The sequence below is a fragment of the Trifolium pratense genome, linkage group LG2 (genome assembly GCF_020283565.1).
Source record: "Trifolium pratense cultivar HEN17-A07 linkage group LG2, ARS_RC_1.1, whole genome shotgun sequence".
Lineage (NCBI taxonomy): Eukaryota > Viridiplantae > Streptophyta > Magnoliopsida > Fabales > Fabaceae > Trifolium > Trifolium pratense.
In genome coordinates, this window is record NC_060060.1 from 17194950 (window position 1) to 17469072 (window position 274123).

Consider the following 274123-nt stretch of genomic DNA (forward strand, 5'->3'; position numbering starts at 1 on the left):
ATTAGCAACTTCGAACAAGCGGATGGTGAAACGTTGTATGATGCTTGGGAGAGGTTCAAAGTTTGTCTTAAAAGGTGTCCGAATCACGGTTTCGATGGCCACAATCAGATGCAAATGTTTACCCAAGGTTTGAGGGCTCAAACGCGAATGATACTTGACGCATCAGCCGGTGGTTCGTTGAAGAACCGTGACGAAACTGAAGCAAGAGAATTGGTGGAAAGCATGGCTCAAAACGAGTATAGAGCTACTAATGATAGAGGAGCCAAGAAGAAAGGCGGAGTGTTGGAATTGGATACTCAAACAGCGCTATTGGCACAGCAAAAGCTCATGACTAGCCAAATGGAAGCAATGATGAAGCTGCTGTCCAATCCGCAAGTTCAATCTTCTCCAATAGGTAAAATTGACAATGTGCGCTGTGATTTTTGTTTGCAGGATCACCCAAATGGCGGATGCTTCCCGGAAGGTTCAGAGGAGGCTCGCTACTTAGCCAATTTCCGGAAGCCGTACAACAACAATAACAACGGTTCCGGGTGGGGGAACGGTATGCAAGGTCAAGGTGCACCGCAACAGCAGCAAAGGCCTCCATCAAGGATGGAAGAGACTCTAAATCAGTTCATGCTCATGACCCAAAGCAACTTTGAAGCGATGAAATCGAGTCAAGCAACCTCTAACAAGAATCATGAAGCTTCTATAAAGAATCTTGAGGTGCAAATGGGTCAGCTGTCAAGACAGTTTTCTATGTTGCAAAACCAAGGAGGTTTCGGTGGAAACACTCATGATAATCCGAAAAATGAAACTTGCAATGGAATCACTTTGAGGAGTAGAGAGATACCGGAAAGGCCAGCTGTGGAGAAGCCCTTGAAAAAGAAGGTCAATGAGGGAGAAGTTGAGAATAAGCAAGAGGTCGTAGTTGAAAATGAGAGATATGAGGGAGAAGTAGAAAATGAAAATCTGTCTAAGGAAGTGGAGATTAGTGAGGATGAAGTAGAAGAAGTTGAAAAACAGAGGGAGATAAAAGAAAAAGAGAGTAAGAAGGTTGAGAAAGGTAGAGGAGTTGATGAATCGCCGTATGCTAGGATGCCTTTTCCTAGGAGAAAGAAAGTTAAGAATCTTGAGCGGGAGAAGGAGTTCAAGAAGTTCATGAAGGTGTTGAACAAGCTTGAGATGGCTATACCATTGGTTGAGGCATTGGAGCAAATGCCGAGTTATGCGAAGTTTTTGAAGGAGCTGCTCACAAAGAAAAGAAAACCATTAGATGATGAAATGGTAAGTATGACGGAAGAGTGCAGCGCTCTCATCCAAAGGAAGCTACCTCAGAAAAAGAAAGATCCGGGGAGCTTTACAATTCCATGTTCTATTGGGAATCTCACTGTTGAAAAGGCTTTGTGTGATTTGGGTGCGAGCATTAATCTGATGCCGTTATCAATGATGAAGAAGATACCAGGAGCGGTAGCGAAGCCGACAAAGATGAGTCTCTCTTTGGCGGATAGATCGATTGTGCATCCGGAAGGTATTCTCCATGATGTGCTAGTTAGAGTTGCTGGATTTGTGTTTCCCGCAGACTTTGTGGTTCTGGACATGGAAGAAGATAAGAATTGGGAGCCTCTACTCCTTGGTAGACCCTTCCTAGCAACTAGCCGTGCCCTAATCGATGTAGAGATGGGCGAGCTCATGCTAAGGACCGATGATCAGCAGGTCACATTCAATGTCTTTGACAAGATGGAGTGTGATGATGGAGACCCACAATGTTTTAAAATTCAGGTTTATGATCATATTGTTAAACATGCTCTTAAGTTACCTTGGAATGCACACTACTTGCCACATGGTGGCACTTCTTTTCCTTAACCCTTAGGGGTATGGAACGTCAAGCATCGGGACGTTAAACAAGCGCTGGTTGGGAGGCAACCCAACGGTTTCTAATGTTTTAGTGTGTTTGTTTTTGAAGTATGTAGGTAGGTGTGTAGCAGAAGCAAGAACAGGAAGCAGAACAGGGCAGAACAGAGTTCTACTACGCCGGGGGCGCAGTACAATCACGCGCGGCGTGATCCTTCAACACAGAGGAAGGGGTTTTTCAGAATCTATCACGCGCGGCGTGGGGATGCATCACGCGCTGCGTGAAAACTGGAGAAATATGGAGTCTCTGACTAAGTGATTACGCGCTGCGTGATGGTGATCACGCGCGGCGTGGCCTGTTTGAAAGAAGTTCTTGACCGTTACAGTTCGTACTACGCGCGGCGTAGCAGGGGTCACGCGCGGCGTGGCTGCACAGGAAAGCGTGTAAAATTTGAATTTCTTCATCTTTTCAACTACTCCATCCGTCCCATCATCAATTCACACGGTCTCCCACACGAAAAACTCCATTGTTAACCCATTTTCACTCTTCAAACCTCTCCAATTTCACTTCTAATCACCTTCAATCATCCATTTCCTTCACATTCACATACCACCCATATCACCCACTCCTAATTCCACTCCAAATCCCTCATTTCATCACATTTCACCACTTTCCCAAATTAACCCATTTAAATCTATCTACTATCAAGATGTTGACACGGCTGACCGGAAAGGGAAAGAAGAAGAGTGATGCTAATCCAACACAAGAGCCACCAAAGAAACCAAGAACAAAGATGAGTGCAAGCAAGGGCCAATCTTCTCGGTCCGCTCAAGCATCTCCTCCTCGCCGGAGCAATGTTACTCGGCCACAGGTTCACCCCCACTTCATCAGTGCAGTTCATGAAAAAAGGTACACAAAAATCCAAACCTTTACTATTAATCAAGAAAAAGGTTTTGGAGAGGACTTGTTGAAGGGTGTTGCTGAGTTAGGAAATGAGGTCAAGTCTAGAAAATGGGGGAAGTTTAATAAGTTGATGATTAAAGATGAAGCTAATCCGGGAAATCAGATGTGGGTAAGGGAGTTCCTCGCGAACGCTTATTTGCCTGACCAGTCGTCGGTTCCGGAGTTCTATTCGACAGTTAGGGGAATAAGAGTGTACTATTCCGCAGCTCACATTAATACTTTATTGGGTTGTCGTGTGAGAGGTGCTTGTGAGTTGGTATCCGAGAAGGAACGAATTTCTAATGATGGCCTTGCGGTGAGAGAAGAGTTAAAGGCGATTGTTTGTAGGCCTGGAGCCAGATGGCTGTCACACTCCGCCTCATCCCTTCCTACTAGGTTGAGTTTGACGAGTTTTAACCCTATTCACCGTGCTTGGGGGGAATTTTGGCTTAAGAATGTTAGAGTGGTTGGTAATAACTCTGAAATCCAGATTGATAATGTTGCTGCTGTTCGATTATTAGCTGATGGTCATTATATCGATCTTGGTCTTTGGTTACAAAGGGATTTACATGAAATGGCAAATAATAATAATCCGACTTTTACTTTGGGGCATTGCAACTTAATTGCTGCTTTGTGTAGAGCAAGCAATGTCCCTATGTGTGTGCAAGAAGGTGACTTACATCCCGTCCGTCCACTATCTTTATCATACTTTGAGAAGAGGTTTGAGAGAGGTCCGATTGTGCCCCGAGGTGAGGGGAATGCTGCAAGAGAGGAAGCTTTGAGGGAGGAGGAAGAAATTAATCGGTTTGAAGAAGGTAATCATCCGGATCAACAGGGGGATCCGGCATATGAGTCTCAAGAAATACCGGCACATGCTCCTCCTCCTTACTCTCATGATGTTAACCAGCTGGCTTCGATGTTGCATCAAATGGAAATTTCTCAGTATTCGGGGCTGCCGAATCTCTACTTTGATACCGCCTCTTCCATGTACACCGAGGCGATGACTTATCGGTCTACTTTCCCTCCTCCTACTTTCGGGACTTTGTATCCCGTTGATACTGATTGGGAGGCGCATCAGGCGAGGGAGCTGACATCTTTTCAGGCCAGACAAGCGTACAATTCGGGTCTGAGAACTTCTGAGTTGGCCGAGATCGAGAGGCGACGCCGGGTTGAGCAGGATGAGGCCGCTGCTATGGAGAGGGAAATGCTGGATGTGGATGGGCTGAATCTGAACTTGAATAGCCCGTTCACAAACCACTTCACTGGCCAGCCGGATGACGCGGTTTGACGTTGTTGGTGATGATGTTCTACTGCTGCTGCTGCTACTATTCTACTACTCTATCTCTATCTTTACTTAATTGTCTTTTACTTTCGTTGGTTTGTAATAATATTTGATGTTGCTTGGATATTGGCTGGATATTTTATTTGTGTACTCTAAATTTGAATCTTCTCTTGTTTTATGGTGGAATGGTTTTTACTTTTAGAGTTTGTTTCAATACTTTGGCATGTTCCTTCTAGTTACTTGAGTATCAATTACTTGATTTTCTCCGTGTGTGATATGTGAAACTTGCAGTGCAATAGCTTGTTGCACTCATGTGATCAAGAGGCAAAGGACGGGAACGCACACTTTTTGACCGGTTCTTTGATTCGACCCAACCGAGAGGTATTGAGCCAAACACTCCTTTTTCTTCTATGTGTGATATCCACTCATGTATTGTCTCTCGATTTTGCTTGTCGTCTTTTTATTTGATTGGTAATTTTGTCGCACACACGAGGCATGTTGTTTTGGTACCTTTGAGCCTTTCTATCCACCCTTACATATATATCATTTGCTTAACCAATTTGAGTTGAAAGAAAATATGTTATTTTTGCAAACCCTTAAGAAATTTTTGAAAAAAAAGGAATGACTTTCTTGGAGGTTAGGCACCTAATTAGTGGTTGATGCACAATGCTCACCACTAAGTTTGGGGTTGCTCTTTGGAATTAGCAAACAATGAAGTTTGGGGTGAGGGTACTAGAGAACTTACAAAAAGTTTTTGGTTGAAAAAAATTGAAATTTTTTCAAAGATTCAAGGCTTTAGAGAAAGATATGTTGAAAAGAAATGCAAAAATGAAAAAAAGAGATGAATGTGAAAAAATAGAAAAGAAGTACTAAAAGAAGTGATAGCCTTGAATTCTAAAGAATTGCAAAACTTTGTTTGATGATTTGAAAAAAGTTCTCTAGTCCACTATAGTTCAAAAGAAAAGGGTTTTTGGTTTATGAATTTTTGACCATAGGGGGATCTAACTCCAAGTTTTTCTACTACTTATCCAAAATGTCACCATCCACCCTAGCCAAGCCACGTTATAACCCTAAAAGACCTCTAATGTGTGTGCACAAAGTGAACCGAATGAATTCTTAGACTACTTGCAAAATTATTGTTGACTTGCATTGATGTGTTGATTTGAGTGAATTGCCAAAAACTGAAGAGTGCACGTGAGTAGTGTGATGAAATCATAAGAGCCTTGGTCGGAAAGTGTGAACTACTTGAAAATGTCTTGCGAGAACGGTTGTGCAATTGAGCATTGTTTGCAGGTGGATCATTGATCATCAGGTGAGTCTCACGTATGTATGATTCGAGTGAATTTAAGGAAAATGCCAAGGTCTTGACACAAAAGCTTGAGGTAAAAGTTGTTTCCTTGAGGACAAGGAAAGGTTTAAGTTTGGGGTTGTGATGACGAATCGTCACACTCTCTAATCCATGCCTATTTTAGCAACATTAGATGCATTTTAGTAGGTTTTTAGCAATAAATATAAGAGAAATCTAACCATAAGCTTGATTACTTGATTTGCAAGAAAACAGGAAAAATTGCAGGAAATGGAGGATTTTCACTACGCTGGGGGCGTAGCCCATCACGCGCCGCGTGATGGAGCTCACAGGGAGCCAAGATTTTTACTCTGATCACGCGCGGCGTGATGCTCTACCACGCGCGGCGTGAAGCTTTGTTGAAGATGAAGATTGCTCTCTGACTTGATCACGCGCCGCGTGATTCTGTTACCACGCGCGGCGTAGTTGATGGATTTGCAACCACGCGCGGCGTGATAGATCTGGCGCGCGGCGTGGTTGCCTTCTGTATATATAGTTTCTGCATAATTCTGTTTGAAAGGTTGGAAAATTCTGCAAATTTGATCTACATTCTCGGTTTTGAACTTCAAGATTGGGATTCAAGACTCCGAAGGAAGCTCCAAGCACATCGATAGCATGGATTCACAAGCCATGACATTGAAGCTCGGACGCGGACAAAGGGAGATGAGGAGCTAAGTTCTTCGGAGGTAGGATCTAGGATAGCCTAGGATGTAAATAGACTTCATGTAATCTGCTATATGTGTAAGAAACTACTCTGTTATAGTGTTGATTTAATGCAATTCGATGTTTAATGCTTTATAATCCTTCATTAGTGTTGTAATGATTTCGAGTTAAGTCACGTGCGAGAGTATTGATTTAATTTCTGAACTGAATTGCATTAAGCGCTCGAGTGTCTCCGGTCGAGAGATTGAGGCATAGAGTGTAGCGAACGATTGACGCGCGTTAATATCATTCGTTGTAGGTAGCTTCCGCCCGAGAGATCGGGGGAGTATCGACAACGAATAGAGTGGATTTTGACAAGAGATTGCGATTCACTAATTTGTCGATCTAGTTGTTAACGCTTGAGTAGATTCCTATGATATAGTAGATTGCATGTTGTTTAGCTATAGACTAGGCGATTCCGATGATTCTACCTCGTTTTTCCATTTTATCAAAGCACGTTTTCTAGCAATTCATAACTCAACATACCCCCAATTTATGTGTATTTCTTGCATAATGTCTATGAGCACTATTCGACTAGTTTGATCACACAATCCCTGTGGATCGATATTTTTATTACTACGTGGTAATTCGTTCACTTGCGAAATAATCCATCACATACCAACAGAACCAGCTCCATCTAAAAGGTTTTCTATTTTTATTTCTTTTATTTTAATGATTAAAAAAATATGAACATCTTCAATAAAGATAATCTCTTTTTATTTGGATAATTATTTCTAATTAGCATAAAAGTTATTTTGCACATGCGTCCAATAATATACCGACACGTCATGTATGGTAATTAAAATCACATGATGTGTCACATTCATTAAATGTCATTGGATGTATGTGTAAAAAAAAATTACACCGACGGTGCACAATAATTAAACTGATAGTAAATATTATTGTCGTCTATATATCTTCATTATATTTTGGACTTACATTTCTCAGAGTTAAAATTTTCATTGGCTTATGATTTGTCCAACTATGATCCTAATCACAAACTTCTTTTAAAGACGATGGAAAGCAAGCTTCTACTTACTCCAAATTTTTACAAAAGAAATTAGCTTTATTATTCTCCTTCCCCGAACAATTCTGTGCAATTTCTACAAATGAATGCAACATAAATGAGGAATTGTGCAAATAAGTGATTCAATTGTTTAACAAGTTTCATCAAAGAATAAATCTATTGAGACGTTTCAAAAAATAAATAAATTTCTTGAGAGAACCCGACTTCAATTTTTAGGTGTAACAATTTGACCGTATCTTTTAACAAAACATCAAATTATTAGGACTCCTTCCTTTTAAAAATAGAAATGCTATCACAAAACAAAAAATAAAAAGGAATGATTCATCATTGTTTATAGACATGTCTTGCTTGATGAGCTTGATCCATATTCACACTTTTAGCAAAGTCATTTGGCGCAATGGTTAAGGCCTATAGTTTTAGTTAAATGATGTGGATTTGGATTTGAATGCGATGGAGAGAGATTGATGTATAGAAATCAATGGAGAGGGCGATGAAGAGAGATGGAGAAAAAACGATAGAGATTGATGGAGAGAGCTATGAATATTGATGGAGAAAGAGCGATGGAGAGAAAGCGATGAAGACAAACTGATGGAGAGAAAGCGATGAAAGAGAGATTGATGGAGAGAAAGCGATGAAGAGAAATCGATGGAGAGAGATCGATGGAGAGAGAGAGTGATGGAGATAAATTGATAGAGAGAGAGAGCGAATGATGGAGAGCGTGATAGAGAGAAAGCTGTTGAGAGAGAGTAATGGGGGAGAGCGATGGAGAGAGATTGATGTAGAGTTTAATACAATTTTTCGTACAAATGGTTCAATTATTTTATGATGGGGGTGTTAGGCCATGAGAGGGAACCTCACTACATTAGGTTAAGAACAACCATACAAGTGATTTTTGACACTACGTCTTTCCTCAAAACTTTAAGCATTGAGTTTATGAGTCCTCCCACTTATATATGTTGTTCAACATCACCTCTCAACCATTATGATAGCTCACACTTGATATATAAGTGTGAGTCTCTCATTATCTATGATCCTTCACTTATTGCTTCCCTATCAAGTCGAACATGACTATGACACCACCGTCAGGCCGTGGAGGGAAGCCTCATTTAGTTGGATCAACAACATATTGAACCGAGAGCAACTACACAAGTGACTTTTGATACCACATCTTCATTCAAAATCCTAAAATATTATTTATGTGTTTTCTCACTTATATATTGCTCAACTTTACGAACCAATGTGAGACTTAACGGGAGGGAAATACTAATTTGAAGTAGGATGATTAATATTATACTTAGACAATTTACCCAACACTCATTCAATACTTTATTTTCTCTCTATTTCTCTCCATATGTCATATCACAGAAATATATCACACCACTCTATTTCTTTCTCTCTCAAGGTGTCTAATGGGTGTCAATGAAACATTTTTCCTTGAAGCAATACCATGTTTGTTTCAAATGTGTATGTATAGCTTATGACTTAAGTATCTTACCTCCCCAAGTTGATAACTTAACCTTAATGTTGTATAATATTATGAGTCTATCCAAGCAAATATATTTACTACAACATCTAGAAGGAACTTTCATGCATGGTTGTTCCTTGACTTCCATGACAAAGCTAACAAATTTGTAGTTTGATTGAAAGCCTAAAAAAACTTTGTAGGGCACAATCATGTACACCTTTTCTTAAAGAGAATAAATATGTGAATGATGGAAAGTTAAGCAAGAAAAAATGTAAGATTGAGACAGGGAACAAAGCCAAAATTTATGTTAATGGTTTCTTGTCAAAATCTAGCATATTATCTTTTAATCTGTAGTCTAACTAGATATGTGGGGAACCTTATCATCCATTGCTCCCTAGAAAACATGTATTCAAAATATTCCATCTTTTACTTTGTTTATTTTTTTCTTCTTCTTGTGGAGTATCAAGAAAGAATTGGGATATATCCTATACAACTAAATGGGGTTGTAGCTAAGACTCAAATGGAAAAAAGATCCCTTTAATACTTTTCAAGTCTTTAATTTGTGGGGTTCAACATAAAGAAAATTCTAATTGATGGGTTATGGTATTATTTCAAAGGCATATATCAATTTTTCAATAATTAAGAAAAAAGCCACACCGAAATTATATCAATACACTTCACAAGAATATTATTGAAATAAACCATTAGATAAATATATATCATTGATTTTTATAAAAGAAAAGGATATATATATGATTTAGATTTTATCCTAAGTGTCTGAAAAGGTTGTCCAATTAATATTCTCATTCTTCATATATGCTATTTAAAAGAAATTATCTATTTTCTCCGTTGATGAAACACTAGTTGAGCAATATGTGAATGATTGATAGAAATATATGCTCATAACAATATATACTACCTGCATGTAAAACCTATTCTTTTCATAGTCACCATTCACTAGACAAAATGCATCTCCACTAATTAATTAGTTGATTTATATATAAGTAGTAGCAAATTACTAGTAATTTCTATAATGAGTGGTAGTCTTTGTTTGCTACAAGCAATAATTCATGCACTTGGAATCAACCCTTTTCTGAAAGGCAAAGTAAAATTAAAATATATTGATTTGTGCCATGAAAAAAGATAGGTACTCTATCAAGGCCCCAAGCCTACGCAACAAACTTGTCAGCCAACAAACTTTTTTTTTCCTAAATAAATAAATGATAGCATTCATTAGTAGAGTACATCGATATAATACAAATTTAATATCGTTAAAAATAAAAAAAATAAATTTACGAACAAACTCACAACATTTATGTTAACAGTATAAAATGACAAATTGGATAAATTTACACATTTGATTATATTGAAGTGTCTGAAATATCCATACCCCTAAATTTGTAGTGTTGATGACACTAAAATCATTGATTGAATATGCACAAGAATATCAAAGTTAATCATAAGGAAAGCATGCTTAAACAAAAATGAAGGGTGAAATGGGTTCAAGAAGGAGACTCAAACTCTCATTTCTTTCATGCTAGTATTAAAGGTAGAAAGAAGAAACCATTTGGCAGCTTTGAAGAAGGGTAAGGATTGGATACAAGGGGGTGGATAGAATTAAAAAAATAAGGGAAAGATAATTTTTCTAATTTCTTTTCATAAGAGTGGAACAATAGGCCTTACATGATATTAATTTCAATTCTTTATATGAAGAGCACAATGCTACTTTGACGGAATCATTTATGGAAGAAGAAGTTAAGGAGATCATTTGGTTGCGACGGTAATAAGTGTCTAGGACCAGATAAATTCAATTTTAATTTCTTAAAGACGTACTGGTCAACACTGAAATCGGGGAACAACTTTGATCTAATGATCATTACACTATTTATTTCTTAAGTTATATTCACGTTTTTAATATAGTCCCTTAAATTAAAAAAAAAAACACTTTGGTCCCTTAAATTATTTTGTTTTATTTTAATTCTTTAAATTTATAAATATTAAACAATTTAACCTTTTAAGTTACAAATATTTGACACTTTACTCTCTCAAATTAAAAAAATTAGACACTACAGAAATAATCAAATATAACGTTCGTAATTTAAGAGATCAAAATATTTATTTATTATTATAATAGAACAAAATAACTTACTAAACTAAACTGTCTAAAACTTCTAACTTATGAGACTAAAATCAAACCTAAAATAAAAATAATTTAGCATAACAATACTACCCATGCATATAAAGTTAAGATATGGATGGGCCAAAAATCCTGTTTTACTAATTGCCTAAAGGATGGGCCGGACCCATGAAATATTTTCTATTTTCATTTCAAAATATTTTTTATTTTTGTTTTAAAAAATGTGTTTATTTTATCTTACTAATAAGAAGTTATAAGTCTCTTAAAATAGAACACTGAGTTAAAGAGAAGATGAAATACTAGCTAGAGATTTATGAATGTTAAAAAAATTCTTTTAACATTTTCATTATTTTCAAAAAGTACAAATATTTTTAGTCAAAAAATATTTGTTCATTTCGTGAGTTTGTTATTTTCTTTTTAATAAATAATATTATCACAAATTTTGGAAAAAAAATAATAGAAATAAAACAAATCATTAGTGTGTCAAAAAAAAAAAAAAATCATTAGTTTCTTAGACAAATATACGCTTGAGTGCTTATTCATAATTCAAAAAAGTTGTTTATCATTCTTCAATAATATATGTTATGCTTATGCAAAAATCAAACCAAAGTTCGGTCCTACAAACTAGACATGCATGTAGAGCCAATTGAACCAACTTATTCAATTATTGATAAATGAGTGAGTCAAATTATGTACAAATGAAAATCCTAAGTCTTAAAGATTCTTATAATGAGAATCACAAGTGTTAAAATTGTGTCGAGTAAAGATCAAGACATAAACCGTGTAGGGTCATACTACAACAAATCATTATATTCCCTTTGATTTCCATAATTTCACCCTTTAAGGCTTTAAAAGAACAAAAAGAAATTTTCATGATGCTCATTAGGTGGTAGACAGGGAAATTTTGTAAACCAAAGAAAATAAAAACTGCTTTTAAGAAAAGGATGTTGTGTCTTAAAAGCACTTTACCAAAATTTACATCTATCCAAAGTATTTCACTTAATTTGCAGCATATCTATGCTTTGGTTTTCAGGGAAATCACGTGTGTTACATATTCTTCTGCCTTCAAAAAAGCCTAAGTTTGTTTGGTTTAGCTGGTTTTGGAAAGACATTAAGAAGAAAGAAAAATGTCTTGTTCAAAAAAAAAAAAAAAAAGAAAGAAAAATGTTAGATAATAAGTTTTTGGAAATGTCCATAAATCCTGACTCAATTGATAAAAATGTCAAAATTGTTAGATCAGATAACATAACTGAAGTCGAACTCTGATCCCACCACTTTGTGTGTATGAATTTTCAATAACTTACCATTTCGTCTATTTAAGTTTTTAGAAATAGTTAAGAAAATGAAACTATTTAATTATTTAACTTTTAAATTTGGAAAGCAATATGATTTGAGGTTGAACTTGATCAACAATCGGAGTTGACGAAGTGCGGGTGTGACATTTATTTTTCGACGGAGTGGTATATCTACAACCACTATGACAATAAAATTATGTGATTTGACTGGGTGATAAATTTTTAATTAGAAGTGAATGTATCTTTCTCATAAAAATCTATTGAATTAGTTGAGTGAAATTTTGCTTGGTTTCCAAATCAACGTGTGATTTCAATTACATAGTGATGAAAATTTATATATTAATGTAAAATATCAATATCTAAAACAATGTAAACAACTTAAAAAACACTAAATTGTCTTTGATAACAACAATATGTTTCAAGTTTTAGAATCTAAAACATGTTTTGAATTATATAATTTCAGCATGTAAAATCCTAAAATTTTATCTGTATATTGGAATGTTCGGATTTAAAATTTAAAATGTAAAATACACATGTTCGAGTTCTAAAATTTAAAGAGAAAAAGAAAAGCCTATAAAACAACATAATTAATTAATTAATTAATTAATTGAGGTGCGTATGTTAAAGCTTTGTCTTACCAAAAACCTTGCGAGCCCTAAAATATGTTAGCCCATGTCCTCCTATTTGGGCTTGCATACTGGGTCATAGTTTTGACTTCAAATTTGTTATTAAAAACGAGGCTATATGTTGACCCAACAAAAGAAGAAGATGCATAAATAATACGCAGTTATGCACCGATTTCGGTTCTTATTATCATATTATAGGTATAAAATTTTCACCGATATTTAGGGAATTAGGGTTGACTAGCTAATATCTACACGCATAAAAAAAAAATAAAGAAGCTAATATCTTAGGGGAAAATTTATTTGTCATACAAGACGAGTTTTTCCTTACAATCAAATTTTCTCAATAGAAAAAAAATAAAAAATCGAACCCTAACCACTCAAAATCTTTTACCACCTGAATTAATTTATTATTAGTATAATATTCTTAAATTTATCACCGTGATACTTGCACAGAAAACATAAGAAAAAAAAGTTTTACATAACTATTTCTTTAATAATCTTTAATAAAAAAAATCCAATTTATGTCTTTATTTCATGCATCTTGATGTCTTACATTTTAAACACCAACTTATATTAAAAAAAAGTGTAAATACAAACATTTGTTAGCTCAAATGGTAGAAGTGCTAAAATTATTTATGGTTGATTGTAATTTTAGTCTCCTATTTTATCAAATTTACGAAAATAATCTCTCTATATTAAAATTAAATTTTTTAGTTCATTTATTTTTATATTTGTTGCAATTTTGGTTCATCTATATATGCCATAAAAATAAACTCGACTATTATTAAATAAAAATCTAAAAAAATGCATAAAGAGGCAGTGAGGGCTATGAGGCTTTATTGAGAAAAGAAGGCTATTTATAGATATTATTAGTTGGGTAATGACTAAAAGAATTAGGGACATGAAAAGCAAACTTACGTAGCAAAGGTTTAACGCATACCAATGCTCACTCATCTTCGTAGGCAGAGCTTAAAAGCATTATTAAAGCTTTGCATGCATCATCTTTCTATTTGCCCAACATACTCCTAGTGATTCTACTTTTTCTCATGAAAAGGGGAAATTAAGAAAAGAAGAAAATTGAACTTTGTTATACCTTACAACCTATGCATGTGTGCACCATTTCATCACTTTGTTTAAGAATTAATAGCTCATATAATTCTTATATTATAAATTATGAAAATAAATACCCTCCTTGTGTTAAAAAAAAAACTTATAACTAACAATCTCGGATGCTACATATAAATTTTTGACTAATTAAATTACAAAAACTAAGAAATTGAGTTGCTTGCAAAATTAATTTTGTTGACGATTAATAATACTATTTTATCATTCATATGAAAGAATTAATTTAATCTTTCTCATGATATTCATTACTAGTTGTAGAAAAAAAATTGATAAAGAAGCGATGTGATTGTTGATCCTCCTAGTGTAACTCCTGTGTATTTTGTGGTACTCCGATGGAGTGCCCGGTTATTTGTTCGAAATCTATGACCTAATTAATTCTTCTAATGTGGTATATAAATCATCTTTTGCTGGTCAATTAGTGTGAGTGATAGTGTCGCCTCCAGATTTATTTGGTCTTTTCAATATTTTTTAGTTAGGGGCTAGAGATTGAAAAGAACTAGTCTAGATTTGACTTTAGTTCGACATGTTGTTGTATGGTCCTTCTAATGGCCAATATTATGGGTGTTGCATTCGACTTTGTTCATGGTGGTGGTGTAATTGTTCTTGGTCTGTGCTTGATTCGGTGGTCTCCCTATCGTTTAACCCAAGCCTTAACCTTTGGAGGGTGTCCATGTCTTCTTGCTCGAATCTAGTGCTTCTGGACCTCTACCTTTTTCATGTGCATTGTTTATTTATTTTATGGTAAGAAGCTCAAATGGTAAAAAACTACATAGACATCTGATATGTTGAGGCGCGAGTTTGAACCGGCGATTATTCATTTTTCTACACTTAATATGTATTTGAGCTTCATGATTTAGCCTTTTTGAAACAAGGAAAAATGTCAAGAGGATTTTATATTTCATGACCGTTGAGCGTTGACTGATCACTCATTTTGATCGAAAATATAAAAAACGACATAAAGAATATTAGACCAAATTATCAATTTTTTTGGTTAAGAACAAATATATCAATTTTAATTGATCCTATTTTTTCTTTTTAATATTTAGAACGGAATTGAGGGAAAATATTATATAGGAAAATGGTAAACAGTGCTCTCAATTTTATATGTCCAAGTCTTTGTAATGGTTAATTATGCGGTGGTTGAGATTACCAAATACTCTATTGGTTTACTATAAATATGCTGTCTTTGAATTTGATAAAGATATAATCCATTTACATATAATCAAATGCTTTTGTCATATGTACATGACCAAATCTCAGAACGATAGGTTAACTAAACTTGAACATGAATGGTACTAGTAATAATTACCTCTTATTCTGTAACTAACTAAATTTAGATGCTAATCACTCAAAGAAAATGATTTGGAAGACATATAAACCAATTAATCTTATAATAAGTGTTATTTGTATTAAATTTAGGCTCAAAAAGTGAGTTCAACTTTCACTTATTTTAGAAAGCATGTTGGTCATTCAAGCAATTTAGAAAAGAATATAGGTATATCGGACCTGAACATCATTATTTACCAATTATTTATCAAACAAAAAGTAGTCAAACCTACATATATAGGACCTACTATAGGTTCGCCCCTCGATCAAAATCAAATGATCAAACAATCAAAGTTAATTATGTTGATTACTACTTTATTATTTGTTGAGTATGGTTCATATATGCATCGGGAAGAGGCTGGGTTCGACATTCTCTTGTTATTATATATACCGCTTGTAACACTGAAACCCTAATTCATTCTTTCATCTAATAGAAACGAGCTGTAGCGAATTCTGCAGCCGGAGACGTACCTAAGGGGAACTCCGTTATCAAACTTCTTGTGTTCTTATTGTTTGCAATTTCGTTATTATTACCTTCTGTTACTATTTGTGCACAACATTATTCAAACAAATTTTCTTCATTATTGACAAACGATTGTCTTTTTTTTATAAGCAAAATAATATTAAAGGAGTACAAGGGGTATTCTAACCTATGTACGTTAAGATTTTGGGTTAAGGTGTGATGTTCAACTCACTTGTGAAGTTGTTATTAAGCTCAATATGGATGATCCACCTGGTTGTCCGCTCGTGATGACCCAACAATGGTATCAGAGCCGATGGTTCGACGAAGGGTAATTCAACTGGCTTCTTATATCGAAAGTCTTCCTGACAAAGGTGGTCAGGCGGCGGGTCCCATTGAGCAGTGTGGCTAACAACGGTACAAGTATAGGATGAAAAGAAAGCTTCAGCTTGATGGGGAGTATAAAAAATTGAATGACTTACACTTGAGAGGGAGATTGTTGTGTCAAGTGTGAGTTAAGTCTCACATTGCTTAGAAAATTGGAGGTTGAACACTTTATAAGTGAGATGACCCATAAACCTAATGTCTTAAGGTTTTTGGTTAAAGTGTAGTGTCCAACTCACTTGTAGAGTTGTTGTCAAAAAAATTCAATTATAGAGTTGTTGTCGAACCCAATGTATGATTCTCCGGCTGCCTCCTCGTGACCCAACATTTTGTCCCTATAAAAAGAAATCAGATGTTTTCATTGTACAATTTTTTTTTGTTTTGTATAAATTAGTCAAAGACTAAAAACAAAACAGAAATTTTTTTAGGGATGAAAGTAATTTTTTTCATAAGAATGAAAATTAAAATTCGAAAAACATATTTAGCCAATTTTTTTTACAGAATTTCAACTTTGCTTTTAAAATTCTGAAATAAGTGTAGCGGTTTTTAATTTTTTTATACTCCAAAATTTTGGGTCAAATACACTCTTGATATATAACATACAAATTTGATGATATCATGGATTTTGGGTTCAACATCGCATGCTTAAGCTTACAACATATACTAGTTATTCTATAGCTACGCAAGACTAACTTATCCATATGTGGTGAAGCTCTATTACTTTCCTCAACGACATAAAAACGTAATGATTGACATAAATATAAAATGATTATACTAAACTTAGTTGCAATTAAGAGACAATGGTCACTTTGTAACTAGTTGAATTTGCTATTTATGTACATGTAATTCATTCATTAATTGTTATTGTACACTAGTAGTAGTTTAATAGGACCAAGATACACGCATACATCGATATTGTGTGTAAGCTAACTCCAGCTTGACGTCATACACTCTGTTTGGTAAACAGAGATTATCATACGTATAGGTGTAGATGTATAATTGTGTCTAATATGAATACTAATACTCCCTCCGGTCACTATTATCATACGACGAGTGAGAAGTGCACCCCTTACTTGTTGGGTCCGATAGGGTGTGATGAGACTGTTTATCAGACTCTTTGAAGCTCTGGCTGAGCGGTCTTTCTCGGGGTGTTTTATTTTCGAGTCAGCTTCTCTTTTTTCTTCGGGACACGTATTTGGTGAGTCTTGATGGTCTTAGACTTCTTTGTGATGAGATATCTAGGGATCTTGCTCTTCTTTGTTTTTTGCGTTTGGTGCGTACTTCTGGGATTCCTTTGTTGTACTACTACTCCCTCCGTACCACAATATATGTCACTTTGGGAAAAAAATTGTACCACAATATATGTCGTTTTATATTACCAATGAAGCATTTAATGTTATTTTTCCTATTATATCCTTAACTATTTATTACTATCTCTTCTTTCAATTCTTCAATTTATTTTTTCCATACCATAAATGAAAGACAATTTTGTAAATCAACTCATAATATCTATTTTCTATACAACATTAATTATTTTTCTTAATATGTGTAAAAGTGTCCAAGCGACATATATTGTAGTACAGAGAGAGTATAACTTATGTCCTTCTTTGTTAGGACTATTATAAACAAAAATTTATTTTTTAGGTTCATTGAAAAGTATTTAATTTATAATACAGTCAGATACATCAATTTTTCAATGAACCTAAAAAGTGATTTTTTTGCTTATAATAGTGATCGAAGGAAGTACGATCATAACTTATACGACCATAGCTTCTAAATTCTACTCTGAAAATAAGTATGCTTGTTGAGATATTGACTCACAAAAAGTCAACAAGTTCCTATAAGTATATAATTTATCCCATTAATTACAATTGATTTTAGGTTAATAAATTCGTATTCCCCATCTAATGAACTAAGATGAGTTCTGAAAGAATATTAGAAAATATATTTGATATATGATTTTCATCGATTATAAATTATTTTGAGCAAATAAATGTATACTTGTTTATAGCCAAGTATGGCGATTATTATCAATTGAAGAATTAGTTTTTCCATTATTAGCTCGAAGAGAATCGACATGTACAGTTGAAAATGTGAACAAAAAATTCAAATGAATGATCTAAAATAAATTATTATTATTATTTTATCTTGATCCTCGAATAAATCAATATGAATCAAAAGTTCAAAAGATAACTTATTTAAAAATTACACAACTCATTGTAAAAAAAATATTAAAATTACCACATGCGGTTGATATTTCAATTATTATTATTTCATCTTGATCCTCAAATAAATCAATATGAATCAAAAGTTCAAAAGATATCTCATTTGAAAATTACACAACTCATTGTAAAAAAAAAATAAAAAATTACCACATGCGGTTGATGTTTCAATTAAAATAAATAACCCTCATGAACAATCTAATATTGCAAATAAGTCTCGACCATACTCGAATTATGGTAGTTAAATATTCAAGTATAAATATTCTCAAAAAAGAAAAAGATCTAAAAAGAAAGATGACTCCAGTGAGGATATTAAAATTCTAAAAGAGTGTTTGACATAATTGATTTTTTAATTCTAGAAGAACTTATATATGAGTTTTCGCATGAAAACAGGGCCGACCAAATACTAAAGAGAATAATAAAAAATATTGATAAGTTAAGTAATTTTTTTTTGGTACAAATAAGTTAAGTAATTTTTACCCTTACTTTATAAATAAAGAGAAAAATTCATTTAATAGATACTTTTATTTTTGTAAGGGTATAAATGGTAAAACATCATTAATTGCACTTTAATTTTTCAAAAAAAACTAAAATTTTAGAACAAAAGTAAATGGCTAAAAGGACCAAAATTTTGGGACGACAGAGTAGTATTAATTAGTTTCACACTCCCTATGGTCTTTTATATAAGAAAATTTTTACTTTTTAGATTTATGAAATGATTGATGTATCTGGTTAATTTTTTAGATTAAATACATCAATCATTCTATGAATCTACAAAATAAACTTTTTCTTATATATCGGATCGAAAGAGAATGATGTGAAATATTTTTTATACATAGTCATAGTTGTTAAAATTTTTACTTTTTGTAGAGGTCAATCTTTGTGCAATTTGCTTCCGTATGAAAAATTAAAGTTAACAATATTTCGCGGCCCAAAATTTCCCAAGGACCACAATGATTTATGAGTTTGTCACAATGATTTATTATTCCATGAATTTGATTAATCACTGCCGCGCTTTTGTTTCCTAGGGTGCGTGTATTGTCATTTTTTTAAAATAATTTTTATAGAGGAGAGATCCGTTGACTCCAGGAGTAAGTCTTCATTGACTTACTTCGCTTAATAACTCAATATCGGCATTATATTTCTTCAATCCAACCGTTGAATTCAAAGATCTCATTGAGTAGATCAACTCCACAAATTTTTATAAAAATTCAAAACTGTTTGATACTTTTTAACTTCAATTGAACGTACGACAAACTTTTAAAAAAACCGTTGAATTTCAATAGTCTGAATACATAACTAAATTTTTTGAATTTTTATAAAAATTTGTAGAGTTGATCTACTCAATGAGATATTTGAATTCAACGGTTGGATTGAAGAAATATAATGCCAATATCGAGTTATTAAGCGGAGTAAGTCAATGGAGACTTACTCCTGAGTCAACGGATCCCTCCTCATTTTTATAATATATCATTTTGTGTTAAAAGTTTTTTAACAAAGACTTTTTTTTTTTAATAAAAGTTTTCGGTAAAAAATCGGTTTAAATAACTTCTGTCGTTTTAAGTATTTCATCATTTTTTTAAAAAAAAATTGAATCATAAAATTTCAAAAATATCTCTAAAAAAGAAGCTATTTCAAATAGGTTTTCATAAAAATCATTTTTTTCAGAGACAACTTATTGAAAAAATTGTGATTTTTATTAAGTTAAAATTTTTAACATGAGTATTTAAGTTATTGAATGTCAAAAAACTTTAGGAGGACGAACCCGGACCCAAAAAGCTTTGATGATTTGAAATTTATGTATAGGAATTGAATCCATAGTACTAGTGCAATTGTCGTCAATAAATACAATTTAACGCCGCTTGAAACCTGACTCTACGATCATTAAAATCGAGCCTGATTCCTTAAATGAGTATGCTAGTGTCACACCCACTAACACACTCTTTTTAACACACTACTTTTTATTGATCCACATCATCAATTTTTTTAAAGCACTTACTTGCTACCTGTTGATGGTGGAAAATGTGAGATTGTTTTATTTTTTTTTTATTATTTGGTTACATTCATTCATCCTATCACACCTTTGCATTCTCTCACCGTAACTGTTCATCTTCTTTTACATTCTCCACTGAATTTTTTTTCTTCCATCTTCTTCCACACACTCTGCAAAATTCCAATGTTAAAATATAGAAAGCTACTTTTCAATCCTATAGAAATTCTTGATGCTTTAATCCTTTGGTACATGGTTTCACAGGATAGATGCTTTGACATTGAAATTAAGCACTTCCTTTATCAAACAGAATTCGCAGAAACACTTGGACAAAATTAAACACATAAAGAAACAAACTCTACTACAGAACAAAATCTAATCCTACAACTTAAAACTCAACTCCAAAAATCTGAAGCCACAAAGACAAGAAATTGAATCTACCATCTTTCAGATGAACAATGTTATCAAAGAGCATCAATAGCAAATTGGTAACAAGAATTCTTAAATCAATTCAGCATCTGGATAATAATATCCATTGTAATACCCATCTCATCTCAATTTGTCTAAAGAGAAAGAACCTAAAAATCAATTAAGTTCGCATGAAATTTCAAAGACGGCGACGAGGTTGCAACCGTAACGATTGTGTAAAACATCTTCGCATAGAATAGAGCTTGGTGCAGACGGAGAGAAGAACACGACGGAGGAGTAGTGGAGGAGCGAATTACAGAGAACGAAATTGATTTTTCTTTCTCTTTCTTTGTCTCTACAACAGGCTGAACCGGTTACCAGGTGAGTGTTTTAAAAAATGTGATGATGTGGACGAATAGAAAGTAGTGTGTTCAATAATTATGCAGCGTCAAATTTAATCTTTGATTTGCTGCAGCAACTCTCTAATGAGGATGCTTCACTCATGGCATGTGTTATTTGGAGTATTTGGAAGCAAAGGAACAACCGTATTTGGAACAATGTGATTGACGCACAAAACTTTGTCTTTTCACGAGCTGCTGCCTTGATTAATGAATGGTGCGCTGTGCAGCAGGCTAGACCTGATGTGATGGGGCAGCGTACGACTACTGAGATTAAATGGACCAAGCCGGCCAATGGGCGAGTGAAATGTAATATTGATGCCTCGTTTTCATCGCATAATAATAGAGTTGGGATATGTGTTTGTATTCGAGATGAGAAAGGCGCTTATATGTTAGCGAAGCTTGATCAATTCTCACCAATTTGTGATGTTCGTGTCGGCGAAGCTCTTGGCTTCTTGTCAGCGCTATCTTGGGTTCATGAATTAAACTTAGGACCGGTGGATTTTGAACTTGACTCGAAGTTGGTGATAGATGGTTTCCATTCTAATAATCATGATGTTACCGAGTTTGGAGAAATCATCTCACATTGTAGAAGACTGTTTAACGCTTTTTATGTTAACTCTAGTGTTGAGTTTATTAGGAGGCAAGCAAATGAGGTTGCTCATAGTTTAGCTAAAGCGGCCACATGTGTAGCTAGTCCCCAATTATTGGTTGACAAACCAAATTGTATTGAACACTTATTGATTAATGAAATGCTATGAACTAGTTGTTTTCAAAAAAAAGAAAGTAGTGTGTTAAAAAGAGTGTGTTAGTGGGTGTGACACTAGCATTATTCTTCCTTCAATACCAAATAGCGTCAATAATATTAATAATGCCTGCAAGCACAACTAGCACAACTACCCGCCATTGTTTAGACCAACCACGAGAGCACAACTTTAAGGTATTTTCCATATTATAAGAAATTTGAATCCACAATAGTCGAGTCTGACTTAATAATATACAATCCAATAATAAACGGGTCGGAATGATATGACTCGTTAAAATTTTTGGACCCATCGGGTCCAAGTAGGTCGGTCCATTTAACAACTCTACATAACACATATAATATATAGGGGTAAAAGTGACTTTTCAATTTGTCCTCAATACGGAAAACCACAAATATTTGTGACAACCCACATATATACCTTTGAGTTATGTTGGTTAATTATAAGAAGAAAATGACAAGAATATGATGGATGTGTCCAAACTTAGGCTAAAAAGAATGCATGATGGTGATTTGCGGAGAATTAGGGCTTCATCATAACTGCAATGAGTGGTTTATAATTAGCCTGTTAACAAAACAAAACAAATCCCTAAGATGTTGAAATTTGTGTTCATTCAATCATGTGACCGTAAAAAAAAAATCAAAATTTTCATTTTAAAATTATTTATTTTTTGCAAAAAACAAAGCCCTAGTTTATTAGGTCTCATTGTGACAAGGAAGTTCTGTGTACGCGTGTGTGTGTTAGAAAAGTTAGATTTTTTTGTGTATAGGGACAATGTCACAATGCACACGTTAAAGTTAATTTATAGGAAATATTCTACTTTACTTTTTTAATTCCAAAGAAAACAGATGAGAAAAAAGAGTATATTATTTTTTAAAAAAAGAATAATTTTTTTTTAAACTTATTTACCTTTTTCTTTTCTTTTTCTTTTTTTCCCCTTACTTATCTTAATTTATTTTTCATTACCTTTTTTCATTCTTTTTTTACCTTTCTCTTTCTAATAGTACCCTACCCCCCACATCATCTCTCTCTCTCTCTCTCTCTCTCTCTCTCTCTCTCTCTCTCTCTCTCTCTCTCTCTCTCTCTCTCTCTCTCTCTCTCTCTCTCTTTCTCTCTCTCTCTCTCTCTCTCTCTCTCTCTCTCTCTCTCATATAGTCACTCAAGTGTCATTTTCTCACATATACTTCACACAAAAGAAACAGCCATTCACTTCACATACCTTGTCATTTCTTCTCTTTCTTTCTCTCTCTCTCTGAAATTTTCTCTCAATCTTAAATCTCATCACCTCTGCAACTACTCCATCAACTTGATTGAATGCTAGAAACTCCATCACACACACAAAAATACACACCTTCAGAATATCCAATCAATTATTAATTACACCCCCCATCTTGCAGTCTCTAACCTAGCTAACCTTCCAACTGTCTCTATATATAATTTTTTCCAACCCATCCAAATTTTTCATATCATTATTATTATATTCCATTCCACACAAGTCAAGAAAAAGAATTGTTGATACAATTCCAAATCAAAAGCACAAAAAAAATTGTTGTTTTTTTGTGGAGGTGTAGATAGCAAAAAAAAGAAGAAAAGAAATGGAGCTATTTCCAGCACAACCAGATTTATCTTTGCAAATTAGTCCTCCAAACACAAAACCAACAACAACAACAAATTGGAAAAGAACAACAACAGAAGAAGAAATGGATTTGGGGTTTTGGAAAAGAGCTTTAGATTCTAGAAACTCTTTATCATCATCAAGAAATGATAACTCTTTTGACCTTTCTCTTTCAAATCCAACAAGGTCTTTAGATTCACACAACAACAACAACACTTCTTCAAATAATCTCATTCATCATAATCACTTTCAAAATAGTGTTAGTAATAATCATAATGCAAACAACCCTTTTCAATCTTTTCAACAAAATCATTACTTTCAACACCCCCAACCACTCTTTCAACACCACCAGCTACAAAATCAACAACATCAAAGCTTAAGTCAAGAACTTGGTTTTCTTAGACCTATTAGAGGAATTCCTGTTTATCAAAACCCTCCTCCTTTGTCATTTCCTCAACTTCATAATCATAATCATAATCATAATCTTAATCATCATCTTAATCATGTTTTAGATGGTTCTACTACTACTAATACTACTACACCTTCTTCTATTTCTAACACAAACACAAGTTCAAGCCCTTTTCAATCTCAAGCTTTGATGAGGTCAAGATTCTTGTCAAGATTTCCAGCAAAAAGAAGCATGAGAGCTCCAAGGATGCGTTGGACAACGACACTTCATGCTCGATTTGTTCATGCTGTTGAGCTCTTAGGTGGCCATGAAAGTATGCTTCATCTTCAATTTCCATATTTCTAAACAAAAAATCAATTTTTATTTTTATATTATTTTTTTGGTTAATTTTCCATAATCCCCTTTTAATTCTAGCTTACACCCTTTTTTTTAAACTTTCTTTAACATGAAAATTCAACAAGACAAAGAAGAAAAAGGGTGAAACATGAAAGTGAATTTTTGCCTTTTTTTTAGTTAATCATAAAAAAATAATATAATAAATTAGATTTTTCTCAAACTAATTGATCTTTTTTTTCTATGATACTTTCAATATTATAGGGGCTACTCCAAAATCAGTTCTTGAGCTAATGGATGTTAAGGATCTTACATTAGCACATGTTAAGTCTCATTTACAGGTAACCTTAATCTTTCAGTCTTAATTGCATTTTGTTTATAATTAAATAATGTTCTTTTTGAATAAATAATTATTTAATCAAATAATTAAATAATGTTTGAGCTTTGAGCTAATAGTCCTTTCTCCGTGACAAAATATAAGTAAAATTCATCTTTTCAATTTTATTGTATAATTTATGTATCTGGTCTATAATATAAATCAGATAAATTAATTATGCAATAAACCTAAACAGATAAATTTTGCTTATATTTTATCACAGGGATGGTAGTAATTGTTAATTTTTCATTGTTAAATTCTTGAGTCAGAATGAAGATGGTACGATTCTGATTGGGATTTTAATGATGTTTAAGCATATAGGCTACATTATACATTAGAGGAAGCAATTAAGTGATGTATATTAATTTCAAATTCCAATGGTTTCCTTAGAAAGGGTTATCTCAATCAAATACTTTGTGCTTCTTTTTTCTATTAGATCTGCTGCCTCTCTCTGCTTCTTCTGCAACCTAATAAACAGCTTTTTGCTTTGAAGATTGAACCATTCAAGTTAAAAGAATAAAAAATCTAGAAAGAGAAAGTGTAAATAAAAAAGTACTTATCGATTTCTGAAAACAAGTAGGACAAAGCCCCATGAATCTCTCACCCCAAGCCGAGACAAACAACCTCATAGTTCTGTCCATGACATTAATGAAATTAAATAATTATAGTATATTTTTTACAATAAAAATAATACATTATATGCATATTTTCTTATAAACAAATGTTACTATTAGTAGTGTTTAGAATGGTTATGTTAATACTAAGTGATTGATGTACAGTTTGTATAAGTTTCGTAAATTATTGGGTAAAGAGTTCAATTTTTACTTATAAAAGATGTAGACAAAGTTTGAATCCTTGACTTTTTTGTCAAACTCTTTTGGACGACTCATCACTTCAACCCTTCTCAAGAAAATAAGGAACGTACTTCATTCGTAATAAAATATAAACAAAATTCATTTTTGTAAGTTATTGTATAATTATTGTATCTATCTGATTTATATCTGATTTATAATATAAACCATATATATTAATTGTACAATGAAATTAAAAAATAAATTTTGTTTGGAAGGGAGTAAACATATAAGGAAAATAACTTGAGGTAAAAAGAAAAGAATATTTTTTGATAAGTTAATAGTAGTAGTATTATACTATGCATGTACTTACCAAACACCATCATTTCTCAATGATCTCTTCCTGGGATATGGGCTTCTTTATTTTTCTCTTTCTTTACCTTGGCAGCTTTAACCATGGTTAGTCACAGGCTTCCATGCATATGCATATATTATATACTAACCATAACCATAAATGCTTTTGTATTAGATCTTGTACTCTATTGCATATATCAATTTAATACTACTTACAAGTAACAACTTTCCTTGGAAGACATTAATTTCTTATTCTAGCTCTAAACAAGCTTCAGTTCATTTTCTACTTTCATGTATTACTAATAGTATCATTTTTTTTTTCAATTTTTCTAATATATTTTATCCTATGGATTTTAAATCCAGATGTATCGAACGGTGAAAACTACAGATAGAGTTGGAGCTACATCAGGTTAGTGTAAATTTTCATCAAGTATCTTGGAAGATTAAGCCAGGAATTTTTTACATATTAAGAGCTAATTAACTTCCTTTTCTCTTAATCCATGTTTAGGGCAATCAGATGTATATGATAATGGATCATCTGGAGATAATTCTGATGACATAATGTTTGACATCAACTCTTCAAGAAGATCATCTGATTTATCCATTAAACAGCAAGGAAGATCAAGTGTTAATCAAGATAAGGAATGTTATGGTCTATGGAGCAACTCTTCTAGGTAATGCTTGTACCTCTAGTTATTATATATATCTATAATCTATTTTATTTTTGTTTTACTAGTAAAGATCGCGTGCGCTCACGCACGAATCTAAGAAAAAATGACGTCAAACAAATGTGTGAAATACTGTCATGTGTTTGAATTCTCTATAGCTGTAATATGGTGTTGCAGTTGTAAGAACCATTCGATTAAGAAAGAGAAAGTATAACTTAAGTTTCTCTCTTTAAATCTAACGATTTTTATTGTTGTAGCATCACATTATGGTTGTAGCGAATCATGCTATGTCTCCAAAACATATTTAAATCATGGAACATGTTTTAAATTATATACATTGGCAACACATTAATTCACCTAACAAGTGGGATTTTTTTGTTGTCATTTTGATTAAGTATTGTACATATAATGACTTTCTTAATTGTTTCATTTTAAAATTATTTATATTTTGTACTATGTTTTGCAAGTCATATGATAGAAAATACTAATATAAATAAAGGAATTCATGCATGTCTTATTCATTAACACATTTCTTTGTTCTTTTCTTTCCTCTCTCTTGTTCTCTCACACAACCTCACATGCAAACATGGTTAGGCTCAAAAAATCACAAAAAGAATAAATCATTTCAGATTACTTTGTTTTGTCTGTCCACAAACCATGAGCATCCAAAAACCATGATGGTGTAATAATAATAAATACTATCTTTTAGTGGTTGAAAAAAAAGTAAAAAAGTAACACACACAATTCTACTCTTCAAAGAAGTATTAGTATTTTGATATTTTCCAAATATCCTCCTTAAAAAAATTGGAGATATCTCTTTCCTTAGGATTTTGTGGGGTTCAAACATTAGGCTATTATATGGGGCCCAAAAATTGAGAAACTTAGTGTCAAAGTTAAGCCCTTGTTGACCCTTAATTAGAAATCTTGAAACCAAAGCAAATATTCCCTATGAAACTTTCTTCAATACTCTTACTTTTTTATACACCCATGTACATAGTCATAGTAAAAATGGAATAAACATGATAACAATTGGAATATGGCATCAACTTTAGTTCAATATATCTTGAGAATAAGTAAAAGGGCATATAAGTTAGATGGTAAAATTAAAGATGAATTTATTAATTCCCTAAGTTTAGCTTTTCTCTTACATTGCTTCTTTTTAATGAGAAATATTCTCTCTTTTGTGTTTGGTTGTAATAGGGAAGCTTGGTTACATGGTAAACCAAAGATTGATTCTATTGGAAACATGCAATCTCTTGAGGTAATATATATTCCTCTTTATATTCCAAAGGTTAAACCTTTTGTTTCAAAAAAGTTTATACACAAATTTCAAAGTATATGTTTAGAATGCATGAAAGGAATTTTTTAGAAGAAAAGGAAATACGTTTCATTTTTTTCATTTTGCCATGCACATTATTATATAGTGTAGTGATGAAAGAAAAAAAAGAGGCTTTGCATAAAGCTGCTTTGTCCTTCACAAATTCATATGGTTAGACTAGTCCTTTTCATATTTACCAAATTACAAAAGGTTAAAAACGATTTGTGATGTAAAAAAGGTTCCTCTAGAGTTTAGAGTTATTAATTGACCATATTGAAAATGACTATATAATAGAACCCTATTAAACCTGCCTCATTTGACTCAATAATCTATAGTATTTAGACTCTGATTTTTAATATACTAGTTTTTTTTTTGTCTAGTAGCATAGTGGTTAGAAATTTCACCTTAAATATGAATAAGTTGAGTGTCTGATGTCCCTATACCAACTCATGGGGACATATTTAATATATATAGTTGAGTCAAAAAAATAAATAGTACTAGTATATAAACTATTAATAAATACATACGTACACACACGGCTGCATGAATTCAATGGTATAAATAATGTCACACACAAAAATAATTGGAAGATATAGCACATGAGCATGCAAGTTCTATAGCACTTGGCAGGCTTTTAGGTGTGACCCATCTCAAGTTTCTTTTTCCTCATTCATTCATATAAATATTCTGTAATTATTTCTGAGTCAAATGTCCTTTGATTCCCATAAAATATACACAATACTATACTCCCCATTATACTCAGTAATTTATTTTCCTCTTTTATCTCTTCAAATATATTCTCATCATAACACAATAATTTTTCTTAGGACTCATTGCCTTTACTATGAGTTATGAGATTTGGATCCTCTCTTTTCTTCCGCTGCATAATGTAGTAAACTATAGTTCTGTTTGCACGGTGAAGTGGTTGTAGAAAATTAAGATGCTAGAATTGTGTCTTGCTCCTTTGTAATATATTATATTGTACGTTTTTTTTTTATAAATAAAATAATTGTCCGTGAGATGTCAGCTCAGTAATATGGATAAAAACTTTATATATATTGTAATCTCAACAAACAGTTAAAAAAGTTTAGGGAACAGTTGTAAAATAGTCATTAATATATCATTTGTTTTAAACAAAAATATTTATTCTGATTTTTGGTACTTAATTATTTTTATTTGTTTTTTATTCAGAAGGAAATGGATCCAAAGTGTCTAAGCTATGAGAGAATATCAGATGGAAGTTCATCCACAAACTTATCTGGATCAAGCCCCAAGAAACCTAATTTGGATTTGGAATTCACATTAGGACAACCTTCTCTTTGAAATCTCTCCAAGCTTCTACAAATATATTATTCATTATTTACTATTACATATGTCTCTAAAACTGAAAGAGTTAGAGAGCAATGGAACCTGCTGAGAAAATCAGAGAAAGAGAAAGCTAAAAGAAGAAAAGAAAGAAAAGTAAAAGGAGAGCTTAAAAAAAAGAAACACAAAGTGACAAGAAAGACAGAAAGCAACAAAAGGAGAAGGGGGGTAGGGAAAAAAAAAGCATGGCCTTCCTATCAGAGTTCTTTGTGTTAGATCCAAATCAACATATTATATTTTCTTTGGTAAATATTTGAAATCTAATTGATTTGTAATGTTTTGCAATCAAAGAGAGAGAGAGAGAGTGAGAGAAAGAGACATGAGAGAAAGGGTGAGCTTTAGGTATGTTAAAGTATGAAGTGATCCTTGGTAATTGTAATGGAGCACTTTATGTTTATGAAATATATTTAGATGTTTTCCACCAAATCCTATATATTTAACCCCAAGCATATATGCATACTTTACACTTTAGGAACAAAAGAGAGAATTTGAGAATAAATATGGACTTTGGGAAAAGATTGAAAATTTTGAGTAAAGTGTAGAAAAAGAATACTAACCTAGTCAAGGTATAAAATAAAGGGAAATATTGTTCAAAAAAAATAAAATAAAGGGCAATGATATTAACTGTGTGATATTTTTAATGGCGAATATATTACTCCCTCCATCATTAATTATAAGCAAAAATCAACTTTTCAGATTCATTTAATAACTGATAAATCTGGTCAGATACATTAATTATTCAATAAATCTGGAAAACAAATTTTTGCTTATAATTAAGGATAGAGTAGTATATTAAATATAAAAATGAGGTATCAGAAGTATAAAGAGAAAATTCAGTAAAACAATGAGGTATACCAGACATTTTATCAGAATTCAACAATCTCTAGGGAAAATGATATTAATTGTGTGATATTTTTAAAATGAAAAGTTAGAAACAAAATTGTTTTACTCAATGGGTAAACAAGTAAATTACAACTTTATTTTATTTTTATTTTGTGTAGGTAGCAAAAGATATATATAATTATAACTTAATTTGTATTTAAAAATAAGGTATTACTTGTTTATGAACAGTCCTTCGACCTCCATTCAGTGACGAGTAGCAAGGAGTGAGGTAGATAGAAATGAGTCGTAGAGACAACAAAGTTTTGAGAGTAACAACAAGAATAAAATCTTTGGGAGTAAGGGTAATTCAGGAAGGAAAAAAAGAGTATTATACATTATGTTAGAATGTTAGAATCGAATCAAGATCTTCTCCATTTATTTATCTTTTTATGTTTGTCATTACTAAAATTTTGCGAATATGTTCCATAAGCTTAATTCAGTTGGTAGGAACATTGCATTTAACATACAGGGAGCCGAAGTTTGAACCTTGGTCATCCCAGATTCCCACTTATCTACCTTAAGTATGAATTTCTAGACACTAAGCTACTTGACAAAACAAAAGTTTTGTGAATATAAATGCAATGCTTTGATATTTAATTGGTCCAAATATTTAATATAAATTCTAAAACCTATCAAATCAAAATTATATAGTAATGAAAAGAAGAAACGGAAAAATTGAAATGATCCTAACTTTTTAGAATCCCTTCGCTCTTCTTTTCGTAAACTAAATGAGATAAGTGACTTTGTTTCCTCTCTTTATTCTCTCTTCATAACTCACTCCAATCAAACACACCGTCGAGATCCGTTTGATCTGCAATAGATAATTATTGGACAACACATGACAAATTTTATAGGATTGAACAATTTTATATTTTGTAACATGTTTGGTGGACCAAAATAATATCGAATTTCAATTCTTTAATCTTTTAATGATGGAATTTATAAATTTCCAAACAATATCTAATTCAATTAATCTAATTGCATTTTTAAGTATGTTATCATAAGTTTATAGTTATTCAATTTCTAAATATCAATAAAGGATCGAGAGGTGAAGTTGAAATTGACAAATAGAGTTTGGATAAGTATAAAACTATATTTGGCAAAGAAATATGATTGAGTGTTTGAGACAGGTTCGTCTCTCGAATACCAAGGATGAGTAGTGTGGGAGACATGATCTGAGTAGCGTGTTTTCAGGGACTTGGATATAGTCAGTGCATCACAGTCGTCTGATTGAAATCAAACGATTTAGATTTAAATGCAGTTTAAATATAATAATTCTGATCTTTAAATACAAGCCGTCCGATCTGAATCCAACAGTTTTAAATTCACTGACTTTACATGCAGTCAAGGGTGCTGATTGTTCCCAATTCAGGTCAGTGTTTTCAGTTAAATTAGCTTACTTGGTTCTTGACAAGAGGGCTAGACCTCAAACGACGCTTAAGGGAGACAACATGGAATATCTTGGAAGGATTTGGGTTTCTTGGGCCACAATGAAAGTTGCCGTCTTTTCTTGGCAACTCCTCCGGGATAGGATTCCAACTCGGAGGAGAGTGTTGGTAGGAACTAGTGAGACTTCGTGTGTGTTTTTCGGGGTGGTTGAAGAGTCATTTGATGACCTGTTTCCTAGAAGAGGATATCTTCGGTTTGGTATCATATTTTTAAGGATCGAGTTTGTGTCCCCTAATAGTGTAGTGCAAGTCATTGAGAGCTTCTTTGGGATGGGGTCAGCCGTCGGGGGCGGTTAGGTACGATGGTAGTGTGACATGTTGTTGTGTGGTTTATCTGAACTTTCCGTAATGATATTATTTTCTCAGCTAGGTCTTCAACGACCGAAATTCTTGTGGATAGGGTGAAACTCTCCTCCTGAAATTGGTTTCTAAGTAAAAATCCTGGTAGCCCATTTCTTTCTACGAGTGAGAGGAGCAACCTCTCTTGTGCTAGTCCGATAAGGTTATGTGAGGATGTGATGTGGTGTCTGAGTTTTCCAGGTTCTAATTAAGTGGTATTTTTTGGGGTGTTCTCTAGTAGTTTAGTTTTTCCTCTTCTGTTCATTTTGGTGGTTACTCTAGGTGCCTGTGGTGGTTACTATTTACTAGTACTCTTGGTTAATTTGTATTTTGACTTTTTTTTTACCCCTAATATATATTATATCTATTTGTCATTAAAAGAAAAACTAATTAAGACGTCGATCGAATGATTAGGAGATGAAACATGAGAATCGTCAAGGGGGCTTGAGGTGATATTGGGTCAAAGACTCTAACAATATGGTAAGCTGTGAGAATAGAAGATAGATCATATTGTTCATAAAGGACTCTAACAATAAATAGTAAACCATGAGAATAGGAAAAAGAGAATGTTAACATGTGTCCTTACGAAAACAAAAATAAAAATTATTAATTGTTAATTTGTGCATTTTATTTTTTGAAACATTAAATTTCTTATATCATTAAATGTTGAGTTTCTATGTTGGGATAGCTTAACATGTGCTCTTAGGATACATGTTAATTAACAAGACCCATAGGAGATAAATCACCATTAAATTTGTTTTTAAAATAGATTTTTCATAACAAAAGACATATTCTTTTGATGAATCCATAATTCTAGAATATTTATTTATATTAAATCTTTTCTCAAATTATAATCTTATCAAACCTCCAAAAATTTCAATTATTTCTAGCTACATACCATAGAAAAGTATATTTAGTACTCCCTCGGTCCAAATTATAAGGGAAAAAATATTTTCAAGAATTGTTTTTTCAAGAAAACTCACAAAAACATATTTTAAATTATCATGTTTTACTTTTTTTTAATAAATGTAATTTTTGTTTTTCCTTTATAATTTGGGATGGAGAAAGTAGTCAACAAGTTCTTACGAATCAATATATTTTTTAATTTGAACTCAAAAAAGCTAGTGGTGGTCATCACCACCGTAATTTCTTTTATTAAAACAAATCTCATTGCCGTTAAATAGCCGCCAAATAAGAGCCCATATTTTATATATATCAATACTGAAAAAATTTTACTCTTTAGCCACGGTCATATGATATACCCGTGGCTAATAATGTTTATCACGTAAATGTTGAATGTGACTTATTTGGGTTTTGTGAAATTTAGCCACGGTTAAATAAGATTTTTGCAACGCCTATTTATAGTGGGGTAACATTTTGATAGCCACATTAATGTCTCCTCTAGCCATAGTTAAACCGTGGCTATAACATTATTGTGGACCTTTTCAAAAAACTTATTTTGATTATGGTTTAAGCGGTGGCAGCAGCGGAACTAGGGGTGGCTGAGGTGGACCACGACCCACCCCCACTCTCAAAAAATAATATTTTTATAAGTATAGAGTATTTGTTTAAGTGTATTATTAATTATTTTAATTTATTTTGTATATATATTAGTACAAATATTAATGAAAATATTAGTTTAGAGTTTATTATTGATGATTATAAGTCATTCGGTACGCATATTATAGTTCAAGTGCAAGTGAAAATATTAGTTTGTAAACTATATTTAAACTAGTAAGCTATAAGCTCATGAAAAAATGTTACCAATTTTTTTTTCAATACAAACTTATAAATTATAAGCCATAAATTTTTTAGCGGCCCACCCAGTAAATTTTTCACGGTTCCGCCACCGAACGGTGGCTAACCTTAATTAAGACTTTGCAATTTCACTAACCGTGGCAAACTTTATTTTAAATATTTTTAAAAACAAAATTCTGCATTTTTTACTGTTTTTTTTTTAATATGCTATATTTATCAACAAGCACGACCTAAAAGCATACACCTAGCCACACAAAACACATGTGCTAACATTAAACATCCACCCTTTATCAACAAGCGCCACCTTAAAGCATACACCTAGCCATGAGTCATGTAGTGTAATTTTTTATAATCTAAGTATGTATTTATTCCAAGTTAAATTTTTGGTATACAATATAATTTGCAAATTTAAGTTATAAATTTTATTTTACAGCCCACTTGATTATTTCTTTCTAGTTCCATCACCGTTTAAAAGAGTATATATGAAAAGAAACGAAAGAACACGATGTTAAAATTTAGGAGAAAAAGAAAAGGAGGTGTAGCTTTAGCTTTTAATTTTTTTTTCTACTTTATATGCTTTCCTTTTGCTTATGCACGAATGCATGGAGTTATCAATATTTAGATAGCACAGTGGGATATAATAATTTTCCCAGCAATAAAAAACAAAAAGAGATATCATTGTACCAATATTATTAAATTAAAATTGGTCTACGTATATACTGCTACCAAACAAATACCTCAGTCATTACAATTATAGTTTGTAAATGATATAGTAGTTGATAGCAAGCTAACAAAAAACTTTTTTTTTTTTTTTGAGTGGCTGGAGTTGTGTGGTATGCCTTCTTTGTGGGTTCTCCCGCGAGAATTGTCAAATCATTGTCCGTTGATTCTCAACTATATAAACTCGATCTAGTGATTGGAGTTCTAAACCGTTTAAAAAACCAAACAAAACCAAATCAAACTGAATCGGATGAAATCGAACGAAATGAAACCATAACAAATTGATAAATCGATGCAAAATAACTAACACAAACAATCAAACCAAACCAAGCTGAGAGAACCAAAACCAAAATAACTAGAAAACACATGTTAGCTTCGTTGCCAACCAAAAAAACATGTACATAGGCAACAAAATAGAGACTGTTGAGTATGGTTCATTCCTTCATCTAATAGAAACGAGCTGTAGCGAATTCTGCAGCCGGAGACGTACCTAAGGGGAACTCCGTTATCAAACTTCTTGTGTTCTTATTGTTTGCAATTTCGTTATTATTACCTTCTGTTACTATTTGTGCACAACAGAGACACCACACACAATTCACAAAAGGAATTCAAGAAAGCCAACATACCAATACCGATGTTGTGTTTTTTTCTTTAGCCAATTAAATAATAGTTGGTTCGGTTTTGCGATTTATCGCGATATAAAAAATATGATAATATTACCAACTTGTTACAAAATAAACATATGAAATTTTAATTTATTTAATTGTTTACATGATATAATATACATATACAAAAATTGCATATACATAAAAACTTATTTTTAATACCAACAGTAAAGTTCTGGATCGTATGAAATGATATGCTTTGACAACCTACTATTTTGTGGACTCAATTTGGGTTGTGCTTGCTAAGTTGGACTATGTAATATGTTGATTGCTACTAGTTGATAGAGTTAAGTTTAGTATTGTGGTTTGGTTCAGTTTTCTGAAATGAAAACCGCAAACCAATTCAAACCATGCGATTTAGAAGAAAAATGATCCGTGCAATTCAAACTAAATGTGATTTTTTTACGATTTTCGATTTGCGATTTTACTTTTAGATTAGTTCGGATATAAACACCCCTACTTAGAATAGTATGATGCAAACTAGAGGCAATGAAGTAAGGAACAACACACCTTCGACTTCATTGAAACAAGTATCTCGATCAACCGATTTCTTTCCAACAAAAGAACCATAAAAAAATTTCAAAAGAACAAATTTGTAATTAAACCAAATCAATTACACAATATTCCCATTTTTTTTAACTTGGCAGCGGAAATGACTGGTGATTCCAGGAGAATCGAACCATACTATGATACCATGCATGTTAATGATATAAATACCAAAATGAAAAATAGAAAGCTATTAGGGTTTTTTTTCACCATCAGTTTAATCTGGTTCGGGGATCAGTTCTGGCATCAAGTGGTTCCAGCCCCCTCCCGATTGCAGTTGCGGTGATCGAACTGCGGCCCTCCCTACCAAGTTCAGCGCCAATCACCACTGAACCAACTAACGATTGGTAGAAAGCTATCAGGGTTTTGGTAGAATATCATTAACATTGCATAACTTAACAGAATAAGGATTACAAAGAAAATATATAGTAGACCTAGAATAACTAAACTACTAACTTGGAAACATAAGCTCAATAACTTAACCCCACTAATATTATATCTAACAAAATTAATAAAAATAAACATATATAAAGGTGAGGTAACCTAATGTACTTGTATCTACTTTAAAATTGTATCAATCAATAAAAGGAAAATAAGTGTAATTTAAACAAGGCTTAAATGTAGTTTTAACCCTCTAAGTTTTATAATTATTTTAGCCTCCAAGTTAGAATAGCTTCATTATTTCAGCCCCATAAATTTCACAATGGCTCGATATTGACTCCCCAAGTTTCAATTGCACGATTTTGGCCTCCCAAGTTTATCTCATTCTGCATTTGCTAGCCTCTCGTTAACTTTTTTGACTAAAAATTGCATGAGGCATTTTTAAAATAATTTTTTTTCTATATAAAAACATAGCCCTCTAAAAAGGGGAGTCTTCCAAAAACTAGCGTATGCCTTAACTGCATATGAGACATTTTAAAAATTTAAAAAAATGAAATAAAAATGTTCATAAAATAAAAGTATTTGTTTTAAAAAAATGTAATTTTTTTTAAAAGTATAATAATTTTTTTTAAAAATAGTTTGTAAAATTTAAAAAATAATATTAGAAAAATAGTTCATAAGAAATTTGTAAACTATCTTTTTATAACGAAATTATTTTATAAACTATGTATAACCAAAAAAAATGTCATTTATTTTTAAAACAATTTTTAAATTTTTAAATATTTTTAAAATTTTAAATATTTTTAATTTCCATTAAAAGAAAAAAATGATTTATTGAAGGCCAAAAACCGTCAATAAATAGTCAAAACCGCCAATAAATACTAAAAAAATACCAATTTACTGGCACCCTCAATCCATCAATAAAATGAACGTTGGAAAATTTTGCAGCATCTCAAACCACCGAAAAAGAAAATGAAAGAATTTACTGGTGGTTTGAGCCTCCACAAAATAGCAACTATCATTTCATATTTACCTGCTGCCCAAGCTGCCACTAAGTAATATAGTATTTTAAATAAATTACTTATTAATTAATTTAATAAAACATTGGTTTTTGTTCTTCTTCTCGGATCTATTGTGTGCTTCTTCTCAGATGTAGCTTTTTGTTATCATCAATTTAGTTTCATTCCATTATAATGGCATTCTTGTTTGGATGTTTGTAATTTTACGGGTAAGAGGGGAGGGATGAGAGTAGTTTGTTTGTTGCTTTCATTCCATTGCCACAATATCACCTTGTTTTCGGTTGGGGATTGTAATGGTTAATTCTTTTCACTTGATATTCCAGAAACATACATCAATTCCATTATGAAGATATAATATCCCACTTATTGAAGCAAAACTGCTTTTTGATAATCTTTCACATCCACTTTTAGCTTGACCAAGATCTTGGGTCGGACCCTTAACTTGGATATGCAACATCGTTAAAAGTCTTAGGGAGAGTTTTCCGTCCATTTGTGTCCCATATAAGACTTGAGAGATTAGTGTATACAGTTGCGCGCAAAGGATACCTGGTATCGTTTGGCCTGACTTTTTTTCCTATTATTTAGAGTTTATGCAAACAACTTATGCAATTTTTATATATTATTATAAGTTTGTCAAGGTACTTTATGATAAAATAGCTTATAAAATTACAATTTTCACCAGTGTGAACTTATAAAATATCATAAAACTTAATTTATATTGCATAAGCTTAAAAAAAACTGGGCCAAACGGACCCTAAGTATTCTTAAGTTTCCCTACTCTTTTTTTTTTTTTTTTTGTATTAACCATCTGTTTCCCATGAAAAAGGGACTCAGTAATCTAGAATTCGGCTACAAAGTAAGTCAAATCTGTTGTAAAATTATTCCCACCAACTATCTAACTCGGGTTCTCCTACTTTTTAGTTTAGAACAGTAGTATTTAAGTTTCAAGCAGTACCAAAGAAGTTGTAACATATTAAAGCATCTAGTTTTGGTAAGTTAATTATTCCAAACTTTAATTAATCTCTTTATGCAAGTCCCACAACTCGTGATTTAAGGAATCTATTTTTAGATATGCATGCAAATTTCAAAAAAAAAAATTGTAAAATTTGTTTACTTAAAAGGAAAGTTGTTGACACTCCTCTAAGTTTCCATAGACAGAGATGGACACACTCAAAACTTTGAACACACATATAAATAGATTTCTTGTTTCCTTACTTCTTTACAACAAAGTCATCACATCATTTTTTTTGGGTACATATATTATATTATTAAAAATATGTAAATATAATGATTGATTATGTTGAACATTCTATATTCGGTCTTCATCCATTTGGAAAATGAAAGTTGGCCTTAGTAATAATGAGCTAAAAATCAACAAAGCCAATCATCAAGTTGTACATATATATATTCATCATCATACTATTAATATTATGATTGATAATATATAAAAATAAACTAAATATATAATGTAAATCATTGTTTTTATATTATTTCATCCTAAGGAAAAGAGGGGGAGGAAAAAAGAAAAAGTAATTGCGCGGAAAAAAAAGTTGGGAACATTTTGTTTCATATCTTTTTTGACGTAGTCTCATTTTCATAGTCTACTTTTTCACTTTTGAAAACTTGCCATGCAAGTGTTTCAATTTGGCAGTGTTTTGTACTACTAGGACCCCTCCCTTTCACTTCAACTTTTATTAATTTGATTAACTATTTTTTTTTTGTTTCCATATAATTAATTTATTTAAAAAAGCTAACACCCACTTCCTCACCAAAATAAATATTTAGCCCTTTTTTAAATATTTGCTTTTTAGGAAATATTTATTTTTATTTATCAATCATATTTACATTTCAAAGCTTAGATTAACTATATTCTTTTGTTAATTATACTTGCATCTAACAAACAAAAAAAATTAATTAGTCCAATTGTTTGATTAATACACTTTTAAGTGTAGAGAAGTGAATAATTTCGAATTTAAACTCAAATCTCTACAAATTAATGTCTCTAATAAAACAATCTTAAAATTATTGAATATTACTCAAGTGGTTGATATATAAGATGTGTGTGAATGTCGTAAATCAAAGAGTATTGAACTTGAAAAATAAAAATAAAAAATCTTAAAAGGGTAAATAGGGTTTTACCCCCTGCAAAATAGGTCAGGTTTACGTTACCCCCTGCAAATTTTTTTTTTTTTGATTACCCCCTGTAAAATGAAGATTCCATCATTTACCCCCCTCAGTCGATAACATGGATGCTGACTGGACAAAATAGATGACGTGGCACGTACAAGTGGAATTAATTTATTTTATATTTATTTTTTTATTGTCAATTCATTAATGAATGTATAATTATTATTTTTTTAATTAAAAAAAAACTGAAAAAAAAAGAGAAAAAAACGATAGTAATTGGGGTTGAAGGTTCATCTTCTTCAATATTGCTATAATTTCATCCTTCTCTCCAAAAAAATCAACAACAACAAAAGTTATCCCCTCTCTAGGAAAAGAAAATCAATCAACGACACACCAATATACTCAACACCTAAATCTTCATCACTTATTTATTCATCATCTTCAAACCCAAATCTTCATCACTCAAACCCAAATCATCTAAACCTGTCATCTTGAACGAAACCAACATAAGCCTTCATCGTCACCTTCGCCGAAACCCACAGAAACCTTCATCGTCACCTTTGATTTTTGTTTTCAGATCTGGAAAATATTCATTAAACTTAAAGTTCTGGAAAATATTCCTTGTTAACACAAAAAAGTTCATCAAACTGTAGATCTGGAAAATATTCATTAAACTTAAATTAATAACTCAAACCTTTATCCAAGAATTGAAGAGTTTTGGAAAGTTTAAATTTTTTGTTACTTTGGCTTAGTTTTGTATCGTATAGTTGTGATTATAGAAGATAAATAATTTAGGGTTGTTAATAAGATGTGAAATTTGAGAGAAATTTGGGTAAGAAGATTTTGTTGATTGTGTGGGATTTGATTTGTGATTACACCGAGAAAAAGAAGAACAAGAATGTTTATAAATAAATTCTATTAACAATTTTTTTTAATTTCTTTTTCTTTTTGAAAAATTAATAATTATATTAAGTTATTTATCTACTTGGCACATAAACTTTAATAAAAAATGAATGAAAAGCCACACATGCATCCCACGTCATCAATTTTGTCCAGTCAACATCCATGTTGTCGACTGAGGGGGATAAATGATGGAATCTTCATTTTATAGAGGGGTAATCACAAAAAAAAAAATTGCAGGGGGTAACGCAAAACTGACCTATTTTGCAGGGGGTAAAACCCTATTTACCCATCTTAAAAATATACTAGTACACAAAACAGAGGAAAGTACTATTATTATTTACCAAAGAAAAAAGGGGTTTGAAATCATATATAGGTTCAGAACAATTGAATAGCATAGGTATACTAGGAATACGTAATTTTTGGGGGATCACACATATGAGTCAAAATAGTAGTAGTAACTGAAGGAGGTAGAGAACAAACCCTTTAAAGGAAACAAGTGTCTCACATGAAATGCTAGCTTAATTGATATTAAAAATTAAATGTAAAAAATAAAATTAAGAAAAAAATTAAAGAAGATGCTAATTAAGAACTAAGAAAATAAATCTTTATAAAGTAATTACAACTCAAATAATAAAAGTTCCAATTACAAAGACATTTGATATTTCAGTGCAACTTCAAATTCGTAAGAGATGTAATTCTCTGAATTCGTGTGAGATATAATTCTCTATATTTGTGAGTTTTTTTTGTTAAACTCTTTTGTGTATCTGTGTATAAAAAACAAAAATTATATATTTTAAATTAAAATTTGGATGTCAAATACACAGTCATTTAATTTTTGTATACATATTTATTTTGACAAAAATTTTATATATTTTTTTAATACTTATAAATTGCACACCTTCCATTCTAGATCCGTAGACTCAACACATAGACTTGACTTATGAACTCATATGTGTTTATGAAAAATAAAAAATTACTTCAAAAATTCGTGTACATGATACATATACATAACAAAATACTAATTAACATAATTAACAATTTCAATTTCAAACTCCATAATAAAATCTTATAGTGAAAAACAACCAGAATGAAACAAAAACAGAGCACAAATAAAAACAATGCATAAAGCAACAACAAAATGAAACAAAAATAGAGCATGCTTGAAAGAACAACACAAAAATAAAAATAAAAACAAAGAATAGAGATAAAGCATGTGGTGCGAACATGAGTAAAAAAGAAATATTTAACATACTTTTCGGTTTTGTTTTCATAAATAACATTGAACTCGTAAAATCACCTTACACTCAAAGGTTTATCCTATTCTATCTGAGTACATGCAAATTTACCCGAGTCAGAGCGAGTCTACCATGAAAATAAGTCTTGGTGCGAATCAACTCGTTTTTACGACTACCTAGACTGATAAACTTATACAAGGCTACGAATTAAGTCACAAGTCTCACAAGCATGCATGTATCACTCTCGACTGTATATCTTCTATTTTGCATTTATTATAAAAGTTAATGCATCGCTACATGATAAATGTACTAAACATTCTTCTATATCTCTTTAATTTATACCCTTTTTTGTTTCTAATTTGCTTGAATTGATTCAAATTAGAAGAAGAAAAGAGTTAAAGATAAAAATAAGCACATACAATATCACAAAGAGTATACTAATAAAGTGAACGCATCAATGGACTTAGTTTCGATGAATTAAAAAATTGGAATAGTCATGCGGTCCTAAATTTTAAATTGTACGATCTTAATTGAATGATCTAGATATTATATCAAAATTTTATATAAATAAAAAATTAAAAAATCATCTTAAAATTAAAATCATCTTATCTTAAGAAAAGGTTGTGATGAGTACATATATACATGAGTCACTTGATCCAAATTTAAACATCAATACTAGTACATGTACTCCGTAGTCATATAGAATGAGACGATGGAGTAAAGTAAAGTTAACATTGAACCTTACTACCTCACCTCATTTATCACTTTTGAAGGAGTAGAGTATAGCTATAGGTAGGAGCCTAGAACTGTAAGAGTAGGTAGGTATAGGTAGGTAGGTAGACACAGCTAGACACGCATAATGCATACTAAATCTGAAAAACACAAAACAAAGACTACTTCAAATAATTTATTCATCATTACGTTATGATTCAATTCAATACTCGTTACAAGAGTATTAGTACACGTGTCACGTCAATGTCGTGGACGACACAATTGAATGAATGAATAGTATTCACTGTCATCCGTCAGATCTGAATCAGTATAAAAACCTGCCATGCATGACAACCCTTTGTATTTGTATTGAGAAGATGAATGAATGAAGGAAGGTAGAAAACGACCACTGAGGTGACTCCTATTTTGACGCCCTTGTTTTCATCTTCCATGCGTAGTTAGTTGTACGTCGTCGTTTTGTAGTTTCTGTTTGAGTAGCTCGAGAGAGAGACTTTGCATCAAAATGTTGCTGTGTAAGGGTCCATGTTAGCTCTGTACCTCACACTGTGTAGCATCGAATTTTCATGCAATCAATTTAATGTTCAGTATATTGTTGTCAGACCACATTAAATGCATGGACTACAGTACAAGTACCTAGCTAGCTAGGAAGGAGTATATTTTATCATCAAACTAATTTTATTACTTAACTCATCAAATACTTGCCACAACATACTCGACTAATCTCATTCGTAAATTAGATCAGATTATCCGAATTAAACTAAAGTTGTGAGGACTGTTAAATAATAGTTATATTATATTATTGTAGGGGTAGTTTAGTCTTTTATAATCCCTAATTTATATACTCTATTGTAACTCTTGTTCCTCATGTTTTTTGGTTTATTGTAATGGAAAACCCTAGCCTCCTTTTCTCTTTGAATAATCTCAATAGTTAACATGGTATCAAAGAGCTTGGTTAATCCATTAGCAATTTGTTGAAGATAAATAAAAGTGTGTATTTGTTGTTGGCTATTTTTATTGATTTCTTGAATTGATATTCTCTGCTCTTGCTATTGGATTGGATCGCACACTTTGGTCAAAATGATGCTTTGAAGTCGATGCCAATTTCAAAGGAGATTAACATCTTTAGGTTGTGATTTTTCATGATTATTTCAATTTGTGATTTAATTAGTTATTGTTTAGAAGGAAGGTTACGTAAGTGTTGGCTTATTTGAATGCTTAAGCAATTCTTTTGCAATATTTCTATTGAGGAGCAAGCCTAATTGGTTGGTTTGCATATTGCTTATTGAATTTGTTATTAGTTGGCTCCGTTGAGTTTTGGCATTGGGGGTGATTGGTTGGACTTCTACATTTGAAGCAATTGTTTGTTGGTTTATTTGATTGTTTGATAATATGGCTATATCTCGTTTGACTGACCCTTCTTCCGTTGGCATTGGTATTGATCATGTATATCCATATGAGACTACTTCAAGAGTGTTTGATCTTGCTGAACAGTTCCAAAAATTTCTCGCCACCCAGCCACATGCAACATCTGTCTCCTCTATTAAAGGTTTGACTCCTTCTAATTGTTCAAGTATTTCTTCTATATGGATCCTTGACTCTGGAGCATCACATCATATGTCATATGATCGTAAGTCTTTTTTGTCTTTAAATCATACTTCATCCATGTCAGTTATGACTGCTGATGGCACTCCTATGCCATTAGCAGGAATTGGGTCAGTGTCCACATCTAATTTGTCTCTTCCCAATGTTTATTATATTCCTAATCTCACTTTGAGTCTTGCTTCTGTTAGTCAGTTGTGTGATTCTGGATACTCTGTTATGTTTTCTTCTACTCATTGTCATGTGCAGGATCCACATTCAGGGAGGTTGATTGGGAAAGGTCGTAGACATGGGGGACTTTATGTTCTGGATGAGCTAAGAGTTCCAGATACTGCAGCCTCAACTTCTACTTCCACTGATTTATCATCTTTTCGATTAAGTTTATCATCCTCTAACTTTTATTTGTGGCATTCTCGTCTTGGTCATGTTTCTGCATCTAGATTAAAATACTTGGCCTCTACTGGAGCTTTAGGAAAATTGCAAATTAGTGATATTTCTGATTGTTGCGGTTGCAAACTTGCTAAATTTTCTGCTTTGCCATTTAATAAAAGTGCTTCTGTGTCCAAAGCACCTTTTGACTTAGTTCATTCTGATGTATGGGGTCCATCACCGGTTCTTACCAAAGGTGGATCTCGATATTATGTCTCATTTATCGATGATTATACTCGTTATTGTTGGGTTTATCTAATGAAAAATCGTTCTGAGTTTTTTGACATTTATCATATGTTTCGTGCTATGGTTAAAACTCAACATAATGCTGTTATAAAGTGTTTTCGTTGTGATCAAGGTGGTGAATATACTTCTAATAAATTCTCTGAGTTGCTTGCTTATGATGGTACAATTCACCAGACTTCTTGTACTGATACTCCTCAACAAAATGGCGTTGCTGAAAGAAAACATCGTCATATTGTTGAAACTGCTCGTTCTCTTTTGTTGTCTGCTTCTGTTCCGACTGAATTTTGGGGTGAAGCAATTCGCACTTCTGTCCATGCTATTAATAGAATTCCGTCGTCAGTCACCTCAGGTTTGTCTCCCTTTGAAAAATTGTATGGTTATAGTCCTGATTATTCTTCTTTGAAGGTATTTGGTTCTACTTGTTTTGTTCTTCTCCCACAAGTAGAACGAAATAAATTGTCTCCTCGTTCTATCATATGTGTTTTTCTTGGTTATGGGGATGGTCAAAAGGGTTATCGTTGTTATGATCCTTTAAGTAAAAAATTGTATGTTTCTCGTCATGTTGTGTTTCTTGAGCACATACCATTTTTCTCTCTTTCGTCTGATACACATACTCCTAGCAAGTCTGAACTAACTAATATTGATCCTTTCGGTGTCGATAATGATATGTCTAGTGACTGTAATTTTGAGAACTGCAGGGATGGTACTAGTGCTACTCCAGATACATATGTCCCTTTTGTCCCATCAGCTACTCAACAACCTCCTACGACTGTTGTTCCTGCTGCACCTCCTCTACCACCTCCACCACCAACACCACCACCTCCACGTTATCCTTCTCGTGATCGTAAGTCTACTCAATTGCCTGATTTTGTTTATTCAATTTATTCTGATTCTTTTGCTTCTTTTCTTACATCTGTTCATAGTTTGTCTGAGCCCTCGTCCTATAAAGAAGCTATTCTTGATCCTCTTTGGCAGAAGGCTATGGCTGAGGAACTTGCAGCTTTGCATAAGACAAATACTTGGGACATAGTACCTCTTCCGCCAGGAAAACGTGCTATTGGGTCTCGTTGGGTATACAAGGTCAAAACCAAGTCTGATGGGTCAGTTGAGCGTTACAAAGCCCGTCTTGTGGCTAAGGGATTTTCTCAACAATATGGTATGGATTATGAAGAAACATTTGCTCCTGTGGCCAAAATGACCACTATTCGCACTCTTATTGCCGTTGCATCTGTTCGTCAGTGGGATATTTCTCAAATGGATGTTAAAAATGCCTTTTTAAATGGTGATCTTCAGGAGGAAGTTTATATGGTACCTCCATTTGGTGTTTCTCATAATCAGGGTGAAGTATGTAAGTTGAAGAAAGCTTTATATGGTTTGAAACAAGCTCCAAGAGCTTGGTATGAGAAGTTCTCTACTGTGATTAGATCTCTTGGATTCCGCTCTAGTGATCATGACTCTGCTTTATTTGTTAGGACAACTTCTCATGGTCGTATTATACTCTCTTTATATGTTGATGATATGATTATTACAGGTGATGATGTTGATGGGATTTGTGAGTTGAAATTACAGTTAGCTAAAAGATTTGAAATGAAGGATTTAGGTCCTCTTCGCTATTTCTTAGGGATTGAAGTTGCCTATTCTCATAAGGGTTATCTTTTATCTCAATCCAAGTACATTGCAAACATTCTTGAGCAAGCTGGTCTCTCTGATACTCGAGCAGTCGACAGCCCTTTAGAGATGAATGTGAAATATGTTCCCTCTGATGGGGTTCCTCTATCAGATCCTACTTTGTATCGTACTTTGGTTGGAAGCTTGGTCTATCTTACAATTACTAGACCCGATATTGCTTATGCAGTGCATGTTGTTAGTCAGTTTGTTGTTTCTCCCACTACAGTACATTGGGCAGCCGTGCTTCGTATTCTCCGTTATCTTCGGGGAACTCAATTTCAGAGCCTTTTGCTTCCGTCATCCTCTTCATTAGAGTTACGTGCTTACTCTGATGCTGATTGGGCTGGTAATCCTACTGACCGTAAGTCTACCACAGGTTTTTGTATTTTTCTTGGAGATTCTCTTATCTCTTGGAAGAGTAAGAAACAAGATATTGTTTCCCGCTCTTCTACAGAAGCTGAGTATCGTGCTATGGCATCTACCACTACTGAAATAGTTTGGTTGCGTTGGTTACTTTATGATATGGGTGTGATTGTTTCTGAACCAACTCCTATGTATTGTGATAACAAGAGTGCCATTCAAATTGCCCACAACTCTGTATTTCATGAACGTACCAAACACATTGAGATCGACTGTCACTTCACACGTCACCATCTTCAACATGGTACCATTACTTTGCCGTTTATTACTTCCTCCTTGCAGATTGCTGATTTGTTCACGAAGACGCATTCTATTAAACGTTTTCGTTTCTTGATTGACAAACTCTCGATGCTCTATGTTAACACATCGTGAGTTTGAGGGGAGATGTTAAATAATAGTTATATTATATTATTGTAGGGGTAGTTTAGTCTTTTATAATCCCTAATTTATATACTCTATTGTAACTCTTGTTCCTCATGTTTTTTGGTTTATTGTAATGGAAAACCCTAGCCTCCTTTTCTCTTTGAATAATCTCAATAGTTAACAAGGACTATATCATGGGCAAGCCTTAGTAGTGTACTAAATTACATTTATTTGGGACATTCGTAAACCGTCATATCCCACTATACAGTTGTCCATATCTCTAACATTCAGTATTTCTTAACTTGATTGTCGGAATGTGCGTAAACATCACCCTTTTAATAGGGTTCTTAGTTTAAAGATATGGTATAAACGACCTAATCCAGTCTTACCTTTCGGATCTTAGTTCCAGAAAAAATAAATTGTAATATTGTGATGTGAACATAATAGTTATTGGATCCCACTTAATCACTATTTATGTTAGGTAGTGGTTGTTTAGAGGTGCTTAATTAGTTTTGGTTGTTGGTGTGTATTTTGATTTGTCTTTGTATGTTTGTTTAGTGTGTGTTGAACGTTGGTGGTGCCTACCTATGGTATCCCTATAAATTAATATGGTCAACTTGTTCTAATTTTGCACTATTTTTTCTTCCGTACTACAATATATGTCGTTTTGACATTTTGACGCATATTAGGAAATGTAATGAATGTTGTATGAAAAAGAGAAATTATGAGTTAGTTTACAAATTTACCCTTTATTAATTGTATGGGAAAGATAAATTAAAGAATTGAAAGAAGAGAGATAAATAAATAATTAAGGGTATAATAGGAAAAATAGCATTTAATGCTTTATTGGGAATGTAAAACGACATATATTATAGTACACATTTTTCATCCAAAATGACATATATTATGGTACGGAGTGAGTGGTATATGAGGAATATGAATTATTTAGTAAACTCATTTCTATATTAAATACTATGTGATTAATAATCAATCACTTACATTTAAATTGCAATAAAAAGGTACACCTTAATCCCAAACTCGTGTGAGTACTAGTCAATGGGCCAAAAATGTGTATCATAAAAGGTAAAGACTTAGCAAATTAATGGAAAGAGGCAAACTAAAATGGGATTTTGAGGTTTAGATATATTTGAGAAAGTTTGTATATATGTTGATTCTCAAGATGGGTTAATTGGTGGTGCTTATCATATTCTGGTATATATGATGACACGAGTCTTTTTAGTTGATGGTCCCAAATAACTGACATGGATAAATGAAAGAGGCATGGAGCTGCATGCACCGTAGAATTCATTTGCCTCACGATAAGTAACATCTCAGTTTCATGGACATTAGACATCACTGAATAATACAACATTTATATATATACTTTAACGTGGTCTAGAGTCTTTATGACTTAGTGGTCTAGAGTTCGATCCCCGCTCCCCTCACTTTCAAATTAAAAAGTGGAATTTAAGCATATGATAAGGTGGACCTATGCATTATTCACGCTTCAAGCCCAAGTGGGTTCTTGCATGAGGAGATGCGTTAGAAATAACATAAAAATCATTGATGTGACTTTATCCTAACAACTTAAGCTTTTGGGATAATCGGTTATTTGACTTGTTGTTCGTTTATATTTTATTTGTGTATAATATTTTAAATATAAAAATAATACATTTTTTAAAAAAAAATAGTAAATTAATTTTAGAAGTTGAATAAAATATAGTTTTAAAGCAAAAAAAAAATTACATGTCATTTCTTAAAATAGCCTCAAACAACTAACATAGTGTGACACAAATGGTAGATACTTGAATCAGTTATTAAACATTTGGTCCTATATTCAATCTTTGACTGATGCATATAAAAAATATTTGTTGGGAGAATTCGATCACTCAATGAATCTCAGTTACTTTGAGTAGATTAAGCTCCAAAGTTGCGCATGAATGATACATTTGATTTACCAATAAAAAATAGTCTCTGACATTAGTTAAGAAAACATAAAAGAGAAATTTTACATTGAAAATAATATACTTTTTTAGGTTTTAAAATATTAACTACACAACTTCAAGATAATTGTGCTATATTAATTTGGTTTTCTCAACCGGTGTTCAGAACTTTGATTAAATTGGAAGAGACTCGCATCATCTCATGTAAACGAATTTGAATAACAATTCTATTTATTTAAGTGTAATGCTTTCGTAAAAGACACAAAGAATAATTAACTCTTCTGCTTTTTCCTTTACTAACCTACATAAATACCTATCAAATCATTACCAACTCCAACCATTGATAGGAGTATTATGGTAAATATTTTAATCTAATTATTAAAAAAGTACGTTAACTTGTGATTTTTTTAATGCAATTATAATATTCGAGGTGATTTTTTATTATGAAAAAATCATAAGCTATTTACAATATAGATCCGGTCTAAATATGTGGATCTTACTATTTTATAAGTAAATTTTTATAAAATATTACTTTTATTTATTCTTTTTTACTATTTTAAATTTAAACTAAAAATCATGTTTATGATGTTAGTGTCCAAAATTGTACCCTTGACTGTAAATGAAAAAAAAAAAGTTAATTACCAAATTTTTTATTTATAAATGATATAATAATATAAGTAACCATGTACTTAAGGTCAACCCTAAAGATAAAGATAAATAAACTATATATTTCTGAATATTTGAAAATATAATAGAAAATGTAAAATATTCTATTGTAATTTAAATTTTAATAATTAGATGAAATGAGCTAAAAGACATGTAGACAAAGAAGAATTTTTTTGAAAAGTAGTAAGCTAATTTCACTAGAGAATAAAGAACAAAGCAGCGAAAAATACGTTGAAAAATAGAAAAGACAAAGGTAAGAAATTAACAAAAATTGACGCTAGCTAGCAACGTGTAATGTTAGTATTATATTACAAGACGACGCATAATAAGGCGAGATTCTCGCGGGAGCCAAAGGTATCATTCTTTTTTCTTTTTAAGAGAGAGAGAGATAAGAATTTGGAAACATAACATATTAGAAACATTGTCATAGGTAGAGAACAAAGGGGATATAATATTAGAGAAGAGAGAAGAATGCGAGGGATGTTTTTTCAAATTGTATTCTTTAGCACGTGACAATGGAATTGACATGTCAATGAAATTTAATAAAGAGTAAAAAGTACTAGTGTGATGTAAATAGAATAAAGTTAAATATATGTAGATAATGAGGTCAAACACATGTAGAACACAAGATAATGAATGAGGGTAGATGAATATATAGTGAATAGTGGGTGTAGTAATAAAACAATCTTTTCAACCAATAGTAAATTTCATCTAGTAAAAAATGTTAAACTCTAAACCATTTGATCCGAGAGATTTAGATCATATGTATCAGGTCTTAAGTTCGATTTTATTTGGCAACTTTTGTAAACAAAAAAAAAATAGACTCTCCTCAATCGTTAGTTGGTTTAGTGGTGATTGACGCTGAACTTGGTAGGGAGAACCACGGTTCGATCCACCGCAATTGCGATCGGGAGGGGTCTTGAACCACTTGATGCCAGAAGTGTCCCCCGAACTAGATTAAACGGGTAGCAAAAGCAAAAAAAAAAAAACAATAGACTCACAATGCGACAAATTAAATTTTAAATTCTAATTAAGAGAGATTTTCATTTTATTGTTTGTCGCACTTTGAGTTCTTGAGCTAGTGACAGAACCCTCAAATAGAATAGTTTCACCTCAACATTACTGTAATAAGTTAGAGTGAAGTCAGACATTACTTAAAAAAATGAAAATTGAACACTTTATAAATAAAAAAACTGATAAACCTAACGCATTAACATAATGTGCTTGAACAGTTATATATTGTCAACTCAAATTTCATGGCATTTACCGTAGGTCAAAGATTGAAACTAACTTGGTAAGAGTTGTAAATGTAAAACAGTAACTTCCCTGATTGTTGAATTGAGGACACAAAGAACGAGGCAAATAAAATGATTTAGCAATCCATTGCTTTATGATTGACGCTACTCAACTCTGACCACATGGCAATGAAACCGCACTGTCGTTTTACTAGTAGCAATGCATCAAGAATGCTGCAGGTTTGTCCTTTCACATCTTTTTTATATTAAGGGCAGTTCGGGCAAGAGAGAGAGAATGAATTAGATAGTGACCATACTTCTCTTCTCTTCTTCTTATTCAAGCCCTAGTCTAGTCTTTGTCTGCCCACCATTCAAGCCGGGCTACTTTATTACTACTATTATCACTACCACCTCTGCAACTAAATTTAAATACTAATCCACCTCTTGTTGCTGCTACTTACTACTATTACACCTTCTGGTCAATGCATAATTAATAAATTCACTTTAATTTATAATGAAAAATAAGAATCAATTTTATTTTATTTTTATTAAATTTGATATAAAGATACACAAAATTTAGTCATGACAAACATATAGTATTACTAGATTATAGTGATCTTATTTAATCAGAATTAATGTACGTAGTCGTCTTCGGTATGGTAATGGTGAAGGTGAAGGTGATTGTACCTACAGATACTCTGCCGCTCAAATTAGAATTTACGTGAAGTAAATGTTTTAGATTAAGAAATATCCGGCTCCTCTACATGAGATGAGTACATATATTTCCTAGCAAGAAGCCAAGAACATTATAATGCATATCCACAACATCAACGGTTGTCGGAATAACACTTAAAAAAAAAATTGACATTAAATGTCACTCATTCCAATGTCGACCTTTACAGAACAACTAATTTATATGACCTTGCGCAGGAGAGCGTGACACTGGGTCAATGTTGTATTAGGCCGAGTTCGACGTCCAAGTGAGCCGAACTCGACATTGATTTGAGCTTAGACTCTTATCAAATTGAGTGAAAAATGAATTTTAATAACAATAAAAAAAGATAAAATACACTTTTTTCCCACCCCTATTTCACTTTCGAGTCATTTTTATATATTAATGTGATTTGTTCACATACTCCTAATATATCCAAATGGCTAATTGTTGAAGTCATGAGTGTAGTTTGAAATTATCACATGATCAAAGTTTATTGAGTTATGGAAAGGGCAATAGAGTTAATTCAAATTACTGTTGTGACTAATAATTCTCATATATCTGAGTTATACTAAGGAATAGGTGCAACCATGTCATCAATGAATATACCATGTCAACAAAAATATCACAAACAAGATATATTGGTGTATAATTCACAATAAAGTGAAATTAGAGACTCGAAAATTGATTTTTAAAATATGTTACAAAAATTTCTGAGTTTTTAAAATTAGAGGAGTCAAAATTAATGGAGAACATATATGTTTGTTTTCACGTCAAAAACGGCGTCTACTAGAACCTATGATTTAAGACTTCATATATAAATTTATGGCATAAATGGACTCAGGTGCGCGTCTATCATTTGCACCAAATAAATTAAAAATATTTAATTAAATTTTATTAAAATTCACCTTTAAGCCAAATCTATATTGCGCTTTTCTCTTATTTTAATAATGCATATTAAGCGTTCCTATTATATTAACCATTTTTTTTTTGAAATAAATTTAATTGACCTTGACAAAATTTGAAACCGGGTCATCCCTATGAAAAGTGGGCTAGACTATACTATCATTGAAAGTTGAAACTTAATTATCTAATTATTCTCATTCTTTTGTCAAAATTATTCTCATGCTCAAAATTAAAAACAAAACTTAAACAATATGAATATAAGGCCATATGTGGCCCATCATTTGAAGTCCAGTCCGTATGAATGTAAAGTAGATTAATAACACAAAGTACAATTATTGTAATAATCTATTATTAAATCAAATAATGAGGGTGGGGTTTTTTTAAAATTAAAATGAAATGGTGATGACCAAAGTAGGAATGTTTGAAAGTTTAGGGGTGGGTGGGTGGTGACGAAAGTTGTCAGTAGGTAGTGTCAGTGTTACTTTATCTTTATCCTAAAGTCTCTGAATTGTGAATCATTCATTCATAATTACTTCCTTTTAATGCTTTTGGCCCTAGCAAAGATGTGACGTTTCTGAAACATTTTACTATCTCTGCTGTGCGACCAAAAACAAAAACAGTGACAACAATGCTTTGCCATTGTAAATGACTAAATTCTACTCCCACTAGTCACATTTATAAATAAAAAATACTTTAAATTTTGGTTATTATTATAAGTAAAAGTTAATTATTATTTTTTAATTTAATAATACTACTATTCCTAATATACCGTAATTCAATTCTATTTTTTTAAACATTTACGTATTTCACTTTTACACTTTTCAAAAGGGATAATATAGTAATCTCTTCTACCAAAAAAAAAATTTAGTAATCTCAACTCATATTTTGCATTAAATTAAGAAAATTAACTACATTTAACTAAATTTTTTAAACACCGTGTAAATAGTTTTTTTTGCTAATATTTGTGACCGGAGGGAGTACTACTCCATTCTTAAAATAAATAACAAAGTTGACCAATTCATATTTGTGAAACTACAACTTTAATATTGTAATGCTACTCCGATATTAATTATAAACAACTTTTCACTTTTAAAATTTATTGAATAATTAATGTATGTAACCTTAATTATATACTAGATATATTGATTTTCTAATGAATCTAAAAAACAGAAAATTACTTATAATTAAGGTAGAATGAAGTATATCTTTAACTAGTGTTTCCCAACACTAGTTAAGAAACCAAAAAGTGGTAAATTTTGTCTTAAAAACAACATTGTTCATATTTTAAATACATTAACTTCACTAAATTCAAAATTATTATACTATATTTGGTATGCTTAACTAGTGTCCGGAGACACTAGTTAGCATTTTCCTATCTTTGATTATCTAACAATAAAAATTATAAAAGTTGTATATTTTGACAATATTCATCACAACAAGTCAAACAATATTTTATAGGTTAATATTTGCATTTATATATTAGTAAAAAAAAATATGGTCAAAGTGGATTATATGAATAATGCACTTAATAAAGTGTGTATCTAATACAAACCTCTAAAAAAAAGTTAAATCGTCACAAAAAAAATGTTAATTTTTTTTTTTAATTTTATAAAAAAAAAACTGAATTTTATATCAATAAATTGTCCTCCCTGGTTTTTATATATAAGTCAAAGTTTAATTTTTAGAATTACTTAATAACTAAATAGATGAAAGAGAGTTTTTTTTTTTTCAAAAATAAATATAGATTTTATGAAATTTATGGAGGTAGAAGTACAATTATAGAGGTGTGAGGTAAAAATGGAAAAGTTATTAGCTATCAAAAAGTAATGAAAGTGATTGAGTGGGCTGGACTGTACGTTGCTTACTTTTGGGCCGTTGCTGGCCCAAATGCTTTACACTTGTTTTGTTTATTTCCTATGGTAACTTCTATTACTCTTACTTCTTTTTAATAATTTTGTTTTTCTATCGATGCATCTATTTTAGGTTGATCAAGTCTATTTTAGCTATCAAAAAGTAATGAATGTGATTGATATGATTCAGTATGGTAGCTTCCCATGCCAAAAAAATTAATAAAATTTGGTCAGCATTGCAGTGCCACCATAGATGTATAGAGTTAATTAATAGGTACAATATGTCAATAATGTAATGTGGCATTAATTAGAAATGGACGTACTCGATCGGGTACGTGATGACCTTTAAAACATACACTGACTTTACCTTCATGCACGGTGGGAATTGGGAAATATCTCCACATTAAGATATATAATGTTGGTTTGTCTGTTATTTTATTGTATGTACTTTTTTAATAATGCTATCCTTTAAACCATTGTATTATTTTATGTATGTATGTAAGTAATTGCATAGACTTATATTTTCTAGCAAATGTTTTTATATGCACGGATTAGAAATTAAATTTGGAAACAAATAATTAAGAAATTTAAATATTTATGCTAGTAAGATTTAAGGTGTACTGATACCGAAATATGAGTTATGTGATCTTAGTTTAGGTGTTAGGGACATTGCATTATATATGTAGGGGTTCGAAATTCGAACCTCGGTCATTCGACTTATCTACTTTAAAGGTAAAATTTCTGACCACCAGACTACTTAAAAAAAAGTGTACTAAAATATGAATGTGAATGATATATTTTTAGAAAAGAATTTAGCTCAAGTAACATGTTGAATTTGGCATTTTTCAAGAATTTTATAAATATGAAACTAATTTAGGGTGCATTTTTTAAAGATAACAAATCCATTATGTATTCTCCAATATTTATTTTATTTATCAATAAAAAAGGAAAACATGAAATATTTGAAGCAAACATAACTTCAATAACATACTTTTTATCACACTTTCTATATTTTATTGGGTTAGATATGTTTTTAGTTCTTACATTTTTCTCTATTGTCAAGAATAGTTTCTACTTTTTGTTTTTATGGTGAAAAAAATATCCTGCATTTTTTTTCGTTATTAAAATTAGTTTCTGCCGTTAAATTTTTTAACGGAATGCTGACGTGGCAAATGTTGACCCATTATTTGATTGGGTTGCCCAATAACACGGTGACATGTGTCAACCATTTAATTTAATAATAACTAGCTGGATACCCGTGCGGACGCACGGGAGGAGCGGTGTTGCCGCTCCATAATATGTACTATAGAATATAGATTTATTGGTTAATAATGAAATATATAAAGGGTGAAAAAAATAAAGAAAAAATATGTTGGCAATTTAAAAAAACTGAATAATGTATATAAGAAGGAAAAAAAAATAAATGTTTTTGATAATTTTTTAATGTTATAAACAAAAAGTAAATATGAAGTTAAAAATAGGGGTGAAATAATGAAAAATATTTAATGACGTGAGCCTTGAAATGTGGCTCTGTGAATAGTGTGAGTAGTTAATTTTTGTAAATATAAATAAAATTAAGATTCCTTATTAATAACACGGTGACACTTGTCAAAATGCGGATTGTTTGGTTGTTTTTAGGATCACGGTTTGAGATGATCTAAAGAAGATTTTTTTTAAAATTGGGAAATATTGAATACGGTTAGGGATTTTGAGGGGTTTGATTTTGTTGTTGTTATTGTTCTTATCTTTGATTTGATATCCTCTTACTTGTTGATTGTTGAAAAATTTGGGATTAGTTGGTGATTCAGAGAAGAAATTTATTTAATTTTATTTTCTTCTACCTTGGGTGGTGGTCAAGCCATGGGTGTTGATAGTTGAAGAAGAAACTATTGAGGTAGAGAGTTGAAGATGATGGAAGAAGAAGAAATGTTTCACGTTGAACCCTAAATTTTCTTTAAAGAGAGTTTTTTTATTAATAATTGTTTAATATTTAAGAAGATAATATATATTAAAGAAAAACCATGGATTTTTATTAATTCAAATAAATATTTCTGATTTTTGTTTTTTAAGTTTTAATTTTTTTTCTTTTTTTTTAACCAAAAGTGGGGTCCACAATTGTCACGTCAGCATTTCGTTAAAAAATTTAACGAGGGGACTAATTTTGATAACGGAAAAAAAATCTAGGCAAAATGTATAGACTAAAAACATATTTAACCCTATTTTATTATGAAAAGATATACGATCCCACACAAAAAATATGTATGTTATTTTAGTTTATTCTTAATTTTTTTTAAAAAAAATTAAACCATACATTTATAGGCCAGTACAAATATTGGTTTTGTACCACAAATGCTCCATTTTATTTTATATTTTTTGACAAAGATGCCCCATTTTACTATTAACTGGATCTTATATATATGACACCAATAATTCAACAAATACTATATAAATAAAGTTATTTTAATAAATTTGAATAATAACAAAGAGCATAATTTTTAATATCATTTAAAATCATAATTGGAAAAAATAAATTATTGGATCATGAGGAAATCTTCACTAGATTGAATCATTTCATCGAGTTAGAAGCAAACAAAAGGTAAACTTTAAAGACCGAAGATTGAATCTTGGCATATCTTTATATTCACCTTAAAAGGTGAACTTTTAATCACTATGTTACTTGACTAAAAAATATATCATAGAATCAACAAAGAATTTGTTCAAGTGGTAAGAGTTTTAGACCTCTTAAACAGATTGTCAATTTTTTTTTTTTGAAGCAATAAAGAGAAAGTTATTAAATAATAAATAGAAGAAAGTACAAGAGATACTCTACCCACCTCCTTAGGATAAGTACATAAAATACTCAATCCAAAAGATACAACAAAACAGAGCCAAAACAAAGAGCTAACTCCAACTAGCCAAGACCCCCAACCAAAACATAACCTAACTATACAATATAATGGATTGACACGCCACTCATAGAGCAAGTAAGACGGGTTTAATTTATTAGCCAACTACTATTTTCAAGAGATGATCAGAAGTTTAATTCCCAATTCTTACGTATGAAAATAATTTGATTGGGAGTGGAGAATCTACTTTTTGGGTGCCCCACAAATTCTCTGACAAAAAGATGACTAATATCGGTAAATATTTCGTACTTATTTTATGGTTGCAAAAAACATCATAAATAACAGAAATAAAATTGATTGACCAATAAAAAAGGAGAAATAAAAAAAAATAGAATTGTAATTTTAAGAAACTATGATTTTTAGGTGTTTGTGTATTCATCAATATATCATAAATATAAAGAAAAATAGTAATAAATTAAGAGTAATGTATGTAATATTAATTAGACGATACAATTAAAAAATAGCTATTAAATTAAAAAATAAAACTAACATTCATTTAAAATTATTTTTTTTGCAATGTGTCTATCATTGTGGAATGGAGGAACAAAATACTTACTAATGAAGTATACTGGAATGAAATTAAATTTATTTTTTAGGTAAAAGTATACTAGTATTAATTTAATGCTATTTATTTTTTATTATAAAAAGTGAATAGCTCAACCTCCGACACATAATAGTGGACCAGATAGGCAAAACCCAATTGGGCTCAACATACAGGCCCATATTTAGGTAGATATGTGTATACCGGGCCCGTGTGAAATGAATGAAGGCACCGACAGACATGTGGCACAATGAAGAGAATTTAGTTTGGCATCCTATGTGTTTCTCGCACATTCTATGTTTTTTCTTTTTTATTCTACTGCTATTTAAGTATCGGACATTGCAAGAATAAGAAATTTTTTGAGAAATTTTGTCATTGTCGCCCGTTACTTAAGTAGCGACTAGTTGGCTATTCGAGTCTCCTTCATCAGTCAAAGGTCAGTCACGTGGCCAATTTTGGGACAGTTTTGAAGTAGTTTTTAGTGATTTTCAAAATGAGAGAAAGATGAAGGAAGGTGGTGGATTTCCTTATATACATTACGTTTACGATGATAATTGGTTAATTGTGAAGTGTACTGATTTGAAATTTTTTTAAAATGCCACTGTGTTCAATGAACTGCTATAATTTATTAATTGTGATTTCTTCTATCTTATGCTATGCATTTTCTATATAGTCAATATTATGTGTATACTTTTTCTCCAAAGTTTCATCATTGTATTAAATATAACTATAACATTATATGATATTGATGCTTGTTGCTTGCCAAGAAACTATTTTATATATGTAACTAGTTTAAAGACATGTGTATTTGCATGAGTCTACTGATTTTTATTCGATATTTGAGTTTATCACTATATTAATGTAGAAAATTTATTTCAAATTAAATATTTAATTTTTTTATATATTGTTAAAATATGAGCGGAATTATTGTGTTAATTATTTCTTGTAAACTTATTTATTCAATTTTTAATGTTTTAGTGAAAAATAATGGTCCCGTGTATATTTTTAATCAAAAATAATATATTATAGAAATATTTAGGGTAATTTAGTAAGTTTGATACTAATTAACTTTATGATATTATTATTAATTATTGTTTTTCTTCCTTCCTATTTTTATGTATAGATTGTTATGTTTTGTTCATATCTATAACCTATTTTGTTCCTATTTTAAGCCTATCATTTTTCTATATTTTTTTTATATTTATTTTAGTGAACCTTTCTATATTTTTTTAATATTTATTTTAGTAAAATTACGATGAAGGATATAAAACTTGCAACGTGGTTAAAAGTAATAAAGATAAATTAGGAACTTTGGTGGTAATCAATTTTAATATATTAGTAATAGATATGTCCTATTTCAATATATTTCAATTGTAATTTACTTAGGAACACAATTTTTTTTCTCTCTATAGAATTTAGTGACAAATTCTCACACACACAAGTGCTAGAAAATAGAGAATTGTGAATTTAAACAGTGTCAATATATAAAATATCTTTATGGTATTTTATTATTTCAGTCACGAGATAAAGAATAAAAAATATTTAACATGATATAAGTAATAAAAATGCAAAAAAATAAAGAATAAATATTTTTAACCCAGTGTAAGTAATAAAAAAATGCTAGTAATTACAAGACACGATTTCAAGTATTTCTAGTAAGAAAAATATTTTTAACCCAGTGTAACTATTTTATTTATTCATTTTCCGAAAAAGTAACCATTGGTTTGGTTCTTATTACCGTGATTCGCCGTGATTTATCAAAAGTTACACTCAGTTTCTGCAAAATGATTTTGAATCACCATGATTCTCATATACTCACCGTGATACTATTATATTCCATTCTGTCGGTTCCACTTCATTCTATTATATTTCATTCCGCTCCACTCCGTACTATTTCATCAATCCAAACAAAGCCTAAGCGTAAGCGTAGACTATTGATATTGTTGAATTTAAAAATAAAATAAAACAAATTGGGCAGTGCTAGATAGTGGGCCGGGTATTGTTTCGAAAATGGGCCCATTAGCAACTCATATATATTGGTTCCGTTTCGAATTTCAAACAAAATATCGAGTGATACACATTCTCGTTCTTTTCTTCGATTTCAGTTTCTTCTTCTTCTCCTTCAACCCTAAACCTAAACAAGCTTAGAATCAATCAATCGTATCATGGAGCATCGGTTGCTCAGAGACCGCCAAGCTGACGGTTGGGAACGTTCTGACTTCCCCATCATCTGTGAATCATGCCTCGGTGAAAACCCCTATGTTCGAATATGGTTCCTATTTCTTTAATTTCTTTTTTCAATTTATTTTAAACGGTTATTGTCTGTTGAGGAATAGAAAGTTGAAACAATAGTATATATCAGTTATTCAATAAACCTAAAAAGTGAATTGTTTTTCGGAATAAAAACTATAGTGTCAAGGGTGTCCAGTATATATGTATAGTTATTACTTAGCCTATGTTTGGTATTATGGTGGGTATGCTAGAATCACCGTGACTCACTGTGATTTTACTGAAGCTACAAAGTGTAGCTTTTAAAAAATCACATTGGATCACCGTGATTCTGGCATATCCACCTTCATACCAAGCATAGGCAATAATTTTCAGGTATCAGCATAGCATGTGGGATTCCGATTGCTTGTGTAATTGGGTTTATGTTATGTTTATATGTGGATGCAGACGCGGGCTGAGTATGGCAAAGAGTGCGAGATTTGTACAAGGCCATTTACTGTTTTTAGATGGAGACCTAGTGGTGATGCAAGACATAAGAAAAGTGAGATTTGCCAGACATGTAGTAAATTGAAAAATTGCTGTCAAGTATGCCTTCATGATCTTCAATATGGACTTCAAGTCCGAGTCCGCGACACAGCTCTCAGTATCAGTTCTAATGATGCCATTCCAAAGAAGAGTGATGTTAATAGGGAGTATTTTTCTGAAGAGTATGATCGCAAGGTATGTGTTTTTATCATGAATTGTACTTGTAGTCGTTAATCGTTTAACATAATTAAAGATGAGAAATATAATGGCATTTTAAATTTTTAATTCTTTCATGTCCCAAAGTTTGTGGTCATTGGTTCATTTTGTATATAAGAAACCTGACTAAACAAATATCTCATATGTTATTTTTAATATGGAAACTTAGGATATGCATGCATCTGTGATGTTCAGTATGTTTGTACATGTCTGATCTAATTTCGCAAATGTGATGAGTCACTGTAGACTGTAGTTGCTGAAATTGTATTGCTTGAACCGCACACAGATTTTGGTACACTGTACTTCAATTGTTTCATTAGAGAGAAGCATAGAAAATAAGTGAAGGGTAACAGGGGGGAAGAAAAGGATAAGGCATTCTCTAAAACATAACCTTAAGAAGGCAAAGAAACAAGGCCCTAATGTGGCTGATAGGACTCGATCTCGATTAGGACTGACCATTAGTAAAATATAGAGCAGAATAGCAACAACTGTTATATACTTATTGATAATCCAATAGAATCAAGGTGATTCTATCGCAGAATTACAGTTTATGATTGAATGATAAAATGCAGAAAATGTAAAGGTAAGCTAGGCAATTCGAGAAGCCTAGGATCTCCTAATTTGAGTCACCAAATTCTTGCTTAACTCTTCCACAAGTACCTTACTCCTTTTATACTCTCAAATTCCCTCAAATCTCTCTCTTTCACACCAAACAACACCTCTGCCACCTCATCATTCTTTCAACAAATTAGTTATAACACTAGTGATAATGATTCCCTGTTGCACCTCCCAGCCCCTCCTAACATACACCTCACCAATTCTATCAGTGGCCATTTGCTGGGACTGAACACTACCACAAAGCACTGCAAACATTTAAGTGGGTTTTGTAATATTTGAGGTGCAATGCTTTCTTAATATTTGCTGGGTAGTACTTCATTGATTAATCTCTTTTAAGATATTTATGGCTTCTTCACTATTTTAACTCAGTTTTCTTAGGTCATTACTTTCTGACGATCTTTATAGTTTTTACTAATGATGTATGTTGCAGGCTAGAGCTGGTATAGATTATGAGTCCTCGTTTGGTAAAGCACGCCCAAATGACACTATCTTGAAGCTTCAAAGGACAACACCTTATTACAAAAGAAATCGAGCACATATTTGCAGTTTCTACATAACATAAGGGGTAAGTGTACTAGAGGAACTGTGCGCTTACAGACACGAGATGCCAGTAACAGGAGAACTGTTCCATTTCTACATAATGACCTGATGTGTATCCAATATTGCTTGTTTTTATTTACTAGAATTTATTTATCATGCCTTTCAACTGCAGGGTGAATGATCCGGTGGCTATGAAGCTACTTGGCAAGGCAAGGCAGGAGAAATGTGGGGCAGGCCTCAGACAGCAAAATCTGAGTGCGACGGCTCTGATCATGCAAGGCAACGGACCTCCGTAGCTCATAGTGGGTTGATGCCTCATGCAGTTATATCACAGCAGCAGAACCAGTACCAAACCCAAGGAGGAATGTTTTACTATAACAATCCACCTCCTCCTCAGCAGGAAGAGAGCTATTACCCTTCAATGGATCCCCAAAGAATGGGTGCTCTTTTAGGAGCTATATAGAATTGAAATTTAGAATCTTATTCAAATTCATTAAATAAAGTTACAAATACCACTCAAAACGTACACATATAATTGTAACGTGAGTTTGGAAAATTTGTGTGGAGACAGTGGCGGAGCCACAGTAGGGGCAAGGGGTGGCCACAGTCCCCCCCAATATTTCCAACTTTTTTTACACTATATTGATATACTATTAAATTAGGCTTATGTACATTTTTTATTTGCCTGTATACATATTTTCTTTTTGCTGATAAAAAGCCATATCCTTGATCACATAAAAGAATATTAAAATAGACATATATGAAATATTACTACTCCCATTTTATCATAGATTTAATTTGTATTTATGAATAGATAAAATAATTCTTACACCAACATTAATCATAAATGTTGAATTATTAAAATATGATTTTTTTTACCGTGATATTTAGTTAGGTATCAATATCTCATAGACAAAATGCATTTAAAATGATATTTTAATATAATTAATATAAAATATGACATGACATTCAATTTTATCTATGAGAGTATTCAACTAAATTCCGAAGTACCAAAGTATTCACCTTATTAAAAAAATACTCATCGTTAATAATATCTTTCTAAAAGAGATACGTTTACTGGAAAAATATTGTATCAAAATGAATTTTTTTTACTATAATTTTTATAATCTCTTTTTAAGTGTTTTTTTTGTCTTTTCACATGATATATTTCTTCGCACTGCTATATTCTAAATGTATTTGAAAAAATTAAGTTTAAAGATGGTTAGGTAAAAAATAATTCACTTATTTCATTTACTTATAAATTCTAAAATTATTTGTATATATTGAACACTTAAAATTTATTTTTCTTCTTCGAAATTAAACTTGTTGGACTTGGTCCCCCCAAGTTTTAATTCCTGGCTCCGCCCCTGTGTGGAGATGTTTAGTTTAATAATAGTATTAACATTGTGAACTGATCGATGTCTTAAGAACCATTATGAGAAACTTACCAACTCGTAGAATTACTTTTGTTGTAACTTTATTTTAACATTTTAAATTTTCTGTATATACTCAAGTGTTTCTGCTTATTCTTAAAATACATAAAAATTGGTGCAATGCATTGACAAAAATTATAAAATTATGAATTTAGCCAAAAAAAAAAAAACTCAATTGCACGAGTGCATCATGCCTTTCATGGTGCACAAGTTCATGATATCATTATAATGAATACGAATTTTACAAAATTTACTGTTGGATTGATAGTTTATATATTAAAAACTGTTAACCTTGATGGGTCTTAATGACATACAGTATCATATGATTTTTAATTTCTTTAAAATTTGACATGGATAATTTATATGATATAAACTATCAATTCAACAATAGATTTTATAAAATTCATATTTGTTATAACAATATTGTTAACTTGTGCATCATGAATGACATGATGCACTTGTTCATATTAGCCAAAGCTATATATATATATATGGGGTTTTCCAACTTAGACCCACCTAAAAACATGAAGGTCTAAGTTAGCAAGGTGCACATTTTCACTTTGGGCAAAAAAACCTTGACATTTAATTATTTTACACTAGAAAATTGAAGGTTAGTTAGGTAAATTTTATTAAATGTTGCCGCACTCATTTGCTAATCTCTATATATATATATAGGGACGGAGGGAGTACTTCTTTAATCTCTAAATTGTATTTTGTTCGCAGATTCATCCTTTTCGTTTTTAGCGATGTTGAATTTGTATTTGCATCTGATTTACTCTATCAATTGTTGGAATAGATGAATATCATCTATTTTTTAGTAAAAAAAATAAAAATAGCTGCATAATCTTATTGTGGTAGAATTAGCATCAGCATAATCAAGACATTTTGGAATTAAGTAATTAATATTATTTTTTTAAAATTAATAGTTTGAAAGAATTCGAGTTCAACGCTATGTAAAAAAAAATTATTAGATTATTTGTCTCCGTTTTACTAGGGGAAAAAAATTAGTATACTATAGCATATGGAGTATGTCATACATAGGATATTGTGATTTTATGTTTGTGTTATCTCTATTGCTGAAATGGTAGCTACTACTCCTGCTGCTCTCCACTTTCTTCCCCCAAACACCACAACCACAAAAACAATCCACTTCTTCTCAATCTTAAAACCAAATGTCATCTCACTTCGTTCATTCTCTCATTCTTCTTCTTCTTCTTCATTATTTTCTCTATCTCACAGATACCCTTTTTCTCTACCTCCCTGCAAATGTTCCTTCACTGCTCCTGTTTCCACTACAACCTACGAGGTACTTACTTCTCTTTCCTTTTTATACTAACTAATAAGTTACTTATAATTTCTATACTTGATGTGTTATCTCAGTGGTAAGAGTTTGGCCTCGAGGTACCGAGTCCACATACCCTCCACAACAGTTATAAAATTGTTATTAGTGTCACTGATTATTAATAAAGTTCCACTTCCTCAATTTAAAAAACAAAATATTATAATTCTTGATGTAATTAATAGATGAGAGAAAAGTATAGAAAATTATATTGAATAATGAGAGAATTGTTGATTACATCAAGGATACAACAAGGCTTATATAGCTAATGAGGAACTAACTAGTGTAACTAATTATTGTAACAAACTATTACATCTAATAATAATAGTTTGCAATATGCAAATTGCACAATCTAGATTCTTTTTTCAAATAAGCAATTGTTGGTGAGTGTGTGTGTGTGTGTGTGTTTGGTTCTACGGCAGCCAGATTTTTGTTGAATTTTTTTGGGTTAACCCTCTGGTTCCCAGGGAAAGGGGGCCCAATAATCTAGAGTTCGACCGGGAGGTAAGTAAAGTCTGGCTAAGAATTGTTCCCACCACGAATCGTCTTGGGGGGGGGGGTGTCTTGAATCCAATGTCTTGATTGATTTTTGTTGCATATGTTTTATGCTTGCATATGTTTATGTGGGAATGAGTTGAACATTATATTTAAGGTTAAAAATAACATTTGGTGGCAAAAGTTATAGATCCTAGCTTCAAGTTAGAAGCAAAGTTAATTTAGAATCACTTTTTGTCTCTCTTAAAAGTGAATCCAAACATAAACCAAGTTACTAGTTATGTTAGTTTTCAGGATTTGAACTCGGTACCGAACTCTTTGTTTGGAACACATACAAACCTTTTTTCCTTTTTATAATTTGAAGTCGTTCTCTTTTAGCATTTGAGTTTGATTTATAACTGATGGTAACTAACAAGGTAACAAAATGCAGTTTTCTGATAATGCTTCAGAGATGGAGTTAAAGTTAAATATAGGAAGCATGGATATAAGAAGCACAAAAGACATATTGGTTGATGCAAACGATACATCTTTAACTATCAAAGTGTTGCGGTCCGGATCTCCCATTACATTGATAGAAACTAATCCTCTTTTTGACAGGATTAAACCCTCTGAAACAATATGGTTTGTGCAAATTAAATTAAAGTAAAAATGAAATTTTGAACCGTATTTTGGTCTTTTTGCCTTCTTGGTTGATTTGTTCTGATTTGGACAGGTATATAGACGATGATCAACTTATCGTGAATTTCAAGAAACATGACCCTGAGTTGAAATGGCCTGATATCATGCAATCATGGGAATCACTTGCTGCTGGATCATCGCAGCTTTTGCAAGGAACTTCAATTTATCTTGTTGGTGATTCAACTGAAATCAACCAGAAAGTGGCTGAAGAGCTTGCTACTGGTCTCGGGTACATTTAAGTGATCTGTTTGTGATTCTAATTATCGATATTCAAAATGCTGTAACTAGGAGAAGTAAATAACTATGCTGATGAGTGCATTTTTTTTAGATGCCTGTGATTGATGTGTAACTTTCATTAATGGCTTAATATTCTTCTCTTCTCAGGTACACGCCACTTGGTACTAAAGAGTTGCTCGAAACTTATTCCAACCAAACTGTGGATTCATGTAAGTGTCATTGTTATGCCTTGATTTTTCTTCCAGATGTCTTAGGCCATTCCTTCCACCACAGGCCTACAAGATTCTGCAAACACATGATAGATCGAGATATCAAATTTCTGTATGCTGTGTATTGTCATCACCATTAGGATATTCAATATTATTATAGAACTCTAAGATGAATTGTGTGAGTGCCTTCAGTAATGTCTTATAAGATTGTATGTGTTTAGTTCTAGTTTTAGGTACTGCCTTAACTCTAGGTAAAACTAAAAAATGCGCCAATTCTGGTTTTTTTATGCATAATGCATATGCTACTTTCCACCTTGAGAAAACTTGGTCTGGGGTTCATCTAATAGTTCTATTTGTTGTGATGATTCCTGATTAAAGAGTAAAAACCACAAAAAAGCCCCCTCCTCGAAACATATTACTATATGACGATGCTTCTTGTATTTTTAATATAAGAGAATATGGTTGTTACAACTGCATGTATTTCAATACCTGAGTCACTTAATTCCCATATCTTGCAGTATAACAAATGTAATTGACTTCCAGGGCTACTTGCTGAAGGTTCTGATTCGGTAGCCGAAGGCGAAGGTGCTATACTTGAAAGCATAAGTAGGTAAGTCATTTACTTCATTTCATTTTCTGGATACTTTTGTTGCTGGGTACCAAGTAGTAACGCTTTTTTTTTTTTTTTGAGTGGTCTGCTAGTCATGTAAGGACAGTAGTTGCAACATTAGGAGGTAAACATGGTGCTGCTGGAAGATCTGACAAATGGCGACATCTTTATGCAGGATTTACTGTCTGGTTGTCGCAGACTGAAGCATCAGGTAATTTTGTTGATATATTCTTCGTTGTTTTTGCAAGATATGTCTTCAGTTACAGTTCAATAATCAATACTACAATCTTGTTTTGAACCTTCAAAACAATAAATAAGTCATTTGATCCTTGGCTTAAGTCTTGAAGAAATTTTTACCATTACAAATGCTATGAGTTGGATGGGAGATTTAGGAGAGGAAATGACGGAAAGAGTGTGGAGGAAGCCATGATTAAATCAAACTTTGTTTCATTTGTTTGGATGTTTTTCAAAATGGAGGGAGTGAAATGAAAAGTGAAAGCTTATATGTATGGTAGCTACCAATAACCTTTATAAATATCTTGTTCCAAACAAGGGGAAGGAAACTTATTAAGGGCATGTTTGTTTGGATTGACTTATTTGAGCTTGTCAACTGACATAAACACTTGTGAAACTGTTTGAGAGAGCTTATGGAAGGAAACAACTTATGACATGTTCATAAATGGTTTTCAGATTATTTCCATAAGCTCTCCTGGATGTTTATGAAAATAACTTATACGAAAACAAGCTGACTTTATTTTATCTGTTATTAAAAAAACTCATACATAAGTGCTTAATCATGTTGTTTATCCAAACAGAGTTTAGTTTCCCTTTAATACTCTTTCCTCGCGCCCCTTTCATTTTCTTTTGATTCCTTCCCCACCCTTCCTCTCCCAACTACCATATTTTATATTTACATAAGCATATACTCACTAGCATTATTGCTACAGTCTGTTGTTTCTGGTAAAAATTAATTTTGATTGCATGAAATACAGATGAAGATTCTGCAAGAGAGGAGACACACAGAAACGTCAAAGATGGCGTATCTGCATACACGAATGCAGATGTGGTTGTCAAGCTACAGGGATGGGATCCTGCTTATGCCAAAAGTGTGGCACAGGGATGTTTGAGTGCCCTAAAACAGTTGATCCTATCTGACAAGAAACTTCCAGGTATTTGTGCAGTTTTATTTGTAAATCAAATTGTCTCAGATAGACACCAATCCATTTGGACAATTGTTTTTCATTTAGTTAGGGTATGTTTGGATAAACAGTTTAATTAAGTGCCTATTGAAAAAGTTTTTATTGTATAAGCTCTTATGTATATAATCAAATAGAGAATGTAGTTATATCGTTTTCACATAAGTTGTAAGTTAATTTTTAAAACTATCTAAGAAGTTAATGTGCGTGTCATAAGCTACACTCTCTAAAATGCTTACTCAAGATTTTGTCATATAAGATAAGTTCAAATAAGCTGTAAATGAGTTCTTCCAAATGTACCTTCTTCCAACTGATTAACTTAATCATGACTCTGGTATCATGCAGGTAAAAAAGGTCTATACATAAGACTGGGATGTCGCGGTGATTGGCCAAACATCCAACCCCCTGGTTGGGATCCGTCAAGGGAAGGTGGTGAAATTCCTGGCACACAATAATGATGCTTGTAATAATAATGAAGGAACGAACGAATGAATAACATCAAATTTGTCAATACAACTTTGTTAGTAAATGTAATGTATGAGAAATGTGGCAGGTTGTTTCAGAGACAGGTTTATCTTCCAATTTTTTTCAGCACCAATAGGAATTCTTGGTTGCAGTCCAATTTGTGCTTTCAATAGGAGTTTATTCTTTGGGATTACTACAAGATAAGATTTGGCACACGAAAAAATGACTAAATTTTTAATCAAAAAACTCCTTCAGTCCAAAATGCGATCTATAGTGTTAACATTGCACTTGTTTGATGTTGCGTTGCTGAGAATTCAGGTTTTTACTCTATTACATAGGCCACATGTACCATTTTATTCTCATACTGCATGTTTTTGTCACAGCAGATGTGAACTTAAGTCCTCTTAGCAATCGCCAAATCTGCTACCTTCCCTCAAAATATGAACCTTTACTTGTTCACATGTTCAAATTTTTAGCACTTCCTACGCGACCATAATAACAGCTATTTATACTTTTAGTTTTGATCAAACACTACTTGAAATCTCACCATCAGTAGTCGCATGAAGCATGCAACATGCCTGGACGAGTCCGAGCTCCATCTTACAATCACATTCCATAGCCACATTCAAACGGTACCTCCATACACACCTAAACCAGTAGTTGCAGGAACATGGATCAATTTCGCATATCACTGCAACATGCTGTCATTGACACATGCTGTCATTGACAGCACACACCCATATTTCATAAAAGTGTCACCCTTCCAGTGAATTACGTTCAGTGAGTTTTCCTTCCAGAGTAGGCAACATCATTCATGAATGTCATCATCAATACACCCAAAAAATCCGGCCATGTTTATCACTAGCACCAACAAACAAGTTGCAAGTTCAACCCCTCATTCACCAGGGCAAATTGAGCAATCACATTAGAGTGACAAAATTATAATGAATATCCAATTAATTGAATTTATTATTCAACCAGAAAATATGAAAGTTAACATTACATCTGATCATCGGACATTTCAAAATAAGCCCTTATGAAGTTCCAGTAGCAAACATGTGCTACAGTTCCAGATAAAAACTGGAAATTAAGGATGATAAAATGAAATTAAAATGTCTCCAGGAGCAAAACAATATCACAACTTCATGTTGACAATGGTTAACTCCAAGTGAAAGATCTATGTCTCCTCATTCAAAAGCCTCACTCACTCTTGCTTAATGTTTGCGCCGTTCAATTCACCATCTGGTCCCTGTAATAAGCCAGTTAAACATTAGGAGGTATAATCAAATTGCAAGAGATAGTTCATACGAGTTCATAATGCAAAGGTTAAGCATAACAAATGTAACTGCAACTTTAAGTGATTTCAGTGGGAGGTATGAATACAGCACAAGACTATACATCATACTTCAAGGCCAAATTAAACTTTTAGAATAAATAATTTGGTACCTTTACTTGAAGGTTAGTTATTGCAGATCTCAGTAGATCATCTCCAACAATTAACCTCAGCTTCATCACAAAATCAGCACGGGAAATCTTCTTTGACTGCACAAGTGCAGCATGATACATTAGAGATATTTCATCATTTAAGACATAGGCATCAATTGAGGCTACTTTACATACCGTCAACTGTGCGTAATGGGCTCTGATAAGAAACATAGCATCGGGAGGAACCCTGTTTCTGATGGCAGCAAAAAGCATGCGAAAAGGTAGCCAAGGGGATTTCGGAGTTCTTCGGGTGTTAGCAGGCACACTGGCAGCTTTTCCCTGAGGCATCCCACAAACCAAAATTGTTTGGATAAAGATAATAAAGCAAAACGTAATAGGATAAAAATCCAGAAGACAAATCTCAAAAGATGAAATCCCCGAACCAAAATGTTGCACACGAATGTGTTAAAACCGAAAGAAGAAGAAAAAAATCAAATATTAGGGTAGAAAGTTGAATACTGGAGAAAACATTCTATTCTTTTTTTTGAATCACGGAGAAAGCATTCTTATAAAAAACAGTTACAAATTTGGTATTAACACTGCCTTTTACATAGAAAAATAGGAAATCATAAGATGCAAAATCATGAAATAACTTACAGTGTCCACTGTAGAATCCCCAGAACCATTTTTCTTACTCTCAGTTGAACAACCATTTCCTGTAAAAAAAACATCATGTGTTGTGATCAATAAGATTTTTATTTTATTTTAAAAGAAATAGCAATCATACAGCATAGCAGCATAAACAACATGCTGTTTCATCAAACCAGAGTGAAGTGATTAATATGTTGAAAATAATTACATATTAATTGGTTTGTTGATAATCAACTCCTTCAAGATTCAGTACTAGTAATGTCAAAATGTACAACATATATTTTTTTTTATAATAAAGCATGTATCTAACACACAAGGGAAAAAAATTGCTAAGGAACAGTACAACACCTTCAGCATCCAAAGGGGCCTTGAAGCTGACAACGAATTCTGGATAGATATGAGTGTTGATATTCATATTCCAAACTACATAGTATTTTGGGCACTGAATGTCATCCACTCCATTATCATATTCGCAACCACTTGGACGAAGCTGACCACTGCCAGGACGAAGAAGCTCCATGTTCCCCATTATGACACGGCAAAGAACCAAATGCTTAATCCCATTTTCATCAACATCAAAATAAGGTGCACTATAAACATGGAAAAATTGAATGCTCTTAAGTCTTAACATTCTAACATAATAGTCTATAATAACATATCAGATGATAATGTATAAAGTTGGTAATAAAAAGAAATGCGCATAACTCCCCCCCCCCCCCCCCCCCCCCCCCCACCCCTCAAAGTAAAAGGTAAGTGCCAAAGACTATTTTGAATAGTGACAGGCCGCTGGAAGGACTTAAACCTAACATACACTATAACCAGTATTGGACAAGGAAACCATAGAAGTGTCAAATACAGAACAGTCGTAATAATTTACCGTTACATGATTGACTTCATAAAAATGCAAGTAGAGATCCTCTCCATTTCTTAAAAGAAATGGACAATACAATTACCAAAGTTTAGATGTATAATGATTTAAATAATATCAACAATTCTCAAAAGACGTGCATTTATATCCTTGATTTACTTCAAAACTATAATAATGGACATTCCCGTTTCTTTTGGGAAATGGAAAGGATCCCTACTCTAAAAATGCAATCACATCTGCATTTACAAATGTCTGCACAATCAATTTTTCTATTAAAATATTAAATATAAATACTTCTGCAAATCATGTAGACTTCAAATAAAGAATGGTATATAACACAACATAGACAGAGTGTGGAGTAAAAGTGAGGGAAAATGCTAACAGAGAAGTCTGTAACAAATAATTGAATAAGAGAATACTAGGGACACCCGTTATAATTTAGTGTGTACAGATTTTAGTGAGTGACTTCATTTCAACATTAAGGGTCAATTTGCTCACTAGCCTAGTATAGAAATAAAAATAAGAAAGCCCAAAAACTTCTAGTCACTTTGCTTTTACCCAGACAAACTTATACCATTACCATTAGGAGCGTTTAAAAGGCTATAAAGTTTAAAGTTGCTCGCATGAAAACTAACCAGGCATAAGGGTGGCTAACAGCAGCAAGATGAACACCAAAGCCATATATGCATTTGGATGCAGATAGTCCTTTGTGACCAAGCCCATACTCCATCATTGTAGACAGTTCCTCTTTAGAACAAGCAAGCCATGCATATCGAACATTAGCATCCCCATGAACTCCTTTTGTGATTTCAGCTTGCTTCTGAAATAAGTCCAGTCGCGCTTGCATTGAAAGGCCTGAGCTGCGGTAAATCTCAACTATGTCAGCGTTAGTAACGCCCAAAGTAGTCATTCCTGTAAGAAACATCTTCTGTACAGAATCCACATCCAGTTTTCCATATGCAGATTCAGTATAAGCATCTAAGTCTACGTCTTGATCTTGCCTTATAGCTGCAACAACATTTTTACTGCCCATTTTGTTCATGCTATCATGACTGTCAGCTTCTACATCCTTGGCAACAACGTTAGACTCCCCACTATACTCCCCCAACTTGGATTCATCCGCCCCATTTATTTCAATTGACAAATGCAATTTTATTTCATGTGGCTCATTGGCATCGTGATTTTCTCCACCCTCCTGCTCGCCTAAATTATTGGGTTCTTCATCAAAACCAGCAAACACTTCAGGGAAAAAGCAGCCCCCCACCTCATCAATCCAAGCAATGGGTTGTTGCAAACCCGTTTTCAAGTCCACACTATACATATGCAAAAAATCTAGCACAACATCCTGGCCATCTAACTCTACTTCCACAGCTGCCTTCTTTATTTCGAAATCTTTCTTAACCAAGTCAACAACATCCTTAGGATAGTCAAACCATTCACCGTTCTTATAGAACATCAAACGTTTGGGCATTCCGCTTTTCTTATAGTTCAAATAATATCTTACCAAGGACCTTGAAATACCAGAACCAAAGTCGGCCGGTTTGCCTTCACTACCAACCAATCTCATTTGTTTGATAACCAAGTTTGTTGGTGCCGAAGATCCAGTCAGATGTGCAACACATCGGGTGTCCCGCTTTCGCTTCAGATTGAGTGCAGCTCCATCCAATGCTATTGTGGAATTTGGTTCCATTACTATCTATGTACTAGAAGAGTATCTATATACATGCGCTCAAATATAAAAGCTCAGGTGCAGCAGCCAAATAGAACTCTGGACCTTGAGCAACAAGAACTTTTAGCAGTCCTGGATGTTTAAAACATTTGAGAATATTGAACTAGTATAAAGGATCATGTGCTCATCATAATAATAATATAATGTTGACATAATAAAGAATAAAGAGTTAGTCAATAAGAGCATTCCCTGCACAGGGCAAAACAAGTAATCTGAAACAATTGCACAGGTGAAATATTGCAACGGTACAATCTCAAAAATTATTTTAATAAAATTATATCGAGTATCTAACTTATAAAAATACCACAAGAATAATCAATGGAATTCAAGCTATATGCTAAATTGTAAATTCAACATAAAAAGCTTTACACAAATAATTTCAATGAACATGATATTGCAAATACATTCAAAGCAAAATTTATTCAATTCTACATCAAATATTGTCAACTATTAATTTTCATTTGATCATTATGATACTAAAGACTGAAACGCCCAAGATAAAAAGCTCAAATGATATATGAAAATTGATAATTCAGCAATAAAAAAAGGTTGCTCAACAGACTGTTCTTTTAGTAGAAAAAGAGAGATATAGAGAGACGGAAATATAGGGAAAGAAAATGAATGTAAAAAAGGAGAAACCCTTCCATCTGTTTGAGCAGAGAAAAGTGAGTGAACAGCAAAAAAGAAATACCTATATTTAAAGCTATGTGAAAGCTTAGGTTTATAATATATAAATAGGACTAGCCCAATCTTTCAAAGTCAAAATAATTTTGAGGTCTAAGCCACGTTAAGTTCAAATGCTAATCACGTGGCCACATAATTTAGAAATTTACCAATATGCCGAATGTGGACATTTATGCTCTACAAATTCTACAGTCAACGTAATCTCGTAATCTTAAAGTAGATTGAAGTGGCCGTTAATGGCACCAGCTTTCTAACAAAACAAATAACTCTCTAGTCTCCACAATTCTTCCTATAGTCCCCCAAAAAGCCTTCAAAATAAACACCTACTGACTGAGCTGATTTTCTTAAAATTGACAAAACTTAACTCATTTCGCATTTAGTCCTAACAAAAGTTGTGCAGAAAAAGTTTCAAACTTGCCAGTATAACCTAAATTCCTAAAGCAACCTTTGAAGAAAACTAGTTTGGATTCTCGTGACATCCGTTCAATATTCACCATCCATGAGATGAGAGGACTAGGCATGTCATAGAAACCAAACTAAAATTTAATATTGCTCGAAACTCAAGAATAAGGCATAAAAAACATAATTAAAACATGAACAAAACCAAAAAAAAGATTAACACAATTTAGAAATGACATTAAACTGACATTAGGAACACATAAATAAATGTACGCCTACCCAGCATTGCAGAAACTGTACATGCTCTTCCCAGAGACAACTCTGCTCCTGGTAAAGCAATTCAATAAGCCAATAAAAATTATAACTTTTTTTCAAAAAACTTACTTAGCTTAATCAAAACCGCCAAGGCCTAGCAGAACTTTTTGTCAAAATTCACCACTCACCAAACCACAACATTTCCCCCCAAAAAAAAAAATTGAATAAAAAATTACTTCCAACGGCAAAATCCGCCCCAAAAATTGATGAAAAACAAAAAACCAATTCAAAACAATTCAAACAAAAAAAAAAATCCTAACTTGATCCACTAACTCCAACCCTTCGATTACAAATTCAATCTAACACAAAAATAAGAAGAAAAAAAACTAACTAAATTACAATAATTCAAACTCAAAATCAAAAAACTAAACAACAAAGACAAGGTTTTGAAATTACCTGAGTGGAGAAACACAAACAACAAGAAAACTACCAAATAATTTCACCTGTATGTATTTGTAACTTTGAAACTGTGCATCTAATTAGGGTCCTAATTATTAATTAGTATTTTTTGTAACTAAAAAACTAAACCCTAAACTATAAGATTCGGCGAATTGGGTATATCACAGATACGCCTAAAAGTGAAAAAGGTTAACAATAACAATGGAGTTTTTTTCTCTCTCTATCTATCTATGGAAGAAACTGTTCACTTCCCCTTTTGCAAGTAAAAAATCATGCAAAGATTCATTCTTCCGATTTTGATAATCTTACTAGGGGTTTCGTTTTGTTTGTCACAGTCACTTCTTATTGGACAACGGTTTTTGCTGACTCATTCATTATTCTTTTTTTTTTTTTGTTGATAAATACTCATTCATTATTCTGTACAGCACATTTCTTCTTCCCCAATTCACATTATTTTTATCCTTCTAGAATATAATTATTTGTCAAAAATATGTTTTTTTATCATAAAATATGTTTTTAGTCTCTACTTTTATATTCGGTTTTGGTTTTCGTTCCTATACTTTAAAATCACTTTTTTTAGTCCTCAATTAAGTTTAGGCTTAAATGCAGTTTTTCTCCCTGTTTTGATTAAATCGGAATTTTACCCCCCCTATTTTAAAACGCGGACTTTTACCCCCTGTTTTATAATGTTTTGGATTTTGCCCCCCTAAAATTCTGTTTTCGAGTCACAACTTCAAAGTTTTGCACACAACTCAATTTGGATCAATAGTTCACCAAACGGATATCGAAATGACCGTAATCGAGTAATCTTTCCACATAATCAAACCCCACTAAATTTGGAGTTACAAAGAGAGATTAATTATCGTTTTAGTGAAGGTATGTCCCCCAAAATTCTACACAAGATCTGTTTTCGAGTCACAACTTCAAAGCTTCGCACACAACTCAATTTGGATCAATAATTCACCAAACGGATACCGAAATGACCATAATCGAGTTAGCTTTCCACATAATCAAACCCCACTAAATTTGGAGTTACAAAGGGAGATTAATTACAGTTTTAGTGAAGGTCTATCCAATTACTAATTTTGCAGAAATCTACTTATGACCTTCAAATTCAACATCGTCTACCAAACACATCGTAACTCCAAATTTGACGAAATTTAAATGAAAACAAGGGTAATTTCGTTAGCTTTCCGGACATATAAATACTATTGAAAACTGAGATACAGGGTGAGAGACATGACAAAAATACCAGTAGTAGTTTCATACAATAATTGATTTGGACAGACCTTCGCTAAAATGATAATTTATCTCTCTCTGTAACTCCAAATTTAGTGGAGTTTGATTTTGTGGAAAACTAACTCGATTGCAGTCATTTCGGTTTCGGTACCAGTTTGGTGAATTATGGATCAAATGGAATTCTGTGCGAAGTTTTGAAGTTGTGACTCGAAAGCATATTTCGTGCAGAATATCTGGGGGTCATACCTTCACTAAAACGGTAATTAATTTCTCTTTGTAACTTCAAATTTAGTGTGTTTTGATTCTATGGAAAGATAACTTGATTACGGTCATTTCGATATTCATTTGGTGAATTATTGATCCAAATTGAGTTTTGTGCGAAGCTTTGAAGTTGTGACTCGAAAGCAGAATTTTTGGGGGGGCAAAATCCAAAAAATTATAAAACAGGGGGGTAAAAGTCCGCGTTTTAAAACAGGGGGGATAAAAATTTGATTTAATCAAAATAGGGGGGCAAAACTGCTTTTAAGCCTTAATTTTAAATTTTGGTTTAGTCCCAAATGTTAGGTCAAATAATTGTTGACTAACAGAAGTCTACGTGGCGCTAACACGTTGGATTTCGTTGACACATGACATCTTACGTGGACTGCCACGTCATAATTTTTATTTTAGAAAAAAAAAATAAAAAAAATATAATTTTTTTTTGCTCAATAATAAAAAATGTTTCTTTTATTTAAAATAAAAAAAAGAATGATTTAATCAACCGTTTCTTTTTAAATAAAAAATAGAATGATTTAATAAAAAATGTTTCTTTTTAAATTTTCAGATAATCTGTCCAAAAAAAATGAATTTTTTATGTTAAATAAAAAAGCGTTTTATTTCTGTAAAAAAAACATTTTATTTATAAAAAAATCGTTTCTTATTTTAATGAAATGAAAGTAAAAAAAAATAAATATGATGTTAAATAAAAAAAGCATCATTCTAGTTCGGGTAAGAGTTTCACTGATATCCAACGAAGGAAGTTAGGATTGTCATGCTCCTTATAATTTGATGCATCATATGTAAAATAACCACAAAAGGAGAGGAAACAAACATGTTGAATCTTGTACAACCGTTGCACAAATTAGCGAAATTGTAAAGTTGTTAGATTTTATGTTTTTTGACAAATAAAGTTGTTAGATTTTAATGCATATTAAAAAAAGTTGTTATATATTATCTTAATTAAAAAAAGTATTGAAAACCATCTAGGCATATAGGATAGCAGAAAAAAAAATTATTAGTTTATATATTTTCTTAACAAAATATCTCGGGGAAATTAGTTAGTATTTTTACAAAAAAAAAAAAGAATTTTTTTTTTAATAAAAGTTTAATTGAAGTGTGTTAGAAGAGTGTGTCATTAACACTCCTCATAATTTTATTGATAAACTCTCTACCTAATACAAGGAGTATTTAGGGAGGCAGGGTAACAAACCACAAGAAAAGTGAAAATAGAAACGGCAAGTGCAAAACCTCACTATTTTGTCAAAAAAAAAAAAAATACACAAAACAGCACACGAAGTTGTGTGGAATGACAACAACCAACCCAAACCCTTTTATCTTTATCAAACTGTTCTATCTTTTTTTTCAAGCCTATCTATACTATTTTTAATTTTATTTACTTTATTATATAGTTTATCTTGAAGTCTATTCTATCTATAAAGTTGTTGGAATAACAACTATAATTATCTACATTCTTTCTATACCGGAAAAAAAAAAGCCCACAACCTCTAATCTCTAATATATATATATATATATATATATATATATATATATATATATATATATATATATATATATAACGATAGTAAATACCAAAAAACTTACAATCTTATCGATGTTTGGCGTGAAGCAATCTCATTCTTCGTCTTTGAACAACGGCATGATTGAACCATCAAAATTTCAAATTCTTCCAAGTTTCTCTAGCTACGGTAGACCACAACAATCATCAAGATATGACAATCATGGTGTGAGTAGTTACAATCCCCCCACAAATGAGTGTTACAGGTAAAAATACCTTAATTTTTGTTTTCGCTAGCTTTTGTCTTCTTAGCTGCAAATGTTTGTTATGAAGCACTGACAATTTAGATCAAAGATGTGTTCGGTTTTTAACTCAAACACTTTTATTTTTTCAAATCATTAATAGTGTTCATGTGTTAGTGTCAGTGTTATATCTGATATTTATGTCTCTATCGGGGATTCATAGTTTGTTTGTTGTGTTACTAAATTTTCTATATGTATTTTTCAGATATGCCAAATGAGGTAGCACTTTCGAGCTTAGTAACAAAAGGTTCGATTCTGAGAATGCTGCTTGCTCTGGTCATGCAAAGTTCCCACCATTTGTTGCTCCTGAAGTTCCACCACCTCTTATGCATTTGTTTCAAAATGTTAAAGTAAGTTGAAACAAAATTATTTTGGAATTACCAATGTTCTTTGTCTTTGTACTTAGATTAGCTTAGCTAGTTTAATACCATTATAAACCTTAAATTTAAAGACGAAGAAAATTTTAAGAATTTGGACTATATCTTCATATTTTGAAAAGCAGGATCTAAAATTGTAAATAAATTAACAAAAACCTAGAAACTAAAAGTACATTTAAATTTAATAATTCTTTAGTTTCATTTTATGAGCTGAACTGTTTTTTTTCTTTCACAAAGCTGTTGAATTATATTAATGTTGTAAAGCAAAGTAGTAAAATATGATCAGGTTTTTTTTCTTCTTGTTTTCCTATTTATTTAATGGGTCTACCATTTTCTTTATCATAAATTATATTTTAAATGTCCTTGCCATTAACTATAAACTTTGAAAATAGTAATACTTAGTAGATTGATGTATTTTCATTTCATTTGGTAAGTTTATTACTATAACTGTATTAATTTTAGTTGTCTCTATGCTAATTAATATTTGTTTTATTTTATGCTTAATTCATAGAAATTGATGGTTGTTTGGCGTCGTCTTCATCCCGAACAAGAGAAGGACGTGGTGGTCTTAAATGTTGATGGTAGCTCAAATAAAAATCTCAATAGAGCAGGTTATGGGGGTGTTATTCGAGATTATCAAGGAAACTGGATAAAAGGATTTAGCGGACACATTGAATATACCGACAGCCTTCAGACAGAACTTTTAGCCATTTTAAATGGATTAACAGTGGCTTGGGATATATTGTCAACAAAAAAAATAGTGGCTTGGGATATATCGTCAAAAGAAGAAATAGTGGCTTGGCATATTGATGATGATGTTCAAATAAAAAGAATAAAAAAAGTGAATTGCAGATCAGATTGTTTACAAGCAGTAAAATTTATGCAAGACTCAGAACTTCAACCATTTGATTATGTTGCTTCCGTAGTTGATTGCATCAAAGAGCTTCGCACGAGGGATTGGGTGTATATAGAGAAGGTAACCAGTGCGCAGACTATATGGCAAAGTACGGTGCAAATACCATGAAATGTATGGAAATGAAAGAATTTGACAAGCCTCCAGATTCTCTACTTTCTCTAGTCAAGTCTGATGCGGATGGAACTGAATACCCAAGGGCGTAGTTTTTAGTGTTTTGTAGTACATGTTATTTGAGTAGTATGTGTTCTATGGATTTTCTTTGTGGGTTTAGTTTATATCCCCACACTTTTGTATTTTTTCTCTTTTGAATTAATATATTTTGGACATACTACAAATGATAGAAAAGTGTTGATGGTGCCAACATAGTTGGGATGATTAAATTCTTTTATGATGCATTTGCATGTCCAGTTTAGCTAAAAAACGTGATATGTATATATTGTATACATTTGGTTACCGGGTTTAATATACATTTGCTCATTTGTAATCTTTTTATTGATTTAATACAATCTTGTATTTTTTATTTTCATTTACTGTTCTTGAAAAAAAAAAAAAAAGAATGCCATATTACTGTTCCAAATTATTTATAAAAAAATAATCATGTCTATTTACCCCAATCAATTTGCTTGTTAAAAATTGGTCGGATCAATTTGGACGTTAGGCTTCAAGTCGGTCCAGTACCAACATTTCTAGGTGGGTTTTTGGAAAAATAGTTAAAATTATTTATGTATGTAAATTTAATTAATATTCAATATTAGTGTAAAAAAAATACATGTATCCAATCATATTTCATATAAATAATTTTGATAGGTTCATAAATAGTGTTTATTAATTTTCTATATTAAACATTATTTTTTAACCTATCAAAATTATTCACCACAACGGTAGACCAGTATATATTCAAATAAAATGTGTATCAGAATGTTCTCCAATTAATTCTTGTTTTTATTTTCGTGCTGCAGTTGGTTTGTAGGCCTTTTCGAGACCTATAAACCAAGTTGCTTTAAATGTTGATGGAAGCACATATTGAAATTTCAGTAGAGTAGTTTATGGGGTCTTACTAAAGGATGAAAAATATAGAAGATGAAAGAAATAAAAGAGGAAAATATACTAGAATAGACAAAGAAAAATAAGTTATCAAAGAAATAATTTATATTCAAAGTGGTACCCGAGCAAGAATTATAATTTTTCTGGAAAAAAAAATTACAAAATTTTATGCGACTATTTAAGAAAAGAATAAGTTATTTGATAGATAATAAATATATAATACGTATATTATTTAACAAGGTTAAAATTTATAATGTTTTGTATTTCTATCTAAATTTATAATGTGTGACTTTAAGATTCATATTTAATACTGCGAGAATTATGAAGAATGAATTCAAAATCAATGTATGTAGTTGGTTAGTGTTCCTTGTTATTGATATGCATGTAGTTAGTTGATGGTATTTTTAGTGATTGATATACATGATTTCAAGCGTCGTCATATTTAATACATTCGAATGAAAGAAAAAGTAAATCTCGTAAAAAACAACAAAAAGTCATAGTAGTATCTTTTTACCCAAACGATATGCCTAAGTAAAAAATTGGGCTGCAAGTCGTTCAAGTACCAAAATTTCTAAGTGGGTTTTTGAAAAGATGGCATTCCTAAAAGTTTTGGGAATTATTATCTAATTTAAGTAATTAATCAAAAATATTTAATTGTAAACTTAATTGATATTCAATATTAGTATAAATAAAGTTGTCAAAAAAATATTACTATAAATAAATAATGTAATGTAAAATAAATAAATAAATAAATAAAGTAATATGAAATGGACCACATTGACTCATTGCTCTACATAGTCCATAACAGTGTTTTAAAAATCGAACCGGACCGACCGGTTGAATAGGTTGAACCGGGAACCGGAGGGGTCACCGATCTGGTCTGAATGTTGGACCGTGTATGTTATTGAACCGGTCAAAACCAGTGAACCGACGATTTTGGAAAACCGGCAGTTTTGGAAAACCGGCGGTTTGAATGTTTTTTTTTTCCTTTACCTAAGTCACAAAACGACGCCGTTTTATAATTAAAAAAAAAACAAAGAAGAAGAAGAAGAAGGAAAAAATAGAAAGAAACAGAGCAGAGTATACCAAAAAAACAAAATAAAGAAACAGAGCAGAGGCATGGTGTGGATCGTTGAGAAGCTACAAAAGATAAAATATATTTCTGATTATCTTTCAAATAAATATTTATTAACAATTTGATGCATAACAAAGAAATAATAAAGAAAGGGAGAACATATATGGCAGGCAAAAATGAGAGGATAATATTCTGCCTATCTTTTATATTATAAGCTTGTATATACAAGCAAACTCTAAACCCTAATTTGTTTTCCCTTCATTTTATCTTGCAATTTTTATTAAGGCAATATTTCCAACCATTATGGCAAGTATACCAATTGTGATTAAAATTATGTGCAATAATTGATAAGCACCATCAATTTTAAAAGTATATCATATCAAAATTATTGTTGACTATATTATTCATCACGAAATATTTTTATGTCTTTCCTGATCAATGATTTTTTTTCTACCGGATCATAAATTTAGAGAATAATTATCATGTGAGATTTGGAAAGTTATTATCACGTGTAATTTGGAAAGTTATTATCAAACTCAATTCTACTAAATTAATTTTTTTTTGCAATACAACCAAACACAACCATAGTCATGTCACTAATCACATTCATTATTTTGTTTTTAATATTGCAGATTTAATATTAACCGATGATCAATTGATATACAGTAGAAACTCTTTAAATTAATAATGTCAGGACCAGAGAAATTTATTAATTTAGAGAGTTATTAATTTATCGATAAATTAATAATTATTAATTTAAAGAATTTTTAAGTAATTATACTGTACATACCAAACAAAAAGGCAAATTAGTCTATGCCTCTTAGAATTACGTTGCAGCGAACCTTGAGACTCAACGTAAATTAATAACTACTGTGTTCATATGCATTGGAAAACAGACAACTATTGAATCATATTTCAATAGAGTGTAATATATTTTTTCAATTTCTATGAATTATTAATTTATAATTTTCTTGGGACCGAAAATTATAAAGGGATCTCCCAAAAAATTATTATCTTATTATTTTATCGAGTTTTTCAATTTTTTACATTGGCCCAAGTCGGGACCAGACAAATTTATTATTTTAGAGAGTTTATTAATTTATCGAGTATTAATTTAAAGAGTTTCTACTGTAATATGCACTAGCAGACCAATTGTGATTTAAATTATGTCCACAAAGTGTTAAGCTCCATCAACTTTCATAGGAAAAGCTAATCCTAAACCAAATTTTTTCCCCCTCATTTTCTCTTTCTTTTTATTGTAGCTTTATATTAAAAATATATAGATTTGTCATCGAACCTGCATCTCTTACTTACAATAAAACCTTTCAACCGCTAAAACATGTGCTTCAATTATGAAAGAATTTAGGAATCCTAATATGTTAACCCTGTTTTCAATAAATTTGAACGGCGGAATTAATCACAATTTTTATTTATTTATGGATGTCTACTTAAGTTTATGTTCTTGATTACGTCTTTAATTTTTTTTTTAACCTTTAATTATCATCAATTTTTTAACCTTTAGTTATCAGCAATTTTTTCTTAATAAGTAAACAAAACGATGGGGTTCAAAAATTATATATAAAATACAAAATAAACACATAAACAAATATAGAATAATTAGTCCATGAAATTCCCTATACTACTCTTATTGAAAATGCTCTTAGAATTTTTGTATTTTATTTTTTATTGTTACATATTACACCTAATTAGACCCATGCACCGCATGGGTCAAAGTTCTAGTTAACAGAATAAGAGGAGGCAGCAGGAAGAAAGAGAAAACATGTTGTTTCCATCAAAATTTTAGGGTTTTTTAACATAATCTAATCTAAGGTGTATATTGGGCCTTCATAATAGCAACCCGTTTTCTTTCTATCTTGGGCCAATAACTTTGATAAATTAAATTCATAAATTAATAGTACCTATTATACAATTATATTAGAATTGAATGAGTCGATGAGCCTTACAAGATTATCAAAAAATGATAAAGACTAATAAATTATAATAATTAGTTTCTATATTGAATAGATAAATACCTATTATAATCAATATAAAAAAATACCTATTATACCTATTATAATAAATATTAATTTTTTTTCCTATGTTTTTTGTGTGTTTAATAACTCTACTAATACGTTTTTTAGACAAGAAAATTGCAATTTTGTTATCATAATTTATTACTATGTCAATTGCTAAACTCTATAAATTTATGTTATTATTTAAAACTTATTTGGATTTTTATTTTTATTTTTTTTAAGCAAAGGAAGCTTGCCAAGGAAGCAAACCCCATGAACTTATTTGGATTTCTATTTTGTACTATTTTAATGTGTGATAACAATTTTTAGGATTTAAATTTAAGAACTTGTGACATTATGAGTTTATGAAATTTTCAAATTTTCAAATTTTTTATGATTTTTTTTAACTATAGTCTACATATAGATCGGTTCAATAACTATATAGAGACCGGTTTATTCCATCGATTTAATCCGGTTTATCATGCGGTTCGACCAGTGACTTGGTGGTTCAACCAATGAACCAGTGACCCAGTGTCCTCGCCGGTTCGACGACCGGTCCGGTTTTTAAAACATTGGTCCATAGTGTTACCGGGCGAAATAATTGTACAATCCAATAACAAGTCGGACTTTCCTAAAAATTGCTCTTCTGGCTTCTCTCAAACAGATGAAATTATCACTTAAGGTTTGTTTGGTTCGAAGTGGATAGAGGGGAGATGAGTGTGTAATTTTGACAAAAAAAAGATTTATTTTTATTAAATCATTTTTTTTTTAAAAAAAAGTTTTTTATTCTTGTAAAAAAAAACAATTTTGTTAAAAATGTTCCATCACAATTTAAAATATTTCCTTTACCAATTAAAACATTTTTTTAACCAATCAAATCTCTAATAATTGAGACTTTTTGTTTTTTAATTTTTTTTTATGTTTTAAAAAAAAACTAATAAAAAAAATACTTTTTTTGGTCAAGATTATCCCCTCACCTTCCCTCCCATCCATCTACTTCGAACCAAACAACATACCTTAGAGTATTTCGGATTCCGAACCTATTTTAATTCGAATCCTGTCTTTCGAAAAATTGCTTTGTTAAAATGAATCCGAAAATGAAGGTGTCATTGATACACACTATGAGGCCATAGCAGCTGCACCGATGAAAGAGATTGGACTTCAATCTCATCAATTTTTCTCTAATTTCACCCTCAAGTTTTCACTTCATCTAGATTTTCTCTGTTTTTTATTTAAAAGAGAAAAAAGAAGAAAAAGGGAATGAAGAACACGTTTCAGCATCATTCTAGTTCTGCTAAGAGTTTCACTGATATTCAACGAAGGAAGTTAGGATTGCCATGCTCCTTATAATTTGATGCATCATATGTAAAACAACCACAAAAGGAGAGAAAACAAACATGTTGAATCTTGTACAACCGTTGCACAAAAAAAATGAATTTTTTATGTTAAATAAAAAAAACGTTTTATTTCTGTAAAAAAAAAAACATTTTATTTATAAAAAAATCGTTTCTTATTTTAATGAAATGAAAGTAAAAAAAAAATTATGATGTTAAATAAAAAAACAAGTGTCAGGTGCTAATTTGTGCAACGGTTGTACAAGATTCAACATGTTTGTTTTCTCTCCTTTTGTGGTTGTTTTACATATGATGCATCAAATTATAAGGAGCATGGCAATCCTAACTTCCTTCGTTGAATATCAGTGAAACTCTTACCAGGTGTCAAAGTTTTATTTTATTTGATCTAATGGTTGAAATTTGTTTGATATTTTTTTTTTTACAAAAATTTAAAAACAAATCTTCTAATATTAAAAGCAATGATTTTCTCCTAAATTATCTCTCTTGCTAACACCAAGCTACACAATCCCTCATAAGCAATATCGATTAACAACAAGACCCGACCTGGTTATCTTTTTTTATCATTTTTTTTTGTTGTCAAATTATGAGATCAAATTTTTATCTAATTTCTGCAAAAGCATATTCGATTATAATGTTGCAACCATAAATTAATCCATGGCTTAATTAATCTATGGTGCAGTATATATAATTTAGAATGAAAATAGCAAACACAAAAAATATTGATGGCCTTTAGTTTTCTCTCGAGAATTTTGCATGTTGTGTTGTATATTTCCAAAAAAAAAAATGGTTTTGAAAATATGGAAAAAGAAAATTGGTTCCTTGAATAAAACAGATCACTGGTTCTTGTTCTTAAATATTAGAATATTTGTTTTAAAATTTTTGTAAAAAAAAAATATCAAACAAATTTCAACCATTAGATCAAATAAAATAAATGGATAGGATTTGGTGTCAAAGTAAACTTTGACACCTGGTGTCAACGGATCCTGACTCAAAAACCAATTATTGATTAAATCGTTCAATTTTTTATTTTAAACCCAAAAAAAATTTAAAAATTTAAAATAATTATGACATGTCCATGTAGGATGTCACGAGTCAATGGAATCCAACGTGTCAGCGCCACATGGACTTCTGTTAGTCAATAGTTAGTTGACCTAACATTTGGAACTAAAACCAAAACTGAAGATTAAAAAAAGTGATTTTAAAATATATGGACGAAAACCAAAACTCTATAAAAGTAGGGACTGAAAACATATTTTACCCTTTTTTTATAAGCAAAAAATATTTTATTAATCAGAGTACAAGGGATACTCCAACTCAAGTACAAAGAGATAGATCTGAGCCCAACACCATAGCAAAATAAACCACCCACCTTCTATGAAGGGTCGCAGAGTTCCACCAAAATAAAAAGTAATACTTCATTCGTTTCAAATTACTTGACGTTTTTTTAAAAAAAAACAAGAAATTAAGAAAATGTATTTTTGCACCTTATTTTTTTTATTATACTCTTATTTTAATTCACTAATTTTTTTTTCACACACTTTCTCTTTCCAATAAATTTAATATGTTGTGTACCAATTTTTTTTTTTAAAAAAAACAATAAAAAAATTATACGAAGAAGTTTAGTAAGAAAAAAAAGATACAATAAAAAGATTTAAAATAAGAAGGAGGGTATAATAGACAAAATATAACCTTAAATTATCAAAACGACAAGTAATTTAAAAAAAATAAAATTTTCTAACACGTCAAGTAATTTGAAACGGATGGAGTAGGTCATTAAACTCCAAATGTTTGGTCTTGAATTCAAGAGGTCCCGGTTCGAGCTCCGCTAGTGCCTTTGGAGGGTCATAAATGTAAATACTCTTGTAAGCGCTCTTTGAGACCTAAAGTCTTTTATGCCCTTAGACTAGGGCATCATCCCATCACCCTAAATTTTATCTTATAAAAAATGTCATTAAAAACTCACACACATAAAATGGAAGTCGTGGCGTCTGATCCGCAATTTCAACATTTCTGACAATTGAATTAAAATGTGAACTTTAATTATTTATTTATTTATTTTTTGACGAATTATTTTAATTTTTGACGAATTTAATTATTTGTTATCATAAATAATTTCCTTTTAATGAAAATGATTCAAATTCTAACTGCAATGGAAAACGGATGCTGATATAGTTTTTTTGTAAGAAGACATAAGCATCGGAGACAAAACTTCACCCTATTCTATCTACCTCGTTGTCATATACATATTTCTCTTTAGACATTGGAGAACTTTTTTAAGGTGTCTCTAAAATCTAACTTTAATAAATGAAGAAAAATACACAAATTACATATCAAAATCATTTTATTGCAAGTAATATTTTTTTTATTGTTTCGAATGTTACAAATTAAACAGCATATCATTCTAGTTTAATGATTGGTACATCATCCAAAGGAGGACATGGTTTATCCGGTTTACATATACATTTACCATTTACACAGCAGCTGGGAAATCCCTGGCATACTTGTGTACAATTGATCATTCTAGGGCATTGAAAGGGTCCTCTTGCTTCAATTGATGTTGGTGTCCCTATATCATCCATTAAATAATAAATAAATTTAATCATAAAATTAAGAACAAATTATAAATTTCATAAATAAAAGAACAAAACATGCATAGTATGTGCATAGAAAGTAAGAGGCCTAACCAGTTATACAAATCAAAAGGACCAACAAAAATATTAAGGAAGAGCTCTTTGTCATTGTGTTGTTTTTAAGCTTACTATGTCGTTATAGGGGTGATATACATGTATGCAAACATGTTGTTTCTTATATATACACAAACCAAAAGGGATATCAATGTAATTTTTTATGTTAGAAAGAAAATATTTTCTTTTATTTTTATTCCATGTAATTTTTTGTATTATATGAAATTTTAATAAATGTAATTGACTAAAATATAAATGTAATTGACCAAGAAATAATATGAAATAAGGTTTTATTTTATTTTGAAAACTATATTACATAATATAGTAGGTAGGTCAAATCAAAATTATTATGAATAAGTTAAATTTATATTAAAATAAAATTATTTATTAGTTTAAAATTCAATTTCATCTAATATCTTTATTCTATAATTTTTTTTGGTATATTTGGAAAAACATAACATCATTTGAATATTCCTACATGAATAAGTACATAAACCAAAATGCATGCTAAATACATTTATCAAATATAATTTTAATGTGAGAATTTTTTTTCTTTGTATTCCATGCAACAAGTTTTTTAGTTCAATAGTAGCTAAGTTAGACACATCTCTTATCTTTGTTATTAACGATATTTGGTTTGCTAGAAATTAAGTTAGATTTCAAAATAAAAAGATGTTGTATCAACAAATTTACATTTGCGCTTTCATTATGGTTTTTGTACAAATGTTTGACAAGTTATTCAAAGGTACTATGACGAAGTCGATTTTGAATTTCCAAGCTTTAAAGACTTTCCGCATTGTTGGTAATCCTTGTTGTGCTCCAACAATCATTGAAGTTTTGTAGTCTTCTCCTTCCTTTCGGTGGATCAAGATAAATACATATGAAGTTTCTCGTGGGTCTCTAGGTCATGCCTCTATTGGAGCGATTGATGCTTGGTAGTTGGTAGGGATCATTTTGGTGTCATGAAATGTGGTTTTAGTTTTACATTGGTACCCTAACTTCCTTGTTTGGTGACCTTGTTTTAGCGATAAAGGAAATTGAGTTAACTAAGGAGAATAATTGGAGTTTTATTTTGTTATAGCATGACTCTAAAGTTGTTGTTGATGCTTTTACAGATATTCTTATTGTTCTTTGGTCCTAGGAGGCTTCACGATCGTTGGACTAATTGTCTAAACAAGTGTTCTCACATGCATTTTCATTTTTTTTAAGGAACATGCATTTTCATGTTTCTCACTTTTTTAGAGAAAGATAATCATTATGCAGATAAATTAACTAATTGTGGACTGTCTTGTTTGTCAAAAAAAAAAAAAACTAATTGTGAACTGTCTCGTATCGATGATCATCGATGAAATCATGTTATTAGTTTTATCTCTAAAAAATAGTTTAAAAATAAGATATTTTTACATCATATAGACCTGCACATTTCCTTGAATTCTGATCTAATCTCCCAAACTATACCATATTTTTCTCTGTTTCTTTAATAAAATAACAAAAGTTTTTCTGTTAACATTTCGTTGGTTTTTATTTTTTATGGAACATTTTGTTGGTTGTTGAGTTATAAAATCATGACCAAATAAGTAGTTTAATGATATTTGTGATAGCTAATTAGCTATCACTCCTATTTTATTTTAGTATTTTAGTAAATTAGGATATTCCTTTATTTATTTTGGGTGATTCACACTTTCCACGAGTTCTTTGATATTTTCTTTTTTCCGGTGACACATAAACAAAACAAAAAAAAGCTTCAAAATTTTCAGTTTCAGTTTCAGTTTCCGTTTCAACCGTTTCGCGATGTCTCTTCTCTCTTCCACTCTTCGCGTTCCTCTCATCTTCTCCCAAAACCCTAAACCTTCTTCTCTCTCATCTCTTCAATCTCGAATCTCTCTCTCTCCTCGCTCTCCACGTTTCCCTTCTCTTCGCTTCATCGCCGCCGGCGACATCGGCGACGCCGATATACCATCTCCCAAAATCACCGACGAGTGGGGCGAGAAATCTGAACCTGTACCCGAAGCTAAACCGTCTTTATCCTCCAAGGTTTCAAGTTCGGTTCCTTCCAAGAACGAGGATGAATGGGGGAAAGAAGCGGGAGCGGGAGCGGGAGCGGGAACTGATGCTGGAAGCTATAGCGATGCCGGAAATGGAACTTTTACTGCGGAAACTCCGGTGGAGGAGGGAGTTGGTGATGAGAATGAGGGGCTGAAGCGTGCTCTTGTTGATACTGTCTTTGGGACTGAGCTTGGGTTCCGAGCTGGGTCGGAGGTTCGAGCTGAGGTATCTGAGTTGGTGGCTCAATTGGAAGCTGCTAATCCTACTCCCGCTCCGGTAGAGGAACTTGAGCTTCTAAGTGGAAATTGGGTGTTGCTGTAAGTTTGATTCATTTTGCATGTTTTGAATTTGTGTTTAATATTAATGTTTTTTATTTAGTGTTTAATATTAATTTTTGTATTATAATTATGATAAGAGTTTAAGGCTTGTTTGGCAAATATTAGTAGATAGCTGATAACTTGATAAGCTAGCTTTTAGTGGATGTGCTTATAGGGGTGAAGCTAGCTGATTGAATTTGTGGTGTTTCGTAGTGTTTGGTAAAATTAACTGTTGAACTAACTTATAAATATGAAATGACATAAAAAATGTATGTTTAATTAATATTTAATGTTTTTCAAGTAAGATGACAAGGGTAAAATTGTGAGAAAAAATGATAATTTAAAAGTGATAAGTTAATTGAATTAGCTTATCAGTATAGGCTATAAGCTAGTAAAATAAGCTATAAGCTCGTGAGTAAAAAGTGTTACCAAAGGAGTCTTTTTTTTTTGTCATCTGAGCTTATAGGCTATAAGCTCAAAATGTGACATTGCGAAACACAGCCTAAAGTTGATATAGTTGTAATTAAATAGGGTAGTGAAAGTTTGATTGACATCATAGTTTGAAATCTTTGTATAAATAGACTATGAAACACAAATACGGATACCAGACACGACATTGATCAACACAGGCAATAAGTTGTGAAAATGAAATATTTGTAGTATATGTAAGTGTAACCATATGTCGGACACTAGACACCCTTCAATGTGGAGTATTTGATAGAGAAAGCATGAATTATTAATGATCTTTTTATGTTAGCAGTATTTAGGACTTGGTACTTTGCATTGCAAACATATGAGGATTTTGTATCTTAGAAATGAAGGTGCTATAGGTACTGATGTAATTAACTCAATGTGTTCTAATGTTGTATTAGTGAGTGTTTATTGTATATCTGTATGATATGATTGTTAAACTGATTTCAGGTACACAGCATCTTCTGAACTGTTGCCCCTTCTAGCAGCAGGATCATTACCTTTGTTGAAGGTGGATAAAATCTTGCAAACAATTGATACTGATAGTTTCACTATTATAAACTCTGTGACATTGTCTAGCCCTGTTGCCTCATTGTCATTCAGTGCATCTGCCTCATTTGAAGTCCGAAGCCCTACAAGAGTACAGGTATTCTCATGAAAACCTTCATAAATTACTAAATTTAATAAAGGCAAAAGGTTCTAGAGGTTCATGTGAAAGAGGTATAAAAAGATGCATGCCTAGGTGAAAGGAAAAAAGGTAACATGAATATCTGCAACAATAATCAAAGCCTTTTCTCATTAGATAAGATCAAGGTTTTTAATTGCGGTTTCTATCTTTGATATTACGGAGAATTGCAGTAAAATACGGCTGATGAGGTTCCAGTTGCTGCTGCGTTGTGTTTGCAGAGACAAAGAGCCACGAGGCACGAGGTCGTGGCTAAACTCGGGGTTGTGGACCATTAAAAAAAACCTAGATGAGATTGGTATATGGAACAATATTGTATAAATTTTCCACTTAAGTTAACTACTCAGGCAGTGAGTCAGGCAGTCAAGCATAACATGCTTCCTAAAAAAATTAAAAATTAAGATGTTCAACTTATAAAAGCCGTAGTTGGGCTCCTAGAGTCCTTAAGACTCTCAATTAGGATATTTAAGTTCTGAAAATTGTTTCTTTCATATGCTCGTCTGCTCGTTGTGTGAAAATTGACGAATGGTTTTCTTAGTATGAAGCAATATATTTGAAGTACTATATGTAATGTATTTGTTAATACTTTCTGAGTTCATAGTATTGTATCTGTACTTGAGTAGTTGAATAAGTAGCTGTTGATATTTCAAGTCACATTGTATTTGTTCTTTAGTTAATAGAGATTTGCTGCTGGACTGCATAATGTCAGTGATATTGCTATAAATATGCTACCCTTTTTTATACGTTAGTCATTAGTTTCTTAAGCATGCTTGTAAATTTTTAGATTTCATATGACTAGGAACTCTTGCTAACATTTCTAAATGAAAACAGGTTACTTTCAAAGAAGGATCATTTCAACCTCCAGAGATAAAGTCTAAAATTGATCTACCAGAAAACATAAGTATTTTTGGCCAAAATATTAGCCTATCACCTCTGCAACAATCTCTCGGTCCTCTGGAGGGTGTGGTGGGAAACATATCTCGTGTCATTTCAGGTCAGTCACCTCTTAAGATTCCCATACCCGGTGAGAGGAGGGCAAGTTCCTGGCTTCTTACCACATATCTCGATAAGGACTTGCGGATATCAAGGGGAGATGGCGGTCTGTTTGTCCTTGCAAGAGAAGGGAGTCCCCTTCTTGATCAGTAGGAAAGTAATAATCTTTTCTTTTTGATATTTCACCACCCCATTTCCCTCTGCCCACCCAAAATGTTAAAGGTATATTCAACATGTATCATTTTTTACCTTCTCAAGCTGTTGTATATCTAAAGGATACAGAACTTATGACGTAAACCTGTCATTCTACTATATACTAGAAATCATTGTGTTCACCACCTTATTAACTTAGGTGAAATATAGATTTGATGGAAGGAATGTGAAAAAAAAAATTATAAAACTACTTGAGACGTTAAAACTGCTTATCTCAGCATGTTCGTCAGCAATTAGGATTGATCTAGTCGTGAGGGATTTGTGTAGTACGGATGAGGTTCAATTTCATTGTCTCTGTATGCAGTAAAAATCTCAGCATGTTGGTTTCTAGATTTAAATCCTAAGCAAAAGGGGCTTCCTTTTTTATTTTTTAATTTTTTTTTTCTCTACATGCCTTTATTGTTGAAATTGGATTTTCTACATCTGTATTGCACCTGCAACAGCTATAATAAGAGATTAATAGAGAGAAAAGAATGTCACAGAGGAAAAAAATGATACAATGAATCTATGAAACATATAGAGAGGTAGACAGACAACATGCTGCGCTGCTAAATATTTTTATATAGCAAACTTCAACCTACGAAAAACTACATCCATAAACTGGTTTGTAAACCAAATGACTCGATTTGAAGTTGGAGAGATATATTGAATGTGGAGGATCTAAGTCTATTTATTTCCACATGTTTGAAGTAGGTTGGGATTGTGAAGCATGCATACACCAGAGTTATGACCAGTAATGAACCAAACTAATGTATTAGTTTGAAACTCGAATCAAACAAGTTGAACTTGGTTTGTAAACCAGATGACTTGATTTGAGCTTTGTAATAAATGAGTTGATCTTGAAAGTAAAAACAAAAAAAATGCATAAAGATAATGTTGAGTAAAATACTAAAATGTAAAGATTAGGTTATATCTTGAGATGTTGATGTCTATTTTAAAATAAAATAAAGTAAAACAAGCAAAGTAGCAAACAAACAAACACCACTTGAAGGTTAACATTTATGGCGTTTTATGAAGATATGAAGACCTTCAAGCCTCCAGTCACTAGCTATCTCATCCCATGAGTCAATTGGATTGTTTAAAGTCAAGCTTAAGATGGACATGCTCAATTCTCTTGAAGAGTTGTCACTGGAATGTGTACGGTTGTCATTTTGTGAAGGTGTTTCTCTACCTCCCAAATTACAATCAATCTTTCCGACTACACGGCAAAGAACAATGCCACCTCCCTTCCTCGTTGAAATCACTTGAATTTTTGGATTGTGAAAAGCTTGAGTCATTACCAGAAGGCAACCTCCCTGACTCTCTTGAGATACCGGGCATTTGGTATTGCCCATTGTTAGAAGAAAGGTATAAAAGGAAGGAACAATATTGGTCCAAAATTGCTCACTCACTGGCCAAGTCATAATGTGGTGACAAGTTGTGTTCCCATTTCAGGTACATTTTTTGTACATACGCGTTCATTCACGTTCACAATTTAAAGATTTTCATATCATCATTTCATGGGTCTAGATTCTATGTTACTAATTTGTTTGGATCATGCTAACATTAGGGCACATGTTAAAGATACTTGAAATAGTAATTAAGTCTTGAATAAAACAATCTTTTATTTTTAAAGTGATAAAGTGCACAATTTTCGCCTTAAGAGACATGTTAGCTTTTCCCATTTTTTTAATAGGGAAATTGTTTGTTGGTTTGAGACTTTGAGACTTATCTATAACTCATTAAGTTTTCCTATGTAAAAACAATTATAATTACTTGTTTTTGCAAATTAGAATCTAAATAGAATATAATTACTTGTCTGAAGAACATTTTCTACAACAAAAATTTGGCAATTATGTCTTTGGAGCTAATGAAAGAAAAATGCTTATTTGATATGTTCAGATGAGAGGAACCAAACTCGTTCAGATGATCAAAGACTAAGTGGATGTGCCATTAAAAAAAAAAAAAAGACTAAGTGGATGAAAATCAGCTCACATGATGAATTGAAGACAAAACTGAGGCATGTTGTTATTACTTATTGTCATCATTCTTCTTGTAAAGTTGCTATTGATTGCCACAACATTGGATATACTTTGCTGATATTCAGTTTGTATTTTGTTATGATTTGAATGCATCTTTGTATGTTTCCTAATAACCTGCATGATCCGGTCACTCGGTCAGACAGAGTACAATGCAGTAGGGTTTGTAATATTCATATTTGTTATTGGTTCTAAATGGAACAAGTAGAAGATTTCATGTTGTTATTGGTTCTGCATATTCATATTTGTTGAATATATAAACAACGATGGAAGTAAATGCAACTTCCTCTCTGCAACATAAAAAAAAAAAAAGCTTCATAAGGATTGAGTTTAAAATGAGGCAGAGGAAAACATAGTTTCCTTCATGTATAGTACTTTATTAAATATTTGTTGAAAAAAAGATTAATTTGTTCTATTATTGGTGAAGGTTGTATGTTGCAAACCATTGTTCATTATTCTTTCAAACTGCAACAATTAGGGGAATGCATATTTCAACTTCAAATGAAATAAACCTTTCACTGCTAAAATATCTGCATTACTCTTCTCTTCATTCTCAAAAGCTTTACAATCTACACTTTGTCTTTTGAGATGGATTAAAAATAAGGTCTTCAATGCGTAATCATTTGCCTTGATAGTGAGCCACAATCGATGCAACTAAACCGCGATAATCACAAGCTAATCTTTCTTTTGATTCTCTTGTAGTAATCAACACTTCATCTATACTTGTATTACCAAGAGCAAACCTCCTTGAAATAGCAGAATTCCCTTCTTTGCATAGCAGCTTCAATTCATAATCCTGTTAGTAATGGAATGTGAATTTAAACCATTGCAAGCAGGAAAAATTGCATTATATAAAACGGATAATATACAAACAGATATAAGTTAAGTGTCACTAATGATCATTTTACAACGGTCCTGACTCCTGAGGGAACTTGAAGCCTGTACATTGGGGTTATAACTTACAAGACTAAACTCTTACCACTGAGCTAACACCTCAACCGTCCCTGCTTCTTTCGCTACAACAGTGACTGATCCATCACTATAAACCAAATGGATCACATGATTTAGTTTTAATACTGGTTCCTTATTGTCTCTCTTTTTAACTTTTATTGCACTATTTAGATTTAAATGTGAGGGACATTGAGAATCTGAGCTCCCAGAAAAGGGAGCATCAAGAACTCATTGCTTCCTTGGAGGAAAGTATGAAAAGCTTTCAAGACGAGGAAAAATGCTTACGGAATCAGGCTGCTAATCTTCGTAAACAGAAGGTAGCCTACAGATTATTTTATATTTTTATTCAATATACTGATATAAATCTGTCTTGTGATTTTTTCCTAATGAAGGGTACATGTATTCTTTATGGAAGTTTTAATTTTAAAGGAATCTGTGTTCGAAGAAATATGCCTAACTAAAGTTTGAATTTTTTTTTTCCTGATTTCTTTTAGGAGGACATTAGTAATACACTGCAGAAAGAGGAAAAACAAAATGACAAGCAATAATTCAGTATACTGGTAAGTATAAGAGATATACTATATTGAAAGATATTTAAGAATCAGATTAACATTTTTCTTTCAACTATAAACCAAATGTGTGTTTTTGACCTATAGAACAAAAGAAAGGGATACTGAAGTCGATGGAGGAGCAGGATGATTTAGATACCGAGTTAGTGAAGCTTGTTGATCAGGCAACAGAATGTAACATTCAGCGATTTCATAATGTGATTAAAATTAAGGTGATTTATATTCTTTTTACTGCTTAATATCATGTTAATTGACACTCTAATGGGTTGGCTTAGTTGAGCATGACAAAACTTGCATCTAGCTTGTTGTGGTTTCGAGCTCCATTGGGTTGAGTTGAGGTAAATGTAATTCCCTTCACAAGTGATTACTGAGCCTGGATTTTGTCTTTCCTTAGACTGAGTGCCATCCCTTCACCCAAAGTTTTCATTAATAAAAAAATCATGTTAATAAAGGAATATGGTTTTTTACTGTTGATATTTGGCCAATTGACAGGATATTCTTGTTGAATCTGTGGGTTACAGTCAAAGTTTTGTTGAACAACGAATGGCTTTCTTTGAATTTGATGCAAAGGTGATTACATAATACATGTAGCCAACTATTTTTCATCACCTATATGCAGCTAGTTTCATCAACTATTTTTCAATTTCTAAGTTCTAAGTTTTATAGGCTTCCACTATTACCTCCGAGAATTTCAAGTAAAGCAATGAAATGTCATCCTGCATTAGGGCTTGTTGGCTATTGTTTAATAGTTCTAAAGATCTAATAGGCTAAGCATGTATACAAATTAATATCAAATTTTGGTGTAACTGTCTAGTTGTTATCTGACAATGGAAGTCAATTGTCATGGGCCTCATGGCTGACTGTGATCATAGACAGTCCAGCTTTTCCATTTCTTTGGAAATGGCAGCTATGTAATTTTGGCTGTGATTCTAATTATTTGTTTCCTACATTAAAATAGTTGTTAGCACCCCGTATTTCACTCATAACTTCCAAACAATGATCAGAGTCGGAGACTTGCATCATCATAACATAATAAGATTGTAATTGCACCTAGGTGGTTTTATCTTACAGTGGTATACAGATAAGAAAAAGATTTACTAGTTCAGGTTTCAACTAAAATACATAGCAAGATGGTAATCACCGCTAGCTGCTTTTCTCTTCATGTTGTATGCAGATAAGTAGAAGATCTATCATTTCAGGTTTATGATAATATAAACTGTCCTTGTCCTCTTGTTTTCTGCCTCCTCTGATTTGTAGATGAACATGAGTTTTCTCGGCTCTTCTATATGTATAGATTTTGTGTCTAGCGTAACAGAGACCTGAAAATAAACAATCTATGTTATCAAATTAAAACCATGTAATATGAACATCAGCAAACCCACAAAAAAATATCTAGTATATAGCCATTCCCTTTATTTCAACAAAAAAAGTTGTTGCCATGATCATTAAGGTTGGTAATTCTTAGAATTTTGGTTGGGTTTATCTCAACCCTAAAGCTAGCTTTTTTGGTGAGGGTTTCCTCCACTTATGGTCATTATTCATACCATACCACTCTTCAGGTGTTGACATCTCTGCTATTGGGCAACTTGCATTTGTTCACGCTTCCGAGTCTTTGTTGTGCGGTGGTGTGGTGAGATCCTGCATCGACTAGAGATACGGTCAAAGTAGTCCTTATAAAGACTTGTGCAATCCTCATGTCAAGCTAGGTTTTGGGTTCATTTAGGTCTAGTCCAAATTCTAAGATGGCATCATAGCCTATTCTACATCTAATATTGGGCAACTTGCATTTATCCCAGCTCCAAATGTCTAGTCGTGGGCTAGGCAGGGTGTGATGGGGACCTTAGCTATTTTTTCACCCGCTTTATTCCACACTTTTTATGTACTAGGCCTGAGGGGTGTTTTGGTATCCCATGATATTGTAAAGGCATGGGAAATCAGTATCAACTAATTAACCTTTAATTTTGATTTTCCAGGAGAGATCAGTATCAACTATAGTTTATCTTGTTTCCCTTCAAGATCTTATAAACTGCCCATTTATAGTTGTTGATGAGATCAATCAAGGTTGGTTAGTCTTTGAAGTAAATTCTTTCGGGATTAACCGCAGACAGCACTTAAGAGACCTTCATTGACTCTATTTTTATCAGGTATGGACCCAATAAATGAAAGGAAAATGTTTCAGCAATTAGTGAGAGCAGCAAGCAAGCCAAATACACCACAGTGAGTACTGACTACTATTACTCGATCTTTTCAATTCCGTCGTTTAAAATTTGATATTAAAACCTGATGTTACATTCGTAATTCTGCAACCAGTTAATGCATTCATACTATGAAAGTGACCATTAATCTTATGCAGGTGTTTCTTACTTACCCCAAAGTTGTTGCCAGATCTGCAATATAGTGAGGCATGCAGTATATTGAATGTAATGAATGGCCCTTGGATTGAGCAACCCTCAAAGAGTAATTTCTCATACCAAAAACTACATTTATCCTCTTTTTAACTGCTAATATTGCTTACCAAACATTTTCTCTTTGTGAATTAGTCTGGAGTACCACTAGTGATCAATGGAGTATTATCACTGGACATGTTGAATGTTAAAGTTAAAAAAGAATATGTTGGAGTTGCAGCATGGAGATCAATAGCGCTTATTTAGCATTTTGTATAGTTTTATTTTTTGTATGTAGACGAAGTGGTAAATACCACTGAAACTTGTGGAGAAAATAACGAAGTTTGCAATTGAGTGAACTTGCTTTTATTTCATTGATTGGATTCGATATATACCTATGAATGCAAAAATATTTTTCCCATTTGTTTTTGCTGTTGTAACTTATGAGGATGAACGACGTTACTCAATCATAGTAAAAGATCAAACAGTCCCCCATAAGTACAATTTAGACAGGATGCAATGTAAGATGAGTTACTGCAACAATGATTGAAGGGAACGATGTGCCTTTAGAGTTGGAAAAGTTGGAAGTGACCATAAAATAAAATAATAATTGCCTATTTCATATACCTTTCCCCCTAAATATGTATTAGACAGGATACAATGTAAGATGAGTCACTAACATATATTGATGTATAAAATATGTATAACCAGATTTTCATTTTTTTTTCTCCTTATGTGAACATCTGCGCCATTCATCAATTAATTGTAACTTGTGCTAATAGATTGCTCTAAAATTTTTCAATTTACAAATATCTTTAAAATATCTTCCTCAATTAACTATTCGCAACATTATTTGACTGCTAGATTATATCAGGTCTTTGTAGTTCTTTTTTCCAGTGGCAGTGGACAATTATGAGTTTTAATCATCAACAAAGAATTTAAAAACTATGGCAAAGAAATTATATTCTCTAAGGGAGTCTCTCTTTTGTTTACAACATTAATTTTAGAACCAAAAACAGCATTTTCTCTGCGCTACGTGCAGGCCTTCTCGCGCTACGCGCAGCAGGCAGAAACTGCATTTTCTTCATTTTCCTCCTGTTTCTTCCAGCACAAGTAAACTCTTCAAAACCATGTATTTCTCTTATTTTAAGGCTCCCAAGCATCAAAATGTCCTTTAAAATCCCTTGAATTAAGTAACCTTTAGTGTGAAATAACGGAGTTATCAGTTTACAACATTAACTTTAACACACATGATAACAAAAATATGCTATATTTATCAGCAAGGGCTTTGTCTAGAAATTGCATATTTTAATTATTTTTTTCATAAAGTAAAAATGTATATAAAGTATCAGCTAATTTAAAGATGCCTTTTGCTTTAGGTGAATGTGCAACTTTTCCTTTGCTTTGTATACATCTATTATTTTGTTGGATGTGGGTCATTAACCATCAAAAAAATCTTCATGAATCTTAATTTCCTTCAAAATTCAGATATTAAGTTCCGTAATAGCTGATTTACTTTAACAATAGAAGATATGGCTGCAACTATGATAGGAGGTGCTTTTCTCTCTGCAACTGTTCATACCTTAGTTGAGAAACTTGCTTCAACCGAGTTTCTTGATTACATCAAAAACACCAAGCTCAATGTCTCACTCTTGAGGCAGTTAAAAACAACACTGCTCACTCTTCAGGCTGTGCTGGATGATGCTGAGGAGAAGCAGATCAACAATCCTGCTGTCAAACAATGGCTTGATGACTTGAAAGATGCTGTCTTTGATGCTGAGGATTTGCTCAATCAGATCAGTTATGACTCCCTTCGATGCAAGGTGGAGAGTACACAAGTTGGAAGCAAAACTAATCAGGTGTGGAACTTCTTTTCATCTCCTTTTAAAAACTTGTATGGAGAGATAAATTCTCAGATGAAGATCATGTGTGAAAGCCTGCAACTTTTTGCACAACATAAAGATATACTTGGTCTGCAAACTAAAAGTGCTAGAGTTTCTCGTCGAACACCTTCAAGTTCAGTGGTAAATGAATCTGTCGTGGTGGGCAGGAAGGATGAAAAAGAGACAATAATGAACATGTTGCTATCACAAAGGGACACAACCAGTAATAATATAGGTGTTGTTGCAATTTTGGGCATGGGAGGTTTAGGAAAAACTACCCTTGCCCAACTTCTTTACAACGATAAAGAAATTCAACAATATTTTGATATGAAGTCATGGGTTTGTGTTTCTGAGGATTTTGATACTGTGAGAGTAACTAAGTCTCTCCTTGAATCTGTCACTTCCAGAACATGGGAATGTGATAATCTTGATATCCTCCGGGTTGAATTAAAGAAAAACTCGAGGGAGAAAAGATTTTTGTTTGTGTTGGATGATCTGTGGAATGATAATTACAATGATTGGGATGAGCTAGTAAGTCCCTTCATTGATGGAAAACCTGGAAGCAGGGTGATTGTAACAACGCGTCTAGAAAAAGTTGCAGAGGTGGCACACACATTTCCTATTCAAAAATTAGAACCACTATCAAATGAGGAATGCTGGTCTTTACTCTCAAAGCATGCATTGGGAAATGATGAGTTTCACAATAGTAAAAACACAAACCTTGAAGAAATTGGCAAGAAGATTGCAAGAAAGTGTGGCGGACTGCCAATAGCTGCTAAAACACTAGGAGGACTTCTACGTTCAAAGGTAGACACAAATGTGTGGACTTCAATTTTGAACAGCAATGTATGGAACTTACCAAATAATAATATTCTTCCAGCCTTGCATTTGAGTTATCAATATCTTCCCTCTCATTTGAAAAGATGTTTTGCATATTGTTCAATTTTTCCAAAGGATTACCCACTTGATAGGAAGAAATTGGTTTTGTTATGGATGGCAGAAGGCTTCCTTGATTATTATCAAGGGGGAAAAGCGATGGAGGAATTAGGTGATGATTGCTTTGTTGAATTGTTATCCAGATCCTTAATTCAACAATCAAATGATGATGCTCGTGGAAAAATCTTTCTCATGCATGACCTTGTCAATGATTTAGCTACAGTCGTATCGGGAAAAAGTTGTTGCAGGTTTGAATGTGGTGACATCTTTGAAAATGTTCGTCATATCTCATATCACCAAGAACCATATGACATTTTCAAAAAGTTTGAGAATATATACAATTTCAAATTGTTGCGAAGCTTCCTATCTATTATCAACATGCATCCTTACAATCACATATCCATCAAGGTGGTTGACGATTTCCTACCAACACTCCAAAGGTTGCGTGTGTTATCGCTGTCAAAGTATATAAACATCACAAAGCTTCCGGATACAATTGGCAATTTATTGCAATTGCGGTATCTAGATCTTTCCAACACTGGAATCAAAAGCTTGCCTGATACAACATGTAACCTTTACAATTTGCAGACATTGATTTTATCAAGTTGTACAGATCTAACTGATTTGCCAGTACATATGGGAAATCTAATCAATTTACGTCACCTTGACATAACAGATACGAACATAAAGGAGTTGCCTGTGGAAATTGCAAGACTAGAAAACCTCCAAACTTTGACTGTTTTTGTAGTGGGTGAGCAACATGTAGGGTTAAGTATCAAAGAACTAAGGAAATTGACAAACCTACAGGGAAAACTTACCATCAAGGACTTGCATAATGTCATTGATCCCAGGGAGGCAGAAGATGCCAACCTAAAAAGCAAAGAGAAAATTGAGGAGTTAGAGCTGTTATGGGGCAAACAAAGTGAAGACTCGCAAAAGGTGAAAGCTGTGTTTGCTATGCTGCAACCAACAATAAACCTGAAAAGCTTGAACATTGGCTTGTATGGCGGGACAAGTTTTCCGAGTTGGGTGGGAAATTCGTCGTTTTCTAATTTGGTGTCCCTTCGCATCAATAATTGTGAATATTGCATGGAACTTCCACCGCTAGGGCAGCTACCTTCTCTCAAAGACCTAGAAATACATGGTATGAAGATATTGGAGAAAATTGGCCTAGAGTTCTATCATGTCCAGACAGGAGAAGGTTCCAATTCTACCTTCCAACCATTTCCGTCCCTTGAGCGTATAAAATTTGACAGCATGCCAAATTGGAAGGAATGGATTCACTTTGAAGGAACAAATTATGCTTTTCCTCAACTCAAAACTATAGAGTTACATAATTGTTCAGAACTAAGAGGCCAATTGCCTGGCCACCTTTCTTGCATAGAAGAAATTGTAATAAAAGATTGTCCTCGTCTATTGGAAACACCTTCCACTTTGCATTGGTTGTCTTCAATAAAGAAAATTAATATCAATGGGCTTGCTGAAAGGACTTTATTGTCATTGCTTGAGAGTGATTCTCCATGTATGATACAAGATGTAGTGATTGAAGAGTGTGTTACTCTCTTATATGTGCCAAAATTGATTATGAGAAGCACTTGTCTCCAACACTTGAAACTCTATCGTCTTTCTTCTCTCACTGCATTTCCCTCAAGTGGTCTACCCACTTCATTGCAATCACTTGATATTGAATATTGTGAGAATTTATCCTTCCTTCCTCCTGAAACGTGGAGCAATTACACATCGCTTGTGAGTCTTGAGTTTCAAAGTAGCTGTCATGCACTTACATCCTTTCCACTTGATGGTTTTCCTGCCCTCCAAATACTTGATATACATTATTGTAAGAGTCTGGATTCCATTTATATTTTAGAAAGTCCTTCTCATCGGCCATCAAACCTAAAATCACTTAAAATCACATGCCTTTGTTCGTTTAAAGTCAAGCTTAAGATGGACACACTCACTGCTCTTGAACAGTTGTGGTTGCGTTGTAAAGGAGAGTTGTCATTTTGTGAAGGTGTTTGTCTACCTCCCAATTTACAAGACATATCAGTGAATTCATCGCAAAGAACGACACCACCTGTAACAGAATGGGGCCTTCAAGGCCTAGCTGCTCTTTCAGCATTGTATATTAGTAATAATTATGATGTAGTTAACACCTTGTTGATGGAGTCGTTGCTACCCATCTCCCTTGTGTCTTTGACTATCAGTGATCTTGGTAAAATAAATGCCTTTGATGTAAGTGGGCTTCGACACCTCTCCTCTCTCCAAAGTCTTAACTTTGAGTGGTGTGAAGAGCTTGAGTCATTGCCAGAAAACTGCCTCCCTTCCTCGCTGAAATCACTTAAATTTTTGGGTTGTGGAAGACTCGAGTCATTACCAGAAAACTTCCTCCCTTCTTCGCTGAAATCACTTATATTTTTGGGTTGTGGAAAGCTTGAGTCATTACCAGAAAACTGCCTCCCTTCTTCGCTGGAATCACTTCGAATTTGGAATTGTGAAAAGCTTGAGTCATTGCCAGAAGACAACCTCCCTGACTCTCTTGAGCGACTGGACATTAATATATGCCCATTATTAGAAGAAAGGTATAAAAGGAAGGAACATTGGTCCAAAATTGCTCACATACCTGTCATATCAATAAATAACAAAGTCACAATATGAGAACAAGCTGTGTTCCGTTTCAGGTACGTTTCTCTTTTGTACACGTTCATTTTTGTTCACAATCCAAAGACATCTCTTAAGATTTTCATGGCTAGTAGATTCTATTAATGAAAGTAAAATGCTTATTTGATATTTTCAGATGATCAAAGACTAACTGGATGGAAATCAGCTCACATGATGAATTGAAGTCAAAACTGAGGCATGTTATTGTCATGATTCTTTAGATGAGCCAAATGCATGGTTGTCATTGATTGCCACAAGATTGATATACTTTGCTAATATTGAGTCTGTATTTTATTATGATTTGAATGCATTTTTGTATGTTTCCTAATAACCTGCAAGATCCGGTCACTCGGTCAGACTGAGTACAATGCAGTAGGGTTTGTAATATTCATATTTGTTATTGGTTCTAAATGGAACAAGTTGAAGATTTCATGTTGTTATTGGTTCTGAATATTCATATTTGTTGAATATATATAGTTTTTACATACAGTATCTTCTTTGATGAAACCTGTGTGCATAAACAGCAATGGAAGTAAATACAACTTTCCTTTATGCAACATAAAAAACAATTATAGGACTGTTATAGGACTAGATCTTAACTTTCCTTATTTGAGGATTGCCTTAGAATAATCAAGTTTTGCATCAAGTATGTCACTCACTCGATTCAGGATTTCGAGAAAACAGAAAGTCGAAGCAAAATGTTGCTGATGGATGTCATGTTAAGAGGAATAGAGTTTGGAAGCAAGAGCAGAGAATAGAAATTGGTCTACCATGCATGTTCATTTTCGCACAACTGAACTTAATACGGACCAACATTTTTAGCTATAAAGTAAGGACCAACATTTCTTTTTACCTAACGGTGCTGATATATTGAGTTAGAAAAGCGAAAGGCAATGAGTCTAAGATGGTTCAAGAAAATGTTCGTTACATTCATTCATACACAAAAGCTATACCAGCTCAATAATTTCCATGCTACATTAATATTTCTAGTGAGATGGATTGAAAATATAAGTACATATATGAACCGTTGGCCCACCTTAAGATACATACAACTATAAATTGATCAACAAAACCATGTCTAGGCAGAAATTAGATAGAGACTCAACTTTTGAGTACTGTGAGAACACTGAAAAATTTATGTTTGAGTGTGTTATAAACCATAAATAGAATGACAACTTTCTCTCCCTGCAGCAAGAATGAAAAAATAAGGTTTTGCAGTATAGGACTTAATAATAGGTTTTATTTTGTTGATCCTGTTTGAAATTGGACTATATTGTGATAGGGATGTTGCAAACCATTGTTTATTTTCATTCTTCTTCTGTTAATAGGGATGTTGATGGTAAAGCCTGCCTATCGAGAAAACAGATTTAGAATGAAAATATAATTAAGCATGTTTTGGTGGCAGGTGCATTTCTCTCTGCTACTATTCAAACCATAGCAGAAAAGCTAAGCTCAACGGAGTTTCGTGGTTTCATCAGCAACACCAAGTTCAATTACTCACTACTGTCAGAGTTGAAAACAACACTGTTTTCTCTACAAGCTGTGCTGGTGGATGCAGAACAGAAACAGTTCAACAATCTTCCTGTCAAACAATGGCTTGATGACTTGAAAGACGCAATTTTTTATTCTGAAGATTTGCTCAACTTAATCAGCTACGATGCCCTGCGGTGCAAGGTGGAGAACACTCCAGATGCAGTACAGAGAGCAACAACATACTAATCGTCAGGACCACACCTTGACACCACATCTCCACCCAAAATATTATGACATTAAGTGCATGTTTGAATTCACAACGAATATGGTAGAATCGCAGTTATATATCCATCATTTAGTCTATCCGTTGCGATTCTACACATAATGAATTCGCAACAAAATGATTTTTCTATACAACATAAGACTTTAGACTATCTACAAGAGTAGTTTGTTGCAATTTCGACAATGCAATGCCATGAATCTGTCTGATTCTCTCCCTTGATAGTTTCAACACCTTTCCTATCTCCTCAAAAGACAGAGGGGTATCTCCATCTAGGCCAAAGTATAATCTCACAATCTCTTCTTCTCTCTTGTTAAGTTTGTTAAAAAGCTTCGCAACCCCTTGCTTTATTAGCTGTCTCTCAAGTCTCAACCATCTTCTCTGGAGTAATTTCAACTGGCCCTGGTATAATCTCCTGCATTATATATCATAGTAAAAATTACGACTGATAGCTCCGAATTTGTAGTTTTTCATATAAATTGAGAATAAGAATGTGTAGTTATAAAATAAGAATGAAAGAATGTGTAGCTATAAAATAAAAATGAAGCTATTGAACCTTAAATGTTAAGTTGCCATGATCAGTTACAACTTTGTCCAATGAAATTGGTTGTCTGCTCCTTTCAGAAACAAGTGTTACAGTTGAAACATTCACATTGAGAACCTCGGCCAATTCATCGTATGTTGGCTTCCGCCTCAGTCTTTTTCTCAAGACATTGTTAGCCTCTGAAATTTTTGCAACCATTCCATACTTTCCTCCCTATAAATGACAAACTAACCAAGCATTCATAATTAACAACCTACTTGTAAAATCTTCTAGTAGACTATTGCATAGTAATATACCCTATTGATCAAAACACTTTCAATGATAGTAAAATAATGTTTTAAAATTTTTCAAAATTTTTTGGAATGACTTCTCTAATGTTTATTTTATAAGTCAAAATGGTAACATGAAACACATGAAGTAAACTCTTTGGAAAATTGTTTACATATGTTTACGACTATTTCAAAACTAGAATCACTAATAACTCAAGTGATCGAGTTCAAATTCCATCAAAGAAAAGTGACTCACCGGTAATCTGATTAATCAGGACTTCTTGGCCAAAGCTTCTAATTCAAACTTTTGATGGCAAACAAAGACCCTGAGTCATGTTGAGCCATTTTTCAAAGAATATGTCATATCTTAGCTACACTTCTTCAAATGAGATGTTTTTTAATATCGTTTGAACGGTTAAGAAACATGTACAACTATGATTTTTAATGGAAAATCAAACTCAACCTCATCCACAGTAACCAATTTGCTTAAGGCTTGAGGCATGATTTTGCATTTGTGCTCAAAACAATTGTTGGTGGTGATAATATATTGATTTATAAATATCCATGAAATTCGGGTCATTTGAAAGTTGAAAACAATATTTCCAATTCTTTATTTTTTAGAGATATTTATAAATATCATGAAGACAGATAAAAATTGTTTGAAATGTCATATTATTGCTTAAAGTGACTATGTTTCAACCTACTCATCTCTTATATAAGGAGTACACCACCAAACAATAGAGGCACTCAACATTAATTTATTTTGTAACTCAAGAAATGAATCAACTGGTCTAGTGCAAATCAAGCTAACTAATCAAACTCGGTTCAACTCGTCTTCTGATTTAATCAGAATTGGTTCACGTTAAAATCCACTTACTCTTTATCCACACATGACAAAGGCCACTGCAATGGCGGGAAACATCTGAATGCAGATTATACGCGTTAACTACATGACACAGTTTTTAATTTCGACCTACCAATCTTAAGTTAATGGTTGAGATCGGTTTATAGTTTATATTGATTTTACTGTTGTGTAATCCAAACCATCTGTTGTGTAATATATCGGCCGATATCTTTTATTGCATATAAAATATAAATGCATGATTCCCTTACTATAGGGAATTTGGAAACGACTACTAGGAGGAAGAGAGAGTTCTTGCCTAATGTTTGCTGATTTCTTCTCTCAAATGTTTCTTGAACACATTTCTTTTGTAGAAAAAATAAGATCTGAAATGAGGAAAGTTGAAAATTGGAGGGTTGAAGATAGTTGTTTGGTGAAAAAATCTAGCGAATATCCAAACCAATTTGATGAAGAATTTACCTTGCCATAAAGTTGTGCTTTTCCTTCACCATCCATTTTATGATTGATTTTCCCAAACCAAAAGTTGTTATGAGGTTGTCATGAACATAAAATACATAGGGAGATTTCACTCAAAAGACTAGTTCATTGATTATAAAAGATCCTAGACTTATATACACCATCATTCAAGAGTCAAAGTCCTCGACAACTAAACTCGAAGACACTTCACTCAAAAAAATTATTGGTCAGAATCTTCCGTTGACCGGAATCCTCTGTGGGTAGCCCTTCTCAAGAAGTCAACGTCAACGACAACACTAAGGTTATGAGCACAAACCAGAAAGGATGAGCTTGTATTAAAAGACTAATTCATTAGGTAAAAAGAGTTCCTAGACTTATTATAAATCTGAATTTTTAGGTGAGAGACTCTTCAATGTAAGACCTCATACATAAGTGAACCAGGAAAGTTTCATAACAGAACTGCACAATCTTCCCGACTTCTACGTTAATCAACGTGAAAGAAGAATGTGTGATATGAGGTTATTATCGACTAGTTCTTTTAACCAAAACTGAAAAGAAATTCATAATCTCGTTATAAAAAAGGAACGTTGAAATGGATAAAAATGGTAATGTCCAATTGCAAACACCACCAAACATGGATATCATACAAACATGTTCAGACTGTAAGTTGCATAAACACAGACAGGTGTGAACTATAAAATAATTGAAAGAGAAACAAAACAAAAATGCACAATCTTCACTATTATTAATCTAGATGCAGGTAGATTAACTGCTATATGAGGTTATTTAACAACTAGTTTCTTTAACCAAAAAATGAAAACAAAGAGAGCATAACCACCCATATTATCCAAACTGAAGTTTGACAGGTATTCAATGTGCAAAGAAACGATAGCAAAACTTCTATCACCATGAATTTCCAACATCAACCACAACCATTACTCAACCATCACCACTATATCCTGACAAGATCAAAAACTTTATAAACAAACGAAGCCACCAATAAAGTGATAAACATTGAACAGTTAGTTTTGCAGCATCCATTGCATGATGTCCTTCCTGAGAACACTCTCTTGCCAATTCACTCTGTAGTTTTGTCTAAAGACCTCAGGGGCATAGGTACTGAGGTTCCTGCCATGGATGGTAGTCCCAGCAGGATTTGGTGGTCTCATCATCCTTGAAATGCTAGGAAAAGGCTTTGGCTTCAATGAGGTAAACAAGTTCCTATCAGAGTCCCTCTTGAATAACCCAGAATCATTGGGATGTTTGTGGTTGGAAGTGCCGGTTGTATGCTTTGTCATGCTCTCTTTTGAGCTACCACCACTGATGGGCGGATTAGAATGACCCCGAATTTGAGCTGAGGGCTTCATTCGATCTAGGCATCGCAAAATGAAATTCCCAACATTCCTACCCACTTCTATATCTCTTTCTTGAATGTTCCGATGGACCTTGATTGCTATATCAAACACAACACGGGTTCGTCTGTGAAGCACCAAAACAGGAAGACCAATAAAGATATTGAATAGCACACAATTCAGTGACAAATGGATACTAATACTAATAATAGGAAACAACAATAAAAGAAGAACAAAAAGCAGGGCATGTAAAAGCAGTTTTCAAATGCCCAATGGTGGTTTTGAATGAACATTTGCCAATTGTGATTTTGAATGTGACCGACTCATTTCATAAAATTAAATGGGTATACTTGTGTTTTGAGTAAAGTGATTTATCTCAATAAGTTGAATGTAAGAGTTAAGAATCTTAAGATAACCTTTTCAACTCAGCAGAAAAGGTATCTTTTATCACTTCTAGACTTAGTCTAACTCAGATTTTGAGAAAAAATCTATTTTGCACAACATTAACCAAACAACTATCATGTTTATCAGGTGACTTAATCAATTCCTATAAACACAGGGAAACCAATTACACACTTCTGTATGCATTTGGTTTCACGATAACTATGAGAATTTGATTTTGTCAATGTCATGTTTGGGTGTTGTCAGATAAATTGGTTTGTGACTCCAAACCTCAATTCCACTAGAAATCTTGTAAAGTAGCTTTTATGTTGAGCTGAAAAATTTGTGCAATAAAAAAAGTTTGGTCGACAAATTTACACTTATTTTTAAACCAAAGTGCATGTTTGGATAGACAGTGAATTTGACAAAATCAAGGTGGCACCGTGATTTTGTTAAAGCTAAAAAGTGTAACTATTGCAAAATTGTGATGACTCGCCGTGATTCTGCCAAATTTCACTGTTAATCCAAACATGCACAAACTCAATTATAACTAATAAATTTTACGTAATCAAATTCATTCTAAACCACTTTCAGCACACTCTTAATGTTTGCTTGGAAAAGGTGTGTCCCAAACTAATTTGTCGTAGAGGCTACAGCTTCAATCTTTAGGGTTTGTTTTGGATTTTGGAGGGAAGGAGAGGGTTTTAGGAAGAACGAAGAAAATGAAAAACAATTGAAGGGTTTTTGGGACGAAATTATTTTTGTATTGGACGAAGAATTTTTAGGGTTTGGATAAAGTCTCCAAACCCAATCAGGAGAATTTAACTATGCCCTGAAAAATCCTCCTCCAATACAAACAATTCTTTAGCTCCCCATTTTGAAAAGATTTTGTAATAATAAAGAAAAACAAACTCCCCTATTCAAGTTAAGGGACTACCATTTCTTCCATTTCCCTATTTCCTTCCTCTTACCCAACACCCCCCACCCTCCAAACTCAAAACTCGAAAACATAGCCTTAAAGTTCAAACTCCACAACATCCATCTACAGACTACAACCCACCAAAGTTCCAATCAGGTACTTAGTTAAACAAATTAAAGTACTATTCATAGCAAATCACCGCAAAATTGCGAAATAAACCTAGCCATTACCAAATGTACATTACATAAATGATCAATTATCACTGATCAAACTAGCATAATATTTCAACATATCCACAAAATCATACACAAATAATCTTTAACCTAATGAAATTTTATTCACCAAACATCACAACTAAACAATCATTTTTGTAAAATCAAACAATATCACATCTTCAATAAACAAAATGTTGGAAACAAAATGAAGAAACAAACCTGTGAAGAAATTGACGGATCTTAGGGTACTTAGGACTAATAACTTTTCGCTGAATCCTTAAAGCAAGCTTATAGGTTCGTTTCAAACCTAAAAAATACGCAGTTCCAAGTGTTATCTCCCACAGCACCATTGAAATATATCTGCAACTTTTTTTTCTCTTCTAATTTTCAATTTTTGATATATTATTATTCTGATTCTTCTTTCTCAATTTGAAATTCGCACGCTTCTTCTTTTTCCTCTTGCGCAAGTTTTCATTCTTTTCAACATTTCGATGATCTCATTCGCGGTGTATAGAATTTTCGTTCACGGTGACGCTGCTGCGTTTTTTCGTGACCAATGTTGTGGCCGTTGGATTTTGCTTTCTCTCGGTTGAGTTTCTTTGTATGGGCTTTAAGCCCTATATGGCCCATACCCGATCTTTACTCTCTACAAAATTTCGACTTGGTTTGTACCGCATATTCTTAGAAAATTTCTCTTTTCCAACCCCCACATTTCTTTCATACCCACCTAAAATCCCATTTTGAACACAAAATTTCGGTTTTTACGAACTGGACAATTCAAACTTCGGTTTTTAAAAACCGCTCGCTATTTTTGTTTTGCCTTTTTGCTTTGGTTTGCCTTGGCTTACTAATGCTTATAAATTGTTGTACAAATTACATGTTAGTATTATATGTGTCTCATTAGTATTCTATTAGGATTTTAAGTATTATTTGTGGCTAATTTAATCTTTTGCGTTTGCTATTTTTGTAGTTATGGAAGACGAAATTAAACTGTGGGGAGCTGTTGTGCTAGGCCCGGCACTAGGCCTTGTTGAAGCTCATTTTATCAATTGTAAGCCTCCGACAATAGAAATTGACACCTCATCTCATTTTGCGACTGACAGAAGAGAGAATGATCAAGATTAGTTGATTAAATGGGCTCGCAGCGTAGCCGAAAAGTTAAAGTTTGCGATTATAGTTAGGAGATCTGACACCAACGACGATAAGAGAAAGCCGTTTTTGTGTTGACCTGTGAACGGGGTGGGACGTACGTGTCAACCAAAAAGAAGTTGAAATTTGTTCAAACCGGAATGAGGAAATGTGGATGTCCATTCCGACTTCGTGGTTATTATCATGCAACAAAGGAATGACGTTAACTATTGTAACCGACATACACAACCATGAGTTGGACAAATAGCTTGAAGGGCATCTCGTGGTGGGTCATTTCAAACCGAATGAGAAGGATTTTTTGGACGAAATGACAAGGAAATCTACAACGTCCGTCATAGGTACAAAGTTAAAATGAGGGCGTCAAGGACTGAAATGCAACACTTGTTCAAACATCTTGATGATAACAAATATTTTTTCAAACATCGATCGGTTGTTGAAGATGGAGCTGAACATTTTCAGAATATTTTCTTTGCACATCCAAAATCCGTAAATTTGTTCAGCTTTTTTCCTACTGTCTTGGAGGTTAATTTTGACATCAAGTAATTTAGCTCTCTTGTGATCATAATTGCGGATGATCGAATCATGATCAAATCTACCAAATCCAACACCGATCACTTTTGAACCAACTAACATACCCTTTATTTTTTTTTACCCCAACCGAAGATACAAATCCAAATACAACTTTAATTAAAAAAAGGAGAAAAAAAGTTAAGAAAAGGAAAAAGAAAAAGAGTGAAGATGAGTAAATGGAAAGGAACCACTAAAAAGGACAAACAACTAAGCATAGAATAGACACAATGGGGTCACGAGCCCAAATAAAAATAACAATTAAAAACACAAAAAAACAAATATATATATGCTTAAAAAAAAAAAGAATAAGAATAACAAAATTCACTCTACACTCTTTGTGTATATCTCTCTTCATCATCTCTCTCTCTCTACACTCTGGCAGTATCTGAGTTTCGCTTTCAACCTCTCTGTCTCTGAAGAGAGTTTAACACGATGCACAGACAATCACTAGGCTCACCTTCTTCCAAGCTCCACCTCCATGGAATCACCGACGCCGGAACCACTCTCATCACCGACGAACCACCGAAACCTCACCGTCTCTCTTTATCACCTCCATCATCAACACCTCACAAATTCATTCACCTCATTCCAATTCTCACTCTCTTCTGCTTTTTCATCCTTTACTTTTTCTCTCACACTCCTTCTCCTTCAGATTTAGATCATTTCACCGGATTCAAACGTCATCATCTAGGTACAATACAATTACAAATTCAACAATGCAAACTCAAATTAATTTCATTATTCTTTTATTAATTTACAATTTATTGTTCTGATTTTTTTTTTTGTTTCGATCTGTTTTAGCGGCAGAGATGAACGGTGAAATTGGAGTACATTATGTGGATGCGAAAAGAAGTGATGTGTTAGCGATTCGAAGTTTGCAACAAATACCGAAAACTCATCTACATAGAAAACTCGCAGATTTTTAAGCCAAAATCTTCACACGTGTGTGTTCTTCTTTCTTTTCTTTCATCTTACTCTTCCATTCTATATATTCTTGTTCCACCTGTATTTTGTATATCTGAAATTATTGTTTTAGATTATGTGTTCGTTCGTTCAGGAAGAAAAAAAAAAGTGAATAAAATCGATTTCATATGGATAATTTTGGAATATTAATATTGCATTAGTGGTTAATTAAAAGTACATATTTGTGGTGTAATTGAGAATCTGTTAGGCGTAGGATAGTGGTTTGTGCGCTGGGTGTGGAATACAGCTGGATTCTATGACCGTTACTGAGCCTCGAGTTGCGGTTAAGACTGCCAGCTGGAAATTGCGGTGTTTTAATATTTTGCTGTCTGTGTGAGAAACAGAACGGGGCTTATTATTATGACGCAGCGGTCCGGTTCGGAGTTTGACTGTGTGGGGAAGGAGTGATGTAAATAAAAGTGTCGGTGTTGGAAGTTTAATGAAACGGTGTCGTAGTACACTGTTGGTGAATGACAGAATGAGTAAATAACCAAAACATAGTAAGGCTTTATTTGGGAAGAAAAATAAGTTAGTTTATAGCTTAAACTAAAAGTTATACTTGATAACTGTTTTTAAAAAGAGCTTATAGTTTATTTTAATATCTTATAATTTTTTTTTTCAAATGTTATTTTAAGTAGCTTATGTGCTTATAATGTTTTCTTCTAATTTTACCCCTATTCTTATTTGTAAAAATTAAATATTAATTAAACATATATTTTTTTATGTCATTTTATGCTTATAAGTCAACCACTAATTTATCAAATACTACAAATTCAATCAGGTAGTTTATTCGCTATAAGCTAAAAACTAGCTTATAAGCTACTTCCTTCGTCCCACAATGAATGAGCTAGTTGACTGTTCACTTATGTCAATGCATAATTTTGACAATTAATATCACTAATCGTATAATAGTAAAAAAATTATAAAAAATTGATATTTTTAAAAATACTCATCGAGACGAATCTAACAACATGGTCAAAGCAATATGTATAAATAGTATACAATAGTTAACAGACTCATTTATTGTGAGACGAAGGAAGTATCCGCTATAAGTTTATCCGTTATAAGTTAACTTATCAGCTGAATCAGATGATAATGTGGTTATAATGGTAGTAGTGGACCCATTTTATTTTATTTTTGATTGGTTGGTATATAATCATGTTCAATGATGATGAAGCAATATAAAAACGGTAGGGAACATCATTCATCAATTCAACTCTATCCAAAAGAAAGTTATGCATACATGAAGTATTTTATCATCTTGATCGTTTATATTTCTATGTCGACACATATGATGAGACACGTAATGACAATATTGAAATAATGCAAGAGTTGTACACTCATTGCTAAGAAAGCTGAGGTAGTGAGGTGGGTGTACACATATTAAAACCATAGCTTTCACACATATAATTGAGAAATTGGAAACAAAATTGACATTGTTTATAAGAATACTTTGACGAACAAATTGACAAAAATTTCATTTATTCATAATAAATTATTACGGTATAGCATTAATTTCTTGGTGTATAACATGTCTTTTTGACACGTAACCAATGTTATTTTTTGAAAATAGTTTACGTGTCATTTTGACACATAAATAATGTTTTAAAATTTGGAGTATGTGTATATTCATTCATATAAAATGGACTAATAAGAACAATACCAAGAATAGAGAAGATACTCTTGCTAAAAAAAATCTAGAGAAGACAATAATTTTGTATTATTCAAGACAATAGTTTTGTATTATTTGTAATCTTCACAAATGCAATATAAATACAGTATTATTTATACGGCACAAAGCTTGTAAGTATTACTAATAAGCAAGTGGATAATGATAATCTCTAACATTAGAAGTAATCGCCACTCCCAATTAGTAAAACCATATTCACTCATGGGAGGGAGTTATAGACTAATACATTAAGGATTGAAGGGAGTATTTAGTTTTACTTGGATGTAATTTTCAATTAGAAATTCATGACATGATTAGTTTATTTTACCCACGTGAATTTGAAAGTCAAACTCAAGATCATAAGCATATACGAGTAATTAAAAACTTTGAATTCCTTTTACTCAAAACAATATATAACTGTTACTTAACGGACAAGTTTACTATTGGAACACAATTAACCACTAAAAAATGATGGTGTGATTCATTTCATCATTCACAAAAATTATATCTCTTTGTTCTTTTTCTCTTTAAGAAAAATATCATTTGTTATCCACTATACCAACCACAACTTTTTGGTTTTGCATTTATTAGAAAAATTAAAATAAATTTGATGATGATGATGATGACGGGTAAAGCTAAAAGTTGAATCACCAAATTATAATTGAATAAAAATAAAAGAAAGTGGGTCACACCTTCACGAGTTGCATTTTGCCAAACAAGCTCGTGAATATGAATATTACAATGGAAGAGCGTGATTCGTGTCACGAATGTATGATGCTGCTCTCACTGCTATGCTCTGAGAGGTTGACGGAGAGTTTGTTACGATGGAAGAGCGTGATTCGTGTCACGCATGTGTGATGCTGCTCTCACTATTTTTATACTCTTTGTTGAAGCTCAATTACCAATTAATTTGAGGGGATAAATTTAATCGTTTGCTTGGAAAAGTTCTATTTAAAGTCGGAATTTTTTATTTTTTCGTGTGAACATGTTTATCAAAATTAGCGTTAGATGGAATCAGTCATGAGCTCTTAAGAGGATCATATTTTGAGGTTTTAAGTCAACACCACTATTTTTATACTCTTAAATCAAATATAAATAAATTATTAAGAAAGTTCGTATAAAAAAATATATAAGAAAGAAACAATGAAATTAAGAGATATAAAGAGTTAAGAATGACTTAAAGAAATAATAAAAATGATTCGTTGATCAGTTTTCGGGAGTATAACTCAGTTGATAAGAATATTGTTTGTTATAGGGATCAAAAGTTTAAACTTTGAACTCTTCACTTGTTACCTTAAGTGTGGCTTTAGTGTAAAATTCTAATTACTTGATAAAAAAATGAAAACAATCCAATTTATTTTAAATTTGCCTAGAAAAATTTGCTAAAAACTGTTAGTTTTTATGACTTATTTAATATTAAATCACTTTTTTTTATCAATGATATTAAATCACTATTTTAAAGAATAAAAAGCGTGGGTTCAAATAGTTTATTATCTAAAGGAATATGTTCAAATGGTAAATAAACTTCATTTAAGTCAAACAAATAAAAATATTACCACTATTATTTGAGATAATTTTTTATAAGACTTTACATGCTTCTTTGATAGAAATACACATGACTTTCACTTGCTACACGACTCATGAGTAAATATTTTAAATTTTAAAGATATAAATTAAATTATTTAGTTGAATTGCTTATATATATTTTTTTTGGTTATTTTTCAATTGTCTTTAAGGAATTTGAATTTTGTATCTCAAGGTTATAAGATTAATTAAACTCTTATTGTTACGTAGGAATCGAACTAGCACGAATAACTGATAAGCTAACTTATGACGGATATGTAAGAATTGAATCCCTTGCCTTATTCATTGATCTGATTTCCAATATATACAATGTCTATATTCGGAAGCTAATAATATACAATTATGATTATAGTAAATACAAGGATATTCTAATATTCTAATACTCCCCCGCAGTCGAAGCGGGAGGTGGACGAATGCTGAGACTGTCCCGAAAATCTTGAAATAGAATGAGTGGAAGACCTTTCGTAAAGATGTCCGCAATCTGATGTTTGGAAGGAACATGGAGGACTCGAACTTGACCACGAGCAACCTTTTCGCGAACGAAATGAATGTCCATCTCAATGTGTTTTGTTCGTTGATGCTGAACTGGATTACCTGAAAGATATATAGCACTTACGTTGTCACAATAGACCATGGTGGCCTTGTGAATGGGGCAGTGTAACTCGAGCAAAAGGTTGCGTAACCAGCAGGATTCGGAGACTACATTTGCGACGCCGCGGTATTCGGCTTCGGCGCTAGATCGTGAGAGTGTGGGTTGCCTTTTGGACGACCAGGAGAGAAGATTGTCACCAAGGAACACACAATAGCCGGAAGTTGAACGGCGAGTGTCCGGACATCCTCCCCAATCTGCATCAGTATATGAAATTAAAGAACTGGTGGATGATGGATATAGATGTAAACCGTAGTGTGTCGTGCCCCTAATGTAGCGCAGTATCCGGCGAAGAGCGTGCATATGAGTGTCCATGGGATTGTGCATGAAGAGACAGATTTGTTGCACTGCATATGAGATGTCAGGTCGTGTAAATGTGAGATACTGAAGAGCACGTGCAAGGCTGCGGTAGAGAGAGGGATCGGCATAGGGGACACTATGTGTAGCACTGAGCTTGGGTTTGGTATCCACTGGAGTAGGACAAGTTTTGCATGAGGGCATACTGGCGCGGGAGAGGATTTCTTCAGCATATTTCTTTTGAGACAAAAACAGGCCGTGTGCATGGCGTTGCACCGCGATTCCTAAGAAATAGTTGAGATGTCCCAAGTCTTTCATAGCAAATTCAGAACTGAGAAGAGATATGATGGACTGTCGCAATGTATCAGAGGAGGTGGTGAGAATGATGTCATCTACATAAAGGAGAAGGTAGGCAACATGAGAGTCTTTCTTGTAGATGAAAAGTGAATTATCACACTTGCTTTGACAGAAACCGATGGAGGAGGCGTAATCTGCAAAGCGTTTGTACCACGCTCTAGGAGCTTGTTTTAATTTCCCGTTGAAATTGTGTTTTGATGTATGCTCTTAGTTTTTGAAAAATAGGATAAACTTGAGACTTATTTGACATAGGAAAAGTCCATAAAAAATTTGAATAGTCATCCAGAAACAAAACATAATATTTGTGACCTGTAGAACTTAAAACAGGAGATGTCCATACATCACTATGTAAAATATCAAAAGGCATCAAACTAGTATTATTAGAACTGAAAAATGGTAATTGGAAATGTTTACCAAGAGGACACGAATGACAAAACTGAGAATTTAACTTATTCGGTTGATTACAATCAATCAACTTATTTTTGCAAAGAAAAGATAAAACATGTCCGCCAGGGTGTCCCAGACGATTGTGCCAGACAGACGATGACAAAGCTGCAAAGGTGGATGGATGCTCGGTCTTATTTGTGGATGTGTGATTGGTGATGGGATATAGGTTGCCTTGGCTTTCACATCTCATGATAGGTATCCCCGTCCGAAAATCCTTCACAGAAAAACAAAACGGGTCAAATTCAATGGAGACTTGATTATCAGTAGTAAATTGACGAACTGATACTAAGTTTTTGATTAAATGTGGAGCATGAAGGACATTGTTTAGGACAAGTGGTGGGTGAGGTTTTGCTAAATGTGTACTACCAAGACCGTAAATTGGAACGGAATGACCATTTCCGACAATGATTTTATTATTATTGCTTAATTTAAAATAAGACGAGAGATTACCTTGCGAGGATGTCATATGAGATGTAGCTCCGGTGTCCATGTACCAAGAAGGGTCTGGCTGAGCAAGGTTGAGTGTGTTGAAGGCACTTGCAATGTCTGTTGGGCTGGTGGTATTAGCATTAAACGCAGCCTGTTGTGGTCCAGGTCCAAGAACTCCATTTTGTTGAGGCTGAGTATTGTTGTTAGGCCGAGCCGATGGGTAAGGGCAGGGAGGTAACATCCAAGGAGCGATAGTCGACCAAGCCTGCCAATTTTGCGGATTCCAATGTGGCCAATTCAATTGACCACGATAACCGCGACCACCATGATGCGGAGCACCGCTGTTCCTGCTATTTCGTCTAGAGGTGCGACCGCCGGACTGCTGTTTCCTGCCCCTGCCACGACCGCGATGGTTCGACGGAGGATTGGTCCTTCCTTCTCCCTCGTCGGCAGTAACACGTTTGGTGTTATCCGAGTTCACTGTGTTGGTGTGCAGCGCGGTCGGCACAGAAGATGAGCGTGATTCACGCGTCGCACGTTGGAGCATAGTGGATTCTTCGAGTTCAAGCCGAGAACGAGCAGTAGGAAACAGAGGGAGGGGGTCGTGCTGCTGGATATAGGTCACGAAGCCAGAATATGCTTCGGTGAGTCCGGAGATCATTTTGAGAACAAGCCTTGTGTTGGATACAGAAGCATCAACGTTGGCCAGTTGATCGGAGAGAGTTTTGAGACGATCGCAATACGCCTTGGTGGAAGGAAAGTCTTCAAGGTTGGTATTGGCGAATTGATTTTCAAGTTGTACCGCGCGGGCATGTTTGTTGTCATTAAACATGGCAGCGATACGCTTCCAGCATGCTTCGGCAGAGTCATCGGCGACGAGAATGGATTGAAGTATATCGGTGGAGACTGTTGCGTACATCCATTGCAACACAACAGCATCAAGTCGATTCCAAAGGTTAGGATCAGAGGCTTTGAGGTCGGCAGATGCTTGAATGGACGGTGCGTCGGTTGGCGTGATGATGTGGTCGAGCACGTTATGAACACGTGCTTGGACTTTGAACAAAGCAGACCAGGAGATGTAGAGATTAGAGTCGTTTTCCAACGTCACGGGAATGATAGTTTTGACGTTGTTAATAGCGAAAGCAGAGTGAAATTTGTTTTGCGCCACTGGTGTAGGAGAGGATTGGGCTGATGAAGTGTCATCAGAGGTTTTAGGAGGGATGGCTGCCATGGTAGAGCAGTGGGTGGGCGGCGGCGGCAAGTAGTATTCTAGGGTTTGGATCGAGAAGGTGATACCATGTAAGAATTGAATCCCTTGCCTTATTCATTGATCTGATTTCCAATATATACAATGTCTATATTCGGAAGCTAATAATATACAATTATGATTATAGTAAATACAAGGATATTCTAATATTCTAATAGGATAAACATATATTGAATAAATTATAAGCTAACTTATTGCTTATAGCGGATAAATAAGTTAATTGGTTGGATTTGTATTGTTTAGTAAAATTAGCTATTGAACTAATTTATATATTTAATTTTCTTCATTTAAAATGACAAAGATAAAATTGAGAAAAAATAATAACATATATATATTTTTTTTTTGACTAAAACCTTTAAAAGTTTTTAACCCAATATAGTACTGCTAAAAAGAGCCATATATTTTAGTGTAAATATTACTCCCGTTCTTTAAATAACAACTAATAAAGAAAAACACTGTCAAAAAAATAATAATAATAATAAAGAAAAACAATACTATTGGGTGCGTTTGATTTGTTAAAAAACAAGGACTGGACAGGACAACTTTCTGTTTGATTTGAAATTGGTTATGAAACTGGACAAATTAGGTAGCAAGAACACGACAAAAACAAGATTTTTTGTCCCTCACTTAATCACGGGACAACTTTTTGTTCACAGTACAACTATAAAAAATACGAAAATACCCATTTTATTTTTGAATATAAAAATATTATCTTCCTATATCTTTCTGGTACAGGTTTGTCATGTCTTGTATTATCTTGTTCTGTCATGTACTGTTCTGTTCGGTCCTTGCTGTTTTACTCATCAAACACACCCTTTATTGATAGTAGAAGGTCTTTTCATGCAACTACAGTTGTTTTAATTTTTATAACTGTTCTGGGCCGAGCTTAGAAGCTCGGCACACAAGCCAACGAGCTTGTGTAGTCGAGCTGACCCTTACCCACCGGGCACACCATAAATGCTCGGGATACCAACGGCTACTTCTCCATGGCTTCTGTAACGTCTAGACACCGGAATGATGAGCATTAACTGCACATCATGGCTCCTTAGCCGTTTTCCGGCAGCCACTTGATGGCCATTAATGCCATCAAGGGCCTTAGCCCAGCGCTGGGGGCTATATATATGCATCTCCACTTCATTTGCAAGGTACGCATTATTTTTAGCCAAGAAAACCTTACACACAAACTGACTTGAGCGTCGGAGTGCCTGCAGGTACACAACCCCCCTCCGCTTCAACAGGGGTCTCAAACGCTCTCAACCACCGCAAACGCCGGTGAAGTCGCATCATTCTGGTCTACACGATCAGTGGCGCCGTCTGTGAGGAGCATAGTTTCCCTGTTTAACCAAACCAAAAACTAAAACTTCCTTCAAAACACCTTCTTCACGACCAATGGCTGGCGTTAACAACCACCAAATCCCGGAGCACGTGGCGAAGAACCATGGAACACCGATGGACTACGCACCGTACCACCCGTTGGACGGTCAGTTCGCCTCCGTAACGGAAGATGGCCAAGAGGGGCAAAACGTGCATGACGAGCCCTACAACCTAGAAGAACCGCATATCCCTGTGGCAACCCCGCCACAGGCGACTCCTGCAGCGGCTATCCCTCCGGGCGTTCCCATGCAGGATATGATGGCTGCGCTGGTCAATGCAATCAACCGCTAGTCGGACTTATTACTGCAGCAGAACCAGCGATTCGAGCAGCAAAATCAAAGGCTCGAGCAACAAAGCCGTCGCATCGACGCAATTGCTGAATCAAGGGTAACGGCGCAAGCTCGCCCAGCTCGCCGTTCACCCACACCTGTGAGGAGCAGAACCTACTCCAGGTCACGCTCACCACCTCGCCGTAGGAGCGAGAGGAGGTCGAGCCCGAGGAGAAACGAGGCAACATCTCGAAACTCCACCCCACCGAGGAGACATTCCCCTAGAAGGGACAACCCTCCTCGCCGCCAAAGGAATCGATCCCCAGAAGAAAGGGACAGCCACCAAGGCCCCCTCTCCCGAAGGATCCGAGAACTCCCTCTACCGGTCGGTCTCGAGAAACCACCGGCGATGGATACCTACGATGGCTCGACAGATCCAGACGAGCACATAGAGAATCTGGAAGCTCTCCTCGAGTACAGAAATGTACGAGGCTCTATCAAGTGTAAGCTCTTTCCCACAACTCTGAGGAAAGGCGCTATGGCTTGGTACAAGAGCTTGGCGCCAGGATCCGTAGACTCCTGGTCGGACCTATGCGCCCGCTTCCGGGCTCACTTCACTTCTTCGAGGCGTCATCCAAAAACTGAAGCAACCCTCGAAGCCATCATTCAAGGTGAAACCGAGCCCCTAAGGTCCTACCTCGAACGGTTCAACAAAGCAGCCGTAGAGGTAAAGGTCGTGGAGAGCATGAAGCTGTATCTCCTCGACAGGGGACTACGTCGGGACAGCAACTTTGCTAAAGCTGTCGGTATCGAAGAGCCGAAGACGTTAGATGCATTCTTCGAAAAGGCAAAGAAATACATCGCCTACGAGGAGAAACAGAAGGCCATAGATCTAAGGAGGCCTAAAAGTCAAGAAAAACCGAGGACTCAAGAGAAGATTGGATGAAGCAAAAGGAAAATGGACAGAGGAACTACACAAGCGTACTCTGGTCCTACCGAACCACTCCACATTCTACAACGGGAGAAACGCCTTTCCGACTAACGTACGGAACAGAGGCCGTAATTCCAGTAGAAACCGGAGCATCCTCATTCCGAACGGAAGTACCCCTCGAAGGGGAAGACAACCACGAAATGCTCAGAGAGGAGCTCGATCTCTTGGAGAAACTCCGAGACGGCGCAGCCCTCCGAGAAGCCACTTTGAAACAAAAAAATAGCAAAACAGCATGATAAAAAGGTCATCAAGCGAGAATTCGACGTTGGGACACTAGTACTCCGACGTAACCAAAAAGATTCCCGCGAGGGTAAACTCGCGGCAAATTGGGAGGGACCTTATCGTGTCCGAGCCAAAACCGAAAACAGTGCTTATTATTTGGAAGATCTTTACGGAAAAGAAATTCCTCGACCTTGGAATGCCGAAAAGCTCAAACAATACTACAGTTGAGGGAAGCTCAAAGCCGTCCCTCGATGAAGGCTGTGTCTTCGCCCATGAGAAGCACGCCTATACAACGGAGGAGTGCTTAGGTACGGGCATGAATCTTAAAATATAAAACAAAGTCGAGACATTAGGAGCTCGATGATGTTGGCGAGGAAAGTTCTAGACCACGGAACACCATCGTCGTAGTACACGCCCGGTAGAACCCCAGCTCGCGATGGGATGTTCACACCCCGAGGAGAAAAGCTTAACAACAGCCCCTCTCCTCGTTGTTAGTTTGGATAAACATCTCCAAACACTTATAATGGTTCCCCACACCTTCTAAGCCCGGTATCAAATGGTACCAGCTACCACAACGATGACTACCGTCCAAGCACACACTAGCGCGAAGAAACGAGTAGTTCGGCGTATAGAATGTTTGGAAAATTACTAAGTTAAAAACCTCAAAACTGGTCGAGCGCAAACAAAAAGACATCAAGTATCCAGGTCGTCACAATGAAAAGACAATCAGAGCATAAGCTTGAAAGCGCCGAGCATGCAAAATAATCGATTCGACATCCAGAGGAAATTAAAAACATCGCCATACAAAACCTAAATCTAGATATGAGATAAAGGTGAAAGGTCAGAAGAATCGGAAGAAAGTACGATCGCTTCAAATTTGACCTCCGTAGAACGCTTCAAACGGGCAGACCTGCGAGGAGGTTGAGACCTTGAAGGCGCAGTTCCCTTGCCTCTGCGAGAGCTCTTCCCCTTAACAGCTTCCTGAGTATTCTGCCGTTCCATCGTTGCTTGCCTAAAAACACGAATGAGGGTTAGAAAAAGCAGGAAGTACTTATAAAAAGGTTGCCTCTTTTCAAGAAAGCCCAATACCTCCGTTAAAAGGCCCACAATAAATGAATGGGCGGCTGCAATTCCCAAAGATTGACCCGTCTGACGTACACGAGCTTCGGAGTTGACTGCCTTGGAAAATAGCGTGGATTCCCCTGAAAGCCTTGACTATCAACCAAGCGGATCATAGGAGTTATCACTCCAATTTCCTCAAAGAATCGAGCAAACGCTCCTGAAGTGCTGTTTCCCTCGTATAGCATCAGATGGTGTGACTCCAAAGTTATTATCCTCAGTTAAGAGCATAACAACTTGGGGGGCTCCTGTTCTGGGCCGAGCTTAGAAGCTCGGCACACAAGCCAACGAGCTTGTGTAGTCGAGCTGACCCTTACCCACCGGGCACACCATAAATGCTCGGGATACCAACGGCTACTTCTCCATGGCTTCTGTAACGTCTAGACACCGGAATGATGAGCATTAACTGCACATCATGGCTCCTTAGCCGTTTTCCGGCAGCCACTTGATGGCCATTAATGCCATCAAGGGCCTTAGCCCAGCGCTGGGGGCTATATATATACATCTCCACTTCATTTGCAAGGTACGCATTATTTTTAGCCAAGAAAACCTTACACACAAACTGACTTGAGCGTCGGAGTGCCTGCAGGTACACAACCCCCCTCCGCTTCAACAGGGGTCTCAAACGCTCTCAACCACCGCAAACGCCGGCGAAGTCGCATCATTCTGGTCTACACGATCAGTAACCAAGTCAATATCTCTTTTTCCATTTTTTGCTTTCTTTTCTTACATTGTCAAAGACTTACATCTTTCGTACTACGTCCAGAAGCTAAATAAATGATAATGTCCTTGGGTGGCCCTTTAATGGGATTTTGGAAGGGATAAGAGGATGGAAGAAAATAGTATTGAAAATTTGAGATTGATATTTAGGAAGAGTGCTTGAAAGAAAAAGAAAATCTTCATAGAACGGTTCGTAACGATTTTTTATCAATAAAAGAAAACTGTTGTTTTCTACCAAAAAACAAAAAAAAAGAAAACTGTTGTTTTTATCCTTTAATGTAAGCGATTTTTTGTTGTTGGAACTTGGAACACAAACGAACTATTGAAAACTCACAAACAAAATAGAGGATCGAGATTCAAACCCCGATCATGGTATTTCTTATCAAAAAAAAAAACCCCGATCATGGTATGTGACCTAACAATTTCGACAAATCTGTCGATTAAGCTAATATGATTTGTGGACAATATGAGTGAATTATCTTGGTAGTGATCTCACATTTAAAAATTCATTTAGTCAAATTCATTAACAAACATTGAAGGTAGTCTATGCAGAAAATCAACAATTCAGAAAAATAAAAATAAAAAAATACTTTGTAAAAAAAAAAAAATCATAAACATTCCCAACACCGTGAAAGTAAATTAGCAACAGTACATCAAGTCCATTAATAAACACATTATTTTTAACATAATCTGGCAAAGTACATATGTGTGAGCAGTGTGGAATTTCATCATTATAAAGCATTTTATCTAAGCGTTCCAATTCATAAAACAAATTAATAGCATTATCCCATTTACCTTCATCTGAATAAACATTCATCAAACTAATATAAGTATGCTCATCCGAAAGGCCTTGATAAAGCTGTGTTTTCTCTGTTCAGTGTGCGTGATGCAGCTTCTCCCATACCTCAGTTCACCCGTCCAACCACATTCAAGGTCATCGTCGCCGTCGTTCTCGCTCATCACTTGAATCGTGCGTGATTGCGTTGCTTATGCTTTCCTGCGTTTTTGTTCGGATCCAGCGAACCGAACCTCTCCGTTTTTCGGATCCTAAGAACCGAACCTTTCTATTTTCGGATCCTACGAACCGAACCTTTCCGTTTTCGGATCCTGCGAACCGAACATGGCCATTAGGCTGCAGAAACAGAGGTGCGGTAGAAAATGATGAAGTGTTTTCGGTGAAGAAACTGAGTGTATAGTAACAGAGTGTTGTTGTTGTTGTTCTCCTCATAGGGTCCTTCATAGACACCATAACATAATCTCGAGAAAGCATAATTGAACCAATTTCAAGAAGCGTTGGAACTTGAAAGCTTGGTGGAATTTCAGGAAGCAAATGAAAACCAATTTCAGGAAGCTGGAAAGGAAATTCAGGAAGCATAATTGCATATGTACAAATCTCATACTCTGCTGACTGTATGTGTGCTTGTTTTATTGAATCATTTAGTTGTTGTTGAACTTGTTTATTGAATGGCTTGGATTTTTGGTATAGATTTGTTTTCTGATCCTGATAGTTCAAGGTTTTTGTGATACATCTTGTTCTAAAGAAGACATTTTGTTTGTAATGGTGAAAAAGGAAGTAAAATTTCACTTTCTTTCCATTAAAGTCTCTCCCTCTTACAACACATAAAATTCCTCCCATCTAATCCGCCCGGTTAAAACAAACAAATCCTTTACTCAAGCTTCGAAATCTACAGCAATGATAAAATATCACTTTCTATGGCATATCCTTACCATGCTTGCTGCCACTTGATCCTTATAATCCATGATTTTGGTTCCTATGATACGAAAAAAGTTGAATTCGGGTTGTAAAACCCAAACTGAACTAGACCTAAATTTAGGGGCATTTTGGGATTTTTGGGGGGTTTCGGAGTAACTAAAAGGGCCTAAAAAGCAATACTTGAAAAAAAATGAAATCCTATTGGTCTGTCCTGTAACGGTTTTTCTATCCCCTCATGTTGAAATTCAACATGAGTTAATTATGTTGATAATCTTATGATTATATTGAGTCAAATTTAGTAAATATGAATGGACACAAAAAAAAAAAAGACACTTGCAGTGAAACTAACAAAATTTTAAATATAAGACACTTGCAGTGAAAATTTAGTTTTAAAAATTTAAACCGGATAATAATAGGCCCCATGTAAATTACCAAAATAGGCCTGTATTATTTACCATAAGCTCCCATATAAATTAAAAAAAGAAACAAATGAACCCATATTAATATTAAATATAAATTACAAATAAAGTAGGCCTTCGTATAAATTTTAAAAAATTCCTAATATAAATTATACAAAATAAAAGTCTTCATATTATTTTTTTAAAAAAAGGCCCAAACCAACAAAAGATAATTAATCTCAAAATATCTATAGTAAAATAAATATGAAACAAAAGTAACCTAAAAAAATTATTGAAATATAGCTTATTTATTTAATTGTACAGATCAATACTCTCTAAATAAAATAAATATAGACTCTATAAATTATAAATAAAAATAGCCCTTGTATTAAAATAGGGCCATATAACATTTTTAAAAAAATCATATAAGTTACAAGATAAGAATAGGCCCAGCCCAACATTAATATATGAATATTATAACGAAGTCTTTGGCTAACATGCACAAGTGCATCATATGGTGCATGGTGCACAAGTCCCGATTTTATTATAACGAATATGAATTTTACAAAATTAATAGTTGGATTGCAAGTTTATATTATATAGATCATTCATAAAAAATTTTAAAATCATTTGATATATTATTGAATATCATAAAGATTAATGGTATTTAATAAAAATTCATAAACCGTTAATTTTAACGGGTCTCAATAACATATCAAGTGATTTTCAATTTTTTCAAAAAAGATTATAGATGATCTATATGATATAAACTATAAATTCAACGGTTAATTTTGTAAAATTCGTATTCGTTATAACTTATAATGAATTGTGCACCATGCACCATATGGTGCCCTTGTGCATGGTAGAACTTGCCTATAACGAATTATGTTAGCAACAAACTCTTTTTAATTGGTTGGATTTTAAATGGATCCCACTAAATTTATGTGGGGCCTACATAATTTTGTTGATGATTAATTACAATGAATATTTATTGATGATATTTGTTGATGTAGATGCAAGTCTAGCGTTTCCTTATCGTTTTTCTCCCTTTGCAACCCTAATCCTTTGTGTTCTTCGCAGAAAATTGAAACTGATATGAAGAGTTGCGTTCTGGTATAAGTCGCAGTAATTCGGAAAACATTTTCCGAACTGTTAAAAGTTCGGTACGTAGTTTCCGAAGTCAACATAGCAGGGGCAAATTAGGAAGTTTGGGGGGTGTGCGAGATAATGAGTGGGTGGGATGAGAAAATTTGCCAAAGTCAACTTCCCTTCAAATCTTGATGTTGAACACCAAATGTTGTATTGTATTAGAATAATTTTGATGCAATGAACCAAAAAAGAGAATAATCTTGATGCAAGTTTGTCTTGGTGTAATGAATATGATGAATTTCTTCCTATTTTTGTTCCTTTCCATATTTCTTCTTTGCCACCCCATTTCTGCATCAAATCTTCACAAAACCAAGCAACTAACACTAAATCTTGTTTCTGAACCAACATCCTCACATGACACACCAACCAGATACTTTGAAGTAACCAAACCCATTGAACTCCCAAAAACAAAACCATGCTCATACCACATTCTCCACCACCACTTTGGTAACACTTATCACAAACCTCCAGTTCTTGCTCATTACACCCCTCCCTCTATTTGTCAATCTCAAAACTTCTCCAAAATTGTCCTTGAATGGAAGGCAACATCTAAAGGAAAACAATTCGATCGCATTTTCGGTGTGTGGCTTGGCGGTGTTGAGTTACTTAGAAGCTGCACAGCAGAACCAAGATCTACTGGGATTGTTTGGACTGTTGAAAAAGACATCACAAGGTACCATTCCTTGTTATTGAATCAACAAAATCAAACACTTGTTGTTTATTTAGGCAATATTGTTGACAAAACTTATACTGGTATTTACCATGTTGATATCACTTTCCACTTTTACCCTCATAATCATCATGAGAGAAAAAAGTTCAAATCTTTAGCATTTGGGAGTGGTTTTCATGCAGATTTGATCTTGCCCATATCAAGAAATCTCCCACTGAATGATGGATTATGGTTCCAAATTCAGAATTCCACTGATGTGAGTTTGAAGGAATTCATAATTCCACAAAATGCATATAGAGCTGTATTAGAGGTTTATATTTCATTTCATGAAAATGATGAGACTTGGTATAGTAATCCTCCAAATGAATATCTTGTTGCAAATAACCTTACTGATACCCCTGGTAATGGACCCTTTAGGGAAGTTGTGATTACTCTTGATGAAATGGTTGTTGGTTCAGTTTGGCCTTTTACTGTGATCTACACTGGAGGGGTTAATCCTCTCTTGTGGAGACCTATTAGTGGGATTGGTTCATTTGATCTTCCATCTTATGATATTGAAATTACACCTTTTTTAGGGACAATATTGGATGGAAAGATTCATTTGTTTCGGTTCAGTGTGACGAATTCTTTGAATGTTTGGTTTATAGATGCAAACTTACATCTTTGGTTGGATGGAAAGAGCAGTAGAACAAAGGAAAACTCCTGAATTACATTGACAAACCTTTGGTTGAATCTCTAGTATTTGAATTTAATGGTTTAAATGGAACATTCTTAACTAGTGTAAAGAAATCATTTTTGTCAACCGGATGGGTTAACTCCTCCTTTGGTAACATCACAACCAGTTTTGTTCAAGATTTTAATTACTACAACTCGGTGGTTATGACAAAGAATGGGGGTAAACAAACGGTGAATCAAATAATAGATTTCAACGACAGTGTTCTGGCTAAAGTTCCATCGCCCTTTCGAGATTTGGTTGATGACACAAAAAGAAAATTTTTCCTTTACTTGGATTCAGAAGAAGTTCTTGAGCAGGATAATGATGATACTTATTTATCAGTTTCAAATTTTACATTAGGTATTGATGAGAAAAAGTCTAAGAGCCAAGATTATGGATTTTCAAATAGCATTCTAAATAATTTGCAGGGTGGCCAAGGTAGAATGGTTGTTAAAAAGGATATGGTTGTGAGTGCAGTGGGTGAAACACAACAAGATTACAAATATACGAGTGATGAATATTGTTACTTCAGGAAAATTGGCAGCTCAAATTATACAATTCTATACGATGAAGTCAAAGATTCATGCAACAAAAAATGTCACTCATTTTGATCTTAATTTTATCATAAAGTTTCCTGTTATGCTCTAGAGTCCCTTTCTACCTCTCCAAAAAATGTGCAGGCAAGGCCTTTGTTAGAATATCAATGTTGTAACATTTGTCCTCCTATTTTGTCATGTTATCCTCCATTGATTCCCAAAATGGAATTTGAGGCGAGGGCAACAAAATTATATTTACCACCAACAAATGATGCGAAGTTCACCTGTCTACATTCTTGAATCACTAGATGTAAAATTCTTCCCAATGCTCAATAGTGGGCCAATTAACACAATTTAAGACCACACATGAAAATTGCCGGGGAATTCTAATATGGACCGCTTCATCAAGTGATCCATAGTGGACCAGTCACGAATAACATTATAACGAATACGAATTTTACAAAATCCACCGTTGGATTGAAAGTTTATATCATATAGATCATCGATAGAAAAATTTAGAAAAATTAAAAATCGTTTGATATGTTATTGAGACACATAAAGATTAACGGTTTATTAAAAACGTAAATCTTGATGGGTCTCAATAACATATCAAATGATTTTCAAAAAAATTTTAAAAATTTATGGATGATCTATACGATATAAACTTTCAATCCAATAGTGAATTTTGTAAAATTCATATTCGGTAGATCACTTGTCCACGGTGGACCACTTGTGAAGGTGGTCCACCGTAGCATTAGCCCACTAAAATATGGAAACCATCGCCTGCTACAGAAATATTTTGATGCATGTGTATTGTAAGCTGTCTGATGTGAAATCAATGGATGAGAACAATTATTGTGTTACTGTGTTCTTTTTAAAAAACAGCAAATCCTAGTCCCTAAAATATAATGACACAAGCTTATTATGTGCAAGAATAAATCGTATCACAAGAATAACTAATGAACACTTAATTTGTGAAGAGGTCAAAAGTTTAATCCCACAAGGCCTTCAATTAGATTAAATACTACTATAATACTCTTAAGATTCTCTGTTGTTATCAATAGGGGATCTTGAATTTCAGCCACTTGAAAAATATCACCTTGAGATATAACTATATTCTTGAGAATCTTTCCACACATTTGATGTGGGACTGTTGTGTAGGGACTCATCTAAAAAGTAGAAAAATGTTGAAAGAGGCCCTAATTTGTATTCTGGAATAAAATACAAAGTGGCAACTCCCAAAGACATAGGCACAATTTGCCGAACGTCATTAACAAATATGCCCTTAGTCTTTAATCTAAAGATTTATTGAGATAATTGTCTTCATAATAGATTTTGACATTTAACACTAGATCAATGACATCACCATAATGTTGCTCTGGACCAAGGTTTGTCCATGAAGTAACCAGAGTTTTGGTTAGCTGTTTAGAGGTTGGAGATGAAGAATGTTCAAGAAGAAACTGGATGGCAACCAAAGCTATACTAGTATATTAGAACTTAGATACCACAAATTTTGAAATGGGTTTTAAAGTGGGCAAAGAAGTGAGGAAATTCTCATTAATGAGTAGTGCAAGAGTTGATTGAACACTCGTAGAAACATCGAGCATGCATGCATAAGCTATACATGCAGTAACTTCCATACCAACCCCTATGACAACTGAGCCAAGTAATGAACTGACTATAGTTAAACTATTATCTGGTAATAAGTAATGAACTGACTATTAGCTAAACTATTATCTGGTAATAATTGCCACCAAAGAGAATATGAGAAATATATAATTTAACACCTAGGAAATGCAGTTTATCTTACAAAGAAAATTAAATAGCAAATTGGATAAGTAATCGGTAAAACCTATCAACATTCACATCCAATCAGTCATGGTCTGGAAACAGTTTGCAAGAGTTTCAAAGAAGATAAATATATATGCGCAAGAAGCAAATCAAAGGATCAAACCCTGAGCAGGAGCAGGACCACGCCTGGGAGACTGCTGGTCACTTGCTGCTGCTGCTGCTTTTGGGGACTCAGAATGGACCTTTGCATGCTGATCTTCAACCTCTCGCTTCTCTTGCTGTTCTGCATTCTCCACTTTCTCTTTTGTTTTCTGACCTACTTCCACAGCTGCCTTAGAAACCCTACTAAAAGCACCCGTTACCCAAGTAGCCCCAGTAAGTATATAGCGATTCTTCATTATCGCAGAACCAGCACTGCTGACTGTCTGTTCTGCAGCTGCAAATGCTGTTTTTGTCTTTTCTGAAACAAGAAACTTTTGATCCACTTCTCGAACTTTATCACTCACAACTGAAGCACCGGCACCTATTTTTTCACTAAGCCCAAGTTTTTGGTCAAAAGATGCAACAGTTGCTGATGCTGTCGATGATATCTGGAGCTTCTCATCAAAAGTCTTCGCTTTGTTGACAGCATCTTTCCCTAAGATAAAGCCTTTGGCTACCATGCTGGAGACTACATCCTCTGCCTTCCGCAGAGCAGATTCAGCACCACCAGGAGTTTGAGTTTCATTTCCCTATAAAATTTGACATAGATGTAAGGCTGAAAGAGCCTGCTTATATACAATAAAAAATATAGAGGTCTAAGCCAGGCGCTCACAGATGAAACCACGACACCAGGTGGAAGTTTGTAATCTGGATCCAGAGTTATTGTAACCGACAGGTCAACTATTGTTGCTCCCTGAAATATGTGAAAATGTGTTATATTTGGTTATATACATTGCAACTGAGACAAACTTATTCACGAAACAGAACACATTGTAAACTCATAACTACATCCAATCATACAATTACATTACAAGCCTACAATCAGATACATGTCCTACATCACATACTATAGGTGACAATCTATTCTTTCCAATTACCACAAAAAATAACCCCATCCAGAAGGAAATAGCTAGTGGGCTAGTAAATCATGCACCAAAATATCAAATTAGCAACCGTAAGATTGTAAAATAAACTGTCCCACTGCTCCATTTATATTCAATCTTGTATTGAAGGATGGCTGAAATTCTAGATTTCTAGGTAGTTCCCCTGTTAGAAGATGTTTCTATCCAAAGCAGTAAAAGGAAAAGTTGCTAGCAATATGCAACCCAGCAGTCAATACAACATGCATTTCCAACGAGTCTTCACAAAAAGAGAGACAGGTGGAAGACTTCTTAATACGAGTTTCAGTCATGAGGAACTTGGTGATTAGCAAATATTATGTTTTTTTGTGTAACTCAATAATACTGCATTATGTTTCCAAAAAGCTGAATATTTCAGCTCAAAGAATCCACTATGGACAATGACAATCCTGTAGTTGTAATTTGAACTCATTTGAACTCATTAACTTATTATTTATTTTAAAAAAATCTTGTGAAAAACCTTCAATGTCACTTAATTTGGGGAAGATGGCGTATTAAGTAATGGTAAGTGGATTACCGATAGCAATACTGCAGTCTCAGCTCCCTGTGAATCCTTGAAGGTTACATAAGCAATTTGAGACCGTTCATCATGACTGTATCAATAGTTAGAAATTAAGAATTGCATAACAAAAACAAGAGCACTCGAAGAAAAGTGGCTGTACAAAACCAAGTGCAGTAACTGACCTCCTTAGTTCAACATAATGAATGTCACCAGAAAAAGAAAAGAACTCCTGAATGTCCCGCTCAGTTGCTCCCAAGGAAACGTTACTGACTTTGACAGTTTTTATCTGAAAAAAGAAGAATGCAACTATTAAAAGTCTAAAACCATGAGTACCTACCTCTGGATATGCATTAAATTTGAGAAACTTTACTCTGAAGAATTCAAAGCATATTACTCATCTATACTGAATATCAAAGCAAAATCCTGATATGGTATTTCTTGTCAGTGCGCTATAAGGGCATCTGGAATTGCTTCTCATAGCTACTACTTATAAATTTATAAAATTACAGGTAAACAGGGACAAGAAAAGATGACCTTTAAAAGGATAATTCATAAATGTCAATGTCTCTGTCTTTGCCTTATACACAATTTTACTTGTAAGGTATTATTGATAAGCATATGATAGACATAAAAATATTCCACAAGCAGACACCTAGTATTTTAAAGTTGCTAGAATATGTAGAAAATATCACATTATACCTTTAACATATCTTACAATATTTTTGTGTACCTTACAATATCTTTGGAGTTATTTTCATATTTGCTTATATTTAATGATATCACTCCTTAAATATTAAACCAAACCTTTTTTTTCTTTCCAAAACCAGATTTTTATAAACCCAAATCGGTGTATAACCTTTCAAAACATGTAACCAATTGTACCGAAAACACCATAGAGTTTAGAATATCAGTTCATCGCTCCATCTCCCTTTCTATCGTTTTCCCTTATTTTATCAGTTATAACAATTATATTTTTTGACAAAATGGTTATAACAATTACAAAGAAAACGTATTATCAAGATGTAAAAGTCTAATTTCTCTCTTTTTCTCATTATAATTTCAACATAAGTCATATATCATTTCCAGCATCTTACCATTCAATACGTGACAATGTTTCCAATTAATTGCATTCTAAAAAATTCTCAAACAATGCAGCAAATAAAATATCAGCATCTATGAAGACAATTTCATACTCATATCATGTTTCATACAACTCTGACGTATTTACGTGGCTGGATTTTCCCCCTTTGATAGATACTATCTTTTAGATTAAAGTTCTCCTAATGCTCGAATACTTATCAATTATCGAGTGACGTGAGCACAATTCCATCCCACTAAATGTCTAGAGAAGTCTGTGTAGCCCGTATGGTAAATGCAACATGCAAAACAATCTAGGAACCGAACCACACAACCTAGCAATACTTCCATTATCCGGTTCACATAATAAAAAAGGATAACCAGGAACCGAACCACACAACCTAGCAATACTTCCATTATCCGGTTCACATAATAAAAAAGGATAACCAAAAGTAACAAAGAAAACGCAAAAAAAAAAAATTAAAAATAAAAAATACCCAAACATGTAATAAAACTATAACTATAAGCAAGAAAAAATTATCAAATTTAAATAGTTCCCAATTCAATTCTCTTGAAACCGTATAAACAACGATTGTCCTGTTTTAAACCTTGATAGAAAACTTTATAGTAACAATAATTAATCACAAAACAATGTAATTTGAGCAATCATGTATATATACAATTAATTATACCTATCTAAACCTAAGATACCAAAAGCTACATAACAATCAGCAATCAAAATACAAAAGTTAAAATAAAAAAGAAAAAGGATCAGACATATTTTCAACAAAAAAAAAAAGGAAAAATCATTGGTAATTGGTAAAATTGATGTATAAAGATAAAAAATTCCCTATACGCATGCAAAAAGATCATCGGAAATATCTTAACCTAATGAAAAAAAATGCGTAGAATACGGATTCGAATTGAGAGAAAGAAAACTCACCGACATCGGAAGATTTTTCCGGTGATCGGAAACGGTTTAGAGAGAAATTGAAGTGTTTTCGGTGGAGCGAGCACGTCGTTAGCGGTGACAGAGTAGAAGAAACTGTTTCTTCAAGATTTAAGAGAGATTGATCGCACGTGTGAGGAAGAATCGCGCGTGCGAGCACGGATTTCAAATACTAAAGCACCAAATCACGTGAATACACACCACCTGTCCTCCGATACCAATAATTTTTTTATTTTTTATGTTTAATAAACCTTCAGTTAATTTCTAACCCTAGCCGTCACCTTTTTTCTTCTTCTTAATTTATCAAAGAGGGGTGATTTCAGGTCAAATCTTGACCTAAAATCACCCCTCCAAATTGTTTTTTCTTTCTCGTTGTTAAATAAGTGTGATTTTTCACATATTTGTTTGATTTTGTGTTATTTGTTATTTCGTCCTTGTGCGGTGTATTCTGTTGTGCCGTCTTTGTGCGGTGTATTTTGTTTTCCCGTCTTTGTGCGGTGTTCATTTGTTTCAGGTTGTAGGATTAGATCCGATCAAGTACAAATCTATCCAATGTCGACTTTTGTGTCATCAACGCTGCAGATCTGGGGGCATGGACATTCCAGACACTTCAATATAGTCATATATGTAGGCTTATGTAATTTGCCGTTTTACGCTATTATCGATGTACTCTATGAGTTTGAATGAATGAATATCCTTTATTTTTAGTCAAAAAAATAAATAAATAAACCTTCACTTGATTAACTCAATGTCTCAATCCATAGACACAATCCAAGTTCATCCTAAACTTCGTCTTTATTATTTGTATTTTTTTTTAGGCTTAATGTTTTTTAAAGGACCTTTATTTTCTTTAAAAAATTTATTTAGATATTTTTTTCTTTAAGAGATCATTATGAAATCAAAAATATTTTTATGAAATCATTTTATTAATTAGACCTTTTTTATCATTAATATTCGGATTACTAGACCGTCTAATCTGGTGGGATTAAATGAGATGTATCAATCGTTAACTTGTACGTATCAAGTGGTTTCATCATTTAAATTAATCGATCATTAGTTGGTATAGTGGTGATTAATTAATACCAAACTTGGTGGGGAGCACCATATTTCGATCCCCGCAACTTCAATCGGAAGGAATAGACTGTAACCACTTGATACCATAACCTATCCTCAAGCCAGATTAAGCGGTCTATGGACCGAATACTGGTAGTAAAATGAAAACCAAATAAAAATAAATAAAAAATTAAATGAGATGTGATATGTGATGTGATATATTAATGAGTTTAATTGTTGTGCACTGTCGGTGTAAAGATTCTTTACACATACATTCAATGATGCGTTGTCACATCATTCATTGAATGTGACACATTATGTGTTTTTAAATATCTTACATGATTTGTTAGTATATTATTGGATGCATGTGTAAAATAATTTTACACTGACGGTGCATATAAATTAAATTCTATATTAATCTATGAATTTAAAGGAGTGAAAGGCTTGTCTAACATGTGTATGGTAGAGTTGTTTGTAGACATCTGGGTGAGTTTAACTTAGTTTGTAGTTTGTAGTGACAACGACATTATATATGCGGGATCGTTCAAACTTCAAACATTCCACTTATTCACATGAAATTTTAGTCACTATGCTACTTAAAAAAAAGTTAGCTTTAGTCATTACCAATTGTATATGAATAAATCTCCGACATTCAAATTGTATATGAATAATTCATCGATTTTAGTTCTTAAACTAGCACTCTCTCACCAATATAGTCCCTAACCTATTAAAATAAACTAAAAGGTCCCTAATCAAGTCTGAGATAATAGTTTAAGGACTGTTACAGACTGTGGTAAAGCCCATATGAGTGCTGGATCGGGTTAATCGAAACATGCTTGTCAAGGCAGACTATACAATAGTCACATTGTGAAAACAAATTATTACTCCATGGTAGGGACACGTAGGTCACTTGACCATGCCACCATGCCATCAAATAACACTTGTCTCGATCATATATTATTTAACTTGTCTTATGGGCTAGATAAAATATGTTTTATCTAACCCCACACATACATTTCACGTTTAATGTCTACTGACTTTATCGTCGGAACATGTGCAAGTATCACCTCCGCCTTCACAACAAAGAACCACCATCTACAACCACCAACAATTTTCACCCAACAACTTACTACCAACCTATCATCCTCATCTCAAGTCCGGAAAGGATCAAAGACCTTTTAGTTGATTTAAATTAATAGTCTAGTGACTAAATAGTTGGATAATAGATTAATTTATAGATTTCTAATTGATTTTAATAGTTTAAAAATTAAATTGACGAACATGTGATAGTTTGAAGACTAAATTAACGGTGTATATATAATCAGGACATTGTGTTAAAGTGATTAATAAATCCTTATAACATAAATTATTTAAAAGAATCCGAATTTAATTTATGTGATAACGATTCTTATATGGATTTCAAAGTCTTTTGGAACCAAAATTTTAATAAAAAAATAAAATCGAGGTGTATATCGGGTCTAAACACGTGTGTTATGGGTCCACGTGGCAAGGAATGAGAATGAACTATGAAGGCATAGTGTTGTTTTGTTTCAATCTTCCCCGGTACGGTACGCATGCACCAACACCACCACCTTCACTTCAATGTTCAATCAATCAATCATCTTCAACAACAACAACAACAACACATTCAATTCCATTTCCACGCTTCTACTCTAATCCTCACATTCCAATTTCACCAAATTCCGATTCCAATTTCACCGATTTTCTCAACAAACTCAGCGCTACGCACTCATCACAATGAGTTTTCAGGACATACAATCCGGCCGCCGAAACCTAACCAACGGCAAACAAGACCCGACGCAAGCGGTGGCTTCCGGCGTATTCCAGATCAACACCGCCGTTTCCACTTTTCAGAGACTCGTTAACACTCTCGGAACCCCCAAAGACACGCCAGAGCTTCGCGAGAAACTGTAAGAGATCACTGCATCACTCTCTCGCTACATAGTTTCCTCAATTTATCGATCGCTTTCATAGTTTCATCATCGTTGAATTGGAAATTTTGTTGGTTACTTCAATTTTATGATACCGATTGGATTGATCGGTTCTCTGTTTTTCGTAACTTACAGGCATAAGACGAGACTTCATATTGGACAATTGGTAAAGGATACTTCTGATAAACTTAAGCAAGCTAGTGAAATTGATCACCATGCTGATGTTAATGTGAGTCTCAAGTTTTCAATTATAGCATCTATATTTCTATTTTAATTGAATGTGCAAATAAATCAGCTTAGTTTAATGGTATCTTATGTTCAATTTGTAGAATGCATGAGTTTCTTTGTAATCTGATTGATGGTTTAGGTGAAATTAATTATTAGTTTTTGAATGAATGTTATATCCAAGTTTTTGAATTAACAGGGTTGCAGTTGTGGTTGCATTTGCATTGTAATTCTAATTTTATGAAAAATTGTGGATAAATATAGCTGATGAGACTGCAATTGCAGTCAAGATGTTACGCTGTGACTGCAATTGTGGTTGTAAACTGCAATAAAACCATGCTTCTGCTATAAATGTTTGTTGCAGCATGGTTATCAAATCGAGATTCAAACTGTGAATTGAAGACCTATCTTTTGAATTGTAATAAAATCTTATTATGAATCATAAGATACACTTTACTAATAAAAAGGACTTCGTTAAGTAACAACAAGTGACATGGCAAAATTATAAGAGGATATATCATATATGAACTCAAAATAATTCAAAATTTGTATCATAAATCAATAACAAATACAAAGTTGACAAAAAAGAGTGTCCGACTATGCTGAGAATAGATCATTCTTTGTCTTAGTCAATCTAATTGATCAATAATGAATCGGGATTCAACATGAGATTCATGTCCCAAATAGATATACACTAGAGGTTTGTAATGTATCGATTGGGTAAAGTTTTGTATCGAATTGAGATACAACTCGTATGTATGAGATACTAACAACCACAGTTTGTTGTAGTTATTTATTTTTTGAATAAGCTAAATTGGCCCACTCAAATTGGCGCTAGAGAGAATGGAACCTGAGACCTTAAGGAGGAGCACACTCCCAGGTCCCAAGCCAATACCACCAGACCAACCCAAGTGGGTTTGTTGTAGTTATTTATTGATGTACTTGTGACGTGATCTTGAATTTGTTTACTTGAAAATAAAATGAGAAGAGATCTTCAATGTCTTTATTGTATTTGCAGGCAACCAAGAAGATAGCAGATGCTAAATTGGCGAAAGATTTTCAGGCAGTGTTGAAAGAATTTCAGAAGGCACAGCGTCTTGCAGCTGAGAGGGAGACAGCTTACACTCCTTTTGTTCCACAAGCAGTTCAGCCATCCAGGTGACTGACCAAATGTCATTGCAGTTTAATAGTGGAAGGGACAAGATTGCTAATGCGCTGTTGTTACTAGTTTCTATTACCTATGCATACAAATGTGCAATACTTATAGCGTGGGCTTTTCTTTCTGCCCTGCAGCTATACAGTCAGCGAAGCAGGTGTTAGTTCCGATAAAAGCCAAGAACAGCAGGCCCTTCTTGTGGAATCCAGAAGGTGATTTTTGTACATTACTTCCTAGTTCCTAGTGAATGAAGTGATTTGCAGATCCATTTTCACAATATTATTTATTATTTATTTAAAATATCATGAAATCTCTACCTTCCTCATAAACTTCAGATAATAATAGTTTACAATATAATATATGATGAGTTAAAATAATATTTTGACTGTAATTTTATTTTAGATCAAATGTTAGAGTGATGTGCATTTCAGCATTAGCAAAAATTTTAGGTGAGAATATAATTGACGTGCTTCCTTTCTTTGGTGTGGGTTGGTAGTAAAGCAACATGATAAATGGCGGGAAGCGGGATTCATGCATCACTAAATTTGATATGAAAAACTCAACATCAATTATATATGTCAAAAGATCGCGTCTTAAATTCGACAGACCTATTGTATTATTTATTTATGTAAATGTAAGTTGTATTAGGCTGAAATGGAATTGAGTTTTTCATATAATATCTTCATTGATCATCTCACCACATTCATCTTTTTAAGTTTTCTGGGTGGCACAAAGAATGTGGTGACATGATCAAAATGGCCACACTCTGCCACATGAAATTAAGTTTGATGAAAAACTGAACTTGCATTTGTATTATCAGAAGGCTATTTTTCAAATTTAACCATCTGCATTATTTTAGTTCCTTAGTTCTAGCATTATTCATGCTGCAGACAGGAGGTAATATCCTTAGATAATGAGATTTCCTTCAATGAGGCTATCATTGAGGAAAGAGAACAAGGCATTCAAGAAATCCAGCAGCAGATAGGTGAAGTGAATGAGATCTTCAAAGATCTTGCTGTGCTTGTTCATGAGCAAGGAGCAATGATTGGTAATTAGTCTCCTCCCATCCTATATTTACTTTTGCTAATTATGCATGCTCTATCAACTCTAATTTTACTGGTCTAGACTAATTTATGTTAATTGATGTTTTTCTACAGTAGTTAATTGACATTAAGAATTTCATTTTGTAGATGATATTGGGACCAACATTGAGAATTCTCATGAAGCTACTGTCCAAGCAAAATCGCAACTTGTTCAAGCTTCAAAGACACAAAGATCAAATTCATCTTTGGTATAGATGATAAATTTTCTTTTTATGATTGGATTGTTGGTTTTAAGTATCCTCTTCTTCCCACCATATTAATTTAGATGCGGGAATTCTTCTGAGTAGATATAGATGCCATGTCTTAGTGATTTGAAATCTTTGTCGCATATTGTACTGAACTTAAATAAAGCTACAGCCTACAGAGTATATGGTTCATAACTTTAGGAATGAAAAAGGCCCGGTCACACTCAGCTTAATTTAATAGTATGCAGGCATTGGTTGCATCCAGTATGATTTTGAGTTTGCATATAGTGCATGTCATTTTTATTTCTATTAAGAAAGGGATTTGTTTTGGGGGGCAAGGGCCTGAGCTTGTGATGGATGAATCCTGTTACAATTGATTTCAGCTAAATTTTCTAATTATGAGAGTTGAGGTAGATTATTTATGATCTTGATATTTTCTCATCGTGTCTTTTTCTTTTATCTTTTAAAGTTTAATGTAATTTTTCTTTGTCAATCTCAAATGTTCTTGTCTGTTTGTTGTTTCCCCCCTCTATCTAGGCGTGCTTGCTTCTGGTGATATTTGGAATCGTGCTTCTCATCATCATCATTATTGTTGCTGCTTAGTCCATTATGAATCAAATGCAGTATTTACTGAGCTGCAGACTCTCTCCTGCTGATGTAACAAAAAAAGAAAAGAAAAAGAATCTCACTGATACTTCCACTGAATAGTGTTTTACCCAATCTCATGAATGACTAGGTTTTGTCACTGTCTCATCCGGTTTCAGTACACGGCGTGGGAAATCACCGACTCTATCCTGTCTTTGTTGTTTAGGGGGGGGTATGTTCTCATCTTTATGTTGGTTGTTTGGAATTTTAAGGATGTGTCACAACCTGCTTGTTGTGTAAGTCGTGTTTTTGTTTATATTTAATAAAATAAATAGTTAATTCATTCTTTACCTGTATAGGCAATTCAAAAAGTGGCATTTCTAAGTTCTAACGCTTAGCAACAATCACTTCCCTCTTAAATAAAACCAAAAAGTCAAATGCATTTGGACCAATTACATTTGACTTTTTACTTTTATTTATGACCGGAGAGAGTATCTCGATTCAGGAAAATAATTTTTCCTCCTCTTGAATTTGTGATCTTTTCCAAAAACTGAATTAAAGTCTGCTTGTCTAGCTCTAACTAGTAAAGGTCACCTGCAAGCTTGCATGGATATATAAAAGGGGAAAAATTGTAGAAAACAGGTGTGGAATTTCACCATATGTCATGAGAGGAATAGTTTTCTTAAAATAGATATGGAGATGCTGGAAAAAATGGATTTATAACTTGAACAAAACGAAGATAAATCATGATTCCTCAGCTGCAAGCTCTATTAACATAACTTACTATATCATTGAAGTAGACCGTGAAATGCATTTGTTCAGCAAGTCAATAATGTTATTAATGTTATTGACTTGTCGAAAATATGGAAACAGTTCTTTGATTGTTGGTTCTAGTTGTGGTTACTGTTGGCGCAGCAGAAGCAAGAGTTTGGTTGGTTCAGAGGATGCAAGGTTCAGAGGTTGTGTTGCCTCTGACTCTGATGCGCTTCAGAGGATGGATTGTAGGCACAGGCACGCACACTGCAGGCAAGCTCACAGGCGAGGAAGGCTTGAGCTTGAGCACACACACAGTTTGGCAAAAACTGTGTTTAACAAGATGAAAACGTTTCTTGATGATTTTGGTGAAAAACTGATTATGAAAGCTTAGGGAAAATAGAAATTTTTATTTATCCACAATAGGGGCAAAAGGTTCTTATTACAATTGATACACTAAGGTGTATTTATGCTTGTTACTTAAGCTACAAGTAACTACCTTTGGCCTAACTAATTCCTAACAACTTTTGGTAGTTAGACTAACCAACTAACTACCTAGGATCAAACAAAACAAACTGACTTCTAACTACTTAGCTAACTGATGAATTAGTATAATCCATCACTCCCTCTTAATTCAAAGTTGGCTAAGTACTAACAAGTCCTAACTTCTCTCTTAGAAACTCAAATCTGTCAAGTTTCACAGATTTTGTGAAACCATCTGCAAGCTGAATCTCTGTAGGACAGTACACTAACACAATGTTTCCATTCATAACTTGCTCTCTTATGAAGTGGAACCTTGTCTCAATGTGTTTGCTTCTTCCATGTGAAACTGGATTCTTTGCCAAATTGATTGCAGACTTGTTGTCAATCATAAGCTTCAAAGGCTTCTGCAGTTCACACTTTAGTTCCCTTAGCACAGAGTCAAGCCAAACCATTTGGCAAGTAGCAAAAGTGCCAGCAATATATTCAGCTTCACATGTTGATAGAGCAGTCACTGGCTGCTTCTTGGTACACCACGCAATTGAAGCACCATTATATAGCATCACATATCCAGATGTGCTTCTTCTATCTGTTGCATCTCCTCCCCAATCTGAATCAGAATAGCTACTCAAGCTTTCACAATCATCCTTCAAACCAGTAGGAAATAGCAATCCATACCTCATTGTACCTTTTACATACCTAAAAATTCTCCTTGCTGCATTCATGTGAGATTTCTTAGGCTTATTCATGTATTTGCTGATTACACTTACAGCATAGCAGATATCTGGCCTGCTATTACACAAGTACCTCAATGATCCAATCATTTGTCTGAATAGTGTAGGATCTACTCCCTCTTCATCCTTGCATTCATCTAGTTTAGAGTTTGTGTCTGAAGGGTTTGAAATTGGCTTGCACTCAGTCATTTCAAACTTATCAAGCAGTTCACTGATGTACTTCTGTTGATGCATCACTATACCATCTCCTCTTCTCATAAATTCCATTCCTAGAAAGAATGAAAGTTCACCAAGATCAGACATTTCAAATTCACTTTTGAGCTTATCTTTCACTTTTGCAATTTCTGCAATTCTACTTCCAGTTATGAGCAAGTCATCAACATACAAGCAGATTATGACTATATCTTCATCTTTAGGGCAATGTACATATACACCAAACTCAGCAGCACACCTTTTAAACCCTATCTGAATCAGAAAGTCATCAATCCTTTTGTTCCATGCTCTAGGAGCCTGTTTCAAGCCATATAGTGCCTTATACAGCTTATACACCATTGATTCTTTTCCTATTATTTCAAAACCTGGAGGCTGTGACACATACACTTCCTCATCAAGTGGACCATTCAGAAATGCTGATTTCACATCCAGATGGTACAGGCTCCATTTGTTCTTACAGGCCAATGCTACAACCAACCTCACAGTCTCTATTCTAGCAACTGGTGCAAACACTTCATTGTAGTCAATTCCATGTTTCTGTAAGAATCCTCTAGCAACTAACCTTGCTTTATGCTTTGAAATTGTGCCATCAGGGTTCAATTTCACTTTGAACACCCATTTCACATCAATTTTCCTTTTCTTGTCTGGCAAGTCAACTAGCTTCCAAGTCTGATTTTTCTCAATTGACTTCAGCTCTTCTTCCATTGCCCTCTTCCACACATTACTTTTCAAAGCATCTCTGTAGTTCAATGGTTCAGAATCAGCTAGTAATGCAAAGTGAATGAGATCACCCTCATCATTCACTGCATTGTCTTGAGTAACTTCACAATCATTCAATCTAGCTGGTACACGTTTGGTTCTTTGAGTCCTTGCAATCATATGAATTCTATCATCATCATCACTTGATAAATTCATATTACCATCACTATCAGTACCTTGATTCTGAATAGTTTCAGCAGCAGGTTCACCTTCATCACCTCCATCAGATTCATCACTTGAACTTGGATAGATGAAAGTTGACTGCAATTCACTATTGTACACTGGTTCCTTCTCCCATTTCCATTTCTCTTCTTCATTCACAATTACATCTCTGCTAATGTGAACCTTCTGAGTAACTGGATTGTATAGCTTGTAGGCACCAGTTGGATGATATCCTATGAGTATCATTATTTCACTTTTATCCTCAAGTTTGGTTCTTCTAGCATCTGGTACATGTTTATAGCATAATGAGCCAAAAACCTTGAGGTGTTTCACACTTGGCTTCCTCCCACACCAAGCTTCCTCTGGCACAACTTTCAGTTTCTTAGTTGGACATTTGTTCAGAATGTAGGCTGCAGTAAGTACTGCTTCACCCCAGAACATGTGTGGCAAATTCTTCTGCTTAATCATGCTTCTTGCCATATCTAACAATGTTCTGTTTCTTCTTTCAGCTAGTCCATTGTGCTGTGGTGTGTATGGAGCAATAACTTCATGTGTAATGCCTTGATTAGTACAGAAGTTCTCAAACTCTCTTGAGGTGTACTCTCCACCACCATCTGTTCTCAGAATCTTAATTGCTTTCTCACTTTCTTTTTCAATTAAGACTTTAAACTTCTTGAATACTTCTAAAGCTTCACTCTTTAGCTTCAAAGTGTATAACCAGATCATTCTGCTGTATTCATCAACAAATGTGATGAAATACTTGCTTCCCCCTAATGATGCAGCTTCAAATGGACCACAGATGTCACTATGAATAACTTGCAATACACCACTAGCTCTCTTAGACATTTCAGCTACAAAAGGTTTTCTACTGTGTTTACTCTTCACACATATCTCACATATGGACTTCTTAGTCTTAAACTTAGGCAGGCCATACACCAATTCCTTAGAATTTAAATCACTGAGGCTTCTATAGTTCAAGTGTCCATACCTTTTGTGCCAAAGTGCTTCAACCTCATCAATCACTGTGGTAGACATGCACATCATATCTACACTTGAGATTCTACACTTGTAGGTTCTGTTGTTTGACAAGCTGCACATCAAGATCAAGTTCTTCATTTTGTCAAACAGCTTCAGTGCATTATCCTCCATACTTACAGAGAACCCTCTTTGCACCAATTGACCTAAACTGAGCAAATTGCAATTCATATCAGGGACAAATAACACTTCAGAGATGATCACTTTACCTCCCTTCTTACTTTTGATCACTATGTTACCAATACCTTCAGCAGCAAGTTTTCTCCCATCTGCTAGTTTTATACTAGACCTTTTGCTTGCATCAAAATTGGTTAACCACTCTCTATGTGGTGTCATATGATTTGAACACCCTGAATCAAGAAACCATTCTTCATTCTTCTCACACTCATCCCCTATAGTAGCCATCATCAAGACTGACTTTACATCACTTTCTTCTGCAACATTAGCCTCTTGTTGATCTTTCTTGTACCAACACTCATCTGCAAAATGGCCAAGCTTCTCACAATTGTAGCATTTCACCTTGCTTTTATCAAAGTTCTTCTTTTTGTTTTTACCTTTGGCAAAACCTCCTCCTTTAGAGGATTCAGCTTTGTCATCAGTTTTTGAACTCTGATCTTTAAGCCACTTTGGTTTATCTTTGCCTTTCTTTTTGTAGTTCTTGCCATTATCTTCTTTCTTGTTGGTTTGAGCTTGCAAGGCTTGTTGTTCTTTCTTTTCTGAACCTCTACTGAGAACTTTAATCTCATGTGCTTCCAAAGCACTTTGTAATTCTTCAATTTTCATTGTAGCTGTATCTTTCACATACTCTATAGCTATTACCACATTATCAAAGTTTGGAGTTAAGGATCTAAGCACTTTCTCTACTACCATTTCATCAGTGACAGTCTCTCCACAGTTTTGCATTTGATGTACAAGTGCAAGGAGTTTTGAGAAGAAATCACTTACTTTTTGATCCTCTTCCATCACCATAGACTCATATTGCCTCCTAAAGGCCTGCAATTTCACCTTCTTGACCTTGGTTCCACCATCGTGGTAACCCTCGAGTATATCCCAAGCTTCTTTGGACTTAGTTGATTTTGAAATCTTTTCAAAATGCTGTGCATCACAATTCTGCTGGATATAGAACAAAGCCTTGCAGTCTTTTTTCTTGTTTTCTTTGTAGGTATTTCTCTGATCATTGGTTGGATTTGCTCCCAACTCATCGTATCCATTCACCACTACCTCAAGACACTCTTGTGCTCCAAATAAGGACTTCATCACTGCACTCCATCTATCCCAATTCTTTCCATCAAGAATCAGAATGTTTGTACCAAAACCTTGGGTGTTCATCTTGAATTTTCAAGAAATCAATCTACACAGCTTCACTTTGTGTTTCTCCACTTGATTCCTTCACAATTCACTCTTGTTACCTGTGATTGAACCAGGCTCTTGATGCCAATTGTTGGCGCAGCAGAAGCAAGAGTTTGGTTGGTTCAGAGGATGCAAGGTTCAGAGGTTGTGTTGCCTCTGACTCTGATGCGCTTCAGAGGATGGATTGTAGGCACAGGCACGCACACTGCAGGCAAGCTCACAGGCGAGGAAGGCTTGAGCTTGAGCACACACACAGTTTGGCAAAAACTGTGTTTAACAAGATGAAAACGTTTCTTGATGATTTTGGTGAAAAACTGATTATGAAAGCTTAGGGAAAATAGAAATTTTTATTTATCCACAATAGGGGCAAAAGGTTCTTATTACAATTGATACACTAAGGTGTATTTATGCTTGTTACTTAAGCTACAAGTAACTACCTTTGGCCTAACTAATTCCTAACAACTTTTGGTAGTTAGACTAACCAACTAACTACCTAGGATCAAACAAAACAAACTGACTTCTAACTACTTAGCTAACTGATGAATTAGTATAATCCATCAGTTACAACTTACAACCTCTCTTAATGAATAATGAGTCTCACTTTTTTTGAAAGAAATCATAATTTTGAGGGTGACGTCTAAGGTGAGGGCTCAATTAAGTCCCTCACCGGTGTACCACTAATTCTAACCATTGGATTAAATAGTCATACATGATTTCATTAGACACTATCACACTATATCTAATCTCCCTCTTTCCCTTTCTTTCTCTCACCCGTGCAACAAGCATCCTCATCTTCCTCTCATCTTAAATTCAAGCTTCATATATCTGAATCCAACCTTAAAAAATCATTATTTAAACGTAAAAGAAAAAAAAACATTATTTATGGGTTTGTTTTGCCCAATTTCAATTTGATCTTGAATGCGGACAATTCTTGTTTGGGTTTTGTGTGAACAATATTTTCTTCAAAATTAAAAATGGATCTGGGTTTTGCATAATTTCCTACAATGTCTACTTATTGTTTCATCTTAACTGGAAAAAGAAAAAAAAAAGAAGGAAACAATTTTGAACAAAGAGGAACGTAAGAGAGATTCCTTGAAAGAGAGTTCCCCCAATAATACTATCAAGGTTCTTCCACCAGAGGCGATTTCACAAACTAAATCAATTAAATTCATTCTCAAGTCATGATCAAGTGCTCTCAAAGAATTTCACCCCTGAAGTTAAGTTTCACGAATGAGAGCAGAGAGATGTATGTACAGGGCGTGTGATGGGTGAGAGAGAAAGAAAGGGAATGCAAAGAGGAAGATTAGATCTAGTGTGATAGTGTCCAATGAAATCATGTATGATTATTTAATCCAATGGTTAGAATTAGTGGTACACCGGTGAGAGACTTAATTGAGCCCTCACCGTAGACGCCACCAATTCTGAGTGTTATATATTAAATTTACAAACATTTTATAATCGATTTTGAAAACATTTTATAATTTGTTTAATTTAGAAATAAAAAAAATGTCCCTATGAGTTTAACTCTGTTGATAGGGATAACACATTATATATGTTGAGGTCGGGGTTCGAATCTCAGACACCTCATTTATTCACTTTAAGATTGGAAATTTCAGCAACTAAACTACTTAACTAAAATTAAAAAATAAGTTTTCTCCTCTCTTTATCACCATTTCACCATAATTCAACTTCGAGCCGTTTTTTTTATCTATTTTTGATTTCCATGTTTTTCAACATTTGGGAGGATTTAGTTCCTAATAGGTTAGGTATATTTTATTATAGGTTTTTGTTAAGTATTTTTGAGGGTTTGAGATGACCCATGATACAATAAAGAGAAAGAAATGAGTAAAGATAATAAGAATATAACGAGAGTATGAGGAAAAAAAATTGTTTAAAAGTTGTTCAAAAATAATTATATGAAATTTGACATTTTCATTTTATTAACTTTGACTATTTAAAAGTGGTACAAATATCATTTCTCTTTTTGAGATATTTACGAATAGACCTGTTTAAAATCACAGTGACGGTAGTTTAGTCTTATTTAACCGTTGGTTGGTTGGTTTAGTATATTTGCAAAACTGCTACACTTCTTCTGTTACCCATAAATAATCTACCACTCATCGTTGTCGTGTTCGATTCTTCTTCTGAGTTGGATTCTACTTTTATCATTACACTCATTGTAAGCTATTCAGATTCATTCATTATACAAAAACTGATTCCGGGGTTTGGTGGAGAACCAACTATGAACAGTTCATCACCGGCTCATTCATCAATTTCAACGACGGCGGTCATCGGCGGTGGAGTCGGAGGTATAAGCACCGCTGCCGTTTCTGACGATTTTAATTTTCCTTATGATCATATGATTCATATCTCAACGGAAGAGCGAAAAGATGAAGCCATGCTAGGTTACCTCTCTATTCACTCTCCCCTAATCACATCTTTAACGTTATTTTTGTGGGCTTTATTCAATTCACTTTATTTCTAGTCTATTTGTTTTGATTTAAGTTAAAAATTGAAACTTTACAGTAATTTCTAAATGGGTATGAATTTGATAGTGTTTCCCTATGTTTCATGAGTAGTTCCAAAGTAAATGAAAATATATTTTTATATACTTCATTACCTAAGTAGTAGAGGAACTTGGATTCTCTACAAACGTGAGTTAGAGAGAGAGAGAGAGAGAGAGAGAGAGAGATTAAATTGAATATTTATTTTTCTTAATCACAAATGTGAGTTTTTAGTTGTTAGTAATGTTGGTGGGTGAGATACTGCTGGGAGGTTGGGTCTAGCGGAAGAGGCTAGTCTCTCACAATGTGGCGGACCTATGTTGGGAGAAGTGTCCACATTTAGTGTCCGTTTCAAATAAGACTATCTGAGGTGGAGATGGAGAAATTCATGAATGGCTCTCTTTCGGGCCAGTTTTTATCTATTTATTTATTTATTTATTTAGGTTTTGTTTGAGAGTTCGGATGGAAAGGAGAAGCGAGGGTTTAGGGGGACAAAGGGAGACTTCAAATTTGCCGAGTTTTCTGAAAAATTATTGTTTAGAGCTACTTCATTTAAATGTTCAATGTGAATTAGTCGTTTCTTGATGCTTGTGGTTTGGATTTCTCTTGTTTGAGTTAGTACTATGTAGCCTTAAATTTTGTTCTGGTTAGGATTCATATCAGTAAGGTCTTTCTGTATTTGTGTATTGAATACTCTGTCATAATCATGGTTACCAACACAATATAGGGCCTAAATGATTCTTTTGTTTGGTCTTCTTGTATTTGCACATAACATGTGTTTTGACATTCTGATTTGCTATTTTTGCAGTGCTAAAAGCAGATCTTATGGCTGCACTTGACAAGGAGGTAAAATCCTTGGATGAAGATAACTGGAAGTTTGAAAAACCTCGTTCTCGGATCCACCTTGCATCACGTCGAGGTGGTTAGTATGTCAACTGTTTAATCGCCTTGTTGATGTATCTTAAATATTTTTTGGGTTCCTTAGAGTATTCTACAGCACTATGTTGATGCATTTTGTTTCCACCGATTTAAACTTGAGATATCCTAATTCATAGTTAATTCTTGCATTATGCTAATTGATGCTACTTATTTCAGTCCTTCCTCATAATCATACATTTAATCGTGTTGAAACTAAATGAACTCATTCTAAATGTGGTTGAAAAAAATATGTATATAGGAGTACTGGTGTGCACTTTTTCATAGACACGACAATCAAACTAAATATATATTCCTAAATCAAATTTGATAACTATCAACTCTGGCATGTACCAGCCGGCCCTAGTTTCTATCTTAAAAACAAATCACTGTCATGGTACATGGTTGAAATCTAGTTTGGTCAAGCTGCAAGATTTCTGAGTCCAGGCACTAATGTTTTCATGAAAGAAAGTGGCATTGCATTAAGGATGATTGTGCATCTATACTGTGATATTTAGTTAGATTTTATATTTTCCTATAAAACTTCCATGCGATAAAGACCTTCAAGTGCTGTTTGCATGTTTATGCTAATGTTTTAGACCTGCCCCACCCCATATCCTCCTCATTTGCTGATGTCTCTGAAATAAGCAGAATGATAGTATCATAGGAAGTTGAATACTACTCTTTTGAAGTTCCTCAATTATGGTTATATTGTTCGCATCGGTTTCCTTTCCATGTTTTAGATACTAGACAAGCATATCCCTTCTTTACATTGACCTAGGAGGCCTAAGACACTTAAGCTTTGTTTCTTCTGAATATTTTGATGCAGGTGGTCATCTCCATAGGCCTACTGAAATTTCAAAGAATTGGAATTTTACTCCTCCAAAATAGTTTGAATGAAACTCTGTCACCTCGAAGCACCAAACCGCTGTTCAATCATCAAATGCTTGTGGTTGTGTTCTGCAGATAAGAGTTATATTATGCTGCATTGATAGAATACGTTATGCTACTACAACTTCCGGTGATATATAGTTCTGGAAGAACATGATGAGTTGATGATTGCATAGGTGCCTTTCATGCATTTTCGCTTAGCCATTCTAGTCTGGGTAGATAAGTTGGTGTCATTTAATGTATGTAGTATCATTGCTTCAGGTTTGAGGGATCAATGGTTAATTGTAATTGATTGTTTCGAAATTTATGTATTTTAATTTATATATTTAACCTGTTTATAAATAGTTCGAATACTGCATGATATATTTATTTGATATGATCAAGGAGTTAATCCAATAAACTCATTTCCTAATTCTCAACTTTCAAAACAATTTCTGTGTGTTTACAAAAAGAAGAAGCAATTATACTGTCATCTTAGATGACTCATCGATACATCAACTGGCCAATGCAAATTTAGAATCCTCCATTAAAAATTTGAACATTCTTTGCTATCTTAATTTACGGTAAACTCGAGTATCCTCCTACTCAGAGCCAAAAACTAATCAATGGTACTAACAAGTGTACAAATTGTCAATGCTAATTCTAACTCTAACACCAAGACAAGTAAAACCATCTCTTATTCGAAATCCAACTCAAAATTTCTTTCACAATAGTCTGAAATAATAAAAGCTGAAGTGTTCTAACTTAAAAACCTCAAATCAAATTTTGGAAAACAAGAACAAAAAAAACTCATCAAAATCTAGTGAACTTCACCTACAAAGCACATAGTCCCCCATCCCTTTGTTAGAACAACATAAGTTTCTTTCCACAAAAGGGTGCTTCAGAAGCTCCAAAACAGTTCCTCTCTTTCTCCAATCCTTCTCAAGACACCTCCTAACAAAACTTTGAAACTCTTCTGAAGCTTTCTCTGGCATCTCAAGCCTCTCACCAAAACAAATTGCACACATCAAAGTAGCCCAATCAGGTCTCTGTTGAGGACCAATCAAAGGAAAATGACCTAAAAGACATTCCAACATTACAACACCTAATGACCAAACATCACCAACAAATTCATCAACATTTTCACCACCCCATTTTTCAAGATCAAATCTTTCTGGACTCATATATGCACATGTACCTGCATTCATATCATTTGCTTCAAATCTACCTTCCACTACATGACTAACACCAAAATCTGCTATTTTCACCTCCCCTTTTTCATTCACAAGCAAATTTGAAGGTTTAATATCTCTATGAACAATGTTCATACCATGCAAATAGTTAAGCCCTTCCAAAACACTCTTAGCCAAAACACAAATCACTTCCTCAGGAAGCCTATGATGCTGTTGCAAGATATCATGCAATGATCCTCCTTCCATATATTCCATAACAAAACTAAGGTCACCAGACACACCTTTAGTCTGAAGTGTCGGTGTTACATACGCATGATTGTGAAAAACTGCATGACACTTTACAATATAAGGTGAATCAACAACCCTTTTGAGAATCTCAGCTTCTAGTGTTGGTGGTTGTCGAAATCCAATACCATTTTGATCAAAGTTTAAAACTTTCAATGCATAAAACGAATTATTCTTCTTATGATGAACTTTGTAGACTATTCCACCATTTCCATGGCCTAGTACTGCTACTTTTTCAAGGTCTGAGAGGCTTCTAATTCCATGAGAAGATGGTGATAAAATCAATGATGGCATTTGTGTTTGGTTAGGAAAATTATGAGAAGAAGATGGAATTTGAGGTTTTGGTAAGGAAAGCCTTAGAGCTTGCCTATGTCTTCTTTCTCTGATAACCAATGTCATAATCATGTACCTTGTTTTTCACTAAAAGAAAAACAAAACAAAACAAAATTTTGAAATGGGGTTTAAAGAATGTGATAATGAGAAAGATTTGATTGAAGAAAGACACGTGCTTGAGTTTAGTTTGTTAGTGTTTGAGAGTGGTGACAAGTGTTTTGTAATTGCTCCGAATTCATTGGACAGGTGAGGTTTTGGTGGTGATATCATAGGTTGTTTTAATAATAGGATTTCGATTTACCGCAGTCACTCATTCATGCATTCGCGCAATTAGAAATGTTGAAGGTTGTCGAGTTAAGATCAAACGGCCCATATTTTAATTATTTTAAAAAATTAAAATTTCAAACTGTTTGATTTTGATCCAACAGACACCGATTCCCTAACTACGAGGATGTTTGGATTGCTGAATGTAGCATATTGAAATCCAATAGTAGTTAAGCAGTTATGCTAAGATTTTGATGTGTTTTTTTACTACCATTTGTTATTTATTTTTATTGAAGTTAGTTTCTAACTTTAGGTGAAATTAAATAAAACATTAAATTTTATGGTTGTTACTAAACATGTGGATCTACAACCTTGCTAGTTTGTTATATAGCACCAATCAAGCAGGATCATATGTTGAGAAACTGAGAACTATAGTATAGTGTATATAAGTTAGAGATATTAATTATTATGAAAAAAAGAATGAATGAGAGATGCCTAAAAGAGTTTTAAGAAGGTAAAGTAGTGACATAAACCGAAATGAAAGTGTTTATAGTTGTTGTAGCATCATATTTAGCATCCGAAAGTGAAGGTAAAACCATATAACAATGTGGCTTATTTACCTAACAATGTGTTTTTTTTTTTTTTTTTATAAAAAAAAATGTGATTTTTTACCTAACAAACGAAAAATGGGTAAGTATTGTTTGCAGAATTAAAGGAAACAAACGTTGAGGCCATTTAATTAGTTAAAAATTAAAAGGAGTACAACCAGCTACTCTTTCGATTCTCTCTTTGTGTTCAGTCATCTATTTTTTTCTTCAATGTAACGGTTGTTGTTGGTTAATAAAGAATAAAAAAATATAGTGGAGAGAGATACGAGTGCACAGGAAAAATACGAGAGAAAGAGTCGGAGAGGATCCAAATTCATATGAATAACATATGTGATGTATACAATATTTTGAGTTAGAGGTGTTGGGTCATAAGGGACAAGAGTGTTCAACCTTCACTTTTCTAAATAAGGAATTCATTCATCTAACACTTCTCAGAACAATCTTCCCCTCAACTAGTGAGTCATTCAATTCTTCAAGCAAAAGTAAAAAATTTATAAGTAGATTATTAATTCAAATATATTAATAATGATTAAAAGTCATTTAGTATATGTATGTATACAAATATTAATGTAAATATTAATTTAGAGTTTATTATTGATTATTGTAAGTAATTCAGTACACATATTATTAGTTCAAGTATTAGTTTATAGTTTATTATTAATGATATAAAGTAATTTAGTATACATAAAGTATTATTTTAAGTTACACAATTTAATTTTATAATAATCAACTTTAACTTTGTTTGTCAAAAAATAGAGGATAACTAATTGAATTTATAGTATTGAGTAAAATTAGCAATTGAACTAGCATATATAAATATTAAATGACATAAAAATATGTTTAATTAATATTTAATTTTTTATGTGAGATAATAGGGTTAAAATTGGAAGTTTTTTTTACTAAATAGGTTATTTTTCCTTCAATATGAGCTTATAAGATATGATTAAATTAAAATGAAGTGTTTATAGCTTAACAAAAATGGAGTGTTTTACTGTCGAAAAATAAAATAAAAAAAAATGGAGTGTTTATTCAAGGAGATAGGACGGAAATTCAAGCTTCTCTTGAGGGGAGGAGAGTTTTTGTTGGGAAATAACAGGCATGGAGAAAATAAAAGAACACAATCAACAACACAAGAATATAACGTGAGAACTCCAGAACCGGAGGAAAAACCACGGCCGTTGTCAGAACCGACAACCAAAGAATATCACTATGTGAAAATGTTACAACACACAGACTACCTTCAACCTTCCCACGACCTAATACACCCACACTCTCCAAAACAAATACATAACTACATCTCACAACACTCTACAAGAGAAAAATAAAAAATCAGATATAACCTTAAAGTGTTTTCGACCAGTGCGCCTTTTAACGGAGAATTAATTAGCTCTATAAAAATATAAACCTTTAAATCCTGGAACCAAACCTGTTTTAATATAAAACAGAATCTCCCGTGTTTTTAAACGTATCCACTGTCCAGTTTTAAAACAACCAAAATTTTGTCAAAAATATAAACATTTATTTTTAAACATAATCAATTTAAAAACAAACAAAATATTGTGGAAATATATTTTAAGACAATATTCACAAATCTCATTAATGTGTGTTTTCCAACATGTATATATATTTTCAATCAACATCAACAATTTTCACTAATATATTTTGTTGTCAAAAAGGGGAGGGGAGTGTATAGTGTAACTTAAGAGGGAAGGGGAACGGGAGGGAAGTGTAATTTAAGCATTTTGAAAGAGTAATCTACTCTAAATTTAAATATGAACTTCCTTAAAAAAAAAAAATTAAATTAAATATGAACCTTTATAATAGGGAAGTTAATTGGTAGTTACATATGAGTTTATTCCTATCTTCATAGAATTTTGTTTTTATTTTACAATTCTTCACAAGAATTTTCTCAATTTTTTTTTGTTGAAAATGTTTTCCATAAAGATTTACGCAGAAATAAATTTGCATGGAGAATAAAAATTTTGGTGTGAACTTTTCATAATACCAACAATACCCTTGATTTTTTTTTTAGCAGCAAAAATCTTTTATTAACAAACTCACCATAACATAAGACATGTCTTTTTTTTATATAAGTTTACATAATAGAAAATATGGATCCTATGTTCCTTTTTATTTGTCGTATTAGATTTCTGTACATATGTCAATGCACAACATTGATCACTAATATCTTTAATTATCTTTTATAAAAAAATTTTAAAAAAATTATATTTGGAAAATACTCGTCGAGACAAATTGAATAACATCATATATATGCTAATATTTATTTTTATATATTAGTAGAAAATTACGATCAAAGTCCCAAATGACCAATAAAAAGGAACGGAGGTAGATCTGTAAAAAATGGGCCGACCAAAAATGGGCCGAACTGATGGGTCGGCCCATTAGCCCACGGTATTGGGTGGACTGGGCCTAAAAAACATAGCCCAAAATGCAATTAGGCTTTTTTTGGGCCAAACCTATTTAGCCCATATGGACATCGGGCTGGGTTGGGCTAGCCCATCGGGCTTTTGGCTGGCCCATTAGCCCATCATTTAATTGATAAAATACATTTTTGTGATTTTTGTAAAAATAATATCAATGAAAAATTATCATATAATTGATAAATTATTATAAAAAAATATATTTAAATGTGTAAGCTTAATAAAAGGGGGTATATTTACCTAAAATTAGAGTTTAATTGATATTTAGTGTTGATGTAAAAATTATTTATACTTGCATCAAATAATATCTCAATAAAATTGATAATTATGAAGAATTAATACATCAAAATAATATAAAAAATATTGAATAAAAAGAAAAAGAAAAGTAAAATGAAATGGGTCGGGTTGACCCATTTGCCCAGTTGGTCCACAAGGGCCGGGCCGAGCTTGATAAATGTTAGCCCAATAATAACCGGGTCGGGCCAGTCCAGCCCATTTATTTTGACTGGCACAACCCATTTGACATCTCTAAACAGAGGAGTATTATTTTATTGTCATCAATCTACAAAAGATAAATTGAAACATCCTTCAAACATAAATTTATTAAATTTGTAATAAATTCACGCATAAATTTATTAAATTTGTAACAAATTCGAATGGGTGCGTCATTCCTTATAATGCACCAATAGTGGATCATTGAAATCAAGTTCCTCCTCATGGGTGCGAAGCCAATGCCCAAAAACAGCAAGTTTCGTAGCTTTTTCCTCCAAAAGTGTATCCAATGGCTCTAAAGAAGATTTAGTCGCAGCATTCTGTTCCTTTTGTTGATCACGTCGTATCATATTTGCATCATAAAGTCCACTTTCACATCAACAATATTACCCATCTCACATGAATTTGTGTTCAAACACATAGCTGCATCAAAATTAAGATAAGGTATTCACCGATATGTTCCCTTCACACCAAGTATCATTTATATGAACCTGCCAGTTCATATTTTTTAGATCACGAATACGCCGAACTAAGGTAGGTCATAACATAAGACATGTCTTTTTTTACATAAGTTTCCATAATAGAAAATATGGATCACACAGACAGACGCGTCTGTCTTGCCGCTAGTTTCTACTCCTTCGTTCCTTTTTATTAGTCGTATTAGATTTATGCACATATGCCAATGCACAATCTTGATCACTAATATCTTTAATTATCTTTTATAAAAAATTATGAAAATTTTATATTTCGAAAATACTCGTCGAGACAAATTGAACAACATCTTATATGGATAAAAGGGAATATATATTAATTATGATAATTGAATTTCAATAGTTTCTTATTGTGTGACACACTCACTATGGCTATATATGTACTTTAACTACTACTCGATTGATGGAAGGTATAAACCTAAGGCAAGTTCAAATTTTGATATGATAAAAGGATTTAGATTTTCACATCTATGACAAAAGGAGGAGGATAAAGCATTAGTTAGATTTTTTTTTTTTCAGGAGATATAACATTGGGTTTTTTTATTTTGATACATATAGATATAACACTAGCTAGATTGAACATATATGTCCATACTTTTCTTTTTGAGTAATGTCTATATTTTTCATTAATAGCTTTTTGAGAAATGTACATAGAGATGAGTGAAAGGTTGAAATGAGGTTAGGAGGAAAAATACGAGAGGAAAGGACGGAGAGGATACAGATCTATATGGGTAATATAGGTGATATATACGAGATTTTTTTGAGTTAGAGGTGTTGGGTCACAAGGGAGTTGAGTGTTCAACCTTTACTTTTCTAAATAACGTAGGAATTCATTCACCTAACACTTGTCACAACAATCTCCCCCTCAAGTGGTGAGTCATTCAATTCTTTATGCTCCCCTCAAGTGGAAGTTTTTTTCATCCAGATACCAGGAATCAAATTTCCTGCCGTGGAATCTCCCACAGTTTTGAAGCAGTTTTAATTTATGGTCGTCGAATCTACACTGTACGATTGAGATCACATTAACATATTTTGTACTTTATTAATATAAACTGTCCGATCTACACTGTACGACTGAGATAGAAAACTTTGGGAAATTGTGTCATTAATTACTGCAGCAAACCCCAATCCCAGAACTAGGGGTGGGCTGAGGTCAGTGACGGAGCCATAAATTTTCATCAGTGTGGCACTGTTAGAAGTCTCACATTGGCTAGAGATGTGACATATATAGTCTTTATAAGGTAGTGCAAACCTCAACTCTCAAACTATCTTTTATGGTTGAGTATAGGCCTCCTAAATTCTAATTTGCATCACATATATAATTTTGTAGCATTATATATGTATACACACATCCGTAAAAAAAAAAAATATATGTATACACACACAAATATATGTATACACACACAAATATATGAAATTTTATTTTTGACGGCATAACAATATATCACAAATATTTTCTACAACTTAACATAGTTTGAGAATATTGAATGATTTTTTCATAAGTAACGTTAGTTAGAATTTTCCTTATTTTAATATATATGAGATATGAGATGAGATATGGGATGTGATTGCATTTGTGTGTGATGGATGTGCCCCACACTCTACTAGTGCCTCTAATCCTAACATCTTTCTATGTGTGTTGGTCAAAATTTAAGCACATATTTATAACAACATATACTAGTAAAAAATTCTCAAAATATTTGTGCAGGCACGTGCCTTCATACTATTGCATGTGCCTCTGTATGTGCCTCCGTCCCTGGCTGAGGTTGGTCGTGACCCACCTCAACCCGAAAAAAATAAATTTATAGGTAGAGTATTAATTCAAATATATTATAATAATGATTATAAGTCAATTAGTATACGTATATATATATACTAATGTAAATATTAATTTGGAGTTTATTATTGATGATCGGAAGTAATTCGGTACACTTCAAGTATTAGTTCATAGATTATTATTAATGATTTTAAGTCATTTAGTATACGTAAAGTATTATTTTAAATTACACAATTTAATTTTATAATAATCAACTTTGACTTTGTTTGTCAAAAAATAGAGGATCACTAATTGAATTTATAGTATTGAGATTAGCAATTGAACTAGCATATATAAATATGAAATGACATAAAATTATGTTTAATGAATATTTAATTTTTTATGTGAGATAATAGGTAAAATTGAAAGTTTCTTTTTTCTAAATAGGTTTTTTTTCCCTTTAATATGAGCTTATAAGATATGATTAAATTAAAATGGAGTGTTTATTACTTCAAAAATTAAAGGGTAAATAGGGTTTTATCCCCTGCAAAATATGACAGTTTTGCTTTACTCCCTTGCAAAATAAAAAATTGTGATTACCCCCTACAATTTGAAGATTCCTTCAATTACCCCCTAAATTGCCAATTGTACATGGAATCTTCATTGTCGATGACATGGCATGCACATGTGGACTTTATTTTAAATTTTTATTTATTTAAATGGAGTGTTTATTAAAGGAGACAAATTTATATTTTAATATATGAGGATAGTGGACGAAAATTCAAGCTTCTCTCGAGGGAGGAGAATGTAATTTTCACTAATATATTTTGTCAAAAAGAGAGTGGAGTAGTGTATATTTTAACTTAAGAGGGGAGGGAAACTGGGAAGGAAGTGTAATTAAGGAGTAATATCTAGCTACTCTAAATTTAAATATGAACCTTTATTCCTAATCTTCATAGGATTTTTTATTTTATAATTCTCACCCTTTTTTTTTTGAAAAAGTTTTTCTTTTCCCATAAAGATTTTTTTTTTTTGGTGAATCTTTCCCATAAAGATTTTATACGCAGAAATAAAATTTAATAAATTTGAATGGAGAATGTTATTTACTTATTTCTATTACTGTATTCTTATGAATCTACAAAAGATAAATTGAAACAACACACGCTATATTCTTTAAAAGATAAATTGAAACAGCACACCCTATATTGTTGGTAATGTTATTCCAAAGTTTGTAACAAACAAACCCTAAAAAAGAAAACGGATTGTTCCTTATATTGTGGTATTTCAGTTATAATTTGGCGGTATATATATACACTAGTTATGATAATTGAATTTCAATAGTTTCGTGACACACTCACTAATCACTATGGCTATGTACCACCACTACTACTCAAGCTCCCAATACAATGAGAAAGAAATTGGAGAACAACTTTGTTATATCCCACATGATGCACTACAAAATTTGGAATGGTACCCTACTTTTTCAGAAACCATGGAGAAAAGTTTGCAAGAAGATTTGAATTATTTGCTTTTTTGTGACACTCAAGAGAAAGAAACTCTCAAATTCAATCAATTGGGTGAAGGAATACCACAAGAAAATATGTCAAATGTTCAAATAAATCAAGAGGGTAATATTGATACAAGTTTGGCTAATATTCATATCAAGAATCATGAGAATCTACCGAAGAATAATGTGAAGTCTCAAAGTAAAGAGAAGGGTCTAAAAGTTAAGAAGAGTAAAGATAAGGGTCTCAAAGCAAAGAAGATAGATAATTATAAAGAAAGAATTTGTAGTCATTGTAAGACTAAGGACACTACTCAATGGAGGAATGGACCTTTGGGGAGAAATACTTTATGCAATGCTTGTGGATTAAGATTCAAGTCAAATCGGTTGATGGAAGGGTATAAACCTAGGGCAAGTTCAAATCTTGATATGATAAAAGAATTTAGATTTTCCCAGGAGATATAACATTGGTTATTTTTATTTTGTTACATAGATATAGCATTAGCTAGATTGAACATATATGTCCATACTTTTCTTTTTTTGAGTAATGTCTATACTTTTCATTAATAGCTTTTAACTTTGATTATATTTAAATTGGTGTTATTATTAGATAGATGATACTCTCTCTCTTCGTTCTTTTTTATAAACCCCTCTTTTTTGTGTTCAAAAGGTGTTAATAGAAATAGACATGAGAGTACTATTACATATATTGGTAGCATAAGTGATGTATACAAGCTCTTGAGCTAGCGTGCGGTGCAAATATTTTTACTTTTATTAATAATAATTATGTCATTAAGTTTGAATCTTACTTTAAAAAATAGTTTGAATCTTAATCAGTTTGAACCGACCAATTTGAGAAACAAAGTACCTATTTTTCCGACTCCATCAACTAAATCAAGCTAGAAACACTAATAGCTCTAATTGCGACTACATGTCAATCTATCAATTTTTACTAGTCTTTTGATTTCTTTTGACCTCCATTGACTTCATCCATGACTAGCCACCAATGTCGTAGATGTTGCTCTATCCATGGAATTGGATCTGTTGCGGTCATTTTTCCATACAGTCGTTTAATAGCTGTCCGATCACGATCGGATGATTTAAACAAATGCAGTCAATATATAATAGTTTAAATTATAACCATATGATCTTGATCGGACGGCTATAGATGTCCTGACTGCATGATTGCACCGAAAAAGCGACTGCACGGAATCCGGATCCTCTATCCATGACTAGAAACACTGGTAATATTATTAATGAAAAATGTATATATGATCTAAGACATCCTCAATACTTTTTTTTACCATATTCATTCTCATCCCTAAAAGAATATGTGAAGAGAATATTAAATTGGAAGCAATATGTCTCATGGATGCAATGGACAAAAATGAGAACAGATTTAAGCAGAGCTGGGTATGCGGGCTAGCCCGCCCCGTTTAACCCGCCCCGCATAAGCCCGCATATTAAACGGGGCGAACATGCCCGTCATCAAATATAAACGAGTTTTAAAATTAAGTCCGAGTTCGGTCCGCGTAAGCCCGCGGGTTAAACGGTTAACCCGCGGACTATTACAAAGAAAAACTTTTTTCAAAAAAATAAACAAAATTAGTAAAATATTGATATAATAAAAGTTAAAAAAAACTATATTATTAATAATTTTATGTTATAATTTGAACTAACAAATAAAAATAAATAAAGTTTGTGATATATCATTGAGTTTATCTATCTTCTATATATTTGAAAGTAATGCAACTAAAATCAAATTCAACTTGTTTTTATCGTAATTATTTCTCCACACATACCTCAAATCCATAAAATAAACCCAGATGATATTGAATAAGAACTTTAACTTGTTCAAAATATAAAAAAGAAATTTAATAGTCCAAACCAATATTAAAAGTACAACCAAAAATCTAATACAACCAACCGATTCAAAAACAAAACAGTAATGTATATAATTAACTAATTGAAAACTGAAGGAAAATAGTCACTCCTGCTTGATGCCTCCATTGTAACACTTGAAATCCCTACATTAAAGCATATGATTAAATTGTGTTATTTTGCATTAAAACAATAAAAGATAAACTGTCTAATAGTTAAACAAGAGGGCTTAAGATTACAAACCCAAAACAACAGACGGCAGATCTCATCAATGATCAATAGTTATACTTGGTTCATCTTTCTCATCATCATCATCATCACATTCATATTTTTCTACAATTCGTCACATCATAAATCATAATTCATAAAAGTGTTCGATTTGGATATGGACCAAATTATTTATAAATGGTAAATTTTATAATTAATTATATATATAAAAAAAGAATGTGGGTCACGGGCTAACCCACGAACCCGCGGATTTAACCTGCATAACCCGCAGTTTTAACGGTCCAACCCACACGGGCAAAAATATAAACGGGCCAAAAAAAAATGGTCTTAAGACCGCGCGGGCTGCGGGTTAAACGGGTTGGCCCGCGGACCTTGGTCCGTATACCTAGCTCTAGATTTAAGTATTACATTTATGAGTGAAAATCCATTCTAATATCTCGCAAATTTTTTTGACGCCTAATTTGTCTTTAATATAAAAATATCAAGAACTAATTTAAATTTAATTGTTACGAGGGACTTAATTGGACCGTCAAATAATTGTGAGGAACTAAAATAGATTTCAATCTAGATTTATTCTAATCGAACACATGTAATGTATTCTAGTATCTCATGCCTAAAAAATCATGTTTAGAAATATCTAAATAAATGAATGAATATGAAAAAGAGATATATAATAAAACAAAGTATTATGGCATTCTTTGAATATCTATAACAGAACCATATGATGAAAGAAAATTTTCATTCCATTGTTTCAGAAGTGATCAAAATGGTATGCTGATTAGAAAACATCACAACAATAATTTGGTTCCATTTCATACCATCAAATTAGTTTTCATTTTTCAAAAAAAATAGAAGTAATGGTGGGGGTGAAATAATCATCACTAGGTTCCATTCCATCTATTCTATTTTAATCAATGATAACTAATGTCATTCAATTCTATTTCATTCTTTTTTATCACATTGAAACATAGCCCAAGGATAAAATCAGTTACATAAGAACAAACAGCTGGTAGCTAAACGGCGAGTAATGTTTGAACAAGAGTCACTGCCATCCATTGTTCCTGTCCCCGTTCATAAAGTAAATCTTCAAAGCAAGAACCAATGTGCACTTCTCAGACGCCTATGAGTAACCATTACAAATATCTTCTCTTTTTCCCATTTCCCTCCTCACCAAGGAAACATCAAGTTGGGGACAAAACTGCACTATCTATATATTTCACATATGTTCAACTCCAAAGATTTCCTATAGCATTGAAAGAATTGATCAGGTAGGTAACTGATAAAACACTCCACAAGGAATCATCAATGCCACAGAAAAGAAAATTAGATTTAGGTAAGAGTATGCAGAAACTAAGCACAAAAGACCAAATGAAAAGCTTCTTAGTGAGAAAATGAAGGTGTGTGTAATTATATGTCAAACTTGTGTAACTTTTCGGGGTCAGGGATTACCTTGGACAGTATGAAAGATTAATACAAAGTTCATAGACGGTTAAATTCTTTTGACATCAGAAGAAAGAAGACCCATCTGTTCTGTTAGTTGATCCAGGTGTTGAGTATTGTTATTGTCCCATCCATTTTCTGTTGGTTGCACCTCATTCCCTCTGGATATTTTGTCAACATTAGTCTCAAGATCCTCTGGAGCTGAAGTTTGCAAAAAATCATCCCAAATAGGATTGTTTAACAAATCATCAATGTCTGCGCCGGGTGAAAGATCTTCAAAATCAAGGGAAAATGACTCAAGTGATGTCGGATCCATAAATCCATCATCTGTCCCAGGAGCCATATAATTGTCTTCAGGAATATCAAGAATACTTCTTGGCACAATCTCTGGTATTGAACGTATATCAGGCATGATAACATCAGCTTGAGAAGTCGGAATAGTTGGTGCTGCACGTGCTCCATCTTTCATAACATTTTCCGATGCAGCTGCAGCTTGAGGTACAGATAGAATTTCAGGATTTTCTGCCGAGGGTATGTGTCCTTGAGTCCCCGTTGCAGCTGGAAATTGAGAAGACTGCACTGAAGATGGAGGAACCTCTTGAAGAGTTACTCCGGAATTCCAGCTAGATGAGCTACTACTGTCCATTGCACTTGACGGTGATGTACCGTCTCCAATCAAGTAATTATCAGGGTTTTTACTAAAAGATTCTACACGAGGAGTATCCCATTTCATGATCTTCCTTAGCATTGCTTTTGCTGTTTCATTCATCAGAGGTTGATACTTAACAATTTGTCCATCAGGAGGGGAAGCTCGCTCTGTTGTTTCGGCAATACCATCCTGCTTGAGCCGCCGCTTTTTATTGACTTCAGTTATGCGCCTATTGCTGTCATTTTGCTGTTGCACAAACTGAGCAAAGAATCCAGGGCTCTGGACAGCTTTGGCAAGGAATGACATCATTTGCTGTTGTCGTTGCTCCATTCCCTGAAGGCGCTGAACCATTGTTTGTAGCTGGCCATCAGTGGTTTGCTGCTGCTGTCTCAACCTCACAAGCTCTTGCATCAGAACATTCTTGTCTCTTTTAAGCCTCTCAACCTCTTCCTCAAGCCCAAATTTCCCGACTTCTACACATGCCCCTACTGATGAACTCTGTCCATGAGGTTGCTGAGCCTGTTGATTATTAGGACCATGAGCAGGCTTTCGTCGAGTTATACTCTTAAGTAAGTGCTTTTGACCCCTCAAAAAGCCCTCATTTGCAAATTCCCAGCGATCTGGGTCGACCTTCCTGAAACCCTGTTCGGTATTAGAAAGAACAAATAGTCAGGAATTGGGTTAAACACACTGAAAAAAACACAACTTTTGAGTTATATAAAACACTAAAATACTCATAAAAAATACTCATAGTCAAACTAAAACAAATATACAGATAATTAAGGATGTGCAACAATATGGCAAAATGATGCAAGAAAATCAAATCAAGATCAACTGGGTGAAATCCACAAGACCAAGTGGAAGCAACTTTCGAATGAAAGCTGAAAAATGACAGACTCAAGTTCCCATCAGGTTTATAGTGGGAAGAGTCTAGGATACAGATGTTTTACCAAACCCATAAAGGATGTACCACCAGATTCACATCCAAAAGGAGTGCTGATTTTTTTTACTCAGGAAGACAAGTCATTCAAAAAAGCCCATGTCCACAAATTGAACCTGGGGACAGATTCAGCTACCCTACTTACTGTTTATTGTCAACTTATTTAAGGTTCAAAAGATAATGAAACATGAGATAATGAAGTTCATTGTTCATATCAACAAGCTAAGTGTTTCAAGTAGTTTGCCAGAAGTTGAATCCTAATGGTTTATTTTGCATAACAAAAGCTATAATGTGTTAAACTGATCTGCAGAAAAGGAACTATACTGAAAAATAAAATACTCGGTTCACAAGGAAACAAAAGCTATAAAATTAGAAGTAGATTAGAATCCATAATGAATGCCAATAACAAAATAAACCGGGCTTCGGTTCCCAAGGAAAACAGAACAGAACTTACAACTGTCCTAGTGTTTTGACGCAATCACTTACGATTAATTCATAGCAAGAGGCTACATAACATTCCTATTATCCGCTAATTAAAAGAAAATACTAGCTTAAAAGTAAAGAATGCAATGGCCTCATACTACATAAAAAACATGCATTTCTTGCAGCTATGGCAAATGATCATTTCAACAACATCATTGCAAAGTTTATACCATCATCCTAAAGGCAGCTAAATATAAAGAAGAGCTGCCAGTGTTGTCATATACACATCATAATGTATCATACACTATATTTTTCAAGAAACGACATATCACTGAATTGAATACATATCACATCCGATACTTGTATCGTATCGAGTTTGTGCATCATAAGTGACCATCATTTTCTTACAAAAATTGAAAAAATATACATAATATATTCATTATACTGATTGCAGTATCTAAAAAGTTTCTGCTTCGTAGAATTTAATTGAGTTTCTGTGCAGAAGACATAAACACATTCCTCATAATCTAAGAACCCTAAAACCTAAAAATCCTCTTCATAACAATTCACTATCTGCTACTCTGCTTTACTTAAATTAGGTTTATACCTTAAATAATATAATATACACACACACCGTCGTTGACATTGAATATACAACACACTCATCAATAAACCGTAATCAAGTAAATAATTAACCTGAGAATAGCTTTCTTTGTCAAATTTCCCTCTTCTGCTCCATCTAGTTGCTGACAATGCAGGAGGGTAAAATATTAAATTTAAATTTTACAGTCTATCCATTCTTTGGAAACAAAAACAAAAACTCTCACCCTAGCTCTCTTTCATTTTAATTGAATACTAAAGTAAATTTTTCTACTTTATCGGTTCTCCTATAACTTGAATCAAACTTAATTCAACCCTACAAAACCAGTTTGTCCGGCGAGGGTTATTTTGTCTCCCACCTATAACCACTATTCGGATCACATCCCTATCAAATGTTCGACTCAACACCGTCACCATCTACTTCACTCGAAAAATAATCATCTAACTACTCACTCCTCTCATTATATTTCACCAAAACAAAGACTTAAAAAATCAAATTTTGCAAACAACCCAGTAAATCAAATCAACAGCCACAGCACAATCACAGATCAAAACATAAAAATATTCAAAACAAAATCCAACAAAGTAAAAACTAACTAACATCAACAAAAGGGTTACTAACTAACATAATTACATAAAAAAAACACAAAATGAGTAATAATCACTTCAATTAAGCAAAAAAAAATTGCAATAAATGTTAAAAGAGTGAAAAAGAAGAAAGAGAACACACATAAGTATTCAACTGTCTAACGAAGCTTGAGAAGTTATTATGCTTGAAATACTTCGGCAAAAGGTCCCTAGCGAATTCCGGTGGGTCCCAAACAACGAAACTATTGTTCGTTGCGCTCCAAGAAACTATCGCATCCGTAGAAGAATCATCAACCATATCATACGTTTTGCTCAAAAACGGTGGCGGCGCGTTTGAGTTTTGCATCGGTGTCGGCGCCGGTAATTGGGCTGAAACTTCTCCGCCGCCACTGACACCGCTAGCTCCATCCATGTTGGAGAATTTTGATTTTTGAAATGATATTGAAGAGAGAGTGTTGTTGAGAAATTGAAAACCCTAAAAGATTTTTTTAATGTTGAAAAATGAAATTGGGGATTATTATTTAATTTTTATAGATTGGTGTGAAGAGAAAGAAAATGGAAGAGATGGGAGAAGAGGGGACATGAGATATGATGGATTTAATTTAATGTGAGTGGAGTGGGGGAGGGGTTATGGACAGTTATGGACACTACCCTTTATTTTTCCTTTTTTGGAGCTTTTTGCTCTTTAATTAATTTGAGTGAGATAAATTACCAATTTTTTTTAGGGAGAGAATGGTATCTCAATCTCAATTTTACTTTTTTTTTGTTTTCACGATAGTATCTGATTCACTGGACCGTATAATATAGTTCGGAAGTCAATTATGACATCAAGTGGTTCTAACTCCTCTCGATCATAGTTGCGCGGGGTTGAACGTTGACCCTCACCCCGTCCCAATCGTAGTTGCGGGGATCGAACGGTGATCATCCCTACCATGTTCAACGTCAATCACCACTGAACCAACTAACGATTGGTTAATTAATGATATCTCAATTTAAGATAATATGATTTTCACAGTATCTACAAATAATTTATAATTTTTTAATGAATACTTATTAACTAAGATATTGTGTGTCAAAAAAATTAAGATATTGAGCTCAAGTTGTTAATGAGCTTCTTTTAAGACAGATTGTTTAGAAGAACTCGAGTTTAAGACTTTCCTAACTTCACGGTCGAACTCCGAATTACTGACCCGATCTCTAAAAATCAGAGGCTAATAAAAAAAGAATTTTTAATGAGTATTAAGATATTTTAAAAGTTTAATCACCCTAAGATATTTTAGATATTTTTCAATAGGATCTTCTCTTGTTTTTGTGTCATGGAGACATACGCTAATCTCAACCACTCGTTTGTGCTACCGTATATGATAAAGAATGTTTGAACGGTGAGGATCCGCGTTGGACCATTCGGTCATTGGAAGAAAAAAAGAGTTAATAGATTATAAAGGAAATTTGGATTATATGTGTCCTTCTCGTTATTTCATCTCTCATTTCCTTTTCATTTTCTTCTCACTTCAAAGATTAGTTATAAATTACTGCTCAATGATACTGATATTTTTTTTTAATTATTTTTTATATAGACAAAATGTCAAGCCATTGAAAACTCACACAAAATGAAGATATTGAGGTTCGAACTCCGATCATAACGTCATACCTAATAATTTCAACATTTCAATCGGTTGAACTAGGATTTATGGACATTATTTCTCTTCTAAATTTTAATTATTTTTTTTGGTACACGAGAGGGCAAACGCCCAAAAAAGAACAGAAAAAAACTAAGCTAACCGGAGATTCCTGGGCATGCAAGCCCCGGAAAAATCATCAAAAATGAACTTTTGAAACTCTAGGAGGATTTTCCAAAACAAAAACATTCAAATGATCCATAGAAATGCTGAAGTTTGCAAGCCAATCAACACTTCTATTTCCTCCTCGCAAAGCACTAGCAGACCTAAGGGTAGGCTGAGGTGGGCCGCGGCCCACCCCCACTCCAAAAAAATAATTTTTTTTATATTAAAGTATTAATTTAAATGTATTATTAATGATTTTAAATCACTCGGCAGACATATCTGTACAAATTTTAGTTTAAATATTAATTTAGAGTTTATTATTGATTATTATAAGTAACTCGGTGCACATATTAGTTCAAATATTAATGTAAATATTAGTTCATGATTAACTGAATTTATAGTATTAGATAAAATTAGCAATTGAACTAGCATATATAAATATGAAATGACATTAAAAAAATATATTTAATAAATATTTAACTTTTTAAGTTCCATATTTTCACATTTGTTGCAATTTTAGTCCTATCTCAATTTTTTTTTCTTTTTTGCCATAAAAATAGCGAATTTTAATGCCAAAAAAATGTGAATTTTGGTCTCAAATTTGATATTTCATCTTTGGAGACAATAAATCACCTTTATGGCCAAAAATCACAATTTTTGGAGTAAAAATATAGATTGTTGGTACCAAAATTGTAACATATGAAAATAGAGGACCAAAAAATTCAATTTGAAAATAGATCGACTATTTGTCGGCCCACCCACAATATTTTTTCTGGTTCCGCCACTGTCGCAAAGTATGGTTGATTTGTACATGCCACCTCAACTTTAGAAGCTTCAGAATACAGTGAACTAGAATACGAACACTCCCATTAAACTTGTAATTATCAGAAATCATGTCGATCAAAATCTTTGAGTCACTTTCCACTTTAAGATGAGAAAAATGCTCCCTCCAGGCTATGTCTAAGCCCATATATAGCCCCCACATCTCTGCATGTAAGGCATCACAAGCTCCAGTCTTCTTAATACAGCCTTTAATCCATCTTCCGTCAGAATCACGAAAGAGACCACCATAACCAGCAATTTTTCCCATATCCTTACAAGCACCATCAATATTGAGTTTGATCCAATTATTTGGTGGTCGTTTCCATCATGTGTAGATAGTATCCTTCAACTGAGCTCTAGGTTGTTGTCTTCAATATCTTTGACGAATCTTTGGATCAGTAAAGTTGGATTATTTGGCCTTTGAAAGTCAACTTCAAATATAGACTTATTCCTCCACTTCCACAAATATCAGCATGTTGTCATAAAGGTGGTCTGCCATCTAGAAATGCTTATGCCAGTTCCTTTCCTGTTGAGGTTATTGAAAACCCAATCCCTACAATCAAAAGAAGAAAGAAAAATTAGTTATAAAATCAGAAGGAACAATATAGAGCCATACCTGAGTTGCGTGGATACAATCACGCAACACATGAAGCACCGTTTCATCCCCATTTTTACAACACGGACAAGTAGGCGAGATCCCACCACCCAATCTACTCTTTCGAAAATTAGTAAGGATACGCCCATGTGCAACCAACCAAATAAAGGTTTGAATGCGATGTGGCCCGCACCAAATCCAAAGAATCTTCTAGTCACCAATAACTGTCGGACAATTCTGATGCTGCAAAGAATATGCATTTTGAACTGTGAATTGGTGGGTACATTAAAAAAATAGTAGACTTCTTTAAAAAATATATTAGACTAAAATAATTTATATTTTTTTTTACATTAATTTATAAATGTTTTATTATTTCTAATATTGTTGAAAAAATTATATCATTAAAAAAAAGTCAAAGAACGAGAAATATCAATATTATGTCGGTCTCAAAGGTCATTTCATTCTTATATTGTTGATTTTAAGTTTACTCAGTCCAGTTTCTGACATTTCATAGGCCTTAGACAAAATGTGAAAAAATAATTTATTTCATTTAAGATAATCCGCTTAATACATAATAATAGTTTTATAACATATCAAAAAACTTCTCTTTATTCAGAGTTTGAAATTCATAAGAAAGGTTTCTTCAAGCATTTTGAGATGCAAAATAATTTATAATCACATCAACATTAACGTTCTTCAACATATTCTTCTCAATTGACAAAATTGCCAAACCGTACAATTGAAAAGAAAAAAACAGTAGACTAAAATCATTTAATTTTTTTTTTTGACAATATTTACAAATATTTTATTGTTTATAATATTGTTGGCAAAAGTTAAATATCACTTAAAAAAAGTCAAATAACAATAAATATGAATATCATGTCTGTCGGTTATCGATTTTAAGTTTAATCACTCTTGTTTATGACATTTTATAGGTTTTAGACAAAACTTGAGAAAAATAATTTATCTCATTTAACATAATCCGCCTTAATACATAATAATAGTTTTACAACATATCAAAAAACTTCTCTTTACTCAAAGTCGAAAATTCATAAGAAGTGGTTTCTTCGAATATTTTAATATGCAAAATCATTTATAATCACATCAACATTAATGTCCTTCAACATATCATTTTCAATTGACAATCATATACTTATTTTTAGTCTTATGATTGATCTTTTTGAAAATTTTACATAGCTCTAAAACATACTTAAAATATCTACTTAACGGGTCTTGCTAAACATCCAAAAGTAGAAACGTTCTCTTAAATTTTGTGTAGTTAATTTGTGATAAAATTTAAAAAAGGAATTAAATACATGAATCTATATCTATATACTATATATATCTATATATACTATATATAAAGTGAATACATGAGTTTTGGTGTGAAATTTTCATAATACCAACAATACCCTTAATTTTTTTAGTAGCAACAAAAATCTTTTATTAACAAACTTACAATAACATAAGACACATTTTTTTAGCAGTCACTATATAATTTGACATATGTTTAAAGACCACCATAAGATTTTAGATAAAATACATTTGGTCCCTTACGTTTATTTTAAGTTTCAATTTGGTCCCTTACGTTTAAAAAGTATCAATTTGGTCCCTTACGTTTATTTTAGGTTTCAAGTTAGTCCTTTCCGTCAATTTTGTCACATGTGGCAGCCAATTTGCATATGTGGACAGACATGTGGCACTTGGACACACTGACACGTGTACTGTTCAAACGGTGTTATAACGGAAAAGACTAACTTGAAACCTAAAATAAACGTAAGGGACCAAATTGAAACCTAAAATAAACGTAAGAGACCAAATGTGTAGTTAAGCCTTTATTTTTCCATTAATGTACTTTAGCCGCCTCAAAAGATACATGCAATATGAACCAACCAAGAGTGCTTACAAAAACCTTGTAAAAGCTTCATGAAGGCAACATGCTTTCAAGTTAATTTACATGCAACATAATTCTCTATGTTCTAAAGCATCACTGGAATAACTTGTAGAGCCCTCCACAAATCTTTGAAGCTGAGTGAACCCAAATCCTACCTTACATACTCTTTCAGCTTTGTAACCTTCCATTGATCAATGAGTCGATTGTCCACTGCATCTCAACAAATGGCTTTCTCATTCTAAATTTGAAAATGATGATCTGTTAAGAAATTCTACTTGAGCAATGGTTCAAAATTCTACTTCTGCAGTGCTCCAACACATAAATCAGGGACCCATCTTTATCAATTTGTAAGGTCCACCACATAAAGCAGTGCTCCAACATAGCAACTCTGTCCATACCAAATGATGCAGACACATCTAATAATGAACCTAGATTAATAAATTTATATTGAAAATCAGAATATAATACTGAAAAGAACCCATATGAGACAACAACTGCAATCACGCATGTGCACAGTATTCAACAACCGCAATCATGTAATGTAATAGTATATGATTACTCGAAATTTTCAATCAATAAAGTTTAAGGATGATGAGTATGATATAAGTGAACTTTTACAGTGGTAGACTATATGCTCAATTTTGGAAAATGTTATACAGAATGGCGACTCGCTGGTTTTTGCCAGTTTCCTGGTCCAGCTTTGCGGATTACATTGGTTCTTGTGACATTTGTACATGATATGAATATTAACTTTATGCTTCCTTTTTTTATTCATTTTGTAAAATTTGTTACAAGTCTACAAATAATAATTCTACAAAAATAACTATACAACCAACCTAACTTCTCATACCTTTGAACCTTTGCATGTTGTATGATGCATTAAGAGCGACTTAAGATTTTAAAATCAGCTTCATCATAACAATAGTGCACTTGTTTTCACCTTAAAACCTGATTATTTCAGTAAAAACACCAGGAAGTTAGGTAGATCAAATCCAACCATGTAAGCACTCAGCATAATAAAAGTCAAAGCCAAACCTTGTAAAGTGTTGGAACAACAACATATATTCATCCTTCATGAAACAAGGCTCTCTGCAAGTAAAAACCACTGAATCAATTTGATCATTTTTTGATTTATTGTTCTTAAAGGGACCAACTTGTTTGCCTTCTTCCATGAAGGAGCAGATTTTGCAGGCAAATTAGGCAATTTCTGTATACTTTACCTGATATGTATCGAAAATGTTGGTGCACAGTTCGGATGTGGGCACCATCTTTTTTTTTTTTTTTTGATAAGCGATGTGGGCACCATCTACATCAGCATCAGTCAAAATGATAATCTTATGATATTGGAGTGTACCCTTTTAAAACTCTTCTCCCTAGGAAAAAAACACACACTGAGTTAAATAATTAAATAAAAGAGAAAATCCACCAAGGCAAAGAAAACTTGCAAGTGCATTATTTAAGAGCCTTCATGTATGTAATACTTAATACTTAATGGTGATTTGCTTTTCAGATCTTTGATTCATATATCTATCCATGATTTTAAAGGAACGTGGTTTTAACCTTAATAGTAGCAAATCAATGATAAACGAATGTGATTTTAACCTTCACGATGAGACCAAGACCAATGATTAAATGTTGGATCTCTTCATTTTTGTAAATTGCTGCTTCATCCCTCCTTTTCAATATTCAGAATCTTAACCACCAAAGGGAGAATGACCTGCAAAAAATATGGTCTGATAAATACATAGACTATACACAACTCACAAATATATATTTTTTGGTTGATGCAATGAACCGCCAATATAACAAATTAACTTGCTCCACACATCAGTTAACAAATAATACAACGGTGATTTGATACGATAATTAAGAAAATGGGTATTAGAATACAGAATGACGAAGATGTCTGGAACAAAGAAAGCCAGAACCAAATGTGAAAGCTTCACTCACAAAATAATTATAAATTTCCAGTCATCGCATCATAACCTTTGTTCAAAATGATTTACAATCTAAAGGAAACAAATGCCTTTAACAAAATTACTTAAGTTTGATTTAATATTTTTTCATAGGAAGAAATATCCCCATAATTCAAAATATTAACAGCTGCGTTCGGTGAAGATTGTTATAATGTCCACAGATGGTAAAACTAAAAGTATCATACAAGAAGGATCCGACAAATGAAAATTATTTCCTATTTTGTGATTTTTTTACTAAAGGGATGACTCAACTATAGTTATTTGCTCTGAAAGATGTAATCAGATGGCAATTTTTTTAAACCATAACTCCTATTTTTTGTATCTTTGCTTCTTCCAAGTGAAACTCTAGCACATAAACTAGTCAACAAGTTTAATCCGGTAAAATTAACAGTTTCGGTTACAGAAATACAATAAATCCAGTATTGTCTTTTGTCTAAGAGTTCAAACTTCTAGAAGTATTATATTATCCCTTGATATAATATCAGAGCCTAATCGACAAGTGGTTACTATTTAGGAGTTCAGTTCTTACAGCATCTATTTTTTCTAATTAAAAGGTTAAGTTTCAGCATAAGGTATAGTGAGTTTATGCATTGATTACACTAAGTGTAACACTTTAACCCTAAAACGTTGTTGCATGTTACATAGTATCAAAAGCATTCAGGTATCTTTACCAAAAAGATTAAGCTTTTAGGACAGTTGTTTATGACTTGACATAACAAATGTGTATATTTGTGTGTATGCCCGGCTGCACCAGTCAGGTGGTTCCACTGTTGCAGACTTTCATCTAACTAACAATGTGTACTTTACCTGGAATCGCTTATCACGATTCACGAACTTGCTTAGCACTTCCCCCAACTGAATCACTTTCAACTATACAAATTTCTGCAACATGGTAATAAAGAACAATGAATTTTTCATTCAAAACACAATCCTATTTGTCAAAAAGATCAGTGAAGCTAATATGCAAGTTGCAGAAACCCAAAATGTAATTGTGTAGATAGAAATGTGAAATTTAATATGTATGAAATGAAACATTTCATGTTAGCATTATTCATCTCATTTTATTGACTTAAAAATGATAGTTCAAATATTACTCACAAAATAACAAGCTAATAGGGACAGATGTATACAAACTAGAAGGATATTCATAACAAATAACTATATTATTAACCAAAACAAATGACGTGATAACAAGTGGATTACAATGAGTGATACAGCTATTGAACAACACAGGTTTTATTACGAATCTACGATCAAACAGTTTAAAATGGAATATCAGTTCACTAGCAAGTTGAATAACATGGCATAATAAAACTATAGAGATGTCAAAAGTCAAAACACAAGAAGAAAGAAACTATGTCAAAATCAAAAGACATACCAGCTGGATATAATGAAAGCCTTTGACAGAGCTACCTAATGGCACCAGATTTCAGACACGGAACCTTACGAGACAAACCAGTTGCAGCCTTCTGAGCCTGGTCTATCATGTTTAACTTCCGATATCCATTAATCATACGAGTATAAGTACTTACATTTGGTGAATAGCCTTTCCGCAACATTTCATCAAATAATGTCCGCGCCATAATCATGTCCCCGGTATTACAAAAGGCAGCTATTACAGTTGTATATGCGATCCGATCTAAATATACAGCATTTTTTTTCATTTCGTCATACAACTTCTTAGCCTGGTCTGTCATGTTTAACTTCCAATATCCATTAATCATACAAGTATAAAGAATTACATTTGGTGAATAGCCTTCCCGTAACATTTCATCAAATAATGCCTGCGCCAAAATCATTTCTCCAGTACTACAGAAGGCAGCTATTAGAGATGTATATGCGATCTGATCTGGATATACACCCTTTTCTTTCATTTCATTATACAACCTCATAACCTGCTCCATCATGTTTAACTTCCAATATCCACTAATCATACAAGTATAAGTAATTACATTTGGTGAACATCCTTCCCGCAACATTTCATCAAATAATGCCCGTGCCTTAACCATTTCTCCGGTATTACAAAAGGCAGTGATTAGAGTTGTATACGCGATCTGATCTGGATATACACCCCTTTCTTGCATTTCCTCAAATAAGTAATATGATTTAAGAATTCCGCAATAACGGGTACATAGGTCAATAAGAATTGTATACGTTTTGACGTTGAAAGTGATTCCTACTTTTGTCATTCTTGTGAATAACATCACAGCTTTTTTAGGATTTGACTGTTTGGCAATGCCAGATATAAGAGTACTATAATTAACAACTCCCGGAAGTACATTCCTTTTAAGCATCATTGGCAGAAGCTGCAGTGCCTTTTTTGGCAAACTCTCTCTGCAAATCTTGTGGATGAATTCATTATATGAATATGGGTTGAGGTTAACTCCGTGTTGTTGGAATTCCTCCGACAATACCAAGGCTTCATTGAAGTCGCTTCCCCTACAGTAAATACTAAGAATATGGTTGCAAGCGATTGTATCTGGCCATATACCATGTTTTTGCATGATACTAAAAACTTCCAATGCTTCAGTGAATCGTCTCAATTTGTAGAATTCCCTAATTAGACTGCAACAACTAAAAGCAGAAGGAGCAATATTATTGCTACTCATCTCCTTCAAAATCTTGATGGCTGAATCCATACCACCTTCCCTACAAAATCCATCAATTAAAATGCTATAACTATAAAAATCAGGCACTACTCCAAAGTTTTTCATTTCTTCCAAAACTTCTGAAGCTTCATCTACGGAACCTCTTTGACAAAGTCCATATATGACAGCATTAAAACAATGGCTATTGAGAGGCTGATTTTTACGGTGCAAGTTACAAACTAACTTCCAAACAATCTCAAAGGAACCAACTTTACAAAGTCCCTTAATATAAGTACTATACGTGACAACATTCGGGGTTTCCCCACTCCTATATATCTTCGCTAAAATCTCAGAAGCCCGTCTAATATCAACACTGCACCCAACATCTCTACAATAAAAGTTCAGCATCATAGTATAAGTGTGGATATTCGGCGTAGGACCAAAGTTTTTCAAATCCTCAAACAAACATCTCACACCATCCACTCTATTTGCTTCTATCAAACATTTCAACAAGAAATTGCAACACATTATATTCAGTTCAATCCCAACATCCTTAGCACTAACAAACACATAATAAGCATGTTCAAGCATAGCATTCGAAGCAAAAACTTTCATAAGCATATCAAACACAACAACAGACCTTTCAACATGGTCTGGCGAATCAAGCAAAGCCGAAAACAATTCGAACGCGTCACGATTTTCCTCTTTATAGTATCCAACAATATCTCTAAGCAATGCAAACACTTCCAAACGCATACCAGCTAAAGCAAAAGTATGAATCATTATTCTAAAGGAATTGATTGAATGTGAAAAACCATGAGTTTGAACCCAACCCTTGAACTTTATTTCCCTTGCATTCCTCCAATTTAAAGACTTTAAGACTCTAACAACTAAAAGAGACAATTTTGATGGGGTTTTGGGAAGTGGGTCATTGAAATTTGGAGTTTCATGTTCTAATATCATGAATGCGGAAGAAGTTGGAGAATAGAACCTGAAGAAACGTTGTTGTTGTTGTTGTTGGAAGTGAAGTCTGTTACGGAGTAAGCATTTCACCACCATGAAGGTTTAGACATTAATCACAGTTCTGCCGTAGAAAAAGAAGAACAAGGAGAAAACTTGATGGTGGTTTTGTTTTATTGGAGTTTGTGGCAACCACAATGTTTTTGTTGGGAAGACATCACAGGATTTTGTCGAAGGTTTATGCAGAGAGGGTTTGTTCGGTGCTGTCTGGTTTGTTTTCTCACTTCTGATTAACGTGTTTGGGTCGGTTTTTGTGAAATGAAAATGGCAAACAAAATTAAACCGTCCGGTTTAGAAGAAAAATGATTTGTGCTGTTAAAACTAAATGCGATTTTTTGCGGTTTTGGTTTGGATTGATAAGGTTTACGATTTTACTTTTTGATTGGTTCGGATACGATCAGTGATCACCCCTAGTTAAAATAAGTTTACCAGTTTTTTTTTTTTTTTTTCTTCATGAACTTAACTCAGTTTTTGTGTGATGAGCTTAACTCAATTTTGTGTCCATGTCTCAATGAGTTTTCAGTTTTTTTTTTTACAAAATGAGTTTACCTCAGTCGACAACAACATTATATGTAGGGGTTGTGGTTCGAACCTTGCTAATCCCAATTCACATTAAAATTTAAAATTCTAGTTATTAGGTTGATAATAAATAAACAAGTCTATTTTTTCTGAAAATCTTAAAATGTTCTATGATTTTATCAAATTTTAGTCCTTTGAGTATGTTAGAGACTAAATTAATAGTAAATGAATAAAATTAGAAACCAAATTGACTTCTATTTGGTAATTGGTACTAGAGAGAGGTAGAGAAGGGTACTAGAGATAGGTAGAGAAGGGAAATAGATCCTCGCTCGCACGGAGCCTTGTCCAATCTATATCCTTCATTATTTATTTAATAATAAAAAAATGTCAGATAATAGTTAAGAAAATCAAAAATAGTATAATCTTCATAGAACTTGTATAGTCTTACATTTAAAATATAAAATTGTTAATTTTAATACAAAATTCATATGTTTTAATCCCTTAACTAGTGCCCCGACTTGGGACACTGGTTGGCATATATGTGCCAAAAAAAAAGAGTGAATAAGATTATTATTTTTTATTTTGATAGGAGGCGTAGAACTCTTCCTTTTTTATAGGGATATGAGTATTTCTTTTTTGCCCCTAAAATATCATGCTCGGATTCTAGAATATAAATTTCATTTTACAAATTTGAATTTTAGACTTCAAATGCCCTCTATACACATGGTTCGAAACCCTCTTGAAATTTTAGAAGTTTACACGTTTGAATTCTATAATCTGAAACTTGTTTTGGATTATAGAATCTGAAACATGTTTTTTATCGAGACAATTAATGTTTTCTTAAGTTGTTTACATCGTTTCATATATGATGCTCCTCAAAAGACATTACAACAATTTCATCAGCAAGAAGATGCATAATTTTAAGCTGATATGTCCGACTTCGCATCAGCAGGAGAATAAAAATATTACACTTTTACTAATTTCGTTCTAGTTTTCTACAGCAACAAAAAATGCATTATGATATTGTGGGTAAAGAATAATCTCAAATAAATAAAAAAAGGTCATGAATGATCTCAAGAATACACACAACACACATACACGTACATATTTAATCCGATCAGGGTTCTAAATTTAGAACCCTGATGACTCTCTTCCTCTTCAAAAATTTGAACGTAACCGCAACACACCCTATTTATTATTCATTTATTACATAACTCACTGGACATGAAATAATTTAATGAAAATGTTATATTTAACAATGCCATGGTAACAAGGATCATGGCATTGTGCTTATGCTATCCCTCACTGTGCTGTTTGCAACCTTTTGGTCCATAATGCTTATCGCCGCGCTTCACAATCTGATTGCATAAGTAGCAGTAATGGTTTTGGCATGCCCAACATAACATATGGTTATTGTTTCCCATCTGTTGATGAATTCAAAATGGTAAAAGAGAAAGTTCTTAGTGATCAAGACATAGAAAACACAACTTTGTTTCGATCAACAGATAAATTTGAGACGAGTTTTAGAGATCCAAATGTAAAATAGTTTTACACAGATGTCCAATTAAATTTCAAAATATTTAGTAATTTTACAGGGACGTAAAATTATATCTCACTATTTGGACATGGAATAATATTATTTCCAAAATTCCTATACAAATATCTAAATTGTGAGATCTGTATAAAATTATTTGTTGATACACATTACTGTCAGGCCAGTAACTCAGCAATCATTAAACCATTCATGTTTTTAGAGCAAAAAGCAGATACTAGTAATTTCATGTCATATTTTTTTTTTATGAAACAAACAGAAAGCTTTACATACCTTTACATTAAATTGACGACAACAAGGACATGGTGAGCCACCGAGGTGAAAGAGTTCAGCATGTATTTGTTGTATTTCCTGGCGAGGATTTATGTGTGCTTGCTGCCAGTTCTCAATCATTTCTCGTGGGAACAATTCACATGACCCCTCGTCCCTTGAATGAGAAAAGGAGTTTTCTTAAAGGGGAATGTTTGGCATATAAAAACCATGCAAAAGAATTTCTAAAACCATACCTGAAATGTCCATATGGATCTGATGCATCAAGTGGTTTGTTACAACGGTAACAGAAGTACTCTCCACAATTACCACACTTCATTTTATTACAACCTTCAGTTCGAGAAATCGCCATGTCACAATACGGGCACAACTTGGAATCGCGGCGAACTTCTCTCTCGCTGAGCATTTCATTGATCTTTTGAAGTTCAATTTGCCTTTGATTTCCCTTTAATCTAGATGAATTTTGACGATCCTATGACAAGGACAAAATTCAGAAACATTGAAGCATTTTTCAGGCCAAAAATATTATCGGAAAAACACGTCACTGAAAGTACATACTTTCGTATACAATGGACATCATGGACAAAAGCATCTGGAAACTGAACAAACAAGCATCAACACAAAAAAGGGCCGATAAATTACGACATGCAAGCATTCAAATTATTATCACATTGTTTGATTAAAATTAATGACAAAATCTCACGGGTACAACTAGTGGATCATCTTAAATTCTAATTGCATTAAGATCCAAACAGTTATGTGGTTGATGTAAGGAAACCTAGAAACTTCTACCAATAAGAGCGGTGTCATCAATAGCATATTATGGAAAATAGAGAAATGCCGAAAATCTGCTATGTGATGAAATAGCATATTATGGAAAATAGAGAAATGCCGAAAATCTGCTATGCCGAAAATAGTAGAAGCTGCATAGCAGCTGAAATAAGTCAACTATAAATAAATTATGCAGCTGAAATAAGTCAACTATAAATAAAAAACGCCACACTACATACAAATAAAAAAAAGGAATGGAGACAGGGTGTAGCTTACATATTGCAAGGTTTACCTATTACGGTGAATAGGAGTAATACTGAATGACTCTTCAGTTTTTCTTCTATAAAAATAGGCCATGTTAGGCACAATGCAAATTCTTCATTTTTATTATTTTTGAAAACACTAAAATTCTCTATTTTCTTTTATTGCCGCTACATCAGCTAGAAGAAATTGGAATAGTGTCCTCTATTGCCCTAACAGCAAAACTAGGATAGTATCGCGCTTTTAATAGTGAGTTAATCAAAATCTTCTATGCTATACCGTCACTATTTGACATCACTGGTTGGTTAAGAATATTCTTTACAATTCTTAAAAGTAATAAAGCAATAAAAGAATAAAGTTTGAGCTGATAATTCAGATATTAAAACTCAAACTTCCAGTAAAAGAAGCAACTCCTATGGAACTCTGGACATATATACCATACCTGTAGAAGCTGAAGCTTCATTTCTAGCGTCATGCATGCTATGCCAACATGGCGTCGTTCTCTGCAAAGGGTGCAAAAGCTAAAAAAGCATTTAGTGCATTGAGCATGTTGGTCTTCTTCCTCTATACAAGGTGTTTCACATCTTGGGCAATAAACAACATCAGACATTGATGCAAGTGTTTTCTCTAACATCATTGATTCCCAACGTTCATAATCTTCGTCACCAAGAAAGTGCTTTAAAAGGCCTGGTGGAATCATGTCCTTGCATTTTGCATCAAGACATTGAAGATTACTAACGTTTCCTTCTTTTACATGAATCTGAGTAAAGGTCTGCAAGCATTTGCGGCAGAAGAAATGTTTGCATGGTAACTGGACGAACTCGGTACCTGTTGGATGACAAAGAAAGTTATGAATTCAAAACAAATTGGTATAAAATGATGGCAGACATAATAACGATGGTCAATATTAATTTGATTTGAGCAAAGCACGGAACAACGCATAATCATGTCTTCAGAAAAACGGTAAAGCATGTTGAAAAGAGAACATCTCTAGAAACAAAAAATGAAACGAAGCAAATCATGCATCACAATAGTACAACATAAGCAAGTCATATTATGCGCATTCTTGAATAATCAGTTTATAATTTCTCAGTAGAATGCAGCTTGCAAATAAAAAATTACACAATGAATAAAAAAACCTATTGGAAGAATGAGTTTTGTTTAGATGGGCTATAAGTAAAATTACTTTTTGTTGTGAAATCACCAAAACAAAAGTAATACAAATCACCAATTATCTTAGATAGCCAGACTGAATAAACCAAGTCTAGCATAAATTGAAAATTACCTGGATATTCACTATAGCAAATGCAACATTCATGCAATTCTTTAAGGAAATTCTGATGGCGTCTCTCATTGTTGTAACTTTTTAAAAAAGGAATATCAGCATCAATGCATCTAATTCCTGAAACCACACGCGCGTCCGCAACACGATTCGTACCGTAAGGACCTAGTCTAATCTCCTCATCAAATCCCAGATGAGAAAGTGAAGAACTATGTAACCATTCTACCCAATGGTAAATTACTTCTTGCCCTTGCTGTTCTGTCCATATTGAATCCAACATGGAACATAAACTCAAAATCTTCGCAGATTCCAACCACTTGACAGAGATTGTAAATATAGGTGGTTGGTGGCTCGGATACGACTTAGGTAATAAACATGTCAAAACAATCGGTGGAAGGTATTGAACTTTGAAAGAATATAAGAAATCATCTGAATTGCCGCTAATAGTTTCAACTTCATTGACAGCGTTCATCTTAGCAGTAATGCCTATTTCACCCAAAATATCAATGTTTATGTGTATCTGAGGAAAGGATCCCAAAAATGAGAGTCATGAATGGGTTTAAAATAAATAGCATTGTAATAAAAAAAAAGTTTAATAAAACTATGTTATTGGTTTAAAGCAAGACCTGAAAACAGCGCAGGCCTTTCCATGAATCAAGGTTGAAAACGTTTTCTCCATAAATTGACTCCACCACAAGCAACTGCAAAACATAAAATAAAATTCAGTTAATACAGTCACCACAAATGTAACAGTGTTTTTCAGCATCCAAAGAAAGTTCACAATGTCACATCCATCTATCTCTCTACTACTAATCAGAAAATTGTGTTTTGCTGTTCCACCAAATGCGTTGTGTACGACTCTTGTGAAAAGAATACAGATGCTAGAGCACAGCAGTGCATGGTTTAATGATCCTGTATTAATATGAGTTGTAAATGTAACTCTTCAATCTGAAATAACAGAAAACCTAGCCGCTCTGCTCGCAGGACAGCCAGGGACACAGTTACAGCATGTCATAACCCCTTGATTTAATTAACACATGACACTGTTTCCTAATACAAAGCTGCACCGGTTTTTCCATAGGTGTTGCAACATTTTCTTTTTGAAAAAACAAAATATATTATAATAGTAATACCACAAGAAAGCATAAGTTATGCTTCAAATGGACCAAGAAAACAATAAAGATATACTCATTGCCTGTCAATTTTCCAACACTATACATACACCATTACATAATAGAATTGACCATGGATAGGAAATAAAATGCACATTTAAAAACCAAAACAGTAGTGCCATCAATCACATTATTTTCCTCCTCGACACAGATTCTTCTTTTAAGTCATTGAGCATAAACGAACAAAGCAGTAATGCAATCACACCATTGAACCAACCATCTTAAAAACATTCAAGACATTGTTCATAAAAAAACCATGGACAATTTATCAATCCGCCCCACAAAAATACGTAGCCCTCCATATAGAGGGGAGGATTGAGAAACTATCATAACCATGACAGTAGTCATTTGTTCCGTTACCAAAACCATTTAAACCTCCATCCCTTTCTCCTTATGTAAGAGCAGCGTCATATAGAAAATGCCAATCAATCTTTAACCCCAAAACAAGCTAACAGTTTACTACACCATTGATCAACTCTGTAGCCAAAACATTTTACCCTTCTTTTTAACCATCCCCATACTAAATGTCACTTCAAAGCTTCAGATTGAAGACGTGTCTGGTATCCAAACAGGCATTGGTACCGACACATATAATTATATTCAGAGCCCGTTTGTTACAACTTATTTCATTAAAAAAAACACTTTTTTAAACAAAAGAATCACTTTTAAAAGTTTTCATCTGTTTAAAATATCTAAGAACTGCTTCAAATGAGAAGTAATTTTCATATAGGTAAACAAACACAGAACAACTCCTGCTTTTTGAAAAATCTCAAAATTATTTAGAATCAAAATGACTTTTTTACAATCAGTAACAAACGGCACTCAATTACTTGTATTTTCTTAAATTATTATCGGTGTCTACATCAGTTATTCATAGATTGCAACACGGGTTACTTCTACTACTAGTATCAAAAGTATAAACTAAATCATATAAGATATATAATTATTGAGCAAATTTTTTTGATAAATACCTCATCTTGCTGCAATTGATCATTGATTATGATCTGTTCCTGAGACAATTCAGGTTGTTGAATATTACTTAACAACTTATCAAGCCTATCATCCATAATATCAATACCATCATCTTCTTCTTCCTTGGTTTTGCTTGAACTAGCCACATCATCAACATTGTTGTTGTTACCATTGACATGAACAACCTCAGGGGAAACTCGTTTTTCAACATCTTCGACGACAGAGTTAGGTGAAGAAACAACGAGTTCAGATTTCTTGATGTATTGGAGTTTGGATTTGGCACGGTGATGTTGTTGTTGGTGGCGGTGCTGTCTACCATTCATGTTTGATGGAATTCAATTTCGCTTCTTCGTAGCTCGATTTCTTCAGAATTTTTACGCCGTTTAAATTGATGTTTCGAACACTTTATTAACGGAGATACACACACCGGTCACGGTTAAAAACAAACGTTCGTTAACACACAATCTATGACAAAATCCTCGCACGGTACTTGGGAGTTGGGACTTAGGAGTTAGGTTAGGATTATTCTCCCACCATTAGTCAACCACGTGATATTTAAAAAACGAATAAAAATATAGTATATTTTTTTGGGCTAATGCTAACGAATAGGTGAAGGTGGTCCACCGTGGACAAGTGATCTAATGAATATGAATTTTATGAAATTTACTGTTGGATTGAAAGTTTATATCGTATAGATTATCCATAAATTTTTGAAATTTTTTTGAAAATCATTTGATATGTTATTGAGACCCATCAATATTTACGTTATTTAATAAACTGTTAATCTTGATGTATCTCAATAACATATCAAATTATTTTTAATTTTTCTAAATTTTTCTATGGATGATCTATATGATATAAACTTTCAATCTAACGGTGGATTTTGTAAAATTCGTATTCATTATAATGTTATTCATGACTAGTCCACCATGGACCACTTGATGAAGTGGTCCATATTAGGGGTGCACAAAATAATCGGTTATAATGGAGATCCACAACCATATTCAAATCCAAAACCAAAAAACCGGTTAATTCTTAAATGAAATTTAACCAGTCCATTTACATATGGTTGGGTTATCCAAATATAAAAACCGATTATTTAACCGATTATCCATATCCAAAACCAAATTTCTAGTTTTTTTTTTTTGTTTTTTTCAAACCAATTTCCTAGTTCTTAATTTCATCTCTTTAGTAAAAAAAGAAAAATTAATCTCTGTTAATTGTCAAAATCACAACCCCAATCTCAGTACAAAATTAGAGAGAGAGATAGAGAGAGAATGGTGAAAACGCACACGACGGATGTGACCGGACCGGATTCACGACGGCAAGGCTTCCATCCCTATCTTATTCTTCTTCTTTGATTTTCAACCATGTGCAAAAGCATAGATCTGAAAAACGAGAGAGAGAGAGAGAGAGAGAGAGAGAGAGAGAGAGAGAGAGAGAGAGAGAGAGAGAGAGAGAGAGAGAGAGAGAGAGAGAGAGAGAGAGAGAGCACCCATACCAAAGGAGATGAACGCACACGGCGGGTGATCATTGCTGGTGGCGCGGCGGCGAACCACCTTCGTCTTTCTACTGTGGAATTTTAAACTGGTTTTTCATGTTGCTCTTGTGGTTGGCGGTGCGTGTTGTAGCTTGCATCAAAACAGTGAAAACACGTTCACTGATAGCACGCATTGGATTTTGGGTTTTTTCTTATTATTTTTTCTTTTTTTAACATACTTTTATATTATTAGTTTTTTAAATCAATTTTTTTTTGTTTAAAAAGTATAATTCTAACCAAAAATTAGTCCAGCTATTAAAATAGGAATAAAGATAAGTTCAAATTGTTTTTCTTTTGCGATAATTCATGGCTTTGGAGATCCCTGGCAAAATTTAGTCCAGCTAGTTTTTTTCTTCTTTAAAATGTCATTAAAAAATTATATTTAATTTTCTTTTGGTTTAATTCATTTTTTAAATTCAAAGTTTTAGTTTTCTCTTGTTACAGTAAAATTTGGTTTTAAAAAATAATTTTGAGAGAGAAACAACCAGTTTCAAGTAATAACTGATTTTTAAACTATTAGTAAAAAAAAATAACTGATTTTTAAACTAAGAAATAACTAGTTTTAAATTTGGACTTATAAATAATCGGATTTAAGAAAATAACTGAATTTAAACCAGTTTTTTTAAAAGTAACCGGTTATGCAACCATAACCAAATTTATAACCGGTTATGTAACCGGTTTGTAGCAAAATGTGATTATGGTTATGAATCCTAATCCATTTAAGTGGTTTTGGTTTGGATATGGTTTGATTTTTGAAAATATCCGACCATGCACACCCCTAGTCCATATTAGAATTTACCTATTTTTTTGTCAAAGAAACTAATTTTGGAAGTATATTAATTAGGCGTTTTTGGATTAAATCTTCCAAATCATTCTAAAATTTAGGGGTATTTTTGGATTTTTGGGAGGCCTAAAAATACTGTGGGGGCCTAAAAAGCCATTTTCGTGATCAGAAACTCAATGTTTAAAGTAAAATATTCAGGCTCTGTTTGGATCGATGATACAGAACGAAATGGAGCATAATGTAATATAATGGAATGAAGTGGAACAGAGCGAAATGGAACACAAACTCCCTTCCAATATTTGTATATTAAATGGTGGAATGGAACAAAATTATCACTCCATCGTTTGGAAAGCGAACGGAATTGAATCAATTTTAACATTTTTATTCCAATTTTACCCTTTTTAAAACATTAAACTATTGACAATAACTCCAATTCACTCAATTCCCTCAAAAAAAAAAAAAACTCCAATTCACTCAAACTAAACCAACTAAAAATACTCAAATACTAAAAACATATTGTATAATTACTTTTGAATTTTGATAAATAGGGAACCGTAACTTTTCATCATGCTAAGGGTGGATCAAAATTACGACATCACAACATAAAAAATCAGCACCCAATATATACTTCCAGAGTCAAAACAAAACTCCTAAACCAACATCACAAATTCATAATAATACAGGCCAACCTTATATAATACTAAATAAAACTCTAAACCAGTGAAGCGAATTAAAAGCACAAACTGCAACGAAGAAGAAACAGTGAAGAGAAGCACACGCAACATTAATAAAAGAGTTGGGACAAAATTGTAATTGTAATATTAATGTGTTCCATTCCATTGGATACACCTCAAATTGGGGGGAATGGAAAATTGAAGGAATGAGTGGTATTGGATGGAATGAGTTCCATCATACTCCATTCCATTCCATTCATTTTTTACAAAACCAAACAATGGAATGTAACACTATTTCATTCCACTCCACTCCATTCCACCACTTTCCATCAAACCAAACATAGCCCGAGAGTTTCAAACCTCAGTCCTATATATTATGTAATGTCCTAACTGAAAATAGTATTTAGCTTTTAGAAAATTGATCTCTCCATGGATCATTAGTTGATTGAGTAGTAGTTGGTGTAGAACTTGGTAGCGAGGATCATTGTTCAATCCAAACAATTGTGATCGAGAGGGGGCCGAAACACATAACTAATCTCGAACCAGATTAAACTAATGTGAAAGTAACAAAAAAAAATTGATCTCTCCAACAGATAAATTAATCTGAGGGTGCTAAAAGAGAAATTTTTTTAAAAAATAAAAATAAATAAGAGATGAGATTCTACTCCAAGCCCGATCCAGTTGATCTGTCGTTGCATCAGAAACAAGTTGAGGCAGATCCCGTCGGAAAATGAAAAGATGGCGGTAAACGCTACACGTAGAGATGTCAAAATGGACGGCCCGGTCGGGCTTCGGGCTTCATCGGGCCGGGCTATAAAGTCCGGATAAAAAACGGGCTACCAAAATTAGTGCCCGAGCCCAGCCCGGTACGGGTTTTATTTTTTATTTTACATTTAGTGTTCAAACTCAACATTATAAATATGATCAATAATTTTCGCGCGTCCTATTTTTACTCTTCCGGCACGTACGAGTTTCTCGCACGCCCTATTTTAACTTATCCGCTACCTACGAGTTTCTAACGCGCCATATTTTTACTCATCCACTACTTAAGTAGCAGAGCTGTTTTATAATTTATATTACGAACTAAGTTCAAATCATCCAAAACAAATTATTTATATTTATTTTTAATTTTAATTTTTTTATTTTAAATTTTTGGGGCTTGCGGGCCGCCCGTGGCCCATTCGAGCTAGACCATATTTTAATCAGGCTTATGGGCCAGCCCATTTTGACAGCTCTAGTTGCGCAATTGGTCACCGATTAACTGAACAGTGAGAAATTGCAGGTTTTACCTTTTTCATTTTAGTTTTCCTTCAATTTTCGTCCAACTTGATCGAGGATGCGATTTGTGGCAGCGACAGTTGAATTGCGTCGCAGCAGAGCTTCACTCCGCACCGCGATTACACGCTAGAGCGCCACAATCGATGACATATGCAACACTATATTTTTTATTTTTATGAATATGAAATATTAATTAAGCTCAATTTTGTGTTGGTTAGTTCATCCTGAAATTTGATGCAATACTAGATTTTCCTAACAAATCATATTGCATAAATGAATTAAGTAGTATATTCATTCAATTCAAGTGTTGCATTGGTTGTTAATTAGTTCAGTTGCGTAGAAATTATCTTGATGAATGATCATAACCATAACATATAAAGGACTTGCATGTCGTTTGTGTATTTCTTCTTTCAATAGTGCCACATTTGTTTCAGCTTTAAAAAAGTAGATTTTTTTTTATATTTTTTAAAATAGATTTTCTAAAACCGTTTTTCAAAATATTACAAGATTTTTTATATTCGTTTTTTTTTTAAAATTGAAACACTAATTTTGATATCATATAAACACACATTATTGAAGATCAAAACATAGTCAAAATCACAATTTTTTCAAAAAGTTGTATTTCAAAAATGATTTTTATGAAAATATATTTGAAATAGCTTCAAAATTAAGTGATTTTTCGAAATTTTGATATCCAAAAAAAGTTTCAATAAAATGATCAAATACCTAAAATAACATTTTAAAAATAATATTCAAACCAAATTTTCATTTGAATCTTTTTTAAAAAGTTTCTTTGTAAATTTTTTTTACACAAAATTATTTAACACTATAAGAATCTATAACAAACAGGCTCTTAAGTGGTAGTTCAAGTACTCGTGAGCATAACTCAGTTGGTAGGGACATTGCATTATATAGGGTCGGAGTTCAAACCGGGATTCCCCACTTATCCACCTTAAAGGGTGAAATTCTGGCCAGTAGACTGTTTGGAAAAAAAAAAAGAAAAAGAAAAAGAAGCCGTAGTTCGATATTGGCTTCCTATGTTTGTGGAAACTTGATGTTGAAGAAAAATATTCGCTATCTCAACATTAGATTTGTGTGAATTTAGGTGCGTTTGTGTTAAGAAGTGGCGTATAGAGTCACATTGTGTGTTAGGCTTTTGGTCTAAATTTGTGTATTTTTCTTAGATAACTCCACTTTGATTGCTGCCTTTAGTTTCCATTTATTGTATCAACTTGAAACATGATGCAATGTTATCACTTTTTCATTAATATATGAAACTGGGGAGATTGGGGAGATTTGTCACAACGGTTAAAAATAGTTGTCATGTAGCTAGAAGGTCACGGGACGGATCCAGGAATTTTAGTAAGTGGGGTCAAAATTATAACGTAAAAAAATATAAATTGTTATTTATATAATTTTAACATTTTCTTATACAAAATTACTTATTTTGGTTTATTAGTCAATACTCATAAGATACTCATTAGTATTATAAATTAGTCTTATTAGTTTTATATTTGTTATAGTGCAATAAATTGACTATATAAAAATGATAATACCAAATATATGCGGTCACATTGCATAAATAATACTAGTATCAACTAAAAATCTAATAGGCAAGTGGGGTCGGCTGACCCCACTGCCACCACACTAAATCCGTCCCTCAGTTTGAGTCCTGGAATCAGCCTCTTGCAAATGCATGGTTTGGCTGCCTGCAAATATACCCATAACAGATTTGACCCCTCCTTATGTAAAATCTAGTCTTTGATGCAGCATAGTATTCATTCCAACAACACATCTCTCTTTTGCAAATAATTAGTTATTTTCCCGTGAGTATAAATGCATGCGTGTGAATCTAATCATTTCTGCTCATTGATTTTCTCTAGAATTTTTTGGCGATGATGTACGTGTAGCTCCCACCGAAAATCTTGAAATTGTATCTGATGGAAAAATGCAATGGCTGCTGCTTCTCTAGTGTATCTTCATCTGCTATATATTCTTTCAAGGGTCGCTTTTGTTGTCATCTTAATCTTTGTTAATTCGCGTCCTTTATGTCACATATTGTAGCGGAAGGCCCTTGAACAAAAGAGCATCAAAACCTGTTAGTACCCTTATTATTTTAGAATCAGGTTCGAGATTTACCTTTCCTTCTTTTCCATTCATATCAAAACATTTTATGGAAATTATGTAATTTTAAGTTTTATTATACTGCCGAGATGCTTAATCTATTGGCAGTGTTACAGAAAGATAGGTTTTATCCAAGCCGATTCTTCATTGCCGCTGCTACTGATAATTTGAGTCTTCAAAAAGCTATGTTGTTGGAGAACTCCCTGGCATGCATCTGAGGTACTGTTTTGCAAAATTGTCTCTACAAGTACCTTTTATCTAACGAGTTCTGTTTTTTCCCTCTTGGTATCATTATTGTTGTTGTTTATAGGGTTGAGGAGGATTTCTGCAATATTAGATTGGATAATTGATTACTTGTTTGGTGCACTTTTGTTGCAATATATGGATCAATTATTAATGGTCTATACGTTATTATTACAACAGTGTTGGTGTGTGTTAGTATATGAGAAGAATTAGCCATGGAACTATTTAGAAGATGAATTAGTATATGAGAAGAATTAGCCATGGAACTCTTTGGTGTGTGTTAGTATATGAGAAGAATTAGCCATCAATTGTTTGGAATTGATGCTTGAATTTGAATAACTTGATTCGAGGAAATGCTTCCTGGTCCCAAAGGTTTCTTGCAGGGGTGTATCTAGGAATCTATGTATCTATTTGTCGCGAGCATTTTTTAGTTATTAATCGGTTTATATCAACCATGGTTGAAATAATAATCAAAAAATAAATTTTCATCAAAGTTGGAGTTTTCTGTATGATACCAATAGTTTATGGTTTGAAAATCTCAGAACTTGTCCAATTGCCAATCTTGAAGCTTTTCTAATTGCAGAATGGGAGATTGGAAATAAATTGTATATTTGAAATTTTACCTACTATTTTCATTTTTATATATATTGGCATAGGTGCAAAACGTGAATTTTTGTGAATAGTTTATAATGGGTTCTGTATTTTTCTTGTGCTTGGCAACACTGGCTTACAGATTCTGATCCAACATAGATTTTAATGCAGAGCGGAACAGACGTTGCCGATACTGCACAGTTCATGAAGATTTATCGAAGTAGGGAAAATGGTCAATCATATATAACCTCAGTTTGGACTACTTTAATTGCGACAGACAGTGCATGCACTATGGCTGATGATTAAAATTAGACCTGAAATGGTACCATGTCTATCCTTATTTTGGTTACATCATCAATTGATGTTAATTGGTTACAATTTCAGTGATATTGTTTTGCTAATATCCAGATACTTTGCAATGGACCTGGAACTTGCATTCCCCTTTGTGTTATTGCATTCCCCTCTATACACATGGTTTGAAACCCTCTTGAAATTTTAGAAGTTTACAAGTTTGAATTCTATAATCTAAAACTTGTTTTGGATTATAGAATCTGAAACATGTTTTTTATTGAGACAATTAATGTTTTCTCAAGTTGTTTACATTGTTTCATATATGGATGCTCCTCATAATTCTCATGTTGATGCAAAACCAGACATTATGCCTAAAATTGTGAATCCTCCTGCTGATGTGAAGCTAGACATTACAGCAATTTCATCAGCAAGAGGATGCATAATTTTAGCTGCAATGTCCGACTTCGCATTAGCAGGAGAATAAAAATATTAAACTTTTACTGATTTTGTTCTAGTTTTCCACAGCAACAAAAAATGCATTATGATATTGTGGGTAAAGAATAATCTCAAATAAATTAAAAAAAAGTCATGAATGATCTCAAGAATACACACAACACATACATTAAATATTTAATCCGATCAGGGTTCTAAATTTAGAACCCTGATGACTCTCTTCCTCTTCAAAAATTTGAACGTAACCGCAACACACATTATTCATCTTATTACATAACTCACTGGACATGAAATAATTTAATGAAACTGTTATATTTAACAGTGCCATGGTAATAATTATCCATGGCATTGTGCTTATGCTATCCCTCAATGTGCTGTTTGCAACCTTTTGGTCCATAATGCATATCGCCGCGCTTCACGATCTTGTTGCATAAGTAGCAGTAGTGGCTTTGGCATGCCCAACATAACATATGGTTATTGTTTCCCATCTGATGATGAATTCAAAAGGGTAAAAGAGAAAGTTCTTAGTGATCAAGACATAGAAAACACAACTTTGTTTCAATCAACAGATAAATTTGAGATGAGTTTTAGAGATCCAAATGTAAAATAGTTTTACACAGATGTCCAATTAAATTTCAAAATATTTAGTAATTTTACACAGGCGTCCAATTAGATCTCACTATTTGGACATGTAATAATATTATTTCCAAAAATACCTATACAAATATCTAAATTGTGAGATCTGTATAAAACTATTTGTTGATACACATTATTGTCAGGCCAGTAACTCAGCAATCAATAAACCATTCATGTTTTTAGAGCAAAAAGCAGATACTAGTAATTTCATGTCATATTTGTTTTATGAAACAAACAGAAAGCTTTACATACCTTTACATTAAATTGACGACAACAAGGACATGCTGAGCCACCATGGTGAAAGAGTTCAGCATGTATTTGTTGTATTTCCTGGCGAGGATTTATGTGTGGTTGCCAGTTCTGAACCTTTTTCGTGGGAACAATTCACACGACAACTCGCCCCTTGAATGAGAAAAGGAGATTTCTTAAAATTGGAATGTTTGGCATATAAAAACCATGCAAAAGAATTTCTAAAGCCATACCTGAAATGTCCATATGGATCTGATGCATCAATTGGTCTGTTACAGCGGTAACAAAAGTACCCTCCGCAATTACAGCACTTCATTTTATTACAACCTCCAGTTCGATAAATCGCCATGGCACAATACGGGCACAATTTGGAATCGCGGTGAATTGCTTTCATGCTGAGCATTTCATTGATCTTTTGAAGTTCAATTTTCCTTTGATTTTCCGTTAATTGAGATAAATTTTGACGACCCTATGACAAGGACAAAATTCAGAAACATTGAAGCATTTTTCAGGTCAAAAATATTATCAGAAAAACACGTCACTGAAAGTACATGCTTTTGTGTACAATGGACATGGACAAAACCATCTGGAAACTGAACAAACAAGCATCAAAACAAAAAAGGCACAAGAAATTACGACATAGTGCATGCAAATTATTATCACATTGTTTGATAAAAATTAATGACAAAATCCCACGGGTACAGCTAGTGTGGATCATCTTAAATTCTAATTGCATTAAAATGCAAACAGTTATGTTGGTTGATGCAAGAAAACCTAGAAACCTCTACCATTTAGTTCATAATTGGATATTATTCAACAACAAAAGAATCGCAAGTTTTCGGATTAAATTAATATACGAGAAAAAACATAGTACTCTTATTGAATCTAAAATACTATGGGTTATAAAGGTGTGTGATTGGATTCTCATTACGAATCCCAAAAGCTATAGTTTGGGAAAAAACTACAAGAGACAAGCTTTTGGACAAGCCATGGTTAAGAATATTCTTTACAATTCTTAAAAGTAATAATAAAGCAATAAAAGAATAAAGTTTGAGCTGATAATTCAGATATTGAAACTCAAACTTCCAGTAAAAGAAGCAAAACTCCTATGGAAGTCTGGACAAATATACCATACCTGTAGAAGCAGAAGCTTCATTTCTAGCGTCATGCATGCTATGCCAACATGGCGTCGTTCTCTGCAAAGGGTGCAAAAGCTAAAAAAACATTTAGTGCATTGAGCATGTTGGTCTTCTTCCTCTATACAAGGTGTTTGACATCTTGGGCAATAAACAACATCAGACATTGATGCAAGTGTTTTCTCTAACATCATTGATTCCCAACGTTCATAATCTTCGTCACCAAGAAAGTGCTTTAAAAGGCCTGGTGGAATCATGTCCTTGCATTTTGCATCAAGACATTGAAGATTACTAACGTTTCCTTCTTTTACGTGAATCTGAGTAAAGGTCTGCAAGCATTTGCGGCAGAAGAAATGTTTGCATGGTAACTGGACGAACTCGGTACCTGTTGGATGACAAAGAAAGTTATGAATTCAAAACAAATTGGTATAAAATGATGGCAGACATAATAACGATGGTCAATATTAATTTGATTTGAGCAAAGCACGGAACAAAGCATAATCATGTCTTCAGAAAAACGGTAAAGCATGTTGAAAAGAGAACATCTCTAGAAACAAAAAATGAAACGAAGCAAATCATGCATCACAATAGTACAACATAAGCAAGTCATATTATGCGCATTCTTGAATAATCAGTTTATAATTTCTCAGTAGAATGCAGCTTGCAAATAAAAAATTACACAATGAATAAAAAAACCTATTGGAAGAATGAGTTTTGTTTAGATGGGCTATAAGTAAAATTACTTTTTGTTGTGAAATCACCAAAACAAAAGTAATACAAATCACCAATTATCTTAGATAGCCAGACTGAATAAACCAAGTCTAGCATAAATTGAAAATTACCTGGATATTCACTATAGCAAATGCAACATTCATGCAATTCTTTAAGGAAATTCTGATGTCGTCTCTCATTGTTGTAGCTTTGTAAAAAAGGAATATCAGCATCAATGCATCTAATTCCTGAAACCACACGCGCGTCCGCAACACGACTCGTACCGTAAGGACCTAGTCTAATCTCCTCATCAAATCCCAGATGAGAAAGTGACGAACTATGTAACCATTCCACCCAATGGAAAATTACTTCTTGCCCTTGCAGTCCTGTCCATATTGAATCCAACATGGAACATAGATTCAATATTTTCGCCGATTCCAACCACTTAACAGAGATTGTAAATATAGGTGGTTGGTGGCTTGGATACGACTTAGGTAATAAACATGTCAAAAGAATCGGTGGAAGGTATTGAACTTTGAAAGAGTATAAGAAATCATCTGAATTGCCGCTTATAGTTTCAACTTCATTGACAGAGTTCACCTTAGCAGTAATGCCTATTTCCCCCAAAATATCAATGTTTATGTGTATCTGAGGTAAAGATCCCAAAAAAGAAAATCCTGAATGAGTTTCAGATAAATTGCACTGTAACTAAAAAAAAAAACTATGTTATTGGTTTAGAGCAAGACCTGAAAACAGCGCAGGCCTTTCCATGAATCAAGGTTGAAAACATTTTCTCCATAAATTGACTCCACCACAAGCAACTGCAAAACATAAAATAAAATTCAGTTAATAGAGTCACCAGAAATGTAATAGTGTTCTTCAGCATCCAAATAAAGTTCACAATGTCACATCCATCAGAAAATTGTGTTGTGCACCACCAGATGCTTTTGTATGACTCTTATTTGTGACAAGCAGACAGATGCTAGAGCACAGCGGTACATGGTTTAATGATGTAATCTGTACTGTTGTATTAATATGAGTTGTAACTGTAACTCTTAAATCTGAAATAACAGAAAACCTAGCTGCTATGCTCGCAGGACACCCAGGTACACAATTACATTGTAGAACCTCGTTAACAAATCATTGTGTTGCTATACTTATACTTTAATTAACATGCAACACTGTTTCCTAATACAAAGCTGCACCGGCGTTGCAACATTTTATTTTCTTTGAAAAAACAAAATATATTATAATGTACCACAAGAAAGCATAAGTTATGCTTCAAATGGACCAAGAAAACAATAAAGATATACTCATTGACTATTACACACGCCAATACATAGAATTGGCCATAGATAGGAAATACTATGCACATTTCAAAACCAAAACAGTAGTGCCATCAATCACATTATTCTCCTCCTCAACACAGATTCTTCTTTTAAGTCATTGAGCATAAACGAACAAAGCAGTAATGCAATCACCATTGAACCAACCATCTTAAAAACATTCAAGACATTGTTCATAAAAGAACCATGAACAATTTCTCAATCCGCCCCACAAAAATATGTACCCTTCCAGTAGTGTATTTTGACAGAGAGCATATAGGGGGGCGGATTGAGAAACTATCAAAACCATGACAGTAGCCATTTGTTCCGTTATCAAAAGTCCAAAACCCTTTTAACCTCCATCCCTTTCTCCTTATGCAAGAGCAGCATCAAATAAAAAATGACGCAATCAATCTTGAACCCCAACACAAGCTAACAGTTTACTACACCATTGATCAAATGTGTAGTCAAAACATTTTACCTTTCTTTTTAACCATCCATACTAATTTTTCACCTCCTCCACCATCAACAAGATATTACCTTCATTTTCTTGAAAACACTCCTTGTATTCCCAACCAATCAAGAATAGCTAGCTTCCCACACTTTAGAAAAATAATTGACATCAAGAAACAAATGTCACTTCAAAACTTCATATTGAAGACGTGTCTGGTATCCAACACGTGTTGGTACCGACACATATAATTATATTGAGAGCTCATTTGTTACAACTTATTTCATAATAAAAAGATCACTTTTTTTAAACAAAAGAATCACTTTTAAAAAATTTCATCTATTTAAAAAGTCTAAGAACTGCTTCAAATGAGAAGTTAATTTTAGTAGCTTTTCAAATAATTTATAATATAATTGGGGATTTTCATATTGGTACACAAACACAGAACAACTTGTGCATCTTTTAAAAATCTCTAAATTATTTAGTATCAAAATCACTTCTTTACAATCCGTAACAAATGACACTCAATTGCTTCTGTTTTCTTAAGTTATTATCGGTGTGCAGGCATCAGTTGCTGCGTGTTTGTGTCGGTGCTTCATAGATTGCAACACATGTTACTTCTTCTACTACTACTACTAGAGTTAAAAGGGAAACTAAAGCATATAAGATATTTAAGTATTTTTTTGTTTGAAGAAACTAAATTAGCCCACCCAAATTGGCACCAGAGAGAATCGAACCTCAGACCTCAGGAAGAGCACACTCTCAAGTCCAAAGCCAATACCAATGCACCAACCCAAGTGGGTTTTATATTTAAGTATTAAACAATCAAATTTGATAAATACCTCATCTTGCTGCAATTGATCATTGATTATGATCTGTTCCTGAGACAATTCAGGTTGTTGAATATCACTTAACAACTTATCAAGCCTATCATCCATAATATCAATACCATCATCTTCTTCTTCTTCTTCCTTGGTTTTGCTTGAACTAGCCACATCCATAATCTTAGAGTAGTAGCTCAATTTCTTCAGAATTTTTACGCCGTTTAAATGGATGTTTTAAACCACTTTATTAACGGAGATACTATATATATAAACACACGGGTTCACGGTTAAAAACAAACTTCTTTAACACACAATCTAAGACAAAACCCTAGCACGGCACTTTGGAGTTAGGATTATTCTGACTCCCACCATTAGTCGGTCAGTCACGCGATATTTAAGGGGTGGTGTATTGGATTGAGATTTTATAAGACAATTTTGATAAAAAAAAAATTTGATGATTTTATTAGATTTTGTTGGACTACATTAATTTTGTGAGATTTTAAAAAAAAATTTACAAGATTTTTTTACCATCAAGATTTTTAACATATGATTTGAATGAATTTTGAGAGATTTTTTTCAAAATACTTTTTACAATCAAGATTTCATAATACTTTATATATTATAAAACTTTTGTATATTTGAAAAATTTTAATAGAATCAATAAATATTAATAAAAGAAATTATATTTTTTTTGGAATCCAATTTTTTTAAAAAAAAAACCCTTACTGTTTTTTTTTAACGTATATGTTTCTAATCACCAATAAAAAAGTCACCACCATCACCATTGATGGGAAACAAAAGCAGATGAATGTGATGAAAAAAATTCATTTGTTGTAAAAAGTTATAATGAATCAAAAGTTGTAAAAAAGATGTAGAATTTGTTAAAATATTTTTTGCAAAAAAACATATTTGATAAGTAAAGAAGAAGAAAAAAAAAACTAGTATAATGATGATGAAAGTAAAAAGTCTTGGAGAGTTTGAAAAATTCTCAAGACTTTTGGTGAGATTGTTGAAAAAATGAACAAAGAAAAGAAGAAAAAACCGGGTACAATGATGATGAATTACGAAAGTAATAAAGAAGAAGAAGTTTGATACAGTGATGATGAAAGAAAAAAGTCTTGGAGAGTTCAAAAAAAGGCTTTTGGTGAGATTGTTGAAAAAGTCTAGAAAGTGTATTTTCAACTAAAAAGTCTCTCAAAATCCATTCCCAAAAAGAATCCATCAAAATCGATAGACTTTTGAATACCAATAGACATTTTGAAAGTAGTAACAAATCTCAATTGAATACCAACGGATTTTGTTGCCCTGAAGAAAAAAAATCTTGTTTGTCTTAATTGAATACCACAAGATTTATTTAACTTTTGTAAAAGTCTTGATTGAATACCTCAAGATTTTTTTGTCATAAAAATGTCTTTTAAATCCCATGAAATCCCAATCCAATACACCCCCTAAGTTCGGTAAAAAAGTACACTATAAACTAGGGATGACAAAACGGGTCAAGCTCATCAGGTCGACCTGTTTAACCCGTCATTGATAATTTTATTTTTTGATCATCTTGTTAGTTGTTGGTTGATTATTATATTTTGATTTCCTTGGATGATTTTAAAATTTATTTTATTTACACACTTTTACGACATTTTTACAACGTTTTTTTTTGTTTTTTTTTTGTTACAAAAAGAGGGCAGAGCCCAAAAAACATTTTTTAAAATTTTATTGACAGGGCACTCCTGCCATCCGCCAAGAAAAGGGGCGGGGTGAGATTTTCAACCCACCACCACTAGTTAGCCCACCCCACACCGCCCCTTTTTAGACGGGTTAATGACGGGGTGGACAGGATGAGTTGACCCTTTTTGTGATCCCTACTATAAGTACCTATTAACATTTTTCATGCAAGGACCTATTTATGAAAGTACTTTCAAGTCTTCAACTTTTCTAAGTAATAAATAAGTCCTTTAAAATTTGTAAGAAATAGGTCCTTTTAGTTTTTGAGGGGGTGCTAAAGAGAAATTTAAAAAATAAAATAAGAGATGAGATAAAGATTGTAATCGAAGCCCAATCCAGGTGAGGCCCATCATCAACTTCCTCCGATCTGCAGTTGCATCAGAAACAAGCTGAATCGCACTGAACTCATCCCGCCGGAAAACGCTAACAGAACAGTGTGAAATTCCAGGTTTTTGCCTTTTCATTTGATTTTTCCTTCAATTTTCGTCTAACTTGCGCGAGGATGCGATTTGCGGCAGCGATAGAGAGAATTGCGTCGCTAACATATGCAACACTATTAATTAAGCTCAATTTTGTATTGGTTAGTTCATCCTGAAATTTGATGCAATACCTAGATTCTCCTAACAAATCATATTGAATAAATGAATTAAGTAGTATATTCATTCAACTCACATGTTGCATTGGTTGTTAGTTCGGTTATATAAAATTAATAGCACAAATGTGATTTAAGTGGTAGTTTAAGTGCCCGTGCCGTGAGCATAACTCAGTTGGTAGGGACACTGCATTATGGAAACTTGATGTCGAAGAAAAATATTCACTATCTCAATTTAGGTGGGTTTGTGTTATCAAGTGGCATATAGAGTCACCCAGTGTGTTAGGCTTTTGGTCTAAATCTGTGTATCTTTCTTAGACAACACCACGTTGATTGTATCAACTTGAAACATGATGCTGTGTTATCACTTTTTCATTTATATATGCGACTAGGGAGATTGGGGAGATTTGAGACAACAGTTGAAATTGTTGTCATGTGACTAGAAGGTCACTAGTTCGAGTCCCGGAATCAGCCTGGTGCAAATGCACGGTTAGGCTGCCTGCAATATATTCGTAACAGATTTGACCCTTCCTTAGACAAATTATCATAAGTACTATAATATTATTAAGATAAAGGACTTCTTAGTGTGTATTTGTGTTTTTTCATCTTAAACATAGAGGGATCTTTAAGAGGTATTGGATAAAATACACGCCAAGGGTCAATAATGTGATTACACAAGCAAACAAACAAGTAAGATAACTGAACATGAGATTTATGTGATTCAACTGTGTTTTTCTACATCTGCAAAAATACTTCAACAAAAATTTCTACTATCTCAAAATAAGATTGTCAGCTTTGCAAAAAAAGATTGAAAACCACCCCAAGACACATACCGCCCTGCAAATCTAAGTACCAACACAAGAGTTAAAAAAAATGGTAGATGCCATGAACACTCAAAGGGATACCAAGACCCCTGATCGTTTGCTAATTGTTGTGTACTTAGCTTTAGATCATTCCACCAATAACCTTCATTTTTTAATGAAAATTTTAAAATTGGATTGGTGGAGATAATTTTCCAGTGCAAGTTACTTTTATCTCCACAAAGCCATCTTATTGAACGTTCATTAGATGCCCAGTCTCCTATGCCTTGGATATTGCGGGGGGGCGGGGAGATCTGATTCTGATATGGTAGGACTATGCATCATGTTATAACTTAAGATCAAAAGAAGCCTGATAGCATCATGTACATTTCTTTATATCTCTTTCTTCCCTTAGGTGAGTCTCCTTATGTAAAATCTAGTCTTTGATGCAGCGTATTCATTCTAACGACACATCTCTCTTTTGCAAATAATTAGTTATTTTCCCGTGAGTATAAGCACATGCATATGAAACTAATCATTTCTGCTCATTGATTTTCTCTAGAAATTTGTGGCGATGATGTACATGTAGCTCCAACTGAAAATCCTGAAATTGTTTCTAATGGAAAAAGGCAATGGCTGCTGCTTCTCTAGTGTATCTTCATCTGCTATTCTTTCAAGTGTCGCATTTGTTGTCATCTTAATCTTTGTTCGCGTCCTTTATGTCATATATTGTAGCGGAAGGCCCTTGAACAAAAGATCATCAAAACCTGTTAGTACCCTTATTATTTTAGGATCAGGTTCGAGATTACCTTTCCTTCTTTTCCATCCATATCAAAACATTTTATGGAAATTACGTAATTTTAAGTTTTATTATACTGTAGGTGGTCATACTGCCGAGATGCTTAATCTATTGGCAATGTTACAGAAAGATAGGTTTTATCCGAGATTCTACATTGCTGCTGCTACTGATAATATGAGTCTTCAAAAAGCTTTGTTGTTGGAGAACTCCCTGGCATCTGAGGTACTGTTTTGAAAAATTGTCTCTACAAGTACCTTTTATCTAACGAGTTCTGTTTTTTCAATCTTGTTATCATTATCGTTGTTGTTTATAGGGTGGAGGAGGGTTTCTGCAATATTAGATTGGATAATTGGTTACTTTGTTGGTGCACTTTTGTTGCAATATACGGATCAATTATTAATGGTCTATACTTTATTATTACAGTGTTGGTGGTGTGTGTTAGTATATGAGAAGAATTAGCCATGGAAGTCTTTTTGTTCGAGTATAATAATATATTTATATTTATATTGGCTCCAGTCCTGTTTGGATGTTAGAAGAATTAGACTTGACTGATGATTATATACACGACTATTAATGATTAACCAGTTGATGTTGGAATAACTTGATTCAAGGAAATGCTTCCTGGTCCTAAAGGTTTCTTGCGAGCAGTTTGTAGTTATTAATTAGTTGATTTAGTTGATATCAACCGTGATTGAAATAATAATCAAATAATAAATTTTCATCGAAGTGGGTGTTTTCTGTATGGTACCAATAGTTTATATTTCTTCCATTCTGGTTTGAAAATCTCAGAACTTGTCCAATTGCAAATCTTGAAGGTTTTCGAATTGCAGACTGTGAGATTGGAAATCGATTTTAACGGGTTCTGTATTTTTATTGTGCTTGGCAACACTGGCTTACAAATTCTGATCGGAAATAGATTTAATGCAGACCGGAACAGTCGTTGCCGAAACTGCACAGTTCATGAAGGTTTATCGAAGTAGGGAAGTTGGTCAATCATATATAACCTCAGTTTGGACTACTTTAATTGCGACCGTGCATGCACTATGGCTGATGATTAAAATTAGACCTGAAGTGGTATCATACCTATCCAGCTATCCTTATTTGGTTACATCATCAATTGATGTTAATTTGTTACAATTACAGTGATATTGTTTTGCTAATATCCAGATACTTTGCAATGGACCTGGAACTTGCATTCCCCTCTGTGTTATTGCATTTATATTTAAGGTTCGTTTTTCCTTCATTCCTCTGTTATCTTTTGCATAATTCCATTTATATCCAATTCTTTTGATAATTTGTGGTGTGAAATGTGTTTAACTTTTGCATAGGTGCTTGGAATCAGATGGTCATCAATTTTCTACGTTGAAAGTATTGCGAGAGTGAGAAGGCTTTCCTTGAGTGGCTTGCTCCTATACAAGTTGTGGATGGCTGATCAACTTTTCGTTCAATGGCCACAGTTAAAACAACAATATCCCCGAGCTACCTATGTTGGTAGACTCATGTAATCAATTGATTCCTTTGAGTTTTGATATCAGGTAAGATAAATTTGTATTCTGCAATCAAAGAACTTCAAATTTTGCTTATGATATTGCTATAAAGCAAGCTAGTCAATGCTTTGTTTTATTGCATAAGTTCTGGTAAGTGAACTTTTTTTAGTCGTCTTTCATTTTCAATTTTTTTGTGAAATAGTCTAGTTGCTAGACTCATACACCTTACTACCCTAGGTGTGAAGAAATGAGAAATCTTGAGTTTGAACTCAGATCCCGAACATATCAATGTCCTTGCAGCTATGAGCTACCAACTGAACCATAATTACGAGACTTTTTATTTTCAATTTTATTCTTCTGTTTGTTTAACTACAAAGCAACAGACCATCACATTAAATGAATGTTATTCTTTGTTCCTCAAAAATAAAGGAAGATGTGATTGAGATTATTCGTACTATGTTGGTTGAAACACATACCATTAGTTTGTCAGAAGTGAAAGCTTTTCTTGCTAGCTCTTACTGCTCCATAGTACTAGTAATGAGTAAATGTCGTATTTGCAAATAAAAAAGTCTCAAAATAAATGTTATTTTATTTTCATTGCAACATTAAATATTTTATTTTATATATTTATATATTTTATTTTCATTGCAACATTAAATATTTTATTATCATTTTCAAGTCGGTATCATTTCCTTTGCATTTACAATAGTGGTGAATACACTGATGATTAGAGTTAATTTGACAAAATTATATTTCTTTCATTTTTACTATTTGTCCCTAATATGTTTCAAATAACATTGTATGACAATTGACAATCATATTAAGGTTGAAATGATTAACCAATTACCAAACTTTTTGAGACTTACGTTTATGTGGTTGCATTATTATGTTTTTTCAGACAACTACTTACTTTCTTTATTTTAATTTTTTGGATTTTTAAAAATGAAAAAATATAATTCTTATCTAACTGTCATTTTTTTGGACAAATATTTATGTCATTGTAAATTTTAATATTATATTTAGAGTAAAACATGTTTTCAGTCCCTATTTTTATAACGAGTTTTGGTTTTCGTCCCTGTAAAATAATCATTTGTTTTCATCCTTACAAAAAAAAATCTTTTGTTTTTAGTCTCTAATGAGCAAAATTTTGACATGTTAATGTCAATATTACGACATTTTTATGTTCAAAATGATCTATATTATGTTTATATATATCATTGTTAACCCTATACAATCATGTTAAAAAAGCAAAAGTTTTTTTTATAGAGATAAAATAAATGATTTTATTTGACAGGAACGAAAATTAAAATTCGCCATAAAAGTTAGGACCGAAAAGATATTTTACCCTTATATTTATTATATTTTGTCAATTTGATCCTTACCTTGTTAATTTCTTTTCACCAAATCGTTTACCATATCAATTACTACCTCCGTCCCTAATTATAAGACTCTGTTTGACAAAAATATACTATTTATTTACCTTGTTTTGACCGTATTTTTTTTAATAATATATAAATGTAAATATTAGCATATAAGATCTTGTTCAATTTGTTTTGATGAGTATTTTCAAAATATTAAATTTTTATAATTTTTACTAATAAACAATTAAAGATATTAGTGATCAAAATTGTGCATTGGCGTACGTGCAGTGGTCAAACATGGTCTTATAATTAGGGACGGAGATAATAGTATATTAACAAATGGGAAATAAATGTGGGGCAATAGAGTGCAAAGATGTAAATGAGTTTTTTTTTTTAAAAAAACACATTTTGAGAGCGCAGTATAATGGATAGTTGTATGCTGTGTTCGAGAAAGATGAATTGCTTTAAAAAAAAATATTGATTCTCTTCCAATTGGATGAATTATAAGTGTATTGATTTACTTTACGGACGAGATCTCTAGTTCAAGTCCAGAATGGTCCAAGAAAAGAATAAAGGACTCATTGAAGTCCTTCATGCATGCTCCAACACAATGCTAACATTAATTCTAAACAAGTTTTATAAGTAATCTATACTATATATATATATATATAAACAGAATATATGAATTTTGGTGTGGACTATTCATAATACCAACAATATTCTTGATTTTTGTTAGTAGCAACAAAAAACTTTTATTAACAAACTCATCATAACGTTAGACACTTTTATAAAACAAGTGGGTGTACGTTAGCAAAACCCATATATATATATATATATATATATATATATATATATATATATATAGGGGGAACTTCAAGTGAGAGCATGTCTTATAATGAGAGATGAGAGGGATGATTAACATCCATTGGATGATAATACACGGCTAAGATTTAATTACTCTTGTATATTCCCTCCGCAGTGAACCGTCTTCTCGTCTTGGTCTCCCACTCATATCCATCTCCTCTCATCTCATCGGAATAAATAAAGAAACAAGGAATACAAAACCAGTTTTCCTGCATCTAATTAACCCAACCCTTTTTGTATGCTTTCCAATTTCCACTTTTGCATCTAATAAGAAATAAACTCAGGTTTGACAACAACAACAAAAAAATCCATGGCTATTATTGATTGGAATACACAAGACAAAATCATTGGAACCAGAACTGTTTCTTTTTTCTTTGGTTTTGAAAATGAAAACTCATCATCATTGATTTTACTTGATTAAAATCCATGGCTTTATAGTTTATGAGTCATTTTTAATCAGAGATATGGAGTTGAATTGTGTCTTAAATTGACATAGATTGGGATAGCCATACCCGTTGCAATAATGTTTCAAGATATTAGCGTATTATTTTTCTGCCCAGTTTGCTGAGAGAAATTGCAGGGAAGAATCAACCACCGTTTCCGAGAGAACAAGGAAGGGGAAGGTTGTAGAAATTATGTGCGGTTAATTTTATGTGGAACTTTTAATCTCCACCGTACAATTTGATCCGATGGTCATTGTTTATTCCTCTCATCTCTCACCATAAAACTCTCCTCTCACTTGAAGTTCCCCATATAGGGGGAACTTCAAGTGAGAGCATGTCTTATATATATATATATATATATATATATATATATATATATATATATATATATATATATAAGGGTTTTCTAACTTAGACCTTAGTTAGGTCTAAGTTAGCAAGGTGCACCTTTTCAATTGGACCAAAATACCCATTCTTTTTAATTAATTAACCAAAATACCCATTAATAGACGCGGATCCAGTGTCGCGCGCGTAACGAAGGACCATGGTCACAGACCGTTGATTTCCATCAGACAGCCAACATCTGATCTCATCAAGACTGTCTGATCAATCCGACAGCCCAGATCATCCTGATCCATCAGATTCCAGCGCGTGCGCCACACTGGATTACACCCTGGAGAGAGAAAAATTTGCTTTGAGAGAAATTGCAGGGAAGAATCAACCACCGTTTCCGAGAGAACAAGGAAGGGGAAGGTTGTAGAAATTATGTGCGGTTAATTTTATGTGGAACTTTTAATCTCCACCGTACAATTTGATCCGATGATCATTGTTTATTCCTCTCATCTCTCACCATAAAACTCTCCTCTCACTTGAAGTTCCCCCATATAGGGGGAACTTCAAGTGAGAGCATGTCTTATATATATATATAAGGGTTTTCTAACTTAGACCTTAGTTAGGTCTAAGTTAGCAAGGTGCACCTTTTCAATTGGACCAAAATACCCATTCTTTTTAATTAATTAACCAAAATACCCATTAATAGACGCGGATCCAGTGTCGCGCGCGTAACGAAGGACCATGGTCACAGACCGTTGATTTCCATCAGACAGCCAACATCTGATCTCATCAAGACTGTCTGATCAATCCGACAGCCCAGATCATCCTGATCCATCAGATTCCAGCGCGTGCGCCACACTGGATTACACCCTGGAGAGAGAAAAATTTGCTTTTTAAAAGTAGGACACGTGTCACACAATGGTTGGCTGGACGTGATTTTTGTTCATTTAATACTTTGAACTCAATTATTTCGTTGTAAATTAATTTTTAATTTTTTTTTTTATACCAAAATTCATAATTTTTTTTCTTCTACAAATAGAGACTTGGTTCGTTTGATTTGGACACCGAAAAAAAAATGCAATTTTTCACTACCTTAATCTCATTTTTTGTCTACTAAATACGTTACTTGTGTGTTGTAATTTAACACGCACCACTCAACCAACTCACTGAAACCATTATACCAGGAAAATAGTAGATAATATTCTGGAACTTTTGGTATATTTTATGAAATTTTTGGAGACCTGAAACTATTTTTAGTTAATTAAATGAGATAAAACGGTAATTAAAAACTAATGTTTGCTTCTGAAACCATTTTACTGGTAGAATGGTTGCACATAGTTGTATTCTGAAACCATTTTACTGGTAGAATGGTTTCAATGAGTAATTTATTAATTGTGTTTGTTTCTGAAACCATTTATCTGGTACAATGGTTTCAGAGAGTTGTAATCTGAAACCATTTTGCTGGTAGAATGGTTTCAGTAAGTTGATTATTAGTTATTTGCTTCTGAAACCATTTAGCTTGTAGAATGGTTGCACATAGTTGTACTCTGAAACTATTTTACTGGTAGAATGGTTTCAGTGAGTAATTTATTAATTGTGTTTGCTTCTGAAACCATTTAGCTGGTAGAATGGTTTCAGAGATTTGTACTCTGAAACCATTTTCCTGGTAGAATGGTTTCAGTGAGTTGATGTAAGGTAGTGAAAAATGAGATTAAGGTAGTGAAAAATTGAGTTTTTTTTTCTGTGTCCAAATCAAACGAACCAAGTCTCTATTTGCAGAGAAAAAAAAATTATGAATTTTGGTATAAAAAAAATAAAAAATTAATTTACAACGAAATAATTGAGTTCAAAGTATTAAATGGAAAAAAATCACGCCCAGCCAATCAGACAGCGACACGTGTCCTGCTTTTAAAAAGTAGATTCTTCTCTCTCCAGGGTGTAATCCAGTGTGGTGCACGCGCTGGAATCTGATGGATTCGGATGATCTGGGTTGTCTGATTGATCAGACAGTCTTGATGAGATCAGATCTTGGCTGTCTGATGGAAATCAACGGCCTGTAACCATGGTCCTGCGGTTCGCGCGCGACTCTGGATCCGCGTCCATTGATGGTAATTTGGTTAATTAATTAAAAAGAATGGGTATTTTGGTCCAACTGAAAAGGTGCACTTTGCTAATTTAGACCCAACTGGGTCTAAATTAGCAGCCCCCATATATATATATATATATATATATATATATATATATATATATATATATATATATATATATATATATATATATATATAAATTGTTCAATCTCAAATTAACGATCATGATCGATTATACGGAAAACTACATTATTTATTGATATGAATGTACTATGATGATGGATGTGTCTATTGTATTGTACGATCAATAGTAATACTACATAATGGAACTTTAAATATGTTTGACCCACTAAGCATATCACTATAAATATCCTAACCGCTAATTAATAATCACATTAGACTTGGTTAGTTGTTGGAGATTTTGACATCACGTGTATCTACAATTAGATTTTGACTTAGGAACTCTTAAATGAATTTGGAATATCCTCCTCTTCTTCTTCTTCTTCAAATGTCCATCTCCATTCTCTTTATCTAATTTGACTTTAACTACTCAGAGTTTAACAGGAGCATAATTAAGGCCAACTAGAATAATGTTGACAAAATGTAATGTTTCATGTCATATAATAATAAAAAAACAATATGGTGATGTTTACTTTGTCAACATCATTTTAGTTTAAGAATGTCAGTACAAGAAATTTAGAAAAGAAAAAAAACTACCATTAGAATAAAGTAGTTTTTACTTATTTTGTAAAGAAATCATTAAGACTTACTCTATAAAGATTCTTATATTCAAGATAAAGGAAAAGTGAAAAATGATCTTATAAATAGGGAGGTAGTAGTATATTATGAATTTGATTATGGCACAAAAAAATCCTCTAAGTTACCAATTGATTAAGGCGTGTGGTTCTGAGGTAAGAGTAAATATTCACCTTTAAGGAATATTAATACTGTCACATGAATTATAAATGCATGAGTTTTTTTTAATAAGTAAAATAATATTATTAAAGGGAGTACAAAGGGTACTTTAACCCATATACAAAGTGAAAGGTCCGGATCCAACATCATAGCAAGAGAAACTACCCACCGTCTATGAAGGGTTGTAGAGTTCCGCCAAATCATGTGCTCGAAAATCAGACAAAAACCAACAATGCAAACAAGGTGCATGATTACAACTAAAAAAACACTGTTTTGACAGTGTTATACCCTGCTAACAAACAAATGCACCCAAATTACAATCATGCCACCAGTACCAAATCAAGCAAGTGATAACATCCTCAAAGCCAAAACTAGTACACGATGACAATCCCACTAGAGCAATAAAACATACCTGCACACAGCTCTACAAAGCGATACACAGACCCAAAAACACATCATGCACAATAAAGACTTGATCATCCAATCTTCAAAACCTCACAAATCCTCAAATACTTTGAAGGCAATAAAGGGGATTAATACACCAATTATAAAACATACGATCCGCCTTGCGACCTGCTCTACCACTAAACCAATGCCACAAAATGAATTTAATGGAATCAACCAATGTCGAGTAGTCCGCCGTCTCTCCTCTAAACAAGATATTATTCCTCTTGCGCTATATACACCAAGTAGTGGCCAACCAAATCAAATGTCTAACTTTCATCCCCTTCTTCACTTTGACTAAAGATCCAAAACTCAGAAAATGTGTTCCTTATAAAAATGACCGAAGAGAGTATTAAAATAGTATGGGTTTAGTTTGAATTATATGACGGTCAATTTAATATGAGTTGTGGAGCCAAATTAAATTGATTGTGAGTTTGAATTGAGTGGAACTTTAAATTTTAAAAAGAGTTTGTGATGAACTCGAGTTGTGTTACGAGCTGGTCAAATTTTTATGAGTTAAATAAAATCCTACTTATAGTTTATAATTATTTTCTCTCGGTTTTATCCATTCTATCTTATTTGATAAAAATAGTAATCAAACATTTTTTTTATGTCATTTCGTATCTATAAATAATTAATTTAATCACTGATTTTATTTAATACTAATTGACTCAACTAGTTTATATACTAATAATAATTTATCAGCTATAACCCTAACTTAAAACTATTAGTTATTAATTCATATATGCTATAAGTCAAATTAACAACCGATCATTAGTGTGGAGCATTTGGCGCTTGCGAAACAATATTGTTTTTAGAGGAGAGTTTGTCAATGTAGATTCTTTGGTAGACCAAATTATTCATATAGTTTGGTTTTGGTTTATAAGTCGTTTAAGGAGCAATATTAATGTAAATTTCTCTGATTGGTGTAACAATCCCTTAGCTTGTCTATGTTGTATTTAAGGTGAATATGTTTGAATTGTAAGGGTTGAGTATCCCTTGTACTTCTTATAATTCAATTTTTGCTTATAAAAAAAAGCTAGTGTGGTACTGTACTCCCTCGGGTCTTATTAGTTATTAATTCATATACTATAAGTCAAATTAACAACCGATTACTAATGTAGTACTCTACTCTCTCTTGTCTTATTTATAGGTAAAAGTTACTCGTATTTTTTAGATTCATTGAACAACTAAATGTACTCTAATATTTAACTTAGATTTAGGTTAGATACATCATCTTTTCAATAAATTTAAAAAGTAATTTTTTTACTTATAAATAAAATCAGAGAGAGTACTAGCATATTTAAGCAGAGCCATAGTAGGTCGGTTATTTTTGGAAAGAGCATAGTAGGTCCTCCCAATCTGAGTCCTAATTGCATTGATTAGTGTCAATTTCTTGGTTGCCTTTAATTTCAACTTATTAAAGATTTTCCAACCACTAATGTTAGCCAAACTTTCGTTCCCTCAACCATTTTGTATTACTGCTATCATCATCACCTAATGTCCACTATAATGGTATTTAAATTTAAACTCTGTTTCTAGTCCATATAACTTTAATTAGAAATATAATTATTTTTACTACCCTCCTCCAAGAGTAGTAAAAATAACTACTATTATACAATAAAAAGTTTTATATTTTTATTTTTAGGATTAGAGTAAATTATTATTTTAATTTGGTTCTATAACTTTCCATCCGACTTACAATAAGTGAGCCAGTTTTTTGTCAATTATTCACACATATTACTTTGATCTTATTTCTACTAATAAGTAAAAATAAATATTAACATATAAGATGTTACATTCGTCTCGATCAGTATTTTTAAAATATCATTTTTTTTTATAATTTTTACTATTATACAATTAAAGATATTAACCGTCAAAGTTATGTATTGACATACATGAAACAGTCAACTGACTCACTTATTATTGGACGTAGCGAATACTATCATTTAATTTGAGGTCAAAGTATATCAAATCTTTAATTTCATATTGATAATTTGTGCTTTCTTATTAGTACTTAATTTTTTATTTTTTTACATGTAAAAACATACACCGTCTTATTAGTACTTAATTAGTTACGATTTAACTGCATAATACTTCCTTCATCCCTAAATATTACTACCTACTCTCTTCTAACATAATTATAAACAAAAACTCATTTTTAGATTCATTGAATAACCGATAAATTTAATATATTATATAGATCATCTACATCAACTATTCAATTAATCTGAAAAGTCAACTTTTAGTTATAATTATGGTCAAAGAGAGTATTTTTCTTTTAATCTTACTAAAGAAAACTTTTTTTGTCTAATAGTTTAATAGCTAGATTCATGCATTATTAAGAAAAGAAAAGTATTTTCCCAACCCCCTACAATCTTATTTAAGAAAAGTTACTAAGTATAAATGTATCTATTATGAACACATTTATGTAGTTAATCTTTTCTTATATATTTAAAGATATTCATTGGTGATTAGGAGTTTATTTTGAAAAGAAGTAATAAATGCATCAAATAATTTGAAAAAAGGCTTATATTTAGAAACAAATATTTTGTTAAATGAATGTTTATATTTAAAAATGGAGGGAATATCAAATAGTATTATACTTTAAAATTCTATCCAAAAAAAAAATTATTACATTTTAAAATTATTTAGATCATTTTTGTTGTTAGTGAATGAGTATTCATTCCTTCCAATTTAATAACAACTCATTCAAATGTAAATGTGCTTGGTTTGGATAACATGTTTACCATTTTATTTTATAAGCAAAATAGTATTATAAGGGAGTATAAGGGGTAGTTACTTCCTTACAATGCAAAGCAAATTATAGCATGCTTTGAAAACAACCATAAGGATCGAAACACTACTCAGAAAAAGACAACAAAGAATGGCGTCCGGATCGGCCACTAAACCAAACCCAAGATATAACTTTAATATCGTCCAATAAAGAGACGGCATTAGGCGAAGTCCCATTAAAAATCACATTATTCCTAAGCTTCTATATGCACCAAGGGGTAGCTAACCAAATCAAGTGTCTAATATGATTACCTTTTTTAGATTTAATCATATTTACGAAGTACATAAAGTGATTCCATCCTTCCATTTTAAACCCGCAAAATTAAGTATCGATGTAATATTTTTTAAAATAAAAATTGTTTTTTATAACTTGCTTATCATATGTAATATGTTCCGAATAGGGCCAGAGGCCCATTTGTGTACTAGTCTATCCATGAATAACAAAGCAGACCATATGATGGACACACTCTGATTATTGATGATTACTGCTTAACAGAGACACATGGCCCATCTGGCACAACCGCCCTGCCATCAGACAACACTTGTCACAGTCACAAAGGGGCAGAATAATATTCTAGACCTTTAAAACCTAATTACTTCCTTATATAAAGCATGCCAAAAGGCCACTTCAGGTATGCAATATCTAACTTTAAATACCTCACACTCTACAACACTTACTGACCTGGCAATCAGAGTGTGTGCATGTACCACCCTCTCCTTCACAATAAGGTTCAACCACCACCAACAACAAGCTATATCACCAGCCAAAAGTCCTTACACATCGACTACTATAGTCTTATTATTCAGATCTCAAGTTCGGATAAGATCATTGGTGACTTCACTGGGATAACTCACCCACTATCTGATGATGAAATTTTACTAGAGATCCACGACAGATACCATTGCTAATACATGTTTACATGACAAACAGCAGGAGAGTAGTATCCTCAAAAACTTCGCCACATTGTTTTCATCTTTTTCACCACCAAGGAAAACGACCATAAACCACATAACTCCAACATATCCAAATGAAGCAGTTAAGTAAACCACCTCAGATTCGTCATGGCCACCATCATCGCCGCAAGAAGATACAAATATCCTCCTAAGAAGTTTGATCACCGACTTTGAGCAACAAACAGAGTTGTTACGAGAACAAAGTGAAAACATGACTAAGATTGTATTAGCTTTCACCTCGTTAATAACGAATAAGTCTGTTGGAACAAAATTGATTTAAAAATGTTTGCCCCTAAATCTATAAAGGTTTTGATGATAACAAAGTATTAATAAACAATTGGAAGGACTAAAAATTTATTTTAAGTGCGCAGATATAAGCATCATATAAGCTCTGAGTGAAGTTCAGAGGATGTGAACTCAGAAGTTCACAAGCGCTCAGAAGATGTTGGACTTCAGAAGATTCAACATTCAGAGGATGAAGACTTCAGAACTTCTTATCTGTTTACAAGCTTCATCAACCTCTGAAGATCTCTTTGAAAGCTGTGAAAGATTCCTTTCACCAGTCAACTCTTCTACCAATGGAGAAAAGGACCTTTCAAGCCTGATCAGTTCAGCTACCTCTGTTTTGTCTGTCCTAACCTGAGAACGTGGGTCTTCAGTTTTGTTAGCTGAATAAGGAAAGTCCACTCTGCAGTAGTCAAAGTAACTGAAACTCTTTCTTAGTTTTGGATACAACCAAACTGCATCAAGACAGACTGCTTGAAGACAAAAGGTTATCAACTCCAACGGCTCCTTTTGCAACGACTCTTTTCTAGTGGTATATATACTAGAAGGATCAGCTGCAACAATAGACATATATATCATACAATTATCAAGATTTGAACGTGCGCTGAACAAACTCTGAACTTTGTGATATACAAGCTCTGAACCTTTCTCAAGTGTTTTTGCACTTTAGCCAAATACTCTGTAATATTTGTATTTGCTCTCTTTAGGTTCATCTAAGAGCATTTGTATATTTTTATATACTTTACCATTACTTGAGGAAACTTAAGCTTGTGTGCTTAAGTGTGTAACTTAAACTTGTGTGTTTAAGTGTGAAGTCTTAAGCTTGTGTGCTTGAGCATAGTTGTGAAGTCTCTTGCTTGTGTGCTTGAGCAGGTGTAATCTTGTGTGATTATAGTGAACTCCCTTGGAAGTGCAAGGGGACTGGACTACTCTCGTTTTGTGAGAGGAACCAGTATAAACTGCTTGTGTGTTTTTCTCTCTCTCTCTTGTTATTATTTGTGTTATTTATCCGCTGCGTACGTAGTTGAGTTAAGAACTTGAAAAAGTTTTAACTTAGCTAAAACACAATTCAACCCCCCCTTCTTGTGTTTTCACACCTTCAATTGGCATCAGAGCACCTGGTCTGTTACTTTCACTTAACAGTGAGACAGTAAAGATCTTGTGAGAACACTATGTCTGGAGGAGATGATAGTAGTACTAGAACTACTGGTGAAGGTGAGGCCAGTGGTGCTGGTGGTGGTCCTAGAAATGCTTTTGGTTATGACTACTTAAGTAATGAATCACATGAACATAGTGGCAATAGAAAAGCCCCTATATTCAATGGTGATGCTTCATTATTTGAGTGGTGGAAAGAGAGACTGTATAGCAATATTACTGCTATTGATCATGAGTTGTGGGATTTGGTTGAGTTGGGAGTAACTTTTGAAAACTTGAATGAACATGGTAGGTTGTCCATGGAGAATAGAAAGTTACTCACACCAGCTAACCTAAAAATCTACACAAAACATCACAGAGTAAAGGACATCGTTGTTGGTGCTATTAGACATGAGGACTATGTCAGAATAGAGAACAAGTCTACTGCTAAATCTATCTTTGATTCTATGTGTGCTACCTATGATGGTAATGAAAAGGTTCAAGAGGCTAAAGCTAGTCTTTTGATAAGACAATATGAACTTTTCACTATGCAACAAGATGAAAACATTGAGACTATGTTTACAAGGTTTCAAATCCTTGTATCTGGGCTGAAAGCTCTTAAGAGAAGTTATTCAACCTATGACCATGTTCAGAAGATTCTGAGAAGTCTTCCTATTGCTTGGAGACCTAAGGTCACTGCAATAGAGGAAGCTCAAAATCTCAAGACTCTGAGTCTTGAAGCTCTGATAAGCAATCTCAGAAGCCATGAGATGGTTCTGGATGCTGACTCAGAAACTAAGAAGAAGTCTAAGTCAGTGGCTTTACAGTCAACTAAGACTACGTCTAAGGCTCTTAAGACTCAGCTTCTTGATATTGAAGAAGAATCTTCTGCTGATGGTCAAGAGGATGAGATGAATGAGGATGAGTTTGCTTTATTCACCAAGTTTCAGCAATGGAACAGATTTAACAAAAGAAATTTCAGAGGAGGTAACAGCTCCAGAAATTTTGTCAGCAAAAAGGATGATCAGAAGAACTGCTTCAACTGTAAGAAGCCAGGACACTTTATTGCTGATTGTCCAGAAATGTCTGCTAAAGACAAAAGCAAAAGATACAGCTCAAAGAAGCAACAATTCAAGAGCAAATTGAAAAAGAGTCTGATGGCTACTTTTGAAGAGCTATCATCTGAGGAAGAAGTTGAGGAAGAAGAAGAGGCAAATCTAGCCCTGATGGCTTCAGCTGACTCAGATGTAGACTCAGACGATGAATCAGAATCAGATTCAGAAGTAACTGATGAGGTATTTTCTGACTGCTCTAAATCTCAACTTATAACTGCACTTAACAAGGTCATTGAGAAACATCTCAGAGTGCTAAGTAAACAAAAAGTTTTACAAGAAAAGCTTAACACTCTGACTGAGCAAGCAGAACATTTTCAAGGTCTATATCAAGAAACTCTGAATAGAGTAGATGACTTTGAAAAGGGTTGTGCTGTTTGTCACAAACCTATTGATGAGCAGGAAATAGCTCTTCAACAGTTTGTGCATCTCAACCTTGGGAAGAGCAAAGCTGCTAATAGAATTTATAATGTCTTGAGACATAGAGGAGAAGGACTTGGCTATGAATATGGTAGAACATATTCAAAGCTGAAGACCTTTGCCAAAAAGGTTGGAAAATCTTGGGTTTATTATGTTGTTCCACCAAGTGAAGAGGGAAAGAATCCTGGCATTTGTGAAAATGACAATGATGATCTGAGTGATTTAGAAGCTGATAGCTCAGAGGAATCTAGTCCCTCAGGATCTGGAAAGAAAAGTTCAGAAGATAGAAGTTGTTCAGAACCTGAGAACATTAGTTCAGAAGTTCTGAAAGCTTCAACATCTGAGACTTCAAATTCTGGATTCAAAGGAACTTCAGTACCTGAAGCAAGTCAACCTAAAACATCAGAAGTTTTTAAAAAAAAAAATTCTAAATCTCAGATGAAGTACAAGACTCAGACTATTTATGATTCTAGAGTCAGTAGATATAATCAATCAGAAAATGGGATTGATAATAGATACAAACCCTGGAATCATAAACAATCCAAATCTTGGAACAATAACAGATTTCAAACAAAGAAAAGATTTCAAAAAGGTTATTATTCCAAACCAAGGTCTTTCTCTAACACTAGACAACATAATAAGCATGTTTGGACTAACAAGCGTGGACCCAGAAGATGGGTACCAAAAGCTGAAATTATGTATCATTCAGATTTACCAACTAGGAAAGGATATGTCCTACCTAGAGTTTGGAAACAAGTTCTATGCAAAGGAAGAAGGGCTTATGTCCTTGACCAATGGCTGACAAGTTCTCAAGTGAACAATCAGAACTTGATCAATGAAGAGGAAGAATATTGGGATGACTTTATCATTAACTGTGATAAAGAGTTCCATCGTAGTGATTAAAGTTGTTTCTCATACAGCCTATCACTCAAAGAAGTATCATGAATCATTCATGGTATCTGGATAGTGGGTGTTCAAGGCACATGACTGGTGACAAACAACTGTTTTCCAAGCTAACCATGAAAGAAGGAGGTTCTGTTGGCTTTGGAGGTAATCAGAAAGGAAAGATAATAGGTACAGGTACAGTAGGTAATTCCTCCCTATCTATTAATGATGTTTGGTTAGTTGATGGACTTAAGCATAATCTATTGAGCATAAGTCAATTTTGCGACAATGGTTATGTAGTTGTCTTTAATAAGGAATCATGTACTGTGTCTAGACAATCTGATAACACCATGATTTTCAAAGGTCTGAGAAAGAACAATGTTTATAAAATTAATCTTTCTGATTTGAATGAACAAAAAGTGATGTGTCTTTTGACCTTGAGTGAAGAAAAATGGATCTGGCATAAGAGGTTAGGCCATGCTAACTGGAGGTTAATCTCCAAGCTTAGCAAGCTTGACCTTGTCAGAGGTTTACCTAAAATTAAATATCACTCAAACACACTTTGTGGTTCATGTCAAAAAGGAAAGATTACAAAGTCATCTTTTAAACCTAAGAACATTGTCTCTACCTCAAGACCATTGGAACTTCTTCACATTGATCTTTTTGGACCAGTTAACACTGCTTCAATCAATGGAAAGAAGTATGGATTAGTGATTGTTGATGATTACAGTAGATGGACTTGGGTAAAATTCCTAAGAACAAAAGATGAAGCTTATGATGAGTTTAGCATCTTCTGCAAACAAATTCAAAATGAAAAAGGCTACACTATTTTAAAAGTTAGAAGTGATCATGGTGGAGAATTTGAAAATGAACCTTTTGAAAACTTTTGTGAAAAATATGGCATTTTGCATGAATTCTCTTCTCCTAGAACTCCTCAACAAAATGGGGTTGTAGAAAGGAAGAATAGAACTCTGCAAGAAATGGCCAGAACCATGATGCATGAAACAAATGTAGCAAAGTTTTTATGGGCAGAAGCTGTAAACACAGCATGTTATGTTCAAAATAGAATCTATATCAGATCTAAGTTGAACAAAACTGCTTATGAATTGTTCAAAGGAAGAAAACCTGATATTTCTTATTTTCATCAGTTTGGATGTACGTGTTACATCTTAAATAACAAAGTCCATCTAAAGAAATTTGATGCTAGAGGTTATAAGGGTATCTTTATAGGATATTCTGAACGCTCAAAAGCATACAGACTATATATTTCTGAAACACATACTGTGGAAGAAACTATGCATGTCAAATTTGATGACAAAGAGCCTGACCAAGTGTCAGAGCTTGTGGAAGGTTTATCTAGATTTCAGGTATCAGAGGACCAATATTCAGATATTCCAAACTACTCAGAACATCCATTCTCTGAAGTACCTCTGAACACAATAGTTCCTACAGACTCTGAACAACCAAGAACAGAAGCATCTGCTGAACCTGATGTTGATGAGTCTGAAGATGATGAGCCCCCAAGAAATACGTTCAAATACAAGTCATCACATCCAGAGGAACTGATCTTAGGCAACAAGGATAGTCCAAGAAAGACAAGATCTCAACTGAGAAATGAGGAATCATTAGTTGGTCTTATCTCAATGATGGAACCTTCAAAAATTGATGAAGCTCTGAAGGATGATGCTTGGATTGTAGCAATGCAAGAAGAGCTGAATCAATTCCAAAGGAATGATGTATGGACTTTAGTGCCTAAACCTTCACACAAGAACATTATTGGAACAAAATGGGTATTCAGAAACAAGCTGAATGAACAAGGTGAAGTGGTAAGGAACAAGGCTAGATTGGTTGCACAAGGTTATAGTCAACAAGAGGGGATTGACTATACTGAAACCTTTGCACCAGTTGCTAGACTTGAAGCAATCAGGTTACTTCTATCTTATGCTGTTAATCATGGAATAACCTTATATCAAATGGATGTTAAAAGTGCCTTCTTAAATGGTTTTATTTCTGAAGAAGTGTATGTTAAGCAACCTCCTGGTTTTGAAGATGTCTCAAACCCTGAACATGTTTTTAAATTGAAGAAATCACTGTATGGTCTGAAACAAGCTCCAAGAGCTTGGTATGATAGACTCAGTAATTTCCTTCTTGAAAAAGGTTTTGAAAAAGGAAAGGTTGACTGCACACTCTTTAGAAAAACAACCAAAGAAGACATTTTAATCATTCAAATTTATGTTGATGATATTATTTTTGGTTCAACTAATGCTGCTTTGTGCAAGAATTTTTCTAAGATAATGCAGGATGAATTTGAAATGAGCATGATGGGAGAATTGAAGTTCTTTCTTGGAATTCAAATCAATCAGAAGAAGGAAGGAACTTATGTTCATCAATCAAAATACACTAAAGAACTTCTGAAGAAATTCAATCTAGATGACTGCAAGATAATGAATACTCCTATGCATCCAACTACCAACATGGGCAAGTCAGATGATGAAGGAAAAGTAGATCAAAAGGTCTACAGAGGTATGATTGGTTCTTTACTCTATCTGACAGCCTCTAGACCAGATATTTTATTCAGTGTTTGCTTATGTGCAAGATTCCAGTCAGATCCTAGAGAATCTCATCTTACAGCTGTAAAGAGAATCTTTAGGTATCTGAAAGGAACAACTAATCTTGGACTTCTCTATAAGAAATCTAATGATTATGTGCTAAATGGATTCTGTGATGCTGACTATGCTGGAGATAAAATTGAAAAAAAATCCACAAGTGGCAATTGTCAATTTGTTGGTGAAAACCTTATCTCCTGGGCTAGTAAGAGACAAACTACTATAGCTTTGTCTACAGCAGAAGCAGAATACATTTCAGCAGCTAAGTGTTGCACACAACTACTCTGGTTAAAATATCAGTTAGAAGATTATCAGGTAAGCAGTAACAATATTCCTTTATATTGTGATAATACTGCAGCCATTCATCTATCTAAAAATCCTATCCTACACTCTAGAGCCAAACATATTGAAATTAAACACCATTTTATCAGAGATTATGTTCAGAGAGGCATTATAGATATTAAGTTTGTTGATACTGAAAATCAATGGGCTGACATATTTACTAAAGCCTTATCTGTTGAAAGATTTGATTTTATAAAGAAACATCTGAACATGTTTTCAATCTCTGAATGAAAAATTGTTTTTGGCAATTAAAGTGTAAAAGGTTATGTATATCAGAACTTATGATTCAGAACATCTGAAACACAAGCTCTGAAGTACTTGACTCTGATAGAGAATTTTAAATAACTCAGAGGCTCTGAATTATTTTAGTGGGAAACGTTCAGTATTCACTGCTGAACAGTTGTCCATTAAAATAGCAGTTACCGAGTAAATTTTCTGCACGTGGTCTACGTGTGTCAGGTAGTGGGTGGTTAATGATGATTTTTGGTATTCAACTTTTTGTCAATTAGCGTAACTTCCCAAATTTGCTATTTTCGTGTTAACTGTACTCATTTAAATAAACTTACACAATACACTTGCACACTATTCACTTTCACAACCTACACTTTCATATTCTCTCTAAACCTCCAACAAACTTTCTTTCTCTCTCGTTAGTCTTCCAAACCTTACCCTAATCTCCAACAATGGCTGGTGCTTCGTCTTCGTCTTCATCAAAGATTCCACCGTTCATGTTTAGACATCTTCAGATTGTTGGAAATGAAATGGAATTTCCAGAATCGCAACTAACGTTACTACCTGAGAAGATGGTCGACTTTGACAGTTTGAAAGAAAATGGGTATGATGTGAAACCGTACTTCTCTGCTCAAGGATGGAACAAGTACTTCGACATGTTGAATGGTCCTATCTATCCAGATCTTTTGAAGAAATTCTGGATGAAAGCGCGAGTTTTCTCTAAGTATGAAGCTAAGCAAGAGGAACTTGCCGCAATCGAAAGAAATCCTAGTCTGAAAGGAAAAACTAGGAAGGAGATGGGTCTTTTGGAGTTCACTGGTACACAGATTAGGTCTAACATCTGTGGTATCAATCTTACTTTTTCTCCAATACACTTCAATGCGTTGTTGGGTTTGGACAACTCTGGTTTGGTGCTGGATGATTTCGAAAAGGATACAAGATTCAGAGAAGAACTTCTGCACAGGATGTGCATTGATATGAAGTTGAAGGGAAAGGTTAAAGGTCTGACAGATGAGTGCAGGGTCTTATTCAAGATTATCTTGTCAACTATCAGTCCAAGAGTTGGTGGTACTGATACTATCTCGTGGCCTCATCGTCATCTGATTTACTTTCTTCTGACTGAAAGGAAAGTAAATCTGGGTAAATACTTTTTTGAGAGGATCTGTGAAGCCATTTTCCAAAGCAAGTCTCAGAGAAAAACAACTATTGTTTATCCTAGATTGCTTTCAGATCTTCTGTACCAAGGTCACATTGTTCAGAATCTGAAGAAGTTCTATCCAGAACTTATGGCTCAGAAGCTCTTACCAGAAGTTCTGAATGCAAGCTTCTTAACAAAGATGCACTTAATCAACACCAAGCTGGTTCAACCTAAACAAGAATTTAGAGTTAGACCTGAAGATCGTATGTATGTAGAAGGCTACCCAATTATATCTGAAGCTGATGCTGAGCATGTGATTCAGGACTACTTAGAAGTGCTTAGAAAAGAAGGTTTGGTTGTTGATAGAAGTATGGTTCCTCCAGCTCCTGTAAACATGTATAACCCTAAGAGGAAGCCAAAGAGGAAAGCTGAACAAGACAAACCAGATCTTTTGGCTCAGAAGAAAGTTAAGGTTGAGCAATCTATGGCTGAGCAAAGAACTAAGAGGAAGCATGAAGAAACTGCAACCAAGGCTGCTGAAGGAGCTTCCAAAAAGCCTCTGGTTGTTGAAGTTGACAGTTCATCTGAGGAATCTGACTCTGAAGATGAAACTGAATCTGATGAGGAGACTCTTGCTGCTCGTTTGAGGAAAAGACCTGCTCCTATTTCAAAAGATAAAGGTAAATCTTCTAAGTATGTTTTTAATGAAAATGAGATTGGATTAGGTTACACCAAACCTCTCAAAACTATCTTACCAACCTCTGATATTTCAACCTCTGATAACCCCCTATCTGAACTGGAAAAACATTTGAGCCCTGACCCTCTTAATAATCACCCTTTTTCTCATGAAACTCAACACAAACCTAGCTCACCTCCAAAATCTACATCACCTCAACCTGAACCTCAACCTGACATTCCACAATCTGAACCTCAACCAGATATTCCTGTCACTAAACCAACCTCTTCCACAAAACAATCCTCTCCACCTCCTGAACCAACCCCTGGACAAATTGCTCCTAAACCAACTCCTGAACATAAATCTCCTGAACCATCTCCTGAACATGTTCACCCTGAATCCACTTCTGACATCTCATCATCTGAACCAACCCCTGAACCCCTTCCTAACCCAAGTGCTGAACATGCTTCTCCTGAGCGTATTCACACTTGTGCTCCCAAGCCTTCAGAGGTAGAAGTTGTGACTATTGACAACCCTACTCCTGAAATACCTAATCTCTCTACCATTCCCAATCCTTCACCATCATTATCCAACACTTTTAGAAATCTATCCACTCAATTTCATGAAGACTTGCTTAGATTATCTTCAATAAAGGACAGGTTCTTAGTTTGTCCTTCTGATGTGGATCTCGAAGTATCAAGCATTAAGGCAAGGATTTGCAATGCTTTGGATGTTGCTGCTGCAAAGGTTAAGGCTGTAGTTGGAAGAAGAGATTTGGATGTGATAGACCTCTTAAAGAAAAGTCTGGCTAGGGCTGAATTGAAAAGGTTAACCATGTTTCATCATGATGGATTTGAACTTGCTAAGCTGGAAGAAATTGCTGCAGTTGAACACCGTCTGAATGCTTTCAAGAGTTCAGAGTCTGGAGTCATCTGGATAGACTCCAAGCTTTTTCAGAGTCTTGAAGCTCAGAGATCTGAGTCTGAAAGGTTAGAAGAAGCTGCTGCAAGAGTTGCCCAGTTGACAAATGAGGTGCACCAAGAAGATGTGCTTGCTTCTCAGAATCACGAGGATGTGCTGATGATAGACTATCCAGAGGAAGGTGAACCCTCTGATAAAGGCAAGGCACCTTTGATTGAAGAACCAGAACCTGTGATTGAAGATCAAGCTCCTGTTATGGCAGAACAGTTGCAGATATTTCAAGAAGCCCTGAGGGAACAGCAAGAAGGTCTAGAACGTCAAAGAGCTGCTCAAGAGACATTGGAAACCAAGGTGGATGGTTTAGTTTCCAATGTGGGATCTTTGAATGATAAATTTGACCAACTCTTAGCCTTTCTTAAGAAACCCTAGGATTCTATGCACATTTTCTTCATATTTTTATGTTTTGCTTGCTTATTTTGTCATGTTTATTTCCTTGTTTACCTTCTGAACACTTTTTCTGGTTTATCTATTTCAAGATTTTGTTTATGTTTTGATTGATTATTTTTTTGTCCACTTGATATCTATATTTTCTTGATAAATAAGAACACAAGAACACAAGATGCTTTTAAAAAAAAAAAAAAAAAAAAAAAAAAAAAAAACGAAAATTTTTATTAATGATCTGATAATGTAGAGTACATTGGTAAAAAGAAAAAGAAAAAGACAACCTAATCCTAATCAGATGGATAAAACTCAGAAGAAATCTCTGATTTCTCCTCAGCATCCTCTGATGAAATTTCAATGGGATCTGGGTTTTGCTCTTGTTCTTCTTCTTCTTGTTCCTCTTCTGGAACATAGCTAGCCAAGAACTCAACATAGTCAGCATCATCTTCATTCTCTTCAGCTTCAGAGTCTGATGAGATGATCATTATCTCAGCATCTTGTGGTTTCTTGTTGTCTTTTTTATCTTTCTCTTCGTCTTCGCGTTTCTCTTCGTTCTTCTTTCTCTTAAACTCTGCGATGCGTAAACTGAATCTTTTCATTATTCCTACTTTCTCTTGCTTCACTTGTTTCTTCTTGATTTTACGTGAAGCAGGCATGCTAAATTGCTCCTTTTTATAAACCCTTGAGCGCGTTGGTTTTTGTCTTTGAAATTAATTCACCTTTGTAACAACCACTCTTTCTTCTTTGACTGTCTTGGTTTTATAACTTTGTTTTACTTTTTGATAATGACAAAAGGGGGAGTAGTTACGCATTAATTGATAAGTTCCAAAACTGAAACCACGCCTTTTATCTCGCTTTTATCTATTATATTAAAAGTTGTTACTTTTAAGTTGTTTTACGTATTTCAAGGAGGAGACTAAGTTAGTTGAAACTGAAATAAATTTTATAAGTAAGGATAAGTTAAGAGTGCAATTTTAACTTAGCCTTATGAGACTTAGGGGGAGAGCTTGCAAACCTCTCACTCTGAAGAAAGATATGAAATTTGTTTTATTTCAAAACATCTTAATCTTATACTAAATTAAAATATCATGGATAAAACATAAAGTTCAGACTTTATGGAGTATCAATCTTAGGGGGAGCTTGCAAACCTCATAAACCTAAGAGAAACATGATAAGTTAATTTAACAACAATTGTCAATTAATACTTATGTTTGTCATCATCAAAAAGGGGGAGATTGTTGGAACAAAATTGATTTAAAAATGTTTGCCCCTAAATCTATAAAGGTTTTGATGATAACAAAGTATTAATAAACAATTGGAAGGACTAAAAATTTATTTTAAGTGCGCAGATATAAGCATCATATAAGCTCTGAGTGAAGTTCAGAGGATGTGAACTCAGAAGTTCACAAGCGCTCAGAAGATGTTGGACTTCAGAAGATTCAACATTCAGAGGATGAAGACTTCAGAACTTCTTATCTGTTTACAAGCTTCATCAACCTCTGAAGATCTCTTTGAAAGCTGTGAAAGATTCCTTTCACCAGTCAACTCTTCTACCAATGGAGAAAAGGACCTTTCAAGCCTGATCAGTTCAGCTACCTCTGTTTTGTCTGTCCTAACCTGAGAACGTGGGTCTTCAGTTTTGTTAGCTGAATAAGGAAAGTCCACTCTGCAGTAGTCAAAGTAACTGAAACTCTTTCTTAGTTTTGGATACAACCAAACTGCATCAAGACAGACTGCTTGAAGACAAAAGGTTATCAACTCCAACGGCTCCTTTTGCAACGACTCTTTTCTAGTGGTATATATACTAGAAGGATCAGCTGCAACAATAGACATATATATCATACAATTATCAAGATTTGAACGTGCGCTGAACAAACTCTGAACTTTGTGATATACAAGCTCTGAACCTTTCTCAAGTGTTTTTGCACTTTAGCCAAATACTCTGTAATATTTGTATTTGCTCTCTTTAGGTTCATCTAAGAGCATTTGTATATTTTTATATACTTTACCATTACTTGAGGAAACTTAAGCTTGTGTGCTTAAGTGTGTAACTTAAACTTGTGTGTTTAAGTGTGAAGTCTTAAGCTTGTGTGCTTGAGCATAGTTGTGAAGTCTCTTGCTTGTGTGCTTGAGCAGGTGTAATCTTGTGTGATTATAGTGAACTCCCTTGGAAGTGCAAGGGGACTGGACTACTCTCGTTTTGTGAGAGGAACCAGTATAAACTGCTTGTGTGTTTTTCTCTCTCTCTCTTGTTATTATTTGTGTTATTTATCCGCTGCGTACGTAGTTGAGTTAAGAACTTGAAAAAGTTTTAACTTAGCTAAAACACAATTCAACCCCCCCCTTCTTGTGTTTTCACACCTTCAAAGTCATCATCTAACCACATTCTGGAAACCTCACGATGTAATTAACACGACCCAACGTTCTCTCTTGAACAAGTTACGCATGAGGATAAAATCATCTAAGTGGACCAAAGCGCAAAATTGTCGTTTCTAGCGGAAAGCTAACTGAAAACCTAGGGATGAGAAGCATCACCAGCCTCACAAAGGCCTTGCCGCCAGGGACGTAACATCACCAAAGGCTTCATCTCGAAGGAAGAACTAAGACCCCATATCATACAACAAAACCTGACTGGACCAGAACAGAAGATACCAACCTATTCAGCAAGCTACTGAAGTGAGAAATTGTTATATTATTTAGTACTGATAAATTGAAAGTTGTCATGAATGTCAGTTCTTAAAGGGATGATAATTTAGAGAAGTCCTACATTGACTAAATAAAAATGTTCAATACAATATTTAAAATCATAAGATTCTTCCACCTAATAAACTATTCTCTTCATCTCGTAATAATTGTCACAGATAAAAATGTCATTTTAAATTTTCAATGGAACATTGTTGTTTTCTCAATTCTACTTTCAATTGTCAATTATTATTTTCCACTTTACTTTTATGACAATTGAAATACTTCATGGTTAAACTGAATAATTTGATAAAATCACGAGTTTCTATTTAGTTATCATATTTTCTTAATACATGTGAAATGATGAAATATCACGATTATTGTATAGTAATAATAGAGAGTATTTTAGGTAGGGTTAACAAATTAGTAGTACTGTGTTTCCTCAAATTCAGAGGGAAAAGTGATTAATGTTGCTCAAGTAATTGATATGTGGTACCCAAACGTACACACCAGCATGTTAGTTTGAATTGAACAAAATTAATTTCATAAAAAATCAGTGAGTTGGATGTCATGTGTAGGAGTAGTACAACAAAAGGACAAATTAAATCAAAAATTAATGCAGCAAGAGTATAGTTAAAACAGTTGGGAATAGAGATACGTAATCGAATTGCGTTTTGATCACTTCACTCTACCTTAATTAACCAAAATGAATTTTAGTATTAAATTGGTGGAAATTTCCGCTTGTGAATCGACAAAAACAAATTGATGAACAGAGGACAAAACGAAATGGAGTCATGTATTTTCGTGTATATTGACAATACTCCATTCCTCCCAAAATATAACAACCAGTTGATTACTGCTCATACACCAATACATAATTTTGATTACGAATTTTTTAATTGTTAATTAGTAAAAATTATAGAAATTTGATATTTTGAAAATACTTGTCGAAACAAATCAAACAAAATATTATATGATAGTAATATTTACATTTATATACTTTTAAAAAAATACGGTCAAAACAAAACATATGAATAATGCATTTAGTAATAAAATTTATAAAATGGGACTAAGGAGTATGAGTGTAATATTATATGCAGATGGATATTTTATTTTATTCTTTTATTGTTAAAAGTAATTATGCATATGGATTATGGACATAGTAAGTACTATAGTAAATAATGTGTTAAGTAGTACTATATCCAATTATTCGGCGACCTTATATTTTTAATGTGTGACATGACATATGGCATGCAGCATATGCAAATATTAAGATATTAACTTTACTAAGATATATACTATAATACTACTAAGAATGTTTTACAATGGGATGTTTTATCTTTCGTCAAAAATAAAATGGGATGTTATATTATATCTTCATTGTACACGTGTTATACTTGCTCAGTCGTCTAAATTAATTGAATTTATTTTTTGTCGATAAAACTAATTAAAAAATTAAAAGTGCTCCTTTTTTTCTTCTCTTTTTTTTTGGTCTTTAGTTTGCATATGAGATCTAAACAGAGCATATGATAGGACATTAGAACGTGACTGTGTTTGGGTTGTTTTTCCTTTAATAATCATTTTATTGGTACAAAAGGTAGTATCTAATCTATTAAACCAAATGCACCCCACAATTTTTAAGTTTAACGTTTGCAATAACACTTTTTTGGTTGGAAATTATACAAAAGCTCACTCGTATTCTAAATAGGAGTTTGTGATTCATATTTTTAGAAAAAGTAAGACAAGATTGCCTCTATCGGATTTTAACAAAATAAGATGTTTTGGAGGATTATGCCCTTGTTTGCATCCTAGATAGTTTGAGTCGCAATAGATTAAGTTTTACTTAATTCTCATTTTGTTGATATTTTGTCAACAATCCTCACTTGCTTGTTATTGTTGTTGTTGGATGCTTTGCACTCTTTTTTCCTTGTTAGATTTTATCCATCTGAGTTTTCTTGGCAATGCTTTTAATGAGGCAGAGACTAAGTATGTGTTTGGTTCTGCGATGGATATAATTGATTTTGATAGAATAATACAAATATCATTAACAACATCCAGGGACGTCTCTGAGTTTTAGGAGGCTTTGTGCAAATTATAAAAGTGACCCTTTAATAAAAAAATATAAAAAAAATTTTAAAAGAATTTTCAATTTAAATTGCATATAATATAAAAAAAAATCATTCTTATTCTTGTAAACATATAAATTATCAATATTAAACCAATTGAATTAAATCAAATGGGACAAGAAATACAAAATAATTATCTTTGTATATAACGTCAAAAAAAAACTTCCTAATCTAAGGTTAAATTTTATGCAAAGATTAAAATTGACCATATTTACAAGTATAGATAACTAATTTTTTGATACTCATATGATATTTTATGAATATTAACAATATATAACTATTATTTCAAAGCCTAAAAATTAATCTATTAATATACATATGATATTTTATATGTATAAATAATATATAAACTAATTGATTGATTTTATTTCAAACCAATCTCAATTTTTAGAGCAGCCACATAAACACATTTTAGTGGAATTGGGTGAAAAAAGAAAAATGATGACGATACTTTAGAGCTTAAAGGATTAATTTGTTAAAAAAAAACTTAAAAATGTGACTTGTTAAAGACATAATTTCAAAGACAGTAAGATGCATTTAGCCTATCGGGTATGAGGATATCCAAACTGTTGGAGATTTTTGGGGAAGATACTGCAACACTTGAACAAAGAAGATGTCAATGATGGATGCACGTAAAGATTCAAAGCGTGTTTTCACACTAACCTTTAGGTTCTATTCGCCCCCACCAATAATGTGTATTGGATGCAATTGGGATGTACGGCGAATACCCTGCAGGATACTTTGATCACCTTGTAGTGGTTTGCACTATCACAACAAGCATATCTTTGATAATAATAGTTTACAGAAAGATTATTCCTTCAATTCATTCATGCATTAATGAAAAGAAAGATGATTTAGAGTATTGTAAATGGGAGAGGAATTGACCAAGTTGTATGTTTTACTTATCCATGTTTCTCTATTTATAGAGAAAATGACTATTACTTGAGGAAAACAAACTTCCCTTCATAACAGTTATTGATGTATTCAGTTTGAAATAAATCCATAACTGCTCTCCTAGTGTGTTGGCATGTATATCTCTTGCTGCAGTTACAGTTTTGCTAAAAATTCGAATTTTAATAATTCAAATCAATTCAACAAATAAAAAGCAAAAACAGCAATATGTGGGAATCAAACCATGCACATGCAGGTCGCCCCATTCATTGCTCAACCACTAGAACACATTCAATAACACTGATATAATTTTGATTATTAATAGTTATAAATAGTATTACAACAAGTTTATATATTTTGGAAATAACTCTTACAATCCCCCACCATTTACAAAATATGAATAAATCCATATTTCTGGAAATATCATGGTTTCAGATAATGGTATCTCACGATTTGAACCATTACTTAGTAAGATAATGTGTTCCACTTATTCCGAATAGACATTGGTAGACAAGCTTTGAACCAACTATTCATTAGAACAAGTGTGCATAACTTACACATGAAATCTCGGTATTATCAAAAGAATTAATAACTTTGACACATTCAATAAGGTCTTGTGTCACATATCCTTTTCATGAGAATTTAAGAGTCAAACCCTTGAACTCTATGAAGCGGCCTCACTTCATTCTCATATAGGTAGACTATATCGTAAATGCACCCATAATTATGCATTCAAGCAAATATATGCTATATGTCTATTAAGAGGAAAACCTCATCCTACCACTTTCAATCTTATGGTCCAAGTACTTTTACCCCTTGGGATGTATCTATTATCAAGTACTTCAATCACTCTAATAGTGTACTTTCACCATTGAACTCAAGACTTGATATTATTCAAGTGTGAGTTGAGTTTCCACCATTGGTGATCAATTAGATCCGGGTTTGTATCACATCCCTTATGACGTTTTCAATGATTTTAACATCATATCCGAAGACACCATAACCTTGTCAATCATTTCGTCAAATAATTGCAAGTTTTTCCACTTAAATAATTTTGAATATTCAATCATTTTCATAGCTATGCCTTTTATATATTCTTGATAGTTTAACCAACTATCACAAATCCATGACTATGAGTCATTCAATTACTTTGTATTTTATACAAACTCATTTTAAATCATTTCACCTTTGTTATTAAACTAAACCATTTAATAACAAGCATTACGATTTAAAGTTTTCACTTCCGTTTCAACATTCACCGAATATCATTTATTCAAAATATAAAACATGTATAATAATGATCATCATAAACATGTAAAACACTTAGAATTAGATTTCAATTCTATAAAATAATGCATGCATGTGTTGCTTATCATACTCATATGCATAAACATGAAATTTATTATAACATTAGTCATGGTAATAACTTAATTTTCATAGTCTCAACACACGAAACATGTATGTTACCATGTGGATTTGTTGCTACGAAAGATCTTATAAAAATAGCAATAGAGGACATAACTCCAACAATAAAATGCATTGTATTCAAACAATCAAATTATTAACATTGTTACTAATATATACACATACCAGTATATATAACAATCCTAACATTTTAAACCAAGGTATTTAGTTAAAATTCATGTACTCCATTTGAGAAAAATTTGGAAAACAATGATTCAAGTTACTTTAAAAACTTTTTACAGATTAATCAAATAGTCTTATTTGAAGCAAAAACAACAATTTATGCTTATAAGAATTCATGAAAAATAGATATCAATCTCTATAATAAGCATACAAGAACAATAATATAAATATAAATCACAACATCATGTTATAAAGCATTACACACAATAAGTTATACAAACCAAATTACAAATTCATAACTAGTTACAAGCAAACACACTTAAATTACAACATTCCCATCATCGGGTACATATTATATATTCTTAAGGGTGAAAAATTTCTAGAAGTGACTTCTATGCAACAAGATGATCCTCTTGTGCACTAGAGTTCTTCTCTTTGTTCAACTTTTTCAAGAACTTACATTCACTCTTGAAATGTCCCGGCTTACCACAATGGAAGCAACTTCCTCTCTTTCTTTTCTTTTGTCCATGTCCATTGTTGTTGTCATGAACATTTTCTCCATCTATATACATATTATCCTTGGATTTACTAGACTTTCCATCCACTAAAACATATACCTTCTCATGAGCATTTTGATTCTTAGTATCATCCTGTTTACGATACTCTTCTTCAAGACGAAGGTGATTTCCTAACTGCTCAAGAGAAATATCTTCTTTCTTATGTTTCAAGGACTTTTTAAAATCTTTCCATGATGGAGGAAGTTTATCTATTATGGAAGAAACAATGATTGTTTCATCCATATGCATTTTATGTTGCTTAAAGTTGTTAAGAATTCGTTCAAGTTCATATAATTGTTCCATCACTGGTCTAGAGTCTACCATGTTATAATTATTAAATTGAGAGACAAGAAATTTCTTACTGGTAGCGTCTTCCAACATATATCTTGTTTCCAGTTTCTCCCATAGTTCCTTTGCAGAACCGCTACTTTGGTAGATGTCAAAAAGTGAGTCTGATAATCCATTGAGAATGTGGCCCATGCAGATGTAATCATCATTTTCCCACTTCTGTCTGTCTCTTGTTTCAGCAATCCTTTCATTTTCCCTCTCTGTTGGTCTTGTGGTATTCAGAACATACACCACTTTCAAGGTTGTGAGAAGAAATTTCATCTTTTTCTGCCATCGGTTAAAATGGCCTCCATCAAACCTCTCCAATTTCACAAAATCAGAAGTCATTTCTTTGAGTGATGCAGCCATTGATTAAGAAATAATAGAACCTAAAGATTGTTGGAGATTTTTGGGGAAGATACTGCAACACTTGAACAAAGAAGATGTCAATGATGGATGCACGTAAAGATTCAAAGCGTGTTTTCACACTAACCTTTAGGTTCTATTCGCCCCCACCAATAATGTGTATTGGATGCAATTGGGATGTACGGCGAATACCCTGCAGGATACTTTGATCACCTTGTAGTGGTTTGCACTATCACAACAAGCATATCTTTGATAATAGTTTACAGAAAGATTAACAGTATTACAACAAGTTTATATATTTTGGAAATAACTCTTACACAAACTTTATGGATTAAAATTAGGGGAGAGCAAAATTCGTCTCCACCCTATTTTCATGCCTACTTTGTATTTACGGTAATTGTGAATCCACAAATACTTGATAAAAAGTATTTTAGTAAAAAAAAAATTTCTCTTTCTTTCATTTATACATTTTTCTTAATGTGTGAATTGATCAAATATGTCATTCATTGTGAGAGGGAGGAACTATGTTTTGGTTTTCTTAATACAAGTGTTAATCAATTTTTTTTCTTTTAACTTGGAACAGAGAGTGTATATTCTACTTTATATTATTTTTTGACGTAAATCGGATATTTTTTGCGCGTAACTGTAAGGACTAATCCATCAAACTTTGTGAGATCCAAATGAGCAGCAAACTCTCTCTCAATGTAATTTTATCCGTGTAAAAATATCAAATGAGTCACTCGTAGGACCGATATAATACTATGTCGAGTGTATTGATAGTGCTATTTTCTTAACGAAATTAAAATTATTCTATACACCTACAAAAATTCAACTTATTGGCCTACACACTTGAGTAGCAAAGTCCAACAACTCTCTCTCAATGCAATTTAATGTAGAAGGCAAAGAGAGAGACTTGTGTGAGAGTTTTCTCTAAGTTCAAAAAGTCAGCTAACTCTTAACTCTTAAGTATATGAAGTTGTGATCACTCACATTCACAAGTGGTTAAAGAGAAATTAATCAATAATAACTCTTTAACCACTCAAAGAAAAGAAACCTCCATTTTAATCAAGTTTAGTACTTATACTAGCTTAATTAACTTGAACCTCAACCTTGCATTCTATCTAAATATTCAATATATATATATATAGCTAGTAATAAATTTTCCATCTTCTTTTCCAACTTATATTATGACCCATCCACCACCACCTCCTACCTCAGCCCCATTCTTATCTTCCCCATGTTAGTCTCTTCAATTCAATCACAATCATAATCACAACTTACCCACCTCTTACATTTCTCCACTTTTCTCATTTCTTAGTACATTACAAACACTTTGTTTTATTATTATTTTATTTTGTTCTATATTTTTCCTTTTTTTTCCTTCTATTCTATCTTTTTTTTTCAAGCCAAATGGATTCTAAGGAAGGTGATGAGAGAAAAAAAGAAAGAAAAGTTCCTATGTTAAAGTTGTTTTCTTTTGCTGATTCTTATGATTATATCTTAATGTTTATTGGATCTATTGGAGCATGTATTCATGGTGCTTCTGTTCCTGTTTTCTTTATCTTCTTTGGAAAGTTGATCAATGTTATTGGTTTGGCTTATCTTTTCCCTAAGGAAGCTTCTCACCAAGTTGCCAAGGTTTGAAAATTTTCACTTATTTGATTATGTGACATTTTTTTAAAATGAGTCATTTTAGTCTTTGATGTCAATCTTTTATTACTACCTATTTTAGTTTAAAATGACCAACAAAAATATAAATTAATCTCATTGTAATTGATATGATATTATCTCATCAAATAGAGACAAATTTAAAATGAAATTTTTAGATATTGATTTATTTCGTGGATTGTCAAAATTTGTTAAAAATTTTGTTATAATTTAAAATAATTAAATTTTCGTCCGAAAATGCAAGTTTTTTAATTGTATTGGATGCAAATCTAATTTAGTTGTTTGCAATTTTGCAGTACTCATTGGATTTTGTGTATCTAAGTGTAGCAATATTATTTTCATCTTGGACAGGTATGGAAATTATTTATGAAATTAAAATAATTCTATAATTGAAAATGTGAATCTAATTTATGATATATTGTTGGATTGAGATTCTAGAGGTGGCTTGTTGGATGCATACTGGAGAAAGACAAGCAGCAAAGATGAGAATGGCTTATTTAAAATCTATGTTGAATCAAGATATAAGTTTATTTGATACTGAAGCATCTACTGGAGAAGTAATTTCTGCTATTACAAGTGACATTATCATTGTTCAAGATGCTTTATCTGAGAAGGTACATGCATTAAATTCTCCTTTTTAATTTTTTTTTTTTACATGAGTAGATTAAGAATTATATATAATCAATTCATAAATTCTAGCTCAGTAGATAAAAATGTCAAAATTGTTAGTTCAATCTATCCAAAATAAAGAAAAAGAAATATATATATATAATCAATGAATTCATGGGGATTTAAATTATTTTTTCATGTGTTTCTTTGATTTATCATTTGGTCCACCAAAAAAAAAAACTTTATCATTTGGAGTAGTTAATATTATTTTTAATTTTTTAAACAAATGTATGTAAAGTTCCTAAAAAAATAAAAAGTAAACGTTATTTTTTATTAAAAATATAGGAGCACATTTTTAGCAATATACTACTCTTTAAAAAAAAGTATATGTTTTTTTTTTAAGGAAAAAATACACTCTTCATTATAGTGGATGCATTTTTTTGGACATAAATGCCACCGTTAAAATTACAAGCATGTCCTTTTCTGAACCTTCCTCACAATTTTCAATTATGAGCTTATTGAAATTTCACTTTCAAAGTAAGTTAGTTGCCAGGTCATCAAAATTTAATGTTGATCGATATACTAGAGTTTTTAGTTTGAGTTTTTTCTAGTTTAGGTCAATCTCAAACCAACTATTCGGTTCAAATTTACTATCATTTCAAATTTATGATGAAACCGACCCATTGAAGAAAATTGTGAATACATTTAAATATTTGTAAAATACAAGTGAAAATATGTCAAAGTAATAATTTTTATGTAAAATATTATCTTCTTTTTTTTCCTTAAACAATACACTAAGGGTACTTCTTTGTATTTTTCTTTAAAAAATAGAGCAATAAAATTGTACAATTGATGTGTATCTAAACTGTCCTTATGAACAGTTGTAAAACATTTTAATTGGTTTGAGAGTATTGACAAGGGATAATATATTTCAAAAAATTTAAAAATTTGTAAATATTTTTATATTTCTCCCGAACAATTAAATTTTTTTATATTCCTCCCGAACAATTCTTCCTAAAGAGAATTCATTAACCACTTGAGTGACGTCATTCGTGCTTTAGAAGAACAAAAAAGGTCTCTCATCCAAGAGCGTGAATTGCTGCTTATCAGGGCGGCCTCCATCATCCACATGAACAAAGTTTTAGGGACATACAGTGGAAGTAGTAAAATTAGTGGCTGTTTTTCAATTTTAATTAATTAATTAATTAAAGCATGTTAAATTAATGTATTTACTACTACTATCTGTTGACCCTTTATGGTTGTGTTTTTGTTCTACATTTGCGTTGAAAAGCCACGGTTTAATATAGTTTTCTGACACCATATATTTATACTACTTACGTCTTACTATGTGAAAGTGGAGAACAGTAGTGTGTATTTAATGCATTCGTGAGAGCATTTATACGTTTAGTTGGGATAGTTGCCTTATTTTTAAGGTTTTCAACTTTTTTTCTTCTTTTGCTCTTGAACTCAACTGCATGCATGTGCCTCGATAAAACTACTCCATTAGATAGATCGATGCAATGAATGAATAAACTGTACACAGCTGCATCAACAGTCCTCTGCATAGACATTGGTTGTAATGTCATTTAATTTCATTCAGTTGTTTTTACCGCTTTTTCTTCATTCAATTCTTTTGAAATTTTGGGTCGGTTCATTTTGTGACTTTGTTTATATATGACTGTGATCAGTTGTGAGTTACTGTGATTTTAGCAGACACTACATTTTAAAGTTTGAATACAATTTTTGTGTTATCGTAATTTTGTCAAACTTACTGCTCAACCCAAAAAACTCGTTAATATTTTTTCATCCCAAAATAAATGATATATTTGATCTTTTGATACATATTAAGAAGAAAAAAAAATGTAAAAATGAATGACGGGTTCGAATCCCGGTTTCTACACATATAGTACTATGTCCCTACTAACTGAATTAAACTCACGGGATTGAATGAGATTGAATAAGAGATATTTACTATTTCATAGTGATATATTTACTGAATTATCTTTTATCATGTATTGGTGTAGTTAAAAAATATAACCATTATTATAAATGTACAGTGAAATATCTTGATTTGAAAATAATAAAGTAGTATTAATTAGAAGGTAAAAAAAAAATAATGAAGGTAAAATTGTAAAATAAAGAATTACCTTGAAAATCAAATGAGTCATTCATTTTGGAACATTTACTATTTTATAAATAAGTAATTTTTTTATGAAACGGGTGGAATAATATTTATGTTGATAAAGAAATAATTAATTAAATTAAAATTTAAAAAATAAAAAATTATAAAAGGGGGACAAACAAAAAATTCAAGAGTTAAAATATTTAGGGACAAATGTATTATTTATTAATGGTACATAGAAAAAGAAAAAATTCATAATGCAAACTTTGTGACCATTTTTTAGATGAACAAAACTTTGTGTCTATTAAAAGGATTTAATTCATATACATTGTGTGTAAATCAATATTTTACACTGTTAATTTATAAACATAGTAAATAATTGTGATGTGTTGATGGTGTAAAATCAGAAAAATTAAACTCCTTTAAAAAGCTCTGGACTCATATATGCAGTTGAATTAATTGTGAATTGTGGTTACATTGCTCTTTCTTTTATTTTATTTTTTTGGTACATGGTTACATTGCTCTTTCTATCTTCATAAATGCTAACCATGAAGATTGAAATTTTCAGGTAGGGAACTTCATGCACTACATAAGTCGATTCATAGCTGGGTTTACAATTGGTTTTGTGAGAGTGTGGCAGATTAGTTTAGTCACACTTTCAATTGTTCCATTGATTGCCCTTGCTGGAGGTCTTTATGCATATGTCACTATTGGCCTCATTGCAAAAATTAGAAAAGAATATGTCAAGGCTGGTGAAATTGCTGAAGAGGTAAAAACTTCACTATTTTCCCTCTCAAATTTGACAAAATGTTCAGCACAATTTAATAATAATCTATTTAAATTAAGAAATTTAGCATTAAATAATACAAGATATTTAATGTTAAAAAGGTTGATTACACAAGTAACAAAAAAATACTCACTCAACTAACCCCTGAACCAGATTAAGAGGTCCAGTGGGCTGGATATTGGTGGTGAAAACAAAAAAAGAAAAAAAAAAAATACTCCCTTCGTACTGCAATATAAGTCGTTTTGACTATATTACACAAATTAAGAAATGTAATTACTGTTGTATGAAAAAGAGAAATTATGAGTTAGTTTATAAAATTGTCCTTCATTAATAGTATGAGAAAAATAAATTGAATAATTAAAAGAAGAGAGACTAATAAATAGTTAAAGGTATAATAGGAAAAAATAGCCGTAAATGCTTCATTTGGTACAATTTTTTTTCAAAACGACTTATAATTTGGTCCGGAGAGAGTATTTGTTTTCATTAAAAGTATCAAACGTTACTAGTCTTCTTGGACTTGTCATTCAATGATTATATTGATGTCTTTGTGTGTTTCAGGTGATAGGCAATGTTAGAACAGTACATGCATTTGCAGGAGAAGAAAGAGCAGTAAAATCATACAAAACAGCTCTTTTGAAAACTTACATAAATGGTAGAAAAGCAGGTTTAGCAAAAGGTCTTGGACTTGGTTCAATGCATTGTGTTCTGTTTCTATCATGGTCATTACTTGTTTGGTTCACTAGCATTGTTGTTCACAAGAACATCGCCAATGGTGGCGAGTCTTTCACTACCATGCTCAATGTCGTAATATCCGGCCTGTAAGTCCATCTCATCGTTGCATTCAATCCCTTATATAGCCAATGAGACGAATAACTAACTAGTGTAACTAACTAACTAACTAACTAACTAATATACGCGTTAGTTTTCGTTTTAGTATTGTGTCTGGTGTCTGTGTCTGTGTCTGTGTCTGTGATTTATAGTTTACATTTCTAAATTATGTATGGCGATGTTTTTGTTTAACAGGTCACTTGGGCAGGCAGCACCGGATATCTCAGCATTTATTCGAGCAAAGGCGGCAGCTTATCCGATTTTTCAGATGATAGAAAGGGATACGGTGAGCAAAAAGAGCTCAAAAACCGGTCGAAAATTAAGCAAAGTGGATGGTCATATCCAGTTTAAGGATGTATGTTTCAGTTATCCGTCTCGTCCAGACGTAGCAATCTTCAACAACCTCAATCTTGACATTCCTGCAGGGAAAATTGTAGCTCTTGTGGGAGGAAGTGGTTCTGGAAAGAGTACTGTTGTATCGTTGATCGAACGTTTTTATGAACCTCTTTCTGGTCATATACTTTTAGACAAGAATGATATCAGAGAACTTGATCTCAAATGGCTTAGGCAACAAATTGGACTAGTTAATCAAGAACCTGCACTTTTTGCTACAAGTATCAAGGAGAATATTTTGTATGGAAAAGATGAAGCTACTCTTGAAGAACTAAAACGCGCTGTGAAGCTTTCAGATGCTCAATCTTTTATCAACAATCTTCCTGAAAGATTAGAAACTCAGGTAAAGCTATTTGATCTATCCATATCTACCTTTTTATTGTAAAATATGTCTTAATTGCACAGTTAATCTATGCACAGTTAATCTATGCACCTTTAGTATTTTTGATTATGCTTTCATCATTGTTTTCTTTAGGTTGGTGAGAGAGGGATACAATTATCAGGTGGACAGAAACAAAGGATTGCAATATCTCGCGCGATTGTGAAGAATCCGTCGATCCTTTTATTAGATGAAGCAACCAGTGCTCTTGATGCCGAGTCTGAAAAAAGTGTACAAGAGGCTCTCGATCGCGTCATGGTCGGAAGAACAACGATTGTAATTGCACACAGACTTTCTACGATTAGGAATGCAGATGTGATAGCTGTTGTACAAGGAGGGAAGATTGTGGAGACTGGTAACCATGAAGAACTCATGGCAAATCCAACAAGTGTTTATGCATCTCTTGTTCAACTCCAAGGTGCATCTTCCTTGCAACGCCTTCCCTCGGTTGGTTCTAGCTTAGGACGCCAATCAAGGTACGTATGAAATTTCCGTTAATAAATTCCAATTAAATGAAATGATAATATATTTGACGTGTTCGGTTAAATAATTTAATTAAGATCATTTTGACTTGCAGCATAAGCTACTCAAGAGAATTATCGCGTACGGGGACAAGCATTGGTGGTAGTTTTCGATCGGATAAAGACTCAATTGGCCGTGTTGGTGGTGAGGATGGAAACAAGTCAAACCATGTTTCAGCAAAAAGACTATATTCTATGATTGGTCCTGATTGGCCTTATGGAGTTATTGGAACCTTATGTGCATTTGTTGCTGGAGCACAAATGCCACTTTTTGCACTCGGGATCTCTCATGCTCTTGTATCATATTATATGGATTGGGAAACAACGCAACGGGAAGTTAAAAAAATTGTTTTCCTCTTCTGTGGAGGTGCAGTTATAACTGTCACAGTTCATGCCATTGAACATCTTTTTTTCGGAATCATGGGCGAGCGACTTACCCTTCGTGTGCGAGAAATGATGTTTACCGGTAATTTTATTGAACTTATTAATACCTTTCAAGAATGAAATTAGTCCTATTGATTATACATACATTATTTTTTCTTACTACTGTTATTTCTTTGGATGCAGCTATTTTGAAGAATGAAATTGGATGGTTTGATGAAACAACCAACACAAGTTCTATGCTTTCATCGCGTTTAGAGTCCGATGCAACTTTAATGCGAACAATAGTTGTTGATCGCTCGACGATTCTGTTACAGAATGTTGGTCTGGTTGTTGCTTCATTTATTATTGCCTTCCTTTTGAATTGGAGAATAACACTTGTTGTCTTGGCTACATATCCTTTGATAATTAGTGGTCACATTAGTGAGGTGAGGTTCATTCTTTCTACATATCATATGAAGTTTCCATAAGCTTTTTCAAATAGTCTTACAAGTGCTTATGTCAATAGACAAGCTCAAATACGTCAATTCAAATAGGAGTTTAAATACTTTCCTTCTGTCATTTCAGAAACTTTTCATGAAAGGCTATGGAGGCAACTTGAGCAAAGCATATCTAAAAGCCAACATGCTTGCTGGCGAGGCCGTGAGCAATATACGCACTGTTGCTGCATTTTGTTCTGAAGAAAAGATCCTTGATCTTTACGCTAACGAGCTCGTTGGTCCTTCCAAACATTCATTTCGACGTGGTCAAATTGCTGGCATATTCTATGGCATTTCGCAGTTCTTTATTTTCTCATCTTATGGCCTTGCCTTGTGGTATATGTTTTAACTTCACTCTTTCCTTAATATGCTTTAACTTCATTCTTTCTAGCTGGTTCGAGCTAAGGATTAAAGGACTAGTGTTTCGAACTCCCCGATGAACGAGAAAATACCGACATAACAACTAATATTTTAACATTTTGCAGGTATGGATCTGTTTTGATGGGAAAAGAGCTTGCTAGCTTTAAATCAGTTATGAAGTCATTTATGGTTTTGATTGTAACGGCACTTGCTATGGGGGAAACATTGGCACTAGCACCAGATCTTTTGAAAGGGAACCAAATGGTTGCATCAGTTTTTGAAGTAATGGATAGAAAATCAGCAATATCAGGTGATACCGGAGAAGAATTGAGGACGGTGGAAGGAACAATTGAGCTCAAAAGAATCAATTTCAGCTACCCTTCAAGGCCAGATGTGATCATTTTCAAGGATTTTAATTTAAGAGTTCCTTCAGGCAAGAGTGTTGCCTTAGTAGGACAAAGTGGTTCTGGTAAAAGCTCTGTGATCTCACTAATACTCAGATTTTACGATCCAACATCAGGAAAGGTGTTAATTGATGGTAAGATATTTGAACTTCCAATATTTCATTTCATTTCTATATAGGAAACAAAATTCAAAGTAAAAAGAATTAGGCAATAGGGGTGGAAATAGTTCAGACCGCTTAACAGGGGCCTATGGCGGACCAGGTCTTATTGTAAAATAAAGTTTATAAGCTATTCTATAAGGTCAGATTCTCGAAAATATCGTGTTAGGCCTCAAAAAATATTTGTACAATACAAATAAATCAAACTTAGACTGTATAAAACTTATTTAATGAGGCTTACATTAAAAAAAGGTTAGAATAGTCTTAAAAAACAAGCCTATGATAGGTAACATGTAAGACTGGAGCTTTGAATTTTTGAATAGGTCGGATCTTTTATGCAAAGTCTAGTTCGGTCCAACCTATTTCCATGCTTACATACCATCAAATATTAATATATATTGTTAATCATAAATACTATGCATTCTTCTCACAATGAATCGAATTCTTACAGGAAAAGACATCACAAAAATAAATATGAAATCTCTGAGAAAACACATTGGTCTAGTGCAACAAGAACCGGCCCTTTTCGCGACATCAATTTATGAAAACATTCTATATGGAAAAGAAGGTGCATCTGATTCAGAAGTAATTGAAGCAGCAAAATTAGCAAATGCTCATAACTTCATAAGTGGTCTTCCAGAAGGTTACTCAACAAAAGTAGGTGAAAGAGGTGTTCAACTTTCTGGTGGACAAAGACAAAGAGTAGCCATTGCTAGAGCTGTTTTAAAGAATCCTGAAATATTGCTTCTAGATGAAGCAACTAGTGCACTTGATGTCGAATCGGAGCGTATTGTACAACAAGCTCTTGACAGATTAATGCAGAATAGAACAACAGTTATGGTGGCACATAGATTGTCCACAATAAGGAATGCAGATCAAATCTCAGTTTTGCAAGATGGAAAGATTATTGAGCAAGGAACTCATTCAAGTCTTATAGAGAATAAAAATGGACCATATTATAAATTAGTCAACCTTCAACAACAACAAAATCATCAATCATAAAAACATTACAAAAAAAAAATCTTGAATTTTTTATACTGTAATTTTGTATTTTGTATTTTTTTTTCCATCTCATATTTTCAGAGAATGGTTTGCATTGGGGAGCTGGTGTTGGATCAAAATAATTTCATATATATATGTGTGTGTGTTGGTAAGTATTTATAAAAATGTAAAATGTAATTTTTTTATTTAGTTCTTGATCTTATTTTGTTTAAATAGCACTGAACTATACACAGTACACAATCATAAATAAATATCCTTTGCCCTCCTCAATGTAGAGATTTAGTTGAATTATATAATATAGTATATGCATATTAAATATTCAATAGTTTCTATGTAATGATCATTTTACAACCGTCCTTGAAGGGACTTGAACTCCGTCCCTTGAGGTTATGATTAATAAGATGACCTGAAGCGTGTCAATCAGGAAGTCGAAGCAAGCGCCGGGAGTCGTGAAGAATAGGTTGGAGAGGGGAAATGGTGATATGCCCCTTGTGAAGAGAGCAGGAATCCACTTTAAAACTAACATATGCTTCAAGGATAGCTCACAAGCAAGAAGGATACCATAGTTTAGCGCAAATAGTTTTGCATCTAAAGCATTGTTGGAATTTGACTTTGGAGTTCGGAGTGATCAATGTAGTTGTCCCTGTTAAAATCGGAGATACAAAGTAAAGAAACACAAAATAACGGATAATGACTAGGGTTTACATTAGAATATTGGTGGATAATTCAATTATAGGTAATTTTCATTGTTTCATAAATTGGAATAATGGATTGTGGATTTCTTATTAGTTTGGATACTGATTTCTTTTGTTTGGTAGCTTCTCTCTATATTGGTTCTTCTTTTTATTGAATAACACTTCTCCTTATTGCACTTCTGATTGTATTGAACTTCTCCCTATTGCACTTCTCCCTATTGATTCTTCTGATTGCATTGCACTTCTCCCTATTGATTCTTCTGATTGATGACACTTCTCCCTATTGCATTCTTCTGATTGCATTGCACTTCTCCCTATGGATTCTTCTGATTGCATTGCACTTCTTCCTAATGCACTTCTCTTTTGATTGCATTGCATTTCTCCCTATTGTATTCTTCTGATTGCATTGCACTTTTCTCTTGCACTTATCTTCTGATTGCATTGCACTTCTCTTCTGATTGCATAACATTTCTCCCTATATCAAATATCTTACCATCAATTAACACCTTTCCTGAAGTCGGATCATAAAATTTAAGTATAAGTGAAATCACAGAGCTTTTACCAGGACCACTTTGTCCCACTAAGGCAACACTCTTGCCTGAAGGAACTCTTAGATTAAAATCCTTGAAAATAATCACATCTGGCCTTGAAGGGTAGCTGAAATTGATTCTTTTGAGCTCAATTGTTCCTTCCACTGTCCTTAATTCTTCTCCAGTATCACCTGATATTGCTGATTTTCTATCCACTACTTCAAAAACTGATGCAACCATTTGGTTCCCTTTCAAAAGATCTGGTGCTAGAGCCAATGTTTCCCCCATAGCAAGCGCCGTTACAATCAAAACTATAAATGACTTCATAACTGATTTAAAGTTAGCAAGCTCCTTTCCCATCAAAACAGATCCATACCTGCAAAATGTTAAAATATTAGTTTTTATATCGGTATTTTCTCGTTCATCAGGGAGTTTGAAACACTAGTCCTTTAACCCTTAGCTCGAACCAGCTAAAAAGAATGAAGTTAAAGCATATTAAGGAAAGAGTGAAGTTAAAACATATACCACAAGGCAAGGCCATAAGATGAGAAAATAAAGAACTGCGAAAATATAACATATACTCAATTCTTTTTTTCTTTTTTTTTGACAAAAGTGTAGCTCAATTCTTAATTAATTAATACAATAATAATAATAATAACAATAAGCAGACAAACAATAAAGATATATGTAATATTATATAATAATTGAAGATAGAAACATTGTTACAACATGATGACAAAGTTATAAAAAGTAACAAAGTTCCCCTAATCACAAACACCTAACCCTAATCCTAGCCAACAAAAGTTTGAGAGAACATGTCTATGACAAGATAACAGTTATTTGAAGATACATCAACAGCAAAATTCATCTCTGAGTTCCATATATGGTTTACTCCGTATTTATGAGGGGTGACATAGGTGGATTTTTGGTTCGGATCACCAGATATGGAAACCACACTGAATACAGTCAAGTTGCTTGCAAAACCAAGACCGCAAAAAATGCAATCAACATGTCTCCGAAAGGATGATAAGTTGAGACTCAAATTTCTGTACTCCATGGTGTTTTCTGATGCCATGGTTTTTTCTGAAGCCGTACGCAGAGTTGGAATAGTGAGTTGGTTCAAATTCAATAGAGTATTTGAAGAAAGAGGAGGAATGTGATGTGTTGTGGGGTTATTAACATATACTCCCTCCGTCCTAAGAGCTAATTTGACCAAGAAACACCATTTATTTTGCTTATGCTTTCATCATATTTTTTTAATAATATATAGATATAAATATTAATATCTTGTTTGATTTGTTTTATGAATATTTTCAAAATATTAAATTTTTATAATTTTTATTAATAGAGAATTAAAGATATTAGTGATCAAAATTGTGTGTTGGCATACATGCATTAGTCAAACTAGCTATTATATTTTGGGACGGAAGGAGTATATATTATGGGGTGGAGAATGGGTCGCTGCAGGGCCAAAACGCCCAACCGGCCTAATCCACAGATGGTGGAAAGCAGCCCATTTTCTCTTTAGGCCCCCAACCTATATTTTATACCCAAAAAATTTAATTTTGCCCTTGATAAAAACTTCGGTTCGCAGGAACCAAAGTTTTTTCTAGTTCAAATTCAAGAAAAATTTCAGTTTAATTCGGTTTCTGTTAATCGAATTTTTTTTCAAGGCAAAAAAAATTTGGTTCTTAGAAACCGACGTTTTTATTGAAGGGCAAAAAAGTAAAATTCAGGGGGGAAAAAGATACGTTGGGGGCCTAAAGAGAAAACATCCCCACACCGAACCTATTTTGGGCTACGGGTTATTTGGATTCGGGCCAAACGGGTTCGGGTCAAAATGGATGATTTTTACGGGTTGGGTCATTAGCAGCCCAATTGATTTTTTTTTGTTTTACTGGTGTTTTATGTTTAATGGGCCAAATTTAAAAATTTTTGCAGCCCAATTTTGGTCTTTTTATAACAGTTCAATTTTGACCAGTAACAATCCAAATTTACCATTTTTCATTCAAGAGAGTAAAAAACAATAAATAAATTAAATAAGAATTAAATTTACAAGATTAGTACCAAGTTATAAACTCGTTTGGAATTGATTATCCGCGTGCCTTTTCATTGAAGAGAAGAACAACCGTTGATAAACCCTTTCATCAACGGTCATCATCTTCCCTTACCATCATTCTTATTTCCCAAATTTTCACAATTCCCGCGCGTTTACCCCTTTCACTCTCAAAATTCCCAACTCTTATATATTCACACCAATCCCTGTTTTCTCCAAACACAAAACAAATCTAACAAAATCCCTAATTTCTCTCTAATCTTTATCTAATCCTCAATTGCCATGGCTCGTACCAAGCAAACAGCTCGCAAATCCACCGGCGGCAAAGCACCGAGGAAACAGCTGGCAACCAAAGCTGCTCGCAAATCTGCTCCGGCAACCGGAGGAGTCAAGAAACCACACAGATTCAGGCCAGGAACTGTTGCTTTGAGAGAAATCAGAAAGTACCAGAAGAGCACGGAGCTTCTTATCAGGAAGCTTCCGTTCCAGAGACTTGTTAGGGAAATCGCTCAGGATTTCAAAACTGATCTCCGATTTCAAAGCAGCGCTGTTTCCGCTCTTCAAGAAGCTGCTGAAGCTTATCTTGTTGGTTTGTTTGAAGATACTAACCTTTGTGCTATTCATGCTAAGAGAGTTACTATTATGCCTAAGGATATTCAACTTGCAAGAAGAATCAGAGGCGAGAGGGCTTAGATTTAGATTTGGTTACAATGTTCTGAGATCTATTGATGTTAATTGTGTTTCTTGGTTAGGGTTAGGTTTTTCTTGATTAGGGTTAGAACTTTGATGTTGCTTTTATTTTCTGTGTTGAAGATAACTTGTTTGTAACAATGCTTCCATATGCAATTATCTAATATTACTGTTATCTTTGATTGTTTATCTTGCTTTTATATATTTATTTTGTTACTCATCTTTATAAACAATAGTTGAAATTCTAGGTCTTGAAAAATCTTATTGGGGCTCAATGACATTGTCTGTTGCATTGAAATACGATCTGTGCATTCCCCTGCTTTTAATTGACTATGGAAACACATTTCGGTTATCGAGTTGTTGTGTATTACTAGTACCTTATAGATATCAAAGCCTGAACAATTTTATTCAATGTGCATTCATTTTGTTCACGATTCCAGGTAGGGGTGTGCATGGTTTGGAAACCACACCACACCCCACCTAATTTTTGGTTTTGGTTTAGATCCAAAACCATTTCATGACAAACCGGTTATTTTATAAAACCAATTTGGATATGGTTCATAACCAGTTTGAAACCAATTCATAACTAGTTTGTAATAAAAATCGGATTATTCACTTGAACCAATTTTAAACTGTTTTTTTTTTACTCAAACCAATTTTAAACCGGTTTTTTTACTCAAACCAATTTTAAAACTTTTTTTTTTACTCAAATTAATTTTAAAACTGATTTTTTTAAGAAAAAAGTTTATACTTCTTCATAGGCGTTGCCATAAATGCACACAATGGCAGAACACAAACTGATTGTATATTGAGCACGGAAAATCACCTACTTGAGTGTAAGTCCAATTAAAGGCTTCTAAGGGAAATCATCGCATATAAACTATAATGATCAGAAACAGTAATTGTAGCAGCAGAAGAATGCATCATCTATGGTTATTTACCATCAAATTCATATACCTTTTCTATTTTGCTGCATCTCAGAACAATAGCAATACACAAGAACTACTTAATTATAGAACTACTCAACAGATTCAACAAGTTATTCAACATAAATCAACATTAGATTATTAGATTCACTCACCGATTAAGCTGATTTTGCGATTTAAGCTGATTGGATTGTCGTCGATGGTGAGTGGTTGTGTGACGGAGGACGAGGTGGATTCGCCGGTGGGAGTGGGTTTGACGGAGGAGGAGAGTGGGTTTGACGGAGGAGGATTCGCCGGTGGGAGTGGGTTTGACGGAGGGGGATTTGCGATGAAACTGTGATTTTGTGATTTGGTTTCTCGCCTTTGAAATTAATTCTCAGAAGAATAAACCGGTTCTAAACCAACTAAGTGAAATGGTAAACCGGTTTACCATTTTTATGTTTTATGGTCTGGGTTGGTTTATTTATAAATGGGCTGGGCTTTTAAAAAATGGAAATGGTTTGGTTAGTAATTTGGGTATGGTTAACCTTATTATTTGCACACCCCTAATTCCAGGTACAATTGTTGTTGATTGTGTTGTTTCTGAGCTGAGTTGTGTTCTTGTGAAAGTTGATGTAATCTGATACTTTCATAATTGATCCTTCAAGTTATGCCTGCGCCTGTATCATATTGAAATTGAAATGTGTTGCCACATTAAGACACTTTTTTTTACTATTTAAAATTCTGAATTGTTTATGTTAGTGTTGGGATTTTGGCAATGCTTCATAGGTTGAAACATATTGTCCTTGTGCAAAAAGGATATGCCCTTATTGCAACATCAATTCATGAAGATATTCTTTATGGGAAGGAAGGTGCTACAGGTTTAGAAGTGATTGAATGAGTCATTTGTATGGAACAGTACTAACACCTCTATTGTGAAAACAGTGGCTCGAAATATGTAGCCAAGAGGCGATGCAAAAACGACAAATATCCACTTTGCTGACTTTAGCCTCTCTAAAACTGGCCTTGTGCTCGATCAGACTTATCCGAGCATAACAGTAAGAGATAGTTTCAGTTATCTTGATCCAGAATACAGTACTATTAGGCAACAACTCAGAAATCAGATGTTTATTCATTTGAAGTAGTTTTAATGGCAGTGCTATGTGCAGGACCGGCAACAAACTGGAAGACAAATAATGATTGATAAAATCATGGATCAACGTCTGTCCGGGAAGGTCAACCCTGCCTCGCTTAAAAAGTTTGGGGAGACGGCGGAGAAGTGTTTGGCTGAGTATGGACTGGACCGGTCAATCTTGTCTTTTTGCCAACTGTTGGTAGTCTCTCATTTTCAGAATACTTGGGTAAGTTCTTGTCATTGACTTATTTCTTGCTGTCCATTGTTCAACACTATATGATAAAAAAATCTCATGGAATTTCCATGCTTGTGCTTATATCACTATGCAACAACAGATTCCAATAGAAGGCGTTTTCATAATTTAAAGTGTGAACAACCTTGATCATATGCACGATATCATAGGGTGTGAATTGATGAAACCTTTCATATAATCACTATATTCAATCATTTATAAGCAAACAAATTAATACAATTTTCAATCATTATAGGAGAACGATGGAAGCTGCCAAATTTATCTTCTGCAAACAATATCATTACCACTATTGGAACCACATTACAATCTTTAGCAGGAGAGAATATACGAACATTACAATCCGCAGAAACAAGTGTTGTTGTTCTATACTTTTCTTCCCCTCCAACTACTGCCATAGCCACACTCTCAGCTTTGCTGGATTTGGAAAACTTGGCTGATAAGTCCTACAAAAAATTCTTCCAACTTTGGACGATAAAAGATAAATTTGAACTGCACCTCCAAATGAGCAAATAGAATTTGAACCAGCCTTGTCTCTCTAAAGAGGTGCAAAACGGCTTCTCTAAGTTCTTTTAGTATAATCAAGGTAGACATGCAAGTACAGAATAAAATATTGGTACAAATGCAAAATGGCATATTTATAGATTTGGATTACTCTGAACCCTTAATTGTACTAGAAAAACTTAATTTTTGCTCCAAGCAAACAAAACAAAAATGATTAACATCAATAAAACATTATCCATGATTCTGCACAACACTTCAAACAAAAAAACAAACTCTTTTCTTATATATATAGCAAAATGAAAATACATGACCAATGAATAAAGATAAATATGGGAGAAGTATCAATTCTCACTTCATTGAAACAGAAAGCAATACATACAACATTACAACTAGTAGGTTGCAGGGAAATCTATGGTGAACTGAACACAATCATACATAATCAAATACTGGTAACCAAATTCAATTAATAACAAATTAGTAAACCAAGCATTGCTAAATGTTCTTCCTGCGAGAACATTCAGTTTTCTTAACAACAATGCATCGAGTTGAATTACTAATTATGAGTGCGGACACCTGAAATTCAAATCAAGAAGAAACCCATTATTACCATTGTATTTTGTATTTGTAGTTTAGGCATTTTGAAATGCACAATATGATAACATTCAAATTATAAATCCATAAGTAAATAATGAGTTAGCTATGATTCAAATAAGCATATAAAAGTATCAGTTTATCTCACCGGCAAGAAAGGTCTTCCTGATTATACTAAGCTCTCTAGTGACATCCACAATATTCATTCTTTCCCTTAGGGATTCCATTGAGCAAATAAGTCCAATCCTAAAAAGTGAAACTAAGCACTCTGTCACACTTAGGATAAGATTCTCACTGTCTCCATCTTGTATTGCTACTGCTGCATCTCTTGGTACAAGACATTGGTCCAAAATCTTTATAAGATCATCAGGAAATGAATTTACAACAAAGTTATGTAGATTTTGACCATCTTCAAAAAATTCATCAGTGGGTCTTCTACCAGTAAGCATTTCCAACACAAGGATTCCAAAGCTATACATATCACCACATTTTGACACTTCAGAACCCATTCCATACTCTAAAATATGTAGCAAAAGTTGTTAATATATGTCCTTAGTATAATATTAAGTCTAGGCCAGAATAGGACGATTCAAAGAAACAAAGGAAATTGAAGAATTTAGAACATACCTGGAGGAGCATAGCCAACGGTTCCTTTTATTCCAATTGTACTGGTATTCTTATGTGAGGTACCGCCAATGGCCGAGATGAGTCTTGCTATACCAAAATCACTCACGTGGGCAACCATGTCATCATCAAGAAGGACATTACTTGGCTTTAGATCACAATGAAGGACCAATTGCTCACATTCTTGGTGAAGATAATGTAACGCAGAAGCAACATCGATAATGATGTTTAATCTCTGACCAAGGTTCAATGTTGTTGGATGTTCTGAATTTAAAATATTGGGATGCAACCATTGTTCTAAGCTTCCATTTTTCATGTACTCAAAAACTAGAGCTTTAAATTCCTGACCTTTGTAATCTATACTAGAACAACATGTTAAAATCTTAACTAAATGTCGGTGTCTAATATTCTTGAGTGCATTACATTCAACAACGAAACTTTTGTGAGCTCCCTTCTTTTGGAGGTCCATGACCTTTATAGCAACAACATTATCTTCTAACAAAAGATTTCCTCTGTACACTGAACCAAAACTTCCTGATCCGATCAAGTTTCTAGTCGAGAACCCATCGGTTCCTCGATGCAAGTCTTGGTATGAAACTGTAGCCAGCTGATCAATTGTTGGTGAATCAAAAGATCGTTTTTTATTTCTTTTCCTCATCCAGTAGATAATTATAATAAATGAAAGTATGAGAAGAAAAGAAATAACACTAACTATCACTGCTATCAACCTGAATTTATGGTGTTTAGTGTGTTTCCTACCCTTGATAGGGCATGGTGGTAGATGCAGTTGTGAAATACCTCCACAAAGCTTATTGTTTTCAAAAACATCTACTTGAGTTACATTTCCAAAGACACCGTGTGTCGGTACCTCGCCTTCCAGCATGTTAAAAGAAACATTCAAATATTTTAAAAAAGAGATATTTTGCATAACATCAGGAATTGATCCAGACAATTGATTTCTTGAAATGTCTAAATATTGAAGACCTTTGAGAGAAGCCAAAGAGGAAGGTATTGTTCCATTAAAGGAGTTACCTTGCAAATAAAGGTATTCTAAGCTTATACATTCACCAATTGCTCCAGGAATATCACCAGATAGATTATTCTCAGAGACATCTAGCATATCAATATTTTTTAGCATACTCACTTCTCTTGGTAAGCTACCACTTAAAGAGTTGTGTGACAAGTTCAATATGTTTGATAAAGAAAAAATATTAAAAATCTCTAAGGGTATGTTTCCACTAAGCATATTCTGAGAAAGATCAAGATATTGTAAGTTTTGAGAGTTTCCTATGCTTGGAGGAATATTTCCCTGAAACATATTAAGATGTAAATCCAATTCAAATAATTGATTGAGATTTCCTATAAAGGGTGGTATATATCCTGACAACTTGTTTACTTCCAAATCTAACACTTGCATCTTTTGGAACTTCTCAAAAGTAGTTGGAATAATTCCTTCAAAGTTGTTAAAATCCATGGTCAAGATAATTAAGCCAACTAGATGTCCTATTTCTGTAGGAATTTTTCCTGATATCTGATTATCCCCTAGATATAGTTCTTTAAGTTCAACAGAAATATTGCCTATAGAATTTGGCAAATTACCACCAAAATTATTACCAACTATCGAAAGCGCTTCTAGTTTACTACAATTTGTCCAATACTTTAAAAAATCTAAATCTTTGGATGAATTGTTACCTAAATTGTTCTCTTCCAAATTCAGAAATTTTAAATCTTTTAGCCTTCTTAGAATTGGAACTTGTCCGACAAAATAGTTTTGACTGATATCAAAATATGTCAAGGCAGAAGATGCATTTATTAAGGAAGTGGGGATTGAGCCCGAAAATTGATTTCCTCCAAATGCAAAAGTTTGGAGATTGGGGAGGGTGTGGAACATGTTGGGAGGTAGAGAGCCATGAAAGTTATTCAATGCTATGGAGAGCTTAATTATTGATGAGATATTGTAGAGACAAGAAGGAATTATACCGGACAAATTGTTTTTACCGACATTTAAAGTTGTGAAGTTTTTGAGGTGACATATTTCTTGAGGGATATCTCCTTTTAATTTGTTAAAAGCAAACAAAAAACTTGTTAAGCATGAAAGATTTCCTATGACAGAAGGTATTTCTCCGGTTAAATTGTTTCTATCAATGGCTAGTGATTCAAGCTTTTTCAAAGAGCCAATTTCAATTGGTATTTTGCCAACTAGAATGTTATATCCCAAATTCAAGTCTTTGAGATTAGAGCAATATGTCAAGTTTGTTGGAATTTTACCTGCAAACAAATTTTTGTCGAGACGAAGTTGTTGCAGTTGTAGCAACTTACCAAGTTCTGGTGGGATTTCTTTAAAGAAACTATTGTTTCTAAGATTGAGATTTATCAGAAAAGTGAGATTGCCAACATGGGGAGATAAAGTTCCATGTAACTGATATCCTTCTAGGTTCAACTCTGTAACTCTTTCATGCATGGGGCTGCATGTGACTCCATGCCACTTGCATAAGTGGATGGAAGTATTCCAAGATTCAAGAGTTTTATGTGGATCATTTAATATTGATTCTTTGAATTTGAGCAATGCCAAATGATCTAATTGGTTTCCTAATATTGCAGCCATAATGTTGTTTGGACTAAACCACATTAAATTTAAGGTAAACAGAAGAAACAGATGAAGGTATAAAAGTATAGGTGACAAGAAAGAAAAAGACTTCATTTGATTTAGGAGAAAGAGGATTAAAATATATAGGTTTTGTTTGAGTTTGATACATAAGAGTGCATGCATAATGCATTTAAATACTGGTAGCAAGAGAAATAGTGCTGAATAATACAAATTCAAATTTTTATTAACTCCATACACACAAAATAGATTATAAACCAAAGTCAAGTCAATTGATTGAACATACAGCCATTGATTGATTTCCAGCTTGAGAATCGTGTGTTTTGGGGTGGAAAATAATGTCTCATCGACATGCTATATGGAACAGCTGATGTTGCTATGCTACACTGAAAGTACTATTTCTAGTCATTCGATACATGACTAAATTGAGAGTATTTTAGAGAGTAAGAAATACGATAGGTGACTCTTTTGTATGAGAATTATATATAGTCTCAAACAAGACCCAAAACCATCAACGTGAGCACGAATCTTGCCATCTCGACATTGATGGTTGTCACAATAATGACTAGGCATGGCAATAAAACTCATACTCGCGGGTATCCACCCAAATCATACCCGCTTTGATAGGGAAAACTCGAGTTGACTGAGTTTAGGTTCGGGTTTGAGTTTTCCTCGATTTCAAAAAATGAGTTTGGGGCGGGTAATGGGTACATTGATACCCACCCCGAACTCGTCCCCGAACCCGCCCCGCTTATACTAAAAATTAGATTTCACCTCTTTTAAATTAGAAACGCTTAAACAATCTCTTAAATTATGTTCATATATTTACTTTTTATTTTAATTTGAGTATTAAACAAATCATTTTCTCTTTTTTTTTCTTTATTTAAAAAAATATTGTTGAGAGAAAATAATTTTGGACATTTAACTTTTTTGTTAATGAAAAAATACTAAAATATAATCTAAATTCATGTGGAAAGAGGCGTAATGGGGATACCCGAAACCCGATGGGATACCCGATCCCCGTTGGGTATGGGTTTGGGGTTATCATTTTTATCTCCACTCGAATTTGAGATGGGTTTGGGGAAACCCGAACTTTATGGGTTTGGGTTTGGGGAGGGCAAAACCCGTCCCCGCCCCATTGTCATGCCTAATAACGACCGAAAAATTATGATTGACAATAAATACCAATCATTCTGATGTCGGCCGTTGTAGAAGTGCTAGCTTCTGTGGCCGTTGAGCATGAATGTTTGGCCTTGGGCCAACATGATATTGGCCAAGTTCGACGCTGAGTTGGGCTTAGATCCAGTCCAAAACAAATGATGAGTGCTTTTTAGGAAGTGCTCCTGTGACACTGGTTAAGAAAACTAAATATAATAAAATTATCTTGAAACTTGTGTAGTCAACTTGCTCTCAAATATGTCTATGAATCTTTTAATATATCAAATTAGTCATTGTCTTTGGTAAATGTTTCTCAATTTGGTCCATTTGTTGACACCCGTTTTTTAACACTGATGCGAAAACTCTGCAAGTGCACAGATCTATCGTGTAGTTTTAAAAGATATCGATCCCACAGGGACTATTTTCTCAATAATTCGCTTGTTTTTAATAATCGTAAGGTCAAGGCTTTAATCAAAAGAGGAATTCTAATTAATAACTAAAATAAATTTGACTTTTTTTAAAAAAGGATAAAACTAAACCGGAATGTGATTTTAGTCGCCTCAATGGATTCGGTAATTAAACTGTGTTTTGAAATAATGTTACTTTTTAACAAACTGAAATTGATTAAAAGATACGCGTCTCACACTCTCGCGCTATTGAGTAATATCGTATAGATATAAAATAAATGTTTCACTTTCGCTCTCGCACTTACTTATAAAAATACTTTTTGAAAATCAATTCAATTTAATTAAAAAGATCTAGTTTTCTCAAAACAGTATTAGTTTAAAGGATATCGTCTCACACAGTTCGTGCTGTTGAACTATATCATAAAATATAAATAAATACTTCACTCTCGTTCTCGTATTTATAAAAATATTTTTCTGAAAACTAAAGTAGTTTAATTAATTTTTAAAGAGCTGTCGCGGTGTTTAAAAATAATGTTCAGTTTTTACTATCCGATATAAATCTCACACTGTCGCGCTATTAATTTATACCTTAATTAATTTTCACTCTCGTGCAAAATCTTTAATTTAATTATTAAAAACTGAACAGAAAACTAGATTGAAAAAAACGTAAGTCACAGATTAATTACCAAATCCAGATTAGCTTCCTAGTTCACATTCCAGTTAAATAGATTTAGCTGCGCATGATTTTATTTGACAAGATACTGATTAAATAATTATTAGTTAAACGAAACATTTAAACAGAGTAATCATAAATTAAACAGAGCATATGAATAAACGGTACGAGTATCAAACTGGAATACAATAAAATTAAACTTGAATCTGTAATTATATTAAAGCATAAATCTGAATATTGAAACTGAATAAAAGTACTGTATTAAAACTTACAAATACTAGTGAAACTAGTACAGGTACACAGGAACGAAGGAAATCAAAGACAAACTGATTGAAACTGGAACTGGAAGTGTAAGCAGCAACACCACACCTTTTTGCTCCGTAAACTAAAACACTTAACAACTAAATTTTGAACTGAATTTTTTCTCTTAAAAATCTAAGTCTGCGTAGAAAAGGTGAGAAGAACACTGACTAGTGTTCTCTATTTATAGGCTTTATGAGATAAAAAATATCCCTTCGAATTCGTTGTTCCGTTATAAGAAACGTGCATCCCAATCGTAGTTACTTCCACCGAAATCTGAGGAGCAGTTGAGGATAAAGCGGTGTGAAACGTGCCCGTGAAAATAGGAAACAAACACTACGTGGCGGGTGCCATAAAGCACATGGCGGGCGCCATGTATACAAAGTCTGTGGCAGGTGCCACAAGGCACATGGCCGGCGCCATGGCTTGTTGTGTGGCGAGTGCCACAAGCATGACCAACGCCATGTGTTTGTTTGCACCACATGTGCATGGCACATGCCTTGTGCATGTGGGCTTGGCTTGTTCGTCCAATTTCTTTTGGGCCTCTCTTCCATCTGATCCAATGTCTTTTTGATCCACTTTGACATTAATTTTGTGACCCTTTTTTTTATTTCGAGAAGTTCCGGAAATACCTGTAATACACAATAAAAAATGATAATAATACTACTAAAATGCAAAGAAAATAATAAAATATTAAACTAATATTATAAAATAAATACTATATTTTTCAGTGTTATCAAACACCATAAAATACATTGATGTGAAGTGTACTTAAGTGTCACACAGACAATGAAATCACACAATTTAAGTGTCATGTAATGAATGATAAACTTAAAACAATAATTATTTGATAAAAAAAATTGATAAAGACATAGACTAATTTGATGATAAGTTAAAAATGTCAGAGACTATTTTGATAAAAGGGGATTAAGATAAAAATGTATTTGACAATAAATGAAAAAAATGTTCACTGAGGGGCAAAAAATTGATAAACATTTGATAGAGACTAATTTAAGATATTAAAAAAGTCGGGGGCCTATTTGAGAACGGGTTAGAGACTATTTTGATAAAAATGTCAAAGACTATTTTATGAAAAAGTGGATGAAGATAAAAATGTATTTGGCAATAAGTGAAAAATCTTCACGGAGGAGCAAAAATTTGATAAACATTTGATAGAGACTAATTTGAGATATTAAAAAAATCGAAAACCTATTTGAGAACGAGTTACAGAGACGGGATCAAGTTGGTAGTTTACTAATTTTTTTAAATGCTAAAGAGTGTCCTCGGAACCAACATAGTGAGACACAAGTGGTAGATACTTGGGCCCCTTACCCATTTGGTCTTGGGTTCGATCCCTGGCCGGTGCATATGGAGAAACATTTGTTGGGAGAGATCATCCCCTTAAATGGAAAACGATCGAAACTCTGACCAAATAATTAGACATTCACAACCATTTCCGTTCAACAGGAGAACGACTTAATAATAAGACTAACATATATAACGTTACTAGGTAGGAGCTGCACTGTTTGCCTTTTATGTCGAGTGGTGCTTATGTGGGGGATGTGCCACTTGAACCTGAAATCGGGCTTGAAGCTCTCGCCTGTTGGTCACAACTAGCACCAAAAAAGCTCCAATGACAAAGTTTTCAACGCAGTGAGCGGAGTTGGCAGGTGACTTATTCTTGCTCAAGTCAAGTGGAATCAGTTTAATTTTTCTCTAGACTACGACGTGCCTCGTGGCACAGCAACAACCTTACTACTCCTTTCTTTCTTTGCAACTGGAATAGAGGGACTGCTACTAATTGGTACTAGAAATGTTAGAAAAAGTGAACAAAAAGAGTAATAAGAAGTGAAAAGGACAGATACACTTCCCAACCAGAAAGCAAAATTCCCACTTATGGTATACTTATCCCAAATTGTACCCTAAGGTCTCTATGCAATCACTTAGTGGAAAAGGAAGTGATCGAGGAGTTCTTCACGAAGTTCGAGACAAAATCATACAAAACTTTTCTACGGCCTCCTCGTTTTGAGACAACAAAATCATTCTGAAGTGAGAGAAGGAGGGAAGGCGCACGACAACTAACATAACAACCAGCGGCATCAATCAATCCCCTATCCCGTAAGCTTGACATGAACTGGTCTTCCGAGATGCATTCCTGCATTCCATAGAAGAATTTTAACCATTGGACGCAAACAAGGGCACCAACTATTTATATAAATTCCCCCTAAATGATCATAGGCCGGTCCACGGTTGCTACTTCTCTCGTCTCTGGAAAAGGGAAAAAAACGATTCTATATGGTTAGTCACTTCGGGCAAGGATGCGTAGTAACGTTCAAAGATCACTCTTTGGCCTTTAGACTCGCTTCAGCGACTTCGCCCTTCCTTCCTTTAAGTGAGTGAGAAGGGGGTGAGGTAAGGAGTCATGAGAGAAAGAGTACTTGCCTGAAAGCTATTTTTACACAAGCAGCGAAGGCTTTTGTGGAGATCCCCCTTTCCCTCTGCCCATGACATTCACTTGGCCCGAATTAATGCTGAAGAGTTATTCGAGGTCAAGACGTTCGAATTCACAGTTAATAGCATTGATTCAATTAGCATTGACATAATAGGAATCTTGATATTCCTAAAGTTGTAAGCGAAAGAAGAGGTTGATCAAGTTTCTTTCCAACTTTCGACCCCGATCTCTTTTCATTTCTCTCAGGTTAGAAAAGGAAGAACCGAAAGAAGATCTCTAGTTGAGCATAGAATAGATAATCAAGGCTATTGCCCCTTCTTTCAACTCTAATTGCTTTCAGGTAGTTCTCTAAGCACCGATTAACCACCTCCCTCACAGTTTGCATGAGATTCCACCCTTCGGTCTTAGTTCGTAATGACAAAATTTATTCTTTGAAGGAAGAAAGCTTGGGGACTGATTCACCGACTTCACCACCGACGACGGATAGGAAAAAAAATAAAGAGTATCCTCAAAGTACTTATTAAGGAAGTAAATATAAAAAAGTTAACTTGAAAAATATTGTATTCAACTTTTTTAAAATTTTAAAATTGTCATTATTAATACAATTATTTTATGTTTTGATTTTTTTTTTATCAAGTAGCTTAATGACTATAATTCGATCTTTTAAGATGAATAAGTGGAGTATCGAAGTTCGAACTCTAACTCCAGTATATATTAACTCCAGTATATATAATGCAATGTTTCTACCAACTGAGCTAAACTCACATAAATATATTTTGCATACTTTTTTTAAAATTTTGTATACTTAAATAGTGTCTTTAAAACACTTAGCAGGACCTATTTTCCCCAATTTTACTACAATTTATTATCTTTTTATTACTTTCTTCTAATTTATTCTTTCTTTTTCTTTTTAGTTTCAATTCTTATTTTTTTTCCTTGTGAAAAAATATTTGTAGAGAGTAAAAAAATAATAAATAGTTCCTGTGAGCTTAGCTCAGTTGGTAGGGACATCGTACTATTTGTGCAAGAGTCAGAGTTCGAATCCCGAACAATCCACTTATTCATCTTTAGATGAATTTTCTATCCACTAGGCTGCTTAACCTAAAAAAAGAAAAATTAAATAAAAATTAAATTTTGATAAAAAAAAAATTAGAAAATAGGAGTACTAAGCTGTAAACTCGTTTGGAATTGATTATCAGCGTGCCTTTTCATTGAAGAGAAGAACAACCGTTGATAAACCCTTTCATCAACGGTCATCATCTTCCCATCCCATCATTCTTATTTCCCAAATTTTCACAATTCCCGCGCGTTTACCCCTTTCACTCTCAAAATTCCCAACTCTTATAAATTCACACCAATCCCTGTTTTCTCCCAACACAAAACAAATCTAACAAAATCCCTAAATTTCTCTCTAATCTTTATCTAATCCTCAATTGCCATGGCTCGTACCAAGCAAACAGCTCGCAAATCCACCGGCGGCAAAGCACCAAGGAAACAGCTCGCCACCAAAGCTGCTCGCAAATCTGCTCCGGCAACCGGAGGAGTCAAGAAACCCCACAGATTCAGACCAGGAACTGTTGCTTTGAGAGAAATCAGAAAGTACCAGAAGAGCACGGAGCTTCTTATCAGGAAGCTTCCGTTCCAGAGACTTGTTAGGGAAATCGCTCAGGATTTCAAAACTGATCTCCGATTTCAAAGCAGCGCTGTTTCCGCTCTTCAAGAAGCTGCTGAAGCTTATCTTGTTGGTTTGTTTGAAGATACTAACCTTTGTGCTATTCATGCTAAGAGAGTTACTATTATGCCTAAGGATATTCAACTTGCAAGAAGAATCAGAGGCGAGAGGGCTTAGATTTAGATTTGGTTATAATGTTCTCAGATCTATTGGTGTCGATTGTGTTTCTCAGTTACGGTTAGGTTTAGTTTTCTGTCAAAAAAGTTAGGGTTTGATGTCTGATTTTGATTTTTTTTTTACTAAATTTTGATGTTGTTTTTATATTCTGTTTTTGATATGATCATAGATATTAGTATAGTTTAATTAAATAATACTACTAATATAGTTAATTAGTTCAGCTTTTATTAAGTTTTTTTAATCTTTGAATTGTTAAGTTGGACTTTACCGATTTAAGTGAATATTATTTATGGATTCAATTTATATCTAATCATTTTGTCATTTGAAAAACTAATATTAGAGTTTTTCAAATGACAAAAGGACTACGTATCAATCGTATCCACTATCCACAATTGATAATATTTTTGGGCCTATAGACCAATAAAATCCGGCATAACAATTCAAAGATTAAAACTCAATAATAAAAGTTGAATTAATTAACTATATTAATAGTATTATTTAATTAAACTATATTAATATCTATGATCCTATCAGTTTTGAAGGTTCACTTATTCTTATGTAACAATGCTCTGATATGCTGTTCTTAATATTAAAGTTATGCATATCTTTGGTTTTTGCCTTTGTCTGGTTAACTTTGAATCTAAATTGGAAATCACTTTTCTAAGATATTGAAGAGTCTAATTGGAGCTCAGTTTTGGTTGAATTGAAACAATTTTTTTGCATTCTCTGCATTTTAATTGATTGTGTGCAACCTATGAAGCACTGACTCTAATTAGGTGTGTCTTGATGTTCGACATTTGTTGGTGTCCAAGACGAGACTAACAATTACATTGAATTGTGTTATTTTCTTAAATTATTATTGGTGTTTGTATATTGTATCTGGTGTTTGCGACCATGCTTCATAGGTGTGCACCCATATTTTCATTTACCCATTTGTTGTGGACTACATTGTAGAGATTAAGCTGAGCAATTTTATCCAGTGTGCATTCACTTGTTGGCACAGTTCAATATGAAACTACACTATATCATTGATTTTGATGTTGCTGTTTGAATTGTGGAATCATATTGGTCTTGGTGATAACTTATAAGAATAGTCCCTTATTGCAAAATCGATTGATGAAAATGTTCTTCATGGGAAGGAAAGTGCCTTCAGAAGTGTGATTGAAGGAGCTAAATTTGCAAATGTTCATAACCTCATCAGTATTCTTCCATAGGCCTATATTCCACCAAGTCAGTGTTTGGTTTCATGTTGAAACCACGGTGTGTCTAAAATAACACTTTCCAATGCACTTTTGCCGTAGAAATTGTGAAGCTATAATTTGGAGCATCAACCTTGCTGTGTTTTCGCTGCAATTTCACAATCCTATTGCCAAACCAAACGAGCACTAAATAGGTGACCACAAGTTGGATGGATTAATATATCATAAAACAGTCATAGGGCTTATAGGCTATCCACAATAAGGAATGCAGAACAAATTATTTTGATCAATCATTCATTTATATTTTTAGATTAAAATTGCAGTTGGTAATAAAAAAATAAAGGGCTTAGATTTCATTGGACCAAAATGTCATTGGAGAGGATTCAAGTCCGTATTTACAAAACATTTGCATAACCCTTTCTTTTAGACTTGTTTCCAAGCTTGGCCTATTAGATGTACATAGTCCAACTTGTGGGGGAGTATTACACTTAGATAGTCAAACATAGGTTTTTGTCTGCAATGACCTGTGTGATTCAGAATCATAATCTATAATCTACTACAACAAAATTATAAGTCTTTTTACCATACTAATTAAACATTAATGTTATTTTAACTATTATACCTTTAATTATTTATTAATTTATCTTCTTTCAAATTCTTTAATTTATCTTTCTTATACCATTAACAAAGAATATTTTTGTAAAATAACTCATAATTTCTTATTTCTATATAAAATTGATTAATTATATTTCTTAATTTGTATGAAATAGTCGAAATGACTTATAATTTGAGACGTATCATGTATGTAGTGTCATGGGCGGAGCCAAGACCCAGCAAGCCTGGGCGGTTGTTCGGGCTTTGCCAATAATTTTTTGTTTTTTAGAAGTTAGTTTAGAGTAAAACTGAGATTTTGGGGTTAGTTCAGGGCAAAACTATTTTTTTTTTATTCAAAACTAAGATTTTTAAAGTTAGTTTAGAGCAAAACTGTGATTTTTTGTTGGATTATTTATATATTATATCATATGTAAACTTTTATCCAAACTCTATAATTTTTCTGACTCCGCTACCGTATAATGTGGTCCATAAATGTTTGGCAGAGTCTACACTCTATAGGTTGTTTTCAATATTACCATGATGCCTTTTGACTTATGTTCTGTTGAGTAATATATAAGATCGGGTTGGTTATCCGAAAAGGTGTAAAAAACTTATTGAAAATCAAATGAGGTAAGAGGTGGAAAATTTGCCGACACATTTCACCAATTCATAGTTTCCGATTGAGAAATATCCTACCTATGATATCACGTTCTCTTTGAAGAGCATATAAAACCTTGAGTTGTGTTTACTTTTGAGAGGTCAAAATTATCTAATTGTGATCAAAATGTCAAACGTTAGATTTTACAAATAAATAAATTTAAAACTCGTGTAGAAGGTATTTGTATCCGTTGTTAATGATTTCATATTGGTTGAAAGATGACTTGAAAATATATTTATAAGTATGAACAATTTATTTTTACCTCATAAATAAGCCGATTTTATACATTAGATTGGACATAACATAACCCATAATTTTAAGATTGATTAAGAAAACAAGTTTATAAATGAGAGGATGTATTAAAGAGTCTCTCATCTTTTATATTATAAGCTTGTATACACAAGCAAACTTTAAACCCTAATTTGTTTTCCATGTTTTCCCTCCATTTTATCTTGCAATTTTTATTAAAAAATAATACAATTTTGTCTTGACTAGGATTCAAACCCACAACCCTTCAATGCAAGGCAATATTTCCAACCATTATGGCAAGTATACCAATTGTGCTTAAAGTTATGTGCAATAATTGATAAGCACCATCAATTTTAAAAGTATATCATATCAAAATTATTGTTGACTATATTATTCATCACGAAATATTTTTATGTCTTTCCTGATCAATGATTTTTTTTTCTACCGGATCATAAATTTAGAGAATAATTATCATGTGAGATTTGGAAAGTTATTATCACGTGTAATTTGGAAAGTTATTATCAAACTCAATTCTACTAAATCAATTTTTTTTGCAATACAACCAAACACAACCATAGTCATGTCACTAATCACATTCATTATTTTGTTTTTAATATTGCAGATTTAATATTAACCGATGATCAATTGATATAATATGCACTAGCAGACCAATTGTGATTAAAATTATGTCCACAAAGTGTTAAGCTCCATCAACTTTCATAGGAAAGATTTCATACGACAATTAAGCACCATCAATTTTCATTACACAATTTAAACAATTAAAAACCGATAATCTCTTATATTATAAGCTTGCTAACATAAGCTAACCCTAAACCAAATTTTTTTCCCCTCATTTTTCTCTTTCTTTTTATTGTAGCTTTATATTAAAAATATACAAATTTGTCATCGAACCTGCATCTCTTACTTACAATAAAATCTTTCAACTGCTAAAACATGTGCTTCAATTATGAAAGAATTTAGGAATCCTAATATGTTAACCCTGTTTTCAATAAATTTGAACGGCGAAATTAATCACAATTTTTATTTATTTATGGATGTCTATTTAAGTTTATGTTCTTGATTACGTCTTTAATTTTTTTTTAACCTTTAATTATCATCAATTTTTTAACCTTTAGTTATCAACAATTTTTTTTAATAAGTAAACAAAACGATGGGGTTCAAAAATTATTTAAAAAATATATAAAATATAAAATAAGCACATAAACAAATATAGAATAATTAGTCCATGAAATTCCCTATACTACTCTTATTGAAAATGCTCTTAGAATTTTTGTATTTTATTTTTTATTGTTAGATATTACATCTAATTAGACCCATGCACCGCATGGGTCAAAGTTCTAGTTAGTTAAAAAAAAACACCTATAAATACGTTAAACCGAACCTAAAATTCTAAAATCCTTCACCTGTTATTTATTTTTCTCTTTTTTCCTACCATGTGTGTAATTTGCCTGCATGGATACATGTTTTGCAGGTCCTCAAAACATATGATTCATGAACATCCACGTACCATAATGTTGAATTTGGTTTCAATTGAGTTAATGCCTAGCTAATTAATTACATTATAGGCTTATGAGACGTCTTGAGGGTGTAAATTTGGTTGTAGTACAAATTAGTAAACACATTCTTTTTCTTTTTTCTCTTCAAGATGATAGCTTTCTGCTGACAATTCCTTTTTTTTTTATATGTGATGAATTTAATTGTTTTGCAAAAATATTATTTTAATAAAAATAAAAGCTTTCTCTTGACAATTATTTTTTTCTTCATTTTTTTAAAACGTTCAATATTTTAACCAATTGTTTGTTGAATCATGAGAAAAGTCTCGGGGATCATCTCCAATGAGTCAAGAGAAATCACACAAGTGATATTTAATAGGTAACTCAAAATTTTAAGACATTGAGTTTATGAACCATCTTACTTATATGATAGTTCAAACTTTATTTTTCAATACACTCCCACAAGACATGACACCATTGACCTTTGTGGACGAATAACTTAGTGGGTTGTTCGTATGAATAGATTCTGATACCATATTAATTTTATATTGAGAATTGTAAAACAAACTTTGCTATATAAAAAAAAAAACTTGTTAGTGGTGTTACTTTTTATAAACTCTTTTTGGACCAAATCTTTAAATCTCTTGTGAATTTTATCTAATATATACATTCTTTACTTGAAATTGGATGGACTGCACCAATGTTGTCGGCGCATTTGCATTGGACTCCGATCTTGTGCGGTCAGCGACTGCATGCAATCACGTAGACGGAGATCACATGTGACATGTTTCTAACCGTCTAATTTTGATCGAACGATTCATGATAAAAGTATATTTTGATTTTATAAATGAAATGGTTAAAAACACATGACTGCACGTTGTCACTAACCGCACAATATCCTAATCCATTTGCATATACATAAACTTTAAAATGGTAAAATAATTTGGATTCTTTAAACTTTTGATACAATATTGAATGGTAAACTCATCACATTATATAACTAACTACCTTTTATTACTCTTCTTCTTTTGTCTCTATCTTTCCTACCACACAAGAATCTCTGTTCTTCATTTTAATATTACCATTATATCATGTCTTTGACTCTGAATGGCTGCCATAAAGTTTACTTTTTTTTGAGATGTAACATGAGAGGAAACACTGTTCTGTCGCCCAAGAAATTTGAATGAAAAAAGTGATTATAACATTAAACCCTACAATGAGGACAACATAGATAGATTGGTAGCAGGTGGAGACTGTTTAATGCTTGAGAATTATTAATGATTCAGAGATTGGTTGGTAATAACAATGTATATGAAGCAAACAGATAAAGAGAAAATGACAAAGTTGATGACAACATTGATGAGAAAATATAAGCAACTCAGAATTTCCATCTATTTTTTTAAAAATCTTTATTCACCAAATCGTTGAATATAAGTTTTGACAGAAAAATCTATACCAGAAAGTAGAGTGAAATGATTCTGTTTCTTAAGTCTTATAATTAACAAATAATCAACTTGTGCAGTTATTAATGTTGCTTGCAGGTTTATTCATTTAACTAAAACAGAAGAACCTGAGGCAGAAGGTACGTATGGCTTGGTAATCAATCTCTTTTATTATGAAAAGCAAGGTTTTAAATCACACTAACAATTAATGCGGTCACACACGAGGAATGGACTGAAGAGGTTTCGTCTCCGTGGAGGTGGGAGTGATTCCTGCAAGTAGTACTCCAACACTCAAGTCAATATGAGAATGAGTGAAAGTAGAGATAAAGAGATATAAATTGTGTACTTTTAACTTAGTCGTCAGTCCGTCTATTTATAGGTGGAGCCGTGGAGGAAGGACCTAAAGAGGGCATAGCGTACCATCTCTTGGGATGATCTTGTGTTGGATCCTTTGACTCTTTGTCTACTTTTGTCCGTTAGGACAATGAATTGGATGGAACGTTATTGTTTCACAAGGTATAGAAATGCGGGCATTTGGTAGGATTCTCAATGTATTGGACCTTTGAGTTCTTGACGGATTAGGCCTTTTGGCCTGGTCCTAAACAATAAAAAATCATTATTTAATGTGGTGGACACATCTTATGACCGTGATCGCAGAACATCAAATTGGTCTTGATGTTTTAATTTAGATCGTTGTTGCAGATATTTTTGAAAATTTAAAGATAAAATTCGCTTTACTTGCACAAAAAGCAATCTTCCAATAATGTTGGTAACTATATAACCATGAATATGTTTTAAATTGTGGTCTGCAGCTTCAATATGAAAAATTGAAGTCTTGGCAACAACATTGCAACTTCGATTTCAAATATATTTTTCTTATTTTGCCTCAATATAAAAATACGCAGCATAATCGTATGCGTAACCGCAATTTAGAACCATTACAACAGGTATATAATAATTAGCTAGATGGCATTCAACCTTGTATATTAACAAAGAATCAAATGATTTTACCAACGATGTTTGTAAATTATGTCACATGTATATATATGAAGCTAGCATTATATCAATGTTAGAAATTAACTTAGTTTTCCTAATTCAATTATGCCTCACACCCAACACCATCCTACCTACGTAAGGACATGCAGTTCTGCTTTTGCTACTCTCTCTCGATTATATCGAAAATCTTCAAATAAAAGTTGAGTTTATATTATTGGTCAAAGTCATAATATAGTAGTATTAATTAACTATAATGAAATTCAAACTAATACTTTAATCTTTTAAACCACATATGTTGCCACCTTCAACAATTTCAATGAACTTACCTTTATATTTAATTAAACGACACATACACTACCTAATATTCATAGTGTAATATTTATGTGCCAAAAAATATATTCTTACCATAGTTGAAAAATGCCAAAATAGTCTCTAACTAGCTAAGGTTGCTTCTTTGACACTTCTTCATCAATTGTCATCTAATACGTGTTCATTGAAAAATTAAAATTAATTAATAAAAATGATGGCATACTTTGATTTTACATAACCATTTACACCTATAAAAGCACACATAATAATATGAACCTATGCTATAAGTTCCTATTTTATAACCTATAGTTTTAATTTGTCTTGGAACATTAATTGGCATTGTACAATATTATGGGTAGGTCACCATGTTGTGATGAGATTAGTGTCAAGAAAGGACCATGGACACAAGAAGAAGATGAAAAGCTTATTGATTACATCAACAAACATGGTCATGGAAATTGGGGAACACTTTCAAAACGTGCTGATTTGAATAGGTGTGGTAAGAGTTGTAGGTTAAGGTGGACAAATTATTTGAGGCCTGATATTAAGAGAGGGAAGTTCACTGATGAAGAGGAGAGAGTTATCATCAATCTTCATTCAGTACTTGGAAATAAGTATGTTTCTTAATTTGCTTTTTATGTAGAAAAGGATTGAAAATCACTTTTTTTCTTTTACTATTCTATATACATGTATATTCTTTAGTAACATCATAACATCAATTCTTTTTAATGAACAATTTAGCGATTGAAAATTTCAAATTAGTCGCTAAATTGATTGCTAAGATAAGCAATTAGAGGTTTGGTTACATTACGCAACTATGTTTATAAATCGGTCACAAATAGCTAATTTAGCAGTTGAGATCGATTGCAAAATTTGATCTTAAAATTATTTCTATATATAAAGATTGAAATAATATTCGATCTCTAAATAGAGAATTTTTAATGGTATAATTGTTACAAAAGTTGATTTACTCCCGGAAATTAGAGACAAAAATATGAAATTAGTCTCTAATTTGTCTGTCTTTAACATTTTGTAAATAGAATTAGACGCGGGTTTTTTTTTTTTTTTTGTCTTTAATTCTTATCATTGATTAAACTTTTTTTAGAGTGGCTTAACTCATTCAAAAACTAAAAATAATGTGATTTATCTTTTTTTTTCTTCATATAGGTGGTCTAAGATTGCAGCTCATCTTCCTGGACGGACGGATAATGAAATAAAGAATTTTTGGAACACAAACATAAGGAAAAAGCTTCTAAAGATGGGAATAGACCCTGAAACTCACAAACCAAGGACTGATTATAATCATCTCATGAATCTTTCCAACTTACTTGGCATGTCAAATATAGGCAATACTTTTAGCAACAACCCTCTTGGTTTCCAGCCAGATATCACTCACTTAGCCAAGATGCAATTGTTGCAAAATATGTTACAAATTATGAACACAAATAATTCATTTGGAAACATGGGTAATTATCCTTATAACCCTTTAGGAAATATTACTCCTAGCCTTAATCCATTCAATTTATTTTTGAATGGAACAAACACAATTCAAACTAAGGATCCATTAGTATTGAGTGGTGGTGAAGAATATAATATGATCCCTAGTCTATATTCTCATGGACAAAGTGAGGATACTTCAAAAGGTGGATCAAGTTTAGAAAGTGTTGATTATAGCAAAATGAGAAACATTTCATGTGAAAATCAAGAAGAAAATCTACTTCCTTCATTGGTTGCATCCTCTCCTAGAATAAGTACTTTCAACCAAATGGAAAGTTGTAACAAAGCTCAAATGTCTATTGATGAATCACCTTCAAACACAACCTTTGATGATTGGGAGAAGTTCCTTGATGATGAATCAAACGGCTCCTATTGGAAAGAGCTTTTAGAGTAAGGCCTTATGCTCACTATTTTGCCTTTTTTTTAAAAAAAATCACTAGGGTTTTGCCACTAATTTAATTATTTCTAATACATAGTATGGTTTTGCCACTAATTTAACTATACCAACGATTTTTTTTTTTTTGAAACAAAACTATACCAACGATTTAAAACCATGTTAAATCGTAGTAGTTTTTAGCATGGTTTTAGATTGTTGTTATATTTACACTGCACACTTTTATATTGTGAAAAAATGCCAAAAAAATCCAATTAATGCGTAGTATAGATATCGTGGTTTGAATGTTGTTACATATACTCAAAAATATTTTGTATTGCATACTTCAATTTAAAACTATGATTTTTAGTTGCATAAGTTTTTTCAAAAAAAAAAAAGTTTTTTCAAAAGAGAAAAACTTATAATGTCTCTTATTGAATCTTATTTATTATTATTTTTTATATACCTTGGCTTATTTTTATTCCTTTTCATTTTGCAGCTTGACTTCCACTTCTGCGTCACAAATTTCATGGTAGAGGACCATTATTATCTTTGAGAACCCATCAATACATACTCAACAAAATTCGTATAGTTTGATTCAATTCATGGCTTATATATTTTAGATTCATTTATAAATTTATACATACATGGGAGGTGTAATAATTAATGTAGTTTGTGTTGTACAAAACAATTACACGTACGTGCATATATATTTGTATGGAAAGTTATGTAGTTTATGTTCCTTATATAGTACTTTGTACTTCACTGTATTTGTTCTATTTTTATCAATAAATTTCTAAAATTACAATTCAATATTATTCTAAATATTTCTCTCAATATTTCTTTTGATTTTATGATACTCAATGGACGTACTATATTATAATATAATTTTCATTGCCGTGTTAAAATGTGACAAATCTAAAATCGTTAATGAATCCATATAGTTAAACATTTGACTTGTGCTATAACGTATAAAGTCAACCTTGTCCCTACAATTTCTTACCGGCAAAAGAAATTTTGGACTAATAATATATGCAACTATCACATCATATGATTAATTAACATAGTATTAACGTATATAGAAGCATAAATTAAGTACTAGTAGAAGCTATAATCCGTTAGGAACTTAAGATTAATTTTCATTGGAATTGTTATGTGTGTCCAGATTCCGGACCTCACGTTAATTAGGTCAGATAGTTTACGTTTGGAACAAGTTAAAAAAAAAGAGTAAAAGATGCTAATGGCCATAGCTAATGCAACTACTACGTTTGTTTTCAAGTTCAATAACGAACCTGCCTCATTGAGATAATGTTTTAGGTAGGAGAGATGATGCAACTGATTGTGATTAATCATGGACACAACACAAGTTACCTCCTTTCTTAAACATATAATTTTGGTTCTAGAACAATCGTGACTTAATTATACATATATTGTCTAGTTAATTGAATTTTTGTTGTTGATTATATTAAAAGATAGTATCACGGGCTGGGCCATTAAAGCCCATCCAAAAGAGCTTTCACACCCAAAATCAAGAATTTGGATCACACGCACACAATTACAGGTCCTGAACCATTCGACTTAAAATTAATGATTGAGATTTGAAATAGTGCGAAATTGCGTGTTATTTATACTGCAGCTAATCCTAATTCCAAAATCAACTAGTGTGTGTATCACCGTCCTCTTCTATGGAGGACCACCTTATGATACAATATTAGAGAGCAATCCATCGATCATATACAACAAAAATACTAGAACATCTGATGTACACTTTATTCTAATCATCTTTGTTCACCTAAATTTGTCACTGATTTGAGCATTTGAGGGCTTATAAGTACACCACCGCGACTCCGTCAAGAAGCTCCCATTTTTTATGGAGATCCACCTCAAGATCAAATAGTATACAAAAAGTGAGGGCCTCAACTATAGTTTTGATCTAATTGTGGATCTCCTGAATGATCTAGTCACATGTTTCATTTATAATGTTATCACTTTGCAATAATTTGGAATTTTCCTAATATATACGGTACTACCAATAATACTAATCGTTAACATGGTCTGTATTTAAATATTTTAAAAAAATGGCCAAATTAAAAATATAATTAGTCGTTTAATTAGTAGAGATGTCATATTTTATACGCAGGAGTTGAAGTTCGAACTCAAGATCTCTCATTATTTACCTCAAGAGACGAGTTTCTAATCATCAAACAACTTAACAAAAAAATAATCGCTACCTATGTAATCGTACTTAGATGGTGTGTATAAATTAAATACCACTTAGATATGATATGGTATGCATTTTTTTATCATTTTTTTTCCGGTTGGTCTAGCTAATGACTGGAAATTTCACCCTTAAGTGGATAAGTGGGGTATCTGGGCCGGGGTTCGAACTTAACCATTGCATATAAAATGTGATGTCCCTACCAACTGAGTTAAGCTCGTGCATAGAAAAAACAAATTAACACTGACGATGAACTATTACAGGAGATGAAACTTAATTAGGCGCATACAAGTATACAATTAGGTTCAGTCTAAGGTGAGAGGAGAAAAGGAGAATCATCCTCTATTTACACTTCCATATAGTCGGTTCAGACTATACTCTAGGGTTGAGCCACCATCTTTATAGGCCCAAAATGAGAATTTTTAATAATAAAATGAGATGTTTTTAAATAAAAAATTTCAATAAATTGTATTGCTTCAATATTATAACAATTTTATAGTCGTTTTTGTAACCGAATATTAGCGTTTATGCTCTTGCACGAGCAACTTTATCTCAGGTCCCTCGCAACACTTTTGATGAAATTTCTAATTGTATTGTTACTATTGTGATGAATGAAAAGTCATAAGCTTATTTGCGTAAAAAAATTCACATAAACAATCAATTTAAAAAATATTTATATAATATCAATCAATCATAATTTTAAGATCATAATTACTTCTAAAATCACACACAATTAATTGTAATGTGACACCAATATACACTTTTATACTGATAGTTCAAGAAAATTAATATTTTTATTGTTTAATAAAATAAAACCTTTTGTCAACCAAAACTCCACGCAAGTGCGCAACCATAAAGACTAATCACTCGAGATAACTGAGATCTTTAAGAGATTGACATCTCCCAATAAATATTTTTTCATATTCTCCGACCGGGTATCAAACCCATAATAAATTACTTGTTTTTTTTATAATGGATAAATTACTTTATTCAATAAATTAATAAATTAATAAATAGTTTTTTGTAAAACTATGGTGCAGTGCATAAATGAATTATTTTTTATTTTTTGACAAAGAAAATAAATTACTCTCTCCGTCTCAAAAATATATGGTCAAATAGCTTATATTCATTTTGACACTATAAATTACTTACCTTTTCATTTGTTACCGTTATCAATCTTTCTAACTCACACAAACGTCATTCAGATCAGGTTTATGGCTTTGTGTTATGTTTCTTTGTTACCGCTATCAATCTTTCTAACTCCGAATTCAAATTTTTTAAATTCATCATCGATTCATTCAACCCTAGGAAGAAACCCACAATGTCTCGTTGCCATCAATCTTTCGTTCGACCCAATTTCTTCTCTGCTCGCGGAACTGATTCGTTCTTTCGATAATCTTGATTTCTGGAACCCTAGAAAATTTATTTGAACGACTCAGTATCGTTGTTTTAGGGTTTCATGTTTCCGAACCCTAAAATTCTTGATTCGATTTGAAAGAGATGTGTAGCAATGGAAAAGAATTCTAAGCCCTTGCAACTTGTGATCAAACACCATTAAACGACAAAGATCACCGCTTTATTCAGGTTTGATTCATTCTTATTGCTTCATTATGTGAATTTGTTTAAAGGCTTTCACAAATTCGGTTCATGGGCTAGATTTGTTCTTGTTTTAGACTAATGTTAGTTTTAACTTTCAGCTTTGTTTTCTGTGCTGAGATCCAACTCTTGTCTATAATGGGTTCTTAAAAATCACACCTTTTTCTGATTTTAAATTATTTTTCAATGTTTGTAAAAAAAAAAAAAAATTAATGCTGATTTTAAGCTATTTTTTCAATGTTTAGTTTAACCATTAACCAATGTTATTTAATGTGTGCTAAAGTTTGTATTTTGTGTGTTGTTTTGAACAGATTAGGAGGTCTTCATACCATGATGTGATTAGGGTGAATGAGATTCACAAGGTGTTGGACATAACTGGTGTTCAAACATACATTATCAATAGTGCAAGAGTTGTGTTCTTGAATGAAATGCCTCAACCTAGGCCAGGAAAAGGTGTCACAAACACTTCTGAAGTTTGTGAAAGGAGCCTTCTTGATTCTTTTCGGTTCTGTTCTCTTCTCTTGGTTGCAAGGTATTTAGTTCTTTCCATCAATGCCTTCTCATCAATCATTGATTTTGCAGTGGTATCTAAACAAATCGCTAACTTTTAACTTTTAGTACAAAATGTTGTCAGATAGACGCTATAGCAGTGTTAGTGCTATAGCACTGTGTGTAGCAAATTTGTACAAACCACTATTTTCTGTGATGTCCCTAAATTGAGAATATGTCCCTCAATGTCCCTAAAATGACGGCTTTAATGGAATTTAAATATGAATGCTTATTCATCACTTCAAATGTGCCTTTGATGTGAATTGGGTTTATGCCCCTCGATGTCCCTATATTGAGTAAATGTCCCGCGATGTCCCTATATTGAGTAAATGTCCCTCGATGTCTTGTATATATGTCCCTCAATTGAGAAAATATCTCAATGTCCCTAAACTGACGGATTTAATGGAATTTAAATGTGAAGCTTATTGTTTCAAAAAAAAAAAGCGAAGCTTATTCATCACTTGAAATGTGCCTTTGATGTGAAATTGGGTTTATGTCCCTCGATGTCCCTATATTGAGTAAATGTCCCTCGATATCTCTAAATTGTATATATGTCCCTAAGTTGAGAATATGTCCCTAAACTAACGGCTTTAATGGAATTTAAATGTGAACGCTTATTCATCAATTCAAATGTGCCTTTGATGTGAAATTGGGTTTATGTCCCTCGATGTCCATATATTGAGTAAATGTCCCTCGATGATGTGAAATTGAGTTTCTGTCCCTCGATGATGTGAAATTCAGTTTCTGTCCCTCGATGATGTGAAATTCAGTTTCTGTCCCTCGATGCCCTATATTGAGTAAATGTCTCTCGATGTCCCTAAATTGAGAATATGTCCCTCAATGTCCCTAAACCGATGGTTTTAATGGAATTTAAATGTGAATGCTTATTCATCACTTCAAATGCCTTTGATGTGAAATTGAGTTTATGTCCCTTGATGTCCCTATATTGAGTAAATGTTCATCGATGTTCTTAAATTGAAAATATGTCCCTCGATGTCCCTAAATTGAGAATATGTCCCTCACAATGTCTCTAAATTGACGGCTGTAATGGAATTTAAATGTGAATGCTTATTTTGTCAAAAAAAAAAAAAAATGTGAATGTTTATTCTTAACTTCAAATGCCTTTGATGTGAAATTGAGTATATGTCCCTCGATGTCCCTATATTTAGTAAATGTCCCTCGATGTCTCTTAATTGAGAATATGTCCCTCAATGACAACAAGAAGAATGAGTTCAGTCTCTGCCTTCCATGATGAGGCCATCCAATATCCTATTCCTCGCAGAGACCACTCCGCCGTTGACAACTATCACGGTGTTAACATTCCCGACCCTTACCAATGGT

At 33.2% G+C, this 274123-nt stretch overlaps 24 protein-coding genes, 2 long non-coding RNA genes and 3 pseudogenes across 45 annotated transcripts; 19 read left to right on the plus strand and 10 right to left on the minus strand.

Moving 5' to 3' along the window:
* The first annotated feature begins 22907 nt into the window (after positions 1-22907).
* On the plus strand, positions 22908-29387 carry LOC123909040 (probable transcription factor KAN2). The gene is made up of 6 exons (XM_045959817.1): positions 22908-24069; positions 24354-24430; positions 25974-26019; positions 26119-26284; positions 27479-27539; positions 28788-29387. Exons 1-6 carry the CDS (start codon positions 23328-23330, stop codon positions 28917-28919), a joined length of 1224 nt encoding a protein of 407 aa, XP_045815773.1. The 5' UTR covers positions 22908-23327; the 3' UTR covers positions 28920-29387.
* Positions 29388-59365: 29978 nt separating this feature from the next.
* Positions 59366-61837, plus strand: LOC123909915 (annotated as a pseudogene).
* A 1935-nt stretch (positions 61838-63772) lies between these two features.
* Positions 63773-68147, plus strand: LOC123909541 (probable inactive shikimate kinase like 2, chloroplastic). The gene is made up of 8 exons (XM_045960401.1): positions 63773-64067; positions 65026-65216; positions 65308-65502; positions 65658-65719; positions 66263-66329; positions 66422-66540; positions 67322-67498; positions 67871-68147. Exons 1-8 carry the CDS (start codon positions 63843-63845, stop codon positions 67978-67980), a joined length of 1146 nt encoding a protein of 381 aa, XP_045816357.1. The 5' UTR covers positions 63773-63842; the 3' UTR covers positions 67981-68147.
* A 788-nt stretch (positions 68148-68935) lies between these two features.
* On the minus strand, positions 68936-74799 carry LOC123909540 (inactive poly [ADP-ribose] polymerase RCD1-like). 12 transcript variants are annotated; one of them, XM_045960394.1, is made up of 9 exons: positions 74458-74747; positions 74026-74073; positions 73497-73655; positions 71570-72735; positions 70415-70656; positions 70073-70131; positions 69611-69754; positions 69437-69532; positions 68936-69239 (listed from the first exon to the last, which is right to left on the minus strand). In XM_045960394.1, exons 4-9 carry the CDS (start codon positions 72622-72624, stop codon positions 69195-69197), a joined length of 1641 nt encoding a protein of 546 aa, XP_045816350.1. In that variant the 5' UTR covers positions 72625-72735; positions 73497-73655; positions 74026-74073; positions 74458-74747; the 3' UTR covers positions 68936-69194. The 12 variants fall into 12 exon arrangements, with proteins under 12 accessions (XP_045816350.1, XP_045816351.1, XP_045816354.1 ...); XM_045960395.1 differs by having other exon boundaries at positions 74026-74067; positions 74458-74742; XM_045960398.1 differs by lacking the exon at positions 73497-73655 and having other exon boundaries at positions 74458-74799.
* Positions 74800-88825: 14026 nt separating this feature from the next.
* On the plus strand, positions 88826-92085 carry LOC123908293 (plastoglobulin-1, chloroplastic). Its single transcript, XM_045958895.1, has 3 exons — positions 88826-89601; positions 90523-90718; positions 91589-92085. The coding sequence occupies exons 1-3, from the start codon at positions 89030-89032 to the stop codon at positions 91901-91903; spliced, it is 1083 nt and encodes a 360-aa protein (XP_045814851.1). The 5' UTR covers positions 88826-89029; the 3' UTR covers positions 91904-92085.
* A 3043-nt stretch (positions 92086-95128) lies between these two features.
* Positions 95129-95911, plus strand: LOC123908295. Its single transcript, XR_006809599.1, has 3 exons — positions 95129-95249; positions 95427-95492; positions 95589-95911. It is a non-coding gene; the product is annotated as an uncharacterized LOC123908295 (long non-coding RNA).
* A 1615-nt stretch (positions 95912-97526) lies between these two features.
* LOC123908294 (structural maintenance of chromosomes protein 5-like) lies at positions 97527-98209 on the plus strand. The gene is made up of 3 exons (XM_045958896.1): positions 97527-97718; positions 97855-97958; positions 98042-98209. Exons 1-3 carry the CDS (start codon positions 97648-97650, stop codon positions 98095-98097), a joined length of 231 nt encoding a protein of 76 aa, XP_045814852.1. The 5' UTR covers positions 97527-97647; the 3' UTR covers positions 98098-98209.
* A 1050-nt stretch (positions 98210-99259) lies between these two features.
* LOC123908843 (putative disease resistance RPP13-like protein 1) lies at positions 99260-103869 on the plus strand. Its single transcript, XM_045959569.1, has 2 exons — positions 99260-103382; positions 103499-103869. Exon 1 carries the CDS (start codon positions 99418-99420, stop codon positions 103357-103359), a length of 3942 nt encoding a protein of 1313 aa, XP_045815525.1. The 5' UTR covers positions 99260-99417; the 3' UTR covers positions 103360-103382; positions 103499-103869.
* A 1375-nt stretch (positions 103870-105244) lies between these two features.
* LOC123904288 lies at positions 105245-107285 on the minus strand (annotated as a pseudogene).
* A 532-nt stretch (positions 107286-107817) lies between these two features.
* LOC123908844 lies at positions 107818-110692 on the minus strand. Its single transcript, XM_045959570.1, has 2 exons — positions 110333-110692; positions 107818-108725 (listed from the first exon to the last, which is right to left on the minus strand). The coding sequence occupies exons 1-2, from the start codon at positions 110461-110463 to the stop codon at positions 108269-108271; spliced, it is 588 nt and encodes a 195-aa protein (XP_045815526.1). The 5' UTR covers positions 110464-110692; the 3' UTR covers positions 107818-108268.
* Positions 110693-112134: 1442 nt separating this feature from the next.
* On the plus strand, positions 112135-112941 carry LOC123908412. Its single transcript, XM_045959035.1, has 2 exons — positions 112135-112523; positions 112634-112941. Exons 1-2 carry the CDS (start codon positions 112265-112267, stop codon positions 112756-112758), a joined length of 384 nt encoding a protein of 127 aa, XP_045814991.1. The 5' UTR covers positions 112135-112264; the 3' UTR covers positions 112759-112941.
* Positions 112942-120883: 7942 nt separating this feature from the next.
* On the plus strand, positions 120884-122083 carry LOC123904289 (serine/arginine repetitive matrix protein 1-like). The gene is made up of 3 exons (XM_045953970.1): positions 120884-121138; positions 121181-121621; positions 121691-122083. Exons 1-3 carry the CDS (start codon positions 120884-120886, stop codon positions 122081-122083), a joined length of 1089 nt encoding a protein of 362 aa, XP_045809926.1.
* A 5316-nt stretch (positions 122084-127399) lies between these two features.
* LOC123908261 (peptide-N4-(N-acetyl-beta-glucosaminyl)asparagine amidase A-like) lies at positions 127400-129662 on the plus strand. The gene is given in 2 exon segments (XM_045958844.1): positions 127400-128791; positions 128794-129662. Coding segments are annotated over 2 exon segments (1791 nt in total). The 5' UTR covers positions 127400-127653; the 3' UTR covers positions 129447-129662.
* Positions 129663-131118: 1456 nt separating this feature from the next.
* LOC123908262 (binding partner of ACD11 1-like) lies at positions 131119-135027 on the minus strand. The gene is made up of 5 exons (XM_045958845.1): positions 134806-135027; positions 132968-133071; positions 132801-132876; positions 131977-132057; positions 131119-131893 (listed from the first exon to the last, which is right to left on the minus strand). Exons 1-5 carry the CDS (start codon positions 134809-134811, stop codon positions 131312-131314), a joined length of 849 nt encoding a protein of 282 aa, XP_045814801.1. The 5' UTR covers positions 134812-135027; the 3' UTR covers positions 131119-131311.
* A 2350-nt stretch (positions 135028-137377) lies between these two features.
* LOC123910020 (syntaxin-22-like) lies at positions 137378-141420 on the plus strand. The gene is made up of 7 exons (XM_045961041.1): positions 137378-137795; positions 137952-138045; positions 139060-139199; positions 139335-139409; positions 140088-140245; positions 140388-140488; positions 141023-141420. The coding sequence occupies exons 1-7, from the start codon at positions 137623-137625 to the stop codon at positions 141086-141088; spliced, it is 807 nt and encodes a 268-aa protein (XP_045816997.1). The 5' UTR covers positions 137378-137622; the 3' UTR covers positions 141089-141420.
* A 7181-nt stretch (positions 141421-148601) lies between these two features.
* On the plus strand, positions 148602-151229 carry LOC123908329 (protein SAMBA). Of its 2 annotated transcripts, none has more exons than XM_045958946.1 (3): positions 148602-148961; positions 149869-149979; positions 150805-151229. In XM_045958946.1, exons 1-3 carry the CDS (start codon positions 148799-148801, stop codon positions 150864-150866), a joined length of 336 nt encoding a protein of 111 aa, XP_045814902.1. In that variant the 5' UTR covers positions 148602-148798; the 3' UTR covers positions 150867-151229. The 2 variants fall into 2 exon arrangements, with proteins under 2 accessions (XP_045814902.1, XP_045814901.1); XM_045958945.1 differs by having other exon boundaries at positions 148604-148961; positions 149869-149982.
* Positions 151230-151586: 357 nt separating this feature from the next.
* On the minus strand, positions 151587-152729 carry LOC123910867 (mitogen-activated protein kinase kinase 10). The gene has a single exon (XM_045962148.1). It carries the CDS (start codon positions 152726-152728, stop codon positions 151676-151678), a length of 1053 nt encoding a protein of 350 aa, XP_045818104.1. The 5' UTR covers position 152729; the 3' UTR covers positions 151587-151675.
* Positions 152730-160074: 7345 nt separating this feature from the next.
* Positions 160075-160677, plus strand: LOC123904290 (GATA transcription factor 2-like). The gene has a single exon (XM_045953973.1). It carries the CDS (start codon positions 160075-160077, stop codon positions 160675-160677), a length of 603 nt encoding a protein of 200 aa, XP_045809929.1.
* A 2432-nt stretch (positions 160678-163109) lies between these two features.
* LOC123908340 (heat shock factor protein HSF8) lies at positions 163110-167620 on the minus strand. The gene is made up of 3 exons (XM_045958966.1): positions 167104-167620; positions 163771-165052; positions 163110-163564 (listed from the first exon to the last, which is right to left on the minus strand). Exons 1-2 carry the CDS (start codon positions 167371-167373, stop codon positions 163811-163813), a joined length of 1512 nt encoding a protein of 503 aa, XP_045814922.1. The 5' UTR covers positions 167374-167620; the 3' UTR covers positions 163110-163564; positions 163771-163810.
* Positions 167621-172004: 4384 nt separating this feature from the next.
* On the minus strand, positions 172005-177906 carry LOC123910184 (pentatricopeptide repeat-containing protein At5g41170, mitochondrial-like). 4 transcript variants are annotated; one of them, XM_045961259.1, is made up of 7 exons: positions 175411-177906; positions 174840-174914; positions 173659-173773; positions 173277-173429; positions 173092-173145; positions 172907-173004; positions 172005-172484 (listed from the first exon to the last, which is right to left on the minus strand). In XM_045961259.1, the coding sequence occupies exon 1, from the start codon at positions 177677-177679 to the stop codon at positions 175442-175444; it is 2238 nt and encodes a 745-aa protein (XP_045817215.1). In that variant the 5' UTR covers positions 177680-177906; the 3' UTR covers positions 172005-172484; positions 172907-173004; positions 173092-173145; positions 173277-173429; positions 173659-173773; positions 174840-174914; positions 175411-175441. The 4 variants fall into 4 exon arrangements, with proteins under 4 accessions (XP_045817215.1, XP_045817217.1, XP_045817218.1 ...); XM_045961261.1 differs by having other exon boundaries at positions 172005-172472; positions 175411-177875; XM_045961262.1 differs by lacking the exon at positions 173092-173145 and having other exon boundaries at positions 172005-172472; positions 175411-177875.
* A 1276-nt stretch (positions 177907-179182) lies between these two features.
* LOC123907699 (E3 ubiquitin-protein ligase RNF14-like) lies at positions 179183-197957 on the minus strand. 2 transcript variants are annotated; one of them, XM_045958069.1, is made up of 8 exons: positions 197897-197957; positions 184439-184561; positions 182922-182996; positions 182299-182815; positions 181456-181841; positions 180218-180453; positions 179985-180138; positions 179183-179583 (listed from the first exon to the last, which is right to left on the minus strand). In XM_045958069.1, the coding sequence occupies exons 1-8, from the start codon at positions 197924-197926 to the stop codon at positions 179455-179457; spliced, it is 1650 nt and encodes a 549-aa protein (XP_045814025.1). In that variant the 5' UTR covers positions 197927-197957; the 3' UTR covers positions 179183-179454. The 2 variants fall into 2 exon arrangements, with proteins under 2 accessions (XP_045814025.1, XP_045814024.1); XM_045958068.1 differs by lacking the exon at positions 197897-197957 and having other exon boundaries at positions 184439-184987.
* Positions 190602-192173, plus strand: LOC123907703. Its single transcript, XR_006809326.1, has 3 exons — positions 190602-190841; positions 190956-191058; positions 191845-192173. It is a non-coding gene; the product is annotated as an uncharacterized LOC123907703 (long non-coding RNA).
* Positions 192512-197926, minus strand: LOC123907700 (annotated as a pseudogene).
* Positions 197958-199823: 1866 nt separating the features above from the next.
* LOC123907701 (UDP-N-acetylglucosamine transferase subunit ALG14 homolog) lies at positions 199824-203778 on the plus strand. 4 transcript variants are annotated; one of them, XM_045958072.1, is made up of 7 exons: positions 199824-199919; positions 201426-201660; positions 201745-201884; positions 202590-202736; positions 202830-202889; positions 202991-203197; positions 203387-203717. In XM_045958072.1, exons 2-6 carry the CDS (start codon positions 201483-201485, stop codon positions 203165-203167), a joined length of 702 nt encoding a protein of 233 aa, XP_045814028.1. In that variant the 5' UTR covers positions 199824-199919; positions 201426-201482; the 3' UTR covers positions 203168-203197; positions 203387-203717. The 4 variants fall into 4 exon arrangements, with proteins under 4 accessions (XP_045814028.1, XP_045814027.1, XP_045814026.1 ...); XM_045958071.1 differs by having other exon boundaries at positions 202991-203778; XM_045958070.1 differs by having other exon boundaries at positions 199878-200051; positions 202991-203653.
* A 28866-nt stretch (positions 203779-232644) lies between these two features.
* On the plus strand, positions 232645-242319 carry LOC123909771 (ABC transporter B family member 2-like). Its single transcript, XM_045960659.1, has 12 exons — positions 232645-233711; positions 234038-234092; positions 234180-234355; positions 237041-237241; positions 237818-238077; positions 238283-238823; positions 238956-239335; positions 239437-239846; positions 239948-240189; positions 240329-240576; positions 240726-241138; positions 241614-242319. The coding sequence occupies exons 1-12, from the start codon at positions 233484-233486 to the stop codon at positions 242162-242164; spliced, it is 3705 nt and encodes a 1234-aa protein (XP_045816615.1). The 5' UTR covers positions 232645-233483; the 3' UTR covers positions 242165-242319.
* A 3323-nt stretch (positions 242320-245642) lies between these two features.
* On the plus strand, positions 245643-246324 carry LOC123909773 (histone H3.2). Its single transcript, XM_045960661.1, has one exon. It carries the CDS (start codon positions 245728-245730, stop codon positions 246136-246138), a length of 411 nt encoding a protein of 136 aa, XP_045816617.1. The 5' UTR covers positions 245643-245727; the 3' UTR covers positions 246139-246324.
* Positions 246325-248622: 2298 nt separating this feature from the next.
* On the minus strand, positions 248623-252960 carry LOC123909772 (probable LRR receptor-like serine/threonine-protein kinase At3g47570). Its single transcript, XM_045960660.1, has 3 exons — positions 250148-252960; positions 249669-250037; positions 248623-249502 (listed from the first exon to the last, which is right to left on the minus strand). The coding sequence occupies exons 1-3, from the start codon at positions 252912-252914 to the stop codon at positions 249483-249485; spliced, it is 3156 nt and encodes a 1051-aa protein (XP_045816616.1). The 5' UTR covers positions 252915-252960; the 3' UTR covers positions 248623-249482.
* Positions 252961-259107: 6147 nt separating this feature from the next.
* LOC123909774 (histone H3.2) lies at positions 259108-259800 on the plus strand. The gene has a single exon (XM_045960662.1). The coding sequence runs from the start codon at positions 259178-259180 to the stop codon at positions 259586-259588; it is 411 nt and encodes a 136-aa protein (XP_045816618.1). The 5' UTR covers positions 259108-259177; the 3' UTR covers positions 259589-259800.
* Positions 259801-266827: 7027 nt separating this feature from the next.
* On the plus strand, positions 266828-269165 carry LOC123908428 (transcription factor MYB41-like). The gene is made up of 3 exons (XM_045959058.1): positions 266828-267163; positions 267717-268436; positions 268919-269165. The coding sequence occupies exons 1-3, from the start codon at positions 266901-266903 to the stop codon at positions 268953-268955; spliced, it is 1020 nt and encodes a 339-aa protein (XP_045815014.1). The 5' UTR covers positions 266828-266900; the 3' UTR covers positions 268956-269165.
* Positions 269166-274123: the final 4958 nt, after the last annotated feature.

Excerpts from the sequence above, each read along its gene's own strand:
- LOC123907701 (XM_045958071.1), top strand. The coding sequence starts at position 201,483 with ATGGAAAAAGGCAATGGCTGCTGCTTCTCTAGTGTATCTTCATCTGCT. Across the intron at positions 201,885-202,589 it reads AGAACTCCCTGGCATCTGAG|ACCGGAACAGTCGTTGCCGA; the intron begins GTACTGTTTTGA and ends GATTTAATGCAG. Across the intron at positions 202,737-202,829 it reads TTAAAATTAGACCTGAAGTG|ATACTTTGCAATGGACCTGG; the intron begins GTATCATACCTA and ends GCTAATATCCAG.
- LOC123909774 (XM_045960662.1), top strand. The coding sequence starts at position 259,178 with ATGGCTCGTACCAAGCAAACAGCTCGCAAATCCACCGGCGGCAAAGCA.
- LOC123908329 (XM_045958945.1), top strand. The coding sequence starts at position 148,799 with ATGAACAGTTCATCACCGGCTCATTCATCAATTTCAACGACGGCGGTC. Across the intron at positions 148,962-149,868 it reads AAAAGATGAAGCCATGCTAG|TGCTAAAAGCAGATCTTATG; the intron begins GTTACCTCTCTA and ends CTATTTTTGCAG. Across the intron at positions 149,983-150,804 it reads CCTTGCATCACGTCGAGGTG|GTGGTCATCTCCATAGGCCT; the intron begins GTTAGTATGTCA and ends ATTTTGATGCAG.
- LOC123908340 (XM_045958966.1), bottom strand. The coding sequence starts at position 167,373 with ATGGATGGAGCTAGCGGTGTCAGTGGCGGCGGAGAAGTTTCAGCCCAA. Across the intron at positions 165,053-167,103 it reads TTAGACAGTTGAATACTTAT|GGTTTCAGGAAGGTCGACCC; the intron begins GTGTGTTCTCTT and ends AATACCGAACAG.
- LOC123908262 (XM_045958845.1), bottom strand. Across the intron at positions 132,058-132,800 it reads AGACTGCAGTATTGCTATCG|GGAGCAACAATAGTTGACCT; the intron begins GTAATCCACTTA and ends CACATATTTCAG. Across the intron at positions 131,894-131,976 it reads CTGGTGTCGTGGTTTCATCT|GGAAATGAAACTCAAACTCC; the intron begins GTGAGCGCCTGG and ends CAAATTTTATAG.
- LOC123909771 (XM_045960659.1), top strand. The coding sequence starts at position 233,484 with ATGGATTCTAAGGAAGGTGATGAGAGAAAAAAAGAAAGAAAAGTTCCT. Across the intron at positions 240,577-240,725 it reads TCTTATGGCCTTGCCTTGTG|GTATGGATCTGTTTTGATGG; the intron begins GTATATGTTTTA and ends AACATTTTGCAG. Across the intron at positions 241,139-241,613 it reads AGGAAAGGTGTTAATTGATG|GAAAAGACATCACAAAAATA; the intron begins GTAAGATATTTG and ends GAATTCTTACAG.
- LOC123910020 (XM_045961041.1), top strand. The coding sequence starts at position 137,623 with ATGAGTTTTCAGGACATACAATCCGGCCGCCGAAACCTAACCAACGGC. Across the intron at positions 139,200-139,334 it reads CAAGCAGTTCAGCCATCCAG|CTATACAGTCAGCGAAGCAG; the intron begins GTGACTGACCAA and ends TCTGCCCTGCAG. Across the intron at positions 140,489-141,022 it reads AAAGATCAAATTCATCTTTG|GCGTGCTTGCTTCTGGTGAT; the intron begins GTATAGATGATA and ends CCCTCTATCTAG.
- LOC123909040 (XM_045959817.1), top strand. The coding sequence starts at position 23,328 with ATGGAGCTATTTCCAGCACAACCAGATTTATCTTTGCAAATTAGTCCT. Across the intron at positions 24,070-24,353 it reads GCTCTTAGGTGGCCATGAAA|GGGCTACTCCAAAATCAGTT; the intron begins GTATGCTTCATC and ends TCAATATTATAG. Across the intron at positions 24,431-25,973 it reads ATGTTAAGTCTCATTTACAG|ATGTATCGAACGGTGAAAAC; the intron begins GTAACCTTAATC and ends TTTTAAATCCAG.
- LOC123908428 (XM_045959058.1), top strand. The coding sequence starts at position 266,901 with ATGGGTAGGTCACCATGTTGTGATGAGATTAGTGTCAAGAAAGGACCA. Across the intron at positions 267,164-267,716 it reads CATTCAGTACTTGGAAATAA|GTGGTCTAAGATTGCAGCTC; the intron begins GTATGTTTCTTA and ends TTCTTCATATAG. Across the intron at positions 268,437-268,918 it reads TATTGGAAAGAGCTTTTAGA|CTTGACTTCCACTTCTGCGT; the intron begins GTAAGGCCTTAT and ends TTCATTTTGCAG.
- LOC123908844 (XM_045959570.1), bottom strand. The coding sequence starts at position 110,463 with ATGGTGCTGTGGGAGATAACACTTGGAACTGCGTATTTTTTAGGTTTG. Across the intron at positions 108,726-110,332 it reads ATCCGTCAATTTCTTCACAG|ACGAACCCGTGTTGTGTTTG; the intron begins GTTTGTTTCTTC and ends GGTGCTTCACAG.
- LOC123908294 (XM_045958896.1), top strand. The coding sequence starts at position 97,648 with ATGGACCCAATAAATGAAAGGAAAATGTTTCAGCAATTAGTGAGAGCA. Across the intron at positions 97,719-97,854 it reads AGCAAGCCAAATACACCACA|GTGTTTCTTACTTACCCCAA; the intron begins GTGAGTACTGAC and ends AATCTTATGCAG. Across the intron at positions 97,959-98,041 it reads GATTGAGCAACCCTCAAAGA|TCTGGAGTACCACTAGTGAT; the intron begins GTAATTTCTCAT and ends TTTGTGAATTAG.
- LOC123908412 (XM_045959035.1), top strand. The coding sequence starts at position 112,265 with ATGCACAGACAATCACTAGGCTCACCTTCTTCCAAGCTCCACCTCCAT. Across the intron at positions 112,524-112,633 it reads ATTCAAACGTCATCATCTAG|CGGCAGAGATGAACGGTGAA; the intron begins GTACAATACAAT and ends GATCTGTTTTAG.
- LOC123907699 (XM_045958068.1), bottom strand. The coding sequence starts at position 184,762 with ATGAATGGTAGACAGCACCGCCACCAACAACAACATCACCGTGCCAAA. Across the intron at positions 182,997-184,438 it reads ATCAATTGCAGCAAGATGAG|TTGCTTGTGGTGGAGTCAAT; the intron begins GTATTTATCAAA and ends TATGTTTTGCAG. Across the intron at positions 181,842-182,298 it reads TTGCTATAGTGAATATCCAG|GTACCGAGTTCGTCCAGTTA; the intron begins GTAATTTTCAAT and ends GTCATCCAACAG.
- LOC123908843 (XM_045959569.1), top strand. The coding sequence starts at position 99,418 with ATGGCTGCAACTATGATAGGAGGTGCTTTTCTCTCTGCAACTGTTCAT.
- LOC123909541 (XM_045960401.1), top strand. The coding sequence starts at position 63,843 with ATGGTAGCTACTACTCCTGCTGCTCTCCACTTTCTTCCCCCAAACACC. Across the intron at positions 66,330-66,421 it reads ATACTTGAAAGCATAAGTAG|TCATGTAAGGACAGTAGTTG; the intron begins GTAAGTCATTTA and ends GTGGTCTGCTAG. Across the intron at positions 66,541-67,321 it reads GTCGCAGACTGAAGCATCAG|ATGAAGATTCTGCAAGAGAG; the intron begins GTAATTTTGTTG and ends CATGAAATACAG.
- LOC123904289 (XM_045953970.1), top strand. The coding sequence starts at position 120,884 with ATGGCTGGCGTTAACAACCACCAAATCCCGGAGCACGTGGCGAAGAAC. Across the intron at positions 121,139-121,180 it reads AGGATATGATGGCTGCGCTG|AACCAGCGATTCGAGCAGCA; the intron begins GTCAATGCAATC and ends TTACTGCAGCAG. Across the intron at positions 121,622-121,690 it reads CTCTCCTCGAGTACAGAAAT|AGCTTGGCGCCAGGATCCGT; the intron begins GTACGAGGCTCT and ends GCTTGGTACAAG.
- LOC123908293 (XM_045958895.1), top strand. The coding sequence starts at position 89,030 with ATGTCTCTTCTCTCTTCCACTCTTCGCGTTCCTCTCATCTTCTCCCAA. Across the intron at positions 89,602-90,522 it reads AGTGGAAATTGGGTGTTGCT|GTACACAGCATCTTCTGAAC; the intron begins GTAAGTTTGATT and ends AACTGATTTCAG. Across the intron at positions 90,719-91,588 it reads GAAGCCCTACAAGAGTACAG|GTTACTTTCAAAGAAGGATC; the intron begins GTATTCTCATGA and ends AAATGAAAACAG.
- LOC123904290 (XM_045953973.1), top strand. The coding sequence starts at position 160,075 with ATGGCTATGTACCACCACTACTACTCAAGCTCCCAATACAATGAGAAA.
- LOC123909540 (XM_045960388.1), bottom strand. The coding sequence starts at position 72,624 with ATGGAACCAAATTCCACAATAGCATTGGATGGAGCTGCACTCAATCTG. Across the intron at positions 70,132-70,414 it reads GGCCCCTTTGGATGCTGAAG|GAAATGGTTGTTCAACTGAG; the intron begins GTGTTGTACTGT and ends TTTTTTTTACAG. Across the intron at positions 69,240-69,436 it reads TAACTAACCTTCAAGTAAAG|GGACCAGATGGTGAATTGAA; the intron begins GTACCAAATTAT and ends GGCTTATTACAG.
- LOC123909773 (XM_045960661.1), top strand. The coding sequence starts at position 245,728 with ATGGCTCGTACCAAGCAAACAGCTCGCAAATCCACCGGCGGCAAAGCA.
- LOC123910184 (XM_045961259.1), bottom strand. The coding sequence starts at position 177,679 with ATGGTGGTGAAATGCTTACTCCGTAACAGACTTCACTTCCAACAACAA.
- LOC123909772 (XM_045960660.1), bottom strand. The coding sequence starts at position 252,914 with ATGCATGCACTCTTATGTATCAAACTCAAACAAAACCTATATATTTTA. Across the intron at positions 250,038-250,147 it reads CGTTGGCTATGCTCCTCCAG|AGTATGGAATGGGTTCTGAA; the intron begins GTATGTTCTAAA and ends TACATATTTTAG. Across the intron at positions 249,503-249,668 it reads CAGGAAGACCTTTCTTGCCG|GTGTCCGCACTCATAATTAG; the intron begins GTGAGATAAACT and ends TTTGAATTTCAG.
- LOC123910867 (XM_045962148.1), bottom strand. The coding sequence starts at position 152,728 with ATGATTATGACATTGGTTATCAGAGAAAGAAGACATAGGCAAGCTCTA.